Genomic DNA, 286672 nt, shown 5'->3' with positions numbered 1-286672 from the left:
ATGTGGGTCTAATTGTGCTCTGGAAAGTTCTGCTTTTCCCTGATGTACAGTGTTAATAGTGCAAACTCACGATGAGAATCTCATCTCAAAAATACCTCTGGAACCAAAACTCTGAGCACAAGTATGCTTCCTGCAGCCCTGTTTCCTACCAGGAAGATTTGGAAATCTTCGGAAAGTTCCTCGGTAACAAGGAGTGCTATATTAAAGCAGGGACATTCCCATGATGACAGATTAACATGGATAGCAGAATGGATGAAGCCAATCCCGAATCCTGAGAGCTGTCCTGAGAAATTTATGCGGCCATACATCTATCTAATCATGTAAATGCTATCTCTGCTGGATTGCGTTACTCTACACTTGATCTTAACCAAAAAGGCCAAGAAGCGATGGATTGTGTTACTCTAAAATGCCATTGCTTCCAAGATGTGCCATTATTTTATCTGGCTCTAAATATTGGCCACCACACAAGGCCTTTTTTTTTAAGTCTAAAAATGCATCCTTATAGTAGTTGAACATTTGAGAAACAAAAGTGTACCCTAGTATAGATGAAATAGGGTGAGTTTCTCTATTCATGTAAGAATATATCTATTTATGAAAATGCACAGGAACACTTCTGTATGAATACACACCAAAGAATAAAGAGATGATCTCCAGGGAGGTAAGGGATTGAAGAGTGATGGGTATGAAGGAAAAGCACTTTTTGAAGTTTCTGTCTTTGAATTGTTGGAAAGCTTTAAGGATTAGGCATTACTTAGGAAATTTTAAAAAAAAACATTGTTAATAAAAAAATTTAATTAGATAATACCTACAAGGCGACTAATTAAGTAGATGGCATAAAGTCAGAGGACAACTCACTTTTTTCTCTCTGGGTGACCCCCAATAAATTGGTCCATGGAAAGAGCCAAGCACTGGAAACATTTTCTGAACAAGAAGTATATAAAAAAAACTTTAAATGTCATGCCTACTTAGAAAAGATTTCTGATTGCAGCTAGGTTGTTGTTCAATTTTTTAATCTTCCATTTTTCTGCTCTTTGACAAAGAAAATTCCCATTAACTGGAGACTCTAACACATTCTACATATACCGACCAATGTAAAGAGCTTTGAGGTGCTAAACTTCCCTGAAGAACAGTCCTCAAGTTTCTTCCAGGGACTTTTACTGTACACAGAAAATAGAATCAGGAGACTTGTTAGCTGGAAGCACTAGAAACATGATTAATATCACGTTGGACTGAAATGAACCTTTACATGTGGCATATCTATTCTCCACACTGCCGAAGAAGAATGGGAATAGGCCTGTTCAGACCAGCAGAAAATCCCCAACTCATCTGCTAAGTGGAAACTGAGTTTGGAAATCCTACTTTCCAAATAGAATAGGAACATTTGAATGAGCTGTAATTTTGTTTTGCTCTTTTCCCATTCGAATCTCACACTGGCAATTTTTTTTGTTAATTTGTTTATTGAGTTACTGTGAAAACAGTTACAAAGCTTTTGTGTTTGAGTCTCGGTCATACAATGATCAAACATCCATCCCTCCACCAGTGCACATTTCCCACCACCAATAATCCCAGTATACCCCCCTCCCACCCCAACCCCTAACTGTGTGGCAAATAATTTCCACATTACTCTCTTTCTACTTAGATTACATTCAATATTTCGACACAAGTCCCAACATTATTATTTGGAATTTTCCTCCAACACTCAGACCTGCCAAAGAGGCAACATTAGACAATTTGTTTTCTATTGCTGGTTATGAATTGGCTGCACGATCTTGGAATTTTAAAATTTTAATAATTAGATTTGGAGAGACTTCTACCAAGAGCCACTCAGTTCCAAAATTTGTTTGTGTGTCTCTGGAATCACGGCCATTAAGGCCAATAAGTATCCAGGAGGGTCATTCATAAGCAGCATCTTGGGGTCTCGTGGGGTGGGGTTGGAGACGGACCATCTCTTCCCCTTTTCCATGAGGCTTGGCATGTGTCATCACTTCTGGCCCATACCTGGCATTCCTAGTTAGTTCTGGAAGATGGTGGCCTCCATGCTTCCCAGAAAACAGGTGGAGGGACCACAACTCTTCCCATCTGGGGTGGCCGGGTGAAGGCGGCCTAATGCAAAGTCTGGAGGCATGTCTGCTGAGAGCCACTCGGTTCCGATATTCATTTGTGTGTCTCTCACACTCTGGCAATTTGGTATGGTACCATCTATGTAAAAAGACTTTTTTTTGGTTTTCTTTGGGGGTCATACCCGCAGTGCTTAGGGCTTACTCTTGTCTTGTGCTGAGAGATCATTCCTGGTGGGGCTCAGGGGACTATATGTGTTGTCAGGGATTGAACTGGAACCAGCTGCTTTACCTGCTGTATTATCTCCCCAGCCCCATGAAAAAAGATATTTTATATATGGAAAAGGAACAGCATAAAGGAATGGAAGTCACAGGGCTCAAAGTTGTAAGATTCGTTGGGAATTCGTTAACCCCTTCCCCTGGATCCTATATCGCTGTCTCCACGGACATTTGCATTTGCTTTTCTGCCATGAAGGAAGTTAAAGGACTTTGTTTAACTGAACAATGGAAGTACAGCACAATAATGACCTCTATCCCAGCAAGCCTTGGATGTCAGGAAAGAAGAATAGCTCAAACAGTCTGTAATGTCAAGAAATCCTTCCCACAACTGGCAGGCTCTGTAGGTTGCTTTATCTCTTATGGAGGTTTGCAGCTATATATAATATATAATGAAAATAATAATTCTAAGGGCCAGAGAGAGAGAGAGACAGAGAGAGTGAGGGGGTGGGGGAAGAGAGTACAGGGGTTAATGGCTTGCCTTGCACTTAGGTGATCCTGGTTCAATTCCCCACCTATAGGGTCCCTGGAGCATCACCAGAAAATCCGCTCTAAGCACATAACCAGGAGTAAGCCTTGATCACCACTCATCATGGTCCCCAAACCAATAAATAAGTAAATCTACTTTTTTTTAAATGCTGTATTACTTAAAAAATCCAGAGAAAAAGTGATTGTAAGTCGATCTGTATCTGAAGGATATAGTTAAAGAGCTAGTTTTATTGTTGTTGTTCTACTCTGTCTTTAGCAGTTTGTTGGTATTTCCTATGTATACAGGGTGTCTTGTGAATGCAGGATGGCTACCAAAGTTCCAAGGACCAGCGTCTTGCAGGATGAGTATGAACCAAAGGGGTGGTCAGGGAGGCATGTGGGAGTGAGGGAGGACGAGGAAAGATGGAATAAGAGAGGAAGAGAGAAGAGAGCTGGTCACACATTCTTTTCTTTATATATATAAGAAATTTATAGATATAAATTTCTTTATACATATACTTCTTAAAATTAAATCACCATGAGATATATAGTTACAAAGTTGTCTATGATTGGGTTTCAGTCATACAATGTCCCAACACCTATCCCTTCACCAGTGTACATTTCCCACCGCCAATGTCCCCAATTTCCCTGCTTCCACCCCTACCCCCAGTCTGCATTTATAGCAGACACTTATCTTCCCTCCCTCCCTCCCTCCTCCCCTCCCTCCCTCCCTCCATTAATCACCCTTCCCCCCACTCCTTCTCTCCCTCTCTCTCCTTTTGGGCATTATGGCTTGCAGTATACGTACTGTGAGGTTATCATGTATATCCCTTTGCCTACTTCTAGCACTCAATTCTTGTCCAGAGTGATCAACTGTCTTTGTCATAGTGGTCCCTTCTCCGTTCTAACTGCCCTCGCCCACTTCCCCCCCCCCCCCCCACTTTTGACAAACTTCCAACTATGGAGTCCTCCTGGCTCTCGTTTCTGTTGTCCACGGGTAATAGTTTCATACTGTGTTATTATCTTATTATTAAGGGCTGGAGCGATAGTACAGCGGTAGGGCGTTCGCCTTACAAGCGGCCAACATGGCCGACCCGAGTTCGATTCCTCCACCCCTCTCGGAGAGCCTGGCAAGCTACCGAGAGTATCTCGCCCGCACGGCAGGGCCTGGCAAGCTCCCCGTGACGTATTCGATATGCCAAACACAGTAACAACAAAGTCTCCAATGGAGACGTTACTGGGCCCGCTCGAGCAAATCGACGATCAACAGGAGGGCCTTTACCTTACTTTTATTAAGGAGCAACCTCCCTCAAAGACTTTTACTTTCATACAAATGCCTGGAAATAGATTGTTGCCCCTACACCCCAACAAGGTGCAAGGGATGTTGAAGAGTGAATTTCTTGCTGGTTTAGCATCTAGAAACAAGGGTAAAGAAGGAATCTTCTGACCCTGAGTTGGTTCATTGTTTGGCATAACTACCACTAGGTGGACCATTCCTTCCTTCCTACTTTCTCAATTTTCTCTGATCTGGGACTTAGGGGAGGAGTCCTCTCCAGACCCAAAGAATTGAAGAGTCCTCTTCTGTTCCCAATGCCAGTTATGGGAATGGGATGCAATTCTAGCCAATGAGATGTGTGACAACATCACCTTCAGTAGTCAGAGCAGCTTCACCCCTTTCGTCTTCTCTAGAGTTTGAACATGTTGGGTGTGAAGTTCCCGGGCCTGGAGTGACTGTAGTCCTATTGAACTGTGAAAGCCAACACCATGAAAATGGAAGCCAGGACAGATCTAAAGAGTAGGTGTCATCTGAACTTGGGAAACTCCTTCCCCCATACTTTGGGTGGTATTGCCTCTGGTTGGCTCAATAGAGCAATCCTGGGGCCAAGACTCATTTATTTCATTTGAGGATAAAGCACCAGAGATGAAGCCTGAGGGAGAGAGAGTGTGAGGCAGGGAAGGAAGACGCATCACCCTGAAGCAGCATGATCAAGTAGACTACTTTTAAGTGTGACTGTCCTCTCTGTCACCATGACAACTGCATCTTGGGGGCAGAGCATGGAGAGGAGAGGAGATAGCTTATCCACCAGGCCTCATCTTGTCACTGTCTCAAGCTACTTCTGGGAAGGGGGACGAAAACTTCTTGGTGCAGGGACTGGATGCATGGAAATATCAGACTGCACCAAGTTCTGATGGAATCTCAAAGCGAGAGAAGAGGAATCTCAACAGCAGACACAGCATTTGATAGAGTTCACCCCTTGCATCAGTCTGATACCCTTCCACATCTACTTTTGCAAATAAGATGTTCTTACTGTCTCCTGGGAGAAAATAGACGAGTCTGATTAATCACAGAGATCACTTGCAGCAAGTGTCCAGATCAGCTCTGCAAAGATTCAGAGCAGTTATTTGAGTTCATCATCCCTAACCCTCGTCTTTATCCTCCAGTACCATGCTAGATTTTTCTCACACCCTGAGTCAGCGTGAGTTCTTCCAGGTTGGCAGTGGAATTGGGCTTTTAACCCAAATCCTTGTTGAGCTCCTGACACTGCCATTTCCTATTGTCATGAACTTGGATGCATCCAAAGAAGCCCCAGTGACTTCTCTCTGCCCTCATTCTGTCATTGCACCCCAAATTCATCAGAATCAGCTCATCCCACCAGGACTGTATTCCTTTCTTAGGCTGCTTGTCCACTGACATATGGAACACAACACATTAAGAGGACCTGAGACATGTCGTCAAATAGTAAATGCCCTATTGTTTAAGCCAATTTGAGTGGAATTATTTTTCTTGATAGCATCAAACATCTTTACCAATAAATCAGAGGACGGCTAAGCTGGGGCTTTGAAATAACAGTAAAACTTAAAATGGGCAAAGATGATGGGCAAGCTTGTTTCCGGCAGAAGGAAAATCACATTAAAAAGCTGTAGGAGGATAAAAATGTGAAGGGTTTACAGAGCTGAAAATGGTTCGGCGTGGCCAGCATCAAGATGATTTAAAGTGTTGCTTGCTCGAGCCTCCCAGATAATGGTGGCAACTCACAAAGAGATTAGTGCCTTTGCAAAGTCATTGTTAAGAGATACCTCGTGTCACTAAAAGAATAACTGAGATGGCTTGTCTTTTGAGAATTCGATAACATTGGCTCATCACCCTTGCTACATTGCAGGCTTGTGAATTAGTCTTCCCCGAGATTTTCCTAAATTCAGTGTCTGTGGTTCACATTTCCGGCTCCATTTCCCATTCCTATGAGGCACATGGACAGTTGCTTTCTGGGGCTTGTTCTCTGTTTCAGCCCCGATATTCCACACTGCTGCTTTCCCTTGTCGCTCAACCGAGGAAGCTGTGAAAGGGCAAGAGTCACTTGATCTTTTTCTTTGAGGTGCAGGGAAACACATTTTTAAAAGAGGTTCAAATGGCAGCATAGCCATTGGTTCAAGATGATTCTAAAGTTCAGAATCTCCTTACAAGCTCACTATTCATCTGCCCAGAATCTTCCAAAGCTGTCCTGCATGCAGACCAGCTCAGGTTTTCGTGTGTGTTTGACTCCTGCCATTGGGAGGACCTGCTTTCCACCACCAAGCCTTGCCAATCCAGTGAATTTGCTAGACAAATTTAACCCTCTCCCTGAATTGCCATTCTTCAATTGGAAGATGATTTTCTTCACCCTTTATTAGGGAGAGAAGCCAAAGTTGAGAGATGGGAGGAATTGATCAGGGTTAGTGACTTAGAGCTCAGAGAAAAAGGAATTCTCTAATCACCAGCACTGCATATGGTCCTCTAAGCACTCCCAGGAGTGACCCCTGAGCACAGAGCCAGGAGTACGCCCTCAGAATAATCAGGCTTTTGATAACACCAAGCAACAGCAGCAACAAAATGTTTTAATAAGGAAGAAGAGGAGAAAGATAAGGAGGAAGAGGAAGAGAAAAGAAAGAGAACATTCTCTCTGACATCAACATATTAAGACCTGAAGTAGTGGATATCCATCCTCTCTGCCTTCCTCTTTCTCTCCCTGGGGAATCTTTTAATCTTTATCAAGTAGTTTGAGCCAGTGGAACCCCGTGGACTAATCCAAAAGGCCACCGGGTTGGTGGTCACCAGATCCTCTAATGAGAAGGGGGGAGGAAAGAGCCTCGTGCTGTGAGTGGCTCTCTCTAGGGGTGGCTCCATGGTGAAATGCACAGAACATTCTTTTTAAACTGTCAGTCTTCTTACCATGGAGAGGTTAAGCGTTTGGGCCTTGGCACCAGGCTGTGGAGGTTGAATGCCGATTCAACAGTGCTTAGTGGTCATGGGATGTTGGGTCAATTATGGAAACTCTTTGCATCTAGATTTCCTTGTGTGTAAAGTAGAGATAAGGCACAGTTTGTTGAAATCATGTCTCTGCCACCTGCTTAGGGCAGTTCCTGGCACAGACGGAGCCTTATTTTCTCTTACTTCTTGGAGCAAATCCCTCCCCTCAGCTCACTGACAAGCTGCTGGCCTTGTGAGTCTCGTGGGGAGCCATGAATATGTGAGCACGAGTCCAGACCACTTCCTCAAGCCACACCACTTTTTGCCTCAGGAGAGGGCCCTGCCGGGTTATCTGAGTGCGCTTGGCTTGCCTGCCGCAGACTCTGTTGCATCTAAGGGGAACAAAACTGGGAACCAGAAACGTGGCTAGAAGAAGAGAAGAAACCACGTGAAATGCAGAAGTAGCCAAAGCTTTGAAGAGAGACTGTCTGCCAGCTGGAGGTTTGTTTCTTGGTGGTTGTCTGTGCTGTTCATGGGTGCTGCAGAGTAGTGAGACACAAGGGTGGCACTGCCAGGGCTGCTGATGTAAGTGGTCTGGGTTGAAGTGTGGACTTTTTTTTAAAAAAAATACTTTTTAAAAGTAGTTGAGCCTGAGAAATAGTACAGGGGTTAATATGCTTGCCTTGCATGCCTCTGACTTATGTGTATTTTTTTAAATGAATGACCGTGAGACACAGTTAGACTTATGCTTTCTTTTTTTTAATTTAAAAAAAATGTTTAATTTTCTTTAATTTATTGAATCACCATGAGATACAGTTACAAGCTTTCATGTTTAAGTTACACTCATACAATAATCAAACAGACATCCCTCCACCAGTGCACATTCCCCACCACAAATCTCCCCAGTATACCCCCTTTTCTTACCCTTCCCCTGCCTCCATGGCAGACAATTTCCCCCATACTCTCTCCCTATTTGGGGGCATTATGGTTTCCAGTAGAGATACTGAGAGGTTTTATCATGTTTGGTCCTTTATCTACTTTCAGCACACATCTCCCATCCAGACCGATACCTCAAACCATCATTTTCTTAGTGATTCCTTCTCTATTCCAGGTGCCTTCTCCCCCCACCCCCCACCCCCAGTCATAAGGCAGGCTTCCAACTATGGAGCAATCCTCTTGACCCTTGCGTCTACTGTCCTTGGGTATCAGTCTCATATTTTGTTATTTTACACTCCACAAATGAGTGCAGTCCTTCTATGTCTGTCCCTCTCTTTCTGATTCACTTCACTTAGCATGATACTGTCCATATCTAACCACTTATAAGCAAATATTATGACTTCATCTCTCCTAACAGCTGCATAGTATTCCACTGTGTAGATATAACAAAGTTTCTTTAACCAATCGTCTGTTCTCAGGTACTCAGGTTATTTCCAGATTTTGGCTATTGTGAACAGTGCTGCAGTAAACATATAGGTACAGTTGTCATTTCTACTGTGCTCTTTTGCATGCTCGGGATATATTTCCAGAAGTGGTATTGTGGGTCATATGGAAGTTCAATTTCTAGAATTGAAGGACTTTCCATATTGTTTTCCAGTAAGGCTGGACCTGTCGGCATTCCCTCCAACAGTGAAAGAGCGTCCCTTTCCCCCCACATCCACACCAACACTGGTTTCTTTTGTTCTTTTGAACGTGTGCTAGACTTACGAACTTTTGTGATTACATTTCAGTCATACAATGATCGAGTCCCCATCCCTCCACCAGTGCCCATTCTCCACCACCAATGTTCCCAGTATCCCTCCTGCCACCCCTACCCCATCCACCACACCCCACCACCTCTGTGGCAGGCAAATTCCTTTTTATTATCTCTCCTTTTGGGTGTTAGGATTTGCAATACAGGTAGTAAGTGGCCATCATATTTGCTCCACAGTCTTCTTTCAGCACACATCTACCATCCCGAGGGAGCCCTCCAACCATCATTTATTTAGTGTTCCCTTCTCTATCCCAGCTGCCTTCCTCCCACCCCCCCCCCTCCCGGTATATGAGGCTGGCTTCCAAGCCATGGAGCTATCCTTCTGGCCCTTATCTCTATTATATTAGGTGTATTTTTTACATTTTTTTTAGCATACCAATGATTTAAAATTTTTTTAATTGAATCACAGTGAAATACACAGTTACAAGGTTGTTCATGATTTGGTTTCAGTTATATAAAGTTCCAACACCAACACCTGTCCCTTCACCAGTGTATATTTCCCACCAATCACCAATGATTGACTTAGCTTTGAATCTCAGGCATCACATATGAGCACAAGAAATGAGAAAACTAGAAAACTCTTCTAACCCCCCACAGATTAAACCAGGATCATGGCTGGTGAGACTTGGGCATTGGAAGTTTTTTTTTTGTTTGTTTACTTTTGGGATCATTCAGTGGTGCCAAGGTTCACTCCTGGCTCTGTGCTCAAGGGATCACTCATAGTGGTGCTCAGGGAACCATAGGAGATGCTGGGGTTGAACTGGAATACCTCTGTGTACTAGCTCTCTGTGCTATCTCTCTGACCTCCAAGACATCAGCATTTTTAAGAGTTCACCGGTTGATGGGAAGTGTGGCCATGGTTGGGGATCATCACCTTCAAAGTTCATCGATTTGCGTCTAAAAAATCTCAAAAGTTGCTAGGGATTTACTCAATGATGTCTTGTCATTTGGGGAATTTGCAATGACAACACAAACACAGCTGTTTAATTTTATTCAGATGGGGATCCACCCCTGGGGGTGCTCAGGGGCTATTCCTGTGCTTGGTAGTGAGCCTTGGTGCTGTTGGGGGCAGGGGAACCAGAATGGGATGCCTGGGATTTGAGCTTAAGTCAGATGCATGCGAGGCAAGCACCTTAACCTGTATACTATCTCTCAGGCTTCCAAAATGAAATTAATTCCCCCTAAATATCCTTGTTATTAAAATGTCTACCAGCATTCAATTCCACCCTCCTTCCCCTACTGCCCCACTGCACACATACGCACAGTTTTTGGCTTTGCAAATTTGACAGGGTATATTGTGTTGTGTGTCTTTTGGCCCTGCTGTGCTAGGGCTGACATTGCTCCTACATCTCCCACTGCAGTTGTTGGGGAACCACTAGTGCTCTGGATTGAATCCATAGCTCCCTGTGTGCTCCAGCGCATGGTGCTCTGCTCCACGTCCCTGCCACGTTACTTGAAATGTGATGTGATTTTTGATTGTGTGAGAGTTTTGGTTGTGTGGGATTTCCTAAGCTCACTCACCAACCACTCTCTGGTCATAGTCAACCGATATACATTTTATTCCCAGAATTTATCATTCTTCTAGCAAAATTTCCTGTTTGGGAGCCACTTTACCTGGAACTTCCTGTTTGGGAGCCACTTTACCTTAGTCTATTTGGTCTTTGAGGTTTTGCTTTGATCTGGTGAGAAGCGGAGATGAAATGAGCAGATGCTGTCCCTTGGGGAATGATGATTGGGTCTTAGATGAGCACGTGGTCACTTTCTAGCCAATCAGAGTCACACCCAGGTTCCCAGGGCGGGGTTGGAAGGCTCACAGCAGGATGCCAAACTGCCCGCATCTTGGACGTGGAGTGGAGCGTGGTCCAGGGGTCTGAGAAATGCTCGTAGGCAACAGAGTAGAGACCGGGAAAACTTTGTTGGGGTCGGGCAGTAAAGCCCCTGGATCCTGCCCGGCCTGATTACTCTCCAAGGCGCCTCCTACTAGACTCACCGAATTATTTCTACAAAAATCAGTCGGACCCGGAGTGTTCACGGAAACATCATACTGTGTCTAAGTTGTGTCGAAATGGCATAGTTTTGGCTTCCCAACGTAATTTCTTGGCCACTTGGTTTGGTGTTTGCCACTGTACGGTGGGTGGGTAGGTTGTAGGGGGCCCAGGGGTCTCAGCCCGCAGGGGAAGCAGGAAAGCTGCAGGGACTCTCTCCTCTCCCTCCCAGACAGTTGGGAGGACCCGAGAATCCCGTTTTCTCGGTATGCTGTTCTACGCCTTACAGCTCCACGTGATGCCAGTGGTTTATTTGTCCCTGTTCCTGGGAAGGACCCCCAGCTTCTGGGGTGTGAATGCGGCTGTCTGGCCCACCCACTCCCCCGACCTGGCCCGGTAGATGTGTCTCGACCGGCTCAGGGGTATGTGGGACCCTTTTCTCTGGGAGTGGGGGCTCACTGGCTGAGTCCACCTTTCTTCAGGATCCAGCTCGTCTGCTCTTGGAGCTGATACCAATGTTACAGGGACTCTACCCACCCCTCCATCCTCTTCTCCTCGATGACCAGACGTCTGATGCTCTTTCACTGTTCTGTCCTCTGAAATTACTTCCCAGAGTTTTAAAATAAAAGTGAGAAACGGCTCTTCTCACCCCACATGGATTTCGTGCAATTTTTCTTTTCTTCCCCCAAAGTCCCCACAGCTTCCAATCAGAGACAGAGAGTGCCTGAGATCGAGGGACTTTACATAGGGAATACCCAGCTGATTTGTATGCAAGTCATTTTTTAAAAATCTGTGAATTTCACATTAAAATACAGAGTGTTGGCTCCTTCAGAAAGAAAACAGAAGATTGGATAGCACTGTTGCCATCCCTCGAAATGACAAGCTGGGTGGCCCCTGAATGGGTGTCTTCTTTAGAATGGTGGGCAGGCGTGCAAGTAGCAGTTCATCTCAGACCCCAGACCCCATCGTGCCTAATTGTCTCCTGAACTAGCCTGCTTCAGTCTCTGAAGGCAGTTGGCTGTGATTTTCCATTTGGATTTATCTGGCGTGCTCTAAGTGCTGAATTAAGAGTAACTATTATTAATCGTAATGTGGCAATAATATTCAAAGAGCACAACCCGGGGGCTGTTTTTTTTAAGATAAGACCTTTACTGCATAGCAATTGGTGAGGTTTAGTGATAACTCAACCAAATATTCAAACTGACACCCTCCTCCCAGTTCTAATCAGCACTCCTACCTTATAGCATTTCTTAGTAAATTGCACAAAATCTCTACCCATAATAGAAACAGAGCATGTTGCAGCTAGGTGATTATTATTATTTACCATCGTCACATAATTAGACATAATTTCAGTAATTACCCAAACAGAAACTACATGAATAAATATTCCTTGGGAAAATGCAAATTAATGAAGAGAATCCAAGTTTGTATAAAGGTTGGCAAAGGCCAGAGGACGTATTACTTGTCAAGACAGGGCAGGGGGATCCACCCGGAGAAGAATCATCAGGCAATATGGAACCACCAAGTGTTTGTGTCTACTGGAAGATGGATGCAGGGCATCTCTAGCAAGATGGTTCTATAAACAAAGGTAAAATAATAATTTAGATGAACTCGAACCTCCTCTTTGCTAAACTGGTGACTGTCCTGCTTCTGATGCTCTTTTTATTTCTGTTCCCTTCCTCTTCTTCCACCTCTCCCGCCCTCAACCCCTCCTCCATTCAAGGCTCTGCAGAGTGTCAAAAGATGTAGGAACTGTCTGAGATGCTGACAATACAATGGTGCACAAGTCAGACTTGGTATCTTATTTACAATGACCTGTCTCCTTGCCTGAATTTTTGGGGAATGAGATCCGGTTTGTTACTTCACCTGTTGTTGTTCTTGATCACTCGCTTTGTGCCAGGAAGGAATCTAATGAGGACTCTATAGGAAATAAACAAGAGGAATTCATATTCTAGAGGGAGAAGACTGATAACTGATTATAGCAAGAAAATAACAGGACTGACCATTGCTAAAATGAACTGGTATTAGAGATATCTGAAGACTTTTACAAACAATAGAGTTTAGCTGATAGATGCTAAACGAACCTTCTCTTCTAGTTCTTTGCTACATAAATAACCTATATAAGCACTCTTTTTTCTTTTTGGGTCACACCCACTCAGCGATGCTCAGAGGTTACTCCTGGCTAGGCACTCAGGAATCACTCCTGGCGGTACCCAAAGGACCCTATGGGATGCTGGGAATTGAACCTGGATTGCCCATGTGTAGGGCAAATGCCCTACCTGCTGTGCTATCACTCCAGTCCTGAGCACTCTCTTCTGGAGCCAAAGAAACTCGGGTTTGAACCCTAGTTCTACCACTGGAATGTGTCGTTAAACTGTTGCCAACTCTGTCTCTGAGCCTGAGTGTCTTTATCTGTACTTATCCAATGCTCAGCACAAATTAGGCACTCGGGAACTATTTATTTAATCTATTTATCTAAATCCTACTCATGCTTCTAACTTAATGCAACTTCATATCCTCTGGTGGAACATTCTGGTTCATCCCCCCTGCCTCCCCACTCCCATCACCATGACTATGAAATGCTCTCATTTCTCCTAGGAGTTTTGCATATTGCTGGTTTATTTTACCTGCTAATTGTCTCTCACCGAACTTAACTTAGCTCCTTCATTTTCTTTGCAATCCCCACTCTCAAGCACCGCACGCCCTACTGAGCCCTTGATAGGCACCCAATCTTTATTTATTTATTGATTGGAGACATACAAATGAGCTGCTTTAACTTGTCCCAATACCTAACAATCTGCTGTAGATGAGGGGGAAAGGGTAGATATGTGTGTCGTGGTGTTAGGGTTATTTTCAGAGCACCCTCTTTCCTTCGAGCTGACTTTTGCATGTGTCGGCATATTAGGACTAACATCTTCAGGTTGACAAAGACAGAAAGCAGTGGAAAACCCCCATCCTTCTTGTGTGAAGGAGAAATAAAGGATAATTGCCGGGCTTTCTTCAGCTCCATTTGTGTGTGAGGAGCCTTCCACTGGCAATAATTACAGAAAGGAAAGGAAATGGAATAAGTACCAAAGGAAGAATTAGTTGTACTCGATCTAATTAAAATCCCATCGAAAGGATTCTTCTCTTATTTGGAAAGGTGATCGGACATGACCTTGAAGTTTTTTGTATTAACCACTGTTAACTTCATTCTAGGGAAGCCAATGGCAGAAATATTATTAGGGGAAGGTTACCCTTCACGTGTCCTTCAAAGCTTACATGACCTTGATTTCTGAGCCACCTCCTCTTGCTGAAATGAAGCGGTATTGAAGCCTATCAGTTACAGAGGGGAAACTAATCAAGCCAGAGGAGAGAAGCTCACCCCACTGATTTCCTGTGGGGGGATCTGGGGCTTTGGGGAGGGGGGGAAAGAAAAGAATGGAGATGAGGAGCTGAGGCCTCCCATCAAAATGAACTGAGGTTTTCACTTCGTATACATGAAATAAAGTCTTTCCTCCCAGGGGCTATTTATACAATATCATGTGTTTTCATAGACGAGATATTTTGTTTTCAGTTTAGAAAATTTCTAAATTATCTGCCTAGAGAGAGGCCACTACAGACACCCTATCACAACACCCTCCCCTGACCCCAAGTAGCTGTCATTTGTGAATTTCCGATGGTACCCAGTCTTTTGTATCTGCTATCTAATTTAATTCTCACAGGTATTCATACTTGCTACCGTGCTCAAAATTTTATAGATAAGAAAACAAGACATAGATGTATTAAGGAATTTTCCGAAGCGGATGTGAATGTAAAGCTTAGGCGAGCGTTTGGCTTCGCCCCACCGTGGAGCCAACACATATCCTTCACCCCCGAGGCCAGGCCCCCTGCAAGAGTGTTTCCTGGTGAGACCTAAGAAGGCTGACATCCCTGTGGCAGTGTCTCCTGCTTGTATCATTCTGGGTGGGTCATGCTGACAATGACCTCATTCTGGAGTGTGTTGATACTTTTTTTTTTCTTGTTTGGACGGTGCTCAGGATTTGCTCTCCAGCCCCAGTGACATTCTTTAATATAAATTGGTGGTTTATGTTTAGGCATTCACATCTTTTATGTAAATTTGTAAACTTCGTGTCAATCATGTGAGAAGTGACTCAGATGAGGTCAGAAGAGACAACTTAACTCTAGTCTTTGTTGGTGGAAACCAGTCACTACAGGGACATGCCCTATCTCCGGGCAGCTACCATAGCTTGAGTTTAGTCTTGCTTTACAGTTGGGCAAATTTGGGCAAGCTGCTTTGGCCAAACTTCGTCTTCAGAAGGGGGAAGGTTTATTACACGCAGAGACATCAAAGACTGGTGCAGTTCCAACCACCTGGTCCTGCAGCAGAAGGACCAATTTCACCTGACATGAAGGCTCAGCCCCCAACTGCAGTGCCTACTTCCGGGAATGCAGTTCGGAAGGCTGCTGCACACAGACCCAAGAAGCACTTGGCCTATCAGTAGTTGGAGTATCCGAGGATTCCAAGGGCACCCACCACACTGACAGCCCCAGATGTGGGGCTCATCCCCCTGCAAGTTGGGTTGAGGGGGATGAGGCCTTCGATGAGCAGATTTGATTGTGGGAGTTTGTCAAGTAGTGATTGGTTAAGCGGCAGTCCTGGGAACGCTTTGATTTGCTCAGAGGATTTCCTCTCTCTGTGGGCAACTGGGATGATAAGTAAGTGAGGTAGAGTATAAGAGGTCATGGCTGTGTGCTCTGGAGATATACGGATCTCTCTTATAGGAGCTTTAGTTTACAGTCTCTCGGTCTTGGTCGTTGTTGAGATTACATGGCACTGGGGGGCAGTTTGTGGGTGTGACTGCCAAGATACTGGAAAACTGGGGACCTGGGGGGAGGAAGCCCAGTCCTGATCCAAGCAGGCTTGGAAATCTCAGTCACAGGTTCCCACATACCTAAGTTTTGAGTCTAGGGTCTTCTTGTTTTGCTCTACTGCTGAGCAGGCTGCTTCCTCCTGCAGTGTAGACACCCCATGATGACCTCATTCCTTCCTGACACTTCCACGAGCCCAGCAACTTTGTCCCTGCTCCAGCAGGCCAGTGAGTCCTTGAGAAAGGTGCTTGCAGATGCAACTTGTGACTTTACCTAATGTGTCTTAAAATTAGTGCCTAAAAAAAAGAAAAAAAAAACAGAAAAGCAAAAACAAACAGGCGTTATTTATACCCCATGCACAACAACAACAAAAAAGGAAGATAATTAGGCATACATGTGGCAATCAAGCATATTGGGTTCGTTGGAATCATTAAACTTAATTACTTTCACTTGTTATTCCTGGGGGCTATCATATCAGTATTAAATGCCAATGAAACCTGCAGTATGTTTAATTTAGCTGGAACAAGGACTTGGTGATTTGCTGCCTCACTGAGAGATTTCTGTCAAAAACGAGGAATATGCTGAGTTTCTCTCCTCCGCGCTGTGCATGGGGCCCACTGGAAAACCCCTTTGAGGAAGCTCTGCTCCATGTCTCTGCCTTGGAAGGGTCTCTCTGTTGAGACTCCAGCCCAGGGCCCAGGACATGGCTCAGTGGCTCAGCCTTGCAGCAAGAGTTGGAACCCCTGGTGCCGCCCATATGTGCCAAGCAGGGTCCCTATAGCTCTACTCTCTGGAACTCCTGAATCAACAGTGTGCAGTCTTCAATCTGCTAATTCCAGCTGTGTGAGCACCACAGCTACAATCCGCAACCCTCAGCAAGCCCCCAGTGTGAGCACTGCACTGAGGAGTGCAACATTGCAAACATGACAACCGAGATAAGTGTGAGCTCGGGCTCCTGGGAAGGGCCCATGCAAGCACCGCCACAATTGTGGGTCCCCCAGCGAGCACCCCAGGATGTGTGACCCCTGATATCACAACCACCACCACACACTCTCACACAAGGGCATGGAGCAGAAGCCAGGTTCCTGCCCATCTCCTGGCGGAATCAACCATGAGTGCTGGTCAGACAGACTAAGTCCTCATGAGGGTTTCTCTTATTTCATTCTCCAAATGATCCTTTGTGCAAAAGAAGTTTCCAAGACATCCTTTGTACCAGGTCATACAGTTTGTTTGATGTAGGCCCATCATCTGCATTCAGGTGAGTGTTATTCTGTCATTGTTGGTTAACCAAAAGCTTGAGGTTGGTTCTCCCTCTAACTTCTTGATAAGTCTTATAAACTATAACTCAAGTTTTATTTATTTTATTATTTTTTTGGGGGGGTAGGTTTGAGCCACACCTGGCTGTGCTCAGGGATCACCTTATGGGGTGCCAGAGATTGAACAGAGTGAGTGACATTCAAGGCAGAGTACCTTAGCCACTGTACCATCTCTCTGGTCCCTATTATTAGCATTTTTTTTTATCATTTAGGCTAGTATTCTTCAACCATTTTATACCTATGGGCCAACATCGGTCTTTTTTTTAAGCAGGTGGTAGGTTAAAGTTTGGACCTCTTTTTTAAAATTTTTTAAAATTTTTATTTTTTACTAAATTTTGTGATTACATTTCAGTCATGCAATGATTGAGTACCCATCCCTCCACCAGTGCCCATTCTCCACCACCAGTGTTCCCAGCCACCCCCACCCCATAACCCGCCTCTGTGGCAGGTGCATTCCCTTTTACTCTCTCTCTCATTTCGGGTGTTATGGTTTGCAATATAGTTACTAAGGGCCATGTGTTTGGTCCACAGTCTACTTTCAGCACGCATCTCCCATCCCAGGTGAGCCCTCCCAGTATCATTTACTTGGTGGTCCCTTCTCTATCCCAGCTGCCTTTTCCCCCAGCATGTGAGGCCAGCTTTCAAGCCGGGAGCGATCCTCCTGGCCCTGATCTCTATTATCCTTGGGTGTTAGTCTCCCATTACCAACATCTGTCTTATACACTGATCTGTGACTTCCAAAGTGGTAGACCAGCTGTTTTCAACTTTTCTACACCTACCAACTGGCACCATCCAGGGACCAGTGATCAAAGACCACTCATTTAGGCAACATGATTATTACAGTAGTGTTATCACCTTTAGAACTCAAGTTTTAATTAGAACCAGAATCCAATCATATTCACCAGTACCTGCAATGTGTTCGTGTTAGCTACTTTATCCCCTGCAGCCCTTTCAGTAATCCTCAACTGCAGCATAGCATGACCCCTGTCATGATGTGTCATCCTTCTCACCGGCTCTTGATGTGTTCCTGCCTCTCTGAGTCTGACCGATGTCAGCTGTGTCTACTGGAATGGGCTCAAATGCAGTTGGGCGCTGCCCACAGTGGCTTCACCAAACAGAGCTTTCTCCTTTCCTGTCAGATCCAGGGGTTCATCCGGGCTGCTTGGGCTGTTCACAGCTCCATTGGATACCTGATTCCTCCCATTTTTTCCCTTTCAGTTGCCGAGAGGCAGTGATTTTATTTTCATGGTTGCAAAATGATTGCTCACCTCTGGGCATTGCATCTGGGTTCAAGGGAGGAAATAGGAGAAGATGAAGGAGGCAAAAGCACCCTGCTTATTATCTGTGCTGAGCCCACCCCCTCGGAAGTCTGCTACCCAACATCTCCCTGAGTAGCAGTAGATCAACTTTTGTCATTCATGGGGCCACTCCTGGGAAAGCCAGAGCACATAAACACACACACATTTGTGGAGGGGGGTTGTTTTTTGGGCAACACCCCACTGTACTCAGGGGCTACTCCTGGCCCCTGAGCAGTGCTGGAATTAACCCATGCGATGCTGGGAACCAAAGCCAGACCTCCCCCCCCCATCCCCCGAAGTGTGCGCTCGGCCTGTTGAACTCTCTCTGCAGTCCTGGGACAATGTATTTCACTTGAGTGTGTGGGTGCCATGAACGAGCACAGGAGTCTGGGGTAAAGCAGAGGAGAACGTGTGGCACGGGATGAGGAAGCTCGTCACCTCATGAACATCCCCAGGGGAATCGCTCAGCCAGACTCACTTTCCGACTGAATTAAGTTGCTTGCTTCCCCCAGCGGCCTCTTCCCCACTTCCAAAGTCATATTTCACGTCTATATCCTGAATTCTTGATCCACCTTTTGAGGAAATGGGTTCACTTTCTCTTGCTTGCAAAGTACAGATTTCCCAGTTGCTTTTTTTCTTTTGACCTTAGAAATGAGGCGCAGCAGGAGGGAGAGGGGCCTTGGGCAAAGCAGAACTCACTTCTCCTCTCCCTCACTGCCCAGTCTCCCCCAAGACTGGGAAGGACCCGGAAGAGCCATTTGGGGTGGGGTGGGGGCTGGGGCAGAGGATCGGTAGAGATTTAATTACGTGATTAACGGGGATGGGAATCAACCTCTCACCATGCTCCTAATTAATTGATCATATGCACCACCTGCCAACCTTCTCGCTTCCAATGGCTCCCAGAACACTCTGTGGGTACAGGGGGAACGCGGGGAGTCTGCTCATATTCCGGGAATTGGGGAGTTCCCTGTTAAGTGGGTGTGCAGTCAATTAACATGTGAGTCCAGGGACCTTCTGAGCATGCCTCGTAATGATCAATTAGGGTGAGTAGATGAAGTCGGCTCGCAAGAGGGAGCTCTCTTAGCTTATTGATTATGTGTTGCAGGCGACGGGGGTGCTCAGTGCACAGGAGTCATTTTCAGCACAGAGAAAGTCCACGTTCCGAAGAGGAATGGCTTAGGGAAACAGGGGTGGCCACAGGGTTAGATAACAAGAACTGGCAGCTCTCAGGGACGGTTGAGCATTTTTCACAATAACAATTCTGCGTGTGAAATGCTAGTGGATGGTAGCGATTCTTGAGAGATTGCTCTGAATGAGACATCGCTCGATGTCTCACTTGTGCTATCCTGATGTTTACTGGGGTGTCAGGGAGAGTGAATAGCTCAAGTCTCTGATGAGGAGAAAGACCTAGAGAGGTGGAGGAACTTACTCAGAGCGCACAGCTGGGAAGTGGGAGATCAAGGATTTGAGCCCATGTCTGTTTGTCATTCAAGCTACTGTCCGTGTCTTTTTTTGAGAATTGGGTCACACTCACAAGGAGAAAGTTAGTGATCAACCCAACCCTCCCCCCCACAGGGAGAGACAGTGAACAGAGTAAGGAACTCCTTTCTTCCTTTTTCTCTTAGCCCTATTTCCCCCACCCTGCTCCATACCACTTCTTCCTTTTAGCACATCAGTGCTGTTTAAACCAGAGCTAAGTCTGTCAAAATGAGTAAATGAATGAATGGGACAGATACAGAGTTATCTCTCCTATGGGGACTTGAAGATACACAGGAAGGAGGCAACAAAGATCCAAAGGCAATATAACTGGAAACTGACCCACACACTTGAATTGGGGGCGTTGAATTGGTGTGGGTTGAGAGGGAGGGTGGTTGGAGTTCTTCAGGGAGGGAGACGGGTACACTGATGACGGGTGTGGTGTTCAGATAATATCCACGAGAAACCATTATTAGTAGTATTGTACACCGAAAACATAAAAGAAAAAAATAAAAAGAAAAAAGAAAAACATTATAGAAAAAACCACCAGAGTTTATTCCTGCTGGCCCAGTGGCCTCCATCTCCCCAAGATTTGGGGAGTTGGGATTTTGGGAGAGTGGGAGAATGTTAGCTTGGGGAAGGGAAGGTCGCTGTGGACCCAGAGCAGAGGGGCCCTGGGAGCTGCCACTGGGGCTCCAGGATGGACTACGGAAGATGGTGAGGGAGAAACAGGGGCTGAGGGCTGGGATCCAGAGCTGGGTGATGACAGCCCTTTCCCTCGCTCCCTCCCTCCCTCCCTCTCTCCCTTCCTTCCTCCATCTCTCCCTCCCTCCTTTCCTATCTTTCTCTCTCCCTATCTTCCTCCCTCTCTCCATTCCTCCTTTTCTTCCTCCTCCCTTCCTTTCTCCTTCCCTCTCTCCTCTCCTTTCCTTGCTCTTTCCTTCCCTTTCTTCCTCCTTCCCTTCTCCCTCTCTTCTCCTATCATTTTCCCTCTTCACTCCTCCCTCCCTTCTCTTCCTTCCTTGTCTGTAACTCACATGCCCAGAGCTATTACCCACACCTGTCAGTTCACAGCACCAGAGTCCTGCTCTGTCCGACCTCCCTCTCATTTGACCTACCACATCACCCCAGTCCCTAGACTCAACCCCCTCCCTCAGAGGCCCCAACTGAAATATTTCGGATAAAAGTATCTCATGCAGTTTTACTTTGCAACACAGGCAGGACTGCTTTCCATATGTACATGATTTTAATATATTTAAATGGAAACAATGATAAACCTCATTTCTCTTCCTTTCCCATAGTTAACACTCCATTTTGTAACCGTGTTCCAGTTTTCCCCCCTGTGTATCTTCTCAAAGGTTTGAATCCTCCTTTGTGTGTACTTTCATAGATGCACATTTTAAAAGCACTTCTTTCTATAATGAGAGGGAGTTTTGTTTACTTTAAGGCCACATACCCGACCTTCCTCCACACACCTTCCTTCTGAAACACAATGAAGCATAGCTTCAAAAATAACCAACGCTAGCAAGTATTCTTCTCAGCAAGCAGTACACAGAGGCAAGTCACAATGTTTGTGTGCAGTTTTGCTGCAGAGATGATGACTTGGGTGGAAAGAGAATATTCTGGATCCCAGGTTGACAGAAATCTCCTTTGCTCTGCTGTCTGGAAAATGAGTTGGCTTGTTGATGGGGATTTTAAAAGCCAGATGGCCTGCTGGATTTTGCTGGTCTGAGCTCCAGCTTTTGGGAGACCCGGGAGAGACTGGTGGATGCATGAATTCGATTTCCTTTGAGTGACATGCTAGAAACTGAGTTAAAATTCGTTTATGCTAGAAGATGCATTTCTGGAAATATGTCGTAGAGTTTTAAGGAGCCTGTGGTTGAGCAGTTTTTGAGCTGGACTGTCCAGGGCTAACCATGAACTGAGAAGGGAACAAGTTGGCCCGATCTGCTCCATGTTGACTTTGTTCTACAGCAAGTTCTTCCCAAAGAAATGATCAGGGCCACAGAAGCCCTTGAGCAGCCCTGTGAGCGACTTAGTCAGCCTAGTGCTAATGTATTCTCTTCCTCAATGCTTCCAGAAAACTAACCCCCCAACACACACATCCCAGATATTCTGTGGAGTTGGTATGGGCCCCATGACCTCGTTGAACCTATCATTATGTTTCTGCTGAGTTTGTGGCCTGTGGACAGGATTGGCTCCATCTGAGCTGTGGCAAAGGAAAAGTGTTCTGTTACAAGAAGCGAAGCAAACTAAGTGAGTGAGCAAGCAAAACCCAACAGGTTCACATTAGCATCTGAGTGGTGGCAAAAGGAATAACTATTCTGTTACAAGAAGCGAAGCAAACAATGAGTGAGTGAGTGAGTGAGTGAGTGAGTGAGTGAGTGAGTGAGCAAAACCCAACAGGTCCACACCAGCATGGACCAAAGGAGTGGTAGAAGCTTCTTCTTGTGCCTCTTGGGAGTGGGAAGGGTAGAGAAGTAGTAGGTTGAAGCAGCCATGGGGGAGAGGGTAGGACCTTGGACCTGAATTTCATCAGTCCATGTCCTGCTTGCCAAGCAGACTCCATGTCCATCTTCAAGGCCAGCTCAGAGGAGTCCCAGAGTTAAGTGCGGCCTTTAAATCCACACAGACCAGCTTTGAGTCCTTCAGGGACTGATTCGGGTAAGTTCTTCCTCTCTTCCGAGCTTCATTTTGCATCATCTTAAAGCAGAGATTCCCATGCACTCACGGGACCTTGGCATAAAGACGGCAACAGGCTGGCTGCCTGGGTGGCTCAGTGTGGGCTACAAATCTCTCCTGGCACCAACGACACAAAAAGAAAACACAACCCCTGGTCTTCTCCAGACACTAGATTCTCATAGCTGTTTGCCTTTCCGGTCCCTTAGACCATTTTGCACAGCCACGATATATTTCTGTCTCTACTTCCCTTTTTTGTTGCATTCAGGATGAACTCAACACTGGCATCATTTGTGCTTTGCCTGCTTAGAATGTAGTAGGGATCCAATAATAACCATCAAATTAATAAAACGTTTTTATTTGGGGGCTGGCTTGGGAGTCCTTTGCTGAGAAGCCAGGGATAACCCAGAAAATAGGAATCCTAAAGAAATTCCATTTGAACTCTCATTTTTTACCTTGACCAGCTCTTCGGAGCTTCCCTTTAATCCGACTCTAAATCCTACCCCGAATCCAGCTAAATGCTGAGTCCCTGGTGGACATTAGCAAGCCTGGGAGGTTGACATAGAGAAAGGTCAGCTAATAGTGCAATTGGGGAGAGTTTTGATATGAGCAAGCATGTAAGCGATATTTTATGAGAGCCCATAGAGAGAAAAATCCTCTTTTTAAAATTTAGCTTGGCAGGACTTTAATGAATGAGGCTATTGGGATGTGTGGGGTTTTATATATCATGCCCCATATTTATATTCCTGTCAACTTCCCTCTGCTTAAGCAATGTATTTATTAGAGTCCATTTCACCATTTTTCACAAGATAGATACTGTATCGTGTCAGCTGAAAATAAGTGAGGTGGGTGTGGGTCTGAAATAATGAAAAGGCTTGCAAAAAACAATTGGAGCAGAGGGAAAGGGTGTCATTTATGCTTTGAAATAGCCTTCTCCTTTGGGATAACTGGACCTGAGTCTATCGCTGGTCCTGAGATTTCATCTCTCTTGACCTTCCTCCTCTAGTTTGAAGCTCAGTAAGGAAGTTAGTGTACCTTTCTGATAAGCTGAGAAAAATTTAAGGAACTGCTTCTTCTGCTAAAATTCAAGCAACAAAAAGACACCATATTGATCTGGAAAAAAGATATTTGTACACCATGCATCAACAAAGGGCTAACATCCAAAAAACAGAAAGTACTCTCAATGATCAAAACAACCCCACCACCAAAAATGGGGAGAGGAGATGAGCAGACAGTCCCTCAAAGGCCTTCCTCAAAGACACTTCCTCAAAGACTTCCTCAAAGGTGGCTCACAGGCCCCTGGAAAAATGTGCATCATCACTGATTACCAGGGAGAGGCAAATCAAAATGACAAAAAGGTAGCACTTCACACCAGGGAGAATGGTCTACAGGAAAAATACCAGAGTCAGCAAGCACTGGTGAGAATGTGGTTTAAAAAAAAGGAACTTTTAATCATTGCTGGTGGGACTGTTGCATGGTTCAGCCTCTTTGGAAAAGGGTTTGGAGACTTCCAGAAATGTCAATGGAATTTCCATATGACTCAGCAATTCCACTCCTGGGCATCTACCCTAAGAACACAAAAACATTTATTGAAAAGGCATTGCTGCATTATTTATGTTGCAGGTGGCTTGGTAAAGTGGGAGGAAAAGGACAAAATAGAAATAAGTAGTATACACTTCAGGCAATATGTATAACCCAAATCCCTTTCGTTCCTGAAGCTGGATTGGTCCAGCTTGAATCAAGTGATCTTCCTCCTGACCTATCAATGATAAGGTTACAAGTTACAACCTGGTGCCTTTGGCTGCAGCCATGTCAAAAGCAGGGGGATTGGAGAGAGGGAAGAAAGGTTTCTAGGACAGCAGGAACCTGCTCTTCTAGACAGATTTTGAGTCCTGTCCTTCATCTTTGTCCTTTTCTCCAAGTCCTTGAACATGTTCCCTTATCATTGTTTTCCAGCTTTCTTAGATGTGACATAAAGATTTATAAGAATGATTATATATGTGGTCACTGATACTGTTTCTGGCACAGTAACTTTGTGTTACTGATAACTTAGATACCTATAACCCCTAGAATTTCCTAAACATTGATGAGAGCAACAAAGGTCTCTATGATACTAAAAAGGTATCTTTTGAATCTCACCCAAAGGGACTGGTTATCCAAATCCCCTGGAGGCCCAATCGATCACCAATGGCCAATGACTTCATCAATTATGACTGTGCAATGAGGCTGCCAAATAGTCTTCCAAGAATGGTTTCTGGAGAGCTTCTGGGTAGGGAATTGGGAGGTGACCCAGCGCCTCGACACCTACTTTGCCCTGAGCATCTGTCCCATTGGGCTCTTCCTTTCTGTGTTAATCCTTTTCTCATAAACTGATAGCCCAAGAAATAAAATGTGTTGTTTCATTTCTCAGAGTTCTAGGAGCTGCACTACCACATATGTCCAACTCTAGGACAGGCCTTAGGAACGAATTCTTAGCCCAGTCTGTTCCAGGCCAACTTGGAACAATTTGGACTTGTCACTGGTGTCTGAAGCACAGAGAGAAGTTTAACTGGAGCCTCCAGTCTCTACCTGGTGGGTCAGAAGCACTGGAGACCACCTGGGCTATAATTTCCGTGTGAAATTGTGGGGAGAGGTGAGTAGTCCAGTAAGAACGAGCCATTCCCTGGAAAATGTGATCATAGCTCTGGGTGGATCATGTCAGAATCCAAGACATTCTCCTGGTGTCTGGGAAATACTCAGCAACCTCCTTCTGCCCTATACCCATTTCCCTTCCCCCACTCCTGCACAGAAAAGAATTTGTGATCAGAACACCAGTATAGTAGCACTGCACTGCACTGTCGTCCCGATGTTCAAGGATTTGCTCGAGCGGGCACCAGTAACGTCTCCATTTGTCCCTGTCATGTGCTAATGTAGCCCAATGGCATCTGCTCACGCCAGGAGCACGAAGTGAGACTTGTTGTTGCTGTTTTTGGCATATCGAATACGACACGGGTAGTTTGCCGGGCTCTGCCATTTGGGTGGGATACTCTCAGTAGCTTGCCAGGCTCTCCAAGAGGGACAGAGGAATCGAACCCGGGTTGGCTGGCATAGTAGTGATCAATTTTAATCGCTATAGATTCCTGCCCCCTTCAAGATTTGCTCTCCTAAGTTCCAAGCACACCATTGGTTCCTTGCTCTGTCATCTCTGGCACCTAGATCTTTGTGCAAGCTTTTATCCATCCAGAAATGCCCTTGAATTATTGCTCCTGGTACTAGCAGAGAGATGGGGGACCCTAGTCATGTGTATTTGGGGTGGGGAATGGCATTGTCTGAATCCTAACCGGCCCAAAGGCAAAAAGGCCTTTGAGATAAGATATCCATCCAGGAGTCTCACTGGGAAAATCATTGGGATGCAGAATTCCAGATCTAAAGCATGGCTGGTCCCTCGGAAGAAAGGTTCCAGCCCGGGAACAGGGCCTTGATAAGAATGTTAAAAGGCCATCAACTGCTCCAAGCTCTCTCCCTAGGCAAACTTCTTAGGGAGTTTGTAAAAACTGTATAAACTAACTCAACAGAGGAAAAGGTGTGCATTTGCCTGCATCTGCTCAGGAGAAGTGCACTTTCTTACCCATAGATGCTTTTGTCTGCGATGTAGGTATTTCTACTTTCCCCTCGGGGAAGTGACCCCTCTCTGCCTGAGCTGTGTACTTGTCTCTTTCCACTCCAGAGAAGCCCCCATTTACTCCTAAACCAGCTTCTCTTGCTTTCTCTTCCCATACTATTTACCAAATAAACCTGTTTCATTTTACTATTGTCTCCTCCTGAAATTCACTTCGGTGAGGGAAGGCAACAGGCTGGAAGGCCTGGTAAGGTCTAAGACTGACTTTCCATCCTCACTCCAGATTGAGTTCCATGCCTCCTGAGAAATTGGGCAGCAGGAGCTATTTCCTACACTGTGCAGAACAGGTGGAAACCAGGTGTGTATTGATGACCTTTTTGTGGGGTTGGTGAGATGTCAAGCCCCTCCCCTATACAGGGGCTCAGAGCAGACTCACCTCAGTCCTTCACTTCCTTCCTCAGGTATTTCCTCGAGTGACCTAGGTGGGTAGAGAAGGAAGCAGTAGACTCCCTTTCTAGAGCCTGCCCGCCTCTCTCCTCCCAACTTCCCAGGGAACTTCCCAGGGTCACCCAGGGAACCCTACTCCTTCTGGAGGGGGCCGTGTCTTCCACCAGCAGCCAGCCTGCAAAGAGTTTATGGAGCGTGTAATTCAGAAATATGTCTTGATCTTTAACTCCCTCTGCCAAGCCAAGTTGTTAAGTCTTTCAGAAGCATACTTGTTCATATTCATATTCGGTCTCTGACCCTCTCTCTGCCTCTCTGTAGCTCTGTGTCTGTCTGTCTGTCTGTCTGCCTCTCTCTCTCTCTCTCTCTCTCTCTCACACACACACACACACACATTTCTAACATTTGCAGTACAACCCTGTTTGTCCTACTAGACTATAAGACTAAGTATCTTGAGTTCTGGGATGATTTCAGCCCTCCTTCTCCAACATCTAACCTGGAACTCAGTACAGAAAGTTCAATAACGGATGAACTGGAATTAGAATTCAGAGCTAGACCTCCAATGATGCAGGAATTATGGCCCTGCAATATTTAGTGGAAAATTTTCAACAAGCGTTTCTTTGGTTTCTAATTAGGGGAATTATGTTAATAAACCACCTTGCAAAATCTCTGATAATCAGGTTCCAAACATACCCCACTGGGTCTCATTTAGATATAAAGGATAACAGAAACACTCCGATAATGAAGACGATTTCTGGCCTCAATTAGTACGTGTAGCCCTTATTGTACCCCAAGGACCTCCGATCGGCTGGACACAAAGAGCAAACGCGGCAAGTCAAAGCTCTGGGGCTTTTCCAAGTCCAAGTCCATGCCGTGACCTTTTCCACTGCCCCATTACTAAGTTTTACCCGCTCTGAGACTTGCTGTGTATTCAGCGAGCATCTGCGTGATCCTGCCTGGCAAATCTGTCAGGTTTTGTTTCTTTGACTCTGGTTCTGCCTGTGGTCACTGAATAAGCCCTGCCTGGGGAGAGGGGAGGGATACCAGGAAAGCTTTGGCCTTCCAGGAATGCTGACACACACACACACAGCAGTTAGGAAGTCCAGTTTGAGGCTGAAGCGATAGCACAGCGGGTAGGGTGTTTGCCTTGCACAGGGTCGACCCGGGTTCAATTCCCACCATTCCATATGGTCCCCTGAGCACTGCCTGGAATAATTCCTGAGTGCATGAGCCAGGAGTAACCCCTGTACATCTCTAGGTGTGACCAAAAAATGCAAAAAAAAAGTTCAGTTCACTTCCTCCTCCATTCTTTCTAGCATGGAGGGGGCATCTGGATAGATCCACTTTTACTAGAATATTCTTAGAAGGCTTTGTCTTCCTGTCTATGGTAGCTTTATTCAAAGTGAGCTCTGCACTTTCTCAGGAGTTGATGAAGAGAATCTATAACTTCTCCACCTGTGGGCATGGTAAGATAATTTGAGAGCTGTCACTGCAGGAAAAAAGATGACAAGTCTAGTCATTGGAGACAAAGATGGAATGTCTGTCTCTGTTCTTCTGTTTCTGAGGCCCAGACCTTGTTTTTATGAAGTTTAATTAACCTCATTGGAGAGGATTGTGTGATGCAATAAATTGTCCAACCTTGTTCAAGGTCAAGCTGATTTTCTTTTAATGTTCTTGTTTTCTCTCTTTTGTAAGATCCTTGATCTTTATCATTATAATATTATTAGTTTGGGGGGGCTGGAGTGATAGTACAGCAGGTAGGGTGCATGCCTTATATGCGGCTGACCCAGGTTCGATTCCTATGACCCCATCTAGTCCCCTAAGCACCTCCGGGACTGATCCCTGAATGCAAAGCCATAAACATTGCTGCTGCAGTCCCCTAGAAACAAAACAAAAGTATTATTAATTTTGGTTGGGAGGCACATCCCACTAAGCTCAGAGTTTACTTCTGAATTTGTGCTCTGGGATCACTCCTGAGAGGGCTCTGGAGACCATATATGGTGCTAGGGATGGAATATAGGTCTGTCTTGGGAAAAGTAAATGTTCTATCTGTACTATCCCCTTGGCTCCTTTACGTGTGTGTGTGTGTGTGTGTGTGTGTGTGTGTGTGTGTGTGTGTAAAACAAGTTTATTGGGGAAATAATAAAGGGAGGGAAGGAGAGCACTAGATAAAGGTACTACGCAAGAGAAAACATAGGCTTCTCTAGAGTCGAAAAAATATTTTTAAAAACATTTTTATTTACTTGTTTATTTGGGAACCACACCTAGAGGTGCTCAGGGGACACTCCTGGTGGGGCACTGGGATTTGAACATTGGCTTGCTATGTGGAACACAAGCACCTTATCATTGCACACCTCTAATTTTATTCTTTAAAAAAAAAACCAGTTTGGTTGAGGAATCCTTCGCATACAGTACATTTTGCTAATTTATTTGTTAATTTTGTTTGGGGCCACACCTGCAGTACTCCTGGCTCTGTGCTCAGGGATCACTCCTGGTAGGTGGACCATCTGTTTACCCAGGGATCGAGCCTGGGCTGGCTTCTTGCAAGGCCAGCACCCTCCCTACTGTACGATCACTGGCCCCATCCTGTGTATCTGAAGTGGATCCATCATTTTGAACAATCACCGAGCTATGAGACTATCACTGTCCTGGAAGATGCTCTCTCCTTACCCATCATGCTCCTCTCCCCCCCAGCTCCTCCCTGACCCCACTTTAGACAACGACTAACCTACTTTCTCTGTACATTTGCCTATTCTGAACACCTCACATAAATTACAACAGGCGCCTTTAGTGGTTGTCTTCTTTCAGTTGGCAGAAAGTATTGTGTATGTGTGGCTTTGGGGGGTCTATCCAGCAGGAGTGGCGGTCAGCAGATCTATACCCAGGGGAGCTGGGACACTGGCTTGTGCTGGGAATTGGATCAAGGCCCTTTGCCTACTAGCTTGCACTCAGTCCTTTGAGCTGTCTCGCCAGCCCTGGCATTTTTTGAAGGTTTTTAAGGTTTATCCATAGTTGTGAAAGGACCAATCCTATTTTCTCTAAATCGTAGACTAGCGTTCAGAGGTCTAAATTCACCACACGTTATACACTTCATCAGTTGGGCATCATGGAGCCCCAATGTTTTTTTCTCTTGCATTTTACTGTTTCATGTCATATATACACGCCCACTTTGAGTTCTTTTTTGTGTCACTTAATCACTTAATCACTTAACTTCCCGTTAGTCATCGATTTGCTCGAGCGGGCGCCAGTACCGTCTCCATTTGTCCCTGTCGCGTGCTAGTGTAGCCCAATGGCATCTCTTCGCTCCGGGAACATGAAGGGCCTCAAATCGATCGTTCATGATCTTGACGAAGAAGTCTGACCATCTGGTAGGTGGGCGGCCACGCGGTCTCTTGACATCCCGTGGAATCCAGTCAGTAACAGGTCTAGTCCAGCGGTCGTCTTTAAATCTCATTACGTGACCAGCCCATCTGATTTTCGACACCTTGGCAAATGAGACAGCGTCCCTGATCCTTGATTGTCGACAGATGTCAAAACTCCGGATTCTTTCTCTCACTTGAGTGAAACGTGATATTCCAAGCATAGCTCTTTCTATTCTTCTTTGGGAGACCTGAATAGCGTTCTCATCTTGTTTGCATAGGGCCCAGGTCTCTGAGGCATATGTTAATGCAGGAAGAACAGTGGAATCAAAGAGATGTGCCCGGAGCCGGAGGTTCTTCGTCCTCTTAGCTATTTCTTCGACGTTCTTGAAGGCGTTCCAAGCCGCTCTCTTCCTCCTGCGCAGCTCGGGTGCCAGGTCATTTGTCATGTTGACCTCTCGACCTAAGTACACATAGCTGTTGCATTCGGAGATGGTCGTTCCATTGAGAGCGAATGGGGCGTCAGGAACAAGGCTGTTTCTCATAAACATTGTCTTCGTAAGATTCAGCTGTAGTCCTACCTTTCCACACTCACGGTCAAAGTCGGCCAGCATTTGTGCCGCTTGGCTGACGTTTGGTGTTATTAAAACAATGTCATCAGCAAAGCGGAGGTGGTGTAGTTGCCGACCATCTATCTTCACTCCCATTCCTTCCCATTCCAGTCGTCGCATGATGTTCTCGAGGGTGGCACTGAAGAGTTTCGGTGAAATGCTATCACCCTGCCGCACCCCTCTCTTGACATCAACGATCACTACTTCCACTACCCAGCCATCGCCACACTCCAGGACGCTTTCCGGACCCGCGTGGCAGCTTCAGCCGAGACCCACGCACGACTGAAGACCCACAGAACAAGATAAGCGGAACTCTCTGAGACCTTGGACTCCAGGCTCGGCGGACCCAGGGACAGAGCTTCTCTGCTTGCTCCCACCACCACAGGTGACAAAGGGATTCTAATCAGGAGCCCCACCCTACCCTGCCCTGTCTGCTTCCATCAACCACCCAGGGATCAAATTGTGCACAGGAGACCCACCCTACCCAGATAAATACCCCACTGGCAGACTTCCACTTTCGACACTACTTCCACTACCCAGCCGTCGCCACACTCCAGGACGCTTTCCGGACCTGCGCGGCCGCTAAGACACTAAATACCCATCTTCCGGAATTTTCGTACCATATTTGATAGGGTTCAAATATGGTAACACCTACAAGGGTGATTAGAGGTCGCCCCAAAAGCTTCTATCCCTCTCAGAAAGACTGGCAAGCTACCGAGAGTATTCCGCCCGCACGGAAGAGCCTGGCAAGCTATCCGTTGTGTATTCGATATGCCAAAACCAGTAACTACAACTGGTCTCATTCATTTTTTGTGTCAGTGTTATTTAAATATTGCTCTAGAATTATTTTTGGTTTTTTGGGGGGACCACACCTGGTGGTGCTCAGAGCTTACCTTCTGGCTTTGTGCTCAGGGGTCACTCCTGGAAGGCTCATGGGACCCTATGAGATGTGGGGAATTGAACGTGCAAGGCAAACGCCCTCCCCGCTGTGCCATTTCTCCAGCCCCTCTACATTTATTTTTAATTTGTCCTCCATCCTCCTCTCCTTCTCCCAGCCTCCTCCTCTCCTCTTTTCTTCCCCCACCGCACTTCCTCTTCTCTCTCCCAGTTCTCCTCCACCCTTCCCTCTCCCCTCCCCGTCCTCTTCTCCTTCAACCCCTTCCCTCCTCCTGTCCTTTCCCCTCCCCTCCCTCTCCCCTTCCTCTCCTTCCTTCTCCTGACTCCTTTCCCCTGCTCCCCACCCTCTCCCCCACCTCCTCCTCCTCCCTTTCCCGCTGCCCCCTCCCCCCTTGCTCCTCAGGGAGGCCATGGGTATGCCAAACACTGGGCATATTCTCTGGGCATCAGTCCAACCCAAGCCGCATACTGATGCTCGCCTGTGAACAGGAACTAGAGAAGATGCAGGCAGCACTTCAGTGGACTAACAGGTGTGATTTCTCCATGGAGGGTTGCAGCTGGTGCTTATACTTCTCACGGACCACCGGGGAGGAAAGAAGCATTGTCCTCCATGATTTCTGGCACAGGGGACTTTGTCCTGCTTGGTACTTTCCACGTGGCCTCTCCACCCAGGGTGCTGGGCAAAGAGAGGCTACTGGAAAGTTCTGAGGTGACGAGCTCAGTGGCAGGGTACCCCACCCCCACCACTCAGGGCCCATGGCCACATAGGGCCAGCCACCTCTCTCAGTGCTCGGGAAGACATTCTGAGGATTCCAGAGGAAGCCTTTGGTTTCCCGGGGACCTGCCAACTGCCACATCCTTCAAATGCCAGCCTAGAGGTTGGCACACTTTCAGGCAAGGTTTAGGGGCTGGGAACTCTGGTTTCTGTTCCAGAAACCAACAGAGAGGGGAGGAGCCAGAGATGGAGGAGCCACGTGTGGGTGTGGCTGCATGCCAGCAAACCACTCATCAAAGCAGGCTGCTAGCCGGTGATTCCTGGGGTCATTTCTCTCCTCCCTGTGCCAGTTTCCTCACCTGTCACCTGGGAATCATGCTGTGCCTGCCTGCTGGCCATGGACTGGCCCTGGTGAGATGGGTTGAAAGCCCGCAGCAGCACTCCTGCTCTCTGATCTGCCAGTCAGTGAGAGCTCAGAACCAGTGGCGGCCACTGCAACACCATCTTCTTCTGTACCCGGTGGGGGGGGTGGTGGTGGTGGTGGTTAACGGGAGGGGAGCGAGTCGTACAACAGGGACAGTGTGGGCAGGGCTGGCCAGGCGTGTGGCTCTGTGGGAGAGCATTTGCTTGCTTTTCATGCACGAGGCCCTGTGATTAATCCCTGGCATACCACACCACACCACACACACACACACACACACACACACACACACACACACTCACTTCCTGTGGGGTTCTGGGGAGCCTTTCTGTTCCAGTCTAGAAGGTAGGTTTCCAGGGAATGACTTCTGGAAAGGGAATGGTCATGGTGGCCTGGCTGGGCCTTTCTGGGCAATTTTGTTTTTCTTTTGGGTTTGTGGGCCAAAGCCAGTAGTGCTTAGGAATCATTCCTGGCTCTGTGCTCAGGAATTACTGCCTGGTAGTACTCAGAGAACCAGAGGTGATGCTGATATAGGCAGGTAGACAGGGAGGGCCCCCTCCCAAGGCAACGACAAAAGCCAGCCCTGCAGAAAATAGGAAAACAGGAACTAAGGCTTGATGACCCTCACCTGGCTCCAACAACAGACCCAAAGAAGCTCCTCTAGGAACAAAAGGCCAGGAAAGGAATTTCAAAGAAGACCATCACCACTCCCATCCTCCCTGGCAACCTTCTTAGCAACGGGACATTTACCTGGGAAGAAGCCCCACGTGGGGGCAGGTTGGAGGAACCCTATAAAGGCCACCTTGAACAAAGGAAGCGCACATATGCTGCCTGAGTCCATGTGCTCCTTGTGCCTATGTGGCCGAGCACATGTGGTTCCCGAGCACATGTGTCGCCCGCATCTCCCCTCTTGAGATGTGTACTTTCATGCTTTCGTGTCTAACTTTACTCTCTCACTCCCTCTCCCTCCCTCCATACCTAAAAATCCTCCAAATAAAATCTATTTACTTCACTGCTTGTCTACTCCTGAAATTCCTTTCTGCGAGGCGAGACAAGAACCCAGCAACCCTGGGTCCCGAGTGGCAGAGGCGGGTGGGGAGAAAGTGACCGTCTTTCTCCTCCCCGCTTCACATAAGTCACCCGTGGGGCCCACCGACATCAATGCTAGGGATTGAGCCTGGGTTGGCCACATATAAGGCAAGTATCTTCCCCTGTTCTCTCTCTGTCTCTGTCTCTCTATCTCTCTGTCTCCCCCCAATCCCCTCTGCAGGCCCCACAGTGCCCCCCTCCCCACAGAGTCTGGGTTGGGATCTCTGTCAGATCTCTCTCTGCCTCTCCCCACACCTAAGGGGGAATTCTTTCCTGTTTACTGGTTGCTCATGCAGTAGAGGTTGTTTTCTGTCTGCGGCTGCTTTGCATGGTTTTCAGGATTTAAAGAAGTATTAGGAAACACAGAGAGAAAGAGACAGAGAGACAGAAACAGAGACAGAGAGAGAACTGGATAAGGTACTTGCCTTACATGTGGTCAACCCAGGCTCAATTCCTGGCATCACCTCTGGTTCTCTGAGCACTACCAGGCAGTAATTTCTGAGCATAGAGCCAGGAATGACTCCTAAGCACTACTGGCTGTGGCCCCAAAACCCAAAAAGAAAAACAAAATTGCCCAGAAAAGTGGAGGGGGGGTGCTCGGGAGTGGGTGAAGTCTGTGATGAGGCTCAGAGATGTCTGTTGTGCAGTTACCTGATTACAAAGTTCCGGGGTTTGGGAGGTTACACTAGAAAAACAACACGATCAAGAGTCAATGCAGGTCAGTGAAAACTGGCAAATGCCCTGCCCGAGGCAGGACCTCCAGTCACTGTCTCTGTCCCTATCCTAATCAAAGGGCTGTGCTCTTCAGGAAGGGGCGTGAGCAAGAGGACAGCGGGGAGAGGACTTGCCTTGTGCATGGCTCACCCAGGTTTGATCCCAGGCACCCCATCAAGTCCCCTGAGCACTTCCAGGAGTAATTCCTGAGTGCAGAGCCAGGAGTAACCCTTGAGCATTGCCAGGTGTGGCCCCCAAACACACACACACACACACACACACACACACACACACACACACTCATGCAAAGCAAAGCAAATGGCCCCTTCTTCCGTGTGTGGGGGGGGTTCTATGCACCCAGAATTGAGAGGAAATGACACCAGCCGTGGGTGCTGACCCCCAAACATGACACCCAAGACCAGGAAATCCCTGTCGTTCTCTGCACCTGTCTCCTCCTAGGTGCCGCCAGCGTGGCAGCCCCGTGTCCTCAGCAGAGACCCATGCCCTTCTCTGGGAGGTGATGTGGTGGCAAAGTGGATGCCGAGTACAGCACGCTGGGTTCCCTGAGGTCAGACGCAAACCAAGTCAGAGTCCCAGGCTTCCGGGCCAGATGTTGCTGCCACATTAATGCATAACATTTCAGAGGAGGGATTTTCTGTTCCTGCTCCCTACTGGGCACGACTCCTCTGACAGGCCCCCCAGAGGACCGTATGTTCCAGACGAGGGGGAGGGTGGCCCTGCCAATGTTCCAGATGCAGCACTTCCGGGGCTGCCATCCGGGAATCTCTAGACTGTTTCCAGACACTTTCCTGAGGCTCTTCTGGCCTCAGCACCTGCATGGGGCAGTGGGTAGGAGGGAGGCAGTGGGGTAAGCCCCAAAGCAGCTGGTGATGGCAGCGTCTCTAACTCAAGACCCAGCTCTGCTCAGCCCCTGTGGACAGCTCAGCCTCCAGCACGGACGGGGTTGCCAGGATGTTTCACATGCCTGCTGTCCTCTCACTGGCCACCAGCCAACATGTGTCTTTCCACAGTGGTTTCGGAGACAGGGGATGTTGCAGGCTGGGTGGGGGGAATTTCATCTGCTTTGAAGCAGCTGCGTTGGCATAGTCTGAGGACTCTGAAGTGCCACCACTATCTCTCTTAGGTGGGCTGGCACTGAGGCCGAGAGGCACATCATGGGATTTGCCAGCAGCCGTCCTGAACAGGCAGACTGTTCAGACGGATGCATCATCCAACCATCGAACACCCAAAAGTCTCCAGAAAGTTCCTGCTCATGTCGCTTCCCCTGAGATGGGTGTTCGTTACTGAATCAGCACGATCACCACATATTTTCTAGTTTCTAGAAAATATCAACACCAGGAATCCAGGGAGACAGTTTGAGTGGCAGAGCACAAATCTTGCACGCCCCAGAGCCTGAGTTCTATCCCCAGCACCATGGGGTCCTCCAGCCTGAGCACTGGACCAGGAGGCCTGCCGTAGGGGACGGATGTCTCCAGGGAAGGCCCCGGGGGCCCCTCCCTTTCCTTGATTTTTCTGCTACTTCTAAGATGTGGACAAGCACCAGCCGCCTCAGAAGGGAAAGAGGAGAGAGACGGGGTGAAAGTCAAGCTGGCTTGGGTTCTAGCCCTGACGTCTCTCCTCAGAGGTGTGACCTTGCCTTGAGGTGTTGGCTCTCTGGAGTCTCCATTTCCTAGTCTTTAAAATGCAGATAACCATGGCTTTTGGTTTCCCCTCACAGGACTGTTGAGAATTTGTGACCAGGAGTTCCTTGGTGTGTCGCCTCCGCAGAAAGTAAGTGCGGGGTGGGTGTGCCTGAAAGAGAAGGAGCGGCCGGGTCTTCTCTCCACACACATCTCGGGGGGAGCTGAGGGGAGGCCGTGGATTCTCAGCACTGGCCCTTTCCTCGGACCGCCCTGCTTGCCAAGGTTCCACGGCTGGGCTAGGAAGACTGCTGTGGGGCCCACGGTGCAGCAGGTATGTGAAAACATCTTGGCCCTGGAGCCACGCCGGCATTCACAGGTTGGCCTGCGGTCCCATGTCCTCAACTCAAACATGCATGGTCTCAAGGGTGTCCGTCTGTGACAGGAAGCTTTTGCTTCTCCTCTGCTTCTCAGACAGACTCAAAGGAGCCTCGCGCTTTGCGGAGAGATGGGGTTGGTCCACTCTGGTTTGAATCCCAGTTCCACCACCCATCACTTGGGTGAATTTCCGCATGTCTTTGCATTTCTCAGAGCCTCCCTACTGGGGGAGAGAGATGAGAGGAGTGTCAGAGTGTCAGAGGAGGAAGGCTACTAGCCTGAGGTCACACAGCTAATTCACCTTAGGACAGTGTGCCTCTCAGGCCCAGGGTCTAGGCCCCGCAGTTGGCTCTTTTTATTTTTTTTTAATATTTTTAAAAAAAATTATAAAGTAGTTCACAATATTTCATTACATTTAATATTCAAACACCAATCCCACCACCATTACATCATCCCACCATCATATTTCAGGTGTTTCCATCCCGAACCCCAGTCCCTGTCCCAGAGCAGAACCGAAATAATATATCTTGCATTGTTTGTTATGAAAAACCGCTGAAAATGCTACAAAAAAGTATCCTTAGAGGAAAAAGGGTGAGGATTGTTGTATTCTACCCAGGGTCCATTAAGCCCTTCTATAAGAGATCACTAGCATGTTGTTAGAAGTTGAACCTTGCGTGCTTTCATATATATGTATGTATTTGAAAAAAAAAATCCCTCTAAGATTGGTTGCCTCCTACTTTAAACCCCATCATGTGGTGCCTTACTCTTAGAGTATAGGGTGTGTGTATGAAGGTCCAGTAATAGGTTCACCCGTGGGTGAAGCTCGGCCCCAGCATGTGGAGAGCGGCCATAAGTGTGGCATCAGTTGAGTTCTGGAGGTTTTCAGCTGCCAGGTCTGGGTCCCTAGGGGCGGGGAGGGGTCTCACCCCCCACCCCCACAACTGGGGCAACCTGAGTAAAACAGCCTGGTGCGGGGTGGGGGGGGGATGCAGTTGGCTCTTTGTTCTACTCAAGTTTTTGTTTGTTTTGCTTGTTTGCTTGCTGGGGATCCAGCCTGGCAGGGTCTAGAGGGTCTTATTAGGTACTGCAGATCAAACCCAGGTCGGCCCTGTGCAGCTGTACTATCTCTCCAGTCAAACTCATGTATTCACAGGCACAGCTGACACCCGGGCAAGCAGGGTGAAACCAAAAGGCAGCAGACTGGTGCTGAAGAGAGAGCTCGCTGTAATTCCTAAGAGGAAGAGGTACGTGATATTAAGGGCCACACGGGAAGCACCAGGGTTGGGCAGGAGGAGACGGGCAGGAGGGTGGCTGGGCATGAACCTTCTCATAGGAAGAAGCTGGTAAGGCAGATGAGTATGCTCAGGGCTGGCTAGTTTGAATGCTTTCCCCCGGACTCTGGGGGTAATTGGGTCTCAGGTGATAAGGGCAGGGGCATATCCCTAGCACTAGGTGTCCTCCGGTGAAGGAGGTGATTGTGAGTAGTTTTTAATTAGTTGCCTAGCAGAGGAAAAGGGTCCTAGAGAGGAGTTTATTGTTTCTAGGTAGTACCTCCCCCTGGTGGGGACAGATTTATCCTTGTCAACATGACCTCAAGATGTTAAAACATCAGGGCTGGAGAGATAGTACAACAGGTAGGGCACTTGTCTTGCATGCAGCCAACATGGTTTCGATCCTTGGCACTCTGTATGATCTCCTGAGCTCTGCCAGGAGTGATCTCTGTGAAGAGCCAGGAGTAAATCCTCACCACTGCCAGTATACTCTCCCCTGGAAAAAAAAAACAAAGATGTTAAAGCACGTATAAGATAGAGCATTAAAATACATGATGAAAACAAGCAACCTTGGTGGATTTCCAAGTGAAGCAGCCATGCTTATACTCCAGGGGTTTCTAGATGAGTTTGCATGATTTATGCCTGTTTAGAATAGGACTGAAACTGTGAAGTACAATGAAATGGCTTTTGCCACCCAATAATCCTCCTCAGGAACAACAGCAGGTGCAAATGTACACACAGGAAACTCAATGGCTCTGGTGTAAATTAGTACGACTCAACAATAAATCAAATAAATGGGGAAAAGAGATGAACAGAAGCTTCCTTAACGAAGACATACAAATGACCAAAAGGCGTATAAAAAAATTCTATGTTACTAAACATCAGAGCGTTGCAAATAAAAATAACAATGAGCTATCACATCACTGGCACTCCTCAAAAAGAACAACAACAGATGTTGGCATCAGTATGGGCGGGAAAAGGGTGTACCCTCATTCACTGCTGGTGGAAATGTCAACCGGTTCAGCCTTTTGGGAAGACAATATGGAAATTCCTCAAAAAACTAGAAATTGAGCTTTCATATGACCCAGCAATTACACTCCTAGGAATATACTCCAAGCTCCCCCGCCCCCCAACCAATGCAGAAAAGACATCTCCACTCCTGTATTCATTGAAGCTCTAATTAACAATAGTCAAAATCTGGAAACAACCCAAGAGACCAAGAACAGATGACTGAGTAAAGAAGCTATGGTACATATACACAACGGAATACTCCTCGGCCATAAGAAAAGATGAAGTTGGGGTTGGAGCAATAGCACAGGGGGTAGGGCATTTGCCTTGCATGTGGCCCACCCGGGTTCGATTCCCAGCATCCTATATGGTCACTCGAGCACTGCCAGGAATAAATCCTGAGTGCAGAGCCAGAAGTAATCCCTGTGCATCACCGGGTGTGACCCAAAAAGCCAAAAAAAAAAAAGGGGGGGAAGAAAAGATGAAGTCATGCCATTTGCTGATCATGTGTGTGGATTTGGAGAGTATCATGCTGAGAGGAATGAGACAGAATAAGAGGGACAGAAACAGAGTGATCACACTCATATGTGGGACATATGTAGGGGAAATAACTCATGCCCAGTGGTAATTGAAATGATGAGCAGGAAAATGGGGCTGGAGTGATGGTATAGTATAGCAGGTAAGGCACTTGCCTCGCGTGCAGCTGACCTTGGTTTGATTCCCAGAATCCCATATGGTCCCCTGAGACCACCATGAGTGGCCAACTGTGCAGGGACAGTAGTTAGCCCTGAGCACAGCTGCGTAGGGCCCAAACACAAATGAAAAAAAAAGGAAAAAAGGAAACAAAGAGGAGAACTGATATTAACTGATCTTTAATAGAAAGCTTGCCACTGTGAGGGGGAGGTGGGACAGTCAGAGAAGGAACAGAGAGAGACCAGTGGTTGGTCTGGACCAGAACTAGGTATGAAAGGAGGTAAAGTGACATGCATGGTACTCTATCAACAACAGCATTGTCAACCATGGTGCCTTACAGGGGAACAAAGTGTCTGCCCTAGAGGCAGGCTCGGGGGCAGGAGAGAACCTGGGGGCCCCTGGTGGAAGGATTGGTGTTGGAACATTGCGTGACTGAAACTTAAATCATGACTAACTTTGTAATTCACGGTGACTCAATAGCAATAAATAAATTGAATAAAATTTCTGACCACAAGAAAAAGGTAGAATACAGAAGGGTGTGAAATAAGCTGAAAAGCTTGAGGTACACATGTTATTTGAAGGCCTGAGTTCAACTCCTGCTAGCCGTACCCTACCCCCCACCTCTGGGTTTAGCCTGATGGGTCCCCTTTCTCTTCCACTCTTTCCTTTGGGAAATGTAAGTGAAAATGACTGCCCTCTTTTGAAATAGCAATTCCACCTCCAGAAATTTATATCAGAGCAATACAGAGAGGATTACTGGAGCACAGTGGGTAGGACATTTGCCTTGCATGTGGCCGACCTGGGTTTGATTCCTTCGTCCCTCTCTGAGAGCCTGGCAAACTACCGAGAGTATCCTGCTCGCAGGGCAGAGCCTGGCAAGCTCCCCATGGCGTATTCGATATGCCAAACATAGTAACGACAAGTCTCACAGTGGAGACGTTACTGGTGCCCGCTTGAGTAAATTGATGAATGGGAGGACAGTGCTACAGTGCTACAGTACAGAGAGGAAAAGATCCTTGAACATCTTTCAAAATATTAACAATATTTTGCTAATGAAGATAAAGAAGCATATGGTGATAGGGGAGAGTTTTCTCTGACACTTTCATACAACAGAATATTATACAGCTGCCTAAAATTGTCCTGTATTTGATACACACACACACACACACACACACACACACACACACACACACAACTATACTACCATTAGGCATTAGAGAAGGAAAGAAGGGGCCAAAATGATCCGATAGTAGGTAGGTTGCTCACCTTGCACGTAGCTGACCCAGGTTCAATCTCTGGTATTCCATGTCATCTGCTGAGTCCCATCAGAAGTGATTAGGAGTGATTCCTGAGTGCAGAGCCAGGAGTGACCCCTAGGCACTGCCAGGTGTGGCCCCGAAACAAACAAAAACAAGAAAAGAAGGCTGTAAAACAAGGTATCATGCGGTCTCATTTTAGTAGGAAATAGTATACTCTCTGGGGGGGGATAAAAGATCATAGATGCCAAGTTGTTAATAGTCATTATTGGGAAGGAGGTGTTAGGTTAAAGTTTAAATAGTTTACAAGACAGTGCTGCCATGTCGGTGAAGCACTGAGACATGGCAGCACTGAGAAGGATGAGAAAGGAGAGGCCGACAAAATCTCAAGGCCGACCTAGGCTGCCACAACGAAGGAAGACAAAAATGATCGTCTGTACTTTCAATCCTGAAGAACCTGCCGTCAGTACTCATCAATACACTGGCTCGGCTCTTCACTCGCTACCTGTCTGAATGCAAGGTTCCATCCCAATGGAAAACCAGCAGGACCGTACTACTGTTCAAGAAGGGAGACATCCATGACATTGGCAACTATCGCCCGATCTGCCTATTGTCTGTCATCTACAAGTTGTTCACTCGAGTCATCCTGAATAGGATTGGCAGAACACTAGATGAAGGACAACCATGCGAGCAAGCAGGGTTCCGCAAAGGATTCAGCACCATCGACCATATCCACACGATAACCAAGCTCATTGAGGTTTCTCGGGAGTTCAAGATGCCGCTCTGCTTAACGTTCATTGATTTAAAGAAGGCCTTTGATTCTGTTGAGACGGAAGCGGTCATTGAAGCCCTAGCCAATCAGGGCATTCAAGCCCAATACATCAGGATCCTCTGTGAGCTCTATTGCGGATTCACTACCAGGATCTCACCATTCTACAAAGAAGTGATCGTTGATGTCAAGAGAGGGGTGCGGCAGGGTGATACCATTTCACCGAAACTCTTCAGTGCCACCCTCGAGAACATCATGCGACGACTGGAATGGGAAGGAATGGGAGTGAAGATAGATGGTCGGCAACTACACCACCTCCGCTTTGCTGATGACATTGTTTTAATAACACCAAACATCAGCCAAGCGGCACAAATGCTGGCCGACTTTGACCGTGAGTGTGGAAAGGTAGGACTACAGCTGAATCTTACGAAGACAATGTTTATGAGAAACAGCCTTGTTTCTGACGCCCCATTTGCTCTCAATGGAACGACCATCTCCGAATGCAACAGCTATGTGTACCTAGGTCGAGAGGTCAACATGACAAATGACCTGGCACCCGAGCTGCGCAGGAGGAAGAGAGCGGCTTGGAACGCCTTCAAGAACGTCGAAGAAATAGCTAAGAGGACGAAGAACCTCCGGCTCCGGGCACATCTCTTTGATTCCACTGTTCTTCCTGCATTAACATATGCCTCAGAGACCTGGGCCCTATGCAAACAAGATGAGAACGCTATTCAGGTCTCCCAAAGAAGAATAGAAAGAGCTATGCTTGGAATATCACGTTTCACTCAAATGAGAGAACGAATCCGGAGTTCTGACATCTGTCGACAATCAAGGATCAGGGACGCTGTCTCATTTGCCAAGGTGTCGAAAATCAGATGGGCTGGTCACGTAATGAGATTTAAAGACGACCGTTGGACTAGAGCTGTTACTGATTGGATTCCACGGGATGTCAAGAGACTGCGTGGCCGCCCACCTACCAGATGGTCAGACTTCTTCGTCAAGATCATGAACGATGGGTTTGAGGCCCTTCATGTTCCCGGAGCGAACAGATGCCATTGGGCTACACTAGCACGCGACAGGGACAAATGGAGACGTTACTGGCGCCCGCTCGAGCAAATCGACGACTAACGGAAAGTTAAGTGATTAAGTGAAGTTTACAAGACCCTGAAGGAAAGAGTGAGCAAAAGGGAATGCCCTGCCACAGAGGCAGGGTGGGATGGGGGCAGATGGGGGGTGGGGGTGAGAGGGCTACTGGGATCATTGGTGGTGGAGAATGGACACTGTTGGAGGGATGGATACTCGATCATTGTATAACTGAAACCCAAGCACGAAAGTTTGTAAGTCTACAACTGTACCTCATGGTGTTTCACTAATTTAAAAAATAAAGTTAAATAGTTTTTAAAGAAACTTTTATGTCTATATCCTGTGTGAATAGACTGTAAGGAGCGTGCATTTTTGTCACCAGAAGACTCTTAGAAATTGATTTAAAAGGTCCTTACTCAGTCATGCTTTGCATTAGCAGGGGGACATTCCAGAGATTGGTCACAGACCGCCTGGAGGAAGAAGGGGAGGGGAGAAATATTTCCGGTCACCTGCCCTCGAGGCTGGTGGCCCTCCACTGAAACTCTGGAGAGAAATCCGTTTGCTGAGCTTCCGTGGCTCTGACCTTCACCGTGAAACGGAATTTGAAGGCCTGTTGAAAGAGAATGTTTTCGTTCCAAGTTTGCTATAAATATTTAAAGTGGAAGCTACAGCTGAGGACCCAGGTAGTTGAGGAAACCAGCATAGAGAAGCCCAGACTCAAAGCGGGCGAACAGAAGCATGAGAAAGAGGAGAGAAATGCGGGGGCTAGAGAGGTTCGGCAGAGGGACCGGCTACCTCAGGCCCCCTTCCGCACACCCGTAGTGTTGATGCTAGTTCGGAAATGGACAAGGCCTGTCATATTTTGCCTCACCATTGGGAGCCAACATTTGAGCTCCCGAGCTCAGCATTTGATTTATTGTGTTTGAAATGCCAGCAGAAGGCTCTCCCCACTGACATGATTATGTGTCCGTGACCTGAGAGGGTGATTACTGTTCAGCTAGTGGCATTTTAAGTAAGTCAGCCTTGTGGTGGAGATTGTGCGTGTGTGTGTGTGGGGCGGGGAGGGTGTTGGGAGTGTTTTCTATCCTGCCGGCCGAAGAGCAATATTTATGGAGTCTCTGCTGCTCCTAGTCTAGGCAGGTACAAAATTGCTCAACAGCTCTTCACCCTTACTACTTTATGGAGCTATGCTTGAAATGAAAAGACCCAGGTTCATGGAACAGGGGGTACCATCTTCCTCTGGAGAGAGCTAAGATGCAGCAAAAATTAGGAGCCAAATCAGAAAGAATAGCGGGACTGAATCACATCCCATTTTTCCACTTACTCATCAAGAATTTATTGGCCAAAGTCTACAAGCCAGGCAGTAGCATTTCCACAACGACAGAGGTGTGATCCCCTGCCCTCCAAGCGTGAAGAGCTAGCGCCAAGGCCGACAGCCACCATATGCTCGGTGGGAAAAAGAGAAAGTTACCAAATGTCACCAACCAGCAAAGGCAGAGGAGGCTAACGGTGCTTTGGGACAAAGCAAAATAAGTGGTGTCAGACAAGACTTCCTTGGGGAAGAAATTTCGATCTGGATCTTGAGACATGAATCAAGTTAACTGGGATGAAAAGGAAGCCTGGAGATTGGGGGTCAGAACTTTGCAAGAATGAAATGCAGGTGCAACCACTGGCCCCACTGATGTCTGGAGCATATTGTGGACACACAGGAACCCCAATCCATGTGGAAGGGAAGTCTGGACTAAAGAGGAGGGTGTAAGGTGCACGGGAAGGAGTGCCGGAAGTTGGAGTTTGCAGTGTGGGTTGGGGGCTGGAGATTGGAGGCTGGGAAGGCAGATTAAGGGTCATGTTATGAAGAGATCGCCTAAGGAATCGGCCTTTCCTTGTTTGATCTAAACTCTACGTTCTTCAATAACCACTATGCTCCTCCCCTCTCTCTCGTGTTCAAATCTCTCAGATTATCCAGTCGAAGGCTTCTGCAAGGAGTTTTTCCAAATGAGTTGGGCTGGGAAACTCTGGCATTGGGGCCTGTCTCATTTAGTTTGCTAGAGGCCACGTGTAGTAACAAAACAGCCCCAGATCTGGGTGTTCAAATATCCTTTGCTTCAGCTTGCACACATTCCACATGGCCCATGATCATGGCCCTTAGCCAGAGATGCCAGTGGAGAGAAATCCCACTGGGATGTGGGAAGACCAGGAGGAAGCAAACAGCAGCTGTATCTTAAAGGCATCACTGCCCAGAAGTGACGCAGCCACTTCCGTTCGAACCATTGGCCACTGCAACTCACACTGTCTGCTGGGGATGGGAAGGGGCCATGAAAAGGGTCCTGCTTGGTGCTATGAAGGAGGAAATCGACTTATGTGTGGACCACCCCACAGGGAGAGGATAATTTCTGTCTCATTGACTGGGTTGTTCTAGCAAGTCCTAATATTTTCTTCAGTTCTTTATTGCTTTTTGGGGGGAAAAAAAAGTTCAGGTCTTTCAAAGTACTAGAATTCTATTCTTTCTCCCTCACTTCCCCTCTCCTTTTCTCACTAACGAGAAAAATGGGGGTGAAATGAGATGGATACAAAAAATGGTCAAGCTCTTTCTTAGAGCACCAGCTAGCATCCCTAGGAGTCTGGAAGGCAGGAATGAGACTTAACCTCAGGGCCCATAAAAAATTTATAGAATTGCAAAGCGCCAAAGCAAAAATATAAAAGAGTTCTCTGCACTCCGGGAAATTATTGAAGCTATAAAGATTCCTGCCCTTGCAGATGAGGCAGTTGGTGAGTGGAGCAGAGCAAATCAATAATGTCATACTTCTCACCCGGATCAAAATACTCAAGGAAATAGCTGCAAAGTAAGAGGGCTACAAAGTCTGACTCAGTCAATCCCTGTGATGGCGAATGCCACAGTGGAGCAGAGACTCACCGTCTGGCCCGGCCTTTTAGAAGCCAGGAAAGCATTTAATCAAAATGTGGAGCCATCATAAAGTCTACCGGATCATTACTCAGCATCCTGACTAGGAGTGGCCTAGAAGAAGGGGCTGATGGGGGAGGGGCATATTGAAGTGAATGTTGGTTTCAGAACTATGATGAGTTCTCAGGTGAGGCAGAAACAAGCAAGCCCTTTGGAAGATTCAGAAGCCAGGCGTGATGAATTGATGCCTATAAGAGATTCTGTGTGTCTTGCTCTTGCTGTGTCCTCTACCTTAGCACAGGGCAAGGCACACCCACCCACCCACCCACCCACCCATCCATCCATCCATCCATCCATCCATCCACCCATCCACCCATCTACCCACTCATTTATCCTCCTCCCTCCCTCCCTCCCTCCCTCCCTCCCTCCCTCCCTCCCTCCTTCCCTCCCTCCCTCCCTTCCTTCCTTTCTTCCTCTACTGAATATACACAATGTGACAAGTGATTGTTTATAAATAGGTTTTTAAACAAACATTGTTTTTTATAAATTTCCCCAAACCTTTCCTTTTATTATTGTTGTGGCAGTGACCAGGTAGGGGGATGCAGTTTACTTGCAGTGCTTACATACAATCTGCAGCAGAGCGCTGGAGAATACACCTTTTATTGTGGTCTGGGATCACACTTGACAAATGGGTGTGGGGGGATAGGGTAGGGGCCATGCCTGCAAGGCAGACCCTCTGCTACTGAACCACATGGCCAGTCCCATGCCCAGTGTTACAGGTACTCTTTTGTGAGCTGGGGACAGCAATGAATGAGGGAAATCGAGGCTCCTGCTCTCTTGGACCTTACATCACAAGAAGGAAGATGGCTGGGAAATGAGAAGATGGGTTTGATGCTCTCATGTGGTGCTAAATGTGATGAAGACCTTAGGGTTGGACCTGGACGAGGTCTGAGGATGATGTCGGAGGTGCAGGACGTCAGGGGGAGATGCTCAAACTGAGCCCAGAAAGACAGAAGGATCCAATGATGCAGGCAGTGGAGACCAGTGGTTCAGAGGTCTTGAGATGGAGACTAAGCTGGCGAGCAAGTGCAAAAAGACCAGGATCAGAAGACAAATGATTGGTGCTGATGGAGGACGGAGGGGTAGGTAAGGATTAGAGAGTGCCCGCAGCAATGCTGAGTCAGAGTAGATGCCCTCTAGTGTTGGGCGAGTGGCTGAGTGACTGGAATGACTGAGCACAGTGGTTTAACCCACCCCCCAGCAGTGCGGGGGGGGGGGGGGGCGCGAGGGGGGCCGGGGAGGGAGGGCCTCCTAGGCTCTTCCTGGTGGTGTAAATGTTTGGGACCTGTTTGGGGATTGAACCTGGGTCAGAACCTTGGACGGCTATGTGGAAACTAAGAACTTAAGACGCAACTGCTGTGCTTTTAACAGAAGACCACAGTCAAACCTGGTGGATTTCATGTAGTTAGAAATAAACGCGCCTGGGACAAATATAATATCCTCCACTTACTGAGCCCATTGTTCATGCAAATTTGACAAGCTCACTTTTCTTTTGATAACTGTTACCATTCTTTTTTTGGGGGGGGGCTGTAGTGGGGTCACACCCACTAATGCTCTAAGGTTCCCCCTGGCTCTGCACTCGGGGTTCACTCCTGGTGCTGCTATGGGGACCACATGGGGGTTGAACTCAGGTTGGTCATATGCAAGGCAAATGCACTGCCCTAAATGATACTGCACTATCCCTCTGGCCCCACCATTCTTTATTTTTTTTTCTTTTAAACAGAGGTGGAAACTCAGGCTCAGAGAGTTGGATCCACCTGACCTCAGGTCTCACAGAAGAGAATGGTCAGTGGTTGGTGATTTCCTGACAGACAGCAGTTAACTTGTTTATGACTCTTAGCATGACATCTGGCAAATAGAGACCATTGGGGAATGAACAAATAAATCTGTGCTAATTATTGTTTGTTTGTTTTTTTTTTTGAGGATTCCTAAGTATACTCAGGGGATCCAAGGGGCACTCCTGGCCCTCTTCAGCCCACCAGGTTGAGGGGTTAGTGCTAGGTGCGCCCTTACAGTGCCAGCCAGCACCAGGACCCACCACCCAGCAGTGCTGGGGGGGGGGGGGGGGGAGGCTAGGCTCTCCTTGGTGATGTGAATGTTCGGAACGTGTTTGGGGATTGAACCTGGGTCAGGAACATGAGGTTGCTAGAGTTGGTTCCTTTTACTTTTCTTTTTTAATTGAATCCCCAGGAGCTACAGTTACAGAGCTTTCATATTTAAATTTCAGTCATATAATGATCAAACACCCACCCCTCCACCAGTGCACATTTTCCACCACTGATGTCCCCAGGCTCCACCCCCCTCCCCGTCCCACCCCTCCCTCTGCTTCTATGGCAGACAATTTCCCCCCACTCTCTCTCTACTTTTGGGCATTATGGTTTGCAATACAGATACTGGGAGGCCATCATGTTTGGTCCTTTATCGACTTTCAGCAGACATTTCCCATTCTGAACGATCCCCCCAACCATCATTGCTTAGTGATCCCTTAGTAGAGTTGGCTTCTGATGTGACACACATTTTCCCTCGGTGCAGGCTTCTCATCATGAGTAAAGTCTGCATTCTGGAGTTTGATGAGAGTGTTGCATATCATTCACAGATGTCTCCCCATGTGTTTGACCAGTCCCCTATGATTGAATATTTAGTTGCTTCCATAATTTTTACTAGGCAAACATTTCTTCCAGAATTTTTTTTTTAAATTTTCTTTCTCTGAGATCTTTTCCCATCTGTCTGCTTTTGTTCTCGGACTCAGTTCCCTGGCTGGAAGGGAGACTCACTCAAGAGGCTTTGGCGGTATGGACGCAGCTGCCCTTTAGAACGATGGACTCTGTTTGCCTGTGTCCTTTAGCTGTCACCCTGGTCGATGATCTGCTGTGTGTTCAAAGACTGGCAACCCCCAAGGCATTGTTTTGTGGAGAGGGGGAGAGAGAGAGACAGACAGACAGACAGAGAGAGAGACAGAGAAAGAGAGAGAGAGTCCCACTTAATCTGGGAGGGGGCTCAGTGGCGAGTTGAGCAGTTGAGTGTGTGTGTTAGGGCGGGGGGGGGGGCGTGGTGGTAGCAGTCTTTAATCTGGGAGTCTTCAAATAAATGTCTGATGTAGAAGCCAAGCTTCAACTTTTGAGCGTCTAATGGCGGAAGTCAAAGACCCCCTGAAGGTGACCTTCGTGCAGTGAGTATTGTCCACTCTGGAGCCTCCCCGAGCGTGTCTACCAGGGCGACATTCATGCAGAAGGAAGCTCCTCTGAGCACCCGTCACATGAAAGCATGTGTCCTTTTCAACTTTCCAGTGAGTGTCATCAATGTGCCAGTCCTATCTGTCAGCAGTGTGCCCCACCTGAGCATTAAATCACCTGGCTATAATATCTGGGTATCACTGGGAGAGGCCCCTAGGCATCCTAAACATTGCTTGGACAACCCTTCTCACCCCCAGTGCTGACCACAAACCACCCTGCCTCGTTGGAGAAGAAGATGAGCTCATGTCCATCACCTCCTTGATGACAGGGCCCACGGGGTGAAGTATTCAGGTATTAGCTCTCTTTCCCTTATGCAGCTCTAGGCATCTCTCTGCTGGGGGATCCAGGCCAGACTAAGCTCCCATTTGAGAGAGTGGACAAGCTCCTGGACCTCCCACTGAAGGTCTGTTTTCAGAACCCTCGAACCCTACTCCAGATTGACCAGATGCTTACCAGGAAGCTGGCCCGTGGGAACCTCCCCTCTCGCCACACCCTGCCCCATCCTTTATCCCCAGACTGTGATCCTTGGTCCTTGCTACACACACATATGTTGGGGTGTTTCTTTTCTTTTCTTTCCTTTTGTGGCAAATTACGCTTTGCTGATTTTTTTTTTTATTGAATTGCAGTGAGATAAAAATCATGAAGTTGTTCATGATTAGGTTTCAGTCATATAATGTTCCAACACCCATCCCTCTACCAGGTACATTTCCCACCACCAATGTCCCCAATTTCCCTCCCACCACCCCCTTCCCACCTTCCCTGCCCACCTGCCTCTATGGCAAGTACTTTTCTTCTCTCTCTCTCTCTCTCTCTCTCTCTCTCTCCTTTTGTGCATTATAGTTTGCAGTACAGGTACTAAGATATCACTGTGTTTGTTTAGGGTACTTAGTATTTTAATCAGGAAGGCCCAGCTGGAATAGTTTTTTTTTTTTTTAACTCGGTGGCAGCTTTGGGGTGTGAACATGACTGCTGGGGCTTCCAGAGGTTCAGGCTTGTTTCTTTCCAAGGAAAGTAGAGATGAGGCATGAACATTCTCTCCATATTTTGTTTTCAACTTGTCCTTCCCATAGATTATTATCTTCGGGCCTGACTTTATTTGGGATGCACATGTATAGCACATATTCCTTCTGCTTCTTCTTCTTCTCTTATAGTAACAGAACCTCTGGTTCCTTCATTTCTTTTTTGTTTTGTTTTGTATTTTAGGCCACATTTACCATGCTAAGGGCTTACCCCTGGCTCTGAACTCAGGGTTTGATTATTCTGGTGTGCTTAAGAGATCATATGGAATGTTTGGGTTCAAATCCAGGTCAGCAACTTGCAAAGCAAGTGCCCTACCTGCTGTCCTATCTTTCTGGCCCTGAACCTCAGGTTTCTATGTGGCTCAATGTCTCCTGCATTGAAGGTTCCAACTCTCAGCATCCCTTGCATCTGGGCATCGTAACTATGTTCTGGTTAATAAAGTACTTGTGTCCATGTTGCTTAAAAGAAAGGCTTGAACACAATTCTTCATTTCTCTTCTGCATCTGCTGGATTATCACAATGTTCCACATGTAAGATTTCAATGTCCTAATGTACTTGTTTAAGCCTTGATTTGACTCAGTTAAACCAGACAAAAATCAATTCATAAAATTTGGGGGCCTCTATTTTAGCAACTTACATCCTGTATAATATAATGTATTAATTGGATAAGCTACCCGACACATAGTAGGTGCCCCTTAAATTATATTGATGTCACTTCTGCCTAAAGTTCTTCAGTGGCAGCTGACAGGGAGAATGACTTTGTCGGCACTTAATGAGGGTTACACCAAGGGCAACCTTTAAAGAAAGTGCTGTAATGGAGACAGAGCAGTATTGAATTAAGATAGATCTTGAAAGGAGGAAATGCAAAAGACAGGAATACATTGGCTAAACCTGTGCGGGTGTGTGGGACACATTTTCTGATTGAATGGGAATTGAGCTGTGAACTTCAGCTCTAGCGAATGAAACTGTTGATTCTCTTGCAGAGGGTGGGACCAGGAAGGAGAAAATGATGTATCCCACACAGATGGAGTCCTCATCACTTCAACTTCTGCCTAGTTCCCCACTCGTGAACTTCAGAGTTATTCTTAGGTTCATTCAGCTTCAATGTCTCCTGCATTGAAGATCCCCACTCCCAGCATCCTTTGAAACTGGGCTTTGTAACTATATTCTGGTTACTAAAGTGCTGGGGCCCATGTCCCTTAAAAGAAAGGCTTGAACGCAGTTCTTCATTTCTCTTCTGCACCTGCTGGATGATCACAATATACCACAGGTAGGATTTCAATATCCTGTCACTGTCACTGTCCTCCCGTTGTGCATCGATTTGCTCGAGCGGGTCCAGTAATGTCTCCATCGTGACAATTGTTACTGTGTTTGGCATATTGAATACATCACGGGGAGCTTGCCAGGCTTTGCCGTGCGGGCGAGATACTCTCGGTAGCTTGCCGGGCTCTCCGAGAAGGGCAGAGGAATCGAACTTGGGTCGGCCACGTTGGCCGTTTGGAAAGCAAACGCTCTACCTGCTGTGCTATCACTCCAGCCCTTCAATATCCTAAATTATCCATTTCAACCTGGGTCTGACTCAGTTAAACAGGCAGGCAAGTAGCTGGGCATTGCATGGCATGGTCCACTCATCCTTGAACTGTCTTCCGGTTGTGGGTATTGGTATGAATTCCAATCCCCCAAGTTAGGGGACAGAATCAGGCTTCCAAATACCCATGGTGGAATTGCTGTAGGCGCATGAGGGTTTCAGATTCTGGTGCCTTCCGACACAGCTAACTGACTACAGGTGTCTCCAGCAAGTACCGTCAGAGAACTCATTCCCCACACCACCCCCAGTGGTGCTGAACAGGAAGATGTACATCAGACTCAGACTCACCAACAAGCTCAGCTCCTCCTACACACGCGGCCAATTCATTCTGTCTGTGTTGTGGCTGCGTTTGATGTGTTGTCTGGGGGCAGATGATGAAGTTGGCCAGCCTCAACCACTCAACTCAATTTTTCACTCAGCATCTAAAGAAGTTTCTCCTGAGCAGAGGTTTGGATGAAACACAGAGGTGAAACTGTACGTGGCAGAATATGATGGGAAGAAGAGGCAGGCCAGGGGACGACGCAGTTCCAGAGAGCATGTTGGTGCTCAGGGTCCCCTGACCCCCATGGCCCCTCTTTGACACCTTCCAAATGTTCTGAGCCCCTCATTCCAATGGTGCAAAGTCTTGAAACTTGAACTCCAGCATCCAAGGTCTCAGACCTGCCAGGTGCCTCTGGACAAAATTGCAGGACTTAAACTTCACAAGAACAGTGATGGGTTGATCCCATGTGGAAGCTTCCTGGGCTGTTCTGGAGTTCACCAGTGTGAGATTCAACCTTTGGGTGAGAACTCATGGATGGACCCTCTCCTGACTCCCTCTGAGCCCAGGAGAAAGTGGAACACTGCCTTCAACTCTCCCATAGAGAACAGTGTCACACGAAAGCAGAGTTGCTCAAGGATGTAGTTTGGGCTTCCAAAGTCAACTCTGAGGCTCCCAATTGAAGAATGCCTCTGGATAGAAGGCTAGTGGGAGAATGTAACAAATATTTATTTACCCTCTGGGTGCAGAGGGTAAATAAATATTCTCTCCTACAGGCTTCAGCCTCATGGTTAGGTGAGTGGAAAGAGAAGGGGTGGGAGAGAGAGAGAGAGAGGATGGTAAGAATGAGATAGAGAAGTAAAGGAAGAGAGAGAAGGAGAAAGGGGGTGGGAATGATACTATGGTGGGTAGGGCGTTTGCCTTGCACCTGGCCGACCTGGGTTTGATCCCTGGCACCCCATGTGGTCCCTGGAGCCTACCAGGAATGATCCCTGAGTCTAGAGCCAGAAGTCAGCCTTGGACACTGCTAGGTGTGGCCCAAAAAGAAAAGAGAGAGAGAGGCAAAGAGCGAGGAGGGGGCCCCTCAGCTATGCTGCGGACTTGAACCAGGGTCAGCTTCGTGCAAGGCAGCGCCTTAACCTTATGCTCCTGTCCTTTCTCCTCCTTCCTGTGTTTGACACTCAGACCCGTTTGCATGGGCATGTGTGAGAACTGGGTTCATATCAGGGTCCACCTGCCACCGCCCCCTACATCTTTTCAGGGCAGGAACTTGCCCTGTTTTTCTTACTGCATCCCCCACTCTCCTACCCCCCATTCTGACCCCGAGAATGGTTGACTTTGCAACTGCCTCAAGGGTGAGGAAAAGCCACAGGACAAGTGTGTGTGTGTGTGTGTGTGTTGGGGAGGACACATCTCAGGCAGGAATAAAAGGGCTTTTCTTTTGATCTCGGGCGAGTATAAGCAGGTGGTATTCTGCCCTGTGATATATCTGTTGGCTTTAATCTAATAGTCATGTTTTCAATTACTCATTGATGAAATAATTTAACTTTTGTCTCCCCTACAACATCTTCTGGGAAATTGACTTTCCAGGAAGAAACACCATCTTCCTCCCTGTCCCCACACCTGCTCCCCTTTGGAGGCAGTCATCCCCAGGGGGCGGGGAGCTTGTCCATTTCTCAGCAGAGTTGGTAGCTGTAAGGCCAGCAGCCCCCCACCCAGCACCCCAGGATCCTGGGGCAAGGCCATGCCTAGGGGTGCTGTGTCTCCCTCAGTCCCCCGCTCCCACCCTGCTTCACCCCTGCCTCCCACCCCCTATGCAGATTTGCTTCAGAAAAAGGGTTTCTCTTTTTGATTTGTTTTGTTTGGGAGGAGGGTCACACCCAGAAGTGCTCAGGACTTACTCCTAGCTTTGCACTCAGAGATCACTCCTGGCAGTGCTTAGGGGACCATATGGGATATCACAGCTCAAACCCAGGTCGGCCACTGCAAAGCAAATGCCGTGCCTGCTATACTCTGGCCCTTCAAAAAAAAAAAGGGCATTACTCTTGGGGCTCAGTCCTGTCGCCTAGATGCCCCCTACTTGAACACCCACCAGAAATACCAGGGGGCTCTGTAGAATCTGGTCTCTACGCCCCATCTTCAAAGCTATATAGGGTGGCAATTCTAGCCCATCTCCAGCTCACCCCAATGTGGTGAGTTTAGAGGAACATTTAAGAGGTGTTGTCCCAGCGCTGGTTGTCTCCGAGGGACTCAGTCAGCTGTTCAGGCTCTGCTCCAGAGCCATTGAGGCAGTGTCACTAAAGGGTAAACTGAGTCAGCCCCAGGTGTTCCACATTCCTGGTTGAACACCTGCAGGCAGGAGGCAGCTGACTCAGACCTGGTCGTTGCCATGACAACAGCACCCACCAGAAGTGAAGACAAGGGGAAATGGATTTAGAAAAAGGAATATAGACACCATGACCCCGGGGACGTTAAGGGCTGGAAAAGCCCAGAGAAGTCGAGATTTTCCTGGGGTCACACAGCACACTAGGCAGAGGCTGGACTGAACTCAGGATCATAGCGCTCAGGATAGCGTCTTCCCTGCTTGCCTGCCTGCACCCTGGCCCATGAGCCCCAGCACTCTGCAGTACAAGCCTGGACAAGTGAGGAAACTGAGGCTCAGCAAGGCATTCCCTTGCCTTGGGGAGCAGAGAAGACCAGGGCAGCCCCCTATGTTTGTCACCATGGCAACTGTCTTTGAGGACAGTCCATCGGGCTCCCCCCAACTCCAGGAAGTCGTGGCTCTCTGGCACCCCCTGGAGAGAGGCGTCTGCCTCTGAGGGACCCATAACTCACCTGTGACCTGATGCCCTTGCTCCCCTCAGAGCTCACCCCTGCCCTGCTCCAGGTCCCCCGGTTCTTGGGAAGATCTCCCGAGCCCTTCGCACATCGCAAGTCGAAGACACATTTCACATTTCCGCTTCCACCCACACACTATCTCGACAGAACTCCACCCCGCCCCATTTTCAGAGGGAGCCTTAATCCCTGAGGGTGGGAGGGGGGTATAGCCTAAGGGAGAGATGTTCGCTTAGGGCTTAGGTGTTCGCTTTCAAAGAAGAAAGTGCCGACCTGGAGAAACTGAGTTTCCTGGAGAAAGTTTCCTGGAGAAACTGAGTTCCTTAGGCAAGCAGCAGAAGAGCAGCTCAGGAACTGCCTTCTCCACAGGCCCGGCCCCTCCTCTCTCCCCGGGACCCAGTCCCAACCAGAGCTCAGGGGTCCAGGGCTGCCGAGTCCCCCAAGCACTTGAAGCTTGGAGTTTCTTGAAATCTCCCAGATACAGGGGCCCCTGGATCCCCCTGGCTGCCCTTCCCCCTCTCCATCCCACCTAGAAAGTTCCAACACGTGAGACCAGTGGGGAAATCTGAGACAGGAAGGAGGTGGTCACTGCTTTGGTTCCGGATCTCACTCTTCTCCCTTTCTCCCTCCCACCCCTCCACCCCTCTCTCTGTCTCCTTCCTTTCTTCCTCCTTCTCTTTCCCCTTCCCTTCCCTTCTTCCTTCTTCCTCCTTTTCCCTCTTTTCCCTTCCCTCTCCGTATCCTCCCTTCATTTATCCTTCCTTCCCTTCCCTCTCCTTCCCTCTTCCCTTCTTCCTCCCAGCACCACTGCAGAAACCCTTGGCCTCCCTCTGTGCCTCCTCTTGAATTTTGACTCCTTGAATTTTGACCTCTCCTAGGGCCGCCTCCAGGAAAGGGGAGGAAAATGGACCTTTAGCATCTAATTGCTGCTCCCACTCCCACTTCTAGTCCCATCAAGGGATTCTAAAACTTCCAGTTAGAATCCAAAATAAAACCAGCTCTCCCCTTTCAAAATATGCGCCGGTTTTGGTACTGGGTGCCCAGGCTTGGGTCAGGGTTTTTAATGGTGTTCTTGTGTCTATATAAATGCAAGAATAGCTGTCCATCTCTCTCCACATCTCCCTCTCACAACAGCACGTGGATGCAAGAGAGAAATAACCCCTGGGCCTTGACACTTCTTACCCACATGATGCTTTTGTTTTTAGTATTTGATTCACGTCTCCTTGGTGCTTTGGGGAAAACTCTTCTCTCCCCAGATCCTTTCAATTACCGGAGCTAATACAGCACAGAACGTCTACCCAACCGTTCTAGAAAACCCACAGACAACCCCGTTTGGAGAGGACTCCCCCGAGACCATCCCTCTGGCCATTCTCAGCAGGAAGCTGTCAAGCGGCCCCTTTGCCCACATAATGTCCAATGATGCTCTGTGCAGTTGAAGCTCTCTGTTAAGCACAGGGTTGGGATGGAGCATAGGGCCAGGAGAATTTTAAAAAAAGGGAGGGGCGGCTAGATCAATAGTAGGGTAGGGCATTCGCCTTGCACACAGCCGATCCAGGTTCGATTCCCAGCATCCCATAGGGTCCCCCGAGCACTGCCAGGAGTAATTCCTGAGTGCAGAGCCAGGAGTATGAGCATCGCCGGGTGTGACCCAAAAAGCAAAACAAAAAAAGGGGGGGTGAGATTAAATAGAGCAAGCCCCTAAGAAAATTCCCATATGGAATGTCAGGAGAATGGGTCTGGGATACTCAGAAGAAAACCCTCCCAAGCATCCCACTTACCCCCAGCCCTTTACCTTCCCACCACGCATATGCCTTAAACCTGGCACGGGGTGCCCGCCCATCGCCCGGGTTAGGAACAGCAGAGAGAAGGGTTTGCCCTGCTCTTCCCTTCTGCCCGCACACAAAGCTTCTGCCGAATTCCACCATCTCCTCTCTGGTCTCCCTCTCAATCTTGGCAGCCCGAGGACGGCAGCTACGTCATCTCCCTCGGCCAAACCGCTGGGCTCTCTGCTCAGAGTAGCTCAGCCCTGAGCCGGCCTCTGGAGATGGGTGGGGGCGCCCCCACACCCACTGGCCCTGGAGATCTGGGCATCAGATCCACCCTGATCTTTGATGTGACCTTGGCAATCCCCCAAACCTCTTGGTTCCTTCAGCTGAGATATGGGGACCCTGGTCCCCCACCCAGGTGGTTGTGGGTGCCGGCCTGGGTTTTCAGCGTTGGATGGAATCTCAGCAAAATGCCTCGGGAAAGGGATTTGAACTCCGGCCCTTGCGGCTCTTTGCACGAGTAAGGGGCAGAAACTGACAGAAGCCAGTTTCCCCAGCCCCGGGGAGGCCCCCACCCCACCCAGCTCACTCCCTTCTCACTCACTCCCATTCCCCAGAATCTGGCCAGGATCGAATGGGCCTCATCCCATTCGATGAGGGAAGGCCGGGGTCCTCACTCTGAGCACCGCCCCTCCCCCACACTCCCTCACACCCGCTCTCATCCCCTGAGGCAGCTGGCTGTGACTGCGTGCTCTCCTCTCTCCATCCAAGCATTGATCTGTGTTGTCATGGCAACAGCTCTGCCACCCGGGAACCACTCAGCTCCCCACCTGCCGGAGGAGGCCCCCAGCTCCTCCCCTCCAGCCCCCCAGCTAGGCCCCTCCCCACGTGCTCCCAACAGCGGTCCTCTGCACAGTGCTCCGGTAGGCTCTCCCTTCTGGCTCTCGCCAGCCTCGGGCAGCTCCTGCTCTCTAGCCCCCTCCCCGACCCCCTGCCCCGTTCTGGGCGCACCCAGATGGGAGCTCAGGGGGAGGGGGGTGTCCAGTCCTCAGCTCTCCCCCCTCCGCCCCCTGCCCGTGGCTCCGGGAAGCACCAGCACCCTGCTCCAGCACACCACCGCCACCCTCTGCCCCTCCAGCTGTGCTCCACGGGCCGCTCTCAGCCAACCCAGACAAAACGCTGCCAGCAGGTTCGAGTCCAAGTCAATGCAAGGGTCTGAGACCCTGTGGTGCCCGAGATGCCCAGGCCAGCTGGGCAGTGCTGGGGGGCATTGGGGAAGGGGTCTGCAGGGCAGCACCTGGCGATGCTCAGGGGACATGGGCCCCCAGGGATCGAACCTAGCTCAGGTGCATGCTAGGCATGATCCCTAAGCCTATACCATCTCCCGACCCCGTGGTGCCCAGGGCCTCGGTCACCATCTGGCACCATCTGTCCACCCAAACCCCTCTCCAGGGCTGACACCCACCCCTCCCTGGACCCGTGAGCTTGTCTTGTTTGTTTTCTCTTTTGTGTTTGGATTTCACCTAATAAGTGAGATCACAGGATGCTGGTCTTGGTTTGACTTAGTTCATAAAGTTGGTATTTTTATTGCCCCTCACTGGAACCTGGGGGAGGGAGTGGATGCACTCTTGGGAGCAATCATGAGAGACTTCTTGAAGGTGGTGAGATTTGGCAGGATTTTGGAGAAAACAGCCAGGAGGAGAGGTCACTCAAGGCAAAGAAATCTGTTGGAGCAAAGAAAGGTTGGGGGGGGGGAGAGAGAGAGAGAGAGAGAGAGAGAGAGAGAGAGAAGGAGAGAGGGAGAGAGGGGGAGGGGGTGGGTGGGGGAGAGAGGGAGAGGGAAGAGGAGGAAGAGAGAGAGAGAAGGGGAGGGGAAAAGGGAGAGAGGGAAAGGGAGAGAAAGGGAGAGGGAGGGAGGGAGAGGGGGCGGAATGGAGAGGGGGAGAGAGAGGGAGGGACTGATGGAGAAGGGGTGGAGATGGGGAGGGGGGAGGGAGGATGAGAGAGAGAGAGAGAGAGAGAGAGGAGGGAGGGAGGGAAAGGGAGGACGTGAGTGAGGGAGGGAGAATAGAGGAAATCAGGAAGCCCAGTGGTGCAGCCTCTAAGGGGTGTCAGTTCTGCTTCTGGTCTGTGCACCTTCCTTTCTTCTGGCTTGCTTTGGAGAAAACCTTATTCTTGTTTTAGGGCCACACCCAGTGCTGCTTCCTTCTGGCTCTGTACTCAGGATAACTCCTGGTGGTGCTCGAAGGACCATATGGGGATCGAACCCATGCTGCCCACAGGTAAGTCAAGTGCCCGTCCCCGCTGTCCTATTGCTCTGGCCCCCACCTGCCCAGTTCCTTGATCTACTTTAATATGAATGCTGGGACCTCTCCTCAGAGAATCTTATTTAACAGCTTTCCAGTGGCCCAGCCTTTGCCATGTATCCTCTTCCTCTTCCTGTTATTTTGTTGTGATTTCTGGGGTCACATGATCCCAAACAGATCCTGCCGAGCCACTGGGATCTTGCTCAATCATGCGGGCAGTGCTGGGGATTAAACCCAAGACCTCGCCAGCCTTCTGCTTGCAAGGCAGGCCCTTTGCTGCTCAACCATCTCTCGGTATATTAAAGACCATTTATTTGGTGGGGCTGGAGTGATAGCACAGGCCAACCCGGGTTCGATTCCCAGCATCCCATAGGGTCCCCTGGCACCACCAGGAGTAATTCCTGAGTGCAGAGCCAGGAGAAACCTCTGTGCATCGCCAGGTATGACCCAAATAGAAAAAAAAAGACCATTTATTTGGGGAAGGACTCTGGTATTGCTAGGGGCTCTGGGGGACTGCCCCCTGGAGAGATTTCCAGGTGGGTATGGAGTCAGCAGAAGGCAGTGGGGGAGAGGTTTATTAGTGAGCAGAGAACTCCCATGTGGCCCAGCCATGCCACCTGAGGCATCTACCCCATCATGAGAGCAGGGACTGGGAAGGAGCCAAGTGTGCCTGGCGCTCTTGCTGCACTGTTAGCTGTCGCCAGAATCTGGAAACCTCCCCAAAGTCAGACAGCCTGAGTGGATACAGACACAGTGGGTGAAACTAGTGGGTGAGAGTATCCCGCCTGCACGGCAGAGCCTGGTAAGCTTCCTGTGGCGTGTTTGATATGCCAAAACCAGTAACAACAAGTCTCACAATGGAGACGTTACTGGTGCCCGCTTGAGCAAATCGATGAACAACAGGGGGACAGTGCTACAGTGATACTCAGGACAAAGAAGAGAAAGGCAAGGAGTAGTCCGCTGCCAGCATGACCTTAGACAAGTCACTTCCTGCCATCTTGGATGCCATTGTCCAACTCGGAAATGAAGTTGTGCTGAATGTACCCAAGAAATCCTGTGACTGCAAAGTGAACAGTTCTGAGCACCTGTGTTGAAGTTCTTCACCAGTAACTCTCTGAGGCGAGGAAAGGGGCTGGTGAATCACCTTGGCCTAAGCCCTCAGTGCCCACAGTTCAGTAAAGCATGAGAACATCCCGAGCCTGTACACTCATTCATCCAGGCAGCTCTCAGGCATATTTTGGGACTGGAGAGACAGTACAAGGGCTACAGACCCTGCTTTGAATCCCTGGCATCCCATATGGTCCTGAGTACAGAACCAGGAGTGACTCCTGAGCATCACCAGGTAAGTGACAAAAATACCCAGAATATTTATTCGATATGCCAAAAAGAGTAACAAGTCTCACTATGGAGACGTTACTTGTGCCCACTTGAGCAAATCGATGAACAACAGGAGGACAGTGCTATGCAGTGCTATTTATCTAATATATACACCCATCCATCCACCCACCATTCATCTACCCACCCACCCACCCACCCACCCACTTACCCATCTACCCGTCCACTCACTATCCATCTATGCATCATCCACTCACCTACCCATCTATCCATCCATCTGTCCATCCATATGCCCACAATCCATTCGTCCCTCCACCCATCCATCCATCCATCACCCATCCATTCACCCACCCACCACCCATCTACCCATCCTTCCATCTATCCACCCACCCACCTATCCACCCACCCACCTATCCACTCACCCACCTATCCATCCACCCATTTATCCATCCTTCCATCATCCATCCATCATCCATTCATCCCTCATCCATCCATCACCATCCATCCATCATCCATCCATCCATCCATCCATCCATCCACTCACCTGTCTACTCACCCATTCAGCAAACATTCACAAAGTGTCCTGTAGTATCAAGTTCTACACTAGACATGTTGGGTCTATAAAATGGCTCATTCCTTTCAGGAGTTTACAGGTGGCAGGGCTCCAGGGAGTCCTGGAAACAGTCCTCATCACAGCTCAGCACAGTTGGAATAGCAGTGCGTTTCAAGGTGTGCCAAAAAGCTTACCAGCAATGACCTGTCTGTCCAGTGTCTACGGGAGGTGAAGAGCCACTGTGTGAGCCACTGGCCTGGATACCAAGGGGAAGGCCTTTTCTGGACACTCAGGAGGCCAAGTACAAGAAAGGGAATTGTTAACGGCCTTGGAATTTCGCTTGGGGAGAGACAGACATCCCAGGAACGCTAGGCAGATCCAGAATGGATGGCGCTGCCCCACAAAACTATCCCACAGGGAAGCCTCTGTGTTCACAGCCCATTGCTACTTCACAGGCGGGACTCCACAGGCTGTCAGTGAGAGAAGAACAGACTGTCTCTGCCTCAGTCACAAAACAGACCCTCAAACCAGGACGAAAAGGCTCTAGGAGCAGAGAGCCTGGGATCAGGGTGGAGGGGATTGTAGGAGGGGGTGTTGGGTGCACTCAGAAAGGCAGTGTAGCCCACTGGTCATATTTTCAGACCGTTTTTTTCTTTAATTTGATTTTTGGGTTCCACACATGGAGGTGCCCAGGGATTAGTCCTGGCTCTATACTCAACAATCACTCCTAATGGGCTCAAAGATGCCAGAGATTGAACCTGGGTCAGTCACATGCAAGGCAAATGCCCTATCCAATGTACTATTGCTCCACTAGTACAGGGGGCCTTCCCTGTCTACCTGCCTACATCATTGCCACATGATAAAAATAAGACATGAGGGTGGAGCAATAGCACAGCGGGTAGGGCATTTGCCTTGCACGCGACCACGACCGACCCGGGTTTCATTCCTAGCATCCCATATAGTCCCCTGATCCCCTGATCACTGCCAGGGATAATTCCTGAGTAATCCCTGTGCATCACTGGGTGTGACCCAAAAAAGCAAAACAAACAAAAGTAAGATATGAGGTGTTACAGGGTGGGGGTAAGGGGGATCGGACCTGTCCTGTCTTAGTTCTTTTTGTTTTGGGTCACACCCAGCGATGTTCAGGGGTTACCCCTGGCTCTGCACTCAGGAATTACTCTTGGCAGTGGTCGGGGGACCCTGTGGAATGCTGGGGGATCGAACCTGGGTCAGCCACGTGCAAGGCAAGTGCCCTCCCCACTGTACTTTCGCACACCCACCCCTTTTTAGTTCTTTTGTGCAGCTCTACAGACAATCTTTTGCCGTTGGGCCAGGAGCAATCTGACCCCCATGGCACTGACACCTGGGGGGTCGGAGGAGGGGGGTGGGTCTCATGGCTGGGCTCTCCCCAGAATGTGCTGACCTCCAAGTGCTCAGTGTAAGGGCATCTGCAGAGAATCTGACCTTTGTTCCCTGGAACCAAAAGTCCCTGGCACACTCTCCACAGGGACCTCATTTGCTGTTTCTGACAGCCTGTCACTCATGCCCACAAGGTTTCCTGCCCAGCCAGGCCGCAGGAGCTGGGCAGTGCAAAGGTCCAGAGTGAGGCTTGTCCCCAATTTCGGTGGGTGCGGGTTGTGTCACCTCTCTGAGCCTGAGCCAGTTTCAAGTCAGGCGGGAGCTGAGCAGCAACTCTGGGACACTATCGTGGAGCTCCAGGTTACGGCTGCGCTGGAGAGACTGAAAGGAAAGAAACACGGGCAGAAATATCGAGAGCACAAGGATGCACAGTGTGACCTGCAGTCGAGGCTTTGAGGAGCAAAGCCCACCCCCCACCGACCCCGTTTTCTCTTCTGTTCTGGTGCACGCAGATCTGGGTGGTCCTGAGTCTGAAGTCGGGGCTTGCCACGGACACGCAGGGCAGCCCCTCTGTTAATGCCACCCACCCCACTGCAAGGGCTCCAGCATCTCGCTGGGCTTTTCCCAAATGGAGAGTGAGCATCCCTCTTGGGTTCAGTGACAGACCCTGGAGGAGTGAGATATTCAGGCCACGCAGGACTATTCAAAGTCCACCCACCAGGGGCTGAAGCAATAGCACAGCCAGTGGGCATTTGCCTTGTACGCCACCGACCCAGGTTCGACTCCCATCATCTGATATGGTCCTCCGAGCACTGCCAGGAGTGATTCCTGAGTGCAAAACCAGGAGGAACCCCTGGTATCACCGGGTGTGACCCCCCTGCAAAAAAACCAATCAAACTCCACCCACCAGACAGCTGTAGACATTGGGCCATAGCTCCATGCTCAGATATGGAGTTTGGTCCCCACACATCTTGGCTTTTCTCAAATACCAGGTGCAGACCACTATGGACCCAAAACTGAAATGTGGGGCTTGCTGTGAGTCAGGAAGACAGAGATCAGTGGCATAGTCACGAGCGAGAGTGATTTCTCTGGCCCCGTGTTGCCCCTGGTTCCGGGGCTGTCTGATTATATGTGTCTGACCCCAGCTGTGGTTGGCCTTTCCTGCCAAGGACCGAGTTAAGGAGAGGAGCACCTAGTGTGTCATCAGATTGCTGTGAGGTAGTCTGTACCTTTGGTTTACCTTTGTCAAAACACCAGACCCAATGCCCCCAACTCAGGATGAGCTCAGTAGAGACACGTCTGGCCAGCCCAGGCAATCTCCAGACAGATCTATAGAGAGCACCGGCTGATAAACATCTGAATCCAGGCTCAGAATCTCTCCAAGTCTCTCCTTCTTGCCCTGGGCACCAAAGCACAGCCCACACTGATGATGACCTTTAGCTGTTTTTGTAAGGCCGGGGAGGGGAGGGTGGAGGGATAGAGCGGGGATGGAGAAACTAATCCAGTAACGATCTTGAGTCTCTTCCTCAGACAAACCTGCGTGGCCAAATATTTCCAAATTCAATTACCAGCGAGGCCGCAGGGACATCCTGGTCTGCTGCGTCGGGCTTGGTCTCAGCTTGGACGCGCCCCATCTCAGGATGCCCTCTCCCCAGTGGACTCTGGCCCTCACGGGTGGGTGGGACCTGAGTTTGCCCCTGGCATCTCCCAGTACAGCTCTCCGAGTCCAAGCTGACTTGGGTTCTACAACACATGGCTGTTGTAGAGCAGCAAGAATAAAAGCAGATGCCGGCAAATAATGATACACTGCTAAAGAGAAGCAGGCCCTTCCCAGATACAGCCAGGAGGGAGAGCTCACCTCACCTATGGTGGGCTCCAGTTTTTTTTCTTTTTTGGGTAACACCCGGCGATGCACAGGGGTTACTCCTGGCTCATGCACTCAGGAATTACTCCTGGTGGTGCTCAGGGGACCCTATGGGATGCTGGGAATTGAACCCGGGTCAGCTGCGTGCAAGGCAATCACCCTACCTGCTGTGCTATTGCTCCAGCCCCCTGGTGTGCTCCAGTTTGATCCCCGTCACCACACAGGGTCCTCTGAGCACTGCCAGGAGTGATCCCTGAGCACAGAGCCTGGAGGAAGCTCTGAATAGAAACACTGGTATGCCCTTCCCTCCCACAAAAAAAAAAAAAAACCAACAAAATAAGGTGCAGAAGCAAACACTTAAGCATTTTCCACCTGCCAATCCCTTAATCTGACACCAACCTTATAGGCAAGGAGTTCCGCCCCCATCCCAACATGCTAGAAGAAATTGAGACTCAGAAAGCCAGTTTCCTGACTTGCCCAGACTTAGAGCTCACCCACCTGGGACTCTCCCTAGATACCCCCTTCTCTGGGTTGCCCTGGGCTGAGACCCCCATAACCAGAGGTAAGCAAACGCAGAGTGGACAGCTCCTTAGTGGCAGTGGCAGAGAGGAGATCTAGCCAATAGATGCCTGGCATCGTCTTGGGGAGCTTGGACAAGGCAAGCATGGATCCTGATTTTACAGAGGTGGGGGAAGGGACAGAACTCAGAGTTGAAGTCACATGTACCAGTCGTGATGCCAGGATGCCAATGAAGGCTGGTCTGGCCCCAGAGCCTTTCTCCCAAAGAGGTCAGAGCTGCCGGAGGGGAGGAGTTGAGAGAGACATGAAAAGAGTCAGGTGAGCCAAAGGGAATGTCCTGCCACGGAGGTGGGTGGGATGTAGGGGACATGGTGGGGGTGGTGGGAGGGCTACTGGGCATTGGTGGTGGAGAATGGGCACTGGTGGAGGATGGAGACTCAATCATAGCATGACTGAAACGCAAGCACGATGGTTTGTAAGTCTGTAACTGTACCTCATGGCGATTCACTAGTAGAAAATTAAAAAAAACAAAGGAGTCAGGTAAGTAAATAAGCAGTTACTCGGAAAGGGATCATGCAGATCTCTGATGGAGATGGGGCTGAGCTAAAGATGAGAGAGAGAGGGAAAGAGAGAGGAAAGAGAGAGAGGGCGAGAGAGAGGGAGACAGAGAGAGGGCAAGAGAGAGAAAGAGAGAGGTCAACCCAGAGAAAGGGGAACTTGAGGGGGCCTGATGGAAGGGAAACTAGTGACACTGGTGGCGGGAAATGTGCTCTGGTGAAGGGTTGGGTTTGGGAACATTATATAGCTGAAACCCAATCATGGACAGTCTTGAAACTGTGTATCACTGTGATTCAATTAAAAAAAAGTTTTTAAGGGTGGGCAGAGGGCAGATTTGAACTCCTGATGGGTTCTTCTTAAGCACAAGCTCTGTGGTGGTGCCACCAGCCTTATATTGGGCAACTAAGAAAGCTCCAATCCTCGGTCTCTTCTTTTTTGGTTTTGTTTTTATTTTCAACTTTGGATCACATCAGGCTATGCTCAGGGATCACTCCAGGCCGTTGCTCAAGGGGACCATAGGAGATGCCAAAGGATCGAACCCAGGTCAGGGAACGGGCAAGGCAAAGCATCCCACCCCATCTGTACTATCACCCCAGCCCTGTAGTGATGATTTTTTGCTAAGAAAAGTGAACTCCTCAGAGATCATCACAGAGTCAGAGAGACAGTGTGCACGCTGGCTGCCTCCAGGCGAGATTCCTCCTCTGACGAAACAGGATTAGGGATGGGTAAAACCGAGGCGGGAAGGGCCAGGCAGAAAGGGGCCAAGCTGGGTTCCAGACTGGGACAGGCCCAGCCCTTCCCACCTCCCCGGGACAGCGGAGGATGTCAGGGGCCCAAGTCCTCTCTGCCCACCCGCCCGCCCACCTGACAGTCGCTGTGTGACCTTGGGCAAGTCACGGCTCCTGGTCTAGGCGTCTGTTTGCTCGTCTGTAAAACGAAGCTTTGGGGCCTGGAATCCCTTCTGCAATCACCCGGCTAATTCCCAGCGAGCCGCCCACCTCCTGCGGACACGCTCCCACAGTGCCCTCTAGGGGTCATTAGGGAGAGAGCAGGAGCCCCGCGGGAGCAGGAAGAAGAGGGAACCGCACAGAAGGCCAGGTGCCTGAGCTGGACGCAGGAGGTGGGTCGGAGGCATGCAGGGGTGATGCAGAGATTGAGGACTCTGGGATTCCAAACCAGGATAAGAGCCATGCATCGGACTCCCTGGAGTCGCAGAATTTTGGCTGGAGAAATGCAAAGGCTTTGACACAACAAGGGCAGTCAGAAGCAGCCAGTGTCTGTGCAGGCTGTTTCCCAGTGCAGGGTCTGCTGGATAAAAGCAAATCTGGGCTGATTCTTTGAATGTGAGCTCTTGTCTAGTTTTCGGTTGGGAATAAAGTGACAGAGCATGAGGCGAGCATGTGCAAAGGTCTTGAGGAGGAGGCAACCCAGGGAGGTGGGGGGAGGGAAGGAATTGCAGTCAATCATTGCTCAATACTCAATACTGGAGGGTAAAGAATCTTAGCAGAGAAAACCCTAGATCTGATGGCGGTTGGTTTGGAGCGGGAACCTTGAATACCTGAAACTCTTATCAACAGCTTTGTAAGTCCTGTTGCAAATAAAACCACTAGGGCTGGAGAGATGGCACTGTGGGTAGGGCACTTGCCTTGCATGCAGCCAACCTGGGTTAGATCCCCAGCATCCCATAGGGTGCCCAGGCCCCATCGGGAGTGATCCTGAGCACAGAGCCAGAAGTAAGCTCTGAGCACCAAAACGAGAAAGGTTTCCTCTGAGGCTGAGGGTTTGAAAGCCCCTCTCTGGACCTAAGACCAAATTGCTCTCACTCCCTGCACCCAGAGCTGGACACAGGTCTGGCTAGCTCCTGCCACTCACTTCTCTCCACCTGCTCCGCCCAAGCATCGCACCATTCTTCCATCCCAGGCCTCCTTGGAGACAAACTTGCAGCCACTGTTCCATCAGCCTGATCCATCACAGACACAGACGATGACCACGCAAACCCAATACAAGGGATATGGAGGGCCCACGTGAACATGCGTGCCTGCATAAAGCAACCAACCACAGGACACAGCCAACCCACTGCATTTTCTCTTATTAGATGTTCCTGCATCCATCCCGAGGCGGTCCTGGGGAGGGGAAGGAATGGATGGTCTTGGACTCAGACAAGTATCTATGGGTATCACTGTGAATCTGCTTCCCATTTGTCCTTTCTCCTGGGGTTTTGTTTCCTGTTTGTGTCATGGAAATAACTAATTGCTTCTGTTTGAGGGCAACAGAGAGAAGGGGACCTAAGAGCAACACTTTTCTGGGATGGGAACGAGCAGCTGCAATGGTGCTCATCAGCCCCATTTCACCTCCCCCTTTGACTTTTACTGTAATTATTCGAGGGAAAAAGTCTCCTTTATTTCTGATCCTTAGGATGTCCCCTTGTTACCACTGACCTTGGAATCCATATCTATGTTGATTCTCTCTCTTCGTGCCATTATTAATTAATTTTTAACTTCTTAATAGGACATCTGAAGATAATTTGATTGTTTGACCTGATATCAGAGTAAACTTGAAGGGATAAAGGGCAATATTCCCACCTTCCCAACAGCCATAAACGTTCACGAGCCACCCAGTAGAGGACGCGTTGGGAAGAGTGGCTGGAGAAGGGGCAGCTGGGAAACTCCCCCGGTACCCATGCGAGAGGGGTGGGAGCTCAGAACACACCAGGGTTAGTGGGACGGAAGCAACGTGCATCGATTGAATTGTTTCACAAGGGGAAAAAATCTAGTCTAAGAAGGAATGGGGCATGACAATGCAACTTCTAGTTGTATTTCTATGAGTAAAGGGTTTGGAGGGACTCAAAAGACAGTACAATGGGTACTTTACGGTACCAGTAATGGCATGAAAAGAGGGAATCAACACAGATTCCTTGCATACAGCCAACCCATCTGTGGGAGAAAGCCTGCTATCTCCCTGGCATTGGTTTCACATAGTCATCTTCTGTGTCTGGGATTGATCGGGCTGATGGAACAGAGACTCTAGTGAGTTCTATCCCCAGCATTCCATATGGTCCCTTGAGCCCTGATAGGAGTGATTCCTGAGTGCAGAGCCAGGAGTAACCCCTGAGCATCACTGGGTGTGGTCCTCCCCCCCCCCAAAAAAAAAGAAGAGAGAAAGGAAGGAACAAAGGAAGGAAGGAATGAAGAAAGGAAGGAATGAACGAAGGAAGGAAGGAAGGAAGGAAGGAAGGAAGGAAGGAAGGAAGGAGAGAGGGGGAGGGAAGGAATGGAGGGAGGGAAGGAGGGAGGAAGTGAGGAATAGAGGAAGGGAGAGATGGAGAGGGAGATGGAGGGAAGGAGGGAGGAAGGGGCGGGGAGATGGAGGGAGAAAGGGAGGAAAATGGAAGGATGGATGGACAGGTGAATATATAGATGAATGGATGGATGGGTAATTGAATAGATGGGTGGATAGATAATATAAATAGGTGGATGTGTGGGGTGTATTTATGGAAATATGGACTGATGGATGGGTGATGGATGGATAGAATAGTGGATGGATGGATGCACGAATAGCTGGATGAACACCCCAGGTTGAGTCCAGTTAAGTAGATTTCTATAGACCTTGTGTGAGGTTGTATGTTCCAAAGCACTTCAAAACTTTACACACAACAAGCCTGTATGTTATTGTGTTGCTTCTTTGAAGCACAGAATGGGAGCACTGAGCCCCTCATGACATCAGTGAGTATCTCTGTGCCTTTATTCTCTACGTAGCAGTTATTCGTGCAGAACTGGACATAAAGAAGGGATCACCATCTGCATGTGTGAGAATCTTGCTCTAGCCTAGCCTCCCAGAATGGAGAAGACATGTCATAGAGAAGAAAGGTGAGATCCTCCCCAGAAGGCCCTGCTTTTCAGGAGCCCCCATCCTGGTAACCTCTGAACACATCTGTCCAAGGAACACCTATACCTCTTGGATACACGACCCTACTATTTGCCTTAGCTCTCGGGTGTGTGGCCCTACCATCCACCAACACCTCTTGGATACTCAGCTCTACCTTAGCTCTCAGATACTCAGTCCTACTACCCACCTATACCTCTTGAATACTCGGCCCGACTATCCACCTTGGCTCTTGGGTACTCAGCCCTACTGTCCACCTAGCTCTCAGATACGTGGCTCCACTATCCGCCTTAGCTCTTGGATATGCGGCCCTACTATTCAAGAGCTGAGTTGGTTAGTAGGGCCGAGTATCTTCCCATCCTAAGTCAGGAGCCTCCACATTTGCTCACCTCCAACAAACCCCTTCATTACCCCCATATCCACGAGCCTCTTCATGGCCCCCATGTCCACTCACCTCCATGAGCCCCTCCAGATCCCCCCATGTCCACTCACCCCCATGAGCCCCTTCATATTCCCTCTCCTTGGAGCTGTCATTTCCTGTTTGTCCTTTCCTGATTCCACACAGATGTTGCTTCTTTCCAAGTCAGAGCCAGAGAGACCACCCAGCACCTTGGTGCCCCATGTCTTTGCACCTGGTGGAATCAGACTTCCCCATCAGGCCAGGTGAGCGGCTGGTCCTGCCCAAAGCACTGGGCACATCTCCAAGAGGTGTGGGTCTGGGTGTGTATGTGTGAGTCTAGGGGGTCCAGGTCTGTGTGTGTGTGGGGGGGGGGAGTCTGGGGAGTATATGTGGGTCTGTGTGTGTGAGTCTGGAGGGAGTGTGTGGGGGTCTGGGTGTGGGGGGGTCTGCGTGTGGGGGGTCTAGGGAGTATATATGGGTCTGGGTATGTATGTGTGTGTCTGGGAGGAGTGTGTGTGGGTCTGGGGAGTGTTTGTGGATCTGAATGTGTGTATGGATCTGGGGGGTGTGGGTCTGGGGGTATGTGTGGGTCTGGGGAGTGTGTGTGAGTCTCAGGGGAGTATGTGTGGGTCTGGATGTGTATGTGTGAGTCTGAGGGGAGTGTGTGTGGATCTGGGTGTGGGGGGGTCTGGTAAGCGTGTGTCTGGGTGTGTATGTGAGTCTGGGGACAGTGTGTGTGGGCCTGGATGTGTGTGTGTGAGTCTCAGGGGAGTGCATGTGGATCTGGGTGTGTGTGTGGGTCTGGGTGTGTGAATTTCAGGGGAGTGTGTATGTATCTAGCAGGGAGTGTGTGTGGGTCTGGGGGAGTGTGTGGGTCTGGAAGTGTGTGGGCAGGGGGTGGTGGGTCTGGGGGTGGTGTGTGGTTCTGGAGGGGAGAAGTGTGCCTGTGAACTCCTCAGGAGGAGGCCCCCTTTCTTCCCAGCCCCACGTCCCCTCTTCCTGAGCTCACAAAATCACAGACTTGGGGTTCAAGCCGGAGCCCCTAAGAGAGCGGGAGCGAGTTTATTTTCAAAGCTCTGCTGAGGAATGAGGGGAGGCCGAGGGGCATCCCGAGGAGAGACAGACAGACAGACGGAGGCTGGAGGGCAAGAGGGAGGCTGCAAAAGCCCCACGGTCCCAGCTCTGGCCGGGCGTGGAGGCGGAGCCATGGGGGTACTGTAGGGGGTCGGGGTGGAGCATCAGGCTGGATTGTGGCTGGGCTCAGCACAGGGCAGCCAGGAGCGCTGGCAGGAGGAGGACGACCCAGGCCAGGAACCCTGGAAGGCAATGGAGGGGACGGTCACAGTTGCGAGCCTTTGGCCCTCAGCAGCCCCGTGGGTCTGGTCTCGTGGCAAGAGCATCCCAAAGGCCGGGCAGCACCCAGTGGGGGTTCCCCAGAGAGGGAGCCGGGGCACATGGTGGAGGCAAAGCAATCTAAGGACCCAGCACTTTCTGAGCTCCTCCAGGCACGGGGATGCAGTTCTCCCCAGGCCTTTGGGGACTGCATCTCTGGAAGGGGGTGGCGGGGGAGAGAGGGCGTGAGCTCTGAAGCTGCCAGCCTTAGCTGGTGCCACACCCCTCCCGCCAGACTCTCCCTACTCTCCTCCACCCTCTAGGGACGATAAATCCAGAAACACCTCGGGTTGGCGATGTGGCTGATTTTGAATTCAGATGTTTGCACATTCAGAAATTGTTCACTATCACGAAATTTTCCAGCTGTGGAACCCCCATGGGGTGGGGCGTGGTGGGGCGGGGTGGGGGTGGTGGCCCAGAGTTTCAGGAGCCAGAGTCTACAGCGCAGTGGCGTGGCGTGCTGGCTCTCGGGCCACAACTGCTAGTGTTCTTTGTCTGACTTATACCCTAGAGGCAGGTCAATGCACACGCATCCCAACCAATATTCCAATTTCAGTCCATTTCAAATTCTAGCTGCACATGCTCAACCAAGTTCCTTGGCCGCTCTGGTCTTTAGGATGGCCTTCATGCCACGTAGAAATAAAACCTCGTGGGAGTCTGTTGTTGGTTTGGTGGCCACACCCAAGAGTGCTCCCTCAAGGCTTCCTCCTGGCTTTGTGCTCAGGAGTCACTCCTGACAAGGTTGGGGCGGGGGGGGGGGGACCATATGTGGTTCCAAGAATCAACCTAAGTGAGTGAGTGCAAGGCAAGCACTGTGCCCACCGTGCTCTCTCTCTCTCTCTCTCTCTCTCTCTCTCTCTCTCTCTCTCACTCTCTCTCCTCCTCCCCCCCTCCTCTTCCTCCTCCTCTGGGGAATTCTGCAGTGCTCAAGAGAGCAAATTCACATCCAGTGTTTGGAGCAGAGCCTGGCTCGTGGGAAAGATCAGAGAGTGATTACTTTTGGCCAAAGAGCCTCTGGGAGGGCTGGGGTCATTGCCATATACTCCATGAGGGGAGTCTGGAGCTGACTGGGAGGCTGGAGGCTGTATCCTGAGGCACCTAAGAAAGGTGTGTACATCTCTTCCTGTCACACACAGAGGGTACCATACCCGCCCCCAAACACCCAAATAACTTGCTGGTTTCCTAGAAGGGAGGGAGGGAGGGAGGGAGGGCTGCCATCCTTTCTAAGGAGATGTCTCAGAACAGAGGGTCTGGCCCCCACTTAGAATTATGAAACAGAATCTCAGGTGTCCACTGGAAACCACCAGCCATGCTGGGGGACCAGCCAACAACGGGCCAGCCCAATGGGCCCTCTTGAAGCTCATCTCTTCCTCTTCTGGAAGCTCTCCTAAATTCTCACCCACACTAGGAGGAAAGCGATTGGTCAGCCCGCCCGGGAGGCCAGCCTGTTCCAGGCTAGGGGCTACCGTGAATCTCTGCTCAAAATGAGTGAGGCCTGAGTGCCAGCTATGCCCCTGGGGCTATCCGGGACTCTGCCTCTTGGTGAGTGCTGCTTTGATGAGCATCGTCTGGATCAGGCGCTGAGCTTGGAAGATGCCACCTTAGCGTATTGGGGTACACGCGGACTGTTATCTCATTGAGCATTTTGAAGACAGGTAGAACTTTTTTTTTAACGCCTAAATGCCCCAATGTATTTGACTCCTCTCCAATCTTTTAAGTGGGGGAGGCATAGAAAATGTTAATAGCGTCTATTTTCCTTTGGCTCAAAATATGTCCCTTGGGTTTGTCGGTTGGACTCAAACTCGCCCACAGAAACTTCATTCTGACGTTACCACCTGCTGAAATTCTTTCCTGGCCTCATTCAATACAGCTCATTACTCTTTTGTTTGTTTGTTTATCCAGGGTCACATTCACCTGTGCTCAGGGCTTACTCCTGACTCTGTGCTCAGGGACCAGTCCTGATGGGGCGGGGGACCATATGCAGTGCTGGGGTGAAACCAGATTGGCCACATGTAAGGCAGATACCTTCCCCACTGGATCATCTTTCCAGCCTCTAAACACTTTTTTAAAAAAATTTTTTGGGTTAACACCTGGCAATGCACAGGGGTTACTCCTGGCTCTGCACTCAGGAATTACTTTTGGCAGTGCTCGGGGGACTATATGGGATGATGGGATGCTGGGAATTGAACCTGGGTCAGCTGCATGCAAGGCAAATGCCCTACCTGCTGTGCTATTGCCCCAGCCCCTAATCACTCTTCTAAACGCTCAGCTAGCATGCTCAGCTAGCTTGTGACTTGTGCATATCCCTAGTCCATTTTTCTAGTCTTTTGACAACCTGTTGTTGCTTTCATACTTGCATCCATCCTTTTTCCTCATTTGGATCAAATAGCTCCTCATTTCTGACCACCCATCCACACAATTATCCATCCTTTCTCCCTACCGTGCCACTATAGGCATCAAACACTCCTCAGGCACGTGGCCACACAGAAGAAAGACTGTGTTCCTCTGTCTCCTCTGCAGCCAGCATCCCATCATTGGCCAATGAGATGGAAGAAGACACTTGGATTAGAAGCCATCTGCTTCTAATCATTTCCATGAATGCCACGTGGATTTTGTCCACGCTTCCTCCATCTTGCCCTCTGGATAGGAAGGTCTGAGTTCTAGCTGCTGTCTTGGGCAGCAGAGATGGTGGTTGGGCGAGCGTGAGGGCATCTTGTTCCCAAAGGGTTCATGGTCCTCCCCTTCCCTGGCTTGCATGCCACCAGACTCCTCTTCCGCTTCCTCACCAGACTTCTGTCTCATTGAAGGTTACCGCTGCTGCTTGCTAACAGTCCCACCACCCTCTTGAAACTCAAAATCGCTGTCACTTTGTATTTTCTGGAGCGTGAGCTCAGACGGAGAGGGGTCATCTTGCTCACATTTCTATTTTCAGAGCCAAGAAGAACACCTGGCACACAATTCGTGTTAGGAAATAGTTGTCCAGAAGTGGTTCATACACACACACACACACACACACACACACACACGGCAAGAATAAGAGTTCATGCTGGGTTGCTCCTTGGGGGCTGACCCCATTTTCCAGCCCTGGGTCTTGCAGCAAAGGGTCTAAATGAATGTGCACTGGATGGAAAAGAGGAAGGAGAAAGGTTGGAGGAGGATGGGGATGGGGAGGCAGGAGAAATGAGGTACCTGCAGTGCTGGGGGATCCACTTGTGACATCAAGGGGTGAACGACCTGGGGACAAGAGCAGAACATGAGCTTATTTTCTTTGTTCCTCCCTCCCTTTCTCCCTCTCTCCTTCCCTTATTCCCTCCCTACCTCCGTCCTTCTTCCCTCCCTTTTTTCTCTCCTTCCTTTGTTCTCTCCTTCCTTCTTCTTCCCTCCCTCCCTTCATCTTTCCTTCCTTCAGCCTCCCTCCCTCCCTTCTTTCCTTTCCTCCTCTCCTTCCTTCTCTCCTTCCTTCTTCCCTCCCTCCCTCCCTTCCTTCCTCCCCTCCTTCCCTCCTTCCTTCCTTCCTTCCTTCCTTCCTTCCTTCCTTCCTTCCTTCCTCTCTCTTTTCTTCTTCTCTCTTCCTTTGCAATGCAAGTGCTTACTTCTAGCTCTGTACCCAGGAACCATTCCTGACTGTGCTCAGCAGACCATATAGGGTGCTGGGAATTGAATCCAGGTCAACTTCATATAAGGTATTTAGGACCCCCACCCTTGTATCTCTCCAACCCGTGACTGTGGCATTATGGCTACACTGGGTCCTCCTGGCCTGAGTATCACAGCCACCGACAGTCCACACTCTGGAGGCACCTGCTTCTCCATCACTTCCTGTCTAATTACATGCCTGCGCATAAAACAGACGCTCCTCCTGGGTCTGGAAGGTGGGTCTTGGACAGAAGAGAGACTGAGACTCGGGCATGGTAAGGGACTGGCGAGCTAACCTTCCGAGTCAGGAACAGAGTGAAGATTCAACACCCAGTCTGTCTGATTCCTAGGCAGAAGCTCTGATCTGAACTCGCCGGCCCTAATCCCCCCTCATGGACTTCAAGTTGAGGGTTCAGTAAGGGACAGGGCAACCCAGGGCAGAGCCTTCTCACGAAGAACCTCAGCTCAAGGGCCCTGGATGAGCATGGCCTTACCGCTTGGGCCTTCTCAAAGTGTTGGTACATTCAAGAGTGTCTGGGAGGCGACGGGCAGTTAGGGTAGAGAAGGGACCGATATGAGAATGATGTACCACAGCCCTGGAGCACTGTCCTCCCGTAGTTCATCCATTTGCTCAAGCGGGCACCAGTAACGTCTCCATCGTGAGACTTGTTGTTACTGTTTTTGGCATACGTCACGGGGAGCTTGCCAGGCTTTGCTGTGTGAATGGGATACTCTCGGTACCTTGCTGGGCTCTCAGAGAGGGGTGAAGGAATCGAACCCAGGTCAGCCACGTGCAAGGCAAACACCCTACCCACTGTGCTGTCACTCCAGCTCTTGGAAATAATCATTTTGGTCAGGAACTGAGTGTTGAAAGTAGGTAAAGGGATATGCCTGATATACCTTTCAGTGTCTGTATTGCAAACCATAAGGCCCAAAATAGGGGCGGGGGGGGGGGGGGAGAGAGAGAGAGAGAGAGAGAGAGAGAGAGAGAGAGAGAGAGAGAGAGAGGAAAAGTTCCCGTCATACAGGCAGGGAGGATGGAAGGGAAACTGGGGACACTGGTAGTGGGAAATGTATACTGGTGAAGGGACAGAAGGGACAGGTGTTGGAATATTATATAACTGAAACCCAATGAGGAAGTACTTTGTAACTGTGTATCTCATTGTGACTCAATTAAAAAGCACCCCTAAATAAATAAATAAATAAAAACAAATCACCCCTCCCACATTTTGGTGCATAGGTTTAGAGGGTCTGGAGCGATAGCACAGCGGGTAGGGCTGTGCAAGCGGCCAACATGGCCGACCTGAGTTCGATTCTTCCACCCCCTTGGAGAGCCCGGCAAGCTACTGAGAGTATCTTGCTCCTGTGACATATTCGATATGCCAAACACAGTAACAAGTGTCACAATGGAGACGTTACTGGGCCTGCTCAAGCAAATTGATGAACAACAGGAGGACAGTGACAGTGACAGGTTTAGAGGGATAGTACAGCGGCAAGGTGCTTGCCTTGCATGGCACTAACACTGGTTAGATCCCGGAGCACCACTAAGCGTGACCCCTGAGCAAAGAGCCGGGTGGTAACCCCTGAACTCTGCCAGGCATGGCCCCAAAACCCACCCTCTTAAAAAGAAATGTAGGTGCTTTCCTCTTTCAGTCTGTGTGGCATAGCACGACACAAATGATGATCGAAATATTGTTTTGTGATTACTAATTACTAGTGATTAACAAGTAACGCTATTTCCGCATCTTCATTTCTCTCTGACAGGAGAAAATACTTTCGTTCTTCTGAGCTTCTGAACTCCTCATTTCACTCTGGTGGAAATACACACAATAACAGCATTGCCCTCTGGCAGGTGGGGTGGATGATAGTCTGAGGAGCTGATGAAAAGCGCCCCCTGGCTTCTGGTCCTGAGTACTAGACCTAGATCCCAGGAAGCAATCATCCCCTCCCCCCCGAAAACAGAGCTGTTTCAGGACTTGGTCTTCACCCCAAAGGAGCTGAGTCATGAGTCAGGGGGTTAAGGAAAGGGACCCATACTTTGCTTCGAAACAGACCGAGCTGGGTTCAATCTTAACTCTAGCCACTCATGAGCAGAATGACCTTGAGTCTCCTCTCAGTCTGAGCTTTGCTTTCTCACCTGTAAGATGGGCACAGTAAGGGGAGGATGAAAAGCCACAGTAACCTGGAGCACAGAGCCTGGTCTGGGACCCACAGGACAAGTGGGTCATGCTAGGATTGTTCCCCAAATTACCCCTGGGGAAGACACACCACTGTCCACTGTCAGAGTTTTCCCTGGCTCAACCACTAAAGGTCACTGGGCCTGTCGGGAGCACCCCAAGTCCTGAATTCTCTGGGAACTTGGCTTTTGCCAGGGGAACCTGACATTTCTAAGAATAACATAGATTAATTGGCCTTGATTTGTCAGTAGCTGATGGCTTGAGATGTAGGAAGCAGATATCTTTGGGTGTCAGTCCTGCCTTAGAGCATCAAGGCCGGTGCTCCAAAGCTTCTTCCTAGCATAACAATCCCCAGCCTCCTCCCTTACCTGGTCCTTAGTGGGCATTCTCCCTCAGCCACTATTTAACCATTGCCTTTCCTAATAAACTTGGTAACATGACCATGAGTCCATGCCCCGCGTGGATGGATCTCCCAGCTTCTTCCTGGCGTGAGCATCTTTGAGCCATCAGTCCTAGACCATGTGATCGTCTCTGTTTCCAGTTCTCAGAGCGGTACCGACAGCTCTAAGTGGCGCAAATTGTTGTTCCAAAACACACCACTGAAAAGCCAGGAAAGACCCTCCAGGGTAGCCCGGTGCCCCCAGTGGCCCCATTTCGATGACCAGGACTTGTTTGCTTACCTTTCCGAGCAATGGGTCCCAAGTCGAGCACCCGATCTGGGTTGATAGTCTCCACTTCGCTGCGGAGCTGGTTTTTGTAGCAAGTCTGTGGGGTGGAGAATTCCCGTTATATCACCACTTCTATCCAGTTGCTTCCACAGAGGCAGCTCTGACCTGAGGATGGGGTCCACCCAGCAAAGACCCTAACTATGAGACTGTTGTTACCTTCATCTAGAAAGATCTCTCTGGGCATGCATCTCACCACACCCTCTCATTTATCTAATTAGGGACAAAGAACATCACCTCCCTACTGCCATCAAACAGCATCTTTCTGATTGGGATGGTTGCTGTGAGGCATGGATGCAGCATGTGAGCATGTAATGAGGGCTCCATAAAGACCCCACTAAGTGTTGAGCAAGCAATGACCTATGGGATTAAGGGCAGCTAGGCCAGTTCCCAACTCGGATCATCCCAGCCATGTGGCCTCTGGTTCAGGGACTTCTCTAAGGTTCCCTCCCTTGTGGGTCCAGTGGGGTAAAAGGAGCTCCTAGGGGCGTGGGGGGGGTGTTGTTGTAAGTATTTGATTAGGAAAGTTAGCTCAAAGTTTTCTTTATGCTGGAGAAGTGCTAACTAAGTCATATGATGCTCTGTTTGTCTTATCTAGTACCAAGGAAAACTTGTGGGCAGGTTGCATCAGCTGCTCTGCTTCATAGGTCCCCAGGAATTTCTCACAACTGGGCCTTCAGAAGGATTAAACACCACCCATTCCTCCTTCTTCCTCTCCTCTCTTCCTCTCTTCCACCCATCCAACGATCTCCTGATTTTCTATTTCTTCATCCAATCACCTATTTTTGTCCAACCCTCCTCTATATCTCCCTCCCTCCCTTCCTCCCTCCTTTCCTTCCTTCCTTGCTCCCTCCTTCCCTCCCTTCATCCCTCCCTCCCTCCCTCCCCCTCCCTCCCCCTCCCTCCCTTCTTTCCTTCCTTCCTTGCTCTCTCCCTCCCTCCCTCCCTCCTTTCCTTCCTTCTTCCCTCTCTCCCTCCCTCCATCCCTCCCATTCTTCCTCCTTTTCTCCCTCCCTCCTTACCTCCCTCCCTTCCTTCCTCCACCCCTCCCTTCTTCCGTCCCTTCTTCCCTCCCTTCCTTCCTTCCTTCCTTCCTTCCTGCCCTCCCTCCCTCCTTTTCATTCTTCCCATTCACAATTCCCATAAACATGTAAAGGGAAAATATTAGGCACCAAGTCCTAAGCCCTGAATAATCCAGTTCAAAGAGATACTCACGGGCGTGCACTGTTCATTCAGGGGATCACAGAGATAGACCTCACAATGCAGGAACACCAGGTCACTATTCCCAGCAAACATGAACATCTGAACTGAGAAGCGGGTTTTTTCAGACACCCCATTCTCCACCACAGAGACTGTAGGATCAGATGGATTTGGGCAGCTGGGAGGATGACAAAGGTCAAAGGTGTAATTTTTACACAGGTCAGGGATGCTGAAGATCTTAGCTGCCTCTCTTATGTGTGATCAGTCTAAGCACGTCATGAAAGGGAATGAAACAAACAAACAAACAAACAACACCAAGATTTCCTCTAAGCTGTACCTTCCGCTTGGATCCACTTCTAGCTAAGGGACCCTGAGCAGGTGACTGAGCTTCACTGAGTCTCACTTTCCTTCCCCATAGAGGGGAGACAGAAGTCTGGACCTTCTAGGGTGGGTGTGAGCATTTAGTGAGATAATTTTTTTTGCATCATACCAGGTAATGCACTCCTGGCTCTGCCCTCAGGAATTACTCCTGGCGGTGCTCGGGGGACCATATGGGAGGCTGGGGATCGAACCTGGGTCGGCACATGCAAGGCAAATGCCCTACCCGCTGTGCTATACCTCCAGCCCCCTTAGTGAGATAACTTAGCTATACTGGGTGGCACATAACTAAACTCGGAGGTAAATATCAGCCAGCCTTGTTACTGTGGTTGAGTTGGCTCTTCCCGATACATGTTGGTTAATGATACCCAATACCGGCCCAGCTCTTTCCGTGCTGATCATCCTTAGTCACCTGAGATCTATTACTGCTTAACAGACTCCCTATCTTTGAACTCTGAGCCCATTGCCAGCGTCAAAAAGAATATTGAAGTGAAAACTAGTTGGCCTATATCAGTCATGCTATAGAACTCTTTTCTATGTATGCTAAAATTTCACAAGTGTTATTTCTTGGGTCACAGGGACTAGAGATGCTAACACCAGATTATAAAAAAGAAAGAAAGAAAGAAAGAAAGAAAGAAAGAAAGAAAGAAAGAAAGAAAGAAAACTCGCCATCCCAATTTCTGGGCAGGTCTAAGTGATCCTTTCCCTCCCAGAACTCCCTGAGTCCATAGGTGAACCCCAGAGTTGGTCCCATACCTATTTTTTTTCTTTTGAGTCACACCTGGCGATGCTCAGGGGTTACTCCTGGCTCTGCACTCAGAAATTACTCGTGGCGGTGCTCAGGGGACCATATGGGATGCTGGGAATCGAACCCAGGTGGGCCACATGAAAGGCAAACGCCCTCCCCACTGTGCTATTGCTCCAGCCACACTCCCCATACCTATTTTTGATGATGAAATATTTCACGGGGTCGTTCTTGTCTCGGGAGGGAGTGGCATAGCAGTTCCTCAGCAACAGCTTGAAGCGGGAGGTGTCCCCTCGCTCCAGGATGGCACCCACATAGAGCAGGGACTCCACTGGCAGGATGACCTTGTCCCCTTCATAGGGAAATCTGTAGTCAGAGTCCTGGAAGACGGCCATTCTGACAGTGAATTCTCCGTTCCCGCTCGCGTTGATGCTCACGGTGCTGGAAGAGGAGCATGGCGAGAGGGCTCGGGGTCAGGGCGGTCCGTGAGAGCAAAGTCACTCTAGCCAAGCTCGGAAGGGAGAGGGATAGCTGGGCCTCCCGCAGGAGACGGCCTGGGCCCCAAACTTGGCATCCACTCCAAGATCTCTAGTGAAATGCTCATCTTAACTAAGTCCTTTTCATGGTTATTTTATTTATTCTTCTGGGGCAGTGGGAGGGAGGGGGGAGTGGAGGCGGTCACTCCTAACTCTGGACTCAAGGCTCACTCCTGCCTGTGCTGAGGAAACTATATAGGGTGTCAGGGGTCAAACCGGGGTGGATAACATTCAAGGCAAGTGCCTTTAGTCTCTCTCTCTCTCTCTCTCTCTCTCTCTCTCTCTCTCTCTCTCTCTCTCTCTCTCTCCCCTCCCCTCCCTCTCCTTCCTCTCTCCCTTCCTCCTTCTCACTGTCCCTCCTTCCTTTCTCTTCCTCTCTCTCCCTCAATCCCTCTCCCTCTCTCTCTTCTTTCTCTGTCTCTCCTCTCTTCCTTCTCTCCCCTCTCTCTCCCTTTCTCTTCTCTCTCTGTCTCTCCTCTCTCTTCTCATCCCTCCCTCCTCTCCTCTCTCTCTCTCTCTGTCTTTCTCTCTCTCCCCATCATTGTGATTATTTTTTTTTTTTGCTTTTTGAGTCACACCTGGTGAAGCACAGGGGTTACTCCTGGCTCTGCACTCAGGAGTTACACCTGGCGGTGTTCAGGGGAATTGAACCCAGGTTGGCCGCATGCAAGGCAAATGCCCTACCTGCTGTGCTATCTCTCCAGCCCCTCATTGTGATTTTTTATGTGCCTCAACTCAACACAGCCTTGCAAAGTAGAAATAAAACTAGAAAATTCTAATGCTCCCTTTCTGTGAACCTGCGGGCTCTGAGGGCAGGAGAAGGATATCCCAGTGCTGACAGGCACAGAAAGGGCCCCGAGAAGCCTGGGGATGCACAGGAATTTATTTAACGAGGCCCCGTTCTGGCTCAGGGACACAGCAGCATGGAGGCACGTAAGAGCACTGGTCCAGGTGGAATCCCATCTGGGTTGCTCATGGGGGCTCTTTCTGGGGGGCAGTGGGGCAGTCAAAGTTAATCTCAGCTCCCACCCCGGATCAGCAGGAGAACCTTCCCGCTGCCACCCTCTGCCTCCCCCTCCCCACCTCCGTCCCCCTCGGGGGCCCCGTTCCCTGGTCCCAGGGCACCCCACGCATTCATCTCGCTTGTAAATAATTATTAATATCATTTGTGGCTTAATGCTTTCTTCCTCGAGATGAATGACATTATCTCGTGTTGTTCTTTGGCATGTTTAATTAACACGGCTCCACGCTGCGGCCTTGTTTCATAATGATAGTCTCTAATTGCCACAAAATAGTATCTGTCTGCTTCATGCTGAAGATTAATGTCCGAGCACAGGCAAGGCATGAATGAACAATGGAGGGAGTGGAAGCTCCCGAAGGTGGTGGGGAGCACGCAGTGGACTGAAGTGAGAGTGAGCCTGGGCAGGGTTATGGGTTAGAGGGAAGGGTCAGCACCTTACCTGACAATGGGCTGCAGGGCTGTTTCAAGGCTGGCCTTCATGTCCAGCGGGTAGGCGCATTGGAAGTTGACACTGAGAAGTTTGTCTCTGATGATTAAATCATTGACCAAAGAGAGGGTGTTTTTGTAGATGACATGTGTTCCATTTTTCTTTGGCATAAAAACAAATCCAGGGGGTCAGAGATAGTACAGCAGGTAAGATACTTGCTTTGCGTGGAGCCAAGCCAGGATCAATATCCAGCACCCCATAAGGTCCCCCTTCCTCCTCTCCCGGCCCCACCCCTGGAGTGATCCCTGAGCACAGAGCCAGAAATAAACCCTGAGCGAGTTGGGTGCAGTATCTCACACACACACAGACACACACACACACACACACACACACACATTCCTTTACACCAATAATCCAACATATAATTGTATATAATTGTACATAAGTACAAAATTATAAACATAAACAATGATTGTATTTTATAAATTATATAAATATAAAACAATAGTTATTCAAGGCATCATTCACAGCAAATAGCAATCGAAAACAAGCAAGCTAAAAGGCAGAAGAGTGACAACTGGTCAAATTCAGGATTCACATAACACAACGCTATCAAACCCTTACAGAAAACAAATGAGAGCAGGGGTCGGACGATGCTGTTGGACCTGGGACTCAGTTTGGGTCCCTGTCAGTCACTGCTACCGACCATGGCAGCTGTCCCGATTTTTGCTCTCAGTGACCCATGCTATGTGGGAAGGGGAGCGAGGACCTCAGATCAAAATCTACAACAAACTACCAACCTCTGGGCAGGTCAAGCATGATCTTGCTTGCTCTTGGTTGGCACCTTCTGTGTTTCCCCCAATTAAGTCATTCCTAAGCTCGACCCACTTTTCTTGAGTTCAAGCATCAGCGCTGGGCTGGGTTCCCCGCAGTAGCTCTCATGCATCATCTTTCATACCTTTCCAAGCCCAAAGAGGCTAAGCGACATGCTCCAGGTCACAAAGCTATTGAGTTTCCACCCCCCACCTCCACCCCCGCCTCAGCCTAACTCCCACCTTCACGTAGTGGGGGTATGAACACCGCTCACCTCCAGAATGTTCCCGCAGGCCGTAGCCTGGGTGGGGATGGTCATCGACACCCAGTTGTCCTCCTCCTTCTGCATGATACCACTGCAGTTACGGTCCCGCAGGTAGGCTTCGACTTTGTCCCTAAAGCCCAAGCCTCCCAGCTGACAGCTGTCCAGAGACACCTTCATCTCCCGATTCCCGCAGCTGAGCTGGTTTCGCAGAGTATGGGTTTCTGGAAAGACAAGAGGAGAGTTGACGGGGGTCTGGAGGCAGCAGGCAGCGCCTCTGGGTAAAGGCCCCACAAGGTTCTGCTCACTGGGAAATGACTTGGAAGACCTGGGACCAGGGTGGGGGATGTTGACCAAGAAGCACCTGGTCCAAGATTCCAGCTCACCCTCCGGGCAGGTCTGGGGAGGACCTTCAGATCTAGTTGCCTTGGGGGGTTGGGGGCTCAAGGAAGCAGGACTGTGCCACATTTCATAGCAGAATCCCAGGGAGAGGCAGACAGGGAGAAGGCATATTTTCTTCCTTTTGTCCATCCATCAGTGCTCCTGTGTTTATTCTTAGACTCACAGATTCACCCAGCATTTATTCAAGCAAACCTCCCTGTGCATCTACTATCTGCTGGATTTTCCTCTCAACCCTGGGAATACAAGCCAGATGGGTAAAACCTCCGTCCCTGAAGAGCTAGGATGCCAATGAGGGGTGGGGTGGAGGGGTGGTTACTAAATTAAGAGAAAGATAATTTTTATTGTATTTGTTAGTAAATTCACCGTCACTGTCACTGTCCTCCCGTTGTTCATTGATTTGCTCGAGCAGGCCCAGTAACGTCTCCATTTTGAGACTTGTTGTTACTGTGTTTGGCATATCGAATACGTCACGGGTAGCTTGCCAGGCTTTGCCGTGTGGGCGAGATACTCTTGGTAGCTTGCCAGGCTCTCCAAGAGGGGTGGAGGAATCGAACCAGCTCAGCCAGGCTGGCTGCGCGCAAGGCAAACGCCCTACCGCTGTGCTATCGCTCCTGTAGTCCCAGCTACTCGGGAGGTTGAGGCTGGAGGATCGCTTGAGTCCAGGAGTTCTGGGCTGTAGTGCGCTATGCCAACCAGGTGTCTGCACTAAGTTAGGCATCAATATGGTGACCCTCCAGGAGCGGAGGACCACCAGGTTGCCTAAGGAGGGGTGAACCGGCCCAGGTCGGAAACGAAGCAGGTTAGCAAATTAAGAAAAAGAAAATTCCGATTATATTTGTTTCTTTTTGTTTGGGGGCCACACCCTGTACTGCTTAAGGCTTCCTGCCTCGTTGCTCAGGGATCACTCCTGGCTGACTTGGGGGAGGGGAGTGGGGGGCATATGGGATGCCAGGGATTGAACCCGGGTCAGCCACATATAAGGCAAGTGCCCTACCCACTGCACTATTGCACTAGCCCTTCCTGTGGTATTTGTGAGTGTGTGGATTCTCCAAAGGTACACAAACACCTTCTTCAGATGCTTGGAACATTTAACATGAAGATAAAGAAAACACAGATCGAGCTGGAGTTTCATGTTAATACCTGCATTCGAACAGAGATTACATGGTCATAGCACTTGTAGTACTGTCCTCCTGTTGTTCATCAATTGCTCGAGTGGGCACCAGTAACGTCTCCATTGTGAGACTTGTTACTGTTTTTGGCATATCGAATATGCCACGGGGAGCTTGCCAGGCTTTGCCATGCGGGCGGGATACTCTCGGTAGCTTGCCGGGCTCTCCAAGAGGGACGGAGGAATTGAACCTGGGTCAGCCCCATGCAAGGCAGATGCCCTGCCTGCTGTGAAGTATGATGAGAATTCTAATGGCGGTTACTCCAGGGGCTCAAGGAACATGGGATGTCCTTCTAGGTCAGTTGCTTAAGTCAGGGTAGGATTCACAGAGGGCTGAAACTTGGATGGGGTGGGGGGTTTTACGGGAAATAAAGCAAGTGAGGGCATCCCCATCTAAGGAAATGGAAGAGGTGAGGTGGGGTGGGGGACCAGATGGCGTGTTTGTCAAGCCGAGATGTCGGAAACCCAGAAACTCAGAATACAGGGCAGGGAGGAGTAAGCAACAGGCATACGGCAGAGGGGTCCTACATGAAGCGCTGGTCACCCACGGGACACCCAGCAGCCAAGAGCAGGGCCCTGTCCAGCCCAGCCAACCAAGGGACCACACAGATGCCCTTGGGGTCATCCCGCTGTAAGGTGAATCCTCCCCCAAAGTCCCATCCTGTGATAGCCGAACCCCAGAAAATAAGACATACCCCTGGAGCAGAGAATGCATGGTGAGCCCACTCACCGTGATCCCCATCCCTCTTCTCCACAGCCCTCTCTGGGTTGACACCACACGCTCAGGCTGGGTTTTCTCTGCATAAGCTTGTCCCTCTATCTGAAACCCTCTGCAATACTGTGATCGGAGAAAGGCAAGCTTGGCTGCTGGGTGACCTGGGGGGTGAGTTTGAGTCCCAGGGACCCTATCCGTGGGCCCTCAGCCCCTTGCTTACCTCCTGACTTGAGAGACTCCTCACTCCCCAGCTTGCCCATTTATCCCGCCCCACTGTCAATCCCACGATACCCCCGCAGGGTGGGGGATTCAGCCTTTAACCGACTCCTCTTCTACAGGGGAGCACTGTGAGGCTCAGAGCGGTGGGATGCATGAGCCCCACATTTACCACACAGCCAATCCGGGAGGGCTCACGAGTCTGTGGTAGGCTAAACCCATGCCTCTCCCGTGGACCTCTCCTGTGGGTGCATGAATGCAGACCCCTCCTCTGTGTTGGTCCTTCCTGGCTCAAACCCACCCAGGCCAGAGCCTCTCGGTGAAGCCCAGCTGGACATGTGTCTCGCTTCTACCCTCCTGTCACGGAAATTTCCTGGGCTTGAAGAACACAGTTTCCTTGCCTTGTGTCCCCACACCCCCGGCCCACACTCTCCTCTACCGCCCCCCTCCCCCCACCTCTGCCAGATGCTCACCTGTGATGTTGAGGCCCGGCCGGCAGAAGCAGCCCCATCTGCCATTCTCGTAGCGACACTCCTCTTCTGGACGGCAAGCCTTGTCACACTTGTTTTGTGCAGTTAAATGGTCTGGGGAGGGGAGGCACGTAGGAAGGGATCAGGATACAAAGCCGGGTGGTCCTGAGGTCACCAGGATCAGCTGTGTCTGCCTGCTGGGGGCATACTCGCTCTGTCCCTGTCTGTGGGCTTCTTACTGGAAGGACCAACCCCCTAACCCAGATGCCCTGACTTCTAGTCCAGAGAACTGGGAACCACCCCAAAGTGACCATCTCACAGTTCCCTTCACAGAAGATGTCCCTTCTCTGTCCCAGCTCATTTCGTTGCTCACTGGAGGAGACCTGGTAGCATCGTGGCTCAGAACAGGTTCCAGGGAACCTGGATTCAACTCTCAGCCCCCACCGTGCCAGTTTGTGGTGCTGGGGGAGCAGCATAAGCTCTCTGTGCCACAGTCCCCCCCCCCCCGCCTGCTCTGGGGTGATGGTACTTTCATGATGCTGGAGGAGTTTAACCAGCTAAATCGCTTAGGAACAGGAGCAAAGACTTGAGGATCACTGTCATCAGTTGTTACTGATGCCATCATCTATCATCTTATGTCAGAAATCTGAAGGCCAGAGAGCTACATGAATTGCCTAAATCAGAGTGAGCCTGGATTAATAGAACACTGTACACATGGAGGTATAGATAAAGATAGATACTAGGGATCAGGTAGATAAATGATAGATGGATGGATGGGTGGGTGGATGGATAAAAGATGGATAAATGGATGCATGGACAGATGAAGAGTTGGTTGGATAGGTGGATGAACGAATGGATGGATAGATGGAGAAGTGGATGTATGGATGGGTAGATGGAAAGAAGGGATGAAGTGAGGAGGGAGGAAGGAAGGAAGGATAGTAGAAAGGAAGGAAAGAAGGAAGGAAAGATAAAAGGAAGGACAGATATAAGGAGGGAAGGATGGAAGGAAGGATAATAGGAAGGAAGGAAAGATAGACGGAAGGAAGGATGGAAGGAAGAAAGGAAAGATGGAAGGTAGAAAGGAAGGAAGCAAGCAAAGAAGGAAGGATAATAGAAAGGAAGGAAAGAGAAAGGATGGAAGGGAGGAAGGAAGGGAGGAAGGAAGGAAGGAAGGAAGGAAGGATGGAAGGAAGGGAGGATAGTAGAAAGGAAGGAAAGATATAAGGAAGAAGGAAGGAAGGAAGGAAGGAAGGAAGGAAGGAAGGAACGAAGGAAGGAAGGAAGGAAGGAGAGGAGAGGAGAGGAGGGGAGAAGAGGGGAGGGGAGGGGAGGGAAGGGGAGGGGAGGGGAGGGGAGGGGAGAGGAGAGATCTCAGGATCATCCCCCTTCAATCTGATACCCCAACTTCCCTTGAAATAGAGGCCTGTGCACCCTGACGACATTCCATGGGGCAGCAACGGGCAGGGCCAGGCGGGGGCTATTTGGGTGCCTCCCGACCACTCTGCCTGCCTTGAGCGTTTCCCCTGACACTGTTTCCTCTGCATGCCGGCCACCCACCTGTGCAGTACCGCAGGTCGCAGTCAGGTGTGCCCTGCAGCTTGTACACAAAGTAGCCGCCTGTGCAGGCCTTCACCAGCACCTCAGACTCCCACAGGCAGCAGTTGCCACTCCAGTGGGCACAGGTTTTGCGACTGACGATGCCCTCGTTCACGGTGGGGTGCAGCCCATTCAGCCACATGGGGGCAAGGGTGTCGCACTGGAACACTGGGACACAGGTCTCTGGCAGCCTCACGCCCCCGTCACCCATGAAGCGGTACCAGCCTATCAGATCCTTGTCACACTTTGGCTCATCACCGGCCTCGAAATCTGTGCTTCGGGTGGGGTCATTCAGGATGAGGTGATTATCGCAGGGGTCAATGCAGTTTCCACCCGAGGTGCCACAGTCCAGGCCCACCTTGGAGGATTGGTTTCTGTAACCTGGAAGCAGAAATGGACGTGTGGTGGGAATCCACAGGAATTTTGCTCCCTAGCTCACGCTGTGCAGGATGTGCCGATGAGCCTAAATATTTGCACATGATCCGGGGAGTGCCTGGCGGTCTTCAGCCCCGTGGAGCCAGAACAGCGGGACCTTGGCACAAGATTGTCTCCAAGCCTGTAGACATGAAGCTCCCCACCCTCACCCGCCCCCGCCCCCGCCCCCGCCCCCAAATCTCTTTCACTAGGCGACCCCTCCAGCCCTCCCTGGAGTTGTGCAATGTTCCCTTTGGTCCTCTTTGTACCATTTTCTGGACTCTTGAGAAATGTCATCCAGGCTCATCGGATAATAAGTATTCAACATTGCTAGAGGGAACAGAGTGAGAACAGAAGTGGTCATGAGCCCCTTGGGCGCCTAGAAATAACCCCGGATCTGATAATGTCTTTAGATGCTGCCTGTGTGTAAGTGTCAAGTAGAGGGTTTGGTTAGTTTTCTTTCTCTTTTTCTTTTTCGTTTTTTGGTTGGGGGGTGGGTGGCACATGGGCACTGCTCAGGGTTTCCTCCTGGCTCTGCACTCAGTGATCACCCCTGGCAGTGCTCAGAGAACCTCATAGAAGGCCAGGTTTCAGCCCCAGGCTGGCTGTGTGCAAGGCAAGTGCCCTCCCTGCCCTACTTCTGCTCCAATCCTGGATTTGTTTCCCGAAAGCAAGAAGAGACTGGCTGGGGCTCCACGTTCCCCGATCTGAGACATTGTCCCCTGCCAGGCCTGGAACCAGGGTGCTCTGTCTCTGCACCACTGACTGGCTGGCTGGGTGATTCAGGGTCATGGGGATGGTTCTGCACTTGGGGGTTGAGTGGTGTTGGCCAGAATCCCGGGACTTCTCTCTAATCCTGCCCTCCCCCTCCCCCCCCCCCAGATGTCTCCTGACAGGTCATCACCTGTCCCCAGCAGAGCAAGATGGAAGTGCTGACCTCACAGGACACTCGGATGACTGAACTCCAGGTTTTGGAGCGCTTCAGGTACTGAGATGTGTGACAAGCAATGGAATGAAGGGGGAGCAGGGGCTTGGGCGGGTCAGCTCTGCACCTGTGGGCCAGCTGACCTTGGCACGTGGTTTAGCTCCTCTGAGATGCATCTGCCAAACAACACCTGTGAGTCACAGGTTCCCGAGGCCCTGTCAAGGGGTTTGCTCACCTGTGTCAACTGGCCTGATCCATATGTACTATGGCCCCTTCAACGATTCTCTTTAGAAGTTTGTTTTCTCCAGTGGAATGTCTTCTGGGACCCCCCCCCCCAAAGCCTGATGTACTGGTTAATTTTTTTTAACACCAATGAAAATAGGTACACATACAGCTTTCCAAAAATATCCCAAGTGTTTGCCAAGCACCCCATATTCTTCTTAGGGTGAGGTACGTGCTGTTTTTTGGGGGTGGGGGTAGGTAAAGCCCAGATCCCAAGAGGATGAAGTGAGATAGTTGGTGGGTGCTCTAATTCCCTTCTCTAGCTCTGGTTGATGAGTGCAAGGGTGCGAGACTGAATGCTAAACCATGCATGCCCATGGGACCCCCCCCCCCCACTTACGATGCAACTTATGGGACTTGTAGAAAAAGAGGTGCTCAGGGCTTGTTAAGGAAAAAAGCTGGTGCTCTTGTTAATCTTGGATTATTTTCAGCTCAGGCTGTATCTTCTCAAAGAGGGCCATGGCCCTTCCTTTTCTTTCCATTCTGCAGCCTCCCCCTCCCCCCAGGTGATAGGAAAATTTCCCCTGATATTGAACCTGAGAACCTTCCTACTAGCTTCTAGGAGTCCACCCCAACACTTTTTGGAAGACCAGAGAAGGCTCACTAAATCTCATCCTTTCTGATTGCAGATATGCAAATGGACCCAGAGACAGTCAGGGGTTTAGGGTTCTTGCCAAAGCAACAGAACAGTTCTGGTGACCGAGTGATTTGTGCCTCCTGAATCAGGCTTCCCACTCCTCCCCTCCGCCCCCTCTCTGGGCTGGGATGTCAGGCACACATGAGCCTCCTGTTCTTCTAAAGGACTTTCTTATGTGGGTCTTGGAGAAGCAAAGGCTTGATCTCACTTTCTCTATTCTCCTTCCCTTGACTCTTAGTTTCTGGGTCTTCGGTTGAGATGCTGTGAGCCCCTTTCTCTGCACATCAGCCTCCTCCCCAGGTTGAGTCAGGCATGCGATACACAGGGTGAACAGAATGCTTACCTGGTTGCTGAATAGCTGCTTGGGTCAGAAGGCAGACCGAGGCCAGCCACAGGATGTAGGAGCTAGCCATTTTCCCTAAACTGATACACGCAGATCACTCACTGGTATGCGGACTCTCCATGCAGCTAGGAGAAGGGAAAGACCCAGACATTATCAGGGACAGAGGTGGCTCCTTTGGGTGCAAGCATAAGAAGCAAAAACACATGGATTTTGCACCCTGACTTGAACCACTGACTACCTCACTTCCGTAGTTCTTTTAAGACTCCAAAACACCCTCCAGGAAAGGGACTTTCACCACCTTCCTTTTCTAGAGAAGCAGCTGAGACTCAAAGTATACTGACTGCAAAAAAAATTTACTGATTCCCTCCAATGCAAACACCAGGCTGGAAGCGTAATAGGTTGCTTAGAAATCCACATCCATGTTCTCAGAAATGGACAAACAGACCCGTGAAGGGTTGTATTATTTTGGGGTGTGCATGCTCTATAGAAAGAAGGTGGGAAGGCTGGAATAGAGACATGCCAAAGGAATGAGTTTGACAGCAAACACACCAAAGGCAAGCATAATGCTGACTGGCACTACAGAATGCTCTAGAAGGTCTCTGGGCTTGACCACCAGGTCAAACTGGGTCTTCTGTTTTCTTTGCCCCAGCACAGTGCACACAGGAGCACTTAACAAGGATTTAGAGGTGAACAAATAAAGAGACAGTAGAGTTGGGTAGAAGCTAAAAGCTGTGAAACCTGCCAACACTTATATTAGAACATTTCCTCTGAGCCAGAGTGATAGTACAGTGGGTAGGGCATTTGCCTTGCATGCGACCAACCCCTGGTTTGATCCCTGGCATCCCATATGGTCCCTCAAGCATTGCAAGGTGTAATTTCTGAGCACAGAGCCAGGAGTAACTCCTGGGCATCACGAGGTGTGACCAAAAAAAGAAAAGAAAAGGAAAGAAAAGAACATTTCCTCTTTGGGGAAATGCTTTCCTCAGTTGGGCAAATTGTTGGATCACATCCTATAGCCTCTGGAAGATTCCAGTTGGAGGCAGTGATCTGTTTCTGGAAGGGATAACATGAATAAATTATGATAGAGGACCCAAGACTCTCCTTCATAGAAAGGACAGTAGAGACCCATCTTGCTAGTGGCAGGGTGAGGTATGGAGACCCGGGGGCAGAAAGGGCCAGGAGGCAGCCGGCAGGGGCATTGCACGCAAGATGGAGCTCAACCCAAAACGGTCATCTGGAACATTTGACAAGGCCAGAGTTTCATCTCCTCGGCTGTCTCCGAAAGTTTTCAGAAATAAACCTGAGCAAGTCCAGTGGGTTGAGGAAGAAGGAGAATGCCCCCTGCCCCAGAATCAGGAGAAAGTCTCTCAGGGGGGCTGAAGCAGGACTTACCAAAGGCAAGAGACCAGAGAACACACCTTCTCCTCTGGCCTGCTGTGGTAAAGCTAGCCTACTGGGAACTGGGTTTGTTTTGTTTTTTTTATGGTCATTTCCTACCCACGTGGCTTTTGATGATTGGTGCTGTGGTAGGACCGGAACTAATCTCCCAGGCATACACAGGACTCACTGGGTGTCGGGAAGATAAGATAAGATAAGCAACTGACCACAAAAGATGGTGAAAGAAGGGGCCTTTGCCTCCCTTCTCCAAGGTAAACTTTCCAAACCTCATGCAAATGTTTCTCTGAAGAAAAAAAAAAAGAGCAACATGGTTGAATGTTGACCCTCCTGGTCACTGCTGAGTGTTTTGTATCCATTGCTTCCCACATTTAATCCTTATAACAAACCAGTGACCCCGGTGCCATATTTATTACCAGAAACCAAATACCAATAAAAAGGAAGTCTAATGCCCAAAGGAAAGTGGAGAAAAATCAAACAAGCACTTGTTTACACAATGGATTTTCAATTGTACCCTGTGTTCCTGGCTAATCATCTTAGAAACTTCTGCTCTGTCTGAATGCCACTCAGCTTGGAACCAGTTAGAACAAGATAATAAAGAAGAAAGGGGGACAACGGTGGGTGCTTTTCATTTCTGGCCCATAGGATCTACTCAGCTCCAGATGCCAGATGTCAAGAAGTCAGAGAAGGTCAGTCTAGTGAGGGTGAATCGTGGGATGACAATGATTGGATCAAGATAGGGGTCAGATAAGATAAGGGTCAGAATAGAGGCAGGGGGAGGGTTGGGATTGGGGGCGGATAACTGGGGACATTGGTGGTAGAAAATGTGCACTGGTGGAAGGGTGAGTGTTAGAGCATTGTATGACTGAACTTCAAACACGAAAGTTTGTAACTATATCTCACAGTGACTCAATTTTAAAAAGTTAAGAAAGGGGGTCGGTCAGAACAGCCCTCTTGATCATCAGTTTCCCTCATCTATCTGTAAGTTGCACTAGTAGGCTACAGAGACTGAAAGGAAGTTGTGCACCTTTGGGTTTTTAAATTCCCAAATGTCTCTGACTTTCATGGCAGGTAGAAACCACAACATTTATCAAAGAATAAAATTAGTTTTTTGTTTTTAAGAAATAATCACTGCCCTTCGATGCCACTCTGGAGCTTGTATAAATCCAAGGCCACTGGAGATTGGGAGCACAGGGGTGATAGAACTGAAAAAAACTTTCAAAACTGACCTGAACCCCCCTCAAATTGTTCCATGTCACTTCTCTCTGCCTAATGCATTTGTATAAAAGCATCTGGATGTGGCCCTTACAACCAGTACAAATTTGCGATCCCCAAATCCATCTGGAAGCATAGAATGGATCACTTAGCTAATCATCTGGATCAGGTGTTCACCAAAGTCTCCCTAATGACCACTCTCAACCTTCCCCACCCTTTAAAACAGTCTCATCAGCCATTAGTGCCACTCATTTCCCCATTCCGTTCTCAGCAGGCATCTTGCATTCTCTTTCAAGAAAATTTAGGCCACCACAGCAGACATCCCTTGCCTGTAAACATCCAGTGATTTGTCTCCATCCTCTACTTCCTCTCCCAGTTTCTGGTGAGATGACTGTTCTCATTTTCTTTCTTTTTAAAAAAAATTTTTTATTGTATCACCATAAGATACAGTTACAAAGCTTTCATGTTTGAGATTCAGCCATACAATGATCAAACACCCGTCCCTCCACCAGTGTAAACTTTCCACTACCAATGTCCCCATTATCCAACCTCCCTCCCGCCCCCGCCCCAGTCCTCACCCTGCCTCTATGGTAGGCAAATGCTCAGATATTCTCTCCCTATTTGGGGGCATTATATTTTGTTCAAATTTTCCCATCACCATTCAAGTCTGTCTTCCAGGGGCAAAAGCTAGATCATATACTTTCTATTGCTCATTTTGCATATTATAAAAGGTTGAAATTATGAAATTCTAAGATTGTAAATGGTTAGGTTCCAGAGACAACTCTGGAGGGAGCTATTCCATTTTAGGATTCAATTGGGAGTTTCTGGGACCATATTGTTGGTGTGCCAACATGGTGCCCGGGGGTGGGTTGTGGGCGTGACTTCCAGCATCAGGAGTGGATGGAAACCGGGGTAAGACTGCCCGGTTCCACTGCTGCCATGCGGTTTGGAGATTTAATCCTGAAAGCTGTATACCAAAGTCTTGCTTGTATAAGCCCATGGTCACTGGGGTTCCATCTGGAGTAGGTGGGGAGACTGCACCTGCTCCGTGTGGGGTGCCCTGGTGAAATCGGCTCAGTCTGGGGCCTGGGGAAATCTCTGGTGCTGTGGTGCCCTCCAGGACTGCTGTGGTCGCTGCTGTGTGTGCCAAGATGGCACCTGGGGGCGGGTTGTGGGGTGAGACTTCGGGCATCAAGAGGGCCTGGGGAACTGGGCTGAGGCTGCCTAGTTCTGCTGCCACCATGCAATCTTCCTCATTTTCAAAGTTGGTTTCCCCTCCTGGTGACTTCCCCTTTCCAATCTGAACCACGCTACGGTCACCACCTTGGCAATCCATCGGGCATTTTTCCTGACTTCTTGTCATTGGGTCTGTGTGTTTCTTCCTCTGGGATCTTTGCATTTCCTTGACCTCTCTGTCTGCTTATTTTCTAGATTCTCCTGTTTGGATGCTGGTGTTCTAGTATCCTAATTGCTGTCCTATTTCTTCACTTGTCCTTGAGAAAGCTAGTAGTTTCCCCCTGCCCTTTTTCTTTGGTCCCTCCTATAGTCTCTTCTTTGAAGGTGTCAAGTCATCTCATGGTTTGGAGTCCTGCAGGCTGGTGAGTTCCAAATTTGTATCTTTATCCATGAGCACTCTCTTGAGCTCCTGATGCTTCTCCCCGCTTGTCAGCTGATCTCTTTGGTTGGAGCTAGATACTTGGGGTGCCTGGTACTCAGCCTGCCTGGCTCTGAGCTCAGGAACACCCTTCAGAGTCCCTCTCTTCACTGCATCCTCTAGCTTGAACAATGGTGCCATGGATGACCCAATCACCCACGTGGAAACCCAACTACTTCCTTCCCAGGCTCCCTCCTTTCCCCCTCCACTTTCATGTTTCAAATAACAACCAAGTCTTCCCACTCAGCCTTTTAAGTACTTATTCTGATCTTATTTATTTGTTGTTGGTTAGAAGCACCACGGAATTTTAGGGAGATGGTTTTATACCTCCATGTTCAATTGTTTCTTGAGTCTAGCTTCCTTTTTCATCCCCACCTCACCACATCTCTTCAGAAGTGACCTTAGTTGCTTCGACTGGGCCTCTTGCCGTTGTTCTTGTCCCCTGTGGCCCAAGGTCCCATTGTCATCCCTCCTCGGGTTGGACACCACCACAACTCCTACCTCAGCCAGAGCTGCTCCCCTGTGCATTCTAGGTCACAAGCAGTCCATGGTTCTCCGAATTCCCTCCCACCTTTAAGCTTTGCACCTGTCATTGACCCGGCTCCCGCTGCATTCAGCCTCTGGATGTTCATCCTCTGTTAGGGAGCCCTATGCTCGCCTCTCTGTGCTGATTCCAATCGGAATTCCCCACCCCCGCCCCATCCTCACTCATCTGTCATCTGTTTCTCTCTGAAAGTTGTAAGATCTTCGTGGCCAGGAATCCTGTCTTGGCGATTCTAGCCAGCATCGAGTAAACACTGGCTGGGTAAACAATGGGATAAAACTATCACGCAGATGCTTAAATTCTTGGCTTGTGTAGGATGGCTCAGGGTCATGGCTGCCTGAGTCCTAGTTAACGTTTGATAGAAGGACAAAGGATCCTGTCTCTTGGCTGCATGTGGGTTTTCCCCCCACTGCCTGCAAAGCAACTCCCTGGAGGTTCCCTAGTCCAAGTGCCCTTCTTTCTGGTCTCTCCATATGGGAGGCCTTGCTTGAGCACTCAGAGGGCCTGGCTGGAGAGAGGGTGTAGTGGGTAAGGCACTTGTCTTTCTTGCAGCTAACTGAAGGTAATTGGCCATATTGGATCCCCGGCACATGTGATCCTCCAGGACTGATCCCTGAGAACAGAAGTAATCCAGGAATAATCTCTGAGCACTAGAATGTGTGTCTCCCCAAATAAAAATTAATTAAATTCAATAAGACCACCACAGCTCTATTCTCCTTCTCCTGTTGTTTTCCTCCAACCTTATTTGTCACCATTACCGTGTAAATGTTCTCCCTTTGAAAACTAAGCTTTTGGATTTGCAAAAGCCATTTTGGTGGCTAATTATTTCCTTAGTGTCCATAGAAGTGTCTGTCCTTGAATCCACACTCAAAATATCTGTTGAGGATTGAGCTGAATAAGTAATGGATGCGGGCAAAAAAATGAAAACAAAGAGAAGGACAAGATAAGACAAAGAAAAGACTTAAATGTACTTTCCATCCTTCCCCAACTTGTTGCCTTTGGTCTTGGTTTTCTTTTTTCCTTCGTATAAATGCTGACTTGTCATATCTGAGTCATGGTAAAGACAAGTGTCTGTGTCTTTACCATCACATGTCATTACTGTCATATCTGTGTGTCCCATCAGGTGGGGCCAGGAGACAACTGAGCAGGGGGCTGGCCAGGGCTGGGCTCAGCAGCAGAATCGACGCGTGTCTGCGTGGGATAAGAGGTCCTGGGACTCGACACGCTGTTCTTGCCACCTGTTTGCTGATAAACACGTGTGGTTTTTCCTGGGATCGCCAGGCTCCAGGAACACGCAGGTCCTTGGTTTTTCCCGGAAAGCTAGGGATGGAGTCCAGAGATGCAGCTGGCATCAGGGAAGGCCTTTCCCAAGGGCTGTGATTGCCAGTGACTCGCCTGGAACAGAAATCCTGAGACCCTTGGGAGAGGAGGGTCACTGAGCTGGCAGCCACTTGGTTTCTGGTTGTGCCTTGGTATTGGTTTCTGGAGAATTCCCTTTTGCCAAGCCCTCCCTTCTGATGGGAAGACGCACCAACTTTGCTCTTCTCTGCTGCAGGCCTGTATATTCTGGTGAGTCCAGCTTGGTGGAGGGGGTTCTTGTAGGCATTTCCTAGGCATTCTGGAGACAAGCGTTTATGTTCCCTGCCACTGATGACTGGGAAACTCCTGCCAGCAGAAGTTGCCTCAGTCTCTCCACCAGTGTCCTCCCAACGCCTTGAACAGAGCCTTGAACAGATTGAGGACTCCACTAAGTGTTTCTGAAAGACCGGAAGGACCCAGGGATGGTGTGATTATACTATCTAGGAGGCAGAAACAGCAGCGCCTGCTATAGACCCCACGCCAGCGATGCCTGAAATTGGGCTGATGTGTTCACTGCTCTGGCCCCCCAGCACAGGACCTCACCAAGAGGTCAGAAAATATTCCTGTGTCTGGATGGAGCTCAGAGGTGTTGTGTATGCTATCAAAGGTCACACAGCAGAGTGCAAATGAAACTGAATTTCTGACCAGCTTCTGAACTTCGGGAAAGCAGGAATGGAACCAGGATTTTCACCAGTGGGGCTCCTCAGCACCATGGACAGTGCCCAAGTGTCCTGAGGCTCTATAATTACAGATTGAATGAATGAATGATTTCAAAGATGGAGTCTTTCACACTATGATTATTTTTGCCATACTTTTTATTTCTGTGTTTTATATTCCCTTTTATAGTAGCGTAGGTAACTTGGTTACAGTAGCACTAACTTTCATGGTCTGGATGTACAAAGTTACTGCACCTCCCCCCACAGCTAAGTCCCAGCACCCTTCACCCCTGTCCTTAGGTCACTTCTGGTCCCCTACCTTTCCTCCTGCCTCTGCTGCTTGGTATTCAGCACTGAAAGCAGAGACCAAGGGTTAACTATCGTCCAATATTGTCTACTCGCTGGGTTTGTTTCTCTAGAGCGCACAGAGGAGTAAGATTCCCCCAGTACTTGTTCTCTCCTTCTGACTCAGTTTACTTAACAGAACACCCTCCCCCTCTGTCCAGGTTGCATCACACTGCAGTATTGCATCTTTCCCTGTGGTGGCCCAGTACTTCGTCGTGTCTATAGACCACGGTTTCACTGTCCATTTGTGTGCGGCTGGGCAGCTGGGTGGTTTCCTAGCCTGGACCGCCATGCTCTCTTGGGAGACAGGAGTCTCCAGTGCACAGCATCCCATGGCCCATCTTGAGAGGAGGCAGCAGCAATAGACCCCAGTTGGTCTTTGAAAGCAAAGGACTAAAGTGGAGAAATCAAGCAGGTGGGTGGAAGCGTGCGTCTCTTGGCTGTGGCTCTGTCACTGGCCTGCCTCATCCTCCCAGCCAGTAGGAAGTGAGTTGGCAGCCGCCGAGCAGGTGGTTTTTCAGCTACTGATCACTGAGACATCAGGGTCAAGGTGGCTGATAGAAGCAGAGGCAGCCAGACCTTCAGAAGCTCTGGAAGAGATGAAATCACAAGGCCACCGTGGGCATGGACATTCCTCTGTGCAGCTTTCATCAGAGGATGCCACCTCCAGGCATGCTGTTAGGGACACATGCTCTCTCTGGACTGAAAAACTAGAGTTTTCGGGGGCTGGAGCAATAGCACAGAGGGTAGGGCATTTGTCTTGCACACGGCCAACCAGGGTTCAATTCCCAGCATCCCACATGGTCCCCCGAGCACTGCCAGGAGTGATTCCTGAGTGCAGAGCCAGGAGTAACCCCTGTCATCACTGGATGTGACCCAAAAAGAAAAAACAAACAAACAAAAAAACCTAGAGTTTTCTCTTTCTCTGCCCAGTTAGAAGAAGATGAGCATTTGGGAGCCAGAGCGAGAGAATACAGCGGGTAGGGTGCTCACCTTGCATATAGCCCACCTAGTACCACCTAGGAGCCCCACCATGAGTGATCCCTGAGCATAGAAGTCAGTCCTGAGCACTGCTGGGTATGCGTCCACCGAAACAAAAAAAAAAATGGAAAAGATGGGTGTTCAGGAAGGAGAAAAAGGAAAAAGTGTCCTACCCATGAACTAACTTATAAAAGGCAGGCAGCGGCCTGCCCTGAGATCTGAGTTTCGGGATCCCTTCAAAGGGGCATTCTTGAGAGTGCCCAGTCTACTCAACCATCCTTGGGGATATTCACAGGGGGTGAGCCTTGCAGAAACCCCCAGAGGTGCCAGTTCTGAGCTTGCAGTCACTGGACTGAAGTTGCTCGGCCTGAAGGCTAACGTCAGCAGAACAACCTGCTCACAACAAAGTGTCAGGGGCTGAGAAGGGCAGCACCAGAGGGTGAAAAGGCCCCCTTTCCACTAAGAATTTTAAGGCAACTCAATGTCTATAAAAAATTGAGGGCCTAGAAAATGCCACAAGGCCCCTGTGCTAGAGAAGAAGCAGAGACACGGCTTTCCTCGGCTCTCATCTGCGGTCACAGCCAGCGCCAAGAAGGACTGGCACAAAGTCAAACCAACCCCCCAGTTACCCAGGGCTCTCCAGAAGAGGTCTCTGGATCCCCCTGAGCACCTTTCGGAAGAACCTCCAAAAAGAGGAGTTCGGGATGAGCCCTGAGACACAGGAAGTGGCAGAGTGGGCAGGCTTGGGTACAAATATGGATGATCACTCTGGACAGGAACTGAGTGTTGAAAGTAGGTAATGGGATATAGCCAATAACCTTCCAGCATCTGTATTGCAAACCGTAGGATCCAAAAGGAGAGAGAGAGAAAGAGAGAGAAAGAGAAGAGTTTTCCATAGGAGGGGGGAGGCAGGAGGGAATCAGGGGACATTGGTGGTAGAAAATGTACACTGGTGAAGGGACAGGTGTTAGAACATTGTATGACTGAAACCCAATCATAATGTAACTGTGCATCTCATGGGGATTCAATTTTTAAAAATTGGGGCTGGAGCACAGCAGGTAGGGTATTTGCCTTGCACGTGGACGACCCAGGTTCGATTCCCAGCATCCCATATGGTCTCCCAAGCACCGCCGGGAGTAATTCCTGAGTGCACGAACCAGGTGTGACCCAAAAAGCCAAAAAAAAATCAGTTTTGAAAAAATCAGTTTTAAAACAAAACAAATATGTGTGAGCTTGTACGGGTACCAACACCTCTGGGCCAGGCGCCTTCCTGGGTCCAGAGTCTGTGTCCGAGCAGTGGCGTCTGGGTCAACATGGATGCCCGTGCATACGCACAGCCCCTGGCTATCCCAGAGATATGGTCAGTCCTTCCGAGTGAGCCCAGCAGGTGAGACTCCTTGGCACACCCGGGGCCCACAGAGAAAAGGCCTGGAGGGTGGGGGAGGAAAGGTACAGTGAGGCCTGAACTTACCCAGGTGGCAGGAGGCAGTGCTGGGCACGGGGGCCTGGGTGCCTGCAGAAGGAAGGAACCAGGGCTGTGAGAGGGGCCCCATGCATGTGGTGGCAGGAAACCTATGAGACGCACTTGCTGCTCTCCTAGAAACCTGCATCTGACTCTACGTGCCATCAATCAGGAGCTCCCCCACTGCTGTCCAGCAAAAACTCCAAAACCTTAGCAGGAGCTACGAGGCCCCCCCTAGTCTGGACCACCTGCATTGCTCAGGCTACACCTCCTTCCAGCCAGCCTGGCCTCCTCTCTCTGTCCTGACAACTGCCCCCGCCCACACACTGCAGACCCTTTGCCCAGGCTGCATGCAGTGCCTCAGGTGGCCACTCCCTCATCCCTTTCTCTCACCTCTCTCGGCTTATCCCACCTCCCAGCCCAATCGTCTGCATTGCACAGCCCTGTTTGTAGGAGTCTCAGAGTTTCGCGTTTCTTCTCGCTCTTGCCCCGGAGACAGGGGGACATATGCCAGCAAGATTCCTAGACAAATGTTCTCTCCACTCCTCTGACCCCCAAGCTCCATGCGAGCTGAGTTTGGGTTTGGTTTTGCTCATCAGGACACTCTCTAAAAACTAGACCAGGGGCCAGAAGAACTTTAACTGAAGAGTGAACAAACACAAAAAAATCATTCGTGATTGATTGAATGAATGAATGAATGAATAAGTGAGTGAGTGAATAAGAAGTGGAACAGGGGAGCCACCTGGTCCCCAAAGTCTCCACATGCTCCAATTCTTCTAATCCCAACAGGAACCCCAGGGTCAGGTTCCATACCCCCTTCTTGTCCCCATAGAACATTCTGGAAGGCTGTGGGAGGGAGAGACCCCTTACCTTTTCGTGTGATGGGCCCCAAGTTCAACATGCGAGTTTGGTCCATGTTGCCCCCTCTGAGGGATCTGGTTCCGGTGCAGGTCTGTAGGGAGAGGATGGCCAAGAAATTCCGCATGAAGGGAGCCACAGGGGGTCCTGCCAGGGGCAGGGACTGCCCCCTCACAGTGGCACCTTATGCCAGTTGAGGTGTGGGCATGGTGGAGGCAGGAGCAGGCAGGAGAGGTGTCCCCCTCGGTTCTGGTCCTAGCTCCTCGCTGTAGATGGACCACGTTAGGATTGTCCCTGGGCTGGGCCTTTGTCTGGGCTGCTCTCTACCCAGAGGAGAGGAGCATGTGGGAAATGTGACAGAACTACAGTGGGGCACCGTCCCTGTCACCCACATAAGGGTCATGCAGTGCTGTGAAGGGCTTGCCTCGCGAGCAATCCCAGCTATGTCTGCTCCTGGCACCTTCGTCGCTTGTATCTGGCAGTGCTGCTGACCCAGAACCCTGCCCCCGCCCCCAACCAGCCTCGCCATTGCTGCAAATGATCCAAGACCACCCTGCAGCAGAGAAACTAGAGGGTTAGAGGCCCCGACGAGCCCCACAACTCATCACAAAAGATGTGTGAGCACCATCAGCCCGAAGTTGCAACAACAAGGGCCAACAGAGGGAAGGAGGGGAGGGCAGAGAGGAAGGGCAGGAGGGCCCAACCATCTCTCCTTAGCACACAAGCTCATGGCGTGTTTGCCAGCCTGCCGCTGGGCCTGAGTCCTGCCTGGTGGTTTGGGGGCGAGGGGCTAAAGCAGAGTGAGTTGGGGTGCCAATTCCCACCCCATCTTACTGCCCACACACTCTCCCTGTGCTCGGGGCCAGCAGAGAGGGGCTTTGGGGCCTCTGGGTCAGGGCCGACAGAGAGGCGGAGGGGGCCATGGCGAGGGGCAGCAACTCACTGGCTTGCAGTGCTCCGTCACCCTGTCGCAGAGGTACACCTCGCAGTGCAGGTACACCAGGTCGAAGTTCCCGGCAAAGCGGAACATCTGGACGGAGAAGCGGCCCTGCGGGGACTCCCCGTTCTCCTCCACATGGATAGTCGGGTCCTCCGTGCGGGGACACCTGGGAACGCACGTTGGGGAAGCCTGGTTGGTGGCACTGAACCCCCGGGGGCTTCCTGGGGCCATGGGACCTCGAGCAACTGACTCCCGGAGCTTCAGTTTCCCCACTTGCAGGCGAGGAAGAGCCATGGCAGCCCATAGCATGACCCTGAGCGTTTGAGGACTGTGTTTCTCCAAGATGGTCTCCCAGTGGGTGAGAGCCCTCTCTGCTCCAAGGGACCCAGCCCCGGCAGCCGAAAACCTCCAGAACCCAACCACCACTATGCTCAAGGCCGCTCCCCACACACTCACACATAAGTGAACCTATTCCTGGATCATGCAGCTACAAATGCAAGACATCACAAGACACAACTGCTGCATACTTCAAGATTACGACACCACGTTTGATCGGGTTCAAATAGTAGGCAACTAATCATAGAGGGAAATATATATATATATGAATATATTATATATATAGCACAGTGGGTAGGGCATTTGCCTTGCACACAGCTGACCTGGGTTCGATTCTTCCATCCCTCTTGGAAAGCCCAGCAATCTACCAAGAGTATCCCACCTGCACAGCAGAGCCTGGCAAACTCCTCATGGCGCATTCAATATATTCTATATGCCAAAAATAGTAACAACAAGTCTCACAATGGAGATGTTACTGGTGCCCACTCAAGCAAATCAATGGACAACAGGAGGAAAGTGCATATATAAATATATATGTATATATACATATTTTTTTTACAAAAGTTCACTGGCTCAACCTTTAACAACAAATTAGTGCTACCTTATAGAAGGTCTTAATGGCCCCTGTCAAAATAGAACAATGCTCTTTCCTCTATGGATACTTTTTGTAGCATTTTCAGTGTTTTTTCATAACAAACAACACAAAATATATTATTTTGGTTCTGCTTTGGGACAGAGATTGAAGTTTGGCATGGAAACATCCCAAATATGGTGGTGGGAATGTGTAATGGTGGTGGGATTGGTGTTTGAATATTCAATGTAATCAAATATTGTGAACTACCTTATAAAATAGAAAAAAATTTTAAAAAAGACTACCCACCAGGCTGTGCCCCCCCAATCAGTGCTGCTTAATCTCATGAATGATGTCAAAACACCCCCCAGCACGAGGGTGCAACTACCCTAAGTTATACGACCTGATCTCGCAGGTGGAGGTAGAGGCTTGGCCATCATCTCTGCACCGAACTCAGATGACAGCCATGAGAATATCCAATGCCACCAGGCAGTTCCACCAGGACTGGACTAGGAGGTCACCATCTGGGGGTGACCAGCATGGGGGCCAGAGCAATAGATCACTGAAAGCAGGATGCTTGCTTTGCACACAGCCAACCTGGGTTTAGTCCTCGCTCTCCAGATAGTCCCCCAAGAATTAGCAGGAATGACCCCTAAGTGTAGAGCCAGGGCGACTGAGTATGCTTCCCCCCCAAAAAATTAAAAAATACAATAAATCAGGACTGGAGCAATAGCACAGCGGGTAGGGTGTTTGCCTTGCACGTGACCAACCCAGGTTCGATTCCCAGCATCCCATATGGTTCCCTGAGCACCGCCAGGAGTAATTCCTGAGTGCAGAGCCAGGAGTAACCCCTGAGCATCGCCGGGTGTGACCCAAAAAGCAAAATAAATAAATAAATAAAACGGCACCTGCTGGGCCCCTAGAGAAAGAGAGTTCCAGGGGGTTGAGCTCATGCAAAGCAGGATTGGCACGTGGGAGGCCCCAAGTTGGATCCCCAGCTCTGAGTATGGATCCCAATCACCATAGGGAGTGATTCCTGAGCACAGAGCCGAGAGGAGACCCCCTCAGTCCCACCCCAAGTACTGCAGGGTGTGAGCCAAGAACCAAAGCTATAAAAAGCTACAAAATAGATTCAATTGCAAGCTGTCCCCCTTTCCCTGCTGTCTAGTGGCCCATCCCACCCTCACCTGAGAATAGCATCTGTGCGAGGGCAGTGGGGTTTGCTCCTTCTACACACCATCCTGTTCACCAACTTGTTCTAATATTGAGGAGGAAAAAATAAAATTGACTCCCAGTAGGGCTCTGTGGGAGGAATTTGCTCTTTTGCCTCTCCGAGGCTGCTTTGCTCTAGGAACTCTGGTTTCTGGCCAAAGCCCGGAAGCTTGCATGCAAGACTTCCTGGTGCGATGTTCCCAGCAATGAAGGACCAGAGGATGACCAGGGTGGAAGCACCCCAAGCCTCAGGGCTGGATTCCAACCTGCCAGGCCCCTGAACGGGAACAAGCAGGCTGTAGAAAAGGATGAATGGAGGATCATGAATGACCGTTGCAGATTGAGTGTTGAGCGTGTTACCCTAATTAGAGGCTGACTGATGTTTTTGTTTAGGATTTTGGTGGCAGGGCACACCTGGTGGTGCTCAGGGTTTACTCCTGGCTCTGTGCTCGGGATCACTCCTGAGCACTTGAGGTGGCAGGGGCGGGGATCATTTGTGATACCAGATTCAAACCCAGGTCAGCTGTGTGTAATGCAAGCACCCTACCCACTGTACTACCTCTCCCACCCCCGGTGATGTTTTTGTCACCAGGACTATGCTGTAGGAACTTAACTTGTGTTAGTGTCAGTTTGCTTATGGAAAAGTGGGGTTTGTTAGGGGGGAGGTATAATGTGGCTCAAGGGTAGAACCTTGTAAGTGTAAGATCCTGGGTTTCACATCCCTGCCTCCCCCCCAACACAAAGTTTATTCCCCATTACTTCACTTAAAGTCAACATTTCCAACATGGCCGACCCAAGTTCGATTCCTCCGCCCCTCTCGGAGAGCCCGGCAAGCTACCGAGAGTATTCGATATGCCAGACACAGTAACAACAAAGTCTCCAATGGAGACGTTACTGGGCCCGCTCGAGCAAATCGACGATCAACGGGAGGGCTTTTACCTTTACCTTTCCAAGAATCTGTCAAGCTCCTTAGGTGAGAACTTCCCCGTACTTTCTCCCTCATACCAGTCCCCACCCTCCTTCCTGGGGCCACGGGCCAGGTTCCAGCCTGTCTGCTACTCTGGTCAGGCCTGTCAATCAAGTTTCTTACCATTTCCTTGGCCCTGGTGAGAGCTGTACCTCCATCTTCAATAATAAGGTTTAAAATGCACAGATAAAATGTCCAGGATTGGAAAGGAAACTGGACACGGTGAAGCAGAGTAGAATCAAGGGATAGATCATAAGCAAGATGCACGCAGGGCTGTGAGCTCACTCCCCAGAACCACCCGATCCCGCCTGAACATCTTCAAGGGGGTTCCTAGGGCACCTGAACACTGCTGGCCTGCACCAGGCCAAGCTCTCCTGGGAGTGATCGTGACCCCAAGCACGGCCAGTCACAGCTCCGACAAAAGCACTTCACAACCTAGAGTCCAAGGGGCTGGAGTGGTAGCGCAGCAGGTCAGGCATTTGCCTTGCACACGGCTGACCCAGGTTTGACTCCCAGCATCCCATATGGTCTCCCGAGCAATTTCTGAGTGCACGAGCCAGGAATAACCCCTGTGCATTGCCGGGTGTTATGCAAAAAAGAAAAAAAAGCAAACACAGAGGCCAAGAGACTGTACAGAGAGAGGTTAAGGTACTTGCTTTGCATGCTGCTGACCCGAGTTTGGTCCCTGGCACCACATCTGGCCTCCTGAGCATGGCCAGGAGTGATTCCCGAGCACAGAGCTAAGAGTAATCCCATGGCCTCAAAACGAACCAAAACTTGTTTAAATACGTGCTGAAGAGATACCTCAGTAGGCTGGAACACAAGCTTTGTACATAGGACTTCCAGGCTCCAGCCCTAGCACTGCACAGGATCCCTTAAATGTTGCCAGGAGTGATGCTTGAACACCACACTAGGAATGGTCCTTGAGCACTGGGCCAGGTATGGACCGAAAGCCAAAAAATTTTTTTTTAATTTTAATTAAAGTGTAATTATTAAAGTCCTTGTCACATGGTCTGTGTAGCTGCATCTCTCTAACACATGCCTAAAAGCACATGCTTGGTAATGCATTCAAATCTGATGGGGGAGAGGGCTGGAGTGATAGCACAGCGGGGAGGGCTTTTGCCTTGCACGCGGCTGACCCAGGTTCAATTCCCAGCACCCCATAGGGTCCCCCAAGCACCGCCAGAAATAATTCCTGAGTGCAGAGCCAGGAATAACCCCTGTGTAATGCCGGGTGTGACCCAAATATTTTTTTAAATTCTAATAGGAAGTTGAGGGCTGGGATAACTAAACAATAGGGATGGGTTTCCATTTCCTCCCCCCTTACTCAATTAAATTCATGCACTTCACAAACTCCACTCAGGAGGGCTCTTCAGGGGTTCTGAAGATGTGCTTTCCCTCCCCACAAGTCCTGAGACACCACCCAAATCCCACCACAGGTGAACCACAGGTGGGCCTCACCTGTCCCGGATGATGAAGTATTTCAAGGGGTCAGTAGCGTTGCCGCTGGGCGTGGCGTAGCAGTTGGTCATCAGCAATGCCAGCCGGGCCACGTCCCCTCCGTCCAGCATGGTGCCCACGTAGAGAAAGGCCTCGGTGGAGAGCGACACAGAGGGGCCTTGGAAGGGCTGTGTGTAGGTGGGGCTCTGGAACAGCGCCATCCTTACCGTGAACATGCCCGCCCCCCCCAGGCTGATGTTGAGGGAGCTGCAAGTGGAGGGGAGCCGGTGAGACCCCAGGGCTGAGAGCGCTCCCCACCCAGACAGGCCGCCCCCGACAGCCCCCTCTGCTCTGAATTCCAGTGCAACTCTTGGCCTCTTGGCCTAGCACCGAAGGCAGAGCCCACCACCCCGTGTGCCCACAGCCAGGCACACACAGGCCACCTTGTCCTGCTGGCAAGAGGCGTCAGCACACAGTGGAGGAGTGGGAGGCTCGAGTTTCTGCAGGTCTGACAAGCAACCGCCCCCCTCCAGAGATTCAGATGCAGGGGCTGGAGCAATAGCACAGCGGGGAGGGTGTTTGCCTTGCATGCAGCCGACCTGGGTTAGATTCCCAGCATCCCATGAGGTCCCCTGAGCACTACCAGGAGTGATTCCTGAGTGCAGAGCCAATAGTAAGCCCTGAGCATCACTGAGTGTGACCCCCCCCAAAAGGAACTAAAAACAAAAACAAGCAGAGATTCAGATGCTGGTGACACCCTGGTATTTTTCTCTAAAATGGTGACCCCGACTTGGGGACCCTGAGCTCCCAGAGGGGGAACCCATTCTCACCTAAATGCCACCTTTGTTCCCAAGCTCTCTCAAGGAGAGATGGGCTTCCCCGAGGCGAAAGTCAGAGATTTAGTCACGCAGAAAAGATGGGGCTTTTTATTTTATTATTTTTTCCCTCTCCTAGCATGCTTTTAACCACATTGAATACATCTACTTGAATGCCAAATCCTTGGCACCAACTGACCAAGGCAATTGGGTGCGACAGAAGGTCCAGGAAATAAGGCGAATGAGAAACACTCAGTAATAGGAAGCCTGTTTGCCCAGCAGAGTGCCAAGCTATGGGCTTGTGCTGAGTGACATCCAGGCTAGACCAGAGAGCAATGTCCACAGCCTGTGCTGCCCCCTGGAGCCCACCAGGCATGGGCACAGCCACTTTGTTCAGGGGTGCTCCTTGGCCAGAGAAGCAAAGCAGGCGATCGGCAACCTTCTCGTCCCAGCTCAGCTAGGCACCCTCAACCAATGCCCAGTGCCCAGCCCCAAGTCTAGCTGGCCGCAATGAATCACAAGCACCCTTCAAAGTGGAGGTGCTCCAGCTACCTGCAAAAAAATGGGCTCAGACCTCTACCTAATACCATGCACAAAAGTCAGATCAAAATGGACCAAAGACCTCAACATCAGACCAGAATCCATTAGGCATATTGAAGAAAAGTTCGGCAAAGCCCTCCACAACATTGAAGCTAAAGGTATCTTCAAAGATGACACGCCACTGGCCGAGCAAGTGGAAACAGAGATAAGTAAATGGGACTATCTTAAACTAAGAAGTTTCTGTACCTCAAGAGAAACAGTGACCAAAATACAAAGACAGCCTACAGAATGGGAAAGGACATTCACCCAATACCCACCTGATAAGGGGCTGATATCAAGGATATACAAGGATGTGCTGTTTGAACTCCACAAGAAGAAAACATCCAAAACCATCAGAAATTAGGGCGATGAAATGAACAAAAACTTTCTCAAAGAAGAAATCAGAATGGCCAAAAGGCACACAAAAAATGCTCTTCATCACTAATTATCAGGGAGATGCAGATCAAAGCAACAATGAGATATCATCTCACAACACAGAGACCGGCCCACATCCAAAAGAACAAAAGCAACCGGTGTTGGCATGGATCTTGGGAGAAGGGGACTCTTCCTTCACTGCTGGTGAGGATGCCGCCTGGTTTAGCTCTTTTGGAAGGCAATATGGATGTTTCTCAAAAAATTAGAAATTGAGCTTCCATTTGACCCAGCAATACCACTTCTGGGAATATCTCCCAGCGATGCAAAAAAGTACAGTAGAAATGATATCTACACGATTATGTTTATTGTAGCACTATTTACAATAGCCAGTATCTGGATAAACCCTGAGTGCCCGAAAACAGATGATTGGTTAAAGAAACTTTGGTACATCTACACAATGGAATACTATGCAGCTGTTAGGAAAAAAAAACATGAAGTCATGAAATTTGCATGTAAGTGGATTGACATAGAGTATCATGCTAAGTGAAATGAGTCAGAGAGAGAGGAACAGACATAGAATGACTATACTCATTTGTGGAATATAAAGTAACATAATGGGAGACTAACACCCAAGGGTAATAGAGATAAGGGCCAAAAGGATGGCTCCATGGCTTGGAAGCTGGCCTCACATGTTGGGGGGAAAGGCAGCTGAGATAGAGAAGGGACCACCAAGTAAAGGATGCTTGGAGGGCTCGCTCAGGTTGGGAGATGTGTGCTGAAAGTAGACTATGGACCGAACATGATGGCCACTTAGTACCCGTATTGCAAGCCATAATTCCCAAAAGGAGAGAGAGAGTAAAAGGGAATGTGCCTGCCACAGAGGCAGGGAGGGATGGGGAGGTGGCAGGAGGGACACTGGGAACACTGGTGGTGGAGAATGGGCACTGGTGGAGGGATGGGTACTCAATCATTGTATGACTGAGATGTAATCATGAAAGTTTGTAAGTCTGTAACTGTATCTCATGGTGATTCATTAAAAATTTTTTTAATTTTTTAAAAAATTTAAAAAAAAAACAAAATAAGGTCCTCGAGGCCGAGGCCTCTCGCACCCCTGTTCTGTTTCCTACCCGGTTCTGTAGCCGCGGGGAGGTGACTCAATCCCTTCTGGGTGCCAGTGTGCATGCCTGTACAACGCAACTCTTGATAACGGCCCTGCTTGGGGGTGAGAAGCCCAGGTTTCAGATGCTCCCTGGAGAGCAATCAGCACAAAGGCCTCACACAGATTCTGCTCCCTCTGGATGATTGGTCGCAACTGGTGTTTGTCCCAGCACTAACCCCCTTGGCTTCTCTCACATCTTATTTAGTGATTTTCAACTTGATTTAGCAAAAGGATCTGGGGGGGAGGGGGGCAGGAACCAACCATGTCAGGTGCAGGAGACAGTCCAGCAGTCAAGGTGCAGGCTAGAGGTCAGGTGTGGGCCCAACCCACACTGAATCACATCCCTGCCCCCTCAAACATCTCTGGGTACAGCCCCAGAGACCCTCAAGCACCCCTGGGGGGCAGATAATTCCCACGCCTGCAGGGTCTATGCCTCCTCAGTTTTTTGCCTCCTCAGTTATTGCACACTGTCCCGGTTCACCTCACCCAGAATCCTCATAAGGTCCCGGGTCTCCTGAGTCCCACTTGAGAAGCCCCCTCGAAACTGAAATAATAAGACCTCATGCAGTCTTTGGCAGAGACAGAAAATTCCCAGGCTCACAATCCCCAAGGAACCTCCTCCAGGACCCTCAGATTCCAAGCAGCAGAATACACAAATCCTGCGTCAGTCCAGCTACTTCAGTTGCCAGAGAATGTGGGATATGAAGGTCCCGCTATGGGATACGATGGGCTCAATTCCCTCCCAGTCTTGCCTGAGACAGCCTCCTTCCTTCCTACCTCCAGTTCAACCATCCTGGCTCCTTCCCCATAGATCAGGGTTCCGAACAGTTGCTTGGCAAGGCAGTGCTGCTAAGTAAGCCCATTTCACAGACTAGAAGACCGACATCTGAGTGAGCCCAGTCACTTCCCAAAGCCACCTTGTGAGTAAGCAACAGTCTCAGAGTTCAGATTTCCCACCTGGGCTCCTCCACTGGGCAGCTCTGCCCAAGTCCCTCCCCCAGGCCCCTTTGGGTGGCACTTAGCAGTGAAACTGCTATCCTGGAGGCTAAGAGGAAGCAGGCTGACACCGGCCAGGCTCCCATCTCCCCTGAGGTCACACCTGACCATGGGCTGCAGGGAATTCTCCAGGCTGACTTTCATGTCCAGCGGGTAGGAACAGGCAAAGTTGATTTTGATGTTGCGGTCCCGGATAATGATCTCATCCGCCAGGTAGAGGGTGTTGCTGTATGTGGCGTGGGTCTCGTTCCTCTGGGTTGGGGGTGAGGGTGGGGGTGGGGAGGAGAAGAAAGCGTGAGGTCCTGCCTGGCTTGCAAAGGAGTTTTGTGTGACCACCACTGAGCTAGAGGAAGGTCCCTAATGTCAGCTAAGCAGTGTCCCAAGGCACATGGCCAGATTCCCCAAAGAACAGCCTTGCATGCCCTGAGCTACATCAGTGCCCCCGTAGGTGCCTGCCCAGATCCCCTTCAGCGGGCACCTCACTGCCTCTGGAGAAGGAGCCTGAGGTGCCCAGAAACTCTGGGCATCTTGCCCGAGGGCCTGCAGCCATAGTCGGGGCTCAAGCCATCACCCTAGGATGGTTCTTAAACCCCACAAAGTCTGACAAGCAGACCTGAGCCATTCGTGGCGAGTCTCCAAAAGCCATGTTTGTCAAAGGCCGGTCTCCCTTCCTTTCTTTGGTGTCTGTTCTTTGTCTCAAGGGAGCTGGAGGGAGCTGGCCACGCCCTGATGTAGACAGGGAAGGGCCCCCATGGTGATGGGATTCCTTGGATGGAATAAAACCACCTGGCCTTAAGGCCATCGGCCCAGCTCAGGAGCACAGGAACTAAGGCCCAATAAGACTCTCACCTGGCACCAGCAACAGACCCCAGCAGGCTGGACCCCCCCCCCCCCCCAGAGAAGCTCCAGCAGGAACAAAGGCCAGGAAAGGAATTTCAAAGAAGGCCATCAACCACTCTCAACTCTAGCCCCTTGGCAACCTCCCTAGCAACGGACTCTTACCCAGCTAGAAGCCCCACATGGGGGCAGGTTGGAAAAACCCCATAAAAAACACCTTGAGCAAAGGGAGCAAATGCTGCCGGCGCCCATGTGCTGCTGCTTGTGCCCACATAGCTGAGCACATGTGTCACCCGCATCTCCCCGCTTGAGACATGTCCTTTCATGCTTTCCTGCCTAATGCTGGGGTGTGTGTAGGGCTCTCTCCGCCTTTGGAGAAGCCTGAGTTCTCTCTTGAGCACATTACTCTACTCTCTTGCTTTCTCACCCTCCTCCACCTCCCCAAAAACCTCCAAATAAAATCTGTTTTATTTCACTGCTAATCTACTCCTGAAATTCTTTTCTGCAAGGTGAGACAGACCCCAGTAACCCTGGGTCTCAGGGTAGCAGAGGCAGATCGGGAGAAAGTGACCATCTTCATGTAAGCCACCTTCATGTAAGCTTCGTGTAAGCCACCTAAGGGGTCCACTGACATCACCCGGGTCACCACAAATCTTTCCCTTGGAGTCCTTGGCAGGTGGCTCTCTGAGTAGCCACCACAGAGATCTGCCTCCCAAGCAGAAGAGATGCTGCATCCCAAAGGCCACCAGGTTCCACCTTTCCCTCCTGTAAAATGGGTCGCCACCATGATTTGCCACAGAGTGAGCACTCTCACTGCACCAGGCAGTGTTTTCACCTCTTCCCCACTCTTGGATGGCTCCATCTGGCATCCAAGGAAACTGAGGCACCACCAAGGCTGGCTCACCTGCACTCCTCTCCTGCCCCCTTCCCCAGCATGTGGCATAGCCGGGGTTCGAGTTAGACTGGGACATACCGTCATCACTGTCCCACACGGCCCATGCCTGGCTGGAGTGACCACAGACATCCAATCTCGGTCACCCCTCTCGGAGAAGCCAGAGCATCGGCTGTCTTGCAGGTACATGATGACCTTCTCAAAGCCCAGGCTCTTTAGCTGGCACTTGCCCAGGGACACCTTGATGTCATTGGCGCCACATTCCAGATGGTAGTCCACGTGGGAGAGATCTAAAATGGGCAGACACAGCAGCGTGGGGTGGGGGAAACTTGTGGCCAGAGTTGGGGGGTAGGGTGTACAGGAGGGTTCAGCACCAGGCCAGTGACCACGCGTAGCTGCTGAGTGTAGCTGCCAAGTGTAGCTGCCGGGTGGCGTCCCCTCTTGTAGGGACAGAGACACTGATAAACATCACCCTGGGGTGCTGCCCAGAAAGCAGGATGATCTGGAGACTCATTATTGTGTCGGTAGTAAGTACCGTGAAATCCTGGGTCAACAAACCACCAAGAGAATACCAGGGTTAATGAGTTCACTGGCGTTGCTTGCCGTCCTTTCTAAAGCAGCGGAACCAAGATCATTGCTAATGGTTTTTATTTTGTTTGCAGGGAGAGGGCACATCCTGCAGTGTTCAGGACTTACTCCTAGCTCTGTGCTCAGGGATCACTCCTGACAGTGCTTAGGGGTCTATACCGAGGTCGAGATTGAAGGGGTTCGAGCAAGGAAGCACTGTTCACAAGGGCTATTCCTGGCTCTGTGCTCAGGAGTGATCCCTGGCGGTACTCAGGGGACCATATGTGATGCCCGGCTTCCAACCTGGGTTAGGCCCGTGCACAGCAAGTCCCTCAACCCTGGCGTTTTATTTCGGTTCCCTGTCCCCGATTTCAATGGTTGATACTTGACAGACTTTTTTTTCCTCACTCCAATGGGCAGCTATTCCCTTGGGTTCCCAGTTCACACACCGGAAGTGTTTTCCACACACCCTGGCCTCCTTTCCTGCCCGGCCTCACCTGTGGTGTTGGAGTCCTTGCATTGGCAGTGCCATCTGCCGTTAATCGCTTTACACTCCTCGTCTACACTGCAGCGGTCACACGTGCCCTCCACGGAGCTGGGGTCTGCAGGGTGACGGACACGCAGAGTGTAGGGGCCAGCCAGGAAGCACCTCTCCCACGGGGTATTCGCCTTCGCCCCCACCCGTGGGCGCGCCCTGCCACTCACCCGTGCAGTACCCCAGGTAGCACTCCGGGGGCGCCGTCAGGTTGTAGACGAAGTAGCCGCCCTCGCAGGCCTTGACCTGCACCGGAGCATCCCACATGCAGCAGTGGCCACTCCAGTGCGCGCAAGCCGTGCGGTCCACGATGCCCTCGCCGCTCGACGGGTGCGTGCCGTTGAGCCACATGGGCGCCGCCGTGTTGCAGCTCAACGTGGGCACGCAGCCCTCGGGCAGGCGCACGCCGCCCTGGCCCGTGAAGCGGTACCAGCCACCCAGCGCACTGTCGCAGGTGTAGCCCGCACCATACTCGGTGCTGCGCCAGTACTGGTTCAGGATGCGGTGCGTGTGGCACGGGTCGGCGCACTCCAGCACCCCGCTGTTGTCAGGCACGCAGTCCAGCCCGGGGCCACAGGAGCCCGGGGAGCACTGGCACTGCTGCCGCCCGTCGCCTGCATAGCCCTGGGCGCACACGCACGTGTAGCTGCCCTCACTGTTGATGCAGGAGGCGTGCGTGTGGCAGTGCCCGGGCTCCGCGCACTCGTCCACGTCGACGCAGCCCAGCCCCGGTGTCTCACGGAAGCCCGCGGGACAGGCGCACTCGTAGGAGCCCGGTGCGTTCACGCAGCTGCTGCCCCGCGAGCAGTTGTGCGCCTCAGCCAGGGCGCACTCGTCCACATCCACGCAGGTCACCCCGTCGCCCGTGAAGCCTGGCTGGCAGGAACACGTGGTGACTGCGCCCTCCTCCAGGCACGTGGCATTGCTGTGACACTCAGAGCAGTTTCCTGTGGAGCACAGAGCCCAGGCTCAGAGCCATGGGTCACCAGAGAAGATTCGCCCTGACGCACCCTGCCATGTTCCTCATCAGATTTTTTCAGCCTCTCACCCCCTTTCCAGAAAAAATAAATAATTTCTCCATGACCCCCTGGAAATCTACCTTCTCTAAGAAGAAAGCTCCCTCCACGCCCCAGTGCTTGCTGGGGCTTCTACCCACCATTCCTCAACCCCACCCCACCGTCCTCTTTGGAAGGACATTTAGCATCTGTTCCTCAGGCTCTGCCAGCCATAACCACCTCCTAATGCTCCCCTGTCCACCCCAGCCTCCCGGTGGGTGCCCTAGTCTCCTACTGTGCCCCTTTTCATGCTTTTTGGTGGTCCTCAGAGATTATCCTGTGGGGGTGGGCAGAAGGGTTGGAAGTCCCTTGGTTGAGAGTTTGCTGCCCTGGGCTGTCCCTGGTCGGACACCCCTAAACCATTTCACGAAGCAACTCTGTACAGCTGAGCTCCGAGCACTGGATGGTGGCAGCGGGGTGGGGGGGTGGCATGGGAGCCACCTGGCTAGTTTAGATCTTCAGATCTCCTCGTGGTTGAGTGGGTGCCAGACCTGCCTGGAAAGTGGGGTGTGTGTAGGGGCCTCAGGGCTGCTCTGGACTTGGCCTCCTAGTGCTCGCTGAGGGGAAGAAATGGATTTAGAATGAAGACAGTGAGGCCTCCTTGGGTGAGGACGACATTGCACACATGTAGACACACTCACACAAGCACACACTCGCATGCACACATACTCACACACTCATACATGCACACATACTCACACACATGCACATGTTCCCACATGCACACACTCATACATGCACACATGTACATACACACATACACACACTCCCACATACATACCTACACTCGCACACTCACACATGCACACACACAATCTCACACACACTCACACATGCACACGTGCTGCACACACTCAAACTGACACACAGTTCACACACTCACACACCCAAACCAACACACATTACACACACTCACACACTTACTTGCTTCCCCGGTGTCAGCGTCTGCAGCTGTGAGTGCCCAGGCCAGCACCAGCACCAGCATCGGCCTGGAGCAGGGAGGGAGCAGCCAGCCCATCCTCTCTTCTCTGCACAGCTCCTGCTACAGGAGAAGAGTCGCTGGGTGGGCCCCAAGGGGTCCCTCTCTGGCCCTGATGCCGTAAATCCTGTGAACAGACGGTCAGGAAACATCCTCAGCCGGTGCTCTGCCGGGTGCGAGCTGTGCCTTAGGGAAATCACACACACCAGGAAACATCGTGTCCATGAACTATGAGACCTGGGTAGTGCCAGGGCCTCGCTCTGGTGAGTGGACCCCTCTGTGCTCTGTCCTCGCACCCACTTCCCACACTGGGCTCTCCTCACCTCCATCCCCAGCTCTTGGGAGGAACCGCCCCTCAGGTGTTGGAGCAGGAAGCAGGAGTAAAGTAAAGGCCCTCCCGTTGATCATCGATTTGCTCGAGCGGGCCCAGTAACGTCTCCATTGGAGACTTTGTTGTTACTGTGTTTGGCATATCGAATACGCCACGGGGAGCTTGCCAGGCTCTGCCGTGCGGGCGAGATACTCTTGGTAGCTTGCCGGGCTCTCCGAGAGGGGCGGAGGAATCGAACTCGGGTCGGCCATGTTGGCTGCGTGCAAGGCAAACGCCCTACCGCTGTGCTATCACTTCAGCCCCTCAGGTGTTGAAGCAGGAAGCAGGAGACAGGGTGGTATTTTGCACTCGGCAACTTCTTGGCAACAGCTTTGGGTTTTAACAGGCAGTTCCAGGGCACTTGCTGTGAAATGTTCAGCGACTTCCAGATCCATTTGTTCATGCAACAATCGTTGCTTGAGTTGCCCCCATGTGCCAAACCAGGAGCAAGGCACCACCAAAACTACACACAAGCCCACAGCTTTGGGCCTCTCATTCACAGTGAACAAGAGATGACAGCCCATGCAATGCAACTGTATGTTGCCGGAGTTCCCCCAATGGTGAAAACATCTGGCATGGCTACTGCCATCACTCCCAGTTTTCACAGCAGCAAGAGGGTAGCAAGAGGATTAAAGAGCTAACAGGCAAGTAGGATTCAAATCCCCATTTGACCGCATCTGGATGCATGGGACCAGGTACTTCAAATCACTGAGCTTCAGTTTCCATGCATGAACCAGGGATGTTTGCTTTTACAATCATCGCCCATGAGGAGTGAGACTGAAGTTCCTGTGTTCTAGAACAGTGTTCTCCAGCTCTCTGTGTTCTAGAAAAGCATTCTTCAACCCCAGGTGGCCTGCTCTAAGGAAGCTACCATATGCCATAACTCAGCGCTGTAACACATCACACACACACACACACACACACACACACACACACACACACACACACGAGCTCAAACTTGTCTACTGTGCCTCTTAATCATTGTCCAGTGGCTATAGCTTACTAGGGTAGCATTATTTATTTATTTATTTATTGCTTTTTGGGTCACACCCAGCGATGCACAGGGGTTACTCCTGGTTTACGCACTCAGGAATTACTCCTGGCCATTCTCGGGGGACCATATGGGATGCTGGGAATTGAACCCAGGTCAGGCCGCATACAAGACGAACGCCCTACCCGCTGTGCTATCACTCCAGCCCCAAGGTAGCATATTTTAAAATGCTAGATACCACACAGAGGTAATTTCACAAGCCACTAAAGGAGTTGTGAGTTGTAATTTAAAAAACCCATTAACAGGAATAAGGAATGACTGTATCTTGTCATCCCTGGGACTGACAAAAATAACAGAAGCAAGGGGGCCCCAACACATGGCAAAGACTCAGAGCCTGGGTGTAGGAGACTCAGAACCCAAACTTCAAAGAGAGGGAGAGGGCTTCGATGAATGATGGCAATGCCCATAGTCAACAGAGAAATGACTCAGCCTAGACCTGCCCTTGGTGGCCCTATCTCTGCATTTGCTCTCCCTTTTTCCCTCCTAGATGGGGAAACAGCCAAAGATGAGATCAAGGAGACCTGGCTAGGATGAGATATGGTGGCAGGGAACCTTACCTGCAGCCGGAAAGACAAGGTTGGCTTTTTCCTGCTGGGTGCCACCTATATATACACCTGCCCCGGGGTTGCCAGACTCCGTCCAATGATCTCCCGCTTCTCTTTCTTGGAATTGTTTTCCTGGGGGTGGAATATTTTCTCCTTCAGACAGTGTTTTCCTTTTCTAGGTTGTGAGGTGATTCTCTGTTCTAATAGGCAGAGACCCCAGAGGACTGACATTGGGGGTCACCCATGTGGCTGCAAGCCCAAATCCCCTCTGTGTACCTTGGGGCAACCAAATTCCTTGGTTAGCAATTAACTGGGAAGGCAATGTGGAGGCCGCTGGGCCTTTTTTTTTTTTTTTTGGTCACCAGGGAAAGCAGGGTGGACACAGGAGAGAGAGAGACCCAGCATTTGCAGCAAGGGATATTTAGTACAAGCCCCCCTTTACCCCCATGGCATAGATCTGTGGGTACTCTGGGTCCCCTTCCTGGAGAGGGTCCCCTGTAAATGCACAGTCCCTTATAGGTTCTGCCAGCTCCCCAAGAACTCAGACGTAAGCTGGAGCAGAACTTGGCTGGCTGAAGGTCAGGACGGGAGGAAATACCTCAGGGGCTCAGGTCTTGGGGAAGTGAAACATCCCAGAGGGGAACAGGGTGGCTGGATGACTCCCAGGATAGTCTGAGTCCTGAGGGACTCGCTCTCCTGTACATCAGGGCTCCTGCCTCTGAGTGAGCTCAGGGCCAGAGCGATTGTACAGTGGGGAAGGCATTAGCCTTGCTAGTGGCTGACCTGGGTTCGATCCCCAATACCCCATGTGGTCCCCCAAACCCCACCAGGAGTGATACCTGAGCACAGAGGCAGGAATATACCCTGAGCACTGTGGGTATGGCCCAAACACCAATGAATAAATGAAGAGAAGAAAGTGAGCTTGACCATATAGAAGACAACACTAGCCTCAATGCCTCAGTTCCCTCGAGCCAGTGACTGTCCATGCAGCTTTGCTGGCTTCTGCTCCCCGGGGGGTTCCAACCCCCATCCTGACCCAGCCACATGCAGCTGCTCACATCTCGGGGAGGAAACTCCAAAGAGCGTGATGCAGCTGAGCAGGACCTTCTGCCTCTCTCTCAAGCACGTTCAGGACAAGGGAGAAGGGGACGGAGGGGGCAGTCACCTGCTTGGAGTGATTACCCGTGGTTTGACCCATGACATGGGAGGGTCCAATTGCAGCTTCTACTCTGATCTCCCTGTACCCTTGGAATTCAGAAATGCCACGTCCTGATGTGTTGTTACAGTGATGGGAAAGTTAGAAACACGATCAGGGGGTTAAACTCAGGACCCAGGGAGGCAGCTCGAGGCCGGCGCTCTGGGAACCAGTCAGAGATGAGTAGGTCATAAATCAGAAAGCTGACCAGGACAGAACTGAAGGGCCCAAAGGCACCTGTTGGGGAAATGGGGCCACGGTTAGTAAACGATATCCCCTTTAAGTGCTGTGCCCCCCTCCTCAGTCTCCCTCAGTGCATGGTGACCAAGTGACCAATTGAGCAGCCCCCGTTCTTTTGCTCTTCTCTCCTTTTTTGTTCCACAGGTGTGCTGATTGAGAAGGGGTGACTCTGGCAATGATGTCTGAAAATGATCACTCTGGACAGGAATGAGTGCTGAATAAGTAAGAGGATATACGTGATAAAAAGAAAGAGAGAGGGGGTGAGAAAGGGAGAGGGGGAGGAGGAGGAAGAGGAAGAGGGGAGAGAGAGAGAGAGAGAGAAGAAAAGTGTCTGCCATAGAGGCAAATGTGGAGGGGGCCAAGAGAGAAACTGGGGACACTGGTGGTGGGACAGGCACGCTGGTGAAGGGACGGGTGTCAGAACATTATATGACTGAAACCAATCATGAACAACTTTGTAACTGTGTATCTCATGATGATTCAGTTTAAAAAATAAATTTAAATAACAAAAGAGGAAGGATGCTACGATTGCCAGAAGAGTTTCTATAAAACATGCTCATGGGAATCAAGGCCTACTGCTTGTTAGTAATCTTAGCTCAGGAAACCAGCAAAGATTTGGGCTATATGCTTTTATAGGTCATATCTAATGAAAACTTTCAAAAATTTTTATAAAGTGGTTCACAATAATTCATTATATTCTAACGCCAATCCCGCCACCATTACACCTTCCCGGCACCATTATTTTGAATTTTCCCACCAGCATCCAAGTCTGCTCGAAATAATCCACTAATAACAATACACTAAAAGTGATCATCCAAAAGGTTTCCTTAGTGAAAGTGTGTGAAGATTGTTGTATCTCACCTTGGAGCCATTATGCCCTTATATAAGATATTACTAACATGTTGTTACATTTTTTATCAAGATTGGTGGCCTTCTACTTACACCTATCACATGTGGTACATCATATGATACATGTTACGTCAGTGGTGTCAAGTATGAGATGTCACGTGGTCGTGAATGTGGCCACGCTGTCCAGGAATTCTAAAATTTTAAATAGGGTGATAGAGCTGGAGTTAAATTTTTAATTAGAGGGTGATTTGCGGGTCTGGAGGCATCTCTGAGGCTTGTGGCTCTCTTCTGAGATTTATTTTTGAGTCTCTAGATCATGGCAGTTAATGAGCTTATATATATGGCACGAGAGGCAGTTTATGAGTGTGACTGCCAGGCTCCCCGAAGAACAGGGAGATGGGGGCCAGGGGTGGGAATTGCCCATTCCCTAGTCTGTGAGAGTCCAGAGATTATTTTAAAATGCGTTCTACCCCTGCTGTGGCTCACAATTTCAGGCTCTTGCCTGGTTGCAGTCATCTTAAATAATTCAATCTCCTTGCTTTCTCACCTAAAGATGGTTTTAGTGTGATCAACTCAGCGAATTCCATTACACCAGAACCAGCCTGAATGCCTCCTCCCAAACAGCACCCACAAACATTTTCTTTTCCTGGTGGGTCCCACGCCAACCACACAGTCCTCACCAGCCCCAAGCACCATAAACATTCTTCGCATCAGCTCTCCTGTGGTCCTGTAAATCTGTGATTCTTTGGTGAGCCCTGGCCGAGTATTGGCTCTGCCGGAAACAGAGGCAACCCTGGCTACACCTCAGCCCTGGTGTTCTCAGGGAGTCCATGATGGGACTCCTGGAGTGTCTGGACACAGGGCCCGAACAGGCAGATGGGAGTCAACTGGACTTCACTCAACCCTCTGAAGCATTTTAAGTTTTAGTATTTGGTGCTTTTCTATGTCCAGGCTTTGCTAACCACCACTGCGCCTGTGGGGTCACTAATTCCTAGACATGCCCACCCCTGGCCTAGGGGCCGTGCTAGGATCCCTGCCAACCTCGTATTCAACCCCGCCCCTCATTTTCAGTCTCACCCTAAGGACCACCCATGAGGAGCAATGCCCAGTGCTCCCTCCCAGATCTCCCAACGTGCTTGCTTCCCAGCCTCTATCTCTTCTCTCCGGAACCCCAGGAAAAGCTCTGTTTCCACTGACATGGGGATTACCGGGGGGAGCAGTAGGGGGTGGGGGTGTGAGTTGCTGGGGATGGAATCCAGGGCCTCCCACACGCAAGGTCCAGCCCTCAAGCACAGCTCCGTCTTTCCCACATGTCCCTGCCTCCCAGTCTGTGGGGTGCTGCACCCCCCCTTCTTGGCATTGGAGTCTTCTCTCCCAATCTGTGGCCCTGGCCTTAGCTGAGGGCTGAGAAGGCCCCCCCTTTATATAATAAATAAGCACCCCCTCCCCTCAGCAAAGCTTGCCCACCTTGGGGGCATTTCTCTGTAGGGCCATTTCCCCAACTCTCTCCTTAAGCCCATCCCCGCCTCAGTTCCTGACTCCATGTCCTACTTGCCTGGAGCCCTCAGCAGTGACCCCATCACCCCCACCTCTGCTGGGAACCCTCTTCCCCACCTTCTCCCCATAAAACATCTCTCTGTGACTCTAAGGACCCGGCTTTCTGCCCAGCCCCTTCGCACCCTCTCCTTGAGCCCTGGAGTATCCTAACGCCCACCCCCTGCCCTCCCAGTCCTGGCCACACTTCCTCCCTACACCTGTCTACACCACACACGCCCGTCTCCACTTCACACTGATCTGCTATCAGGGCTTCCAGAGGAAACACTGGCTCTTCAGGGTCACCAGAATGGACCACGTGGGGTCACATCCAGCCAATAGCTTCCTCCTTAACTTCCCGAGCTGCTCAGCAACTGGGTTTGGGCTTAGCCTGATTCAATCTCAGCACTTCCTTCCTACTCAGAATGCTTCCTGACTCAACTTTTAAAACTGGGCAGAAGACATCTAAGTTAGTCGGTTGATTTCTCCTTCGTGAATAATATGATAGGACTTTTACAGTGCAGCTTCACACCGATGAGTATCATTGTCACCCCTTTATCCACCCCAGATCAGCACCCCTACCACAAGACTTCCTCTCTTTATTCCACCCCCCACCTTCCTGTTGTCTCTGTTGCCAGTTGGTTTGCTTTGGGAGACCCTCTTATAATTCAAAACAAACTGTCCTCCCATTGTTCATCGATTTGCTCGAGCGGGCCCAGTAACGTCTACATTTTGAGACTTGTTGTTACTGTGTCTGGCATATCGAATACATCACCGGTAGCTTGCCAGGCTCTGCTGCGCGGGCGAGATACTCTTGGTAGCTTGCTGGGCTCTCCGAGAGGGGTGGAGGAATCAAACCCGGCTCGGCCGGGCTGGCTGTGCGCAAGGCAAACGCCCTACCGCTGTTCTATCGCTCCAGCCCTTTTATAATTCATTCCTGACTTAATTCCCTCAGCAGCGCGCCCTGTACCAAGAATCCTGACAACTGTCACTCACCCATAGCCTCCCTTGGGTCTGATGCTCTGCCCAGGGTTTTCCAGCCCTTGACCCCTCTGATGAAACGCAATCACCGGGGCTCTCAGAGAAGCTGAATCACTTCCCCAAGACACAGCGGCCCCCTAGAGCACCTAAATCCACACTCCCAACCCTCCCTCAGAGACGGCCTTAGGAGGCACCATGGGGTAAAGAACATTCCACACTCAGCCACAAGAGAGCCTGAGTGGAATAAGTAGTGCGTGGTGTGTTGAGCAGAAAGTGATGGACTACAGAGTGGGGAGTTTTAAACATGGAACAGCCTCATGGTGCTGGGAGCTGCAAGGAATATGCTGGGAACAGGGCAAAAATGAATCCAGGGGGAGACGCTATGATGGAGGAGTCCCCCCTACCCTTCACCCATTTCCTGTCTTACGGGAAGTGTGTGTGTGTGTGTGTGTGTGTGTGTGTGTGTGTGTGTGTGTGTGTGTTGGCAGTAGTGGTAGATCTGGTCCTCGTGACTAGCCCAGCCATCACATGTTCTTCAGGCTGCCCGGGTGAGCCCTGCTTCGTGTCTCGAATACTAACAAGGGCTGTAGTCAGGGCCTTTGGCTCTGGTGTGTTCCAGAGCCCCAGGGCTGTTTGTTGATGTGTCTGGTTGCAGACCCTGCAAAGCACAGGACGAACTCTGGGGTCTGGAGAAGGCCTAGACTTGCCTGGAGCTCAGCAGGCAGGTGGCAGGAGTGGGGCAGGGTGGGGGCTGTCTCTCCACCCACCCGCCTCCCCTTTTCCCCAGAGGAGGTCTATTACAACCCACCATTACCCTCCCCACCCCCTGAAATGAATGTTCTGTGACAAATGGGACTTTGGCGGGGAGGGGGCACTGCAGAGTTTGGGGTTAAGGTAGTTAGTCTTGCATGCATCCAATCCAGATTTAATCCCTGCATCACTTCTGAATCAAGGGGTGTCCCCTCCCAATACCATTCACTACTTTCTTGGTTTATGGGAAGTGTGAATGCTGAGGATGGGGGTGGATCTGGTTCTAGTGATTTGTCCTGGCAAACCCAGGGAACCTCCCCTTTGACCGGCACCCAGTGTTCTTAAGGCTGGAACCTGGAGCACCTCCAGGCGTCACTCCTGAGCACAGAGGGAGAAATAGCCCCCTGAGCCCTCATACACACACATACACTCACTCACTCACACACACTCACACAAACACACACATCACACATACACATACTTACACACACTCATACACATTCATACACTCAACACATACACTCACAAACACATACTCACACACTCATACACACACCAACACATACTCACGCTCACTCACTCACACTCACACTCACACAAACACACACATCACATATACTCACACACTCACTCACACACTCACACTCATACACACTCACACACTCATCAACACATACTTACACTCATACATACACACTCACACAAACACCCACACCCACATAGACGCACTCACATATACTGACACACTCAAACACACTCACACACTCATCAACACACGCACACACTCATACTCACACACTCACACACTCACACATAGACACACTCACACTGACTTGCATAGTCATACACATAGACACACACTACACACACACACTCATGCACATAGATACACATTCACACACACATTCACACACTCACGCACACACAGGAACTTGGAGGTGGGGGTGATCCAACCCAGGCCCTGCAGATAAGGGTCTCTCAATGCAGGTTCCATGCAGCTGTGAGGGTGCGGGAGGGGGAACTGAGTGCTACCAAAAAGAAGCCCCGTTTCCCTTGCCAGTGAGAGATGAAGCCAGAGTCCTCTCTGTCCACATGCTCCATCTCTCTCCCATCAACCTGACACACATTTCACCCCCAAGGTTTAGTCTCAGCATTCCCCAGGCTTCCCAAGAGCATAAAACTCTACCCTGGAGCCTAAGCTGATAGCGAAACTAAGATAATGGCAGTTCTGTCTGAGAGATTTAGACCCGCTGGACATCCCTGCGATTTCCTGGCCATCTTCTGTCGACCCTTGTCAACTGATCAGGAATACAAGGAGCCTTTAAAAGGCACCCACAAAACTCCCTTTCAAATTAGTCCTACACTCGTTCCTCCCACTTAGGGAGCTTCTGTTCTTTCCCCTTCTACTTTCCAATAAACTTTGCTACTTTCCAACTCTGAGTCTGAGCCTCTTTCTCATCCATTATTTTCATTCTAGGAAATAGTAAAGAACTTGGGAATCGAGAACCAACACAGAGAACCTGCCGCCACTCCGGCCTCGTGTGCATCAGAAGAAGCAGATGAGAAGGTAGAAAGAAAAGCTGCGAGGGAGATCTAGGGGACCGGCCCTGATCACAACAAGGTAGGACCTTGAGGACACTTTTCGTGTAGATAAGGACCCAGGGCCGGCCAGGGGAGGGTGCGCAGCAGGACCCACCTCAGTTTCTCGTCTTCCTGATCTTCACTACCTTGATGATGCTGTCTGAGACCAGTTGTACAAGGTCTTTGCATATTTCTCATTTGTTCATGCCCCCTGGCCTCCCTCATGAATATGTATGAGGCCCCCCCCATTTTAAAAACAATGACTAGATTATGCACGAACTATTGTGTCTCTCTTGCCTGGGCTTAAAACCAGACCCGACTGGTGCTCTGCAAAGCTGTTGTCCAGCTCTTGCTGGCCGCCATTCTCCCCAACTGAAGTCATTTCATCGCCAATAAAGCTCTCAGCTCTATTGGTTTGCTCTTGTGTTTTATTCTAGAACAACAAAACTTAACTCCCGGTGAGGTGGAGAGAACTGCAGCAAACAAAATGTTGTGAGCACTCATTAAATTTTGCCTGCAGGGTTCTCCTTGCAAGGTCTGTATGAATTCCAGACAGCTCGACCATGGCAGCTCCTACCTGGAAAATGAGGTTATAAATAAAACAGAGACCTTGGGCTTCCAGGAACTTTTATTCTTCATTCTCTCTGCAAACACCCACAATGACGTATACAATGATTGAAGGAGATCTACACCGAAAACAAACGCCGGGACCTGGGGAATAGCTGTCTTCCCTCCTCGCTTCAGAAACCCTACAGTTCTTCCTTCACCCTCGGCTTCGTCTCTCTTTGGGGAGGTCTCTTTGGCTTAGCAGCTTTCTTGGTGATTTGATCCCCCCCAACTGGCTCTTCCAGCTTGGTTGCATTCTCCAACTCCGGTAACTTCTGTTTCAGTAACTCTTTCTTCTTAGGAGGTCTTTCCATGTGCTCAATGATCTCCGCTTCAATTTCTTCTTCATCTTGCTCCACAGACATGAGCTGGTCAAAAAAAAGGAAGAGGAGGGAGGGAGGGAGGAGTAGGAGGAAGAAGGAAGATAATGAAATGAAAGAGGCCTGCCTGAGGGGCTAACTGTGGTTAGAATCACCATCCCTTTATTTTCTGGAAATGCCCAGAGAAAATTGGAGATCCTCCTCAGGGATGCAAATGCCCATTTGTCTGGGGTGAGGAATGTGCCCTGCCCATGAGTGCACCATGGGGAACCATGCTTCATTCACACAGTCCACACAGGGTGGTGAGGGGTGGGTGGGGGCTACACCCATGCCCAGCTCTGAAACCAGGCATGTGCTTAGAGCCTTGTGACAATCTCTGTCCCTCCCTGGGAAGTGACTGCTGGAGACTGGGCCCCTGAAGCTCTGCTAGAAAGGGGTAACTGAAACTGGTGTGACTTTTGCAGCTGAAATGGGACCTGATTGCTAAAGGCACCTTCTAGCATTCGACCTGAGACCAGAACAGGAGAAGCTTTTAAGTAAGAGTTGAGGGGGCCAGAGAGATTAGCTCAGTGGATAGGGTGCCCTGCCTTGCAAGCAGCCAACCTGGGTTCAATCCCCAAACACCCCTTATGGCTTCCTGAGCCCCACCAGGAGTGATCCCTGATATGGCCAACTGGATGTGACACTGCCCCCCCCCAAAAAAAACCCAAAATAAGGATAATTGTCCACACACCAGGAGAAGAGTAATAAAGGGCAGAATCCCATTTAAGACATCAGATTCACAGCTCAGGAACAGTGGACCCAGGGAAACTGTCTGAAGAGGTAGGTGAGACCTTGGAGTTTTAACACTTCCCCACATTCTGGAAGTCTGCCATCCCTGCTTCCTATAAGTGCCCAAAAATTGTTATGAAAACTGGATGGCTATTCTTTCCTTCTCCACATCTCCACAGACACCTGGTTTCTCAGTACCTTGAACAGTTTTTTTTTCTTCTTTTTGGGTCACACCCGGCGATGCACAGGGGTTACTTCTGGTTCTGCACTCAGGAATTACTCCTGGCAGTGCTCGGGGGGACCATATGGGATGCTGGGGATCGAACCCAGGTTGGTCGCATGCAAGGCAAGTGCCCTACCTGCTGCGCTATTGCTCCAGCCCCAGTACCTTGAACTTTTGATGGTTGGTTCTGTGCGACAGAAAAAGCAACCTGGAGGTGGGGTGGGGGGAGGAGAGGACTGTTTCTGCCTTACCTTATCTTCATCCTCCCTCCTGATCTTGACTTGGCTCTTCAGGAAGTTAGTGAAGGCCTCCAGGGTGTGTTCTCCCTCATAGCGGACAGCCTAGAAAGAGGAAGGAATGATCCAAATGTTAGCTTCTTTCTGCAAAAACTCTCAAGAAATGTGCTGTAGGTAAATCAGGGGTCAGCTTCCTGCAGGCAAGGACCCGGTTCTTGAATCTATCTCAACCTTCATTGTAAACAGCCTAAAGAGGTCAATAATGAAGACTCCTTCTTCCCAGGACGCATTGGGGAGACCAGAGCCACAGAGCCGTCTTGGGCCCTGACATCACCACGGTGGGGGGTGGTCTGGTTTGCATACACTCTCCATGACTCTGTTAATGTTGTTGTTGAGCAGACATCATGGGTTCTCATATGAAAAACTCTTCAAACTGGTTGACAAGGAGCCCTGTTACTTGAAAGAGTAAATGAGGACTAGAGTGATAGTATAGTGGGTAGGGCAGTTGCCTTGCATGTGGCCAAGCCAGGTTCGATTTCTGGCATCCCATCTGGTCCCCTGAGCACTGCCAGGAGTAATTCCTGAGTCAGATCCAAGAGTGACTGCTGAGTATAACCAGGTGTCCCCCCTCCAAAAAAAAAAAACCAAGAAAAAAAAATGGAAACTTCACAAAACATTGGGACATGATCAGCGCTCTGTCATCACTAACTCCTCCTTCTAGAGGGTATAAAGCAGCATCCTTCCTGCACTCACTTTGCATAGACCCCTTGCCAGATAAATGAAAATTGGTGACACCCCACTGTCTCAGAAACCCTCGTGGCCTACCACCTCCTCCAACACCCTCTGCAGCTGGAGGGCCACGCCTTCATGGTGCTGTGTTTGTGATTCTTCCCACCATCCAATCAGCATCATGCTTTCTGCCTCTGGCTCACGCCCTTTCTGATCCGATTGGAATCCCTGCCCTTCTCCAAAGGCTCATGTCTGCACCAAGATGTCCAGTAACCTGTCTGTCCTCCACAAAGTCTCCTCCAACTTCCAGTGTCCCGAGATGGATCTAGATCATAATGTTTTTCCCCCACATTCCACCAGGCTCTTCTCTCAGGAGCAGAGAGCTGGGTGGGCTGCTCCTTCTTTGATTGAAAGCCATGCCTAAGGACATGGCGAGGGTGTTCCATGGACACTGGTGATATTTGATGACTGTGAGGCTCGAGGTATAAAAGACATTGTTCCCTCCTGCATTTTTTTCTTCTAGTAGCATTACATCTCCAATAACTTGGGGAGAGCCCCCACAACTTCATTCATTGGTTTATCAGAAGGAACCATGTAACTGGAATTTGGTCACCTAAATGCCTACATCCACTGGACCACACTGGTCAGGTGTGAGCAACTGACCTAAAGGGAACTCAAGAGGACCTAGTCTGGGGGCTTCTGTGAAAACCAAAGGAAAAGACTCTTTCATTGAACACAAGATGGTGGTAAGGGCTGCTGTTGGGGGAAGAGCTCATTTAGCAGTGGGAGAGGCTGGAGACAGGGAGAGACTGTGTTAGTGTTAATAACGCAACATTTCCAGTTCCGAGTCCCAAAAGGCGCCTCACTTCTTGAGAGTCCGTGGGAAAGAACCTGAAGAAGGGGTACCGGTCCAGGTATGTAGGCTGGAGGTCATTGGCCGTGATGTCAATTCTGGCAATGGTGACTGTGGGGTGGTTTTGATACCGTCCGCCCAGCTCCTCCAACACGGGGAACAGCACTCTGCACTTCTCAGACCAAGGAGCATCTGGAAGAGAAGGGCTGTGGCTTAGACTGACAATTAGTCAAGACTCAGAGCCAATACACACTCACTCCCCATACACACTCACTCTCCATACACACTATCATTCCCCAAACACACTCACTCCCCATCACACTGTCACTCCCCATCACTCCCCACACACACCACAAACTCCCCCCACACATCAGCACTGTTTTCTGGAAGTTCCCCTTCTCCCTCTGAACCGTATGTTATTGTATATGTTGACCCCAGAACCTGATCTTAATGAAATAAGCTAGACACAGCCTTTCCTTCAGACACTTATGAATGTTCAGTAAGTGTTTAGCTCATTTGGTACAACTTCCTTTTTCTGACCCTTCCACTCTAGTAAAAGAAAATCCCGACAACTCTAGAAATGAGGTGATATGTTTTCTAAGAGGTTCTGTTGCTGGCTTTAGGTCACCCTGGAAACTAGCGGGAGGAAGTGGGATTTGAAAACAGGCTGATCAGAGACCATGTGACCACACTGCCTCTCAGCCCTGTGGGGAAGGAGGTGTCCTGGAAGTGACCAGCTACCCCGTACCCCAAAAGGGAGACACTGGATTCCCTGTGGACAGTTCCCCTGAGCCGGGTCCAGGTTCCCAGTGCTCTGGAGGTCCAGTAAGGAGAGAATCAACTTACTTAGTGGACTGCTCATTGTCTCACCCAAGTTTCTGGGTGCCAAGGATGAGCTTCTCACCATGTTCAATCCACCCTCGGCACCCCTGGAGCTCCATAGGCCTCGGGTGGGAATACAAGGGGGCATTAATGGCCATAACCCCAGAGAGCCAATCTGACAGCCTGTTTCTAAGAAAATGAGGCTGTTTGAGCCTTTTACCAGAACCAAATAAGGCACTTTGCTAACTCCAGGGGTCAGATAAGCACAGAAAGTCTGCCCCAACCTCTCATGGAACAACCTGCCAGCACCCATCCTTACGGACGGGTCTGTCATAGGCCCTGGCCCCACGGTGAGAGCCCATTTCCATGGGATTTTAAAAGGCCACATGATGCGAGGCTGCCCTCATTTTCCAGCCTCCAGGAACAGCCATTTAACAGCCAGGAACTCCATTTAACAGCCATCAGAGTTGTCCTTGAACTTCCTGCCTTTCAACTCACCCTGTGACCTGGGCTCAAGGGCACCAGGTGTCTGGGGCTGGATTTCTCCCTGATCTGGATCATGAGGAAACCCACTGGCATTTGTTTGGTTATTTTTGTTGAGAAGCAACAGAGAGAAACTTACTGTATGTCCTCAACCAACAGTGAACACCCCGTTGTGGACTGAAGGATGTCTGAAGCAGACAATACCCCTGGCTTGGGCTCCCCATGCAAATCAGGAGGAATAGGGAGAAAAAGGGCGCCTAGTGTCAGGTGGGCTCTGGGGAAAAGAATGGCAATAAGGGGGGTGGAGCGATAGTACAGTGTGGATGGCGTTTGCCTTGCACGTGGCTGACCCAGGTTTGATTCCCAGCATCCCATACGGTCCCCTTGAGCACTACCAGGAGCAATTCCTGAGCGCAGAGCCAGGAGTAACCCCTGTGCATCACTAGGTGTGACCCCAAAATAAATAAATAAATAAATAAATAAATAAATACTGGCAATAGGGTACCCGAAAGAGAGCACAGCACATAAGGCAGTAACAGGAGCAAACTCTGAGCGCAGAGCCAGGAGGAAGCCAGGAGGCACTTCCAGTCATGGCCCCCAAAGACAGAAATTGAAAAAACATCAACAGGAACCACAGCTATGGCACTCATCACAGGCCGGCATCTTGCTAACCACCACGCTAAGTCTGGGCCATGTATGATTCGGCCCCTGAGTTGGCATCACCTACTTGGGCTGAATAAACACGTGCCCTCGGGGGTGCCACTCAGAGCCTGAAGCCACAGGCACCTGTTCTGTGGTTGCGGGTGTAGCTCCTGGAGTTAGGCTGCCTCGGTTCCTGTCCCTGGACCAGCATGGACTAGTGTTTCCTCACCTCCTCAAGACTGTTTTGTCTTCTGTAAAATGGGAGTGGTCATAGATCTCCTTTGGAAAGTGTGTTCAAATTAAATGAGACAAGGCAGAGAATGGCTCCATGGGAGGCACAGCCAGAACATAGAGGATGCAACGAAGCATAGAGGATGATAGATGCTCATCCGGTGAGTCTCAGAAGCCCTGTGCTCAGTGGGACAAGTCCAGACATAAAAGCACATGGCGTTGTTGAAGTGTCAACTTTCAGTGTCTGTACTGCAAACCACAGATTCCAAAAGGAGAGATAAGAGAGAAAGAGAGACAGAGACAGAGAGAGACAGAGAGAGACAGAGAGACAGAGAGAAAGAGAGGTGGGAGGAAGGGAAGGAGAGGCAGAAGGGGAAGGAGGGAGAGAAAAGAAAAGTGCCTCAGGTGGGGGGGGAGGATGTGGGTGGGAAACTGGGACACTGGTGGTGGGAAATGCACACTGGAGAAGGGATGGGTGTTGGAACATTATATGACTGAAACCCAACCATGAACACCTTTGCTTAGAGTAACCCACTTCACTCAAATGAGAGAAAGAATTCGGAGTTCCGACCTCCCTTGATGGTCAAGAATAAAGGATGCTGTCTCATTTGCCAAGGTGTCAAAAATCAGATTTGGAGACAACCACTGGACTAGAGCCATTACCGACTGGATTCCATGGGATGTCAAAAGACCGCGTGGCTGCCCACCTATGAGATGGTCAGACTTCTTCGTCAAGACCCTTAACGATCGGTTTGAGTCTCTTCGTGTTTCTAGAATGAGCAGATGCCTTTGGGCTATACTAGCACGCAACTGGGACAAATGGAGATGTTACTGGTACCCACTAGAGCAAATTGATGAGTAACGAGATGTCAAGTGATCAAGTCAAGTGAACATAAAAGTACATGGTGGTGAATTCATTGATATCAATTGCAAGTACAGACAGAAACGAAACTGTGGACATACCTGGCCAACACAGAGCTCATCTTTAGAACAGTCATCAATGAGTTAGGAGACATCAGCTTTCTTTTGTTTGTTTTTGTTTGGGGCCACACTCAGTGCTCAGAACTTACTCCTGGCTCTGCACTCTGGAATCACTCCTGGTGGACTCAGGGGGCCACATGGATTGCTAGGAATCAAATCTGGCATGACTGCATACAAGGCAAATGCCCTGCCTGCTGTACCATCCCTCTGGCCCCAACGTAAGCATTCTTATTGTCAGAAACAACCACAGACCCAGATCAGGATGTGGAGCATATCCCACATAAGCCAAAGATTATTTTGGGGGAGGAGGGTGCACTGCACTGGAAGCTGCAGTGAGTCCTGATCCAAACGTTCTAAATATCTAAGGATGCTTTGGGACACGGGGGTTGGATAATCTGTTTTAGAGATCTGGGTCTCCAGGAATTTGGGGGTGACACTTGTCAAGTCAGGCAGGGTGTCTTTGGAGATACTCACAGAACATCACAAACACATCCCGCGCCTTGTCAAAGACAACGGAGTTGAAGTTGTCCCCAACCAGCTGCTTCACCGGCCTCTGGTCCCAGAACTTTGGAACCTCTTCACTCGACTGGTGTTTCTGGAAGGAAATTGGAAAGTCAGGTCAAATCATTGCTGCAAAGAAGAAGAAGAGTTGGGCACAAGTGGCCTTGCCAGAAACACCAGGACATTTCTTAACCCCCACAAATGTCCTGGGAGGTGCTTTCTCTCCAGTACTGGCCTGGAAGGGATGCTGAAATGGGAACAATCTGGGATGTGATCGTTTTAAGTGGGTTTAACCTGTGGTGTGCTGATGTTCAGTGAAATCATCCTGCAATTGACCCAGCTGGTAGTAGGGATGTACTCGAGGAGGGGATGGACTGTGGCATCAAATTCACAAGGAGAGATTCACAAACAGATCTCAGAAGAAATCAATAAGCTGTAAGATGTATCCAGATCCAGTGCCAGGCTGACCCTCATACCCGGGGCACCCGGGAGGGGAGTGAATGAGTCTCACTACCTGCCCTAGCAGAGCCCTGGTAGCAGAAAACCTCCAGAATCCAATTGCCACCTTGCTCACTGCCGATCTCCATAGGCTCAGACGCGCCTCATCCATGAATGAATCTGTGGAAAACCTCAGGTATGCGGGTTTTGTGGTCGAAATCTCCTGGCTTTCATGGAGTTGGGGATGGGTGACCTCTCCCATCACTGTTCTTCCAGGGGCCGGTGGTCACACCCACAAACTGCCTCCAGCACCATATAAGCTCGTGAACAGCCATGATCCAGAGACTCACAAATAAATCTTGGAGGAGATCAACAAGCAGCAGAGATGCCTCCAGATCCCAAAGTCACCATCCAGTTAGAATTTTATTCCAGCTGTATGTATCGCCTTATTTAAAATTTTAAAATACCTGGAAGCGACATCTCACAAGAGGAGTAGCACACATTGGATGGAATGCAAAGTAGAAGGCAACCGATCTCAATTTTAAAAGATATTAGCAAAACAAAATTCACCAAGGAGGGAAAGATCGAGAAGTGGGGGGCAGAGGTGGGGAGGCAACAGAAAGAGAACATGGGTGCTCGGGAGGGAACGAAGAGGCTAGGAGCTGGAAATCTGGTTTTCAAGGGGATGCTCTCTTGGGAGTGGACAAAGAGCAGGTGACTGAAGTTGACACAGAACGTCAAGATGGGAGAAGGAAGTGGGAGGGCAGAGAAGCAAGGCTGCCCCAAGCACATGAACTTTGCTGAGTGAAGGGATGAAGGCATCCAAGGACAGCAATGAGGGAGGGCAGCCTAAGGTCCAGACCCAAGACCCAAAGGTTCTGCGGACTCGGAGAGGGAGGAGGAGGAAGGGAATTGCTTTGGATGTGGTATGGCATTGCATTGGGCCACCACCATTTGCATCAGTGAAAAACAGCTTTCGTTTGGGAAAGGCCCAGAAGCTGGGATGTGCGGGAAGGGATGACCCAACCGAAGGCAGCTGACAAGGTGATCGGACACTCTAGTTTTCCTGGAAAGTCTTTCTTCTATTCCTGTTAATTCTCGAATGCTGGGGGGGAGGGGGGGGGAGCACACCCAGCAGTGCTCAGGGTCTATTTCTTTTCTTTTTTTTAATATTTTTTTTATTTTATAAGGTACGGTCACGGTCACGGTCCTCCCATTGTTCATTGATTTCCTCGAGCAGGCCCAGTAACGTCTCCATCATGAGACTTGTTGTTACTGTGTTTGGCATATTGAACACGTCACGGGTAGCTTGCCAGGCTCTGCCGTGCGGGTAAGATACTCTCAGTAGCTTGCCGGGCTCTCTGAGAGGGGCGGAGGAGTCGATCTCGGGTCGGCCATGTTGGCTGCGTGCAGGGCAAACACCCTACCACTGTGCTATCGCTCCAGCCCATTTTATAAGGTAGTTCACAATATTTGACTACATTTAATATTTAAACAACAATCCCACCACCATGACACCTTCCCACCACCATATTTGGGATGTTTCCATCCCATTCCCCAATCCCTGTCCCAAAGCACAATCAAAATAATATATTTTGTATTGTCTGTCATGAAAAACTGCTGAAAATACTACAAAAAAAGTATCCATAGAGGAAACGGTGTGAAGATTGTTTTATTTTGGCAAGGGTCTTTAAGACATTTTTTAGGATATCACTAACGTTATTAAAGGTTGAGTGATGTGAGCTTTCGTATATTTATCTGAAAATATGTATATATGCATATATACATATATTTCCCTCAATAAATTGTTGCCTACTATTTGAGCCTCATCAAATGTGGTGTAGTACTTATGGAGAATGTTTAGGGAGTGTCTTATGATGTTTCTTATGGTGTCTAATGATGATGCGAATTCAGCCACATGGTCCAGGAATACCATCACTCATACGTGAGGCTTGGCCTGAGTGTGTGGGGAGTGGCCTTGAGTGGCGGTTGGTTTCTGGAGGTTTTCGGCTTTGGGGCTGGGTTCCTTGGGGCGGAGAGGGCTCTCACCTGCCCTCCTCTGAGGATCCTCAGAATATAATCCTGACTCTGTGTTCAGGAGTGACCATATGAGGTACTTGGAATTCAAACTGGGTTTGGCCACATGCAAGGTAAAGGCTTTGCCTCCGTTTAGACTATGTCTCTCCAACTGAACAGTACTCTAGAATAGTCTTAAAGAATGTGTTCCATTGCTCTCCGAAGTGTCCCCGTTTGGGAAACAAAAAATTTAGTCACCTGACTCAGTGGGGTAGTCGGGGCTCGAGTTAGTGCTGAACAAACCACGTTTGACCTTACATCAGGAGCGGCTCCTATTAGGAGTAGGGCCTTGTGCCACCTCTCTCTACCATCTGCAGACAGATGACCTTGGAACCCCATACAACCAACTCTAACTCCCCCAGGCTTTGAGGTTAGATCCAAGGATTACTCAATCAACTCCGCCCATCTCTCCTCCTCACAAAGAAAACCAAACAAACTTCTCCCGTTAGAGTCAGAAAGAGGGGTGAGTGCTTGCATTTGGAGCATGTTTTGGTCCCCAGAATTTCCCAGGGAAATTCCAGACAGGAACTGTCTTTAAGAATAAATAAGAGGGACCAGGAGCTATCACAGCAGTTATGACACCTGCTTGGCATGCATCCAACCTGAGTCTCATCCCTGCTATCACACGGTTTCCTAAGCAAAGTAGGGAGCAGCCCTGAAGCCCCCAGCACTGCCAGGCAGCCCAGATATCCCCAGCACCAAAGGGCCCAAGTAGCATTTCATCCTAAGGTGCCTGGCATTGAATCACTCCTCCTAAGGTAGCTGGCTAAGGATTAAGGGAACTCGCCCCAGCCTCCTGAGCATGCTTGGGAGCACCCCTTTCCCCAAGAGAGGACAAGTTGGAATTCATGGTGGAAAAAAGTCTTTCCAGGTCATATGTTGGATGGGTTTCAGGGGTATAGGGAGACAGAGGTTACGTCCCCACAGTGAGCCATGAGGGGGGTTCTTTGTTCTGTGTTCCCCACTCAGTCTCAAAGCCGACAAAAGTATGGAAGAAGAGATAGATGAGTTTGAGGGTCTGCTTTGTTCAAGATCAAACTTACCTTGACTTTGTTTTTCAGGAAGTTCTGGCCAAATTTCCTGAGCTCATCATAGGTTATCTCATCTGACGGCATTTTATACCTTGCATCCGCGCTTAAGTTTAGAATTTGGACACAGGGGATGTCAACCTCTGTGATCTGGAAATATTCGAGGATGCGGCTGTTTCTGGGTTCATCCGTGTCCATCAGGATGAAAAGGATCTGCCAAACCAAAGAGAAGAGGGGCTGGAGTGATAGCACAGTGGGTAGGGCGTTTGCCTTGCATGTGGCTGACTCGGGTTCGATTCCCAGCATCCCATGTGGTCCCCTGAGCACCGCCAGGAGTAATTTCTGAACACAGAGCCAGGAGTAGCCCCTGTGCATCTCTGGGTATGGCCTAAAATGGAAAAAAGAAAGAGAGAGAAGAGCGTTTCCCTGGATCCTTTATCGGGGAGTGAAACAGTTGGGGGACTTGGAACTCCTCGGGAAGACTTGATACTGCACTGCACAAGCTGCTTTCACCATCCTGAGGCAGGTCCCATCCCTACAAGTGTAGGAATTCAGGGGCTGGCTTCACTCTGTTCCCTTGGGCAAAACAGAAAAGTCCTTTCTCTGTGCTTTCCGTTCCTTACCTGTAAGTGGGTGCTGTAAGAGTACCCACCCTGAAAATTCAGTAGAATGATAGCTATAAAGGCTGAGTTCAGGGGCAAACAGGTAGACATCCTTAAAGGTAAGCTCTTAGGATTCTTCATTATTCTTCCTATCGAGGACATGTATATATATATATATATATGGACATGTATATATATACATATACATATATATGCCTCTCAGAGAGCCCAGCAAGCTACAAGAGTATCTCGCTGACACGGCAGAGCCTGGCAAGCTTCCTGTGGCATATTTGATATGCCAAAACTGTAACAATAATGAGTCTCATTCCTCTGAACCTGAAAGAGCCTCCAATTGTTTGGAAAGATGAGTAAGGAGAGGCTCCTAAAATCTCAGGGCTGGGACGAATGGGATGACAATGATACAATAATTGAGGACATTCACCCATGCAGCTGACCAGGGTTCAATCCCCAGCATCCCATGTAGTCTTTCAAGCCCATCAGGACTGATTCCTAAGTGTAGAGTCAGGAGTTACCCCTAAGTACCACCAGGTGTGGTAAAAAATAAACAAAAAGGACATTTATTCATTCAGTCAATGTTTATGGAGCTGACCTGATCATTCCCTCAGCACTGGGACTCTGACTGTACCCATGTGGCCAAATCCACACTTTCATGATGCCAAGGTGTGAGTAGAGTGGAGGAAACTGATGCACTCAGAGCACCCCACAAGGGCCAGACCTATTGCCAGACCAATCTGTGAGTCCCAGCTGATACTGGCACGTTCCAATTGGCATTCTGATGATGGGGGTGCAGTGCAGATGGGGTAAAGCTGGGGCTCAGTATCACTTGTATCACTTGTCCGTTGTCCATCAATTTGCCTGAGCGGGCACCAGTAATGTCTCCATTCATCCCAGCCCTGAGATTTCAGCAGCCTATCCTTACTCGTCCTTCCCAATGTTGCCCTATTGGAGGCTCTTTCAGGGTCAAGGGAATGATAATCGTTATTGTTACTATTTTGCATATCGAATAGGTCACAGGGAGCTTGCCAGGCTCTGCTGTGAGGGCGGGATATCCTTGGTAGCTTGCCAGGCTCTCCGAGGGGGACGGAGTTGGGAGACTCTGCATAGCTCTCTTTAGGAAGCTTTGTTTTATAGTCTCTGGATCTTGGCCGTTGATGGGATTACATCAGTAATCAGTACCGAGGCTCAGTAAAAGTAGAAAAATAGAAGAGAAGCATCTGCAGAGGTGGCCTTGAAACAGGGACCAAGGGATGAGTTGGGAGAATGTGGATTCAGGCAGTGGAAATGGTCAAAGCAAAGGCCCGGGCTTGTGAATGTTAAAATTCAGGTCTCTACTTGAATGAGATTGGGGGGCTGGAAAGATGGAGCCCTGGCACGCAGGAGTCAGCAGGGTACCAAATCCAGGGTGCCTGGCTCTCCCTCAAGAAGCGGCAGAGTCCCCCTTGCCCACCTTAGAGGAACAGTGTCGTAAACTAACATTGCATCGAAGAAGAACATGAAGATCACCGTGGTCTCAGTGAACAAGGGGGGAGCAAATGGAGATGACTGGGGTCTCTGCAGACCCCTGATAGTTACTCTGTGCTGGACATTCACCCAACAAAGTATTCAGGGCCCTGGTATCTGTCAGACACACTTGCAGGTGCTGGGTAGACCTGAAAATCAGACATATCTAGCCCATTATTTATTTTATTATTATTATTTTTAATTAATCACCGTGAGATACAAACTTACAAACTTTCATGTTTCAGTCATACAATGATCAAGTACCCATCCCTCCACCAGTGCCCATTCTCCACCACCAATGTTCCCAATATCCCTCCCACTACCCCCACTCTATTCTCCCTCCCCCTGCCTCTGTGGCAGTCACATTCCCTTTTACTCTCTCTCTCTCCTTTAGGTGTTGTGGTCTGCAATGCAGGTATTAAGTGGCCATCATGGTCAGTCTATAGTCTACTCTTAGCACACATACCCCATCCCGAACGGGTCCTCCAAGTGTCCTTTACTTGGTGGTCCCTTCTCTATCTGAGCTGCCTTTCCCCCCAGCATGCGAGGCCGTCTAAGCCCATTCTTGCATATTTTCGCAAACAGTGGCAAGAGGTGACCAAGATAAGATGGAGCTTTTGAACGGAGGGAATTCCACTCATCCATTTGTTTATCTTTGCCTCTGAAATACAGCTCATGATTGGTATTGGGACACTTGCTCATTGGCAAACGGGCCATTTATCACCTCATTTCAGCATCATTTCCACCTAGATGAAGGAGCTAAGTCTGGAACACAATCATTGAAAGGAAACTATGGGTCAGTAATGATGTGAGTGACAAGGGAAGCAGAAGGGTGCTAACTTGATCACACTCAGTGTAACTGCGTCAATAGTCCTCAAGTTCAATGTTGAATAAACCAGGAAACAAATTGACAAGAGGAATTTCTGCCATGAGAGCCACCTTCCTGGAGAAAAAAAATGAGTTGGACAGGAGGAAGCTCGAAAATGAAATATGTCCATGTCCTTGGAGGCGTCACTTGGTGTTTATTTTGGATTTCAAAGTTTTCGTTGGTTTTTTGTTTGTTTGGATTTCAAAATCATCTTCTTCAGAAGGAAAATGTGTCCCTTTCCTGCCCGTTTTATGAAGAGAAAGAGTAAGTCAGGAGCCCCATGCTCAGCTACATACACACAGTTATGGTGCTTAGGAAAAAGGAATTCGTTTTAATATGTGATCACGATGACAATACTGGCAACCAGTACCACTGATTGTTTAACTGCTCATTATACAATTCATGCAACACCTCTGAGCCTCACTGACATTCTCCCTTTTTGCGAACAGATAAGAGGTCAGACATCTCACCCAAGGCAAAGCCACCTGAAGGAGGAAGAGAATTTCAACTCAAGTCCTGGAGTACAAACAGCACACCCAGCAACGATCTGACCGTCTGTGAAGTTTCACACCTTAAGGCTCATCTTAGTCCCCAATTTCCAGGGTGGATGGGATCTTCTTCTTCCGCAACACCCCCCCCCCAGATCAAAGACACACACCCATGGTCACCCACTCTGGGTGAGCTGGGTTCTCTTTCTCAGAGAGGCAGTGAGGCTATCACGTTTCCATAGCTGACCTCACACACAGATGAGGGAAGAAGGATCAGAGATTTGACAAGAAACGTAAGTCAGGCAGAAGGAAGGGGTACTGATTTAAAACTAGTCAACACGGAACTGGAGCAACAGGGCATCTGCCTTGCACACGGCCAACCCGGGTTCAATTCCCAGTTTCCCATATGGTCCCCTGAGCACCACCAGGAGTGGTTCCTGAGTGCAGAGCCAGGAGTAACCTCTGAGCATTGCCGGGTGTGACCCAAAGAGTAAAACTAGTCAAAAGGACTGGAGATCCAGTACAAGGGTTAAGGTACTTCCCTTACATCTCATCAACCCATGTTCGAATACCTAGCATTCTATATGGTCCCCGATGGTAGTATCATCGGGGGACCACTCCTGGGCACAGAATCAGGAATAGCCCCTGAGCACCCACTGGGTGTGGCTCCCCCAAAACCCAATTAATGAAATTAATCGGTAGAATAATGATAGGCAAACAGGGACATTAGTATACAAACAGATCTGCGCATTTCCCCTGGCTTGAATCAGAGCCTATTTGGGCATCAAAGTTTACAGGTCCCGAGATCCCTTACGAGAATTGTACCTTGTTCTGGAATTCCTTCGCTACCAATTTATAATCCCGGATGATGGGGTCAGATGCCTCTGAAGTTTTGGAAACAAAAAGCATCATGTGGTTCACAACTTGCAGCTCATAGATGAGATCCTTAGTCTGAAATGACACAGAAACCGGGTCATCCCATGCACAACCATCCCTGTGACCCTTCCCTGACCTGCCCACTGGACCTTGTGCCCACTGACCTCCAAGTTGTACTCAATAACCAAATGGGTAAGTTGTCGCTTTATGACCTGCCTGAGGTCCTGCTTGTTGTGCATGTCGTCGATCAGCTCCTGGCGGACCATGACTTTCCCCTTGGACAGAAGAAGCAAAATACGGCAGGAATTGTTTCCATGATCTGCGCACTTAATATCGGCAAATGGCGCCATTTCCCCTCTGGGAGCCCGGGAGCCCTCAACCATGACAGATGACACATCATGGAGGTGTGTAGGCATTCTGGACAGCTGAGCACAACAGCTGGTGGGGGAAGGCCGGGGTGGCAGTGATGAAAAAGGCCCATGGCTGCTGTGTTTTGAAATCCATTCCACTATCTGTCCTGGATAGAGAAATCTGTCTCACACTTATTCTAACAAGCGATAGAAGTGCCGGGACACTCCAGCGAAGCCTACCTCTGGGAATTGTGGGACTTCTAGGAGAGACTAAACTGAACTTTCTATTGGGGGGTTGGTTTGATTTGTGGGGGGCACCCCCAGTGGTGCTCAGGGGTCACTCCTTGTAAGCTTGGGGGACAAGACAGGATGCCAGGGATTGAACCGATGAGCAAGTGAGCAAGTGCCGTACATTGCACCCTCTCTCTGGCCCCTATGCTGAATTTTCTAAGAACACCAGTGCAGCCCAAATGTGCTTTCACCCAACTATCGTTCCTTCCAAAGACCTCTATCCTGGTCCGATGGCTCCCCAAATCTCTCTGCATTCTTTTGAGGCATTTCCCCCCATAAATCCTTGCACATTGAGTCTTGTAAGGTGGTTGCCACAGAGAAAGGTCTGAGTAAACACAGAGGGTGAATTCTCTGGGGCCCAGATTGAAGTTGTGGGATGGGGAGTAGAGCGAAAGGAAGCAGCATCTCTCTCTTACAAAGATAATCAATGATCATCTTCATTTCTACAAATTCCCTCCTCTGGCACAAATCTCCTCCTTGGACCCCTGCACAAGGCTTCTACCTTCCAATCTCTTTTCTTGCTTTGCTCCCCTCCCACCCTACCAACACGTCAGCCAGATTGATGTGGTTAGAATGCAAATCCGGTCATGTTCTTTTCTTGCTTAAATGCTTCACTGTCCCTGTTGTCCTCTGGCATGGGTCCACACTCTTTCCTGATTCTGATTCTAGTCTAATAATACCACCCAGGCTTGCTGAGGGCCCAGGCAATGTTCACCATGGTTTTAAGCAGTCTCTACACATTAACCATTTCATTCTCAGAATATCTCCCTGAGCTATGCACTATTGCTCCCCTGCATGTTATGGTTGAGAAAACTGAGAATAAGAAAACTGAGAAGGACTAGTGACTTAGCTAAGGATGCTAAGCCAATGAAAGGTGGCAGGAAGGATCCAACCCAGGTGGTCTTACTCTTGGGTCCATGCCCCACAGTTATGGGTTAGAACATGGACCACAGTTAGAAAATGGACCAACTTGGGGCCGTAGTGATAGCACAGTGGGTAGGCGTTCAACTCACCCAGTCATACTTTCCAAGTTTGTTAGCTGACCTTAGATTTGGGGTTTGTGGGTAGTGGGGGAGTAATTATGTACCATGTGTACATTTAGTTTGTGTGGTTCAAATTTTTTTCAGAATTTCATTCCATAGTTTCTGGGATTTGTTTCATGCTTTCTAAAGAAACCCCGCTTTCTTTCTGCCAAGATTGGAAAGAAAAACTCTCCCTGGATGTCTTCTAATCTGACCATGATTTTATTCTTGTGTTTTTAAATCAGGGCTTTGTGTTTTTAAAATCATGGATCAATATAGAATTTAATTTGCTTCAAGGAGTGATGCAGGTATTCAGCTCTTGTTTAGCTTTCTAATAGGTACCCAAATCTTTCAACACAAGTCATTAAATAGTGTGTATATTCCCCCATGAGCCTGAACTATCAATCATCTTCATTATATAATGAGGTTACCATAAGTATGCACATCAGTTTTGGAACTTTTATATGTTTTTATACAAAAGAAAACCACACACACAAAGCCACAAATCACGTTATTTTTTTCTCCATCTTAAAATCCATTGGGGGACTTCCAGTGACATAAGTGAAATGCTAAGAATTCTCTGAAAATCAAATCAAATAGGGTATCATAGAATCTGCCTCCTGTGTGGTCTTGGGCAAGTAACCTGGCCTCTCTGAGTGATATCTATAAGGAACATGATTATTGGAAGGATTTGGTCTTGAATGGGAGTTCGACCAATCTACGAAACAGACCTCAGTCTAGACCAGAGGTTCCCAGATTTATTGAACCCACAAACACTTCTCAGGGAGAAAAAAGTCACTCAGGACCACACACCCCATCCAGCCCCAGCCCCATCCACCTTTTCTTGAAGCAAATTAACAGAAAACTACTGCAGATCCCTACTACCACCTGCTCACCTGGGCCATTCCCCTTAACACCCTCCATCCCTGGGGGCATTATGACTGACTCTGGGAAACACTGGTCTCAAGCAACACTATTCATCAGAACTTTCTAGAAATGCTCCATAAATCCGTGCTGCCCCATACAGTGAGCCAGCAAGCACATGGAACTAACTCATATGTAAACTGTAATTTGTTTGCCTAAGGAAATGATGTTTTGATTAATTTTATGATCCACAGAGGTAGGCGTCTACTGGGTGCTGCACCAGGAGCTCACACCTAGATTCTGGAAAGGGAGCGGAGGGTGGTGTAGGAACAGTCGTTGGACTAATGAGGACTCTGGGTCTCCTCAAAGATTTGAATCTCTACCCTAAAAATGACAGAAGACAGTCAAGGAATTTGAATAAAAAGATGGAAAGTGACCAGCAGAGGGGAATTTTGGAAAGCGTGCTCTTTAGAGGAAAGAGAAAACAATCAATCGACAGTTGCCATGGACTGGAGAAGATGATGGTTATTTGACCTAGAAGGATGAGGATGGGGAGATGAAGGGATTTGGATGTGGTTGGGGCCAGCAAATCCATAGGGCTGGGATTTGGTGTTGAGTGGGAGTCCGACCAATCTATGAAAAAGACCTCAGTCTAGACCAGAGGTTTTCAGATTTATTGAACCTATACTTGGTTATGAGCTTTAAGTCGGGGGAGCGTTCGACTGATTTCTGATTCTCCTGGCCTTGTTCAACTGGGTGGGGGACATGGAGGCACAGGAGAGAGCATAGTTGAGGGAGAGAGAGAGAGAGAGAGAGAGAGAGAGAGAGAGAGAGAGAGAGAGAGAGAGAGAAGTGAGAGAGAGAAGACAGGAAGCAGATTTGGAGGAGATAACAACTTTCAACACAGGCACCTGGAGACAGCTGATGATGGGCTAATAGGTCTGAGGGTGGAAGATATCTGGTGTATGGTGGAAAATTTTAAGTCTTGGGGATGTGGATGACAATTGGCAATACTGAGGGGGGAGGAGCATGAGCCTGAGCAGGGCGTTGACTTGGGTCTTAATTAGTGGCATTTACTGGTTAAGTCCAGGCAGGGAACTTCCAGTGAGAACAGCTGGAAAGACCAAAAAAACATCAAGAGTTCATCATTTCACAAAGGTTGGCTACTCACACGTGGCAGAACCAAAATTTGTAGCCCAAGTCCCCACATGCATGCATAGTCCACTGCCTTGAGTGAAAGTCTCCCCCACTGGCCATTAGGTCCAAATCTTACCTTCTTGAACACCAGGACACTGTCCAGGATGACATGGAATCCCCCGGCTGCATTGCTAATCGATATCACACCGAAGGTTAGCTCTGGGAAGTCTTTGGTAGTTTCATAGAACAATTCCGCCACTTCTTCCTCCAAATCCTGTTGGAGGGGCAATATTTGATTTCAGCTGACAGCGAGATGTCTGGGATGGTGGGCATGGAGGTCAAGTCATCTTCTTAAATTCCAAGGCCACCTAAGTCCCTTTTCACCGATGTTTCCTATACAGGTTTTCTCTCTGGCTCTGACTAAGAACAGAATATGCAAATCCACACCAAGCAATGGAGGAAGCTGGCAGGCTCTCTCTTCCAAGTATGAGAGGGTCTCAACAGAGGGATTGAGTTATTACAAGGATTGAGACATTTGAGAGCGGGTTGTCCCTTTACAGGGAGAGGGGATTAGGCCCACGCCCCATGATGCTCAGGGCTTTCTTCTGGCTCAGGAATCACTCCTAGTGGCGCTCAGAGAACCAAATGTGGTACCAGGGACTGATCTGGGACTGGCCATGGGCACAGCCCCCACCTTAGCTCTTGAGCACATAGCCCAGTAGAGGCAACTGATTTGAACACACAAATGCCCAATGCAAGACCAAGCATGGCCATCTCTTGGTGTCAAGAGTTGGCCAAATTACACTCTCAATTATTTGACTTAAAGGAAACTGAGATATTTTTTTCTCCACAACTCAAGTGGCTCGTTCTCGCCTAGTAATAATACCCAAGTCTGATTTCTCAGGGGAGGGGATAAAGCATCAAAGCTTCTTCCAACGCAGAAACAATGTGCGGACTCTGTGGTAAGGCCTCAGTGCCAAGGAACTCCCCAAGGCTAGTCACACTCTAGAAACCAACTCAACAGGCAGCTCAGCGCTTTCCTCTCTCTATACCTGTCCACCTTTGCCATTAGCTTCTCCTGCTTCACTCATACCCTGCCTTTCTTTGGAACGCGGGCGTCCACCCAGAAAAGCACGCCTGCTCCAATAGAACCAGCTTGGAATCCACCCCACCGCTCCACACTCCTCACCCCGCCCTCTCCAAGATGGGAATACTCACAGCTCAGTAAGCCCCCTGGCTGACCCCCACACCTGGAAGAAGCCCATGATGACCAAGGGCCTGGAGTTCACAAAGATGACCACCTCCTGGATGTCAGTGAACAGAAACACTTTCTGGCGAATTTGTCTTCTCAACCAGACGACCAAAGCAGCCGATTCAACCACTCCTGGAGAGAGAGAAAGAGACAGAGAGACAGAGACACAGAGACACAGAGACAGAGACACAGAGACACAGAGAAAGACAGAAACAGACACAGAGACAGAGACAGAGAGACACAGAGACACAGAGATAGAGAGACAGGGAGACAGGGAGAGACAGAGAGACAGAGAGAGACAGGGAGACGGAGAAAGAGAGTTCAATGGACCCCATGGATGTTTCCTTTTTTAGCTGGCGCAGGGCCAGTCCTCACCCACCCTTCTCCCCTCCCCCAACCCCCAGTGCTCAGACTTGAGCACTGACCAAAGGGAAGAAGTCTGGAGAGCACTTCGCACAGATCCTGGCCTCCACAGCGACTCCACTGAGCATTTCGTTAAGGTCCCAAATTGGCCAATGAGGCCACCAATGTTTGAGGTGCCAGTGGTCACCCCAACTAGCCAAGTTTGGACCAAGCCCAGGCAGAAGTATGCCCTGCCCTATAGTCTTACCCACTTCCCAAAGAGCCAGGCAGATGGGTTGGTTCATTCCAATAAGCAAATAAATCAAACACAGACTCAAAGACAAGCTAGCCCCGTGGCCTTGGGGAAATTCCATGATCTCAAATCCCCTTGCCTCCACGAAGACATAGCAGCTGGCACTTCCCACTCTCAGGAGCTAACCAACAGGAAACTCTTGGTTTCTGTGACTGGACATACAGACCATCTCTGGGAAGAAGTGCCAAGGCATCAGAATGGATACCAGGCTACGCGCGGGCAGGCTTGCTGGGATCGTCAACTTCATATGAGCCAGGAAATATAAATACAATGTTAAGTTCTGCTATTCAATTAAACACACACTCTCTCTCCCTCTCTCTCTCCCCCACTCTCTCCCACTCTCTCCCTCCCTCTCCCCCCCCCAATACTACTTCTAGTTCTGTGCTTGGGAGTCACTCCTAGCAGTGCCGCGGGAGACACGTGGTGCTGGGGATTGGACCTAGGTAGGCCTCTTGCTTGCGAGCCATGTGCCGAGCCTATTTGACTCTATTTTCGGTCCCAAGAATGGAACCATTCAATGAAGTTGGGGGGATCGGCGCAGTGCTTGCAGGGAACTGCTTTATTTCCTCATCCCATCACTCCTTCCTTCCGGTGGCAACTCTGCCCAGGGTGTCTGTTCCATCCTCACAGCACTGTCTGAACATGAGTAGAGACAGACACGCCGCCCCCATGCATGCCCTTACACTGCTCAGGATGGTCGGTTGCCAGATCATCACAGGCGCATAGGGCAGCACATGCAACTTAGCCAAGCTTTAAGGACTTTGCAGTAAAAAGAGAGACATGCATGATTTAAACGACAAAATAGAGGAAGGCTTCCTGGGGTCATGTGAGTGAAAACTGAAGGTCACTGGAGTTCACTTGGGTGGGGTGGAGTGGGGGCATGGGGGCTGGGGAAAGACTACAGAGAGCCAACGACCCGGCAGGGGGGCCCAGCCAAGGCACCCTGAGATGCTCAGCAAACGGGACTGTACGTTCAGAACCTTTCCATATATTTCCTCCGAATACAAAGACATGGTTTAAAGCCTTCACGAAGCAAACTGACCGAAACTCATAGACTGTCGTGCACCGCTTGAGATTTCACCAAAGGATCTTAACACGAGTGACTTGTGCCCAGGTCAGGAAATGGATCGTTCCTGGCCCCCAGAAGCTGCTGCTGTTGCCCGGGAGAGTGTCCAGGGGGGAAGGGGCTCATCTTGCACACGGCTCTCCCAGCTTCCATCCCTGGCACTGCGCATGCTCCCCTGAGCACTTAGGAGTGACCCCTGAGCACAGGGCCAGGAGCACAACTCCCGAAAAAAACCAACAACCAAGGGAAAAAGGGAGCCGTCACCCTGACTTCTGACAGCACTGGGTGATCTGGCAGCCTGGAGCATCACGGGGTGCTGGGGAATCCAGGGCTGAGCATCGCCAGGCAAGGCTCTGCGCACTGGCCCTCGGGGCCATTTGAAAATCCACAGGGAGCCTGGAAGTTCTGGTGACATCCAGTCTCAGGGACAGAGGAGACCCTATGCCACCCTCAGACACCCCCACACTGCACTGCACCCTCATCGACGCCACCCCCTGCCCATTTCTGGGCTGAAGCCCCCCATAGCCCCCTTGGAAAGGAGGTGGCTGGGACCCTTCTCCGAGCTCCATGTCCTGCAATTCACCCCAGTTCCTCCGCCCGGCTGCTCAGCTCCTCAAGGTCACGGGCTCAGCTGTCTGGGCACAGCCCTGCCCCGCTTGTTTTCCGTGTCCTGGCCTGTGGCCGTCGCTTTCCTGCTCGAGTTTCCTCTGCTGTGTGCAGTAGCTCACGCAGGTGCCCGAGACACCATCATGGGCAGAATCATTGCAGTGAACAGACTCAAGGGGCTGGAGCCACTTTCTCTGGGTACCTGTGCAAGCCACACTTGCCTCCCGAGCCCTGTGGCACGAAGGCCACCGAGTCCCAGAGGCACGGAGGCAACTGAGTCCCTGAGGAACCCCCGTACTTGAGTCCCAGAGTCCGTCAGTCCTGTGTTCCTGAGTACTTGAATCCGAGTCCCTGTGTCCCTGAGCACTCATCTCCGAGTCCCCCCGAGCGGCCACGTGTCTCTCAGGCTCTGAGCAAGGGCCAGAGCCATGGACGCCCTGTCGATGAGTGACCCGGGCCTGCCTCAGCCACATATTTCCCGGCACAAACTGTGGATGTGCCATTGCTCGCCCATGGCTTCCCCCACTGGCCCACGGCTTCTCCCTGCCCACTGGCCTTTGGTAATTGGAGGGGAGGTTGAGAGGAGCCTGCCCCACCCCCCCGCAAGGACGAGCCCCACGTCCTCCAGGGGGGAGGGCACGAGTGGTCCCCACCAGTGCACAGAGCAGCCCAGCCCCTCCCACCTTGACTCAGGGCCGGAGTCTCGGTGAACTTCCTCCCCTGCAGGCCTGGGAAATGGGGTGTCCCTCCTGTGTCCAGGCCCCACTGTGGTCCCCGGGGCGTCTCTTCCGGGATGGGGCTCCCCCCCCCCAAGCGTGCAGGAGCAGAGCTGGGAAAGCAGGAGAAGAATCTCCTCTGTCCTTTTCCTCACGGTCAGCCCCGTGGGGAGCTGAAACCAAATCTGGCCTGGAGCCCAATTTCATCAGCGCCGACCCTGGCCCTGCGGCTGCGCCCTGTGTGGGTCACTCGCTGGTGTCTGCGTCCCAAGTCCCTCGGCTGCCTGTCATCTCACCCTTCCCAGAAAGCCTGGGAGCATCGTGAGGGAGTTGTTCCGCCTCTATGTGCCTCAGTTTCCCCATCGTTAAAAGCTCCCCCTGCCAAGGGTGCTTGCTGGAGGCCACCAAGGAGCTCAGACCAAAAAATGGCCACATTGCCACCTTGTAGTTTGGAAGGGAGTCAGGTGCGCAGGGTCCAGCAGGAGGGTACCGCAGAGCCCGCACTCTGGACCCCCTGGGACACTCACACCTACAGGACAAAGGATTCCGCAGGGTCCCGCAGGGTCCACGGGAAGGAGCAATTTTTTTGTACCTCCTCTCACTGCTCCTGACCCCATTGTCCCCTTTTCTTTCATCCTGTTTTCTGCTTACACACACACACACACACACACACACACACACACACACACACTGGAAGCGGGAAGGGCACCTCACCCTAGCCCAGGCCTCGCCTGCCCTCTAGTGTCCATTCTGAGAACTGCAGGTTCCCATCCTGTAGCCCCCCATAGCCGTCCACCTCTGTCTGCCCCCTGCTCCGCCCCTCTGCCACCTGGGTCTTACAAACACCATTCAAAACAGAATTAACGAAGCTCTTCTAAGTTCCAGTCCCCGCAAGACCACCTCGGTTTCTGAAGATGCACGAAGAACCGAAACAGAACATTCCTCAGCTTCGGCTCATCCCTCTGTGGTGCTTGCACTGACCTTGTCCTATGCTTCAGGCCTCTGGCCCGGAGCCCTTCTACAGGACTTCCTGGCATGCCGTCTGTGAGGCCGCATCGCGAGGCTTTGCCGGCACCCTTACCTTGGCAGCTGATGGGCTCCGATCTGTTGCCCTCGAAAAACAGCTTCAGCTCTGGGGCCTCCTGGACCTTGAACAACTCCCGCAGATCCTTCTCCACCGTGATGTCCACTTTGCCGAAGCCCACCCCATTCTTGCCCTTGCCCAGCATCTCCACGGCTTTGCCCAGCTCCTCGGCCAAGCTCTGGGATTGCTTTGCGGACGGGTTGTCTGAAAGAGCCAGCAGGGAGAGACCAGAGCTGAGGGGCTGCGTCGCCGCCCGCTCCCGGCTCTGCCTTGGCCCCATGGCTCAGTCGAGGGAGACTGTCTGCAGAGACGTGCAGGGCCTAGCGACTGAGAGGGCCCCAGGCCACAGGCCTTTGGGCTCAGCGACCACAACAACCACATCGTTTGGTTGCCTGCTCCCACACAGGGTGCCTGCCAGCTCCACCTGCCCCTGGTGGAGTGGGTGCAGCCTTCACCATGAGGGTTACTGAGTGCCCGCTGATGGGGCTCATGACTTCCCAGGAGCCCTTCGGGGATCGAGTCGGTGATTCCCCCAGCTAATGTCTCGGCTAAGGGAACTGATGCAAGGTGGAAGGCAGGTCCCTGGGGCGTGACTCAGCACAGGATCCCTCTTGCACGTGGGAGCTGCTTCCTGGTGTGACCTGTGGTCGGTCCTTTGGCACTGCAAGAAGGTGGGGAGTGAGGGGTGCAGTGGGAGAGGAGAGGTAGAGGGAGGGAAGGAAGGAAGATGGAAAGAGGGAGGGAAGGAGGGAGGGAAGGGAGGAAGGAAGGAAGGAAGGAAGGAAGGAAGAAAAAGGGAAAGGAGGGAAAGAAGGGGAGAAAAAAACAAAAAGGGAGGGAGGGAAATTAGTCTACTCTTATTCAAGGTCAAAATGGCAAAAAGTTTTAGCCGAGATCCAGCCTTGTGCAGCCTGCTCTGACTCACGCTGGGTTTGGAGAGCTCCTGTCCCGATGCCCTGGACTGGGTAAGCACGGAATGTTACATTCCATATTGCTGCTACCGTGACCCCCACCATCCTGGAGTCAGAAATGAACACTGGCAAGGGAGGAGAGAGAGCAAGAGCGCACGTCCCCTGGTGGACAGTCCTGGCACTGACAGGCCCAGTGGCCACAGCTGCATTTCTTCTGTGAGGTGTGGGTCCAGGCACCCTTCTGACGAGGAGGGCTGGGCAGGGGAGGAGGAGAGGAGGCTCTGATGTCGCCCTGCCGCCTCTGACCCAAGGAAGCTCATCAGCCCGGTCCTTACTGGGGGACATTAACCCTGGTCCTTAGCAGGGGGCATCTGGATTTGTCTGGGACATTTCCTGGGGGTCACGGCTGGACTTAGAGACCAAGGTGCTGCCCAACAGTCTATATGGCTGGGGCAGCTCCCCGCAGGCACCCCTGAGATGGAACACGCGGGTCCTGGGGAGTCGAGAGCCCTCGGGTCCGAGGCCCATGTAAGCAGAGGCCACGGGGAGCGTGTCTAGGACTTTGCAGCTTAGAGAGTCTCCGGGGACTTTTTGCTACATTCGCACTTCAGGAAAAACTCGGGTGTGTGTGTAGGGGTGCATTATGGTGCATTCTTGGAGCCCCAAGAAGGAGCTTCTCTGGATGGGGGTTGGGAGCGCTAGACCCAAGGCATGGCAGGGGGTCTGCACCCAGTTTTAGGGGAGCATCAAGGGGACTTGGTCACAGGTCGGAGCTGAGACCGAGTAAGAGCCAAGCATGACCTTGAAGGTTCTGACTTTGCCCTTGAGCGACCATGAGTTAGGGGAGAAGGAGCTGAGGGTCCAGGAGTCACACAGGGACTGTCAAGGACAGTCTTTCAGGAATGAAGATCCTACAGAAACCCACAGAGAGACCAAAAACTAAGCAATCCAGAGTGTCCCTGGCACTATTACCCTGTGGACAATATTATCTTTTTTTTTTTTTAAAAAACAACAACCACAAAAACCCAATCCTATTGCAAGGAGTTTGTTTACCTCTGGAGCGAAGCCAAGCCCATGTGTTTCCCCAAATGATTAGCTTTTGCAAAGGTTACCTTCGAAGGCCTGCCAGTTTCTGAAAACTCATTTTGCTCTAAACTGTGTACTGGAATAAATCAAATATTTAAATCGAATGCAGTTAAGTGTCTCTTTTAGATAACAGGCCTTCCATGGGTGTCCACGACTTTCAAAGACCCGCTGGAGGAAACGCTTTCAAGTGTTCAAACACAGGGCTTTCTCCAGCGCAAGTAAAGTGGAATTGATTGGCTCTTACTACAGCCTGGGGCTTCTCTGCTGGGCTCTGGATGGAAGTGAAGTGCCCTAAGGGGTCAGGAATTTTCCCTTTGGGCAGGTTAAGAGGGCAGCCACGGGGCCACAAAATGGGGCAGTCCATGCTGACTGCTGGGCCTCTTGTGTTTTCAGAGGGTCTGAGAGCTGTGTGCGGCAGACCTGGGCTCCAGCCCCAGCACCACATGGGGTCCCAGAGGAGCAATCCCTGAGGACAGAGCCAGGAGTCAGCCCAGAGCAGCCCCTCCACAGAGCGTTACTCTGGGATTCACAGGGGAGCAGCAACAGAGAGAAGCCTGCTTGGAGGCTGGCACTGGGCGGAACACGCGCAGACGGCCCGAGGTGGGCAGGAAAGGGCCCTGCTTCTTCCCTGGGCATCAAAAGCCTCTGACAACTGTAGTCGGAGCAAATCTGTAAGCCATGATGTTTAAGTTCTTTTTTTTCTTGCTTTTTTGGGGGGTCACACCCAGTGATGCACAGGGGTTCCTCCTGTCTCAGGAATACTCCTGGCGGTGCTCGGGACCATATAGGATGCTGGAAATCGAACCTGGGTCGGTCGTGTGCAAGGCAAACGCCCTACCCACTGTGCTATCGCTCCAGTCCCAAGCCATCATGTTTAAAGAAAACATTTTTAAAGCCCCCCCCCCCCTTCCCCGTGAAGCTCTTGGTGTCCTAAAACTCCATTCGAGATCCCATGACAGAACCGTTGTCACCAGGCAGGAATCCCGGTGGAACTTCTCGATCAGTCCCCAAGGAACTGGGGAACACAGTGACCCCATCTGTACCTCCTTCTGGGCCCTGATGAAGAGAGGCCGCAGTTTCCTTCTCTTGCCAGTGAGAGACTGGTTCCATCAGCGGAAGTGGCAGGGGGATCCTCAGGGAGACAGACTTAGGACAAGAGATGAGCCAGAAAAAAATATATAGTAGAAATGACATCTGCACTTGTAAGTTCATTGCAGCACTGATTACAATGGCCAGAATCTGGAAAACACCCGAGTGCCTGAGAACAGATGACTGGTTAAAAAAACTTTAGTACATCTACACAATGGAATACTATGCAGCTGTTAGAAAAGATGAAGTCATGAAAATTGCATATAAGTGGATCAACATGGAGAGTATCATGCTAAGTGAAATTAGAGAGAGAGGGACAGACATAGAAGGATTGCACTGGTTACAGAATGGGAGACTAACACCCAAGGATAATAGAGATAAGGACCAGGAGGATTGTTCCACGGCTTTGGAGCTGACCTCACATGCTGGGGGGAAAGGCAGCTCAGATAGAGAAGGGAATCAAGTAAAGGATGCTTAGAGGGCCCGCTCAGGATGGGAGATTTGTGCTAAGAGTAGACTGTAGACCGAATGATGGTCATTCAATGCCTCCATTGCAAACCACAACACCTTAAAGGAGAGAGAGAGAGAGAGAGAGAGAGAGAGAGAGAGAACAAAAGGAATCGTGCCTGCCACAGAAGCAGGGGGTGGGTTGGGTGGGGGTGGCAGGAGGGATAGTGGGAACATTGGTGGTGGAGAATGGGCACTGGTGGAGGAATGGGGACTCGATCATTGTATGTATGTGAAATGTGAGCATGAAAGTTTGTAAGTCTGTAACTGTATCCCACAGTGATTCATTTAAAAAAAAAAAGAGCTGAGCCGGGGCTGGGCCCCACTCGGAGGCTGTGAGTGTAGGGGGTCAGGGGAGACTCCAGGACAAGTGGTTTGCTGGTCCTGCAGTTCCACTCCTAGGAAGTGGAGCCCGCAGGAAGTGGAGCCGGGGACAGCCAGACTCTGGGTTCGAAGCTGTCAGTTTGATTTGTTGTTGTTGTTGTCAAAGCTCTCGGGACGGGGGATGACATGGGGGGTCACCTTGCTGGGCGCTGGCTAAGGCTTTTGATGACCTGACATTCAGTGGCCAGGAAGGTCAGGGCCATGAAACACCCCTTCCCCCGCCCCCGGCCGCCCAGGCACAATGCAGGGGGCGAAGGAAGCCCACAGAAACGAGAGCGACCTCTGACCCTGTGATGCCCCACCATGCGTTTCCCAAGACCTCGCTCCCTCACCCCTCCCGAAGGATCCAGCGCAGCTCTTAGGATGCCCGCTGTACACGGAGAAAAGAGTGAAGCTGCCTGAGAGTGGACCGTCCTCCTGGCCTCAGTGGGGACCAGGCACTGCAGGCTAAATCGTTTGTTGTCCCTGAGGGGCAATGGAATCCCTTGCAACGCACTGCATGCCCCAGGACCTTAGTCTTTGTGTCTGCAAACTGGGCTGGTGTTAGAGACTATTTTAGTATGAAGAACCCGCTCTGGTGTTCAGCAATGCATGTGTGCATGCGCACACGCACGCACACACACACACACACACACACACACACACACACACACACACCTTCCCTGGACACCCCTGCCCTAGCCCCCAGGGAGCAAGGCAGCAGGTCTCGCTGCTCCCCCGCTGCCCCTGGCCCAGAACGGAGGGGCACTCACGGAATAGCACCATGAGGAAGCGGGTCTGGCCCAGCATCTGCTCCAAGCCGTCAGTTGTCAGCACCAGCAGGTTCTGGTCCGTCCGGATGTGCAAGGGCCGAGATCTGTTGGGGCTGGTCTGGTCCTCCGAGTGCTCCGGGGAGCCCTGGGCAGCGGCCAGCCACCAGGCCAGCAGCAGGAGCGTTGCCCAGGGCAGCGCCATGGGTGTCTGTGGGGGAAGGGGGTGAGGAGCACTGTTAGCAGCCACTGGACTGAGCACGACCCACCAGCACCAAGTATGACTTTTCTTTAAAAGTTGTCATGACTGGCCCACAGCGACAAGAACAATAGCAACCAGTGCTGGCGCGGATGTGGCAAGAAAGGGACCCTCCTTCACTGCTGGTGGGAATGCCGACTGGTCCAGCCCTTTTGGAAAACAGTATGGATGATTCTCAAAAAACTAGAAATTGAGCTCCCTTTTGACCCAGCAATACCACTCCTGGGAATATACCCCAGAGAGGCAAAAAAGTATAGTCGGAGTGACATCTGCACTTGTTTGTTCATTGCAGCACTCTTTACAGTAGCCAGAATCTGGAAAAAACCTGAGTGCCCGAGAACAGATGACTGGTTAGAGAAACTTTGGTACATTTACATAATGGAGTACTATGTAGCTGTTAGAAAAGATGAAGTCACGAAATTTACATACAAGTGGTACTATATGGAAAGTATCATACTAAGCGAAATGAGAAAGAGAGGGATAGACATAGAAAGATCGCATTCATCTGGGGAACATAAAGGAACAAAATAGGAGACTAGCACCCAAGAATGGCCGAGATTAGTACCAGGAATTTTACTTCATGGCTTGAGACCAACGACACATGCTAGGGGAAAAGGCAGCTCAGATAGAGAAGGGAGCACCAAATAAAGGGTGTTGGGAGGATCCTCCCAGGATGGGAGAAGCGTGCTGAAAGTAGACTATAGACCAAACATGATTGTCACCCATTGCCTCTTTTGCAAACCACAACACCCAAAAGGAGAGAGAGAACAAAAGGGAATGCCCTGCCACAGAGGCAGGGTGGGATGGGATGGGGGGGGATGGGGGTGGGAGGGGTACTGGGATCCGTGGTGGTGGAGAATGGGCACTGGTGGCGGGATGGGTATTTGATCATTGTATAATTGAAACCCAAGCACAAAAATTGGTAAGTCTACAACTGTGCCTCATGATGTCTCACTAATAAAAATTTTAAAAAAAGTTGTCGTGCCCTGGGGCTGGAGCTATAGCACAGCGGGGAGGGCGTTTGCCTCTCACACGCAGCTGACACAGCATCCCATATGGTCCCCTGAGCACCGCCAGGAGTAATTCCTGAGTGCAGAGCCAGGATTAACCCCTGAGCATCGCTGGGGGTGACCCAAAAAGCAAATAAATAAATAAATAAATAAAAAATAAAAGTTGCCATGCCCTGATCCTGCCACGTCCTTGACACATGTCAAGATTCCAAACCGTACAATGGAGAGACGGCTCAGTGGGAAACAGTAACTCTGTCCCCCGGCCTGCCAGGAGTTCTGTGAGCCGTTGAGAAGGGCAGCTTGCAAGGGATGAACATGCAGCTCAAAGCGCGTCTGGAACACCAAGAGAAGCGGGTGTTCTAGATTACGCCTAGTCTTGGGGTTCCGACTGTCCTACTCCCAAGTAAGAAGCACATCGAGGGACTGTTCTAGAGTGCTCATCATCTGCAGCACGACCGTCCGTCCTCCTCCTTTCTCTCCCTTTCACTGCCCCTCCCCCCTCCTTCCCTTCCCCTCCCTCCTTCCCCTTCCCCCTCCCCTCCCCCTCCCCTCCCTCCTTTTCTTCCCTCACCCACTTGCCTCGCCTTGTCCCCCTCCCCTCTAACCCTCCTCCTTTCCTCTTCTTTCCTCTCCTTGCTTTTTCCTTCTGTCCCTCCTTTCTTCCTCCCCCCTGCCCACCTCCCCATCTCCCCCCTTCCTTTTCTCCGCTCATTGCTTCCTCCTTCCTCTCCCACTCCCTTTTCTTCCCCTCCTCCCTCTTGCTCTCTCTCTCCCTCCCTCCACTCTCTCCCTTTCGTGGGGCGTCTGTGAGTCCCCCTCTTCCTAAGCATGCGTCTTCCCCATCACCCACTCTGGTCTTGTCACTGTGTCCCCATTTCCTGCACAGCCCGAGGAGCTCCTTGGCGTAAGCCCGCCTTGGCGGGACCAGGCCAGCTCTGTGCCCTCAACGCCCAGGAGTCTGGCTCTACACAGGCATCACTCCACAGCTCTTGAGTTTGCGTCCCCCCATCCTGAAGGCCTCCCTAAAATTAAAGTTCACTGTCTTCACCCTGCTCCCCCCACGCTATAAGATAGCATGGGGGTGGGGTGGGGGGCGCAGGCGGGGGTGTCATTTTGGCCAGATTTCAGCTTCTGGGTCAGCTCCAGAGATCCCGGCTGAAGCGTGACCCCCCCCCCCTTTTGGCAGAAGGCAGCTGCTGGCTAGAACCCCATTCTCACTCCAGCCTGTACCTGTGGGCAGCCTGCTTGCTCCCAGGCCCAGTGAGGCCACCAACTCTGGGATGCTGGAGGAAGTCGTGGCCGGAAGAGGAAGTCCTGGCTTCTCTGGGTCCCCAGAGCAGGTCCCGAGGACACTGGCCGCTCGGGAGACGTCCAGAGGCAGAAATGGGACCAGCTGGCCAACACGCTGCTCCTAGCCACCTCCCTGCCGAGCACTGAGTTCTGGGGTTCTGAGGGAGCCCCCAGTGACTATGAAGAAGAAAGAGGCATTGTTGAGTCAGGGCCCTGCTCGGCCCTGGCACCACGGGTGGGGTCCCCGCCTGGGTCAGAGACCAAACACACTCGGGAGCCAGGGGGCAGGGGCTGCGTAAGGTTCCTGAACTCGCCGTCTAGAGACTGGCATCTAAATCTAGCTGGGATTGGTGAGACGGTGCCCGGGCTTAGGCACTCGCCTGGCACATGGCCGACATGTAGTCACAAGTTGGAAATGAGCCCTGGGCACCGCTAGGAGCAGGCCCCAAACCCAAGGTGTCAAAACAAGCCAAGCTGAATGCCAGCTCTCCCAGCCCAGGAAGGGGCAGAGCTCCGGGGCAGACCTCAGCCGGCAGAACAGGTGCTTGGATGTTCAAGCCTGGTGATGTGGTTTGTTCAGACCAGTGGTGCCGGGCCCCTTGGGGCCACACACGATCGTGCTGGGGGTCTGGGCAGGTGGAATCTGGCTTCAGCCTTGGCACAGAGTAGGGCAGAGACCACCCCACACTGGTCTCCCTGCTCGGACGGTAAGGGGCTCTGTGTCGTGGCCGCATTCACAGCCACACTATACTTCGAACCAAATACTCTACCCATACTCCAGGATTACTGCACCACATTTGACAGCATTCAAAATAGGAGACAACCAATCTTAGAGGGAAATATACATTTTTATAGATATATATATGAAAAAACACACAAGATTCAACCTTTACTTATTTATTATTTATTTATTTTGCTTTTTGGGTCACACCTGGCGATGCTCAGGGGTTACTCCTGGCTTTGCACTCAGGAATCACTCTTGGCAGTGCTCAGGGGACCCTATGGGATCCTGGGAATCGAACCCAGGTCGCCCGCTTGCAAGGCAAACGCCCTACCCGCTGTGCTATGACTCCAGCCCCCAAGGTTCAACCTTTAACAACATGTTAGTGATCTCTTATAGAAGGGTGTAATGGCCCTGGGTGGAAAACAACAATCCTCACCCTCTTTCCTCTAAGGATACTTTATTCTAGCATTTTCAGCAGATTTTCATAACAGACAATACAGAATATATTATTTCACATCTGCTTTGGGGCAGGGATTGGAGTTCGGGATGGAAACATTCAAAATATGGTGGTGGGAAGGTGTGATGGTGGTAGATTGGTGTTTGAATATTAAATCACTTGATCACTTGACTTCCCATTACTAATCGAGTTGCTCGAGAGGGTGCCAGTAACGTCTCCATTCGTCCCTGTCGCATGCTAGTGTAGCGCAATGGCATCTGTTCATTCTAGAAACACGAAGAGCCTCAAACTGATCGTTCAGGGTCTTGACGAAGAAGTCTGACCATCTTGTAGTTGGGCAGCCAGGCGGTTTTTTGACGTCCTGTGGAATCCAGTCAGTAATGGCTCTAGTCCAGCGGTCGTCTCCAAATCTCATTACGTGTCCAGCCCATCTGATTTTTGATGACAAGCAAGACAGCGTCCCTGATTCTTGACTGTCGACAGAGGTAGAGGTCGGAACTCTGGATTCTCTCATTTGAGTGAAATGTGATACTCCAAGCATAGCTCTTCCTTTTCTTTTGTTTATAGCCTCTGTTTCATTTTTTCTTTTTTTAATTTTCATTAGTGAAACACCATGAGGTACAGTTGTAGACTTACAAATTTTTGTGCCTGGGTTTTACCCATCCCCCACCAGTGCCCATTTTCCACCACCACGAATCCCAGTATCCCTCCCCTCCCCCCCCATCCTCCCCATAGCTCTTTCAATTCCTCTTTGGGAGACCTGAATAGAATGTTAAACGTAATCAAATAATGTGAACTACTTTATAAAATAAAAAAATTAAAGGGGGGGGCTTGTGTACCCTGGCATAGCCGATGTAGGCTTTCTGGGGTTCAATCTCATCCCCCTAGAATGGGATCTCGCTCAGAGAGGTGCTGCAGAAGATAAGGGGGTGATGGGAGGCTGGGCAGGAGGAACGCGCAGTCCCCACCGCCAGAGGCACCCCTGACTGGCCTCGAGGAAGACTCACTCCTCCTCACACAGGCCCCAGGCCCCAGGTTGGGGCCCCTCAGCCGTCATCTGCAGGGTGGGGGCTGAGGCGTGGGCCGGGGTGGGGACAGGGACATCCCCTGGCCAGACTCAGGAAATACTCTGGACACTGCGCTCAGGGATCACTCCTGACGCCCCTGTGGTGCTGCCGGTGGAACTGAGATGAGGCGAGTGTAAGGTGAGGCCCTCGGGCCCCAGAGTATCTCTTGGGCCCCCAATGTGTGTCACTTCATTTGTCCATCAGACCTTGGAGAAGCTAAAAGAAACAGCACTGGCTGTTGGAAAGGGGGAGTCCTCGGGAGGAAAGTCACAGAGAGGGGGGTGGGGGGACGGAAATCCGGGGGAATCCAGGGGGACGGGAACCCGGGCGGACAGGACACCAGACAGACAGGATTCCGGGGGAACAGGACCCCAGGGGGACGGACAGGATCCCGGGGCGCAGGATGCCAGGGGAGGTTGAGAGGTCATGGCCTGCACTTGGCTGAGGCAGGCAGGATCTCGGGAGCCAGTGGCCAGCCGAGAACGGCCCAGTGCAGGGAGCAGACCAGTCCACAGGGTCACAGGAGAGAAGGTTGATGATATTCAGAACTTTTGCAACCCAGTCGTCCCAATGACACTTGTTTGAAACCGAGCACGGTGGGAATTTTCTTGCACAGATTCTGGCCCCGGCTACAGGTTTCCCCCAGAGAGTAGCAACTGCTGGGTTGTGAGGCTGAACGGCACAGGACAAAGCATAGGGAGTGTGTGTGTGTGTGTGTGTGTGTGTGTGTGTGTGTGTGTAAGAACAAAGAGCGAGGAGCTCTGTGCTCTGTGTGTGTCTTTGTGTCTGTGAGTGAGTGTGTGTGTTTGAATGGGCCTGTGTTCTCTGTGTCTGTGTGTTATATGTGTCTGTCTGCATGTCTGTCTCTCTGTATGTGTCTGTGTGTCTGTATATGTGTCCCTGTGTTCTCTGTGTCTGTGTTCTACATCTGTCTGTGTGTCTGTGTGTGTTCTCTGTAGGTTTGTGTCTATGTGTCTGTGTGTGTGTGTTTTATGTGTCTGTCTGTCAGTCTGTCTGTCTGTCTGTGTGGGGGGTGTAGGGTGTGGGGTGGAGGTCATGATTCTCTGGTTCCTATGAGGCTTTGCAGCCAGCCCTGGAACTTTTTAAAATTTTTTTTAATTTTGTTTTATTTTTATAAAGTAGTTCACAATATTTGATTACATTCAATATTCAAACAACAATCCCACCACCATGACACCTTCCCACCACCATATTTTGGATGTTTCCATCCCAAACCCCAAACTCTGCCCCAAAGCAGAGTTTTAATAATTGATTTTGTATTGCTTGTTTTGAAGAAATGGCTGAAAATGCTCCAAAAAACTTTCCTTAGAGGAAAGTGTGTCACAATTGTTGTAGTTCACCCAGAGGCCATTAAGCCCTTCTATAAGAGATCACTAATCTGTTGCTAAGGGTTGAGCCATGTGTGTTTCTATATACCATCTGTAAAAAAATCCATTTCCCTCTAAGATGGGTTTCCTTCTACTTGAAACCCCATCGAATGTGGTGTGCCACCCTTGGGGTGTGAATGGTGTGAGGTAGGAGATGTCACGTTCTTGGCCGTGTAGCCCAGGGATAGGTTTACTCGTGAATGAGGCTTAGCCCGAGCGTCAGCCCTGGAACTTGGACCTTGACTCCTACAAGCTAGTAAGCCAGAGGAAGCTGCATTGCTCTTGGATACCTTCCATGGGTCTCACTTACAGATCTTAACATGACCTCCTGGGGCGGTGCAGTCAGGACCCCCATCCAAAGGGAGAAGAGCCCCTTCACCTCCCAGAGGAGCCCCTGCCCTTGGTGGCCTGCTGGTCAGCCCCCCCCCCAGCCCTATATCCCTCTGTCCCTGTGGGAGTGGGCGGGAAGGGGTCAGGATCTCAGTCGCCCTGCTCCTGTGGAGTCTTTCTGCAAGAACAGGCTGCTTGTTCACTCTTCAGGAAGGAGAAGGAGGCGAGGGGAGCCCACCCACACCCAGCCAGCTGCTGGTGGGGTCGGGGCTAGCCTCCAGCAGCTAGCTGTGTGCGGAGGAAGGGAGGGGAGCTGTGGCACGCCTCTGGCAGGCTGGGAGTGTGGGAGACTCGGGTGAAACACGTGTCTGCCGTGGCCTCGGGCTCTGCCCCCGGGGCTGTGTGTGGGTGCAAAGTTCCCAGGGGTGGGAGGCGGTGTGGTAAACAATCTTTGCCTGACTCCAGACCGTTTCCGGGGACTGAACCTGCAGCTTCCGTCAGAGCAGCACCAGCAACCCCTCGGCCGTTCCCTGTTTCAGAACAAGGTAACGTGGCTAAAGGCCCTGGGCCCCAGGGTCAGTCTTCCCTGGGGTCAGCCTTCCCTCAAGCTGGCTGATTTGTGATCTGAGCAGGGAGCTGGGTCTCCAGGGGCCTTGGGACCCGGAGGGGAGGCCTGGGGACATCTGATTATTGGCTGCGGAATGGGGGTGGGAATTGGCAGGAGGGAAGCCTGCTTAGGGGTCCCTGCTCCCGCTGAGTCTTGAATCTCACTTCCAGGATTGATAAAATGCCGAAAGTAGCTCTTACCACCCAGGACTGTTCTTGGCACTGAAGAAAATTGCCTCTAGGAGGCGGACGTTTCCCTTGCATGTGGCCAACCTGGGTTCGATCCCCGGCATCCCATCTGGTTCCCCGAACACCGCCAGGAGTGATCCCTGAGTACAGAACCAGGACTTAACCCCTGAGCATCGCCGCGTGTGACCCCCCCCAAAAAAAATTCTCTCTAGAAAGTTCTTTCCAACTGCTGGCGCATTTGAAGGCTCCAAGCGCTCCAGTTCAAACGGCCGTTTTATTTCTTGCTTCCTTGGGATTGTTGCGCTTTGTCTGAATACCTTTAGGACGCTTAGCACCCAAGTAGCCCCATCAGTAGAGAGAAGAATAAACAAACCCTCATCATCCCATCGTCAGCTGTCAAAGATACAGAGGTGCACCCTGCTCCCTATGCAGCTGAATCTCCCAAACATTTTAAGGAGGGAAAGAAGTCAGACCCAAAAAAAAAAAAAAAAGAGCAAAGAGCAGGTTTTCAAACCAGCCTGTGCTTTCTGAAGAGACCCTTCGAAAGTGTTCTTGGAGGGGAAGATGAATGGTATATGAACACCAGGGAACTTGCCAGGGCAACAGGAATGTTCTGGAACCTTAGAGCTGCTAGCATGAGAATCTGAGAGGGGCAAAGGAGACAGGAGGATAATGCTGGGGCTCCTGACTTGCGGGCGGTGGGCAGAGTGTAGCAGTATCCAAGGATCCAACTAGGCTAGGGATAATAATAATGAATGGTGGGAAAATAATAATGAATGGCGGGGACCTGGAGCACTGGGTGGGGGTGAGGGGAGTAACTGCACATCCATAAATGCTGAAACATTTGGGGAGAGCCGTCCTCAGTGGTGCTCAGGGCTGACTCCCGGCTCTGTGCTCAGGAATCACTCCTGACAGGGGGACCCTCAGGGAGATGGGGATCGAAACTGGGTCAACCACGTGGAAGACAAGCGTCCTCCCCACTGGACTATTGCTCTCCCCGGCCCCTCTTTTTTTTTTTGATAATTAAAAACTTTTTTTGAAGTACCCCATACTGGGTCCTGGGGGGGTCTACCCTGCACTGCTCCAACTGTTCGTGCCCAGGGGGTGTCCCATGTCCGAAGATGGTGGCTGGGTGGGGAAATGCAGCTTGAGCCAGGGGTTTCTGACCTCATATGGACCAATGCTGAACTCAGAACCCACTGTGTCACGAATCTGACACCATGTGCCTGGGGTCCATTTCTTGGCAAAAAGGGGGAACACTTTGGCAAAGACCAGGCTGGGCATTCTCTCCCATGTCAGACCAATGGGCAGTGGTCACCCTGGGGTGGCCCCAGACGTTGCCTTACTCTCCCCGATGGCCCAGGATCGGGGTGACGTTCTCTCCTCTCTTTGGTGACAGGCAGCAGGCAGCCTCATGGGACTCTGGCTGAGAGGCCTGGCCAGCCAGGCCCTGAGGAGTGCCCGGGGACTGTGCAGGCCTCCGGGCCAGCCACCCCCTCTTGCCGTGCCGCAGGTGGTGGGCCCCTGGGAAGCCATCAGCCTGGGCATGCAGCCCGTGCCAGAGTACTTCAACTTTGCCGGTGACATCCTGGACACGTGGACTCAGCTGGAGAAGGTGACAGTCCCTGTGTCCTGGCCTCCATCTGGGGCATTGGGGGTGGGGGGGGGGGGGCTCTGAGCGCCACCGCTGACATTAAAAGCCACACAGTGGCTGATTGACACCGAGATTCTGCAGATTCTAAAATTCTAGGTTGTCTGGGTTCACGCCCCACGGGGAGACATTAGGGCCACATATGTGACCATGGAGCTGTCTCGGGACTCCTGCAGTTCCCGCTTGGGACTTCCATGCCTGAGTCCCTGTCATAGAGTTTTTTTTTTCTCCTGCAGGGTTCCCTTTCCAACACTTGTATTGAATGACAAAAAAGGTACTGGGCTGGAGTGATAGTACAGCGGGAAGGGCGTTTGATTCCCAGCATCCCTGAGTAATTCCTGAGTGCAGAGCCAGGAGTAACTAACCCCTGTGCATTGCTGGGTGTGATGCAAAAAAAAAAAAGAAAGAAAGAAAGAAAAAGAATGTGCTGCTTTGCTGTTACTATGTCTTTAACACATTGACACTGGCGCATACCACTAGTGGCTCCTACTTGGATGGATCTGAATTAACACAAATCCCAGCAGCACCATTGTCAACATTCAACCTCTCGCTCACCTGCACTTGCTCCCACACACACACACACACACACACACACACCTGCTGGTGCTCAGGAGTCACCCCCCGTGGTGCTTGGGGGACCATGCAACACCAGGGATTGAACCCGGGGCTCAGCCCTGTCTGCTATTTCCCTGGCCTGACTGTTTTTGCCAGGTCCCAGATCCAGGCAGAAGGGTCGAAGAGACCCTTTGGGTTTCTTTGGGTGTCTCTGTGGCTACTTCCTCCTCAGTCGTCCCCTTCCTTATGTCCCTGCCTCTGAGTTATGTTCATCTGTCATTTGTGTTCAGTGACCCTAACATTCTGTTTCTAGTGGGGTAACAGCACATTTCTTTCAAAAGACACTTCTTTGTTCCTTGGAAGAAGAGGTTGGATGGGAAAAATACTGTTAGAATAACAGTTTGTGCCAAATTGATCTTCATGTAACCTTTATTGTATCTGCAAAGATTTTTTGTTCTCTTTTTTCTCCCTTCTATTATCTTTGAGGCATTTTTTTCTTTTCTTTCCTTTTTCTTTTGGTGTTCAGGGATTACCCCTGGCTTTGCATTAGGGACATTAGGGATCACTCCTAGCAGGGCTCAGGGACCATATGGGATACCAGAGATCGATTCTGGGTAGACAAGGCAAGTGCCCTGTCCACTATACTATCTCTCTGGCCTCTTGTTGTTGTTGTTGTTGTTGTTTGGTTGGTTTGGGGCCACACCCAGTTGTGCTCAGGGCTGACTCTTGGGTCTTTGCTCGGGGATCACTCCTGACATGACTCAAGGGACCACATAGGGTGCTGGGGATCAAACCTGGGTTGGCTGCGTGCAAGCCAAGAACCCTGTACTGTCTCTTGAGCCCTACAAAGATTTTTTTTGACTTAAGTAGCACTTCACAACTGTAGCACTGTCCTCCCATAGTTCATTGATTTGCTCGAGCGGGCATCAGTAACGTCTCACAACAAACTGGGAGACTTGTTGTTACTGTTTTTGGCATATCGAATAAGTAAAGGTCTATTTATTTGACTGAAGATTGGGGTGCAAGAGTCCACAAGAAGTGCTCAGGAGGCCCAAAGGCCACTCCTGGAGATGGTCCGCCACATAGTTTCAATGCCCAGGCCTGGAATTTCACTGCAGTTGGCACAGAGGTGTGGGAGACCCCCAGGATCACACCCAGCAGTGTTTGGGGGTGCAGGTAGGGCTAGGGTTAAAGCTCAGAAGTGGGGTATAACTCTGCAAACATGGGGCCCAGTTTGGTCCCTGGTACTACTGGGTTCCTCCCCCATCACTGCCGGGTGACCTGCTCTGATACTGCCAGTCTGAGCTGTGCCATGAGCTTGGGTCCTAACACTGAATTGTCTGAGCAGTGGGCTGAGTCCCGCTGGGCGTGGCCCCTGACGGGCCCTCTGAGCGCTGCCTGGGAGACCTTCATCCCCTAAATCCATCAAGATGATCAACAACAAGAGCCAAAGCAAGATTCCCAGCCGACGGTTCTGACCTCTTTCCCGCTAACGTTGCCCTCCAGGCTGGACATCGGTCCCAGACGCCTGCGTTCTGGTGGGTGGACAGCCAGGGAGCAGAGGTCAAGTGGAGCTTCGAGGAGCTGGGGGCACAGTCCAGGAAGGCAGCCAATGTGCTGGGGGGCGTGTGTGGCCTGCAGCCCGGGGACCGGATGATGCTGGTGCTGCCGAGGGTTCCTGAGTGGTGGCTGCTCAGCGTGGCTTGCATGCGGACAGGTGAGTCAGCAGGACGGAGACTGCACCCCCCGCACCGTCCCTCCCTCCCCCACCCCGTGTGCTACTACTTAACCCCTGGAGCACCCTTCTCCATTTCTGGAACTTTCTAGCGTGGGAACATGGTCTGCCCTCTTCCTGTCGTGTTTATAGAATAACTCACCTGATAGTTTGATGCTTCCAGAAAGAATGTTTGAGGGCCAGAGCAACGGGACAACACGTAGGGTGCTTGCCTTGCACACCGCCGACCCAGGTTCGATCCTCAGCTCCCCACATGGTTCCCTGAGCCTGCCAGGAGCAGTTCCTGAGTGCAGAGCCTGGCGTAGGCAGTAGAACATTGCCGGGGTGTGGCCCCAAAACAGACAAAAGAAGTTTGACAGGGTCTGGAGTGATAGCAGAGTGGGTAGGGCATTTGCCTTGCAAGTGGCCAACCCAGGTTCGATTTCCAGCATCCCATATGGTCCCTCGATCACCGCCAGGAGTGATTCCTGAGTGCATGAACCAGGAGTCAGCCCTGTGCATCACCGGGTGTGACCCAAAAAGCAAAAAAAAAAAAAAGAAAAAAGTTTGAAAAATAGAGGGCCACAAATTCACACCAGGGAATGAATATTTCGAGGCAAACTTTGTGTATCTGTTTGGTTTTTGGTTTGGGGCCACACCCAGCAGTGTTCAGGGATTATTCCTGGATCTCTGCTCCAGAGGGGCTCCTGGCCATGCGGGAGGGGTGGGACTGTGTGGCACAGGAAGCTCATGTCTCCTGCACTGTTTCTGTAGCTCCTAGGAAAAAAGTTTTGCAAATGTTTTACCCAAAGAGGGAAGGGAGCTTTATATATATTTTATATATATGTATATATATACATATATATGCAGGAATTACTCCTGGTGGTGCTCAGGGTACCATATGAGATGCTGGGAATTGAACCCGAGTCGGCCGCATGCCAGGCAAATGCCCTACCCACTATGCTATCTCTCCACAGGGGGTAGGGCACTTGCCTTGCAAGCAGCCAACATGGCTGACCCGAGTTTGATTCCTCCGCCCCTCTCAGAGAGCCCGGCAAGCTACCGAGAGTATCTCGCCCGCACGGCAGAGCTTGGCAAGCTCCCCGTGGCGTATTCGATATGCCAAACACAGTAACAACCAAGTCTCACAATGGAGATGTTACTGGGTCCACTCGATAAAATCGATGAACAACGGGAGGACAAGACAGGACAGATATATATATATATATATATATATATATATATATATATATATATTAGCACAGGGTAGGGTGCTTGCCTTGCATGCGGTCGACTCCGGCTGAGGCCGGTTTGATTCCTCCACCCCTCTTGGAGAGCCCGGCAAGCTACCAAGAGTATAGCTCCCGCACGGCAAAGCCTGGCAAGCTAACCAGGATGTATTTGATATGCCGAAAACAGTAACAAGTCTCACAATGGACTTGATGCCCACTCGAACAAATCGATGAACAATGGGAGGACAGTGCAGTGCCACACACATATATTGAATTGAGTCACTGTGAGATACACAGTTAAAAGCTGGTCATAGTTGCATTGCAGTCATACGGTGTTCAAACACCCACCCCTGCACCAGTCCACATTCCCCACCAGTGTTCCCAGTTTCCTTCCCACCCCCTCCCCTAGTCTGCCTCTATGGCAGGCACTTTCCTTCTCTCTCTCTCTCTCTCTCTCTCTCTCTCTCTCTCTCTCTCTCTCTCTCTCTCTCTCTCTCTCTCCCTCCTTCCCTCCCTCCCTCTTTACCTCCCTCCCTTCCTCTCACCTTTGGGGCATTATAGTTTGCAATACAGGTACTGAGATGTTATCATGTTTGTATCATGTTTGTTCCTTTACCTGTTTTCAGCCCAAAATTCTTATCCCAAGTGATCATTTCCAACTCTCTTTGTCTTAATGGTTCCTTCTCTATCCCAATTCCTTTCTCCCCCAGTCCTTGAGGCAGGCTTCCAACCATGGACCAATCCTCCTGACCTTCGTTTCTACTGTTCTTGGGTACCGGTCTCATATAATTTTTTTTATATATATACCACAAATGAGTCCAACCTTTCTATGTGTATCCCTTTCCTTCTGATTCATTTCACTCAGCATGATATTCTCCATATCCATCCATTTATAAAGCAAATTTCATGACTTCATTTTTCCTAACAGCTGCGTAATATTCCATTTGCGTAGATGTATTTATTTACATATCAAATCACAAATCATCCTGTTATTCGTCAATTGCCTCAAGCAGGCCCCAGTAACGTCTCCTTCATCCTAGCCCTGAGATTATATTCAAGGCTCTTTAGGAGAATGAGACCCATCATTGTTACTGGTATTTGGCATATTGGGTACGCCACGGGGAGTTTGCCAGACTCTGCCATGTGGGCAGGCTACATTCGGTAGCCTGCCAGTTTGTCCAAAGTAGGAATGAGATAATGAGATGTCATAATAAGATGTCACGCGGCCGCATTTGTGGTCGCGCGGTTCCAGGAGCTGGTTTTTATCGTCTCTGAGTCTTGGCCATTGATGGGATTACACGGCGCCAGGGGGCCAGTTGGTGGGTGTGACCCCCGCCTACTGGAATTTGAAGGATCTGGGTGGAAGATGCTCGGCCCCGATCCAAGTAGGCTTGGAGATCTCGGCCCCAGAACCCGCGTGGCTTTGTCCCTCTGCCAGTACCTTCATGTGTGCAGAGAGTGGTCTCAGCATGGTGGTGGCTGGTCCTGGAGGTCTTCGGCTGCCGGAGCCCTGGTCGGGGCGGGGAGGAAAGCTCAACCCGCTCCCCTCCAAGGGGCCCGGCGAGGACAGCCAGGCGCGGGGGCAGGAGACTGCACTGTTCTCTTCCGGGAGCTGGTTTTAACCTATTCACATATATTTTTGCAAAATAGGAATGAGCACCATTAGAAGACTTCTGTTCCGGGTTAAAAAAAAATAGGCTTGGGGGTGATTTCTCTTATTCTGCCTTGACACATAAGGTTCATTTAAGTGAGGTCAAGGTGAGGAAGCTCCATACCCTTCCCCGCCAACTCTGAGACCAGCACCACATGATCAGTCTTCACTATTGGGGGTCCTCTCAGTCTGCCCCTCCTGCTCCTAATTCTCCAATTCTCTCCTTCCCCCATTCTTTCATGCCCAAATAAAATAACTAAGCAATCACCATTTTTTGACAACCCACTAGAATGACTCCATAAATCACCCAATAAAGCACTGTAGCACTGTCCTCCCATTGTTCATTGATTTGCTCGAGCAGGCACCAGTAACATCTCACAACAAATTGGGAGACTTGTTACTGTTTTTGGCATATCAAATATGTCACGGGTAGCTTGCCAGGCTTTGCTGTGTGGGCTAGATAATCTCGATAGCTTGCCAGGCTCTCCGAGAGGGGCAGAGGAATTGAACTCGAATCGGTTTCATGCAAGGCAAATGCCCTAACCACTGTGCTATCGCTCCAGTCTAATGTTATACACTATCACTATCACTATCACTATCACCCCGTTGTTCATCCATTCACTTGAGCGGGCCCAGTAACGTCTCCATTCGTCCCTGTCACATGCTAGTGTAGCCCAATGACATATTGGGGGCTCCTTCAGGATCAGGGGAATGAGGACCATTCATTGTTACTGTTTATGACATATTGAGTATGCCACAGTTAGCTTGTCAAGCTCTGCCGTGCGGGCAGAATACTCTCGGTAGCTTGCCGGGCTCTCTGAGAGGGAAGCTTTTGGGGCAGCCTCTAATCACCTTTACAGGTGTTCCTAGTCAGGCGGGTATGATACTCTCAGTAGCCTGCCAGGTTCTCTGAGAGTGAGAACTAGAGAATAAGAGGTCGTGCGGCCGCAAATGCGGCTGCATGCTTCTAGGAGCTTGGTTTTAGAGTCTCTGGATCCTGGCCGTTGATAGTAGCTAGACAGTTACATGGCAGTTGGTGGGTGCAACTGTCTAGCTACTGGAAGGTGGGGGAGCTGGGTGGAGGAGGCCCAGTCCCGAACCGAGCAGGCTTGGAGATCTCAGCCCCGGGTCCCGCACACCTGGGTTCCTCTGCTGGTTCCTCCTCCAAGCGTGTGGAGAGTGGTCTCAGCATGGCTTTGGCTGGGTCCCAGAGGTCGTCAGCTGTTGGGGTTCTGCTCAGGGCAAAAAGGGAAACTCAATCCGCCCTCCTCCATGGGGCTCTGGTGAGGACAGCCAAGCACGGGGTCAGGAGACTCTGCCTTGTTCTCTTCCAAGAGCTTGGTTTTTACAAATAAAGTAATATCCAAAATAGTAATAATTGAAAAACTTTTGCCTTATAGTCTTGCAGAATTTCCTTAAAACTGGTTTGGGTAATTTCATAGTCACCAATGTTCAAGTTGCTCAGTATCTCTAAAATTAAGTCTTTTTAATTTCCATAAAATTTTGTCATAGCCAGAATAATGTAACTCTTTAAAATGTTATACAATGGTGGTAGGGCGTTTGCCTTGCACACAGCCAGCCCAGCCGAGCCGGGTTTGATTCCTCCGCCCCTCTCGGAGAGCCTGGCAAGCTACTGAGAGTATTCAATATGCCAAACACAGTAACAAGAAGTCTCACAATGGAGACGTTACTGGGCCCACTTGAGCAAATTGATAAACAACGGGAGGATAGACAGACAGACAGTAAATTATTGTGCATCCATGTAATAAAATTGCATTCAACTAATTCTTAAAGATTGATTAGAAAAAAAAATATATACATATATATACACATAAAATCTAACAGTAATAATAGAGAAGTATTGTCACTGCCACTGTCCTACCATTGTTCATTGATTTGCTCGCGCGAGCCCAGTAACGTCTCCATTGTGACAACTGCTACCGTGTTTGGCATATCGAACACGTCACGGGTAGCTTGCCAGGCTTTGCTGTGCTGGCGAGATACTCTTGGTAGCTTGCCAGGGTCTCCGAGAGGGGCGGAAGAGTCAAACTTGGGTCAGCCATGTTGGCCACTTGCAAGGCAAAGGTCCCACCTGCTGTGCTATTGCTCCAACTCAGAGCAGCATTAATGCAAGTATAAAGGGAGTGTATATTTCCAACTCAAGACTTTTTAAGTCACCCAAGTTGAAGTTATATACTTACTGGCTCACATCTTCCACCTTTACAAAAGGTTTTTTCAGTCTACCTGTTCTTTCTTTCTGTGTGCCAATACTTATTCTTTTCCCCACATCATAGAGCAATTAAAAAAAACCCATATGACCATATTGAGGCCAGTACCCGAGTGGTCACTCAGCTGCGCCCCCACATCCTCACATTCTCCCCACCTGCACCTACACTTGTCCTCCCGTCCCTGCTCTCGTGGACAGCCCCCACTGTCCCCATGTACCAAGTGTTACTGCCGGAGTTCTAGTCCTGGGCACTGGAGTTGAGCAAGAACTGGCATCTTGGCCTATGTGGAAGTGTTCACTTCCTGTCCGCCCTCGTGGCTGGCGGGGAGGGCTGGCCTGCTGGATTCTCTTTCTCCTCCGAGGCCCCAGTAGCAGACTCCATGGAGAGCTTGAGACCCTCATTGGAGAGTCCAGTGCCCCTGACTTCCCCTCCTCACCCCAGGGATGGGGAGCACTTGGAGTCCCCGAGAGGGGCTTCAGTTGAGGTGCTGTTGGCTCCTGGAGACTCCCCACTGGTATTCCTTCCCCCGCTGCATCCTCGAGTGAACCATCGCCAACACTGTGTGTGCCACCTTCAGTCTGAACAGAGACCTGCACATAGGGGTGGCCCTAGGATGTGAGCATGACCTTCGGGACCACCATGGACACTCTGAATGTCTTGCTGCGTGGAGCGGCCATTGCAGCTCGGCATCACTGGAGCCTCGTGGCCCTGGGTCCATCCTTCCATTTACTTGAGCATAAATAAAAGGGAGCGAAGGTAAAGGCAGCTGCCTTCCTGAGGCACCAGGTCTGCCTCAGCTTCTCTCTTTGTTCCCTTTTTTGGAGAAAGGGGGTCTCTTCAGCAATGCTGGGACCACCAGGGCTATCCCCAGTGATATTCAGGAGCCCAGGGGGTCTTGGAGATCAAACTCAGGGCCCTGTGCCTGCCAGCCATGCGTTTCAGTCCTTTGAGCTGACGCTGGGTGCTTATTTATTTATTAATCTTTAAAATAGGGATCACAGCATTGTCCTTGCTGGGTGGTAAGAATTCAAAGCAGCCTGCATGCTGCCTTGTTTGTCCTGGAGGAGACAAACGCTCCCCACGGAGGTCCTGGCTGTCACCCTGGCCTCTCTTTTCGCCGGCAGATGTCTCACGACTCTCTCCAACTACCAACCACGCCTTGCTCCGGTTTCTTTTTCTTTTTTTTCTTTTTGCGATTTTTATACATTTGATTTTCAGAAAGTAGTTCACAATAGGTCATTATAGATAATATTCAAACACCCACCCAAGCAGGGAGCATCTTCCCACCACAATAAGAGGGAAGAATGTGAAGGTTGTTGTATTTCATTCTGGGCCATTTAAGCCTGTACATAAGAGAATACAAGCAAGTGTGTTAAAACCAAACACACGTGTGCTACTTTAGGGTCATCAGTCGGCTAGCGTATAAGAGGCTGTGCGCTCCAGGGAATACTGCATTGCTCTTTTCCGGGAGCTTTATTTTATAGTCTCTGGATTTTAGCCGTTGATGAGATTACAAGGCACCATAGGGTGGCGGGGTGGGGGAGGGGCAGTCTGTGGGTGTGACTGCCACGCTACTGGAAAACCGGGGTAGAGGAGACCCAGTCCCGATCTGGCCTTGCTCCGGTTTCGGGGGTAAGTGGAGGCTGGCCCCGTTCAGAAGGGCTTTTCCCTGTGGCTCCCTGCCCCACAACCCTGTCTGTATTTTCAGGGCTTGTCATCATACCAGGCATCTCCCAGCTGACCGAGAAGGATCTCAAGTACCGGCTGCAGGCATCCAAGGCCAAGGCCATAGTCACCAGCGACTCCCTGGCGTCCCGGGTGGACGCCATCAGCGCCGACTGCCCGTCACTGAGCACCAAGCTGCTGGTGTCGGCCAGCGACCGGCCAGGCTGGAGGAACTTCAGGGAGCTGCTGAGGTGAGGAGTGGGGATGTGGCAGCAAATGGGGCAAGACGATTCCCCTTTGAGTAAGCAGGGAGTCGGGGGCGCTGCGGGGGGGCAGGTCCAGAGTAAGGCTGACTGTGGCGGGCGAGTAGGTGGACGCGTCATTCTGTGAGCCCCCACTCGGCCAGCACAGGATGCCCGCCGTCAGCCTGGCTGGGCTTTGGGCTCGGAGCCAGGGGTCATTGCACTGCCATTTGCCCACATTGAGGAAGTGCCCAGCTGCTTTGAGAACCTTTGAGCAGATGGCCTGCCACTCACCGGAGGACAGTGGCACGTACTGAGTGCTGGGTGTTGGCTAGACTTGGATGCGGTGAGACTTGGCTTTCAGTCATGCCACAGAGATGTAAGGCAGGTGGATATATTTGGATGAGCATGAGATTTAATTATCTGCATTTCATCCTTGAAACTAAAACACTAACTCTCTCAATGACTCTGTAAGCCAGTTCCACCACGGAGAAAACAGATGGGGAGACATAACATATCTCGGCGGAGGTATCCCAGGGCAAGGCTGGAGCCAGACTAGAGCTCTAGTTGAGGAGACTTTGTTCTTACTGGCGCCAGAACCTAAAAAAAGGGGGGGGGGGGGCAGGGGTAGAAGTCAGTGGGAGAGCACGGGCTTTACATATGTGAGGCTCTGGGTTCAATCCCCAGCACCATCTGCACTCCCCAATTAATCAAAAGGGAACTTCTCAGAACCTCTGCCGTGAAATCACAAATCTCTATCCCAGGGATGAGCTGCATCAGATTCACCTGAGGGTGCTTTAAATCTTGATCCTAACGTCCCTGGTGGGGACCAGTCCAACCAGGTGTATCTGATAAAGACCACACCGGTGGTCTGTGTTTCAAGGCCTGCCCAGGTGATTTTGCTACGTGGCCAGGTTGCCGTGACCCTCACCAGCCAGAAGGTATAGAAGATGAAAATCACTGGACTAGACCCTGAGACTCTGCTCTGGGGCTTTGAGCACTGAGGATCTCAAAACCAGACCAAACCAACCACCCGTGGCCGTTCTCTGGAATTTGGGTTTCTTTTTCACCAGGCTGAAACCCAGGGAATAGTATTTCCCTGAAACATTAACCAAGCAACCCAGCCAGGGCAGAGACTTGGTGTACTGGAAAATGCTTCAGTTTACAGAATCTCTGGAATTGCCTCAATCTTAAGCCTCAGTGAGCAGCTTCAACGCCGAGAATTAAAGGGAGGGAAGGGCACGGCCTGAGACACAGAAGTTTGGACATAAGTGTGTGTGTGTCTGTGTGTGTGTGTGTGTGTGTGCGCAAGTATGTATGTGTGTGTGTGTGTGTGTGTGTGTGTGTGTGTGTGTGTGTGTTTGACCAGAAAGTTCTCATGCGCTGGCCAAAGGACATGGGACTCTTGGAAATGAGTCACTGAGCCATTCAATTTCCCTCTCTGGAGAAGGCTGCATTGAAGGGATGGTATGATGCGAGTGGGTGCTCCCCTGTGATGCTTCCCACATAGTATAGATCCAAACGGCAGCTGGCATTGCTATTCTGAGCCTCCTGGATGCTAAGAGTATTTCTCCTGCCGGTCATACCACCTAATTTTTTATATTTAATTTTTATTAGTGAAACACCATGAGGTACAGTTGTAGACTTACAAGTTTTTGTGCTTGGGTTTCAATTATACAATGATCGAGTACCCATCCCTCCACCAGTGCCCATTCTCCACCACCAATGATCCCAGTATCCCTTCCACCCCCCATCACCCCCCCATCCCACCCCGCCTCTGTGGCATGGCATTCCCTTTTGTTCTCTCTCTCCTTTTGGGTGCTGTGGTTTGCAAAAGAGGCATTGAGTGGCAATCATGTTTGGTCTATAGTCTACTTTCAGCATGCTTCTCCCATCCTGGGAAGATCCTCCCAGCACCCTTTATTTGGTGCTCCCTTCTCTATCTGAGCTCCCCTTTCCCCTAGCATGTATGGCTGGCCTTTGAGCCATGGAGTGAACCTCCTGGTACTTATCTCTGCTATTCTTTGGTGTTAGTCTCCTATTTTCTTCCTTTATGTTCCCCAGATGAAGGCAATCTTTCTATGTCTATCCCTCTCTTTCTCATTCATTTCACTTAGCATGATACTTTCCATGTAGTACCACTTGTATGTAAATTTCATGATTTCGTCTTTTCTAACAGCTACATAGTACTCCATTGTGTAGATGTACCAAAGTTCTTTAACCAGTCATCTGTTCTCGGGCACTCGGGTTTTTTCCAGATTTTGGCTATTGTGAACAGTGCAGCAATGAACATAGAAGTGCAGATGTCATTTCGACTATACTTTTTTGCCTCTCCAGGATATATTCCCATGAGATGCCACCTAATATTTCTGTCTTTCACAGGGAGGCCTCCACAGAGCATGACTGCGTGAGGACCAAAAGCCGTGATCCCCTGGCCATCTACTTCACAAGTGGCACGACAGGGTCCCCCAAGATGGTCGAGCACTCCCAGGCCAGCTATGGCCTGGGTTTTGTGGCCAGCGGAAGGTACCAGCGGACAGTTTGTTTGTTGAATGGATCTGGGGAACCAGAGGAGGCGAGTGAGCTGAAGGAGTGTGAGTGAGGAGGATGCCTGTATCTTTTTGTATTGAGATTGTTCATTCCTGGTGGAACTTTCCCAGAAGGCTGTCTCATCCTTGAAAGTCCCATCCTTGAAATGGGATCAGGGGCTGGAGAGAGAGCACATGGGTACAACACTCACCTTGCATGTGGCTTACCTGGGCTCGCTCCCCCATCCTCTATAATGGTCCCCAGCCCTGCCAGGAGGGATCCCTGAGCATAGAACCAGGAGTAAGCCCTGAGCCCCACTGGCTGTGCCATCCAGAAAATCCTCTATTCTTGCAGAGACAAAGGGTCAGTGTGTGGTTATTGCACAAATTCAACAAGCACAAGGAGTAACCAACATGGGCAAAGTTTCAGATGAGGGGCCATGGAGATGGCTCTCCGTGTTCCGTGAAGGTGGTTACTTTGCTAGAAGCTCTGGCTTTCTTTTCTTTTTGGCAGGCGGTGGGTGGCCTTGACGGAATCAGACATATTCTGGAACACCACCGACACGGGCTGGGTGAAAGCAGCCTGGACCCTCTTCTCTGCCTGGCCTCACGGGGCTTGCATTTTTGTTCATGAGCTACCCCGAGTGGACGCCAAGGTGATCCTGAAGGTCAGAGCCAAAAATTCTCTTTCCATGGGGGTATCAATAGGTCTATGGGATAGATCTTCTGAATCTGGAGCAGAAAAGGCATGGGCCGGTAGGTGTGAGGCTTCTCGGAACTGCTTTTAACCAAGAAGCTTCTGGAGTGGGACCCTCCTTAATTCAGTGGCCTGCAGGGATGCCACAAGCATCCCCGACTCTGCATATCACCCCCTACCCATGGACTAGTGCGTCCTTGGCATGTTCCTTGGCATGTCCTTGGCATGTTCCTTTCCTTATGCGTGGATGGTGCTCCATGAACATCCTCATCCGGGTCCTGAGAGCCCACTGTTCATCCTGCTTGGCATGAGTGTCCCCTAATCCTAGAGTGGACTCCTGTTCAGCTCTCTGGAGTTTCTGATAATTGATGACCCCAAGGAAGGCCCTTCTTGCTCCCCTCTCTCTCTTTAGCATGGAGGTCAGCTGGGTCCTGGGGCGGCTGGCTGCAGGGCCTGTGCCCTCTGCCAGCTCCAACTTCCACCCCACATCTTCAACCTGCTGCGTGCTCTTGGGTCTTGCTCTCCCACATGTCAGATAAAAGGGATCAGCTACTCCCATAGTTGGCATGAGAATTAAACAGGGACGGGCACGTAGAAGATCATGAACATGTACTGATGACACTCACCACTATCAAATCTACCATCATCATCACTTGCCCTTTCTCTTCAGACTCTCTCCAGATTCCCGATCACCACCCTCTGCTGTGTGCCCACCCTCTTCCGGCTGCTTGTGCAGGAGGATCTGAGCAGGTAGAGCTCACCTGTCTGAGCCCCGTGTGTTAACAGGTGCCTGCATGCTTACCAGGGATGGCTCCCTCCAAAGAGCATTGACTGGAGGAGCTGCTGGGCTCTGTAGTGAAGGGAGAGCCTACAGGAACTGTGGACTCTGATATGTATCTTCACCTTCTGGGATCTCCTAGTCATGGGGAGTCATTGTTCCCTCTCTCCTAACCCCCGCGGTAGCTGGCCATGAAGCTGGCCACTCTGGGAATGTGTTCTGACCAGATTGTCTTAGGGTGAATTTCCTAACATGTCAAATTTTTATCCCATTCATTGATCTGGTCTCTATCTCTCTATAACGATTTGGGCCAAAATCAGACTCAGAATAATTTTGAGTTCAAGTTTAAAATCAGACTCAGAATAATTTTGAGTTCAATTTTGAGTTCAATTTTGAGTTCAATTTTGAGTTCAATTTTGGACAAACTTGCAGGCTATCGAATGTAGCCTGCCCACAGGGCAGAGTCTGGCAAACTCCCCGTGGCGTACCAAATATGCCAAATACCAGTAACAATGATGGGTCTCATTCTCCTAAAGAGCCGTGAATATAATCTCAGGGCTAGGATGAAAGAGACGTTACTGGGGCCTGCTCGAGGCAATCGACGATTAACAGGATGATGAAATGAAATGAAAATTTTGAGTTCAATAATATCGAAGTCCAAAGATATTTGGTGACGCTCTTGTTCAAAGGTACTCGAGCCAAAGGAAAACTGGTTGAGCAGTTTTCCACCTTTCTAAGAATTTGTTAAGTAAAAGGGAAGCTTGGCAAAATATTTAATACTGATAGACTATTTTGGCCCACTTGTCAAAAAGGAAGGGTCACAGAAGGCTACTTCCCAATGTTTAGCCATTTCATCAACTGCTCTTCTTCACCCAGTTAGCTATAGCAACCAATTTCATCAGTATCAGTTTGCTTCCATTTCAATTATTTTGACCAGTTCCCCCAGAACTCCTCATTTCTGTGAGAATGGCTCCGTGAGGATTAGATTTGGTTCCAGAGTCAGCTAGGATTGCTTCTGTCCATCAGCACCAGGAACATGTCGATTGAGTCGGAGATGGTTAATCAACTATTTATCAAACCAGAGGTTTCTAGAGACTGATGCCTGGTGCCAGGGGCGGGTGCAGGGAAGAAATGGGAGTGGCCCTCTGGCATGGGCAGCCTGGTTTTTCTCGGAGTGAAGGTACCAGTTCCTGAGCCTAAGGCACTGTTTGACGGGGGGAGAAGCCCTCAACCCTGATGTTCGGCAGAAGTGGAAGAGCCAGACAGGGTTGGAGCTACATGAAGGCTACGGTCAATCAGAAACGGTGAGTGTGGTGATGCCCAGCCCTAGTCACCTCTGTTTGAGCCCTGCCCACGGGGAGGGGAGTAGATCCCAGAACTTTCCATCTCAGATTTGCTTTTGGCTTAACGGCTCTTTCAAGTCATTTTGTCATGACTCCATTAAACAATTCTCATGGCCACGGTTGGTTCGTCTCTGCCAGGAAGGCCCAGATCTGGCCACAGTCTGTGGTTCTGGACAGTTTTCTCCAGCCACTGAAGCAGAGGTGGGACAACCTGAGTCTTGGCTTAGGGACACAGGAAGTTCTCTACTGTGGGCATGCGTTTGAGTGTTTGATGAATGCTTGCTGGTGAAAGAAAAGAAGCAAAAAAAGGAAAGAAGGGACTAGCAGAATGGAGAAAGGCAGGGGAGAATGAAGAAATGAAAAGGGAGGGAGGGAGGGAGGGAGGGAGGGAGGGAGGGAGGGAGGGAGGAAGCAAAAGAAGGCAGATTGGGGCTGGAAGACATGCAGTTGACCCAGCACTGTATATGGTCCCAAACACCACCCAGAGCACAGAGCCAGGAGGAAGCCCTGGGTGGAGCCAAATGGGGTTAAAAAAAAGAAGAAAAAGAAAAGAAAACAAACAGAAGAAGGGAAGAAGAGAGCAAGAAAAAAGAAAAAGGAAGGAAGGAAGGGAGGGAGGGAGGGAGGGAGGGAGGAAGAAAGGAAGGAAGGAAGGAAGGAAGGAAGGAAGGAAGGAAGGAAGGAAGGAAGGAAGGAAGGACACAAGAAGGGAGAGAAAGCAAGAGAGGGCAGCAGAAGAGGAGAGTTTGAAGGCAGAGTGCAAGAGGGAAGAGAAGGAGGTGCCCAGACTCCTCCTCCCCAGCACCCCTTTCTTTCCAGGTTGTAATCTGCGCAAATGCCAGGGGCACCCCTATCAAGTCGGGCTCCATGGGGACAGCGGCCCCACCCTATGATGTGCAGGTAGGCAGCCTCTCCGAGCGTGGCAACAGTTGGTTCAAAGAGGAGAGCAAAAGGCAAGTTCCCCTGAGCAGCCCCCCACTCAGGGGCTGGCCGGACGCTGCAGACCTCCTAATCCGGCCTGGCATCTCTCCGCCAGGTGGTGGACGACGAGGGCCACATCCTACCTCCAGGAGAGGAGGGGAACGTGGCCGTCCGCGTCCGGCCCACCCGGCCCTTCTGTTTCTTCAACTGCTATGTGGTGAGTGTGGGAGGGGCCATGACACGTTATCAGGAAGAGTGCCGACCACCATTCAGTGGTCCCAAGGGTTTAACCAACTGACGTTCATTCTGTCCAGAGTTCAATCTGTCCAGTTTCCTGAGGTTGAGCTTCAGTTCCCCAGGGTTCACAAAGGTGAGACTTCCAGCCTCAACAGGCCAGCTTCTCATAAGTTCTTTATTTTTTCCTTTTTTTTTTCTTTTTGGGTCATACCCAGTGATGCACAGGGGTTACTCCTGGCTCTGCAGTCATGAATTACTCCTGGCAGTGCTCAGGGGACTCTATAGGATGCTGGGAATCGAACCCAGGTCAACCGCGTGCAAGGCAAATGCCGTACCTGCTGTGTTATCGCTCCGGCCCCCTCTCATTAGTTTTTTTTTTCCTTTTTGGGTCACACCTGGCAATGCTCAGGGGTTACTCCTGGCTCATGCACTCAGGAATTGCTCCTGGCAGTGCTCGGGGGACCATATGGGATGCTGGGAATTGAACCCGTGTCGGCCATGTTGGCTGCGTGCAAGGAAAACGCCCTACCCGCTGTGCTGTCACTCCAGCCCCTCATTAGTTCTTTAGAAAGGCTTTTCCTATGCTTGACCCTTTGTTCTTTCATAAACATTTTGTTTTATCTGATTCTCTTTCTGTTGACTTTTGTGGCTTTGTTGTATAATAGAATTGCAGTGGTAGGACAGTGGATAGCTCTTAACCTTACACATGGCCAATCCAGCTTTATTCCCTGACATTCTACATGGTACCCCCAGCCCGCTAGGAGTGGTCTCTGAGTACAGAGTCAGGATTGGGTGCTGAGCACAGCCATATGTGCTCCCCCCCCCAAGAAAACAAACAAACAAACAAAAATAATACCCATACCAGCAGAATTCCAGAATTGTCAGGGTATAGCTTAACACCCTAAACCAGTATAGGACTTACTGCTTACCCTACCAAAATCCCAGCACCTGCATGTAAATTCTAGAATCAACTTGTCCACAGGAAGTTGTTAGCTTTTAAATTTGAAGTTATAAAGTAAATTAGATTATTTGGGGCCTGCTAGGAGGGGTGGTTGGGAAAATGGGAACAAAGGGGGGGACAGTGACAGTTGGTGATGGGATTGGGAACAAATGCCTATAACAGATGCATCATAGATAACTTTGTAAACCACGGTGTTTAAATAAAGTGGGAAAAAGGAAAAAAATGAAATTACCCCTGGTGGTGCTTGGAGGACCATATGGGATGTTGGGGATGGAGCCTGGGTCAGCTGTGTCTATTGTCTATTGATTAATTGGGGAGATAAACATCTTTATGAAATTTTCATCCTTTTCATTTATTTCTATCTTCCCATCATGCTCTGTCGTTTTACAGTTTCTGTTTACACATCTCACAGCTCTTTCGTTAGCTTTATTTTCAGATATTAACAGCGTATCTTTTTCTCTCTCTTCTGAGAAAGCATTTTGTAAACTGAGTTGTAGCTTAACTCACAGTAAAATGTGCCTTTATGACTAATGTACCCACCTAGCCATCACCATGACAGTCAAGACAGACAACACAACTATCCCTCCCCAAAACATTTGCTTGTGCCTCTCTGCAATTAATTCCCAGGCCCCAGACTGGTCCTAAATCAGGTACATGTTTAAGGAATACTTTTTCCTTCCTCCCAATCAAAAGAAGGAAGCACTGTAGCACTGTCCTCCCGTTGTTCATCGATTTGCTCAAGCGGGCACCAGTAACGTCTCCATTGTGAGACTTGTTGTTACTGTCTTTGGCATATCAAATACACCACAGGGATCTTGTGAGGCTCTGCCGTGCAGGTGGGATACTCTCGGTAGCTTGCCGGGCTCTCCAAGAGGGATGGAGGAATCGAACCCGGGTCGGCCACGTGCAAGGCAAATGTCCGCTGTGCTATTACTCCAGCTCTCGAAGAAAATCAGGGGAAATTCACACCTAATGTCCATCAGGGAATTCAGTGGCAGCTGCTGGAATTCCTGATGTGGATCCCGACTTCTTGGGGCTGTTCAGCTCTTGCTGACCAAGGGGTGCGGGCACTGCCTTCCCGTGCAGGGCAACCCTGAGAAGACAGCAGAGTCAGAACGAGGAGACTTCTACATCACAGGGGACCGAGCCCACAAGGATGAGGATGGTTACTTTTGGTTCCTGGGCAGGAATGACGACGTGATCAACTCGTCCAGGTCACACTGTCTGCTCCTTCCTTCTTCCCCCTCTGATGACTCCTGGGACTGAGTGGTGGGGAGTGAGGAAGGGAGAGGGGATTCACTGGAAAGTTTGCTTTCCTTTTTCAGCTACCGGATTGGGCCTGTGGAAGTGGAAAGCGCCCTGGCAGAGCACCCAGCAGTCCTGGAGTCGGCTGTCGTCAGCAGCCCAGACCCCGTCCGGGGAGAGGTAACTAGTGCCACCAAGATCTTTTTTTTTTTTTAATTTTTGTACTTTTCTTGAATTTTTAAAATTTATTTTATTGAATCACCATGGGGGCTAGAGCGATAGCACAGTGATAGGGCGTTTGCCTTGCACACAGCCAACATGGCCGACCCGAGTTCGATTCCTCCGCCCCTCTCAGAGAGCCCGGCAAGCTACCAAGAGTATCTCACCCGCACGGCAGAGCCTGGCAAGCTACCCATGAAGTATTTGATATGCCAAACACAGTAACAACAAAGTCTCCAATGGAGACGTTACTGGGCCCGCTCGAGCAAATCAATGAACAACGGGAGGACAGTGACAGTGACAGTGAATCACCATGAGATAAAGTTACAAGCTTTCATGTTTGAGTTAAAGTAAAGTAAAGGCCCTCCCGTTGATCATCGATTTGCTCGAGCGGGCCCAGTAACGTCTCCATTGGAGACTTTGTTGTTACTGTGTTTGGCATATCGAATACATCACGGGGAGCTTGCCAGGCTCTGCCGTGCGGGCGAGATACTCTCGGTAGCTTGCCGGGCTCTCTGAGAGGGGCGGAGGAATCGAACTCGGGTCGGCCATGTTGGCTATGTGCAAGGCAAACGCCCTACCACTGTGCTATCGTTCCAGCCCATGTTTGAGTTACAGTCATACAATGATCAAACACCCATCTCTCCACCAGCTCACATTCCCCACCATCAATATCCCCAATATACTCCCTTTTCCACCTTCTTCCTGCCTCCATGGCAGACAATTTCCCCCATTCTCTCTCTCTACTTTGGGGCATTATGGTTTGCAACACAGATACCAAGAGGCCACACGTTTGGTCCTTTATCTACTTTCAGCACACATCTCCCATCCCCACCTATCCTTCCAACCATCATTTTCTTAGTGATCCCTTCTCTATTCCAGCTGCTTTCTCCCCCCAGCTCATGAGGCAGGCTTCCAACTATGGAGCAATAGTCCTGGCCCTTCTGTCTACTGTCCTTGGGTGTCAATCTCATGCATTAACATACACCTCAGAGACCTGGGCCCTATGAAAAAGGATGAGAACGTTATTCAGGTCTCCCAAAGAGGAATCCAAAGAGCTGTGCTTGGAGTATCATGCTTCACTCAAGTGAGAGAAAAAATCTGGAATTCTGACCTCCGTCAACAATCGAGAATCAAGGATGCTGTCTCGTTTGCCAAGGCATCAAAAATCAGATGTGCTGGACACGTAAAGAGATTTGGAGATGACCGCTGGACTAGAGCCATTACTGACTGGATTCCACAGGACGTCAAAAGATCACGTGGCCGCCCACCTACGAGATGGTCAGACTTCTTTGTCAAGACCCTGAACAATCGGTTTGAGACTCTTCGTGTTCCTAGAATGAGCAGATGCCATTGGGCTACACTAGCACGCGACAGGGATGAATGGAGATGTTACTGGTGCCCGCTTGAGCAAATCGATGAGTAACGGGATGTCAAGTGATCAAGTGATGCTCTACAAATGAATGCAGTCCTTCTATGTCTGTCTCTCCTTCTGACTCATTTCACTTGGCAGCCACCAAGATCCTTGACTCCTGCTTCTGTACCTCTCTGCTCTCGGCAGAGCAAGCTGGCTGGCCTGTGTAGCTTACCCGCTTACAGGTCCCACAGAGTCTGAAGTATTACCATTGGATACACATGCCATCCGATTAGACATCACCCTTTGGTGTTTTCAGCTCTACTCTCTAGAGAGACAGGCTGAGAAGACGTCAATCCGTTGGAAACCAGTGTTGGGTCCGAAAGAGACTGGTTCTGGGGCAGGAGTTCAGAGGCAGGGCCCTGTCATTCTTCTTGTCCAGTGGAACGTCATTTTCTGCTCATGGGTGAGGATAGAGCAAGTCCCTGAATCATGGCTGCTGGGGCCTCTAACCAGGGGAGAATCGAGCTGACAGAATAAGGATCCAAACTTAATAGACCATCTCAGAAAGCTCTGTTGGCAAGGGATGCCAGCTCTTCGATGAGAGAAAGGATCTTCCTGCTCCGGGCTGCTCCTGGAAATCTAACAACATCCTCAACTTGAACCCAGTTCCCTTTGAAGTTAGTACAACATCTGGGGCTAGAGCAATAGCATAGCTGGTAAGGCGTTTGCCTTGCACCCGGCCAAACTGGGTTCGATTCCCAGCATCCCATAGGGTCCCCTGAGCATTGCTAGGAGTAATGCCTGAGTGCAGAGCCAGAAGTAACCCTTGTGCATCGCCAGGTGTGACCCAAAAAGAAAAAAAAAGCTAGTACAACAACAGACTGCATCCCCATTAGCACTAGGACCAGATGCATTATTCTCAGTGACTTTGGACCCCAGAGAACTGAGAATGGGGTCCTCTGGGGTTCTTACCCAACAAGGTTATATTTCTAGATCTCAAGGCAGACTGGGTGACTCCAAGTAACTGGGGCTGTAGTGTAAGAAATCTTGTTCTTTTAAATGTTAATGTTTAATTAAATCACCATGAGATAACACGGTTAGAAAACTGTTTGGGAAATCACTTTTAACCAGAAACCCCTCCCCTCCACCCCTCCCTCTCCCTCATTCCATCCCATCTTCGTGCTGGAGAAATCACAGCAGGAAGCATGTTTAATGAAGCACCGAGGTGATCACAAGTGCCTGCATGCTCCAAGTTAACCCACGGACTCTGCTCAGAACAGGGTGAGCACTCACACACAGTTTGAGGTGTCAGCAGCAAAAGCAAACTCTTCCTGATGACCAATTGGTCTGAACAGGAGATGATAGAGACAGACCACCCCCCCCCACCTTCACAACACACACCTCACTTTTCCAACCTGCGAGAGCACACAAGGATAGTGATCCCCCTACACACACACATACACACACACACACACACACAGCTGCATGTTGCAAATTGAGCTGTGCGGGACAAAGAAGAAGCGTGAATGCTCCTTCCTATCAGAAACTTGTTCTCCTGTGCCCAAGTTTCCGGCTAGGAAAATGTAAACAGGGCAAGATGCCACAGGGGAAGCTGTGCCACAATACTTGTTGGTGGCCCCATAGGAAGACCCCCAAGTCTCGAAATGGCCCACGACCCTCATGATCCACCTTTCCCACCACTGCCTGTTCAGATCCCAGCCACCTATGTGCCTCATCAGTAAATCCTGGATGTCGGGGCCCATAGGAGGGGGGAAGGAAACAGTTTTCCCAAAGAACTTGCCTCTTTGGAGACTCATCTCCAAGGAGATGCTTTGCGGCAGCCAGACCTATTTTCCTGCAGTTCCTACTGGGCAGGAAGGCAGAGTTGCTTGCAGAGTTTTAAGCTTTTGTTTCTTCTCTGTGGCTTATTCGCAGGTAGTTAAGGCATTCGTTGTCCTCTCTCCAGCCTTCTCCTCTCATGACCCAGAGAAACTAACCCGGGATCTGCAGGAGCATGTGAAGAGGGTGACAGCACCTTACAAGTACCCCAGGAAGGTAAATGTCTGCAGGGTCAGGGGCATGGTGAGCAAACAAGGACACCCTTCCTGGGAGAAGTCTCTAGAGAGATGAGATGCCAGTCACACTGGCTACTGCTTTAGTCTGTTCTTCCTGCTCCTTCGCGGGGCCTTTCCTCCAAAGCACACTTGGTTTAGACTCTAGAAAGTGACTGTAAGCCAGGAACGGTGCCACTCAGAGGTACATCATCTGCCTTACAAGTGGGAGGTAGAGAGTCCGATCTTCAGCACGCATGCGCACACACACACACACACACACACACACACACACACACACACACACACCTAGGTGGGTGCTGGGAAGCCTTGGGCATATTCTGGGCTCCAGACTCTAGTCACCTCAGTTGTCGCTGTTCGAAGAAAGCCAGGAATCAGAGAAGTGATTTCCAGCAAACAGGAAAGCATCAGAGTCAAGTCTTTCTGGGAACTCCTAACATCCAAGTGATTTTTGTTTTGTGGTTCTTAGGTGGCCTTTGTTTCAGAGCTACCGAAGACGGTTTCTGGAAAGATCCAAAGAAGCAAACTGAGAAACCAGGAATGGGGCAGATGAGCAGTGACCCCTACAAGACCCCTCAGCGTGAGAAGCTTCCAAGAGCCCCCCATTAGCCAGACTTGCGGCATCATCCCCTCAACCCACTGCTACCAGAGGTTCTCCAGTTCTTCTAGAATCCCAGATGGTTCGGGAAGGGGGCAGAATGCTGCAGTCACAGAGGGCAGAGCCCCACCAAGGCTGGCAAAGGTTTGATGGTTGAGTTGGGGTTCCTGCCCCCACTTCACATTTCAGGAGGCCTCCCTGGCAGTGGCCTACTGGTCCTCCTGCTCCAGTGCTCTCTGCCAGGTCTCCTGTGACAGGGGACCTCAATCACTGCCGGGGGACAGGGGGGATGACCTCTTGGTCTTTATTTTATAAAGTCATTTGGCAATCCTATACAGGCTGGAACCATTCATTTAAAATGGTAATAAAAAGACTTTTTAAAACTCGAAGATGTAAGAGAATGAAAAAAAATTGGTCCTATCTTCTAACTCAGAAGGTGAGTCTTTGGGAATCACTTCACAAAAAAGATTCAAAACAGGGACCAGAGTGGGAGTGATTGTACAGTGGATAAGGCCTTGCACATGACTGACCCAGGTTTGATCCCTGGCATCCTATATGGTCCCCCAAGCACCACCAGGAGTGATTCTTGAGTGCAGAGCCAGGACTAACCCCTATGTGTTACTGGGTGTGATCCAAAAAGAAAAATTTAAAAAAAAATGTTCAAAACAGGTCATCATAATAGTATTTAAAACTGGGGAGGAGCTGGAGCAATAGCACAGCGGGTAGGGCATTTTCCTTGTACGTGGCCAACCTGAATTTGATTCCCAGCATTCCATATGGTTCCCTGAGCACTGTCGGAGGTAATTCCTGAGCGCAGAGCCAGAAGTAACCCCTGTGCATAGCCAGCGGTGACCCAAAAAGCAAAATAAATAAATAAAATAAAACTGTGGAAAACAGTTGGAGAGATAGTACAGTGGGGAAGGTACTTGCCTTGCATGTGGTTGACCGGAATTGGATCCCCAGTACCTTAAATGATCCCCTGAGCCCCACCAGAAGTGATTCCTGCACACAGTCCAGCGTGGCTGCCCCCAAAACCAACAGAAATAAAGAAAACTGAGGAAAACATGGCTGTGGGGGATGGAGCGGGTAGACTCAGTGTCCATGTGACAGGGGCCAACAACTGACCCAATTCTTGCAGAGTCATGTTACATATTACATCGCCATTAAAATTCTATCTTGGGGCAAACTTGAGCTACGTTAATTTTAAGCCAAAATTCCAAATAGTAGATGTCTAGTAGAGAACCATGACCTTAAGAACCAAACATGAAGGTAAAACTGTTTCTGGGGAAACAACTGTAGGGAGGAAATACATCAAAGTGTTCTTAGTAATTTTTCTGGCATTGAAACTACCAGATGGGAGTTTTGTCTTCCCTTGTGCAGTACTCGCCTCGGGGCCGGCCTTTCCTTAATGTACCAACAACGCATGTTCAACGGCAAGCCTGGGTCACACTGTGCCAGGGAAGACACCTGATTTCATACATACACATACGCAGTCAAACACGTACACACACACACACACACACACACACACATACACACACAGCCACACATATATAGGGGAGGAAAACATGATTTTCTAGTTCATAGAATTCCCACTATATTCAGTAAAGTACGTGGGGGTCAAACTTCTTTTAAAAAGAGAACAGGATGAGTAAATATTTGAGAACTTTAGCGAACGCAAGGATTATGCCTTGTGTGGGCCCTGTCGGGCCAGGAACAGAGAGGCCTGAAGTCTAAGATTTCCTCTCACCCATGGTTTACAGAATAACTCGCCTGGGCATGGAAGGTAACAAAGGTGACAAAGCACTGGTTCCAGATTACAGAAGAAAAATGCCAAGGGAGGAGAGGAGAGGAGCGGGGAGGAAAAAGAGGAGGCCTGAGAGTAACAGAGAAGCAGGGCTGGGGACTTTGGCCTCCTCTGTCGCCTCAAGCCAAGGCATCTGTGCAGCTAAGGCGTGAGGTCCAGTGAGCCCCAGACAGGGCTGGAAGCAGGGAACCCAACTACAACAGTGAAAATGCACCTGTCGAGGAGCGGGGTGGGGGAGGGAAGGAACCTGGGGGAACTGGCAGGAGGATGGGGTCACAGGGCGGTGGGGGTCAGAGGTGGGACCACTGCATAAAATCCCTATGGTACACCCCTTTGTAAGTCACGGTGTCTAAATCACTATCACTATCACCCTGTTGTTCATCGATTTGCTCGAGCGGGAGCCAGTAACGTCTCTATTCGTCCCTGTCACATACTAGTGTAGCCCAATGGCATATTGGGGGCTCTTTCAGGGTCAGGGGAATGAGGACCATCATTGTTACTGTTTTTGGTATATTGAGCATTCCACGGGTAGCTTGCCAGACTCTGCTGTGCAGGTGAGATACTCTCGGTAGCTTGCCAGACTCTCCGAGAGGGATGGAGGCTTTTGGGGCAGCCTCTAATCATATAGTAGTGTCCAAATAAAATGTAAAAACAGAGCGGTGGAGGCACAGCCCCACACAGCAGATGCACATGGAAACATCTACCCAGGTGCCCACATTCACGATTACACCTGCACTCACACCCAGCTACAGCGCCCATCCCGCCATGGGACACACAGCCACCACACACACACACACACACACACACACACACACACACTCGCACACAGCCATCCCACACACAGCCATCTATACAACTATTCTGTACACAGTCACACATACACACAGTCACACACACACTCTCCACAGCCACACAAACTCCCACACACTCAGCCACACATACACAGTCAAACACATATGCATATTCACACACAGACATACCCACACTCCCACCCACATTCTCACAGTCACTCACACACACTCAGCCACACACACTCCCACATACTTGTCACACATGCACAGCTCAAACAGATACACACATTCACACAGAGAGACACACCCACACTCAGCCACACACACTCCATATACTCAGTCACACATGCTCACACAGCCACACAGACACAGCTACACACACACAGCCATCCCACACACAACCACATACTCATCTATTCCACACATGGTCACACATACACAGCCACTCAGTCATACACACACAGCCATCCCACACACAATCACACTCACATACAGCCATCCCACACACTCCCACATGTATGTTTTTCTGTACTGGGATCTGACCCCACTTCATATGCTCACAAATCCACCAACACACATGCGTGCTCACAGTCATATGAGCACCCCCACGCACATTTATCCAGGGACGGTCCCAGACACAGCCACGTGCATCACGCTCCCCAGCCCATCTCACACTGCCATGGCTTCAACTCTTCCCTCCTCGCCCACTCACGGACAGTGCCAGAGTCCCTGGCCTGTTCGAGCCTATTCTGAACTCTTGAGCTAAAACCAGGGACAAAACAAAGATCTCTGCCCTCTTGTGGCTCAAATTCTGCAAGGAAAGAGACAGAGAAAAAGTAAATTCTAGAATATGTATGAAAGTGACAAGTAGAAGGAAATACAGACCCTGGGTTTGGGCGTGGGGGATGCAGAGAACTCCTTGGGAGGGAGCTCCCAATTTTAAGCACCTTCTTGGGAGCAGCAGCTCAACCTTCTGTTGAGCAGGTGATAATCTTTGACCATGAGCTGATGGTGGAGACAGGTACCTGGGAGAAGTTGTGTCAGCAGCAGCAAGTGCAAAGGCCCTGAGGCAGGGCCTGCTCCCAGAGTGCAGGCAGACAGGTGTCCTGAGCCACCCCCAGGCTGCTCATCCCCTCTAGCTTGCAGTCACCGCTAAACAGAAGAAACCGTGGACTGCTAGAACTGAAAAACCAGAAGACATTTGTTCAGAAAAAGGAGATTATCGATACAAAATGAAACAAAAAAGCGTAAATTCTGAGAGAGCATGAGGTCCCAGCACACGCTCCTCACCCAGAAGGCCAAGTCCTCGCCTTTCCTACCTGCTTCCTCTGGAGAGCCCGGCCTCCCCTCCCCACTTCCCTAAGTCCCATACAGGGCCTTGAAGCCACTTGGCTGCCTTCCGCAAGATTCTCATCCACCTCATGAGATTCTCATCTCGGGTCTGTCCGGGGACCGGCATCCGGCTCTCTGTGTCACAAAGAAGAAATACAGGAACACAGCGGGAGGCCATTGGGTGACATTGTGGTGTAAGAAAGGAATCCCTGAGAAGCTACCTTTGAAATGACTGAGTCCCGAGCAGTGACGAGGAGCCGCTTCTGGCAGTGTTTAGCCAACTGAGCCGGCTGGTTCCACGCTCGGGCTCAGCAGGGGAGCACTGCTTGGCATGGGGGCCTCTAGGGTTCCCTGGGACCACCTGTGGCAGTGCCCAGGGGCCATGTGGGCTTGGGATCAACTGGGTTCCTTGCTATGCAGGGCCTGCACCCCACCAGGAGCCATTCCCTTGGCCCCAGAAGGTTATAACTTTTTTTTTAGTTGATCACTGTGATATACAGCTACAAAGCTTTCACATTTGAGTTTCAGTCAGACAATGATCGAACACCGATCCCTCCACCAGTGCACATTCTCCACCACCAATGTCCCCAGAATCTCCACCCGGCCATCGCAACCCTCCTCCTGCCTCTATGGCAGATAATTTCCCGCATACTCTCTCTCTACTTTGGAGCATTATGGTTTGCAATACAGATACTGAGAGGTTATCACGTTTGGTCCTTTATCCACTTTCAGCACACATCTCCCATCCCGAATGATCCCTCCAACCATCATTGTCTTAGTGATCCTTCTCTATTCCAGCTGCCTTCTCCCCCAGCTCATGAGGCAGGCTGCCAACCATGGAGAAATCTTCCTGGCCCTGTCTCTACTGTCCTTGGATGTCAGTCTCCTAGTAGCACCATAGAGCTGTCCTCCCATTGTTCATCAATTTGCTCGAGTGGGCACCAGTAATGTCTCCATTGTGAGACTTGTTGTTACTGTTTTTGGCGTATTGAATACATCAGGGGTAGCTTTCCAGGCTTTGCTGTGCGGGTGGGATACTCTCAGTAGATTGCCGGGCTCTCCGAGAGGGGTGGAGGAATCAAACCCAGGTCGGCCACGTGCAAGGCAAATGCCCTACCCATTGTGCTATCGCTCCAATCTCCTAGTATGTTATTTTATATTCCACAAATGAGTGCAGTCCTTCTATGTCTGTCCCTTTCTTTCTGACTCATGTCATTTAGCATGATACTCTCCATGACTTCAAAGCAAATTTCATGACTTCATCTTTCCTAACAGCTGCATAGTATTCCATTGTGTAGATGGACCAAAGTTCCTTTCACCAGTCAGTGGTAACTTTTTAAGGAAGCTCATGGCTTGAATGTTAAAGGGACACAAAGCCTTTCAGGTAGAGGAAACAGCAGGAACAAAGGGCCCTGTGGTGGAGCCAGGCTGGGATCAGACCTGTGGGTAGAGCAACAAAGAAATCTGTGAGGCTGGAGCAGGGGAGGGTGACAGAGGGTTCTCAGAGGGGCCATCACTGAGGTAAAGGCCTGCAGGGGATCACGTCATGCCAGGCCTCGTAGGGAAGAGGAAGGACTTGGGCTTCTCAGAGCAGCCATGGTCTGAGGGGAGCTTTCATTCTTGCTCGCTTTGGCTGCTGTGTTGAGACTAGACCACGCTTGGGGGCCGGGGATGGTTGAGACCAAGAGTAGGGAAGCCCCGTGAGAGACCATGACAGTCGTCTCCTGGGGAGAGGATAGTGTCAGAGAATTCTGGATGAGGGTTGAGGTGGCACTGACCCTATGTGTCACTTTCAAGGTGTGAAACACAAAGACAACAGAGGCGCCAGAAGAATACAGTTGCGGTTCACGAATGTGGCCCAGATGGCGGGTGGGTGGGGTGACTGGCAGAGTGAAGGGTACCAGGCCTCCACTTGGGATAAAAACTTGCAGGATGTGTTCCAAATTCGGCCCAGGGTCTTCAACTGCCAGTCTGCAGGTGTCGAGTCACTGAAAACCACTGGTCTACACTGCTGGTCTATGGATGGATATGGATACAGGTGTGGATACGCAGGTGAAAAGGGGTTAGAGTGGGGGCTGGAGCAACAGCACAACGGGTAGGGCATTTGCCTTGCATGCAGCAAACTCGGGTTCGATTCCCAGCATCCCATAGCACATCCCTGAGCACCTCCAGGAGTAATTCCTGAGTTCAGAGCCAGGAGTAACCCCTGGGCATCGCTGGATGTGACCCAAAAGAGCAAAAAAATGGGGGAGGATTGGAGTGTTCTGAAATAGACACCCAAAGGACTAAATCCCAGGAGATTAGGATTCCAGAGAGAGACTTAGGCTGGAGACACATGGCTGGGGCAGAGGCTGGCTTGGGGGGCAGTCGCAGGCAACACTCGGGTACCCAGCCATGGCCCTAGAGGAGGTCAGTTGTGGCATGGATTTGGATGAAGGAGTTGGGGAGCAATCATCAAGAGAGCGAGAGGAAAAGAGGGGTGAGGAAAAGGACAAGGGTTCGAGGAGAGAGCAGATACCCCAAGACCATCCCAAGCACCCTGCTTGGAGTAAGAACTTGTGATCGACTTAATGTCTAAATGGACTTTTCACTCCTTGGACTCCAAGAACAGCTCCAACTGGACCCCCTGCGTCTTGGGCCGTGTGGTTCATAATAAGCACAGCAAGGGAAACAGGCTGTACCCCCAGGAAGAACACTTTGGAGTGGCTCACGGTTAATGATAAGCCAGGAACTTCTGGAAGGGAAGAGGGTTTACAAGAGGTCTCTTCTTCATTCTTGATTCATTTGGGATGGATTCAAGATTGAAGATGGTCTTCTTGGGAGGAGCTTAAGCCAAGAGATCCTCAGAGACCCTCGGAAAATACTTGGCAGGTGAGCAGGGCATGAGGATTGAATCCAGGAAACCATGCCTCGTGATGCCATGGGCCAATCTCTAAGAAGTCAGAACTGGAAAGAAGAGCACTGCACTGTAGCACTGTCCTCCTGGTGTTCATGCATTGCTCGAGCGGGCACCAGTAACGGCTCCATTGTGAGACTTGTTGTTACTGTTTTTGACATATCGAATATGCCACGGGGAGCTTGCCAGGCTCTGCTGTGTGGGCAGGATACTCTTCGGTAGCTTGCCGGGCTCTCCGAGAGGGACGGCGGAATCGAAACTGGGTTGGCCATGTGCAAGGCAAATGCCCTACCCACTGTGCTATCGCTCCAGCCTGAAAGAAGAAGGGGAGTAAAATCCCCAAGAAAAGTGATTTTTGCAATGCCTAGGACCAAGGGTGAGGGGAGGGGGGTGTCTGCTGGACTGTGGGGAGGGAAGCTGGCCGCTTGCTCAGCAACAGGGAATGGTTAAGAGTGGCTGGAAGCAGGGCAGTGAAGGGCAGACGCTGAGCAGGGACAGGCTAGGAAGGAAGCTTCCCTCTGAAGGTGAATTAGAATAAGAAAGAATCAGGGCTGGAAAGAAAGTGGACCCGCCAGGTGCAAGGGGGCTGACATTGCCGCCCAAGGGCCGGCAAGGAATTTTCTTACAAGTGTCAAACACCTAGAACATTCTGGTTACTGGGGTGGGGGGTATCCAGTCTGGGCTGGATGTCTGACTGGATTTCCTTGAATCAAACGTCAGTTGATTGAAGTTCTGCATTATCATGAAGGTGCTTCTGGAGACATCCTCTTATACAACCTGGTAACTATTTTCCCAGGAGCTAATGCAGAGCTGAAAACAGTAATGACCAGAGATGGGAATTCTGCAGGGCTTCATTCGTGTCTATGCACTAGGTGCTAAGGATTTTGGAGTTTCTCCCCAAGTCTGGTTGAAGAAAATAGAAGCTCGTTGGCTTAGCTTTGACTGTAGTTATAAGCATCTCGTCTAATCATGCAGTTCGTTTCTCCATGGGTCTGTGCTGGGTTCACTTCAACTTCGCATGTGTTTTTCATTAGTTTCTGGGCTGGAGACATAGTATAGTGGGTAGGGCGTGCTTGCCTTGCACACAACCCACCCAGGGATGATACCTGAGTGCAGAGTCAGGAGTAACCCCTGAGCACCACTGGGTGTGCCTGGGGACAAAAACAAACAAATACAAAAAGGTAAAATCTTATGACCAATCACCTAGCACACCTAGCCAAGCCTCCCTGATGAAAGCATTGCCCACAAGCAAGTCCAAGTCCAGGGGAGGTGACGAACCACTGTCACCAGCAGGAAAAAATGAACAGGGACATCTACAGAAGGGGTAAGGGAGGTCATGATTTAGCAACAACCATCCAATCCAATATGTCGCTATGTCTTGAGCCGAAGGAGTGTATTATAGGGAATCAGATGTTCCCAAATTACCGGAAGCGCTGGAGAGAGACCATCTAGAAGGGGTGCTCTGTTTTGGGAGAAGAAGGAAATGGAAATGAACGCAGAACACCAACGCATTTATCATCACAGCCCCAGATTTCCCGAGACCTTGCACCTCCCAACTCTCTTCTCACAGGTCTGCCTGGCCATGCGCTGGTCGGGGAAACTGCGGGAGGTGTGCACCCTGTGGAGGCCCCGGAGGCATGCTGTCCTCCTTTATGGCCGACGATGGGCCTCTCTGCAGTGGGGCCGCCAGGAAGTCCCTGACAAGTTCAACTTTGTTCGTGATGTGATGGATCACTGGGCAGGCATGGAGAAGGTAAGGGTTCGGGAGAGGCGGGGAGCTGGACAGGCTGAGGTCAGGGATCCACCCACTCACCCCATCATCATCTAAGTCTCCAGAGCACATAGGAGGTGCCCGGCTATGGGAACCAATGAACACAACGCAGGAAGCAGGAGCCTGAGAACCTGGGCTTGGCTGACATAGGACTGGCGGAAGGCCAGCTACCTCCAGGGCTCATTCTGCTCTTTGGTGACAGCCCAGGCTGAAACAAGGACAAATGGACTGGGGCCATCAAGGGCCTATGCTTGAGTGTAATCAAAGAGTCATCAGTGATAAGACAGGGTGAAGCAACAAGTATTGGCCCTGCCTGCAGCTAACCCCAGTTCAGTCCCCTGTACCACACAGGGTCATCTGAGCAACACAAGTAGTGATCTCTGAGCACAAAGCCGGGAGTAAACCCTGAGTAGCACCTGGTGTGGTAGCCCAACCTCTCACCACCATCCCCAGCCCTCCAACAAAGAGACAAATTCAGCACTGGCCACAGTCAGTCTTCTCAAAAAGTTGCATGTCCTTATGGCATTATTCTCACCAGTTTGGGGCATTGGGGACACCCCCATCAGTGTTCCTGGCTCTGTGCTCAGAGAATCACTCCTGGTGGTGCATCCCCCGCCCCGCCCCACCCCCCACTGCCTTAATCTCTGTAATAGGTCTCAAGCCAACTGCCTCTGTTTCTGAAAGCAAACCTACCTCTTGACTGAAACCTCTTATCCAGGGTGATACATAATGGGGTCACTATTATTTTTAAAACATAGAAATGAGTTGGGGCTGGAGCCATAGTACAGCGGGTAGGGTGACTGCCTTGCACGCAGCCAACCTGGGTTTGATTCCCAGCATCCCATATGGTCCCTGAGCACCGCCAGGAGTAATTCCTGAGTGCAAAGCTAGGAGTAACCCCTGAGCATCACCAGGTGTGACCCAAAAAGAAAAAAAAATAAGGATGGGTTAGCCTCTGTAAAATTGACAGAGAAGGGAAACCCAGTAAAGTGTGTTGTGGTTAAGGATTATGGCAAAGAATCCCAGGCTAAGGATGGCATTGAGGAATACTTCAAATGCAAGAAATAAATAATAATTTTGGCTCTTAAAAAAATATGTCGGGTTGGAACCATTTCTCAAATCTGACTTCTAAACAGGAAATGGTAACAGAACTTATGCAAATAATTTTTTTAAAACATACTCTTTTGAATTCTGAGTATTACTTTGTACAGCCCTAGATGAGTCCCGGGCTTCACAAGCTTCTGCACGTGGAGGTGGCTTTGCCCTGCCCTGCTCAGTACCCCTCTTTGGTTGCAGGCTGGCAAGCGAGCACCCAACCCTGCCCTGTGGTGGGTCAATGGTGAGGGGCAGGAAGTGAAGTGGAACTTCAGCCAGCTGAGTGAAATCAGCCAGCAGGTGGCCAATGTCCTCACGGGCACATGTGGCCTGCAGCGTGGGGACCGGGTGGCCTTGGTGCTCCCTCGAGTGCCCGAGTGGTGGCTGGTGACTCTGGGCTGCATGCGAACAGGTGGGTGATGGGATGGGAATGCCAGAGAAGAGCTACCTCCCAACTCCCAACTTCCAGCAATCGCAGAGTCAGTCCTGCATGCAAAGCGCTAGGCCGGAGATAGCTAACGCTGAGAAAGGCAGATGTGTCTCGGGCACTCAGCTCTCAGCCCATGGAAGGAGTGAGCAGGCCAGGAGAGAAAGGAGCGTTGGGAGAGCTGGGAGAAGGGAAGGAGGGCAGTGGACCCCAAGGTAGGGGGACGGGAGCCAGGGAGAGAGGCGCTGCCCCAGGAGAGGCTCGTGGAATCAGCTTCCCCAAAGGCCAGTGATTCTCCAGGAGGCCAAAAGGCAACCACAGGAATCTCCCAATGAGAGGGAGTGATAGCACAGCGGGGAGGGCATTTGCTTTGCACACGGCTGACCTGGGTTCAATTCCCAGCATCCCATAGAGTCCCCCGTGCACCACCAGGAGTAATTCCTGAGTGCATGAGCCAGGAGGAAGCAAAAAATCCTGAGAAAGTCTCAGGTTGCTCATTAGCTGCAGGAAGTCAGGGCGGCCCTGTCATCCCTGGATGGGGCACCTTGGTTTGCAAGCCCAAGCGCATTGCCTTTGTGTGTTCATTGCCATCGGAGAGCCGGGCTGCGGCCAAGACCCACAGGTCTTTTGTCTGAGTGCATTTGGGTGTTTGAATTAATGGGTTGTCGGTGTTGTGGCATCGGGCAGCCCTAGTCCCTGTAGCCCCCCACCCCCAGCAGCTCTGGCAATCCAGGGGTCTGCATTCCTGGAGCCCCTGCCCTCGATACTCCTCCTGGCAGACCTCAACCCGGAGCTCCCCGCCGGCTGTTTCCACCAGGGCTCCCCAAGGAGGAGGGCAAAGCCTCCCCTACTGGCTCCGAACTGTTTGGCTTCTCCAGGCCTCGTCTTCATGCCAGGGACTGTCCAGATGAGAGCCAAGGACATTCTGTACCGGCTGCAGGCGTCCAAGGCCCGGGCCATCGTGGCTGGGGATGAAGTGGTCCAGGCGGTGGACACGGTGGCTCCCGAGTGCCCCGCCCTCAAGATAAAGCTGCTGGTGTCGGAGCAGAAGCGGGACGGCTGGTTGGACTTTAAGACTCTGCTTCGGTGAGCACCGGCCCGTCCTTCCCTGCGCCCCAGCCCTCATCGACCCCTCCTAACAAGCAGGAGTTTTCCTGAGAAAGGCCAGGTGAAGACGGGGTGATGGAGGAGATACTCAGTCGGCTCAGTCAAGGAGTTTGTTAGAGACTCTCTGCCAGGGCTAAGTGGGTTCATCTGTCAGAATCGTCTAAAGGAGGTCTGGAGCGGTAGCACAGCTGGGAGGGCGTTTGCCTTGCATGCAGCTGACCCGGGTTTGGTTCCCAGCATACCATATGGTCCCCTGAGTACTGCCAGGAGTAATTCTTGAGTGCAGAGCCAGGAGTAACCCCTGAGCATCATCGGATGTGACCCAAAAGGCAAAGAGAGAGAGAGAGAGAGAGAGAGAGAGAGAGAGAGAGAGAGAGAGAGAGAGAGATCCTGGGGGTCACACCCTGGCACATTCTCAAAGCAATGTATTGTCAGCACCAGATGGGTTGAAATCCACTCAGAGATGATCATTGCCACCATGGCTGGCATCAGAGGTGATGTCATGAACCTAGGCGACGGCTGATGGGCTGAGTTCCTGAGGTCCCCCAACTTCCCACTGGTGGGTACTAGTTCCTCCGAGACAAAAGGCTACACTGCACTTCCAGTGATCACTAGCAGGGCTGGCAGGAAGAACTGTCCCCCTGAGATCTGAGGCCTCCACACTAGGGACGAAGACACCCCCATCCCACTCCCACCAACCCTCAGAGAGCGCAGGGAGCACATGAGCTTCTTCTAACAATGTGAAGTGGAAGGCAGCTCAAAGAAAGACCCTGAGAAAGCAGATTTCAGACATGCACAGAGTAGTAGAGAGGCCCAGAGACAGCAGGAGCACAGCAGAGGTTGGACTGGGAAAACTCAGAGTGAGAGAGCACTTCCTGTTCAGTGGGTATCAGACCAGGACGCCCAAGAACATCACGTCAGCATTCATTGCCTTCTCGCTCCTTCTCTTTGTGCTGTAATTAAATTTGTCATTCACTGGATGAGGCCATTATGACTGAGCTTTCTGTTTTATATATATATATATACATACATACATACATATATATTTTGAATCACTGTGAGATGTAGTTACAAAGCTTTTGTGTTTGAGTTTCAGTCGTACAATGATCAAACACACATCCCTCCACCAGTGCCCATTCTCCACCACCAATGTCCCCAGAATCCCACTCCCAACCATCCCAACCCTCCTCCTGCCTTTATGGCAGACAATTTCTCCCATACTTTCTCTCTACTTTTGATTTGCAATACAGATACTGAGAGGCTATCACATTTGGTCCCTTATCTACTTTCAGCAGACATCTCCCATCCTGAGCAATCCCTCCAACCATCATTGACTTAGTGATCCCTTCACTATTCCAGCCGCCTTCTCCCACAGCTCACCAGGAAGACTTCTAACCATGGAACAATATTCTTGGCCCTTGTCTCTATTACCCTTGGGTGTCGTCTCCTATTATGTTATTTTATATTACTCAAATGAGTGCAGTCCTTCTATGTCTGTCCCTTTCTTTCTGACTCATTTCACTCAAAATGATATTCTCCATGACCATCCACTTATGAGCAAATTTCATGACTTCATCTTTCCTAACAACTGTATAGTATTCCATCATGCAGATGTACCAAAGTTTCTTTAACCAGTCATCTGTTCTTGGGCACGTGGGTTGTTTCCAGATTCTGGCTATTGTGAACAGTACTGCAATGAACATTCAGATGCAGATGTCATTTCTACTGTGCTTTTTTGCATATTCCCAGAAGTCTTACAGAGCTTTCTGGAAGGGAGGGAGCTTCCAGGAGCCAAAGACCACCCCCAGTGATACTCAGTGAACTGGGCTAGGCAGTTTGATACTTGGTCCAAGAGGTGCTTGGAGAGTACCAGAACCATCGCACTTATGAGTAGGGGCTTCCAGACCTACGCCTGGTGCTGTCCAAGGGGCCACACGGTACCAGAGATTGAACTAGGGTCCTTGCACATACAAGCCATATGTTTCTGACCCCTGAGCTAAGCTTCCCAGCTTGAGACAGGTTTTGAGACTGATCCCATGTCAGAGATACAGAATCTAAGATGCAGAGGAGTGAGAGACATGGTCCAGAGTGACGTAGCTCAGCAGTGCAGGTGCCTCAAGCCCATGTCTGACTGACTCGGAAGTCTGGGATGGTCTTCACTCCTCAGCCTCCTTCCTGGTGTGAGAAGGCTGACTTGCCTGGGCCAGCAGGGGGGGTTGGGGGAGGCGGGAGGAGAAGAATCCACAGAAGATGGCACTCTGTGTCTCTGTCAGAGGGGCCTCCGCCACTCACCACTGTGTGGAGACGGGAAGTCAGGAACCAGCAGCCATCTATTTCACCAGTGGAACCAGCGGCCTTCCCAAGATGGCAGAACACTCCCACGCCAGCCTGGGCATGAAAGCCCAGATGGATGCTAGGTAAGAATTGCCTATTCTCTCTCCAGAGAGGGGAAGGGCCTGGCCCGGCGACCCAAGCTCCCTCCAGTTCGACTGGACAGGAATTCCAGCTGAGGTTGCTCTGGGGAGAAGGGAAGGGGTGGCCTCACATGCTGCACATCCAGTAAACTTCATGGCTCAGTCAGACATGGCATCTCAACACGCATGAACAGGAAAGGGTTGGTGCAAGGTTTACATGAATTTCTCCCAGACTGATCTAGGACATGTCCTATGGGTTTGTTTGGTTTTTTATTCAATGCTACTCACAACTCCAGTGGGCATTTTTGTCAGCAGCATATTATTTTACTCTTTGGGATTGGAGAGATAGTACAGTGGGTAGGGCACTTGCCTGGCATGCAGCTGACCTAGGATTTGATCCCCGGCCCCCATGTGGTTCCCTGAGCCCCAACAGGAGTGATCCCTGAGAGCAGAGCCAGGACTAAATCCTGTACATCGTTGGGTGTAGCCCCAAAACAAAACATAAAACAAATCTTGTACTCTTTGAAGTGGAAACTATAATGGTATTTATTTGATGAACTGAGAGCTCGGCATTTCTGAGCTCATGGATTAGAATTTCCTCCCACCTGGTATTAACCCCACTGGCTGAATCAGAAACTTAAGTGCCCAGAGTGTCACGTAGTGAGAACAAGAAATATCTGGGGGTGTTTCATCAAAAGACCCAGCTTGCCCTGTCAAGGTCATTAGTAGGCCCTCCCGTTGATCATCGATTTGCTCGAGCGGGCCCAGTAACGTCTCCATTGGAGACTTTGTTGTTACTGTGTTTGGCATATCGAATACATCACGGGGAGCTTGCCAGGCTCTGCCGTGCAGGCGAGATACTCTCGGTAGCTTGCCGGGCTCTCCTAGAGGGCCGGAGGAATCGAACTCGGGTCGGCCATGTTGGCTGTGTGCAAGGCAAACACCCTACCGCTGTGCTATCGCTCCAGTCCCAAGGTCATTATTATAACTAAAAAAAATTGGCCAGGGCAACCTGCCATGTGCCCTTGCTGCATGCCCAAAATTGCACCAAAGTCTTTTTCTGTTTTGTTCTGGGGCCACAACTCACAGTGTTCAGGGCTTACTCCTGGCTCTGCACTGAGGAATCACTCCTAGAAAGCTCAGGGAACCATTCAGGGTGGCAGGGATCAAACCCAGGCGGGTCACATGCAAGGCAAATGCCCTGCCCATGGTGCTATAGCAATTGCACCAAATTCTATAATGAGAAATAGACTCTGTCATCTGTTAAGTCCTGGGGGCTGTAGTCACACCTGAATAGTCTCTCCCTCTTGATACTGATCATGAGGGTAGGAGGATTCTTCATCCCTTTGACTGCTTAGACTTACACACCTGCATATAAAAGTACAATCAGGTACACACATACTGTTTACACAGCTACCTTGCCTCATGTGCAAACACACACACATGCATGTTGATGTACTTGTGTTTCCTCTGTGTTCTCAGTATATGGATAAACCTGAAGGCCTCTGATATCATATGGACTGTATCGGATACAGGCTGGATTCTGAACATCTTGGCCTCATTTTTGGAACCTTGGGCATCAGGAGCATGCACATTTGTCCATCTCATGCCAAAGTTTGACCCGCTGGTTATTATCAAGGTGAGAGGCTAGCAATTTGAATCAGGTGGTTAACCCAAGGTTTGTACCCTCCAAGTAATCACACTTTCAATTCATTTAATTTTCAATAAGCCTTACCACATGCACAAGGATGGACTGGGTTCAGTAGAAAGAAGGAAAGGGTTATGCCTTTGTAAAACTCATGATCCAGAGAAGCAGACACACCCTTCCTTAGATAGAAAGAAATAGGCAGATAACAGACATATTCATGACTCATGCACTCATTCATGTTTTACATATTCAGTTCAATCTTTCCCTGGTACCAAGTATCAGATAGTGATAAAGCAGATGAAAGGGAAAGGGTGGGAAGTCACGGGTGTATTGTATACATTTGCCCTAGCACAATCATCTTAAAAGCATAGCTTGAGGGGCTGGAGTGATAGCACAGCGAGTAGAGTATTTGCCTTGCAACGCAGCCAACCTGGGTTCGATTCCCAGCATCCCATATGGTCCCCTGATCAATGTCGGGAGTAATTCCTGAGTGCAGAGCCAGGAGTAACCCCTGTGCATCGCCAGGTGTGGCCCAAAAAGTTAAAAAAAAATTAGAGACTATTAGACAGTTCATTCAGATGTAACAAAGATCAAGAGTGCCAGAGAGATAATACAAGTGTTAAGGCACTTGTCTTCCCTATGACTGACCCCAGTTTGATCCCTGAAACCACATGATTATTTGAGCATAGCCATTGAGTAGCCTTCAAGCATCACTGAGTGTGGCCCCAAAACCAAAACAAAACCAAAAAACCACACACACACACACACACACACACACACACACACACACACACACACACTCCCAGAACACCAGAGACTGGGTGACTAAAACAGCCATGTATTTGGCATTATTCTGGAGAGTGTAGTCAATATCAAAGTGAGGGCATGGCTAGGTCCCTGTAAGAATTCTCTTTCTGGCTTATCAAGGGCTTCCCCCACATCAGATCCTCACCTGCAGGAGAGAGCGAGCTGCAGATTCATTCCTTTTCTTGGAAGGGCATCAATCCCATAATGGGGGCCACCCTTGGGACCTCACCCAACTTTAATTACCTCCCCAAGGCCCCACCCCCCATCGTCCAGATGCATCCCACTGGAGGACTTCAACATAGAGAATGGGAATGACCATTCTCTATGCCTTTTTGTCTATGACAGACACTTACAAAACTACTGACTCATGGAGAATAAGAATTATTTCAATCACTTCAGACTCCCTCATGCCAAAGGGCCACACACCAAAGTCAATCACTCTTCTGACCTCTATCTCCATGTATTAACTTTTGCCTCTTCTCAAACTTGATGTAAAGGGAATAAAACAATAGATATCTCTGTGTCTGACTTCTCCCAGGCAACGTTTTCCCTGTGAATATTGTTAACACCGCTGCATGGAATTAAAGGGAGTTCTTTGTGGTGGTTGTACAACAGTTAATTCTGTGCATATGCCACCATTAATCATCTAATCTTCCATCTTATTATTGATGGTCATTAAGGTTTGTTTTCTGTTTGAGGGTACTATTTATAAGGAATCTTAAAGAATGAGTGGACTGCCAAACTACAGTCCCAGGTGGATTAACAATGGAGAGTCATTCTGACAAATGCCTAGATTAGGCAACTTGGTACTACAACTGTCACAAAGTCAGATGTCTAGCCTACTATAGTATCCAGCTCTATGGTGAAGCGTGTAGGGAGCACCAATGTATGCATGGTCAGTTAACAGCCACACATCAGCAGTGCATGTTTACACCTCACCTTGGAAAGTAAAAGCAAAGCCTTCATTTGCTTGCCAAGACCCACCCTCTGTTGGCCCTCACTTGAGACAGCACGTTGGACCAGATATCCTGGAGCCCCCTTATCTCTGTAGCAGTGGACAGTCAATCTGACCTCTGGCAACAGAAACTCTGGGAGCAAAGCAAGACATGAATGACATCCTCAAATGTCAAAAGGCTGGAGAGAGCCTGGATTCTCTCAGGAGAATCTCGATGAGTATAGCTCAGTTTGTATTTTGAATAAATGCATGCCTTTGTTCTTGGAAGAGAAGAATTTCGAGAGGCTTTTTGGCTAAAGGGCACAAGTAGAAAATGACTACAACATGTGTAAAAGGTAGAAAATACAGAAAGGAGAGGGGAGGCAGAGAGTACAGAGAGAAGCAGTCACTAAGCAGCCACTGACAAGACAATAAGGAAAGGAGAGGGATTCATAGTTTCTACTAGCTCATCAAGAGTGCTGAGAAGGGAGAATCTCAAGATGCTCTAATGTTATTCTTTTCTAGACGCTTTTGTGCAAACCAAACTTTGCAATAATCTGCACCAAAACATGGTGTTGGTGTTACCTAACGATTGTAGCACTGTAGCACTGTCCTCCCATTGTTCATCGATTTGCTCAAGCAGGCACCAGTAATGTCTCAATTGTGAGACTTGTTACTGTTTTTCGCATATCAAATACACCACGAGGAGCTTGCCAGGCTCTGCTGTGCAGGCGGGCTACTCTTAGTAGCTCACGGGCTCTCCGAGAGGACGGACGAATTGAACCTGGGTCGGCTGTGTGCAAGGCAAACCCCTACCCGCTGTGCTATTACTCCAGCCCTAACGATTAAGGCTTCAAGTTACAGTTCCACAACTTTCTGGCGGTATGACCTGGAGACCTGGAGAAAGTTCCTTAACAAGGTGACATAGGGTGAAAGTATTCTCATAGGTAAAGTGGAGAATGGGAAAGCATCCATGAGGCCACACAGAGCCTGGCATGGAGTGACACTTTTTCCAATAGCATTTCTGATCCATCTTTGATGCCCAAAGTGTGGGCCAAAATTTTTTTCCAAAAAATAATAGGGCTGGAATAACTCATTTTAACTCATGATGAATAACTTACTATGAGTCTTGTGCCCGAAGTTCAAGACTCCAATGAGAGTCTTGTTTAATCAAATCTTGTTTAATCAAGACTAAACAGTCAATAGCGATAGTAGCTGACCTCCTTCCTTTAATGATTGTAATTTCAGGTCTTTCAATAGTTTTTTTTTTTTTCAGGGGGCTGGGGGAGGCAGGGTGCTGCATATTTTAGGCCACATACGAAGGTAAGGTAAGGTAAAGGTAAAGGCCCTCCCGTTGATCGTCGATTTGCTCGAGCGGGCCCAGTAACGTCTCCATCGGAGACTTTGTTGTTACTGTGTCTGGCATATCGAATACTCTCGGTAGCTTGCCGGGCTCTCCGAGAGGGGCGGAGGAATCGAACTCGGGTCGGCCATGTTGGCCGCTTGTAAGGCGAACGCCCTACCGCTGTGCTATCGCTCCAGCCCAGTCAGTGGCTATTTTGGCTCTATGCTCAAGTGGTGCTCAGGGGACCAAATGTGATGCCAGGAATTCAAACCAGAATCCTCCGCATGCCAGGCAAATGCTTACCCGGTACTGCCTCCCTGGCCCTCCTGGCATGTTTTTTGAGAATAAGTCACTGATTGGAACGATGAGTCAGGATTGAACAAATATTTAACAATTCATCCTAGATCTCTTTTTCCCTCAAACAGTGGGTGATCACTTGTCACTTTTGGTGTAAGGGGCAGGAGAACTATGGGGCCCATCTGGCCTGACCTAGACCAGTTGTGCAGCTGAGAATTCCTCCAGACCTCTGCAAACCCATAGCCCAAGCTGGTGAACTGCCTCCTCCAACACACCAGTGAGTTCCACTCTCTCCCCATCCAGGTGCTGTCCAGCTACCCAATCAACAACTTGGTAGGTGCCCCCATTGTTTACCGGACACTGCTACAGCAGGATCTTTCCAGGTGAGGAGCTGTGGGTACCCGTAGGAACTTCTGGATCTATTGATCTAGCCTCCTTCCCCACACTCTTGCCAGGTGCTCACCTGTCTGACCGTGAAGCACAAGTCACCCCATGAAGCCAACTCCAGAATCCAGTATAGCATGGGGCAGAGTTTGGTTCCTGGGAGACTCAGAGGGAATATCTCAATATCTTTATTTATTTCTTTATTTTTGCAGTCACAAGTTCCCACATCTACAGCACTGCTTCAGTGGAGGAGAGGCCCTTCTTCCAGAAACTCTGGAGAGCTGGAAGGCCCAAACGGGACTGGACATTCGAGAATTCTATGGCCAGACAGAAACGGTATCTTCCTTGGGGAACTATTGGCTGGAAGTTCTAATGGGATTTAAAGGACCCTATGTGGGCTGAAGAGATAGTACAGAGGGGTCAGGCACTTTTCTTGCACATGGCTGAGCCAGGTTCAACCCCCTAGCACCCCATATAGTCCCCCCATACCTGCCATAAGTGATTCCTGAGCCAGTAGTAAGCCCTGAGCTTGTGTGACCCCAAAACAAAACAAAACAAAACCCAACTCCTTGCTCATAAAAAAAACTCTTGGATCTAAAATGTATTGCATTAAATTGAGCGATAGCACAGCGGGTAGGGCGTTCGCCTTACACGCGGCCAACATGGCCGACCCGAGTTCGATTCCTCCGCCCCTCTCGGAGAGCCCGGCAAGCTACCGAGAGTATTCGATATGCCAGACACAGTAACAACAAAGTCTCCAATGGAGACGTTACTGGGCCCGCTCGAGCAAATCGACGATCAACGGGAGGGCCTTTACCTTTACCTTTATGAATTGGTCTTCATCGTAATAATAATCATATTTTCCCTGTTAACAAAGCTTTAAAATTTTTTGTGCTAATATATTTTGGACTTTACATGAAGCTGGAGCCATAGCACAGTGGTAGGGCGTTTGCCTTACGCACAGCCAGCCCGGTCGAGCCGGGTTTGATTCCTCCGTTCCTCTCAGAGAGCCCTACAAGCTACCAAGAGTATCTCACCCTCATGGCAAAGCCTGGCAAGCTCCCCGTGACGTATTCAATATGCCAAACACAGTAACAACAAGTCTCAAAATGGAGATGTTACTGGGCCCGCTCAAGTAAATTGATGAACAACGGGAGAACAGTGTTTGTTGTTTTGTTTACATAAAGTAGATAAAGCCTACAAATAAAAACCATTCGATATAAATGAGACATTAGTTAATTATTGAAAATGGATTAGCCAGTTAGGAGTAAACATACCTTGCTTAAGTTAGTAGAAGGCAACCATAAAGTGAGTGAGTGTCATACTAAATGCCACTTGCTGGGAATTTTGTCCTGTCCTTTAAAGAGGGACAAACTCAGAATTACAAAAGGACATCTTGACTGAGGAACACCATGATGGCAGAGGGGCTAAGTATTGGAAAGTCAGCAGAGAACAAAAGAAGCAAAGCTTTTGCTTCCCTAAGATAGTGGAGACAAATCACATTTATGACTTAACAGGACTTCCGATGAACCAACACATATATGACGTGGCAGGTGAGTGGCTTCTGTTTCCGGTGTGGTGTCCAGGAGAGTCCTCGGGTGCGAGTTGTCTTCAGCTCTGGGTGTGTGGAATGTGACGAGCACTGTCCTGTGGTCCTGGGTTGGAAGAGAGGGAACAGGGGGCCTGCCAAGGCCCCGCCTCACCGGCTGAGATGATCTTCCTGGAGCTCTGGGGCTCCAGGCCTGCAATGCGGGTCCCCACTGCTCTGTGACATGGCACTTAGGGAGGAAGGATTCCTTTCCACAGTGCCTCTGCTGAGGACTCTCAGTACTCCTCATTATGTGCTCTCCACTCATACGTGCTACACACTTCTACAGTTAACAGGGCCCCCTCCTGGCATCACTGCCACTGAAGGAGCTTTGCAGACATGGATGAGGACAGTAGGGTCAGGGCCAAGTCCTGCTGCCGTTTAGAGGTCATTTAGGGAATGCTCTGTCTCTGAAGGCTAATCAGGATCAAGCAGCGCTGGCTCTAAAGGGGCAAGTGACGTCATCTCATGCCCTTTTGTCTCTTCCTCTTAATTTAATCTAATTTAATCTCTTCCTCTGTTAAAGAATTTTGGTGAGCCAGAGCAATAGCACAGCGGGTAGGGTGTTTGCCTTGCACGTGGCTGACACAGGTTCAATCCCCGGCATCCCATAGGGTCCCCCAAGCACTGCTGGTAGTAATTCCTGAGTGCAAAGCCAGGACTAACCCCTGAGCATCACCAGGTGTGACTCCAAAAGCCCAGAAAATAATAATGATGCATTCCAAAGAGAGTACAAGGCATTGGCTATGCCTTTGCGTGGGAGAGGTCAATCAGATTGCTCACCTAATGCTTTGATGCAACGCCTGGGGGGGGGGGGGGGGGGAGAGAGTGCCGTGAAGTGGGGAGAACACTGTGGGGAGGGGAGGCAGCAAGTGGGAGCCACAGCAGAGTGCGCCTGCTCTCGGGGTCGCTGTTGCAGCTCTTCGACTCTGGGACCCTGGGACCTGGCTGAGATGTGCTGTCTGCCTCTCACCTGCAGGGCCTCACCTGTCGAGTGTCCAAGACAATGGAAATCAAACCCGGCTCCCTGGGAACAGCCATTCCCCACTACGATGTGCAGGTTGGTCGGGGCCTCGGAGGAGGAAGGGGTGTTGGTTCCAATTCTGATCCAGAGGAAAGGCCCCTTGGCAGCTAATGAGTCCACGAGTTTGTGGGTTTCCTTGCCCTGGAAACCAAGATCAGGTTCTTTCCTGTGATCCCACTTTGTGGCCAATATTAAATAATTTTGAGTGATCCTCTTTCCGAGTCAGTTCATAACAACAACACCATCTTCCTTCTCCTTCTCCTCCTCCTCCTCCTCCTCCTCCTCCTCATTCTCCTCATCTTCCTCCTCCTCCTCCTCCTCCTCCTCCTCATCATCATCATCATCATCATCATCATCACCATCATGCAATGCCAGGGATGAAACACAGGGCCTCGTACATATGAGGCATGTGCTCTACCACTGGAGCCGCATAAACAGTCCCATCATTAATTTTAAATTCTATTTTATTAGTGGGCTGCTCCTCTTGGTGCCTGGAATCCAAAGGCCACTCCCATCAACGCCCAGCCTAACCATGTCATGCTGACATTCTGGTACTCAGCGGTGCTGGTGTGTCCAGGAGGCCTGTGCCCAGATGTGCTGAGAAACATCTCGGATTCATGACATGGTTTAATTTTTAATTCTGCGTCGGTCATTATGGTACATCCAGAAACCTTTTAGAGTTGCCAATGATTTCACAACCTTCCTATTTAGCTGCAGAATCTTGACCCACACTTTAAGAAGCTCGTCCAGGTTCAGAGTATAGGAGGGAAGGCACTTGCCTTGCATGCAGCTGTGGCAGCTATAACCCTGGTTCGAATCCTGGAACCACCATATATGGTGTCCTGACACTCACTGCCAGACACTCCTGAGGGTAGGGCACTGGAAGGTGTGATCCGAGCACTGAAAACAGAATAAGCTGGGGGCTAGGGGCAGAAGACAGTGCAGGGTGAAGGAGGCTGACCCTAGCTGGATCCCTGAAACCATATCACCCTTCAGGCATTGCCACATGCAGCCCTGGAGGTCACCAAGTACTGCTGAGGTGACCCAAGGAATCTCTCACACTGAAGGGCCCAAGTAGTGCCATGCTACATCCTCAGTCCTCATGAACCACTGACCCTACTGACCAAATATCATGGGGAGGGTTCACTGGTCCTCCAAAGTACTCTCTGGGAGCATTTCCAACTACCCCCCCCAAAAATGATGCCTAGCCTATCTCAGGCATCTGGAGCAAAGACCTGAGTTTTAAATTCTTGCTTCCCTACCTTGGTGTCAGATTTCTAGATTGTGATCAACTCTAGAGGGTCTTCCATCTGACCAACTGAGCTCTTGTGGGCTGCCGGGTGACTCAAGCCAGATGTGCTGACCATTGAGATGTGCTGACCATTGATGTTCTTACTTTTTCCAGGTCGTGGATGCCAATGGCAATGTTCTGCCCCCTGATACAGAAGGAGAGTTGGGTATTAGGGTCAAACCCATCAAGCCTGTGGGCATCTTCTCGGGCTATGTGGTGAGGAATTCCTCCTCCTTCTTCCCCCCCCCCCTCCCTCCTCACTCTCCTCCTCCTCCTCTTCCTTCTCTCCTTCCTCCTCGTCCTCTTCCTCCTCATTCTCTCCCTCCTCCTCCCCTTCCTCCTCTTCCATCCCCCTCCTCCCCTCCACCTCTCCTCCTTCTCCTCACCCTCCTCCTCCTTCTCCATGAGGACAGAGGAGAATAAGAGGGAATAAACACACATGGGAGGCTCCAACATTAAGAACATGTCAAGAGATGCTGCAAAGACACAGGGACAAGGCACAGACCCAAGTCTACCAAGGGATTCTTCACCAAGAAGAAAGGCGGGCTTATTTGTCACTGAGATATCACTGGGAGGACTGTCTTTCTCCACATACCCCTTCCGGCTGGTCCCCTCCAGCCCCTGACTTCACCCCCAAGGGTTATGCCGCTGCTCTATGCCGCTTGTATCTTTAGACCCAGATTGGATATTCTTACAACGAGACTTCACTCTAGGGGCATAAGCATCCTCTTTTCTGTCCGTGGGCATCAGGAACAAATGGTCCTTGGTGCCAACCACCTCACTTTTCAGGGGAGAATAGGGAATTTCAAGATGATAAGACCTATACAAGCCAACTACTGCTGAAAAGCTAAGTGGGAAGAACTCCAGTCCACTCTGGGATGCCAAGCTGGTTAATAACAAACCCAGCAATCACTGCTACCAGTAATTGAGTGCTCACTCCAGAAGCAGTACTGTTGCAGAGCACCTAAGACACACAAAACTCTTCAGTCCTCCCTGTGAGCCTAGGTCATCTTTGGAGCACAATTGCTTGAGTTCAAAGCCCTGATCCACAATTTACCACGTGATCTTAAGCTACTGATTTCTCATGCCTCTGTTCTCTCCCCCTTAAGGAGGACCTACTTTATGGCATTATGGTGGATATTTGAAGGTACTGATCTCTGTAACATACTTAGATCAATGCTCCATGTGGGTGTATGAGATCAAAGAAGTATTGTAGACTCAAATTAGCCTTCCAAGTGTATAGAGAAGGAAAATGAAGTCTCAGAAGATGAGGCAGAGTTACACTGGACTCTTCGCCAAGCTCTTTCCTGGAGTTGTCCCAGTCTCCGTTTTCACACACCATCCTTGTTACGGAGCCACGGGATTCTCCTACTGGACAGACAAGGGAATAGTTAGAGGCGCTATGCTGATTGGTTGAAATGCATCAGAGTTCATGTTGGCAGGGTACCTGAAGAGTCCAGCTGCTGATGGAGAGATCTGGCTTTCTGTCTTAGCTTTGTCATCTGCTGTGGCTGCTTAGCTTGGGTAAGGCTCTGGATCTCTGGGACCTCCTGAACCCCTGATTTCCAAATGAAGAAGCTAGACTACAAAGTCTCTATGCTGCCTTCCCACCTAGGGAATGAATACACGTCCACAGCCCACAACATTTGAACAAGATACAAAATGTCAATGAAGGGGAAGACCTAGAGCCACCTCAGTGCTTACCTTAGGTGAACAGAGGCACCCCTGCCTTTCCAGAAACAAATACATTGATCATGATGGTAAGGCTTTGCTGACATATATTTCTAGAACTTCCAAATCTAACAAAGGACCCAAGGAAAAATGCTTAATGACATTGGGACCCAGGAAAGGTGTCATTGAGCAGAGAGGGACAGACCGACCATTGAAGGGAAAGTAGATACCAGTCAGGGGAAATTCTTAGAGCAGGAGTGAATGAATGCATCAGTATTACCCATCAGACTTGACCCAGGGGAGTAGGTGAGAGAGTGTGGGTGGAACCATTGACATTAAGAGAAAACACCCAGTTCCGCTTGGGGTTGGTGTTGACTAGCTCAGTTAAAACCACCGTGTAGAGTTATTAGAGGCACGAAAGCTACAACCTGCCCACCCGTACATGGCAGCCCTGGGGCAGCTGAGGCTCTGCATCCATAGAGACTTTGCCTTTATGCGTTTGCTAGGACAACCTTGAGAAGACAGCAGCCAACATTCGAGGGGATTTCTGGCTCCTGGGAGATCGGGGCACTAAGGACCGTGACGGGTATTTCCATTTCATGGGACGAGCCGATGATATTATTAACTCTAGTGGGTGAGTTTGGGTTCTGAGCTGAGGAGGGTGGTCTGGATGAAAAGTTTGGATGGTTCTAGCTCTAGAATGTTCAGTCTTCTCTGAAGGATGGGTTCTCTTCCAGGTACCGGATCGGACCATCAGAGGTGGAGAACGCACTGATGGAGCACCCCGCTGTGCTGGAGACAGCTGTTGTCAGCAGCCCAGACGCTGTCCGTGGAGAGGTAAAAGGGAGCGTCATAAGGGGAGTACATTTGGTAATTAATGGTGGTATAATATGGCGGCTAATAGTGTGGCCTTTGTATTTGGCCAGTGTGAGTCTAAATTTTGACAATTGATTGCCTTTCTGACGTTGGGCAAGATATTAAGCCTTTCTGAGTCTCAGTTTCCCGTCTGGAAGGTGAGGGGCTATTGCAATGTTTTTAGGTGTTAAGATGTGCGATATCAGCGGCAGTAGAACCGGGAAGTCTCAACCCAGCTTCCCGTCCGCTCCTGATGCCAGACGTCACACCCACAACCCTCCCCCCAGGCGCCATCTTGGCACACCAACAGCCTGGGCCCAGAAATTCCCAATTAAATCCCAAAATGGAATAGCTCCCCACAGAGATGTCTCTGGAACCCAACCATTTATAATCTTAGAATTTCAGAAGCCCATGGCTGCTTATGCGGCTGTGCAACCTTTCACAATATGCAAAATGAGCAATAGAAAATAAATGATCTAGCATCTGCCCGTGGAGGGCAGGTGTGAACGGTGGTGGGAAAATTTGAGCAAAATATAATGCCTCAAAATGGAGAGAGAATATCTAAGCAATTGTCTGCCATAGAGGCAGGGTGAGGACTGGTGTGGAGGGGAAGGGATAATGGGGACATTAGTGGTAGAAAGTTTGCACTTGTGGAGGGACGGGTGTTTGATCATTGTTTGGCTGAATCTCAAACATGAAAGTTTTGTAACTATCTCATGGTGGTTCAATAAAAAATAAAAGATGTGCAGTTTGCTTGGAAGAAGCAAGCACACTGCAAGCATCATAGAAGGTCCACTGTTCTGGTACCCACTTGCTGGTTAGCCCCTGGATCAAATCTGATCCTTAACTAGAAGAACAGTGAAGGGATTTAAGCCAGGAGATGGAGCCTCTCTGACCCTCTCCGAGATTTACCATGAGAATCGGGGAGGGAAGGAAGAACCCTACAGTGTCGGGATTATAGGCAGGGCCCAGAGGGCTTAGGGGTAGAGGCATGGTCCAATGTCCAGGCGCATCTCTGGGGCATGTGCCTTAAGCAATATCATACCTCTGGCTGGTGTAGGCACAATCACCCATGGTCATAGGAACACTAGACAGGTGTGGGGGCATGGCAGACCCTGAGTGAGAGAAGCCTGTGCTGTGCTTGATTTCATTTCATTTCCCATGAACAAAGTCAGGCTGGAGCAATAGCACAGCAGATAGGGCTGTGTCAAGTTGCCTTGCAGGAATCAAACTGGGTTTGATTCCTCTGCCCCTCTTGGCAAGCTACCAAGAGTATCCCACCCACACATCAGAGCCTGGCAAGCTTCCTATGGCGTATTTGATATGCCAAACACAGTAACAACGAGTCTCACACTGGAGACATTACTGGTGCCTGCTTGAGCAAATCGATGAACAACAGGAGGACAGTGCTACAGTGCTATGAATAAAGTCCGACCACTGGGTCCAAGTTCGGGATGTGCAAGCTCATGGTTTGGAGCCGTGGAGCAGACTGCTAAGCTGACCATTCTGGGTTTTCAGTTTCCTCTTGTCTAAGGCGTTCGTCCCCAACAGAGCCTCTTGCCCCTGGGGATAGCTATGAGTCAGGCTTCCATTCTCAGCCCTTCCTACCCATCCAGGAAGTCTTCAGACAGAGAGCTGGAACCTCTATTATGCTCCAGCAGGTTCTCCTTCACCAAAACTTAGAGCCTGGGGCCAGAGCAATAGTACAAGGGGTTTAATATCCGTATCCCATAGGGTCCACCGAGCACGGCCAGGAGTAATTCCTGAGTGCAGAGGCAGGAGGAACCCCTGAGCATCGTTGGGTGTGACTCAAAAAGGAAAAAAACACTTAGAGCACAGGGGGGTGTCATTAAAGGGAGGGAGGTGACAGCTACAGCAGAAATCTCAACACGAATATTCATCAGTCCCAGATGATGATGACAGTCTTGTTCTTTTAGCGGGGAGGGGTGGGGTCACACCTGGTGGTGTTCAAGGGCTACTCCTGGCTCTGTGCTCAGGAGTGAGCCCTGGCGGTGTTCTGGGGGGTCACACGTGTAGCTAAGGATTCAAACCCGAGTCTGTGCAATGCAAGTCAGGCATCGAGGCCTAAAGCATCACTGGAGACCATGCTGCTCAGATTCTCTCTCTTCTCCGCTCCCCCCCCCCCCCGGCCCCCCGTAGGTGGTGAAGGCATTTGTGGTCCTGGCCCCACAGTTCACGTCCCAAGACCGGAACCAGCTCACCAAGGAGCTTCAGGACCACGTGAAATTACTGACAGCCCCCTACAAGTACCCCCGGAAGGTGAGGCCGTTGGGCTCCTCCCGTCTTGGGGAGGAGAAATTGTTCTGCTCTGGGCTCTTTTCAGGCCCAAGTTCTCTCTCCCATATGCCACCTCCTCTTTCTTCATGGGTGTCGCTTTGGGAAATGCTCTCCCCTTTGAAGGGTACCAGCAGCTCCAAACAGTTCCAGCACTGAGCCCATCCCAGTAGACAACGAACTTTTCCCTCCAGGTCTATGAAAGGTTGGGGGTTGCCTTTCATTGGATCAAATCAGGTCACGTGCTCATCCTTGATCAGTCCAATCACCATCAAGAGGGGAGGAACTGGGGCTGGAGCCATAGCGTTTGCCTTGCACTTGGCCCACCCGGGTTCAATTCCCAGCATCCCATATGGTCCCCTAAGCACTGCCAGGAGTAATTTCTGGGTGCATGAGACAGGAGTAACCCCTGTTCATCGCCGGGTGTGACCCAAAAAGCAAATAATAATAATAATAATAATAATTATCACACCCACCAACTGGCCCCCTGGCACCGTGTAATCCCATCAGCGGCCAAGACTCAGAGACTATAAAAACCAGCTCCCGGAACCGCGAATGCGGCTGCGCGACATCTTATTATGACATCTTATTATCTCATTTCTACTTTGGACAAACTGGCAGGCTACCGAATGTAGCCTGCCCACACGGCAGAGTCTGGCAAACTCCCTGTGGCGTACCCAATATGCCAAATACCAGTAACAATGATGGGTCTCATTCTCCTAAAGAGCCTTGAATATAATCTCAGGGCTAGGATGAAGGAGACGTTACTGGGGCCTGCTCGAAGCAATCGACGATTAACAGGATGATTTGTGATTTGTGAATAATAATAATAAATCCCCTTTTATCTTAAAAAAAAAAGAGGGGAGGAACACTGGGGCCAGTTCTGGGTTGCATGGGGGAGGGACTGGAGGGAGGACCCTTCCCCAAGTTCTCAATCTAAAGGGCACCGGGCACATTCTCTTTTTAGTTGCTTGCCCTCCGGGTCAGGGAACCAGGTGGAACCAGGTTGGGCCTGGCTGGCCCTGAGGAGGAAGTTTTAGGAGTCTGCCCCAGGGGAAGCCAATGGCTGGGGGTAGAAGCCTGAGCTACTCAGGAGCCTGGAGCCCTCAGGATCTGGGGGACTTTCACTGCCCTGGCCAATCTGCCCTGTGGGAGCTCTAAGAAACAACTCTGGACTGAGATGAGTCCTCTAGAGGGTGACTAGCCTTAAGGGAGGGAGTGGCGAGGGAGGAAGGCAGAGAAGAGGCCTGGAGTGGGTGGACGGTGAGGTTACAGAGAACCCCCACCCCAACCCCCAGGCAGACTGGGAGCACCTTGAGAAATCCTACAGTGAGGATGCCCCTGCAGAGTCCCTAACTGAAAGTGGGGAGCTGGTACCCTGTCTGGAGAACTTGTGGGGCTCTGGTAGGTGGTACGTGCATGAAGCTTGAGAAAGGACGACGTGCTGTTAGTTCTGTGCAATTGTTACTCACATCACGGCAGGGGCTGGGAGCAGGGTCGGATTTTCATGATTAAAACTGGACTTAAATGGTTAGAATTGCTACCACTTGCCCTCTCAGCAGTCTCACTTTGCTTCTCTAAGCAGCATTGCAGACTGGTAGGAAATGGTTGGTGTTCAGACAGACATTTAGAAGAGTGGGAAAAACAGCAGACATTTAATACGCTGCTTTGAAAGGAGCGGGGTGAAGCCAATCACACCCTTTTATGGACTTAACTGAATATTGCAGGAGCCAGAATCTCCTGTAAACAGGATTACGGGGCTCGAGTGAGAGTACAGCGGGGTGCTACCTTGCATACCCAGGCACCCTATATGGTTTCCAAGCCCTACCAAGAGTAAGCCCTGAGTCCAGAGCCAGGAGTAAGCCCTTAGGACTTCTGGGTGTGGCCCCCAAACAAACAAACAAACAAACAAAACATACAGTTTTACTCCAATACTCCAGAGATACCTGTCCTCTGGAATATCAGGAACTATGCCTTTCCTTCTTACTTCCGGAGATGCTACCCTGCCTTCTTCTTCCTCCTTGATCACATGCTTCCTTCTGAGTGTCCCTCTCAGAATGAACAGAGACTCTCCCAAGCAACTTCCTTCAAGCTACACCCCAGGAGTCTAATGTGAACACATGGCGGGGGGCGGGGAGGTCACAATCACTCAACTCCTTCCTGCTCCTCTCTATAAGTGAATGGGTGTGGCCATGTTTCAATAAAACTTTATTCCCAAGAACAAGAATCAGACTGAACTTGGCACACAGACCATAGCTTGTCACCCCTTCTTCTAATGCCACTCACCCAACTCCACAAAATAAACATTCATTATAAGCTCCTGAGATGCTTATGATTATAGTAAATGCTAAGGAATTTCTGTTTTCCTCAGGGTCTGGAAGATCCAGAACGTTCTGTGCCTCATACATACCCTTTCCGTAACATCATCTTGCCTTACGGAAGACTCTCACTGTACGTAGGTGCTAAAGAAGACACATTTTCCATATCAGCATGCCTTTGCCATTATTATTAAACCCGAAATCATCTCTCTTCTAGACCAATCTCCTTCAAGCTGAACCACAGAGCACAGAAAGGGATGTTCTGATGGACGAGCTTCCTTTACCCATAATTTAGAATTCAGGAAGAGACTGGGAGCAGGGGGTCCTAGATTTCAACCCTTCCTTTTCCCAGGCGAGCAAAATGATATTGGAGAGATTTCACAGATTTTTACCAAGGACACACCAACAGGAAATGGCAGAGAAATAGCAATTCATTTTCAGTGTCAAGAACGTAGGTATATAATCATATGATATCCTCACCACAACCCAACAGGACAGCCATCTTCTAATGCACTCATCGAGGAAACTGAGTCTCAGAGAAGCTAAGCGACAGGTCCAGAGTCGGGAGTCTGCTGCCTTCACCTGGCCGCTTCTCCCAAGTCTACACGTACGCCCAAGACTAGCTGACCGTCCCCTTCCGTCCTTGTCTCCTCCTCTCTTGCTCTTGGCCCAGAGCACTTGCTGGCTTCTCATTTACTAGGGGCTGCCCTGGGAGTTTCCAGATCAAAGCTCACTGGCCGGGGACCTCAGAAACCTCCTCCCAGCCCACAGCACTCGGCTGGCCTCACCGTGGCCCACTCTGGACCAATTCTTCCCTACAGGTGGAGTTTGTCCCGGAGCTCCCCAAGACGGTCACAGGGAAAATCCAGAGGTCAGAGCTCCGGAAGAAGGAGTGGGAGAAGTCTGCCTAGGCCCAGCGCCATCTGCAAGGCCCTTTCCTTTTCCACTGGACGGCCTACAACCTCCTGGGGATGTGGGGTTCTCACGGGCAGGCCAGGGAACGGACTCCAACCTCCCCCCCCCTTAATCATTAGCACAAAATTTTTTTCTATGTGAGATGTTGATAGAAAACAGGGAGGATGAGGATAAGAGAGAGGGATGGAGAGAAAGGGAGATGAGATAGCCTGTGAGGAACTGAGATGGAGGAGGAGGAAAAGGAGGAGGAAGAGGAGGAGGAGGAGGAGGAGGAGGAGGAAGAGGAGAAGGAAGAGGAAGAAGAGGAGAAGGAGGAGGAGGAGGAGGAGGAGGAGGAGGAGGAGGAGGAGGAGGAGGAGGAGGAGGAAGGAAGGAAAGAAGGGACCAACAATAGGAGAGGGAGGAAATAATGGAAGGAAGGAAGCAAAAGAACAAAGGGAGGAAAAAGAGAAAAGATCAAGCTTGATGACAACAGTTTGAGGAAAGTAAACACAGTGGGGAGGGGCTGGAGCAATAGCACAGCGGGGAGGGCATTTGCCTTGCATACGACCGACCCGGGTTCGATTCCCAGCATTCCATAGCGTCCCCTGAGCACCACCAGGAGTGATTCTTGAGTGCAGAGCCAGGAGTAACCCCTGAGCATCGCTGGGTGTGACCCAAAAAGAAAAAAAGAAAGATAAAAAAGCAGTGGGGAGCAGGTGGATGAAGGTGACTCAGCATCCTGGGTGGGGGGTCGAGGGTACTTCAATGGCGGTGAGGGGAGGTGACGGTTGTAGCACCAAGACCAGGAGAGTAGGCACCAGTGTGAACACATGACCTTCACTCCACTCGATGGGAAAGAAGGAGAGAACGATGGGGAGTGGGAAGAAGCGGACAGCAGCTCCCGCCAGACAAGACCCCCATGCTGAGTCTTCTGTGTGCTGTGGGGTCATGGAAGCTGTCTGTCCCCCAGGCCCCCAGGCCTAGTCTGATGGGAGAGTTAACTGGGAAGGAGCACCTCGCACGTGGCCTCCAGCTCTCTGTCTTGCTTCCTGCCTGCCTGGCCCCAGCCTGAGCCCCCGAGAATGCACCTCCCAGGGGCGTCCCTCCCCACGGCTCACGGATGCGATGCGGTGGGCTCTCCCTGGGCGAGAATCAACGAATAAAATCAGTTTGGAATTGACCCGCCAGGGTTGTGTTTGGGGGAAACCGAGATGGAGAGGGGCGTCATTGAAGCCCAGACTCACTCCCTTGGGCTTGTGGGGCCCCAAATCAGAGGGGAGAGGAGGTGGCGGGCAGGCGGCTCCCCAGCAGGAAGGCATGAGCTGGGCTCGGCTCACGGAGCCTCTTTCTGTTCTTTGTTGTTCAGTATCTGTTTGTGCTCTGGGGTCCAGCCTGGAGATGCTCGGGGCTGACTCCTGGCTCTGTGCTCAGGGGTCACTCCTGGCGGTGCTCAAGGGACCTTATGTGATGCTGGGGATCAAACCCAGGTTGGTCACATGCAAGGTAAGTGCCCTACCGGCTCCAGCCCCTCTGCCTTCTCTGTTTTTGGTTTGGGGCCCCGCCCGGCAGTGCTCAGGGCTTGCTTCCCTGGCTCTATGCTCAGGGATCACACCTGCCGGGGCTTAACGAACCATATGGGATGCGGGAGAATGAACCCGAGGCAGCTGAGTGCCAGTCAAAGGCACCATCCACATGTTGGCTCGCCAGCCTCCTACCTCCCACCCCCCCCACCCACCTATTCTTAAGAATGCTTTGTAATAGGACTAGAGCACACACTTTGCACACAAGAACCCCGGGTTTGACCCCTGGCACTGCATCATTCCCTGAGCACTTCTGGCTGTGGAGAAAGAAAGGGAAGAAACAAAAGGAAGTTAAAAAAAAAAAAAAAGGAAGGACAATAGCATCATCTGACTTAACAGGAGGTCACCAGGACGGGTAGGCAGTGACAAACTCTGAGAGGGGAAGACAGTACGCATTTGAGTCTCCCACGACGAAACCTACCCTGTCCCTCTTTTAGCCTCAGTTTTCTCATCTGAGAAATAGGGGTGTGCAGCAACACGACCAGGGTGCAGCAGAGAGCTGCCCATGGCAGCAGCTCTCAGGGCCCTTTCTGAGAGATGGAGAACAAGGGCAGAGGTGGGGGCTGGGGAGAGTCAACACTGAGTCAGCAAGCAAAAGGACAGTGTGCACGCTGAGCATGTAGCCCAGGGCTTAAGTGCAGGAACCTGTGATGGAGCCATAAAAGTGAAGTGTGCCCCACCAGGGGTCGCATGTGAGGTGGAGAGAAGGGAGTCTTTCTCCGACTCACCTCTGCCACCCTGGGGTGGGGGGGGGGGGGGGCGGCTGAGAGGACTAGGGTTCAGCAGGCAAAGAGTCGGTCCCGGGCCCAACCCAGGGTTTGTCGGCTCTTGTCTTCCTCACAGAAAGGAATTTCAGGAGTGAATGGGCAGTGAAGCAAAAACAGATTTTATTTGGGGGGGTTCAGGAAGGGGAAGGAGGGTGGGAAAGTGAGAGACAGACAGACAGACAGACAGAGACAGAGAGAGAATGCAGGTTTCTCCAAAGACGGAGAGAGCCTCAGTCCACATCTCAAGAGGGGAGACACGGGCGACACATGAGCTCAGGTGCAACATGTGCTCGGCCTCGTGGGTGCCAGCTGCACATGGGCTCGGGCAGCATATGTGCGCCCTTCCTTCGTTTAAGCCGGCTTTTATAGGGTTTCTCCAGGCACAGTGGGAAGGGCGTTTTCCTTGCATGTACGCAGCCGACCCAGGTTCGATTCTCGGCATCCCTTAAGGTCCCCTGAGCACTGCCAGGAGTAATTCCTGAGTGCAGAGCCAGGAGTCAGCTCTGAGCATCGCCAGGTGTGACCCCAAACCAACCAACGAAACAAACAAACCACAACTCAGGACTGAAATCCAGGCACATGAGACCAGTCCCCAAGGGTCACCCCACAGAACTGATGAGGGTCGGGCACAGCGGGAGGGAACCCAGAGACAGTGGTGGAGGGGAGCCGGGGATGGGCTTGTAACATCGTGTGCCCCCAAGCACCTCTATGAAGAGCACTGTCAAGAGCAGTCTACTACACAGAAACTGGAGCCCGAAGGATGAAGAGGCAAATACAGGGTTTCCCCAACCTGCCCCCGCATGGGGCTTTCTAGCTAGGTAAGAGTTCGTTGCTAGGGAGGTTGCTAAGGGGGGCTGCTTTGGTCTGGAGTTTCTCTGGCAAAGGTGGGGGTTGTTTGAGTGTCATAATCTCCTTCAGGCCTTAATTGCCGTCTCCATCTCTGCTGAAGTTTGTGTCTCCATGGGGGCCAGCCACCTCAGGGCCTGTCACAGGCACCGGAAAGATCTTATCAGGCCTAGGCCTTAATTCTTGCAGCTCCAGGCCTATTGGATTTATGACTTCTCAGAAATTCCATTGCCAGGGCTGGAGCGACAGCACAGCAGATAGGGCATTTGCCTTGCACGTGGTCAACCAGGGTTCAATTCCCAGCATCCCATATGGTCCCCCAGCACTGCCAGGAGTGATTCTGAGTGCAAAGCCAGGAGTAACCCCTGTGCATTGCCGGGTGTGACCCAAAAAGAAAAAAAGAAAAGAAAAATAAATTCCATTGCCATGTGCCCTTGCCTACCTACCTGCCTGCCTCAAAAGTGCCAGAGGCTCCCCGGAAAGAGAAGGGATGCACAGAGAAGGAGCGCGTAGAGAAGGGACATGCACCTGGAACAGCAAGGCTCTTTCTGGACACGGTCCCCCACTTTGCAGCCATTCTTCTCGCCCGCTCCTGTGCCATCCCACACATTCTGGGTAGAACAGTGTCCTAGGATAAGAGAAGCTGCTTCCTGGGGCGGTGGGCTGGATGGAAGTCCATTCTGCAATGGGTTTGGGAGGGTCAGAGGGCCCCCCTCATCCCCCCACAAGCCAGATAACAGGCGTTCGCAGGTGAGTAAAAGAACAGACCCAAACTGGATGCAGACAGTGGACCCATAGTGAAACATAGTCACCACGTGGACAGTTCCTGGAGGAGGGACAAAGGCCTCGGGCAGACAGAAAGGCAGGCTTGGGTGTGAGAGGCCTCGCCTGGGTGAGGGTAGTCTGACTGGAGAGTCAAGGGGGCCCATCAGTTATAATGGGCGGGGGGAAGGTCCCAGTTACGGGAGAAAGTTCCTCTCAGTTACTTCCCCCCCATGCGGATTCTGTCTCTCTGGGCAGAGATCAGGGGCCATTGGGAATCACTTCCTGACAAGGAGAACAGAAGCAGTGTCAATTCTTTCATTCTTTTTTTTTCTTTTTGGGTCACACCTGGTGCTACTCTGGGGTTGCTCCTGGCTCTGTACTCAGGAATGACTGCTGGCAGTGCTCGGGGGACCCGATGGGATGCTGGGAATCTAACCCAGGTCAGCCTCGCGCAAGGCAAACGCCCTACCCGCTGTGCTATCGCTCCAGCTCCTGCATCAATTCTTTCTGAGGAACAGGCCAGGCCCATCCGGAGGGGGATGTGATTTCTAAGTCGGGGGTGTAGCTCAGTGGGAGACACTTGGGACATGTGGAGGTCCTAAGTACAAGCCCCAGAACTACCAAAGGAAAATACCAAAACCCATAAAATTCATGTTCTTTTTTTCTTTTTAAGAGAATGTCATTTCTAAAACCTGGAAAGCAGGAAGGCCTCAGCAGAGGAAGACGCTCCCCCTTGTTCTCTTGGGTGGGTTCGTGTCAGTGCCCACACCATAGATAGCAAAGGTTCTCAAAGGTGCTCCAATAAAAATCTGTCCCACCAGGGGTGGAGGGATAATACAGCGGAGAGGGCACTCGCCTTGCATGCAGCTGACCCAGCTTAATCCCCAGCATCCTGTAGGATCCCCAAGAGCTGCCATAAGTGATCCCTGAATGCACAACCAGGAGCAGCCTCTGAGCATCACTGGTGTGGCCCCAAACAAACAAAACAGATTAGCTAAAATGGAATTTTAAAAAAATCTGTCCCACCCGGGGCTGGAGAGGGATCTTCAAGGGCTGCTCACAGGTGCTGGGTTTGGTCCCTGGGCACCATATGGTCCCCCAGAGCCCAGAGACAGTGCTCAGAATCACTCCCTGCAAGGTCGACGCAGAGCACTGCTGGTGTGACCCCCCCAAAACCAAGCAAACCCGCCCCCATACTGTCACAGTTCTCTCCACAGAACTTCAGAACTCTCAAGAGGTAAAAAGAGCCCATCTAGGAGTGTGTGAGTGCGTGCGTGCGTGCGTGCGTGTGTATGTGTGAGCATGAATATGTAGGAATGTGTGTTTGAGTGTATGTGTGAGACTGCATGAATACACGTGTGTACTTGAGTGTGTGTGTGTGTGTGTGTGTGTGTTTGAGTGTGAGTGTATGTGCATGTAAACCTTGGGGAGATCTGGGTGCTGATAGAAGGTAGTTTAGTTGGGCCTGTCTAACCTTACTCAGACTGTGCCTCAGTTTATACCCAACTTCCTCTGTCCTCCACCCTCCCTTTCTCACTCCCTCCCTCCCCCTCTCTTTCCCTCTCTCTCTCTCTCCCTCCCTCTCTCCTGCCCTCTCCCTTTCCCTCTCTCTCTCTCTCTCTCTCTCTCTCTCTCTGTCCCTCCCTCCCTCCACCTCTTTCTCTCCCCCCCACCGCTCTCCCTCTTTTGTAGGGTTGCAACCAAAAGACCACCAGACACAAAAAGAAAATAAGATTTGGGGGCTGGAGCAATAGCACAGTGGGGAAGACGTTTGCCTTGCACGCAGCCGACCTGGGTTCAATTCCCAGCATCCCATAGGGTCCCCTGAGCACCACCAGGAGTAAATCCTTAGTGCAGAGCCAGGAGTAACCACCCCTGTGCATCGCCAGGTGTGACCCAAAAAGCAAAAAAAAAAAAAAAAAAATACGATTTGAAGAAGTCTTTATTCACACCAGCTGTCGGCCCTCCTGCTAAGGCAAGAGCAGCAGCGTCCCAGCAGAAGCACCGGCCTTTTGTAGGAAAACTACATTCTGGTGCCCATTTTCATAAGCACCTTCAAAATTAGTTTAACTCATTAGTTTATCCTAGTGCCTGGCAAGTTCACGTAAGCATCGCGAAGCAGGCACTGTCAGGAGCGAGGAAAAGCCGTCACCCAGAGCAGTCACCTACAGGTCATCAGTCCCCTCGCTTTGGGGACCTGAACCCATCACTCCTGTTTGCACTTATGAGGGCTGATGCCCTTGCAGAGGATGGCAGGAAATTCATTATACTTATGAAATAGCACCGCTAAGTCAACTGAAAAATAAATATAAAAAAGACTCAACTTCATGAGCCTCGTGTTCTCGTTGTAACAAGCATCAGGGCATCGTAGCCTAACAGTAGGTCAGCGTTTCTGAAAGAGAAATTTTCCTGCCCGCCTCTCTCTCTCTCTCTTTTCTCTCTCCCTCTTTCTTCTCTCTCTCCCTCTCTTCTTCTGCTCTCTCTCACTCACTCTCTCTCCCTCTCTTCCTCCCTGTTTCCTCTGAGTTTCCGTAACTGTCAAGAAAACAGAAACCTGAATTTTGGAGAGCCTTGATGCAGACGCTTGCCAGTGCTTTGCGCTTCATAGTGAGCTTATGGCTGATAGGTTGGAGATCTCCCCCAGTGCCGACGGAGAGAGAGGCAAAGAGGTGAAGAAGGAGTCGGAGAAGTCTGTTGGGGTGCTCTCCCTAGGTGGGATCCCAGGAACCTCTGGTGAGGCTGAGGCCAGGACACAACCCTGGGAAAGACTCAGTGGGATTTTAAGTGGCCTTCGGCAGGAAAAGAGGACTGACACCAGCAGGACCAGGGCACCGGGTCTGACCTTCTGCCCTCGGAGTGGGTGATGGGAAATGCGACCAGGAGAGGCCTGAAACCAGCAGTCCGGGAAGATTCCAGAGAGCAACTGCCGCTGGGATGACTCTGGGTGAAGTACCAGTTGGAGGTGGGGGTGGATGTGAGGGGGGCTAAGGAGGAGGGGCCCTGGGGTGCCCGTTGGGAGGGACCTGGGGAGAAGGCAGGGGACAGGGGAGGGCTGACGGCATCCAGGGCTCTGAGGCACCAGACGGAGCAGGCTGGGGAGAGTCCCCATCCCTCTAACTGCCCCCAGCGTCCAGCGGCCCTCCTCCTGTGTTCGCTGATCTTTTCACCCACTCACTGGACTTGTCGCCCCTCTGAAAGCTTGACGCTCCCCTCAAGGACTTCAGAGAAGCCAAGACTTTCCGTAACTACCCCCTTGTTCTCTCAGATGTCCAACACCCCCTTTCTTCCACACCCTCCCCTCCCTCCCTCCCCTTCCCCTTCCGCTGCCTAGATATTTATGGTGACCTCAGTGCTTCCCCAGGACAGGCCATGGAGGGGCAGAGGCTGTTCTTCTGGCTCTTCCTGCTCTGGGCTCCCCGCATCTTGACCTCCTACGTGAGTAACCACCACCCCCCCCCAGGGCTTTGTTTTCACCGGGCTCTTTCCCACCGTGGTGCCCACGACTCAGAGCAAATTGTCACCAACCTGAAAAGCCCGAGCCTGCACTCGCCACATCACTTTCTCTAGGTCCTAGGGAGCTGCGTGGAACCTGCTGCAGAATAGAAACCTGGCACGACCTGAGAAGTACTTTATAAGCATTGAGAGGGGAGTTTTAGGGGCTGGAGCCATAGCACAGTGGGTAGGGCATTGCCTTGCACGCGGCCGACCCAGGTTCGATTCCTAGCATCCCATATCATCCCCTGAGCACTGCCAGGAGTGATTCCTGAGTGCAGAGCCAGGAGTAACCCCTGAGTATCGCCAGTTGTGACCCAAAAAACAAAAAAAGAGAAAAAAAGAGGGGAGTTTTTTAAACATAACTCTGAGCCACAGATAAGTCCACCTGCCATGGGGAAGCACTGTAGCACTGTCCTCCCATTGTTCATCGATTTGCTCAAGCGGGCACCAGTAATGCCTCCATCGTGAGACTTGTTACTGTGTTTAGCATACCAATATGCCACGGGGAGCTTGCCAGGCTCTGCCGTGCGGGCAGGATACTCTCGGTAGCTTGCCAAGCTCTCTGAGAGGGATGAAGGACTCGAATTTGGGTTGGCTGCATGCAAGGCAAATGCCCTACCCGCTGTGTTATCACTCCAGCCCTGTTATGGGGAAATGGGGAGTGAATTGGAGACATTTGCTTGCAATGGAAAGAAACCCTGACGAGTGAGGTCTTTCACTGCTTGTGGAGACCTTGTGAAAATCCAAGCTTTCCTCCAGCCCTGCCAGTTCAGGGTTCATCCATCCCATGCTGAGTTTGTTTTTGGTTCAGTATAAGAGTCTTCTCTGTGAGGTTGCCCTGAAGACGGTGCCAGCATTGTTGGGGGCAGTCAGCTCAGAGGAGATTCTGGTGGGCTGACTCACTGAGTCAGCCCTTTCCTCCTGCTCTTGAGGAATTCCCAGAACAGAATATTAAGGCTGTGGCAGTGTGTACTGGAGGGCAATCACTGCTCCGTGACCAGGAGGGCAAAAGGGACTGTCGACTGTCTTTTTCTTTTTAATGAATCACCCTGAGATACAGTTACAGATTTACAAACTTGCATGATTACGCCTCAGTCATACAATGATTACCTACCCATCCCTCCACCAGTGCCCGTTCTCCATCACCAATGCTCCCAGTATCCCTCCCACCACCCGCACTCCATCCCTTTCCCCCCTTGCCTCTGTAGCAGATGCATTTCCTTCTACTCTCTCTCTCCTTTTGGGTGTTACGGTTTGCAATACAGGTAGTAAGTGGCCATCATGTCTGATCTATAGTCTACTTTCAGCATGCATCTCCCATCCCAAACGGTCCTCCAAACATCATTCACTTGGTGGTCCCTTCTCTATCCCAGCTGCTTTTTCCCCCAGCATGTGAGGCCGGCTTCTAAGCCTGGAGCGGTCCTCCTGGCCCTTATCTTTATTATCCTTGGGTGTTAGTCTCCCATTCTGTTACTTTATATTCCACAAATGAGCTCAGTGATTCCTTGTCTGAAGGGACTGTCTTTTCTTTTTTAAAATGCTCCTGGGATTTGCCCCAAGCAGAAAGGGGATGTAATGTCAAAGCAGCTAGAAAGCCAGGTTTCTGACACAGAGAACTTCTCATGCTCTTACTAAAAAGTTACTCTACACTGCAGTGGAGGAGAGGGGAAAGAATGAGGGCATAGGTGCAGAGAGGGAGAGAAAAAAAGGGAAGGAGGGAAAAAGAAGGGAGAAGGTAAGAAAGAGAGAGGAGGATGGAAGGAAGGAGGGAAGAGGGATCGAGAGAGATGAGACATGGAGAATGGGAGAGGGAGAGATTGAGACACAGAGAGAGAATGATCTAGAGAGATGAGTAGCTGGCTGACTGATTTTTAGAGATTCTTAAAGAAGATTCTAGAGAAGGATCTGAAAGGTCCAATGGTCAAAAACAGCCCAAACTCTGAAGTAGATTCAATTCCCATAAATACCTCCAATCAAAGAAAAATTAATTCTGTTTCCTTTTGTTTGGTTTTACTATTATTATTATTATTATTATTATTATTATTATTATTATTCTTTTGTTTTGCTGAGCTGGAGCGATAGCACAGCAGGTAGGGGGTTTGCCTTGCAAGCTGCTGGCTGGGCCGAGTTCAATTCCTCCACCCCTCTTGGAGAGCCCGGCAAGCTACCGAGAGTATTTCGCCCGCACAGCAAAGCCTGGCAAGCCACCCGTGACATATTTGATATGCCAAACACAGTAACAAGTCTCACAATGGAGACGTTACTGGACCCGCTAGAGCAAATTGATGAACAACTGGGAGGACATTACTATAGTGCTATTATTATTTTAATGAATCATTGTGAGATAGTTACAGACTTACAAGTTTTTGTGATTACATTTCAATCAAACATTGTTCAAGGGGTTTTTGTTTTGTTTTGGGGGGTGGTTTGGCCACACCCAGTGATCCTCAGGGCTCTCCACTCAGAAATTACTCCTGACAGTGCTCAGGGGACTATATGGAATGCCTGTGAACAAACCCAGGTCGCCTTTTTTTCTTCTTCTTTTTTTATTTTTTTGCTTTTTGGGTCACACCCGGCAATGCACAGGGGTTACTCCTGGTTTTGCTCTCAGGAATTACTCCTGGCAGTGCTCAGGGGACCATATGGGATGCTGGGATTCAAACCCAGGTCGGCTGTGTGCAAGACAAACGCTCTACTAGCTGTACTATTGTTCTAGTCCCGAACCCAAGTCATCTTGAGCAAGTGCCCTTCCCACCGTGCTGTTGCTCTGGTTCATTCTGTTTACTTTGGGTCTAGAAAGGAAATGTCTTGATGGAGCATTTTGCATTTTTCTTTTGCCTCTACACAGGCTGCATTTCCAGAGATCTGTTCAGCTCCCCCTACCTCTCCCTGCCACTCCCTCTCCCTCTCTCCCTCCTCATCTTTGAGCCCCTGGGAAAATGCCTTGCATTTCCCATGCCCACCCTAGCCTAAGACCATCAGCCATCACCATCTCAGCTCTTTATGATCCCATTACTTAGATCAGGGGCCAGAGGCAGTCACCAGATTCACTGTGTTCACACCCCTGAGCAGGTGTTTAAACCTGTTGAAACCTCTCGGCAGAGAGCCACGGCTCCCTTCCAGGCTGTGTGTTACTGTGAATCCACACTTGAGTGCCCACACTTGAGAGGATGAATATCAGAGGGCGAGAGTGGAGGAGGCTAATCTAGGGAGATTTAATTTTCAAAATGCATCGCTTGGCAGAGGGGCTTAGTATAAATGGCACTACGAGTATTTTTCTAAAATACTTCACGGCCGCGCGACACATTTTAGGACACTTTCTACCCATTTTCCATAATTGCCACACCATACTTGATGGAGTTCAGACAGTAGACAACAGATCGTAGAGAGAAATATATAAATATATGCCTCTTGGAGAGCCCGGCAAGCTACCGAGAGTATCCCGCCCGCATGAGCAGAGCCTGGCAAGCTCCCCATGGCCTATTTGATATGCCAAATACAGTAACGACAACAGATCTCATTCCCCTGACCCTGAAAGAGCCTCCAATCGTTGGCAAAAGATGAGTAAGAAGAGGCGGCTAAAATCTCAGGGCTGGGAGGAATAGAGACGTTACTGGTGCCTGCTCGAGTTAATCGACAAACAACGGGATGACAGTGATAGAGTGATCGAGTAGTTTTCTAAAATGCCTTTTACTGGATGATAAAATTTACTATTTTAGTGACCATGTATATGATTCCAGAAATTCTATATTATTTTATCTGTAATTTCCATGGTTATGGAACGACAGGTGAAATACCACAAAATACCTAGATAAATTCCTTTAAAGCTGTTTAAATGTATTTAGAATTATGATTTTAACTTTAATTCTCACTTTTGGGGGTGGATACCAGGGGACTGGGCCACACCTTCCAGTGATCAGGGCTTACTCCTGCCTCTGTGCTCAGGAGTTACTCCTGACAGTGCTCAAGGTACGGTGTGGGTGCAGAGAATTGAATTGCAGCTGACACATGCAAGGCAAGCACCTTCAACCTCTATCTCTACAGCTCCTCAATATTCTCCCTTTTTTTTCTGTTTTTCTTTTGCTTTTTGAGTCACACTCGGTGATGCTCAGGGGTTACACCTGGGTTTGCACTCAGGAATCACTCCTGGCGGTGCTCGGGGGACCGTATGGGATGCTGGGAATTGAACCTGGGTTGGCCGCGTGCAAGGCAAATGCGCTACCCGCTGTGCAATCACTCCAGCCCCCTCAATTCTCACTTTTCATTACAATACTCAAGGACCTTTTAAATAAATCTTTACGTATATCAGAAACCGGATATTTTGTGTTCTGGTTTAGAGTTAAACAATAAAAATTTGGTCTAAACTTTACTGGAATTTATATGAAACTTTCCTGAACTAATAACCCATTACTATTATATAACTACCCATTTCTCTGCTGTGCTTGTACTTATAAATAATATTCACAACTGTATGTTGATACATGTTCATGTTATTGAATCATTTTATACTTCTCAATGTTTTTCAAAGGATTTTTTCAATGACCCTGAGGAGAATACAGAAGGAGACCGAGGTTTCTTATTCAATGTAAGTTTTTCTTCACTTCTTTTTCAATTTTAGGTTGTTGTACCAATTCAAAAGTCCTATGAGTTATTTGAATATACTTGCAATGTGTTATTAGTTAAAAAAAATCAGAAAGCCTTTATTTTAGAATATTACTGTAAAGGTTTGGAGTGATATTACAGCAGGTAGGATGTTTGCTTTGCATGCTCTGACCCAGGTTGGATCCCCATCATCCATTATGGCCCTCTGAGCCCACCAGGAATGATCCAAAATGATCCAAGTGCAGAGAGAATGATCCCTGAGCAGCATACACAGCCAGATGTGGCTTAAAAACAAAGGTTTTTTTTCCAACCATCATATATATATATGTATATATATACATATATAATGTATATATATATACATATATACACCTTTTCCATGAATACAATTCGTTATTTGACATCTTTGCCCAATGAAACCATCATCTAGTTAAGATAGCAGACACGTGTAGTAATCACTCCTAAGATGTTTCATCCTTAGTACTGTCCTCCCATTGTTCAACTATTTGCTCGAGCAGGCACCAGTACTGTCTCCATTGTGAGACTTGTTGTTACTGTTTTTGGCATATCGAATACACCACGGGGAGCATGCCAGGTATCTGCGGGCGGGATACTCTTGGTAGCTTGCTGGGCTTTCCGAGAGGGATGGAAGAATCGAACCCGGGTCAGTCACATGCAAGGCAAGCGCCCTACCCACTGTGCTATCTGCTCCAGCCTAGTTTCATCCTAGTTTTTTCAAATTCACTTCCTACCCTCTCCAAGAACTATTCATGAGCATGGCTGCCCCCTCCGTGTGCGGTACAGGGTTTGTAAAGATGATTGTCTATGCTACATCCCAAACATCTCTCATTAACCAAATATTTTTTCAGCAGGACTATTTTCTGCCTAAAGAGATACACAAGGCACCTCCAGTCTTCATAAGCCTGTGCAACCTGGCGATTCTCGGAACCTCCTTTGGCATATTCACATCTGCCATTTTATACTGCAAAATTATGTTTACTGTGAGTAGATGAGAATTCTTTCGAATTATTATTTAATTATAAGCGAGTAGAAATGTTTAGTATCAGTTTTTATTTCAAGCAATATCATCAATTTTCTTCTAAACCCTCCTTTCTCTACAGGCCACAAGCTTCTTATAAATCCTGTTTCATCACTAGTCTAAATTCAGGGCAGCTTGAGAACATACTTCTGTGATTTCTATTACTTTGCATTCGTCAAGACCTAGTTCGTGGCCAGATATGATCTTATTCGATGAATAATCTACACCAACGAAGAGAACCTGCGTTCTTTTCCTGTTAGCAGACGCAGACTCATTGATGCTTCTGTCCCGTCCAACTTATAAGTTTTCTTATAAATATAAGAAATAGAAGATTTTCTTGTATCTTATATTTAAGGTATAAGATTTCTTATGTGACGAACCTGCTGGCCTTACAGGCTTTCGAAGAGTCCAGGGATAAGGGTTCTTTCTACTTTCTCACCGATTTTGCTTTAGCAGTCCTACCCAGCTTTCCCTCAGGTACGTTTCCACTTGTTTCAGATCCCTAACACAGTAACCATGGTCATATTCGCTTTGGCATTGATCCTTCTGCTTTAAACATACCTGCTCATTTTTTTCCCTGACAATTTTCCTTGCTCTGGAGCCTGGCTTTGGCCCCTTCCCTTCGTTCTTGTGACTCTGGGGGTCAGTGACGTCACGTTCATACCTGACTGAGGAGCTCCCCAGTGTCTGCAGAGCCACTTGTCAAGATGTCACACTTCTGGCTGCTGTGAGAGCCGAGATGACGGGGACATCAGATCACACACACCTGCTTCAGGGATGGCGCTCCAGCTGCACCCGTGATCAGACATCCTTCCAGACAACTTATTGCCAGGACTGTACCCCACGGGTGTGGGCTGCAACAGGAAGCAGACACTCAGCCTCAGGATCACAGTTGGGATGTCGGGGATCGAACCCAGGTTGGCCACGTGCAAGGCAAATGCCCCACCGCTGACACTGCTCTGAAACTCCAGCTCTCGGGGAGTTTTGTGGCCTCATCTTGGCATCCATTCATCATTTAAAGCTTTTGAATGTGGGATATGTGTTAAGGAAATGTGTGTACACTAGCCTGGATTTTACTGAGGAAGGATTTCTGGTGGATGACTCAAATCTGGGAAGCATTTACTAACTTTTCCTGAAACACTCAAAGAATGTCTGCTGTTATTTAATGGTGTTTGTTTGTTTGGTTGGTTTAGTCTAGCTGTCTCCCATCCTTTCTCACTGTAACAGGAGGGTCAGGGGAAAAAATCATAGCATATAATAGGTTGTAACCGTTCCTCACTTGACCAGCCAACTCTGTTTCAGATTTCAGAAACGTTTTCTTGAAGGGCCAGGGCTACTATGAACAACACATCTTTAACGGTTTTCTCACTTACCTTTGAGGTTTAATGGTATTTATTAAGTGTCATAACTTTAAAAATAGATTCAGTTTAATTTTAATCTAATTTATTCATTACGGGCTGGAGCGATAGCACAGCAGGCAGGGTGTTTGCCTTGCATGCGGCAGACCTGGGTCCAATTCCTCCATCCCTCTTGGAGAGCCCGGCAAGCTACCAAGAGTATCCCACCCACACGGCAGGACCTGGCAAGCTCCCCATGGTGTATTCCATATGACAATAACAGGAACAAGTCTCGCAATGGAGACATTACTGGTGCCCGCTCGAGCAAATCAAGGAACAACGGGAGGGTAGTGCTACAAGTATTCATTATGCTGAACAAAAAGACCGTTTGCCCACTTTTCACTGGCTTCGCTCTTATGTTCAACTGCTGTTCCCAAATAATAATATTGCAATGTTTCATTGCGTGAAAGAGACACAAAAGTTAGTATTACAGGACACTGTTATAATTATTTTACATTTTTATAACTTATAGTTTTAGTATCTTTCTGTAGTCATATATAAACTTCATCATAGACATGGACAGCTGAAAATCACATAACATATAATATAATATAATATAATATAATATAATAGGTTTTAGTAATCCCCATGGATTCAGAAAACCCTTGGGGATGAGAAAGTATCCCCCAGAGAACTGAGAAGTAATGTACTCTAAGTTCATTGGATTGCTCTTTTGACAACTCTCTTGAGAATTATAGCTATAAATAATGTGTTCTGACTTCAAATTTAATTTTTTTCTTATTTCCCTAGAAAAAGCCTCGAATACAGCCAGGTAAGATTTTTGTTCTTTTTTCTGATGCTTTCTCATTACCAATATATGTGGGCTTTATTTCAGCTAGAAAGAAATAGGTTAACCTTTGTAGTGTTCTTTCTTCTGAATTCTTGAAAATTATACTTTTAGGGGAAATTGTGTAAATGACAGTGAAGAGGGAACTACCATCGACTCAGATAAAAGAACCAAAGGAAGGCCAGGGCCAGGAGCATAGGGAGAAGAGAATGACCTAAGCAGTGTTTAAAATGCTTAGGAAGCCAGTGAAGATCTAAGTGTGAGCTTGGAGTAAGTGACTCTTACTAAAATGTAAAGACGATTCAAATGCTGTTAATAGATTTAAGTCTTTTGATTTTTTTGGGGGGGGGTCACACCTGGCAATGCACAGGAGTTACTCCTGGCTCCTCACTCAGGAATTATTCCTGGCAGTGCTCAGGAGACCATACGGGATGCTGGGAATCGAACCTGGGTTGGCCGCGTGCAAGGCAAATGCCCTACCTGCTGAGCTATCGCTCCAGCCCCAGTACATTTAAGTCTTACGTGGAAACCAGGTGTTGTCAATGAGACATGGAGAAATGAAGAGAGCCTATCGCCTATCAAGCAAGTGGAGAAAAAGTGGAAATAGCAAAATCTATTCTGTCTGGGCTTTCCAGACTGATGCTTGAGGAGAGCTGAGTGTTGAGAGCAGGGTGCCCGCCTGGCACCCAGCAGGTCCCCAAATTCTGCTCTGTCACATGACTACGGGAGTGCTGTTGGAGGGAACATGAGCTCAGGGCGCCAGAGCCTTCCTCTGGGGCCAAGAGACCTCAGTGTGCATGTTGTTGTCAAGCCAGAAAACAGCAGACCAGCCTGCAACAGTGAGCCGTGCTCTAACGCTTGACCCATTTGTACTGTTACTGGAGTTTCCTGTGTGCTGTTTCCTCCGTCAGTGGGTGGGAGGGAGACTTGGCTAGAACTGAAGATGATCACAGGGACTGAATGATCCCGGTTCTCTGCCTATGGAGTTGTGAGCCACACTGCATTCACTTGTGTTTCATTCCAATGCTCTATTCACCTCCTGATTCCCTCACTCTCCCCAGCCGCCACCAGATTATAATCAGTAACATTCTATTACGATGGGAGGCCTTCAGGAAGCCCATCATCAGGGTAGTTTGAACTTTCCTTGTGAGGAATTCTAGGAGCTTTTGGTAAAGGCTTTAGGGTTCTCTAAATATAGTATCATCACTGTATCACTGTCATCCCATTGATCGTTGATTTACTCAAGTGGGCGCCAGTAACGTCTCTATTCCTCCCAGCCCTGAGATTTTTAGCAGCTTCTTCTTACTCGTCTTTATCCAATGATTGGAGGCTCTTTCAAGGTCAGAGGAATGAGATCTGTTGTTGTTACTGTATTTGGCTATCGAATATGCCATGGGGAGCTTGCCAGGCTCTGCTCATGCAGGCAGGATACTCTTGGTAGCTTGCCGAACTCTCCAAGAGGCATATATATATATATATATGTATTTCTATAATTTATGGCCTACTGTCTGAACCCCATCAGATGTGGTGTAGCAGTTGTGGAAAATGGGTAGGAAGTGTCTTATAATGTATCGCACAATCTGAAAAGCAGCCTAGAGCATGGCAGTGGTTGGGTATTGAAGGTCAGCTGCCAGGGCTGGGTCCCCTGGAGTGAGGAGGGCTCTCACCCGCCCCACAGCCTGGTGCAGATGTAGTATCATATTGTCTGCAAATAGTGAGAGATTGATTTCTTCCTTTCCAATTTGGATGCCCTTAATATCTTTTTCTTGCCTGCTATTGTAAGTACTTCCAGTACTATGTTGAACAGAAGTGGGAGAGTGGGCATCCTTGTGTGAGGAATTCTAAATAGCAGCTGGAAGTGAGACAGATCTAGATTGGAGAAAGGATTTGGTTTTGCTGGCTTAGCTCTACAAGGATATCTGTGTTTTCCTTAATGTTTAGGGGAGGAAAGGTAGTTGATAGGATGCTTGATTGTATTTCCATTCCTTTGACTTTCCTTGATGAGATCAGCTTTTTAAGAAGGAACTTAGACATGGGAGGGATAGTAGGAAAAGTTAGATGGTGTTTCTTCATCTTTGCAAAGCCTTCAAATAGGAATCACATTAGGAAAAGATTTTCTCTCAGGTTTACAAGGCCACTGACCAAATCAACAAGCACATTCAGAAGGAAATGACTACCATACCAGAGAATGTGTCTCTGATGTACCTGCTGGAAAGTCCTATCCTTTTTTCCAAAGTCAGAAAACTTGTTTAAAAATCTCTTTTAGTTAATCCACAGCAAGAGCAGACAAAAATCAAAGCTTTTCGGAGAGACATAATGGAAATGGCATCTGTACTATCGACCAGGAATAAGAAGGTAAGAAGAGAAGAGACTTTTGTTCAGGGTATGTGTGCGTGCGTGCGTGCGTGTGTTCATGTGTGCGTGTGTGTGTGTCTGCTCTGAATTCCACTTCTGGTAGGTAGTTATTGAGATATCTTTGCTTTCACTGTGCTGTGCTCTGTCATTTGTGTTCTAAGCACACTCACACTGAGAGCCATGTCTTCAGGATGAGAGTGAGACATTAGGAGGCTTGCTTGTCTCAAGGTGTCAATTCTGATGTTCTATTTCTTGCATATTTATAGGCATCAATACATTAATGAAACCACCTAAACAACATAGATACAAAAATTAGATGGCTAGGAATACACTGTGGAATAAAGATAAAAAAATCTTTTCTTTGCCTGGGATCTATTGTATAAGCTGAAATAAGAATATGACTTCTTTTATCAATTCAATATGTTTTCTTGAAGACAAAAAGAGAGATTTTTAAGAAAAAAAAACCCTAATATCTTTTTGAATAGCATCCTTCACAGTAAATTTGCTAGACTGCTTTTTCAGAGCTTATAATCTTGATAAATCAGGATTTAATACTGCTATGTTGGGCCAGAGTGATAGTACAGAGAGGAGGGCGTTTGCCTTGCACGTGGCCAACCTGAGTTCAATCCCTAGCTTTCCATATGGTACCCTGAGCACTGCCAAGAGTAATTCCTGAGTGCAGAGCTAGGAGTAACCTCTGTGTATCGCCGTGTGTGACCCAAAAAGAAAAGAAAAAAAAAAGAATTCCTGAATCCTCCCTCTAGCCCCTGACATAGCTGCTCTTGGACACGTGGAGATGTAGTTGGGATAAACAATGGGAGTGATTCCCTTTATCTCACTCTTTCCCGTTTGGGTTGGGTGATTCGTTGATCAGACTTTGTGTCTATATATAGTCCTCATAATTATGAAATGTGAAAAGCCGTTCTTCAGGACCACAATGAGCTCTCTGGGCAATTCTGAGTCTCTTCAGGAAGGGCATCTCAGCACAAGGCTCCATCTCTGTTGGAACATGTGCCACAGAGAACGTCTCATGTGGTTCCTCGGTTAAAATATTCAAAATTTGATATCATTCAGTAGACACAGAGCCAGGAATATTGGCCCATAACTGGAAGCCTGTCTTATGAGCTGGGGGAGAAGGCAGCTGGAATAGAGGAGGGATCACTAAGCCAATGATGGTTGGAGGAATCGTTTGGGGTGGGAGACGTGTGCTGAAAGTAGATAAAGGACCAAACATGATAACTTCTCAATATCTGTTGGAGGGATGGGTGCTTGATCATTGTATGATTGTAACTCAAATATGAAAGCTTGAAACTGTATCTTGCGATGATTCAATTAAAAGAAATTGATGTCATTGATGTTACTTTATGGTAGAGAATCTACAAGGGAAATGAAGAAGTGCAGAACCCAGAGCTAGATAAAGGGGTGAAGGCATTTGGTGGGCACAAGACTGACCCTGGTTACACTCCCAGTACCACATGGTGCCCTAACAATTACTGAAGGTCCCGATACTGCCAGGTCATCAATGGATGCCATTGAGCACTGGTAGCATGGCCCAGGCACCTCAGGGCCCAAGCCGTGTAGCACTCTCCAGCCCTTGCATTAAGTCACTCTATCAGTTGGCAATAATGTCTGTCTGGAATGAGCTGAATGACTAGTAGCTGTGACTTCTGTGGGTCATCTAAGACAGAGGTACTTAGACTGTGGTTCACAGCTTCACGTGGGGGTCACAAGTGTGCGAGTTGCAAAAAATTTGTCAACACAAGAAGGTTTCTGAGCCTGCAATGGCCAAAGCTAAACTCAAAATCAACCCCCAAACAAATCGGAGATGTTTGTGGCAGAACTTGCCCAGATTGCATTTCTTGTGTGAAAGGGCCACAGTTCTTGTGTGTTAAACCCTGAGCTAGGACAAGAAACATGAGCCTCAGAGTGTGTGGACACGCTGTGAATCTCTAGTGCTTGGTGACAGTGTTTTTAAATGACACCCATTTGCACCAACTGCCAGGAAGACTCCATGACAGGGCTTTATCTAGCGGATGCTTTCTTAGATTGCCAGCAAACTCCTCTTGCTTCACTGGACCTCAGCTTCTCATGGTGTTGGTTCTTTCGGCTATAATACAAATCTCGTTCTAAATTCTGTCCTGCAGGGCAGCGCGGATCAAGGAACAGACCCTTTGTTGCAACGAAAATATAGCAGCATGTCACCTGTGGGTAAAACTGATTCCCCAGGTACAAGCTGGGGCACGTCTCCACCTCAAATACCCCCCAGTACAGCAGGACATCAGCCCGTGCCACCACCTCAGTCGTTTGGTAAGATTCTCCAAAGTGTCTGAGTTAACCTGTGAAGCAGGTTTTGTTTCTCCTTTTAGAAAAGTGTCTACTTTAGGGGGTCGGAGTGATAGCACAGCGGGTAGGGCATTTGTCTTGCATGCAGCCGACCAGGGTTCAATCCCCAGCATGCCACAGGGTACCCCAAGCACCGCCAGGAGTAAGTTCTGAGTACAGAGTCAGAAGTAACCCCTGAGCGTCGCTGGGTGTGAACACAAAAAAGAAAAAAAAATGTTTTAAGTGTCTATTTTAGAGGGGTGTCCTCAGTGGTGACGTTTGGGTGGGAGTCGTTTCCAGGGGTACCAGCTCTGCCAAGCAATGTAATATTTATTCAGACATGTTCATTCTCGGGGGACACGTGAAGGCTCCACACAGCTCATGGGGTGGCCATGCGGTGTTGGTAGGGAGGTCTTTCCTTTGCTCGCTACTTAGTCTCTGCCAGTCTAATTAATGTCCCTTGATGCTCTTGTCTTTGTTTCAGAACCAGGTCCAATTATCACAACAAAGAGGAGAGGCACCTCTTCTCCAGTCACCAAGAGGAAGGACAAGGTAAACATTACATTCATGTCACTATGTCACTTCTACTACTACGCACACACAGACACAGTAACACACACACACACACACACACACACACTCATACATATTAGTAATTTCTGAAAACTCGAATTTAATCCAGTAGTGAGTCTTGACTGCTCTGTGGTTTAAGTGCACTAAGAATCCAAGTTATGCTTCACAGTTCAAGGACTTTGAGGGGATGATCTGCCAGGTGACCAATGATTTCCACTCTTTACTGTTTTATGCCAATTGTACTCTCTCTGCCACAGAATGTCACGTCCAGTATAAAACCCAGCACATTTTGACTAGGTATTCACTGGGTGATTCTGTTCATTTGCCCTCTGAGATGGACAGAGATGGGGATCGAAGTTTCACTTTTGAGAAAAGAAACAAAAACTTGTGCAAGAACACAAATAGGGTTGAAGGCATGGGTTTGCATTTTAGAATGATGAGGACTGTCAGCGTAGAGTGACAAGGTGGTTTGCCTCACTCAAATGGAGAAGAAGTAACAAGGCAAAGTTTCTGATCCCTGGTGCCCAGCATATTTCTGAGTTTGGAAGACCAGCAGTGTCTGGGGACAAAGTGACAATTAGGTGTTATCTCCCCAGTGACAGAAGCACACAGTGAAATCTGTGTTGTCTTTAACCTGCAAAACTTTCTAGCTTCTTGGGACAGAAAGTTAGTACAGTGGGTAAGGCACTTGCTTTGCACGAGGCCAACCAGTTTGATCCCCAGGACCTTGGATCCCTGCCAGGAGTGATCCTTGAGCACAAAGCCAGGAGTAAGCCCTGAGCATCACACACACGCCACAAAAAAAAGACAACAAATAAAACAAAAACAAAACACTTCAGGCTTCTGGAAATATCAACTGAGATGAGACTGTGGAAGAAAGGTCTGCAGAGAAATGTCAGCAGAAACTTTCAAAACAGCATAAAAAGGACAGTTGCTTAATACAGCACAGAAGCTTCAAAGAAAGAGTGATCAATTCTATCTCAATAAAATGGCAAAAGAAAATTGGAATTTTTTCAAAGTAATTTCCAAAACAGAAAAACAAAGAGAAAAAAACAATTGATACTACAGAAGAGATCATTCAAGACCAGAAAAGCACAAAAAAATTCAAGGGTGTGGAAAGTATCATGCTAAGTGAAATGAGTCAGAAAGAGAGGTATAGACATAGAAAGATTGCATTCATCTGGGGGATATAAAGTAACAAAATATGAGATTAATACCCAAGAATAGCTGAGATCAGCACCAGGAGTATTACTCCATAGCTTAGAGGCCAGCCAGGCATTCTAGGGGAAAGGGCAGCTCAGATAGAGAAGGGAGCACCAAATAAAGGGTATTTGGAGGATCCTCCCAGGAGGGAAGATGCATGTTGAAAATAGACTATGGACTGAACATGTTTGCCACTCAATGCCTCTTTTGCAGACCACAACACCCAAAAGGAGAGAGAGAACACAAGGGATCGCCCTGCCACAGAGGCAGGGTGGGATGGAAGGGATGGGGGTGGGAGGGATATTATCCATGGTGGTGGAAAATGGGCACTGGTGGAGGGATGGGTATTTGATCATTGTATAATCGAAACCCAAGCACAAAAAATTGTAAATCTACAACTGTACTTCATGGTGTTTTACTAAAAAAAAAAACAAAAACTGTGCTTCCATTCAGCACCAAGAAGGTAAAGGTGCAGGGGAAGATCAGCCAAGTCTTTTCTAGATATTTCTAGATACTTCTACCATTAAAAATTTCTAACATTAAAAAAAAAACTCACGTGAATAAAGACTTGGGTTGTAACATAAAAATAAATAAATAAATAAATAAATAAATAATTCAAGGGTGATCACATAAGCCTGAATCAAAGTTGGATGAGAGAGATTCTCAGGGGGCTAAGGTGTCTGCCCTGTGTGTGGCATGTTTATCTGCAAGAGTGAGGATGCAGGCAGGGTGCAGGCCAGCAGGCAGAGAGAGACACGGAAACGGCAGCTGGATAAAAACCACCAACATTTTAGCAGTAGCTCCTCGGAATCTGCAGTGATACTCGTTTTTCACCCTTTCCCACACTGCTTTCTTTCCCAACCACAAAGAACCCATCTGTGTCGATTCTAGTACTTTGAATTTGAACCCAATCCCAGGGTCCCTAATAAAACTCAGGGCTGCCCTTGGAATGCGGGGACTAATAATGGAGGCCTAATAATTGTTGTGGGTAGCATTACCCCAGTCAAAAAAAAAAGAGGAAAAAAAGGTGAAAGATTTATACAATCTGAAGAGAAACCAAAGCAGAAACTTTGGCACATCTGCACAATGGAGTACTATGTAGCTATTAGAAAAAATGAAGTCATGAAATTTACATACAAGTGGTACTATGTGGAAAGCATCATGCTAAGCGAAATGAGTCAGAAAGAGAGGGACAGACAGAGATAGATTGCATTCATCTGGGGAACATAAAGTAACAAAATAGGAGACTAACACCCAAGAATAGCCAAGATTAGTACCAGGAGGTTTACCCCATGGCTTGGAGGCCAGCCGCACATGCTAGGGGAAAAGGGAGCTCAGATAGAGAAGGGAGCACCAAATAAAGGATGTTGGGAGGATCCTCCCAGGTTGGGAGGAGCATGCTGAAAGTAGACTATAGACCAAACATGATTGTCACCCATTGCCTCTTTTGCAAATCACAACACCCAATAAGAGAGAGAGAGAGAACAAAAGGGAATACCCTGCCACAGAGGCAGGGTGGGATGTGGGGGATGGGGGTGGGAGGGATACTGGGATCCGTGGTGGTGGAAAATGGGCACTGGTGGAGGGATGGGTACTTAATCATTGTATAATTGAAACCCAAGCACAAAAAAATTTGTAAGTCTACAACTGTACCTCTTGGTTTGTCACTAATAAAAATTTAAAAAAAAATAACAAGACTTCAGGGCTAGAGAGACAGTCCAATGGGAAGGGAGCTTGCCTTGCGCCCAGCTGAGCCAGACTCCATTCTCGCAGCATATAAAGTCCCCTGAGCCCTGCCAGGAGTGATTCTTGAGCACAGAGCTGGGAGTCAGCCCTGAGTGCCACTGGGTGAGTCTCCAAAACAGCAAAAAAGCAAAGAAAATGCTTTGCCTTTCTTCTGAGGGCTTTTTAGAATCCACATCTTCCTTTTTTTTTTAATTTCCCAGGACCTTCTTGATTTCAGTGATGCAGGGCTGGAGCGATAGCACAGCGGGGAGGGCATTGGCCTTGCATGCGGCTGACCTGGGTTTTGTTCCCAGCATCCCATAAGGTCCCCGAGCACCGCCAGGAGTAATTCCTGAGTGCAGAGCCAGGAGTCACCCCTGAGCATCGCTGGGTGTGATCCAAAAAGAAAATTAAAAAAAAAACTCAGCTACGCACAGAGGGTGAACAAAGTCCTGGCATGGATAAGACCCCGAGTTTGATTCCTGGATGCACAGGTCTGCTGAGAACCACCAGGAGTAGGCTTGGGGCTGCTGGCACACTCCTGGTTCTGAAATCCACTGGACCTGAGCACTGCCTGGCCTGGGCCCTCAAAAAAAAGTGGGAGGAGGGACAGAGAGAGAGTATAAGGGTTAAGGCGAATGAGGTCAACCCTCGTTTGATCCCAAGAACCATCAGGAATAAACCCTTAGTTTTTTTTAGGAAGGAGGTTTGAAGGAAGGGTACTCGGTGGTGCTCTGGTGTGATTCCTGGCTCTGTGTGTAGGACTGATCCGCGGTGGAGCCCTGGGGACCGTATGCAGCACCAGGGATCCAACCTGGATTAACTTTCTGCAAGGCAAGCACTTGGCTACCTGTTCTCTCTAACCCCTCCAGAATAGCTTGGAATTCAGTTTGGCCGGTGTACGGAGCATCAAACTTTGTGGTAGCACTTTCCTAGTCAGGAAACCCTGGTCAGTTCCCCTAAGGACTATGGGTATCCCAAATTCTCAAAAGTGGCCCATGGTAGGAGCTGAGAAGAGATTCATTGTCATGGAGGAAATATTTGCAGGCAGAGTTTATATTCACAAGTCACTGTGCTCGAAGCAGGAAAATGGGCTTTTTCTTCCATCTCTCTCTCTCTCTCTTTTTTTTTCTTTTTGGGTTGGGCTGGAGCCATAGCACAAGGGCGTTTGCCTTGCACGTGGCCAACCCAGTTTTGATTCCTTCGTCCCTCTCAGAGAGCCCAGCAAGCTACAGAATAGTTTCCCGCCCGCACGGCAGAGCCTGGCAAGCTCCCCATGGCATATTCGATACGCAAAAAACAGTAACAAGTCTCACAATGGAAACGTTACTGGTGCCCGCTCGAGCAAATCCATGAACAACGGGAGGACAGTGCTGCAGTGTTTTTTGGATCACACCTGTTGATGCACAGGGGTTACTCCTGGCTCTGCAATCAGGAACCACTCCTGGCGGTGCTCAGGGGACCATATAGGATGCTGGGAATCAAACCTGGGTCAGCCGCGGTGCAAGAAAAATGTCCTGTCCACTGTGCTATTGCTCCAGCCTCTCTCTCTGTCTCTCTCTCTCTATCTCTCTCTGTCTCTCTCTATCTCTCTCTGTCTCTCTCCGTTCCCCCCCACCCACCTCTTAACCACAGAGCAGTTCTGGTGCTATACAGAAACAGGTGAGATTCTCTCAACGTTGCAGGCATATCTGTCTGACACTTACTACCTAACTGCTTGCTTTAAACTCTGTTGCTTCTCCGATGTCAATCTGGGTCTCCTGATTTACACATAAAAGTCCACTGGGTATGGTGTTGCTGGCTTTATCAGTGACAATTTTGATAGGAAGCTGCAGGCACACCTGCGGGGGGCAGGTACCGGGAGGGGGGGGATCCCAAGGGCCACATGTTCCTCTCACACAACACACAGGAGGGACCTGAAGGGCACTGAGTCTCGTCCCATTGGCTCTCAGCCTCTCTTGGTGTTGGTGTCTCTCTCTGAGATACTCGATAATTCTAATGTCTGTCCGGCAGGACAGCATGTCTCCAGTAGAAGTCTGTCCAGTGCCAGAATCCAAAGGAACCTCAATGCCCAAGGGTCCCATTGTGTCAGATGTGAACCCTGGGACACCTTCATCTCAACAACCCAAGAGTATATTGAAACGTAAGTGACTCTGCACCCAAGCTATCGGGTAAGGTTATGTCTGAGAGTTCATTTGTAAGCATATCCGTTAAAATGCATTCCTTTTTTATTTATTTTCTTTTTTTAAAGGGTTTTGATTGAAATTTAGAGAAGGAAAGATGTAAGGGGAGATAAAATAGACGATGTGTTCCAGTGAGAACAGGGGCTCAATATTTTTTCTTACTGAGCTATTGGAAGACAGCTTGAGGGCACAGCAATGCAACAGCATGCACCATCAACCCCATTATTAGAAGCTGCTGTTTTCTCAGTCAGGAAGTACATACAATGTTCTGTGCCGTTTCCTGCTAACGATCCAGCTGGAAGTGCCAGAATAGAGAGAGGGACCTTTCTGAGAAACGTTTGAGAAGGGAAGTCACAGCCACGAGGCAGAGGTGCACCCATACAGCTCGAGACGCGCGACTGTATGATCTCTGGGCGGCGAGGGGAGCCGTGGCGGCTCTCCCCATCACTGCCTGGGTTCAGTGGATTTGGACCGCTCCCCCTCCCAGGGTGGCCCAGGCCCTGGGGCGGCTGAAGGAGGAAACAAGGGCCAGGCTGGCTGAAGATCAGTTGCCGTTTATTCCATTCTCCCCGTGCACCTGTTCCAGTCTCTGAGCCTCCCATTCTAGTCTCACGCTGCCCCTCGTTCCTGTCTCCTCCTGTCTCCCCTGCTCATCTCTCCATGCTCCATCTTGCAGCCTCGTCTCTCTCTAGTCTCTCCACGCACCTGCATTCTTCCCCTACTTTCTTTTCCCTCTGGCCCTTTGCTAGTCTCTCCACACTCCATCTTGCTGCCCTGGTTTCTCTCTTCTCTCTCCAGCTCTCTGTATTGCGGGTAGTCACCACATCCTGTCCAGCAGCAAAATCAACATAAGAAAGCCCTTCCTTTGCAAAATACCATGTAAGGTGTTTTTCTACTTTCCTTAGTCCAATAACTTAATTAACATCTTAATTCTACTTTTTTTTTCTTTTTTGGGTAACACCGGGGCGATGCTCAGGGGTTACTCCTGGCTCTGCACTCGGGAATTACTCCTGGCGGTGTTCGGGGGACCATATGGGAATCTGGGAATCGAACCCAGGTCAGCCATATGAAAGCCCTACCTGCTGTGCTATCGCTCCAGCCCCTTAATTCTACTTCTTAATATTAGTTACTCTTCTCTCTTTGAGGTCTTTCTTGATTGCATCTCTGCACTGCTTTGCGAGCTTGGACGTTAGCTTGCGGTTGCCTGAGGCATGCGCCAAACCACGCTGGCAAATTAGCTCAAGAGTTTTCGAAGACAAGCGTTTTTTTGTGGCTATCTCTCTCTTGGCGTTCCTCGCACATTCATGGAGGTGCTGAACCAGTCAATCGTATCCCTTGCCAATATTGTCAACAATGGCATCTTCCCATGTTGCCACAATAGTGACAAAGAGTTCCCAGCTGGTGGTCATTCTGGGAGTTCTCTTTTTGAACTTTGCAGCCCTTTCTCCCTGCTCTGTGAAGTAGAATTTTACACGAAGGAGATGGTGGTCCGATCCCGTTCGAAATTTTGGGACAACAGCGACATCGGTCAGGCAAAACCGTCGATTGAATATGATGTGGTCTATTTCGTTGTGGAATCGTCCACCGGGAGACTCCCATGTCCATCGTTTAGATTCTGCCTTCTGGAACTGTGAGTTACCATGAATGGTCTTGGTCGACATGATGAACTCAGACAGTCTCTCACCCTGTTCGTTCCATTCTAGGCCATGGGTCCCGATGTGAAGTTCTTCAGCTGATCTTCTCGGTCCTATCTTGGCATTAAAATCACCCACAATATCTTGTAGAAGGTGTGGTCTTCTTTATAGAACTTCTCCAGCTCCATGTAGAACTTCTCGATTTCTTTTTCATCATAATGAGATGTTGGTGCGTAGACAACGAAGATAGAAACTGCAGGAAGTGAGCCACATCTATTCAAATGTAAACGTCCGATTCGGGTTGTTAGGCATTCGAATGAATCAATGCTCTTGGCCAAGTTTGTGTTGACAAAGACACCGACGCCTCCGACACCTCTTTTATCGCATGTTCCGAGAAACAATTCTTCTCCAGTGTCGAAAATGGCATGGTGAGATCGTGCCTTCTTGTCTCGGTCAGACCAATGATGTCGTACTTGATCATTCGCGCTTGTACCATCAGGTCCTCGATGGATGCATCTGATGCTAGCGTACGTGCATTGAAAGTACAGACGATCATTTTTGTCTTCTGTTGTTGTGGCAGCCTAGTTCAACCTTGAGATTTTGTCGGCCTCTCCTTTCTCATCCTTCTCAGTGCTGCCATGTCAGTGAAGCCTTCAGGATCAGGTGAATGAGACCAGTTGTAGTTACTGGTTTTGGCATATCGAATACACAACGGATAGCTTGCCAGGCTCTTCCGTGCGGGCGGAATACTCTCGGTAGCTTGCCAGTCTTTCCGAGAGGTACATGCGGCAGAAGCTGGGAAAAGTATTTGTTACACCCGCCTGTCCTTCGCCAACTACAAGACCAAGATGACTGCCCTCTGACGTCCTGATGGATCCATCACATCCTCCAGAACGGCAATGGAGATTATCCATGACTTCTACTCAAATCTCTTCGATAGCCATGTCCACTTGCCGACATACCAAATTCCACAGGATGGATATGTCGTTCCCAACTTTCTCCCTTCCAAAATCCGACACGCCATTTCGTCGGTAAAGAAACAAACAGCACCCGGCCCAGACAAGGTCAGACCTGAATACCTGAAGAACCTGCCATCAGTACTCATCAATACACTGGCTCTTCACTCGCTACCTGTCTGAATGCAAGGTTCCGTCCCAATGGAAAACCAGCAGGACCGTACTACTGTTCAAGAAGGGAGACATTCATGACATTGGCAACTATCGCCCGATCTGCCTATTGTTTGTCATCTACAAGTTGTTCACTCGAGTCATCCTAAATAGGATTGGCAGAACACTAGATGAAGGACAACCATGCGAGCAAGCCTGGTTCCGCAAAGGATTCAGCACCATCGACCATATCCACACAATAACCAAACTCATTGAGGTTTCTCGGGAGTTCAAGATGCCGCTCTGTTTAACATTCATTGATTTAAAGAAGGCCTTTGATTCTGTTGAGATGGAAGCGGTCATTGAAGCCCTAGCCAATCAGGGCATTCAAGCCCAATACATCAAGATCCTCCGTGAGCTGTATTGCGGATTCACTACCAAGATCTCACCATTCTACAAAGAAGTGATCATTGATGTCAAGAGAGGGGTTCGGCAGGGTGATACCATTTCACCGAAACTCTTCACTGCCACCCTCGAGAACATCATGCGATGACTGGAATGGGAAGGAATGGGAGTGAAGATAGATGGTCGGCAACTACACCACCTCCACTTTGCTGATGACATTGTTTTAATAACACTAAACATCAGCCAAGCGGCACAAATGCTGGCCGACTTTGACCGTGAGTGTGGAAAGGTAGGACTACAGCTGAATCTTATGAAGACAATGTTTATGAGAAACAGCCTCGTTCCTGATGCCCCATTTGCTCTCAACGGAACGACCATCTCCGAATGCAACAGCTATGTGTACCTATGTTGAGAAGTCAACATGACAAATGACCTGGCACCCGAGCTGCGGCAGGAGGAAGAGAGCGGCTTGGAACGCCTTCAAGAATGTCGAAGAAATAGCTAAGAGGACGAAGAACCTCCGGCTCCGGGCACATTCTTTGATTCCACTGTTCTTCCTGCATTAACATATGCCTCAGAGACCTGGGCCCTACGCAAACAGGATGAGAACGCTATTCAGGTCTCCCAAAGAAGAATTGAAAGAGCTATGCTTGGAATATCACGTTTCACTCAAATGAGAGAAAAAATCCGGAGTTCCGACATCCGTTGACGATCAAGGATCAGGGACGCTGTCTCATTTGTCAAGGTGTCAAAAATCAGATGGGCTGGTCACATAATGAGATTTAAAGACGACCGCTGGACTAGAGCTGTTACTGACTGGATTCCACGGGATGTCAAAAGACCGCGTGGCCGCCCACCTACCAGATGGTCAGACTTCTTCATCAAGATCATGAACAATCGGTTTGAGGCTCTTCATGTTCCCAGAGCGAACAGATGCCATTGGGCTACACTAGCACGCGACAGGGACAAATGGAGACGTTACTGGCGCCCGCTCGAGCAACTCGACGACTAACGGGAAGTTAAGTGATTAAGTGAATATTAGTTATTTTTGTATGGACACAATAAGAGATATATTGAGCTTGTAGAGTGGCTCTCCTGGGGACAGCTCACCACAGACTCAGACTACAGTGCTCAGGCATATTAATCATTCCTAACCCTACCAGTTTTTGAATATAGTTATTGCTTTTTGGATCATGACAGCATTTGTCCATGATCATGTTCTTAACTTGTAATTAAGCATTCTGACACTTTGGCCAGGCCCATTTCAATGCCAAGGAAACTCACTGCTTGCCTGGTTCCTTCCAGTCCCTTGTCGGGACCTTGCTTTGGGGGGTGTTAGCAAGTAAGGTCAACTGAGGCTTAAGTTGGGAGAACAGATGCCCCAGAGGTAATTTATCTGGAGTCAATTAATTCCCATGTTACAAAAGCATAGCAATTAACGGTCTTCTTGTGCCCATACAAAAAGGACATTGCTCTGAATTAACTATGCAAAGGACTTAGGGAGAAGATAACAACAATATTTACAAGTCAACAGAACACAAAGAAAGAAGTTACAAATAAACACAGAGGAATGAGAGCACTGTGGTGGGAGTAACCCAAAAAAACTAAGCTCCCCTGCAGCAAGGCAGAAAGGACCAACCAATGTTATCATACCATGCAGGTGCCTCAGGTCCCACCTCAAATAGGTAAGGATTCCTAACAAAGAATGTGGACCCCTCATGGGAGCACTTCTTCTGGCCCAGATATCAAAGGAGACACGAGTCAACAGCCACCACTGGGGTTTGTGGAAGGTCAGGATGCAGCGAGACGACGCTGCACACCTCAGGTGTCATCACGGCCATAAAGAAGGCCAGTCACCAAGTCAAGGGATTTGGTCTGGGCAAGTGGTGGTTTGTGGTAGCACGTAACAAGATCAGACTGTGAAGTTCCCCCTCACACCAAGTATCACTGCTGCTAGAGAGTCTGTGACAATTTGAAGGAAAATCTTTGTTTTACTTAAGGTCCTGCGTATAGAGGAACAGGACCCAAAAAGCTTGAGAACTTGACTTTGCTTCCTTCTTGACTGTTGACTGTTCCTGTCTTGTTCCATCCTCAAGAAGAGACCAACACAAGGACACCAGCTGGATCCTTCTTGTCTCTGTGGCCTCCTGAACCAAGGGGAGTTGTCCACCTCTGTGTAATTGATATGAAGGGGGAAGAGAGAGTGATATTGAAGACGAAGGGAGGGAGTTATGGTTGTTCCTGCCTTTCCAATGTGTGCAGGCCATGAGTTCAGAGGCAAGAAGGCAGCTTTGTTAGAGTGAGGCAAGGGGGCCGGAGCTATAGTACAGTGGGTAGGGCATTTGCCTTGCACATGGCCAACCAACCAGGGTTCATTCCCCAGCATCCCATAGGGTCCCCCAAGCATTGCCAGGAGTAATTTCTGAGTGCAGAGCCAGGAGGAACCCCTGAGCATTGCTGGGTGTGACCCAAACAGCAAAAAAGAAAGAAAAAGTGTGAGGCAAGGACACTGAGGCAGGGGAAGTAAGCAGAGACGTTTGCCCAGGAGGAGCTAAGAAATCATGCTGACAGTGGGGTTTTATCTTTTCACACTCTATGTTCCAAATAAACAGAAAGTTCTGTGGGGGTCTGCAGCACTGTAGCACTGACCTCCCGTTGTTCATCGCTAGTAACGTCTCCATCGTGAGACTTGTTACTGTGTTTGGCACATCAAATATGCCACGGGGAGCTTGCCAGGCTCTTCTGTGTGGGCGGAATACTCTCGGTAGCTTGCTGGGCTCTCCGAGAGGAGCGGAGGAATCAAACTCGGGTTGGCCTCGTGCAAGGGAAACACCTACCTGCTGTACTATCGCTCCAGCCCTCTCTGTGGGGGAACTACAGAGAAAACTACTAAAGAGAACACACACTAGAAGAAAATAATTTGAATTAATTTAAGCGGCCATCTGCGGGGAAAACTCCCAACAGAGGCCTGGAAGCTTGCTCACACAAGCGGGTTCAGTTGTGTCCTATGTATCTGTCATAGCTCTGTACGATCTCTCTGTGGACACAAGGCTGAGTTCATCAGGAAAGGACTTGTGGAATGGATGGGATTTGGAGAGCATTCCCTTTCCGCTGCTGAAAAGAATGCCTCTCTACCCAGATCATCAAAACGTATTGCTGAAGTATGTAAAACCGATCTAAGGATGAAATGGTTCAGGCCGAGAGATTTGCTGTGCCTGTTTCAAATAATGTCAAAGTCAAAGACGCCACCTTTCTTTCAGGACTTGTCAGCTAAATAAGGAAAGGATAATCATGAGTATATTTAAGTTTGGACATGCACATTTGGGAAAGAGGACCGTGGTTGCATTAAATATAGGGTCTCTCCTCAGGGTCCACAGGCAATGTTATAAATGCATGTCCCAAAACACAAACAAAACTCTCTTTGTGGACTCACAAATGAATCTCAGAACTGAGTGGCTCTCCAGACCCTGTGCCAGGCTGATTTCACCTGAGTGCCTCAGACGGGAGCAGACATCGTCCCTTCATCCCAGTGGCTGCAAGCTTTCAGAACCCAAAGAAAAACCCAGGTACACGAGACCAGTGACTACAAACTCCAGGCCTCAAGGGATCAGGGACGGGCTGCTCCTTCCTCTCTCCCAGCCTCTCCTATCTCTCAGGTCCACAAACTGCCTCCAGGTGCCACTTAAGCATATCAGTGGCTATAATCCAGAGACTCATAGCAGGTCTCATTCCCCTGACTCTGAAAGAGCCTCCAATATGGCAGCGTTGGGAAAGACAAGTAGGGAGAGGCTGCTAAAATCTCAGGACTGGGATGAATGGAGACATTACTGGTGCCTGCTCGAGCAAATCGATGAACAACAGGATGACAGTGATATAGAGATACGGTGAATCCAGGACTCACACATGAATCTCAGAACAGAGCAGCTTGCTGCAGGGATTTCTCCAGATTCTAATTATTTAAAATTTTAGAATTCCAGAAGTGGCCGCATGACATCTCATGCTATTCATAACAAGCAATACAAAATAAATTGCCTAGCATCTACCTTTTGGGCAGGCTTGAGTGGTGGTGGGAAAATTTGAAGTAATGATGGTGGGAAGGTGTCATGGTTGTGGGATTGGTGTTGAAATAGTGAATGTGGTCACGGTCACGGTCCTCCCGTTGTTCATCCATTTGCTCGAGCAGGCCCAGTAACGTCTCCATCATGAGACTTGTTAATGTGTTTGGCATATCGAGTACATCATGGGGAGCTTGCCAGGCTCTGCTGTGAGGGCGAGATACTCTCGGTAGCTTGCCGGGATCTCCGAGAGGGGCGGAGAAATCGAACTCGGGTTGGCCATGTTGGCTGCGTGCAAGGCAAATGCCCTACCGCTGTGCTCTCGCTCCAGCACAAATAGTGAATGTAACCCATTATCGTGAACAACTTTATGAAAATAATTTTTTTTAAAAAAATCTCTTTGCCTTCCAGGACAATCAATTTAAGGTGGAAAATGGATCCGGAATTCTGATAAAGAAGCAGTGGCAATTATCTACGGAGGAAGTGTATAAGATTTGCACGAGAGGCTGAATGTTTTCCTTTCTCATTCCAGTTCCCTCTGAATGAATACTCCTCAGAGGGTCCCCCCAGATAAATCTTTCCCGATGGTATCTGTCTCTGTGTCTGACTCTTGTTGGTTCCACTGGTATCTCCTGAGTTTCCACAGCTGATATCCTGCATGTGTGGCCCACAGCAGGCTGAATGATGGTGACAGGTCCCAAGGCAGCATGCCTCCTGCAGTTATTTCTGACTGCAAGGGTCCCTAGTATCCGCCAGGCTGAGACAGTGCTTGTACTTATGAGACTCTTGATGACTTGGTGTGTGCAGGCAGGGATGCAGATTCTGTCTCCGCGAGGCAGTGGTTGTTAGTACACCAAAAATGGAGACACCAGCGAGATTCAAGTAGGGCTACCCTGCAGGGCCCCAGGCTCTTCGTGCCTCCACTAACTGTGCCACAGGAGCTCACTGTCATGTAAGTGGAGGTGCAAAGTCAAACAAAAGCTCAGTTCCTAGAGAGAAGAGTTCGAGTGGGGGGGGAGGCGTTGGTGCCGGAAGTGGGAAAGTGTTAGGTCCAGACCCTGGCCACAAAGGGTTGTAAAACCACAGCGCACAGACTTATAGACTGATAAGTGTCTCTCGTAGAAGCAGACGTGCGGGGGGCGGGGGCGGGTGGACATTGGTGGAGGGAAGTGGACACTCAAGAAGGAGCCTGTGTGGAAACACTCTGTGCCTGAAAGTCAAGGAGGAACAACTTTGTCCTTTCACAGAAACTGAATCAAGTAAATAAGTGAAGAGCGTGATAGCCAAGGGCTCAGAAGCAGTAGAATGTTCCTGATTCATCCCCCAAACTCTCATCATATGCCCAGTCTTCCATTACTGAGGATGGAAGAAGATAGAGGGTAGTTGTATGGTGACCACCGCCCCAACTCTGGCCAAAAGAGAGGTGAGAGTAAGTGCTTGCCTCTGCCTGGACCTGAGAGGATCCCTTTCCCATAGCATCCTGTCTGCAGGGCCGTCCCTTCCAGCTGAGGGAAGCAGCAAGGCCCCTAGCAGCTCTGGCACGGACCAGGTCACCCAGGGTCTACTTATTCAGAGTGTCCATCACCCAGTAGCAGAGGAGCAACAATGGGAGAAGTCTCTGAAAGCCTGAATCCCCATCGCCATGTCAGGACCTGGACCCCCCGCCTGGCGAGCAGCAGGGAAGGGGAGATTGGACCCATGGTCCTAGACCAGGACAGCAGGTTCAGAGTTGGTCACAGAGCTGAGTGTAACTGTTCTTGCAAAGTGTTGCCCACTTCCAGGGAATCCTTCCTCCCACCCTACCTCCCTTCCTTCCTTCCTTCTCTCCCTTCCTTCTCTCCCTTCCTTCCTTCCTTCCTTCCTTTATTTCCTCTTTCCTTCCCCACGACCCTTTCTTCCCCATGACTCTCACTCTTTCCACCTGCACCGTAGTTGGTGTCAGTGACTGACAGAAAGTCACAAAAGCAGGCACTGTGCTGCCCCCACACTGCATCATGGAACTGACCAGCATGGGACAGAAACCTTAAGTCCCATAGAGGGGTCACCTGGAAAATTCTGGGCTTTATTATTGTCCCCCTGATACCCACCATCCAACTCACCAAGGGTGCTGCTGCCCTTATTTATAGCAGGGAGGGGAATTTGTGATTCACTCAGAGCAATATAATGGGCTCAATGAAAGATGCAAAGTACTCAGTGAGAATAAACTCCAACAAAGATTCCTCTGCAAGCGGATCACCCTGAGGGAGTCAAAACCTGCTCAAGCAACACCCAAAGATACTTGTTGCACCAAAGCCAGCTGGGAAGGAAAATTGAGCAGTCTCCTCGAAAAACCAAAGGTCAGGACTAGAGACAGGAAACAGGGTTCAGGGACTGACCTTGCAAGAGGCTGGCCTTCGTTTGATCCCTGGCAACCACACCACCCACCAAATACCGACAGAAGTGACACCTGAGCCCAGAGCGCCACTGAGTGTGACCTCTCAAAAGAAAAGGACAAACACAGGGAAGATTTCTCAAAACAGTGAGAGCAGAGTTTCGTGAGCTGTGGCCTGTGATTCTGCTCTTGGCATCATCAGCAAAACAGAATCTTTGCTTTGAAAGATAAATTCACACCGGAGCTCACGGCAGCATTCGGTACAAGAGCCAGAATGTGGGGAAAGTAACAGGTGAATAGTCAAAGAAGGTAGAGAAGATGTATATACATGTGTATTTGTGGGCTGGAGCGATAGCACAGCGGTAGGGCATTTGCTTTATAAGCAGCCAACATGGCCGACCCGAGTTCGATTCCTCCGCCCCCCTCGGAGAGCCCGGCAAGCTACCGAGAGTATCTCGCCCACACGGCAGAGCCTAGCAAGCTACCCATGATGTATTCGATATGCCAAACACAGTAACAACAAGTCTCACGATGGAGTCGTTACTAGGCCCGCTCGAGCAAATCGATGAACAACGGGAGGACCGTGTCCATTTGTGGGCTGAAGTGATAGCACAGTGGGTAGGGCATTTGCCTTGCACATGGCCGACCCAGGTTCGATTCCTCTGTCCCTCTCAGAGAGCCCAGCAAGCTACCAAGAGTATCCCGCCCACATGGGAGAGCCAGGCAAGCTCCCCGTGGCATATTCGATATGCCAAACACAGTAGCAACAAAAATCTCACAATGGAGAGGTTACTGGTACCCGCGCGAGCAAATCGATGAACAACGAGAGGACAGTGCTACAGTGCCACAGTGCTATCCTACTCACATACATAGGTCTGTACACATACATCCTACGTGAGCATATTCGAAATAATCCTCTGAAGATATAAGCAAAGATGAAATCTTGTATTTCATTGCAAAGTGTTGGTAACAGGAGAGTATCGAGGTAAGCTGTATAAGTCAGAGGGAGGAGGACCAATTCCTGATGGTCTCTCTCACCCATGGAAAAGAGAGAAGCGAAACAAGGGAACAGACAGTATCCAATGATGACAAAACTCTTGGTTTTATTCCAGAACCAAGATTACCAAGCAATGTGGGGAGAAGTTGAGGGTAAGGGAGAGGTAGATTAGATCAATGTGACATAAGAACAGAGATCAACACTCCTGAAAAACCTTGTATCTGTGTATCTGATGGTGATTCAACAGTTATTTTTAAAAATCCCCCAAACACAGGAATAGTTCAAACGAGCGTTGGCTCGGAGACTCCTGGTATAATTGTAGCACTGTAGCACTGTCCTCCCGTTGTCATCGATTTGCTCGAGCAGGCACTAGTACTGTCTCCATTGTGAGACTAGTTGTTACTGTTTTTTGGCATATCAAATATGCCACAGGGAGCTTGCCAGGCTCTGCCATGCGGGTGGGATATTCTTCGGTAGCTTGCTGGGCTCTCCGAGAGGGGCAGAGAAATTGAACCCAGGTCAGCTGTGTGCAAAGCAAACAGCTACCCGCTGTGCTATTGCTCTAGCCCCTGGTATAATCACAGTTGAATCCTGGTATAATTACAGGATTCAAATGATTTCACTGCTCTAAACCTACTGAGATATTCTTTATGGCCAAAAGAATCATTTTTGCACATGGACACGTAGATGCTTCAGGTGTGTCCTCTGCAGTGATGCTGAGGCTGCAAGGCAGGAAGGGGCCGCAGGGAGAGGAAGATGGGCTTTGTCTCAGGGGCTCTCTGGGTGTTGTAGGCGTTGGCTGCTGAAACCTCCCACTCTGCTGGTGGGTTTCTTTTGTTGTTATTCTCAGCAATAGATTTAGATATTGTTCAGTCACTCCCCAATGGAAACATTGGGGGGAAGGAAAGAAAGAAGGGAGGGAAGAAGGAATGAAGGAAGGAAGGGAGGGAGGGAGGGAGGGAGGGAGGGAGGGTGGGAGGGAGGGAGAGAGGGAGGGAGGGAGGGAAGGATGGAGGATCCTAGGAAGGGAGAGAGAGAGGGAGGGAGAGAAGAAGGGAGATAGAAATTCCCAGAGTGGTAACAAAGGACCTGAGGCAGGCAGGGCTGACAGCAAACCTCTGACCAGAGAGTCAGTGGCACTGGCTGAGTTTGGTGAGGTGACAGTGGGGGCAGGACAGTCTGAGGAGGAAAGGGTATAAACTGCCCAGAGTGATGCATCTTGGGGGAAGGCAGTGATGGGTCAAAGGAGAGCTGGCTACATTCTGGTTGCTAGGCAACATCTCTGCTCTAACTTCCAGTGAGGGATCAGTTCCCCTATTCGCTTGTCGGCTGGTCACATGATCTCCTGGCCTACTGACCCGACTTTTAGCCTATCTGAAACCTCATCACCCCTCTTAAGGACTTCCTTAGTACTTGTCCTAACTGCTCCTTTTCCCCCAATTTGACCCCTTCCATCCTTTCCTCTTCCTTCCCCTTTCCCTTCTCTTCTGCCCTTTCCATCCCCTCTCTTCCTTCTCCCACATACAGTCTTTTTGTGGAACTTCAACACTCCTCAAAAGAGATCATGGGCATATGCAGAGGCTGATCTTATGCCTCCTCCTGCTCTGGGGTCCGCTGGGACCATCATCCAAGGTGAGTATCCCTGAGGGCACCGACTCCCCTTTCCACTAGGCTCCTTCCCAGCTGGGGGGAACTTTACCACAGGTCCTGGAGCAGAACTCAGTGCTCCCTGAGAGCAAGGTCCAGGGAGGACCATCACAATTCAAAGGGATGTGGCCACTGTGGTCCACAAGAATTATGTGCCTTACAAACTTCAATCCTCAGAGTTTCCATCCTAACCTACGAATACATCCTGGAACTGAAATCTGCCTATCCACTTTCGAAACGACATTCAGTGCTCTGATTTAGAGTTAATTAAAGAGGGGCCAGAAAGAGAGTACAGAGAGTAGAGTGTTGGCCTTGCACACAGCCAACCAGGGTTTGATCCCCAGCATCCCATAGAGTTCTGCAAGCCTTGTGGGAGTGATCCCTGAGCGCAGAGCCAGGAAGAATGGGCTGTGGCCCAAATAGAAAACCTAAAAAATTAGAATTCAATAAAGGGTAAAAACAGTCTAATGGTTTTTATTTATTAATTTTTTTATGCTTTTTGGAGGGAGTTCACACCCAGCAATTCTCAGAAATTACTCCTGGCTCATGCATTCAGGAATTACTCCTGGTAGTGCTTGGGGGACCGTGTGGGATGCTGGGAATTGAACCCGGGTTGGCCGCGTGCAAGGCAAACGCCCTACCCGCTGTGCTATTACTCCAGCCCCAGTTCAATGGTTTTTAAACCTTGGAATACACAGTCATAGGTTATTGCATCAAATAATATTCCCCTTTTGATAATACAGCTATTCATCTTGCTAGCGCTTATACCTAGACACATACATATCATAGCCCAAGGGTGTCTTGAAGACATATTTCCTTTGTGATCTTCCCCATCATATCATAACTTATATTCATTTCTGAATATTTCCCAAAGGATTGTCTTGGCATAAAGCAGGAAAGTAAAACCCAAGACCAAGGCTTATTCAAAGTAAGTTTGTATTCAAACCATACAAAGTAAGTTTGTATTCACTACTTGTCAATTTGAAGTAGGCTTGTAGATCAGTAAGTACTGTGAATTTTTAATGGGGCTGAAGCGATAGCACAGCGGGTAGGGCGTTTGCCTTGCACACGGCCAACCCGGGTTCGATTCCCAGCATCCCATATGGTCCCCTGAGCACCGCCAGGAGTAACTCCTGAGTGCAGAGCCAAGAATAACCCCTGTGCATCGCTGGGTGTGACCCAAAAACCAAAAAAAAAAAAAATACTTGCAATATATTTATCAGCAAAATGACATCTCCAACAATATTTTTCCTATCATTTATGTGCAAGATTGCTAGAGAAAAGCACTTTTTAACCAGGCTTTTAAATTTGTTATTTGGATGTTGCTATGTGATATATAAATGAAATAATCAGCAAGTCAACCCTCACACATGGCCATCCATCGACTCTCAGAAGCATCTTCTTTCTTTTCTGAAATACAGGTTTGTCCTACTTAGGGAAGGGGCTAGTTCCAAGCTGTGGTATGTCTAAAGATGATCTCAGGCTAGATTGCAGATGTCACTGAGGTTCCTCAGTCTCACAAATGTGTTTTCAGCTTGATTACCCCCTTCCTGTAGTCTCACACCCACAGTGTCTTGTGGTGCTGAGTTTCAGATCCCCAATTGCAGAGAGACCCAGTCCCCACACGATAACACAGAAGCTAAGAAACGCTATTGCTAGCTCGAGCTAGGGTCCAAGTCTCTCCACACAGTGGAGTCTTGACAAGGACCCCGACTCCAAATCACAAGCAGTTTATATAGGGTTCAGTTAAGAAGCGGTTTATATACTGGTCTCTTTTTAGCGTTGCTCAATTACAACAGTGGTCAGCAATTAGGCAGCAGGTACCAGTGATGGTTTGGGGTTCTTTCCAAGAAGGGTGCGGCGACCCCTCATGTCTGGCCAGGTCCAATTGCCCAGTTTCTTATCTAGGTGAATTACTCAATTGGAAGTTTACCAGAAACTGCAAGTCCTGCTCCTGGGAAACAGAAACTGAGGCCTAGCTGAGACTTAATGTTGGCTGCAGCTTGTCATGGCTTCTGAGGAGCCTGCTTTTGGGCCTCACAGTCTGTTTTCCAAAATCTGAGGAAACTTGGAAGAAGTGTCTGTCTCCATTGTCCTTTTCATATCTGTCATTTGTTTCTGCAAAATTTTCCTTCCTTTGAGTAGACGAATGTTCCTATTTTTATACAATTTTATTTTATTTTTTCACAATGAAACTCATGGATGGGCAGGGATGTTTAGGGTTGAACTTTGATTGCTACAATACTATCCAATCCTGTTGGGATCGGGAGTCCCCTGGCCCTGGGAGGCGCGGAGAGACCAGGCAGACACAATTCCTGCAGGAGTACAAACAGGGTTTATTTAGACCAGCATGCTGGGGCTCCACAGCATACCCCAGAGTGGGCAGTGGCTGAGAGCCCCAAGCTTCTTCAAAGGGGATCTTATATAGGCCTTCACTGGCCGTTTCAGCAAGGCCCGCACATTTCATAGCCAATAGATTTGTAACAACATATACTTTCTTAACCAATCCATTTAAAAGTACCTCACTCCTTAGCCTATAGATTCAAAGATCAGCATTTACGTACATCAATTGTCAGCACAAGCAAGGCTATAGCCGGAATCATTAAGCCTTAGGTAATCTCCCTTGACCATCCACATTTTGAGTTACCCAAATCTGCAGGGTGCTTTAGTGAGACAATACACTCCAGGAAAGGGCAATTTCCCCCAACCACAGCATCCTGAGTTATCCTTTACCCAAGTCTGCAGGGTGCTTTACTGAGACAATACATTTCAGGAACAGTAAATACACCTGAATCCTGTCACACTTGGTTTAGAAAGAAGTTATGCCCTGTTCACTTTCCAAGTCCCCTCTCCCCCAGGTGCAAAGCAGCCAAGCAGTTTTACAGAAAGCAATGTTGCAAGTTAGCTGAAGCACGCAAAAATTTGATGCCCTAATATGGATTCTTTCATTAGTACATCCTCTCTGAGCCCTAGGTCCTTGGGAACTGTGTTGATTAAAGTTTCATCGCTTTCCAGCTACCTTTTAGGTTCTGTCTTCAAGTTTAAATCCAAAGTAGCCCAAGAACATACTTGATGGAATGCGTATTGCCCGTCACGATAGATTAGTAGGGCTCGGAGAGAGGGTAGAGCGGGGGAGGCCCTTGCCTGACACGCAGCCATCCTGGTTCCTTTCTGGCACTGCAGGTGGTCCCTCAAACATGGCCACTAGGGACCCATCCCTGAGCACAGCCTGGAATGCTGAGCCAACTCCCAACAAAAGTGCAGGTCTACTTCAAGGCTTGAATGTGGTGTTACTTAGTTACTATTCTAGGTCAGTGTATCTGCTCAGGGGTGATCCCTGAGCACAGAGGCAGAATTAAGCCTCGAGCAAAGACTGCTGTGACCCCAGACTGAAGCAAAACAAAATTCTCCATGGGTATTTCCTTTCTTTGGGCACTTTCCGTGTTTAAGTCCACTGCCTTGTGAATTGCATGTTATTCACTTATTTACTTATGTTTGGTTTGGGGACAACATCAAAATAAAATCACTTGCCTTTGTGATATTCGTAAAAATGTTATTGAATGTCATTACTTCAATAAGATGTACTGCTTTGAAGTTTAATCCAACGACTTTACTCTGCCAAACAAAATAAGCAGATATTCTACTTGTTCATGGTTTCTCTAACTGCAGTTAGAGTTACCCATGCTCAACTGCTGTTCTCAGTGAGGAACTTTCCGTGAACCACAGTATGAAAGAAATGATACTCAGGTAATGTTAGAAGTATTGTTAGGGTTGTCTGACATCATTACAACGCACAGCTAAACCCTGAGTGAGAATCTGATTCGGGGCCCCGTTGATGGCTACACACAAGCCGAGATGAGGCTCTCATTCTTTCCTCTCATGAGAGTAAAATCCTTCACTTCAAAGTAGAATTGGGGGGTAGAGACCTATAGCACAGCAGGTAGGGCATTTGCCTCGCAAGTGCTGACCCAGGTTCGATTCCCAGCATCCCATAGGGTCCCCCAAGCACCGCCAGGAGTAATTCCAGAGTGCGTGAGCCAGGAGTAACCCCTGTGCAATGCCGAGTGTAACCCAAAAAACAAAAAAAAAAAGGACACAGATTTCTCCTTCCATATGTTTTGTCAAAGAGAAAGTAAGTGTTATTTCAGGCAGAAGTCCTGCTGAGCCAAACCCTCCCAAGTGGACGCGCTGCGCGTCCCCTGAGAGCAGAACCTGCACAAGGATGCGCCAGATGGGCAGGACCAGCGCCGACTCTCCTGGACTGGGTTTCCGGGACTTAGTGTTGGCGCTCTTGGCAGGGACATCGCCTCTTTCTAACTCCCGTCCTGTAGGACACTAACGATCAAGAAAGAGCTATTTGTGCCACGAGCAACCACCACCACATGCCCCATAAATCTCAGCTTCAATCTCCAAAAGATCATGTTCTGACCCAGTAGGAGAAACTCGTCTACTCACCGAGGAGATGCTCCCTCTCTCACCCTCCGTCCATTGATGCTTTTCAAAGAAAAACATGCCCAAGGGCCACCCGTCTTCACCTCCCCAGGCTCTCTCCTCCCGAGGGCGCCTCTGGGAAGCCCAACAGGAGCTGGACAAAGGGTCCGGGAGAATCTCTTGCTCCTGGTGACCACCAGTGCCCCATCACACCCACCACTCTTTCCCATAACAAACCTTTCCTCTAGGCGGGATGGGGTCTGTCACACTTGACAGCCGCACACAGCTCAGAGAAATGGGTGGGCCTCAGGGTGCTTGTCCTCCTCATGCCACCTGTGCAGAGGAAGGAGACTCCCCCTCCCGATGCCTCAGAGTGTTGGGATTGGAGTCCCCTGGCCCTGGCTGGGAGGCATGGAAAAACCAGACACAATTCCTGCAGGAGTACAAACAGGGTTTATTTAGACCAGCATGCTGGGGCTCCACAGCATACCCCAGAGTGGGCAGTGGTTGAGAGCCCCGAGCTTCTTCAAAGGGGATCTTGTATAGGCCTTCACTGGCCGTTACAGCAAGGCCCTCACATTTCATAGCCAATAGATTTGTAACAACATATCCTTTCTTAACCAATCCATTTAAAAGTACCTCACTCCTTAGCCTATAGATTCAAAGATCAGCATTTACGTACATCGATTGTCAGCACAAGCAAGGTTATAGCTGGAATCATTAAGCCTTAGGTGATCTCCCCTGACCACCGGCACCCTGAGTTATCCTTTACCCAAGTCTGCAGGGTGCCTTAGTGAGACAATACATTCCAGGAACAGTAAATACACCTGAATCCTGTCACACTTGGTTTAGAAAGAAGTTATGCCCTGTTCACATTCCAAGTCCGTTCCCCCGCCCCTCCCCACCCCACCCCCACCCCGCCCAGCTGCAAAGCAGCCAAGCAGTTTTACAAGAAAGCAATGTTGCAAGTTAGCTGAAGCATGCAAAAATTTGATGCCCTAATATGGATTCTTTCAAGAGGTGACACAGTCCATCTGAAGGATGGGGATAGGGGGACTAACCGCAACCCAGCGTGTATCAAGTCTGCAGGACCAGGGTGCTACGGGGAGAGTACACCAAGAGCCAGAACCCGGCCCAAGACCCGAGCGCAGGGGCCCAGCAATTGCCCGGTTTCCCTCTCGGAGGCCCCTGGAACAATGCCAACCCTCAGTAAGATGATGTAGGATAACCGAGGTTCAAAACCCCTTCTCCAAGAGGTGGATGAGGAAAGTATGCACGTGGACAGAGGGTGCCTTCAGTGGAAGGGTGACAGAGGCCAAGGAGAGATGTCACTGAGCAGTATGTCCATACTGTGGAAACATGAACTGCGCGGAAACCCCATGGCTGGGGTCGTGCGCAGAGAGGAGAGAGGAATGGCGAGAAGGCCACTGGGGGTCTCGCATGCACTTGCCCGCCTCACTGACCTTGAGGCAAGCTCGGGCCCCAAGAGCTTCCGGCTCCAAAGCCACAGAGACCACGCTTAGCCCAACACAACTGGTCACCAGGAACGTGCCACCAGGACTGGGCCTGTGTAAATACACAAAAAACGACGGGCAAAGGGACGGCAGCAGCCTATCTCTCCCGCCACCCGCGTTCGGTAGTCTCAGGCCGTTTCCCCACTCCAGGGAGGTCGATGGCGATGGTCAGGCGGAGGAAGGAAACAAGGGCCAGGCTGGTTGATCTTAGCAGCAGTTTATTACATGGAAGAGATGTATGTCATGGAGGCCCCAGGATCTCTAAGCACGTGCTCCTTTGTTCTTTCAGCTTCTGTCCTCAGCCCCATCTTCCCAGGTTCTCTGATGCTCGTGTCCCCCAGAGAGCCCTGAAATCTCCCTTATATAGATCATAGTACCTCTAAAGGGCGCAATATAGTGATGTCATCAAAAGGAGTTACAGAAAGAATATTGAGGCTGCAAACATACATTGTTTCTTTACATCCACATTGTTTCTTTACATCCATCCCCAGGCCAGTAATTTTGGCCTCCGGAAAGAAGATACAAAACCAAACTGAAACCTTTCACAAGCACTTTCACAAGCTACAAGCACTTGGATTTGCATCCGAAAGACCAGTCCACTAGAGTTTGGAATCTACATCCCAAAGATCAGGCCTGGCTCAAAGTGGCTCAAAGTGTCTCAGCTTTGCATACCAAAGACTAGCCTGGCTAGAGCTGGGAATCTACATCCCAAAGATCAGGCCTGGCTAGCACCTGAGATCTGCATATCTAAGACCTGCTAGGTTTCTGTGAGAAAAGGGAAACTGCCTCAATATACTGAAATCATTTACTGAAGGCAGTTTGAAGGGGAGAAAGGTTCAGTCTCATCCAAGCTAGTCAGGACACCCAGGAAAACTGCTTCTAGGACAGATTCTCATTTAGCAGATCAACCTACCCTAGAACAGATTTCCCTGGATATGTTTCTCCTCTCCTTGTCCAACCAACATATAAGCATACATAATATAAATCATTTTGTATGGACACAGTAAGAAATACTTTGAGCTTATAGAATTGCTCTCCTAGGGCCACCTCGATCTCAGACTGCAGTGCTCAGGCCAGATATCTTTCCTATTCCTTCCTAGCAGCAGGGTCCTAGTCTCGTCGTTACTTTTGGATCATGACAGCATTTGCCTATGATCAAACTCTTGACCTATAGTTAAGAATCGTGGCACCTTGGCCTGGCCCATCGCAATGCCAGGGTAGCACATAACATACCGGCTTGCCCTGGTTCCATCCAGTCCCACATTGGGACCCTGCCCTAGGGGTGCTAGGAAGTGAGGGCAACTGAGGCTTAAGTTGAGAAACAGATGCCCGGGAGTGAATAATATTCAAAGCCAATTAAGTCCTAAGTTACAAAGCATATTAATTAATTGTCCTCCTGTATCTATACAAAAAGGACATCGCATTAAACTATTCAAAAGACATAAGGAGAGGAGAAAAGCAATATTAACTTACAGTACAAGTTCAGTGTCTTAGAAGAATGAGACCTTACAAATTGGTTGGGGAAAAGAGCACAAAGAAGTAGTTACAGACAAACAAAGTAATGGGAATGACTCGGGAGCACTGTGATGGGTGCAACCTGATAAACCTAAGATCCTTGTACTCCAACATGAGCCAAAGGAATTCTAGGTTGCCCTGAGTCACGCTGTTCGAGAGAAGGGAAGGAAAGGTTGGTGAGGCAGCGTCCCTGTTGTATGGGTTCCCTAACAGGGACATCAGTCTGCCTTTGTCCCCACAGGCAAACATGCTTGTGGTGCTTGGGACTGAGGCAGGGAAGCTTCCTCCCTACCAGGGGTTCACATCTCTCCGTCTCTGTGGGACTGAACATCCCTGTTCATTTGGGGGAGTGTCCTGTAAACCTGGGGATTGCCTTCTGGTCCCTGATCCACATGGCAAGATGAGACCCGGGAATGATGGCGAAAGATCTTTGTGTCCGAGCATGCTGGGGCAGACCCAGCATGGCCCTCTGTCAGTCCTCAGGCACAAACCAACTCTGCCCTCGTGAACACAATGCAAGATGACAAAGAATATTCGGGGGACATTAATGTGGCACCAGACACAGACACAGAGGAATGGGTGCAGATCAAGGGGCCTGCCCTCATCCATCCCACTGTCTGTACGCTCTTCAGGGGGAAACAAACAATGTCAAACTTGAGCTTGTGTGCCTGACCACAAAATATGTGAATTCATGTCAGCAGGAATGGTGGACCACCGGAGGAGAGTGGCAAGAGCCACGGCCTAACCTGAGAACGCATCTCAGATGCCCAATGTACCCACCTTACAGAACCTATGGGCCTCCTCCACCATCTCCACTCTGGGTGCTGGGAGAGAATTCATCTCCTCCATATCGGCCCTTTGGTAAGAGCATGAGTAGAGTAGGGTGGCTAATGGCTGAACTCAGTCCATCTCTTCCCTCAGGCCCAGATGGAGTCACTGCCAACACAGACAAGGGTTAGGGCAGCTCTCAATGCAAGGGTAGAAGGGGCTTCGGGAAGTCTTCACTGGGCAGCTTCATGGGATGTCCATCTTCTGTGAGACACAAAACGTGTTTGAAACTGAACAAGTGGAGGAGGGAAAGAGAAGTTGTGAAGAACAGAAAGAGAGTTGGGGGCACAGGTACAACACACACAGAGTGAGACCTCGGGGGCAGGGGCCAGAGTCACATCAAGCTCAAAGTCAGGTGTCCAGAGGCATAGAGACCAGTGGACACAACAAAACTGGGCTCGACTTATGGGCAGAATCAACAGTGAAAACCAGTAATTAGTGGCTCAGGCCTCGGAGTTGAAACTGAGACCTGAGTCACTAATGGCAGGGATGGTAGCAGCACTTGGCCCCATAGAGAAATTCCTTACACTTCACTAGCACTGAGACAGGGAAGTCACTCTTTCCTGGGGTTTTCACAAGTCACTGTCCGTGGCACTGAACATCCCAGTATGTGTCAGGAAAGTGTCCTTACCTAGTTGTAGATTCTTTTTCAAACCCTATTCTCTACAACCATATGAAACCCACGTGGAGACCAACAGACCTCGCACTCACCCATCTTTGGGCAGAACCTCAGTCATCAGGGTGACCATGGACCTCACTCTGGGACCGAGGGATGGCATAGCACCATGAGGGAGGGGGGTGGATTGATGGCTCTTTCCATGACTGTGTGCCAAGTCTCTTGTTGGCCATTTTCTGTGTTAGAACCTGGATACCACCCTGACCCGAATCCAGCAGAGGGATGGACTGATTACAACGACAGGTTTCAGGTAAATGCGACACTCAATTGTCAGTCGTGACTCAGACCTGTCACCATCCCAGAAAAGCTGAGCATCACTGAGCAAGAGGTGCTGCTCTATTCTCTGGTGGGAAGCTCCGTCGCATACCCTCTGCTCACCATCGTGCTTCAAAGAAAATCCACCCAGGGCCTGAATCCTTCCCTTCCCCTACACTCAAGCTCTGTGTGTGTGATGTGTGTGCATGTGCGTGTACGTGTGTGTTTCTTGTTGCAGTGCAATGCCTCCACGTGTAGATAACACACAAGTCACCTCATGAGTAGGATGGAAGTCATATGCAAGTGTGAGTTCACAAAGTAAATTGCGAGGGCTGCTGCTGAGACGTGTGTGTGCGCACGTGTGTGTGTTCCATGGCCCAGAATCACCTTTCCACCTCCCCGCCTCACCGCCTCCCTACCGCCCCAGGGCTCCCCAACAGAGAGACAGAGAGACGGGGAAGAAGGGGACCACAGCCTGATGGTGAAAACGGCCCCTTTAATGCAGAACTGCTAGTACTTATAGAACATCTGAAAGGAGGGTTGAGGTAAGGACATAGGTGTGATTGGTCATTTATAGAGAAAAACATTTGGCAGAGGAAACTCTCTTGGGGAGATCAACTCAAGAAGACACTCTGTCTCCCAGGGACATCTACATTGCTTTTATCTTTCCCTCTAGTTGTATAAGTTATCAATACTTGCAGTTGTTTGGACAAACACAGTAAGAGACAGAGATCCCAACACTTAGTTTTCTGGGCTGAGAGCAAGCAAGGCTTTTACCATAAATCCCAGACTAAGTCCTCAGGCCAGTTCAGCTTGTCCTTCCCCACGGTGGTCCTGTCTCTTAGGTTGTAACAGCTGGCATCAAGACCATGCATTTATGCTTTCGAGAATGTCCCATTTCGATGCTGGGTAGCTTTGCCCCTTGTCCATCTCAGTCCCAGGGTGGGACCTCCCTTTTTGGGGTGTTAGGAACTACAGCAACTTAAACCTGAGTCAAGTAATTATGACCAAGTAATTATGCCCAGGAGCAGATATATTTCAGAGTCAATCAGCTCCCAAATGTTAGGAGCATAACATGGATGGTCTTCCTGTGTTTAACCAAGGAACATTGTGCTATAGTAAAATATAAAAAGGCTATAGAAAAGCAGGTACACATACACAAGACTTCAAATACAAAGCAGTACAAACACAAGTTCTGAATTACCAGAAAGTTTTGGCTTATAAGTAATCAAAACTGACTTTGGGGATTGTGACAATGAGCAGGAAAATACAAGGAAAAAGTTAAAGATAAACTTGAACTGAATTAGGGATGCTAGCAAGAACATGTTAAGCTTCTCTGGGAGGAAGAAAGGGGGCAATTCACTGATGAAGCCTAAAGCACTTTGGGTTAATATCCAACCCAAATGAAAGGTTGAAGATAGACTTTAACCAAATTAGGATGTTAGCAACGTGTTTGAAACTGAACAAGTGGATCTTCCTGGAGGAGGGAAAGAGAAGTTGTGGAGAACAGAAAGAGAGTTGGGGGCACAGACACAACCCACACAGAGTGAGACCTCGGGGGCAAGGGCCAGAGTCACATCAAGCTCAAAGTCAGGTGTCCAGAGGCACAGAGACCAGCTGGGTAGAACAAAACTGGGCTCAGCTTATGGACAGAATCAACGGTGATTCTGTTAGTTACTAGTGGCCCAGGCCTGGGAGTTGGTGGGAGAGGAGGGGGCTGCGATGAACTGTGAGTGTCTCAGGGTCCTTCCTAGAGTGTCCAGGTCACTCCAAGTCATGCCGTGAGAGAAGTGAATGAAGGTTGGGATGACTCCCAGCCCTGCCTGGGCACTGAAGACAGGGATGGCGGCCGTACTCGGACCCATGGACACATTCCATGTTGGACACCAGCTCTGAGACAGGGAAGGTCACTCTCTACGGGGGTTTGCACAAGGGGCACTGTCCATGGCACTGAACACCCCAGCTAGTTTGTGGGAGTGTCCTGGCCCAGCTGCAGATTTGTTTTTTCAAACCCTGTTCTCTATGAGCAGTGGAGACAAATAGACCTCATACTCACACATCCTTGGGCAGAACCTCAGTCATCAGGATGACCACGGACCTCAACTGTGGGATCAAGGGACAGCAGAGCACCATGGGAGGTGGGTGGTTTGATGTGTGATTCCATGAATGTGTGCCAAGTGTCTTCTGGGCCATTTTCTCTGATAGAACATGGACCGGAACCTGGCTTCGCTCCAGGGGCACCACCTATGAATACCAGGAACCCCCAAGATAAAGGGAATCTCAAGGGATTTTCATGGTTCTGCCTAGTCATCGTCCTGGAAAAGTTCTCACCCACAGGAGACACTCCTTTCCTTCAGGGTAGAGAGTGTCAGCCACACCCTCCACTGATCACTCTCTTCAGAGACAAGCCCACCCTAGAGCCTCAGTCCCCCCCCCCTTGCACTAGGCTCTTCCTGTGCTCCTGGGGTCTCCCCAAAGTCAGAGATGCTGTGCGTCTTCCCACCCCCACCCCCGGCTCCATCCTTTGCTTCTGGTGCTGGTGCAAAGCCCCTCTGGCCCAGCCCACATTCTGTCTGTGATATGCCTTCTCTATGCCCAAGGGCCTGGGTCTCTTCACACGTGGAAAAAACACCGTGGCCAGGAATAAAATGCACAAGGAGCACCGCATGACTTCTGGTGCATTTTCTAACTGGTGGCAGACAGTGACACCACCCACAGCCAACTGGCTGTGCCCAGGCCGTCTGTCGCTGAGTCTCTGGAGCTGTGGCACGCAGCTCTGTCACATGCAACAATCACTTGAACCAGCTGTACAGGATTCACATCTTGCCCGGGATGTGTGCCCCTGCGTGCGTGGCTCTGTGTTCAGTGCAGGCCGGTTGTCGTGGGTTTGCCCACACAGGACAGAGGCCTCAGTCAATAGGACGGAAGGATTCCATTTCATATAGGCCCATCTTGCAGGTCTAGGTGAGAAGTTTGGGTACAGGGGCAGGCAGGAGCTTCCCGGAATCAGGGGGGTGCCACGTGCGAGAAGAACCCCCGTTTCCTCTCACGTGGCCTGCTCTGCCTCCACCAGCCCCATTCCCCCAAGTGTGAACAGACACAAGGACAGGGTCAGTCTTCACAAAGAAGCCACCCCATGGACGCCGCTCCTGAATGGCAGTGGGGACCTGTGTCATTCCTTGAGCACAAACCTTTGGGCACAGAACACGATGAGGCATGGCAGAGCGGCTCAGAGGCACGGGGCAGCAGCTTGCAGGCAAACCGGTTACACAGGAAAGCGTGGCGAGAAGGGTGCCTGCCCCTTCCCTGCCACCGTCGCAAAGCCAAGCACCTGGCCCCTCCTCCGACACCTAGAAACTCCAGCAGCGTCTGTGCCGGTGGCTGCTGGGGCCTCACCGTCGGCGTGTGTTCTGGTCAGCAGAAAGAGGCAGCTACGGCGAGAGCTCCCCACGGGCCCGATGCAGACCCCAGGTCTGACCCCACGGACCAGACGGGCCGTGTGCAGAGGATCAATGAGCCACGGCCACCGACTCCATTCTCGGCCCCAGGACCTCAGCCACCTCCTACACCTCGGACCTCAGGTGAGACAATCTCCCACGGAACGTGGCCGGGACTGCAGATGGCCTCTCTGCTCTCCAGCACGCACGGGAAAGGGCAACTGGGGGCCGCGGGGGTGGAGTGTTATTAATGCAGGAGAGAGCCAGCCATGGAGAGGTTGGGGGGGTGTCCTTTCAGCTCTAGGGACCCTCCTGTGGGCCCTTTCTCTGTGGCCAGGGAGACCCAGGAATGAAACCGACATATTCGCACCCTTAGGTCCCCAGGCAGAACCTCAGCTGTCAGGGTGCCCCTCTCCCTCCCTGGCTGGCCTGCACTGTGCCCGTGAAGGGACGGTGAGGCAGGAGAGGAGGGGAGCTTGTGTTGGGTCATCTGCCAATGTGTGCCAAGTCCCTTCTCTGTCATTTTCTATCTTAGAGCACAGTCCTGAACCTGGCTTACCTCAAGGGGCAGCAGTGACCCCTTGAACTACCAGATAATGTCACGCTTAACTGCCCTTTGTGAGTTGGGGTGAGTTAGAGTCAGAAGGGTTGGTCTCTGCTCCAGCAGTAGACACTGGTTTACTCTCTGGCAGGAAGGACTCTGCATCCACAACTCTGGCGCCTCCTGTGAACTGCACTTACCAGAGACTGACAGAAAAAGTCTACATTTGACATCACACACATGGTACTGACCGAAGACTATATGCCTGGAAATAAAGAATGGAACAGCTCGGGCCCATGTACTTGCTATTCCTCTTGCAAAAGAGGTCAGACATATGTTCCCCAGCCCCATCTGGAGGAATCCCTGAACACAGAGTCAGTAGGAAACTCTGAGTACAGCCAGGTGTCGCCCCCAAACCAAACGACAAATAACAGCACGTACAAAACCACACACTGAAGTCAGCCAAATACCCTTCACCTTCCAGACAAATCAGTTAATTTTTTTTTATGTAGCAATACTGCTATTTATTCAGCCACTGATTAGCTAATTGAATTGGGCATGAACTCCACCTTACTTTTTTTTTCCATTTTTTATAATTTTATTTATTGAATCACTGTGAGAGCAGTTAACAAAGCTTTCGGGTTTAAGTCTTGGTCATACAATGAAATGCCCGTACCTTCACCAGTGCCCATTCTCCACCCCCCAGAACCCCAGTATATCCCCATCCCACACTCTCCCCCTACCTGTGGGGCAGATGATTTTCACATTACTCTCTCTCTACTTTGATTACATTCAATATTTTAACACCAGACCCACCATTATTATTTGGGATTTTACCCCAACACTCAGATCTACTGAAAAGACAACCTTAGACAATTTGTTTTCTATTACTGGTTATGAATAACATATGATGTGTGGCTGCAGTAGTGGCCGCGCAATTTTGAAATTCCAAAAATTTAACAATTAAATCTGGAGGAATTTCTGCCAAAACCTGCTGGGTTCTGAGATTTGTTTCTGAGTCTCTTGGATCATGGCCGTTAAGCAGCTTGATCAGGAGCCAGAAAGGCCATTCATGGGCAGCGACTCAGGGTCTTGTTGGGACGGGGTGGAAAGGGCCAGCTTCACCCCCATCCCATGAGGCCCCATGTGTCTCATCACTGTGGGCCCAAACCTGACTGTCCAATGGCCTCTGGCAGATGGTGGCCACCGAGCTGCCAAGGGGGAGCAGGTAGAGGGACAACAGCCTTTCCCCCCTGGGGTGGCCCAGCGACAGTAACCTACTGGGCGGTCCGGATGCATTTCTGCCAAAAGCCGGTGGGTTTCAAGATTTGTTTGAGTCTCTGACATCATGGCCATTAAGCAACTTGATCAGGAGCCAGAGAGGCCGTTTGTGGGCAGCGACTTGGGGTCTTGTTGGGAGGGGGAGGAAAGGGCCAGCTTCATTCCCATCCCATGAGGCCCCATGTTTCTTGTCACTGTGGGCCCAAACCTGACTGCTCAGTGGCCTCTGGAGGATGGCAGCCACTGGGCCCCCAGAGGGAACAAGCCAAGGCACAAAACCTATTCCCACCTGGGGTGACCCAGCGCTGGTAACCTACTGCAGGGACTGGATGCATTTCTGCCAAAAGCTGCTGGGTTCCGTGATTTGTTTCTGAGTCTCTGGGATCATGACCATTAAATGGCTTAATTAGGAGCCAGAGAGGCCGTTCGTTGGCGGCAACTCAGGGTCTCATTGGGGTAGGAGGAAAAGGTTCGACTCCACCCCCATCCCATGAGGCCCCATGTGTCTCGTCACTGCTGACTGTCCAATGGCCTCTGGTGGATGGCAGCCACTGAGCTGCCAAGGGAAAGCAGGAGGAGGGACAGCATTCTTTCCCCCCTGGGGTGGCCTGGCGACAGTAACCTACTGCAGAATCCAGACGCATTTCTGCCAAAAGCCTTTGGGTTCCGAGATTCATTTCTGAGTCTCTGGGATCATGGCTGTTAAGCAGTTCGATCAGGAACCAGAGAGGCCATGCCTCCAATTACATAGCTGAGCCGGAGGTGGTTTGTGGGTGTGTCTCCCACATACCTAACTTTTGGCCGTTTACTTTCTTGGTAAACTTTGCCCCAAGTTTTTGGGGTCTGGCCAAAGGCACAGCAGCAATTTTCGGGTATCTGGAAGTCTGAAGGCGCCATCAGGCTCCTGACGCACTCTCCTCACAGGTACCGATTGACCTGCTGGTGGCACCATCCCCCCCGGGCAAATCAGCTTAAAGCAGAAGCTACATGTGGAGCCTTGACAGACCCAAAGAGGGCATCAGTTGCATCTGCATTAAGTCTGAAACATTGTCCTTCCCCATCCAGCCCACTCGGAGCATTTCTTTGGCATCCTAAGAGCTGTCTCATGACAAAGTGTCCATGGCTCAGCCGAGGCTCTTGAGGTCTTGCACACACAACCCATCAGCAGCCCGATTAGGATGAAGGGGCTAAAAGCAAGATGACCCCTTGAGTCGTTTCTGACTGCGAAGCCCCCAGTCTCCTCTGGGCCTGTGGGGTGGGGACCCCCGGCACCTGGCAGGGGTCACTCAGTCTCCCAGATTTCCTGAACCCATGGTGCCTGTGGTCACAGGGTGGGTGGTGGTCAGTGGTACAGCGTCTTCCCCCCGGACACAGGTTCTTACACCAGCGATGGGAGAACCAGCGGGGGCTGTGGGCGCCTGTGAAGAGGCACCGCAGGAAAAGGGGTCTGTGCCCAATTCTACCTGCCACTGCCCCCAACAGCCGCACCCCCACACAATCCCCTCACAGGTCCCAGAGCCCTCACGGCCAGGCCCACATAGGCTATTGCTCCTCTAGCCATGCAGTTCTGAGGGCAGGGAATGGGGAGGGCAAGCGCACGGCCCCCACCACCACCTTAACCGAGAAGTTGGGGAGAGATTGGCCTCAGCCCAGAGGATTCATCCATCCCAGCACCCCCAGAGGAAGCAGGAACCTGCAAACCTTCCCACAGCTCTGGGTGCCAGGCGGGGTCCCCCAACCCCTTAGGCTGTGCTCACAGGGTCTGTGACGGGACAAGCAGCCGTACAGGGACGTTGGCGTGAGCAGACTCGGACCCTGAGACCCGTCCAGGTGAGCAGGGCTGGGGCTACAGCCTGGCAGTCCAGAGTTACAGGTTTTTGGACAGAGACCCCAGAACAGGCCATAGGAGTGCAGGTGCCCGAGGAGTGAGACAGCACACGGAGGGAGGGACACGGCTGGACAATGAGAGTGGGTGAGGGAGTGCCCGACACTGACGGGGTGACCGTCCCTAGAAAGTGTTGCCCTCTTCCAGGCAGACATGTTCTGCCGTGGTGGAGGGGATGCCAGCAATCTCCACTCTCAGTGTCTGCGGAGTCTCACAAACACACACACACACAGACACACACACACACTCACACACACACTCACACACACCTGGGTCCCTGGGAAGCTGCAACTCCCGGCTCTGGGCTTCGCCAGGGTCATGGCACTGATGTCACGGAATCAACCCCTCCCCCGACTTCAGGCAGACAAGGCCCTCCTGCTGGGGGAAGGCAGCCCAGAAGAGGGACAGACACAGCAGTCACTCAGTAGGGGGGTGTCAAGAAGCACGCAGGGAGTAACCAAGGGCCCAAGGCAGCAGCCTCTCAGAACTGCTCTACAGAACCAAGCCTGCCATGGGGATAGGTGTGGGGGCGAGGACTGCGCAGGCCCAGCAACGCCTGAAGAGGACCCAGGAGAGGGAGGGTGCGGGGAGCCTCGCAAGAGGGCATGGGGGACCCAAGGACCCAGAGGGGGCGCGGGAGCACCCAGTGATCCAGAGGGGGCACGGGAGACCCCGGGACCCAGACTGGGCGCCGGCGCACCCGGGGACCCAGAGAGGGTGTGGGGGCACCCAGGGACCCGGCGGGGGCGCGGGAGCACCCAGGGACCCAGAGGGGGTGCGGGGCCACCTGGGGGTGCAGAGGGGGCTCGGGGGCGCCAGGGGACTCAGACATGGTGGAGGGCACCAGCGGGAACCTAGAGAAGTTCAAGGTGCCAGGCAAACTTGAGACATGCCTGGACCCCAGAGGAGCACTGCAAACTAGAGCATCCAAGGAGCACGGACACAGGTCGCAGCCGGGACGGAGCCGGAGCTCGAGGACGACCCCTGCGGAGCTGGAGCTGGAACACAGCCCCGACGGCTCCTCTGGGGCCAGTCCTGTGGCCGCAAACTCGCCCCTTCCGGTTTTCCGAGCCCCAGCCTGCAGCCCCGGAGGGCCTAAGCCTGCCTCAGTCTCCTCCCCGGGAAGCTCTGCCTCCTTCCTTGTGCACCTGCCAAGCACTGGCCTGGGCTTCCGGACAGGGCTGGTGGCACAACTGCGCTCACACAGCCGGGCTGAGTGTTCAAGTCAGGAAAGGTGCAAACTGAGGGTAGCGGGGGTGGCACCCCCAAGTCCTGTCTCCGCTGTTGGTTTTTCGAATCTAAATAGATTCTCAATTTCACTACAAAGAATCATGCATTTCCCTGAAATACATGATTTCCCAATTAGTCCTGCGATAACTTACTAGTCGTGGAGCTGGAGCAATAGGACAGCGGGTAGGGCATTTGCCTTGCACATGGCTGACCCGGGTTCGATTTCCAGCATCCCATATGGTCCCCTGAGCACTGCCAGTAGTGATTCCTCAGTGCAGAGCCAGGAGTAACTCCTGTTCATCGCCAGGTGTGACGCAAAAAGCAAAAAAAACAAAAACAAAAAACTTACTAGTCATTGACTCATACTGGCTTCCTGGTTTTGCTGTTTTGCTATGTAAATCACAGCATTTATTAGGTCAGGAGGGATAGTACAGTGAGGTAGAAACTTGCCTTGCATGTGACCAACCGGGGTTGGATTACTATCATCATGTATGTTCCCCCAAGCCCTGCCCAGAGTGATCCCTGAGCTCAGAGCCTCGTGGGAGCCCTTTGCATAGCCAGGTGTGGCCAAAAGATAAAATTAAAAACAATAAAAATTATAGCATTTATTTCAGATACTGAATGACACACAAATTCATCACGAGTAGCCACATGCATTGTGCAGGTTCTGCAAAAAAAGCAGCCTGTTTGGATACAATAGAGTATTCTAGAACGACGTGGGTCCTGATCTTGAATGTGTGTGTATACTGATGGTGTTCACGTAGTGAAGTATCTTCGCTGATCATTCGTTCCCATGCACACTTTTTTGTTGCAATACAACAGAATCAAATCCTGACAACTCGAAGAGACTTCTGAAAAGCAAAAAATATGATGAGTTCGAGTGGTCACTGCATTGAAGAAAAGAGATGAGGTCACTGCCTTTGAAGGAAAGAGATGAGGCCTTGTAACAGGAGTGACCCCCACCTTGTAACAGGAGTGACCCCCAGCTTTTCTGGGGCAACTCTGGCTGCTGAGCTGTAGAAAGGTCACCACATGACTGGCCACCTCCATGGGTCACTGTCCAGAAGGACCAGAGGACCAGGTCAAGTTCTGGGCAGAAAGGACCAGGAGAGGGTGTCTGTGACATCGCAGGCCCTCCCCAGGTGTCTCTGGGACAGGGACAGGGGCCAGCTCTAGGCCAGCCTGATTCAGAGTCACAATCACAGGATGGAATCCCATAGCTAAAATTCTGTTTCAGGCCGATGTTTTTAAGAGTTGTGTGTGCAAAAATTAGAATTTAGCCCAGTGGGGCTTTGAGCTCATGAATATTAATATCCAGTAATAGCCAGGGACCATTCTTGGTGCATTTATATTAAGGAAACTGAAAATGAGACTTTTCACTACACTGACTTTTAAAGCAGAAGAGCTTTAAATTAATTCCAAGTTATAATAATTCCTTCCCTATGCGTGGGAACATTAACAACTAAAGCAGTAAAAGTATTTGCCAACTAGAGTGATTCCACCCTTTACTTTGGGCTTTGGATCCAGTATCACTGAGCCAGCAGGTACTGGCACATTCCTGGAAGGTTCTAGTATTCAGTGTGTGTTTTGTGTACTCATATCCCAGATCCTCAGGATTTGGACTGGATCCAATTAAAATTGGAATCTCTCCCCCACTTCCAAAGAAACCCTGAAAGTTTAGTGATACAACAAAATCTTTATCCTAAAATATAAAATGTTTAGATTTAATACACAATTTTATATACCTAATTATATAATTATGTATTATATTAACATATATTCTGTATCTCTCAAAACCAATCATCTGGCTTCCATCAAAAATATACAGTTTAGGGCTGGAGTGATAGCACAGCGGGTAGGGTGTGTGCCTTGCACGTGGCCGACCTGGGTTCGATCCCCGGCATCCCATATTGTCCCCCAAGCACTGCCAGGAGTAATTCCTGAGTGCAGAGCCAGGAGTTAACCCCTGAGCATCGCTGGGTGTGACCCAAAAAGCAAAAAAAAAATACAGTTTAATATAGCAGCATCTATCATTTAAGGACTTGGAACCTCTCAGCTGTGGGCACTGTCAAATAAATCTTGCTCAAACTTGTCACAAAAGGTGCCGAAAAGATAACACAGAGGGTACACTCACCTTACACACGGCCGACCTGGGTTTTGATCCCAGGCATCCCATATGGACCCTTGCACGCCACCAGTAATGATTCCTGAGAGCAGAGCCAGGAGTAAGCACCATCAAACGTGGCCCGAAAACAACCACAAATACAAATGATCAGAAAAGATTATAACTGTAACCACGGGAATCGCCTCAGAAAAAAAGGATCTGTAAAACTCACTAACAAAGGTCGTCAGAGGTCACGTGAACCCTCTGCTGCTCTCAGGAAGCCCTTACTAACCCCTGCAGAATTGCCAACTTGCGCCCAAGAGTCCCAGCTTCTCCCTCCTGCTGAGGCTCCTCGCAGGGCCTGAGACTGAAACGCAGTCAGCCTGTACCCAAAGCCCTTAGTGAAAAAGGAGCGTGCAGGTGCCGTCCTGCTGGCTACTGCTGCCCCCTCCCGGCCAAGCTGGGAATCATGGGAATTCTCAACACCATCCTGTCTCGGCTGTGAGCACCGTGGTGGGTCTGCCGCAGCCCAGGCTCTTTTCTTCACCTGCACATCTCCTGTCAGGAAAAAAAAGATTTTTTTTTAACTCTTGAGTGAAACATAGAAGCTTCTCGAGAATTTACACATTGTTTTAACCTTCAATTTCATAAATGACCCGAGTTCGATTCCTCCGCCCCTCTCGGAGAGCCCAGCAAGCTGCGAGAGTATTCGATATGCCAGACACAGTAACAACAAAGTCTCCAATGGAGACATTACTGGGCCCGCTCGAGCAAATCGATGATCAACGGGAGGGCCTTTACTTACTTACTTACTTACAGTATACGATGGTATACTTGCAAACTACAGATAATTAGCATCCAAAATGGGAAAAAACACAAAAATAATTCTTCGATTGCCTCGAGCAGGCCCCAGTAACGTCTCTTTCATCCTAGCCCTGAGATTTTATTCAAGGCTTTTTAGGAGAATGAGACCCATCATTGTTACTGGTATTTGGCATATTGGGTACGCCACGGGGAGTTTGCCAGACTCTGCCATGTGGGCAGGCTACATTCGGTAGCCTGCCAGTTTGTCCAAAGTAGGAATGGGATAATAAGATGTCATAATAAGATGTCCACATAATAAGATGTCTGCATAGTAAGATGTCCGCATTCGCGGCTGAGCGGTTCCGGGAGCTGGTTTTTATAGTCTCTGAGTCTTGCCGCTGATGGGATTACACGGCGCCAGGGGGCCAGTTGGTGGGTGTGACCCCCGCCTACTGGAATTTGGAGGATCTGGGTGGAGGATGCTCGGCCCCAATCTGAGTAGGCTTGGAGATCTCGGCCCCGGAACCCGCGTGGCTTTGTCCCTCTGCCAGTACCTTCATGTGTGCGGAGAGTGGTCTCAGCATGGTGGTGGCTGGTCCTGGGGGTCTTCGGCTGCCGGAGCCCTGGTCGGGGTGGGGAGGAAAGCTCGACCCGCTCCCCTCCAAGGGGCCCCGGCGAGGACAGCCAGGCGCGGGGGCAGGAGACTGCACTGTTCTCTTCCGGAAGCTGGTTTTTATAGTCTCTGAGTTTTTATAGTTTCTATAGTCTTTATAGTTTTTATAGTCTCTGGGGCTGGAGAGATAGCACAAAAATAATATTTGCATAAAATTTGAAGTCTATATGCGGTACAATGTCTTCATAATTCTCTTCTCTTTGCCATTCCAAAAAAAGCCTTCAGCTCATTTAGAATTTGTGATACTCCATTTTGTAGAAACAGTAATAATATTGTATTGGTAGAGAAAACTAGCTACACGCTGTCTATTGTTGGGTCGAGTTAGGGTTAAAGTTTTGTCCCTGATATTGATGGGCTCCCATCTGAAACTCTGTGACTGTGCGACTCCTTGATAGCCCCTAGACCTTTCCAGGACCACCTGAACTGACTCCTTTCCTCACTACAGGAAAGTGATCCCTGGCCCTGAGAGTGTAAAAGAAATTTTCTCCCTTTGATCACTTGACTGAACTCTATCTCCTGAGGGTGTGGGATAAAGCTTGTCGTACTCCAGACTGCAGTGAGTCTCCTATGCAGTGAGTCTCCTAGTTGGCACTCCGAGATGCAGCTTTAGGGGATAAACATGGTCACAGTCTTGGAGTCATTTGTGGAGGATTAGAGGCCCCGGCCCGTTGCTCCTTCGACCAACAGTGGCTTCGACCAACTGCGTTCAGGCAAACTCAGGTACAACAGTATGAAATTCGAGGACTCTCTAGAAAACTCTAGCATCACCCTCTAGGTTGTAAGAGCTCATTTTTTAAAGTTTTCGATTGGTGATTTGTGAGTTCAAAAGGCGTGGGTGTGTGACGCATGCATTCGGTGGTCAAGAGCCACCTCCGCACCCCAACTGGCCACCAGAGACGGACTGTAGGAGGAAACAGGGTCCCCAGACTGGTTTGTGATCAGTCACCCTTTATTCCCATCTCCATAGCGCCATTTATTCCATTCTACCCACGCGCCTATTCCAGTCTCACTGCGCGCCTCATTCCAGGCTCATACTTGTCCCCGTTCAAGTCTCCCGCTGCCCCTCATTCCAATTTCCTCGCACCCAGTCTCACAGTCTTCATAAACGAGACAATCCCCCCTGATATTGGGGGTAGCAAATACTCACAAATGTGGTTGCACCGTCAACAGATGTAAAACCTTTCCCTCAGGGGAAGTTTCTTCTAGGACAAAATCTCATTCTGCAAGGAGGTCTGCTCAAGGGAGGAATTCCATCTTGGGGACGTATTTCTTCTTTACTTAGTCTAAATCCATTTAAAGAGTCATCTTTAATTTACTTCCTAATAATATTTCTAGTCATTTTGTATGGACACAGTATGAGAGCTTAAAGAGTGGCTCTTCCACACGGGCTACCAGAACTTATGGGATACAGCGAAAGCCGTATTAAGGGGGAAATTTATAGCTCTGCAAGCATACCTCAAGATGGAAGAAAGGGTGCACATAAACAACTTGACTTCACAGCTCAAGATCCTAGAAAAGGATCAACAGAAGGAGCCCAAAGTAGTCAGAAGGAAAGAGATCATAAAACTTAGAGCAGAAATCAATGACATGGAAACCAAAGAAACAATCCAAAAGATCAATGAAACTAAGAGTTGGTTCTTCGAGAAAATAAATAAGATAGATAAACCACTAGCAACACTCACAAAGAAACAGAGAGAGAGAACCCTAATAAACCGAATAAGAAATGAGAATGGGAATATCACAACAGAAATCAAAGAAATTCAAAGGATCATCAGAGGCCACTTTGAAAGTCTGTATGCCACGAAACAAGAGAACCTAGAAGAAATGGATAAATTCCTGGATTCCTATCATCTCCCGAAGCTGAATCAAGAAGATATAGAGTACCTGAATAGACCTATTAACATCAAGGAAATTGAAACTGTAATCAAAAGTCTTCCCAAAAACGAAAGCCCAGGTCCAAATGGATTCACTAGCGAATGTTTCCAAACATTTAAAGAAGACCTACTACCAGTTCTTCTCAAGCTTTTCTAGGAAATTGAAAAACCGGAAATCCTCCCAAACAGTTTCTATGAAGCCCATATCTCCCTAATACCAAAAAGAAACAAAGACACCACAAAAAAAGAAAACTACAGGCCTATATCCCTGATGAACATGGATGTGAAGATTCTCAACAAAATACTAGCAAATAGAATTCAACAACTCATCAAAAAGATCATACACCATGACCAAGTGGGGTTCATCCCGGGGATGCAAGGTTTAACATTCGGAAATCAATCAACATAATCACATAATCCATAATATCAACAAAAGAAAAGATAAAAATCATATGATCATATCAATAGATGCAGAGAAAGCATTTGACAAGATCCAGCACCCGTTTATGATGAAAACCCTCACCAAATTGGGGATAGAGGGGACTTTCCTCAATATAGTTAAAGTCATCTACCACAAGCCTACAACAAGTATCATCCTCAATGGGGAAAAACTAACAGCCTTCCCCTTAAGATCAGGGACCAGACAAGGATCCCCACTCTCTCCACTACTGTTCAATATAGTACTGGAAGTACTTGCAATAGCGATTAGACAAGAAAAAGATATTAAGTGCATCCAAGTAGGAAAGGAAGAAATCAAGCTCTCACTATTCGCAGATGATATGATACTATACTTAGAGAACCCTAAAACCTCTACCAAGAAACTCCTAGAAACAATAGATCTGTATAGTAAAGTTGCAGGCTATAAAATCAATACCCAAAAGTCCATGACTTTCCTATATGCAAATAGTGAGAGAGAAGAAAGCGACATGAAGAAAACAATCCCGTTCACAACTGTGCCCCAGAAATTCAACTACCTAGGAATTAGCTTAACTAAAGAAGTAAAGGACCTGTACAAAGAAAACTACAAAACGCTGCTTCAGGAAATAAAAGAGGACACAAGGAAATGGAAAAACATCCCCATTCATGGATCGGGAGGATTAACATTGTCAAAATGGCAATACTTCCCAAAGCACTGTACAAATTCAACACGACCCCTATTAGGATACCCATGACATTCTTCAAAGAACTGGAGCAAACACTCATGAAATTTATATGGAACAATAAGCCCCCACGTATAGCTAAAGTAATTCTTGGAAAAAGAAAATGGGAGAAATCAGCCTCCCTAACTTCAAACTCTACTACAAAGCTGTCACTGTCACTGTCACTGTCACTGCCACTGTCCTCCCGTTGTTCATCGATTTGCTCGAGCAGGCCCAGTAACGTCTCCATTGGAGACTTTGTTGTTACTGTGTTTGGCATATCGAATACATCACGGGGAGCTTGCCAGGCTCTGCCGTGCAGGCGAGATACTCTCGGTAGCTTGCCGGGCTCTGAGAGGGGCAGAGGAATCGAACTCGGGTCGGCCATGTTGGCTGCGTGCAAGGCAAACGCCTAGGGGCTGGAGCGATAGCACAGTAGGTAGGGCATTTGCCTTGCAAGTGGCCGACCTGGGTTTGAATCCCAGCATCCCATATGGTCCCCTGAGCACTACCAGGAGTAATTCCTGAGTGCAGAGCCAGGAGCAATCCCTGAGCATTGCCAGGTGTGACCCAAAAAGAAAAAAAAAAGAATGGAGCTACTACAAAGCAGTAATAATTAAAACAGCATGGTACTGTAATAAAGGCAGAACAGCAGACCAATGGAACAGAGTTGAATATACTGACATCTCCCCCCAAACATATGATCACCTAATCTTTGATAAGGGAGCAAGAAAGCCTTTTTCTTACTTTGTGAAGTGGAGTTAGGAAAGCCTTTTTAACAAATGCAGCTGGCAAAACTGGACAGCTACATGCAAAAAAAATGGGCTCAGATCTCTGCCTAACACCATGTACAAAAGTGAGATCAAAATGGATTAAAGAACTCAACATCAGACCGGAATCCATAAGGTACATTGAAGACAAAGTCGGCAAAACCCTCCATGACATTGAAGCTAATGGTGTCTTCAAAGATGTCATGCCACTGGCTAAGCAAGTGAAAACAGAGATAGACAAATGGGACTATCTTAAACTAAGAAGCTTCTACACCTCAAAAGAAACAGTGACCAAAATACAAAGACAGTCCAAAGAATGGGAAAGGATATTCACCAAATACACATCCGACAAGGGGCTGATATCAAGGATATACAAAGTACTGGTTGAATTCCACAAGAAGAGTACATCCAACCCTATCAGAAAATGGAGCGACAAAATGAACAGAAACTTCATCAAAGATGAAATTTGAATGACTAAAAGACATATGAGAAAATATTCTACATCATTAATCATCAGGGAGATGCAGATCAAAACCACAATGAGATATCATTTCACACCACAGAGACTGGCCCACATCCAAAAGAGCAAAAGCAACCGGTGCTGGCGTGGATGTGGTGATAAAGGGACCCTCCTTCACTGCTGATGGGAATGCCAACTGGTTCAGCCCTTCTGGAAAACAGTATGGACGATTCTCAAAAAAACTAGAAATTGAGCTCCCATTTGACCCAGCAATTCCACTCCTGGGAATTTACCCCGGAGAGGCAAAAAAGTATAGTCGAAGCGACATCTGCAGTTGTCTGTTCATTGCAGCACTGTTTACAATAGCTAGAATCTGGAAAAAACCTGAGTGCCCAAGAACAGATGACTGGTTAAAGAAGCTTTGGTACATCTACACAATGGAATACTATGTAGCTGTCAGAAAGGATGAAGTCATAAAATTTACATACAAGTGGTACTACATGGAAAGTATCATGCTAAGTGAAACGAGTCAGAAAGAGAGGGATAGACATAGAAAGATTGCATTCATCTGGGGAACATAAAGTAACAAAATAGGAGACTAACGCCCAAGAATAGCCGAGATAAGTACCAGGAGGATTACTCCCTGGCTTTGAGGACAGCCGCACACGCTAGGAGAAAATGCAGCTCAGATAGAGAAGGGAGCACCAAATAAAGGGTGTTGGGAGGTTCCTCTCAGGATGGGAAATGCGGGATGAGAGTAGACTATAGTCCGAACAAGATTGCCACTCAATATCTTTTTTGCAAACCACAGCACTCAAAAGGAGAGAGATAACAAAAGGGAATGCCCTGCCACATAGGTAGGGTGGGATGGGGAGAAGGGGGGTGGGAGGGATACTGGGACTGGTGGTGGTGGATAATGGGCACTGGTGGAGGGATGGGTATTCGATCATCGTATAACTGAAACCCAAGCACAAAAATTTGTAAGTCGACAACTGTACCTCATGGTGTTTCACTAATAAAAATTTAAGGGGAAAAAAAACAGTGGCCCTTCCTGGGGACATCTCGTTATATATCCCAGACTACAGTCTTCAGGTCAGGTTAGTCTTTCCTAACCCCAACAGGGTCCTTATCCACTTACTTTTTTTTTGAGTCATGATAGTTTGTCCATGACTGTGCTCTTAACTTCTGTCACTGTCACTGTCACTGTCCTGTCCTCCCATTGTTCATTGATTTGCTCGAGCGGGCCCAGTAACGTCTCCATTGGAGACTTTGTTGTTACTGTGTTTGGCATATCAAATACATCACGGGTAGCTTGGCAGGCTCTGCCGTGCGGGCGAGATACTCTCGGTAGCTTGCCGGGCTCTCCGAGAGGGGTGGAGGAATCGAACTTGGGTCAGCCATGTTGGCTGCATGCAAGGCAAACGCCCTACCGCTGTGCTATTGCTCCAGCCCTTAACTTATTCTATAATTTATGTCATGCTTGGCCTGTCCCTTTTCAATGCCAAAGTTGCTTACAGCTTGTCCCTTTTCAATGCTTGGAGAACTTACAGCTTGCCTTGGGTCCATCCAGATCCCTTGTTAAAGCCCTTCTTTTGGGGTGTCAGGAACTATGGACAACTGAGGCTTACGTTGAGGAAATATGAAAGAGGCCCAGGAGTAAATATTATTCAGAGTCAATTAACTCCCAAGTTACAAAAGCATAGCATTAACTGTCCCTGTGTCTATACAAAAAGGACATTGCTCTAAACTAAACTACACAAAGGACATAAAGGAAAGAGAAAAGTAATATTTCACTTGCATGTACAAAATCCAGGGTCCTTAGAAGAATCTGATTTTACAAGCCACAGGGTCTGATTTGGGGATATAGTGATTAACAGATAGGGGAATCAGAGCGCAAAGGAGAAATTAGAGATAAACTCAGAAGAATGGAGTGCTCAAGATCACTGTGATGGGTGTAACTCAATAAACCTAAGCTCCCTGAGGTAAGGGAGAAAGGACAAACCAATGTTATCCAATAGCACTTGGTGACGCAAATTTGACACAGTAATATGCCAGCCTACAGGGAAATAACCTTGCATCTATGGCTGTTTTGTGCATGTATCTATGAAAATATTTTCAATGAACTATGCATTACAGATGGCAGATGAGCAAATAATTTCCACCTGTTAGTAATTAGAGGTTAGCCCAGTGAGGCTTTGAGCTCACGAGCATTACTAACGAGGTAATATCTCTGAGCACCTCCAGGAGTGATTCCTGAGCACAGAGACTGGGGTAAGCCCTGAACAACTGTCAAGTGTGCCCACCAGTCCCCCCTCAAAAAAATGAATGAACTAAGTCCCTCTATTCATTTATTAAAATGTCCACATTTGACCATATATATTCCGAAAAGATTTTGATTCTAGGAAGTAAATGGTGTGTGACAAAAGTCCTCACCCAAAGAGCTTCCTGCTCGTGAAGGAAAACAAAACAGGGGGCTGGAGCAATAGCACAGGGGGGAAGGCATTTGCCTTGCACGCAGCCGACCCGGGTTCGATTCCCAGCATCCCATAGGGTCCCTCCAGCATCTCCAAGAGTAATACCTGAGGGCAGAGCCAGGAGTAACCCCTGTACATCGCTGGGTGTGACCCAAAAAGAGAAAAAAGAGAGAAAGAATACAAAACAGACACACACACAAAAAGAAAGAGCCAGTGAAGAAGAGAGAAGATGTGTAACCACATCAGACAGCAGTTCTAATTGGAGATGCCAGGATCTTTGTAGAGGGAGAGCCAGCTAGCTTATGCTGAAGTGGGTAGCATTTTACAATGTTCCTGTCCAGCTGCTAGACCCTGTCCCCGGGTAGCTGGGTGCTGGCAACGTCCGGCTGAACTCTGCTGCACTGAGGCCAGGCAGGTCAGTACTGCAGTGCCAATTACTTCTTTCTATTTATTTATTTATTTATTTATTGCTGTTTGGGTCACACCCAGCCAATGCACAGGGGTTACTCCTGGCCCTGTATTCAGGAATCACTCCTGGCGGTGCTCAGGGGACCATATGGATGCTGGGAATCGAACCTGGGTCGGCCGCATGCAAGGCTAACGCCCTACCCACTGTGCTATTGCTCCACCCCTGCCAATTCCTTCTTAACGTGACCCCAGTGAGAGGAGGAATGAGGTCCGCAGAGGCAGCAGCAGCAGAGTAGGGACAACGGTAACCTGTGGCCGAGACTACCTCCACCTCCCACCCATCCACAAGAACTACATAGTCCGACAGACTTCATCCTTGAGGCGTTGCCACTGAGATTAGTCTGAACTCTTTCAGAGCTCAAGAAAGCTTTTATGTCCCCCCTTTTTGGGTCACACCCAGCGATGCTCAGGTGTTACCCCTGGGTTTGCACTCAGGAATTACTCCTGGAAGTGCTCAGGGAACCCTATGGGATGCTGAGAATCGAACCCGGGTCGGCCACATGCTAGGCAAATGCCCTACCTGCTGTGGTATTGCACCAGCCCCTCTAGAGAACTTTCCAGTGGCCCAGAACAGCCTTTGTAGATCCTAAGAAGGGAAGACTGAGGGGCTCTGGTTCAGCAGGGACACGTCGCTGGAGAGGTCCATGCCCGCTGCATGGCACACACACTTGCCCCTAGTGCAAGCCACTGGGGATCACCACTGGCCACAACAAAGTGGGCGGTCTCCTGTGCCCTTTACCAAGTGCAAATGAGCACCGCAACTAACAAGCACAGCAGCTAAAGGCCCCCGAAAGCAGTACATTCAAGAGTGCGAAGCAATTGGCACTGCCAGGAAGAGAGAACAACCTGGGAAGCGAGTGGGGGGAGCTCCAGACCACACCAACCACACTAAGGGGAAGGGGAGGCATGACGCTTTTATTCCAAAAAGGAACTCGAGGGGCCGGAGCGATAGTACAATGGACAGGCATTTGCCTTGCAAGCGAAAGACCCGGGATTCCCAGCATCCCATGTAGTTCCCCCAGCACCTCCAGGAGTGACTCCTGAATGCAGAGTCAGGAGTAATCCCTGAGCATCGCTGGGTGTGAACCAAAAAGCAAATTTCATGGTCACGGTCCTCCCATTGTTCATCGATTTTCTTGAGCGGGCCCAGTAACGTCTCCATCATGAGACTTGTTACTGTGTTTGGCATATTGAATACGTCACAGGTAGCTTGCCAGGCTTTGCCGTGCGGGCAAGATACTCTCGATAGCTTGCCAGGCTCTCCTAGAGGGGCGGAGGAATCGAACTCGGGTCGGCCATGTTGGCCACTTGCAAGGCAAACACCCTACCGCTGTGCTAATAAATAAATAAATAGAAATGATGAAGTTGTCCAGCTAAATGGTAGGCTACAAATCAAGAGGCAGGAATCCACAGCCTTTCTATATGCAGGCAATAAAGCAGAAGAGAGACTTATTTTGGTTCACTTAAATAATTCCTTTATTTCTGAATATTTTTATTGATCACTTGATCACTTGACTTCCCGTTAATTGTTGATTTGCTCGAGTGGGCGCCAATAATGTCTCCTTTTGCCCCTGTCACGTGCTAGTGTAGCCCAATGGCGTCTGTTCACTCTAGGAACACAAAGAGCCTCAAACCGATCGTTCATGATCTTGATGAAGAAGTCTGACCATCTGGTAGGTGGGCGGCCACTCGGTCTTTTGACTTCCTGTGGAATCCAGTTGGTAACGGCTCTAGTCTAGCGGTCATCTCTAATTCTCATTACGTGACCAGCCCATCTGATTTTTGACACCTTGGCAAACGAGACAGTGTCCCTGATTCTTGATCGTCCATGGAGGTCGGAACTTCGGATTCTTTCATTTATTTGAGTGAAACATGAAATTCCAAGCATAGCTCTTTCAATTCCTCTTTGGGAGACCCGAATAGCGTTCTCATCCTGTTTGCATAGGGCCTAGGTCTCTCAGGCGTATGTTAATGCAGGAAGAACAGTGGAATCAAAGAGATGTGCTCGGAGCCGGAGGTTCTTCGTCCTCTTAGCTATTTCTTTGACACTCTTGAAGGCATTCCAAGCCGCTCTCTTCCTCCTGCGCAGCTCGGGTGCCAGGTCATTTGTCATGTTGACTTCTCAACCTAGGTACACATAGCTGTTGCATTCGGAAATGGTCGTTTCGTTGAGAGTGAATGGGGCGTCAGGAACGAGGCTGTTTCTCATAAACATTGTCTTCGTAAGATTCAGCTGTAGTCCAACCTTTCCACACTCACGGTCGAAGTCGGCCAGCATTTGTGCCGCTTGGCTGATATTTGGTGTTATTAAAACAATATCATCAGCAAAGCGGAGGTGGTATAGTTGCCGACCATCTATCTTCACTCCCATTCCTTCCCATTCCAGTCGTCGCATGATGTTCTCGAGGGTGGCACTGAAGAGTTTCAGTGAAATGGTATCACCCTGCTCAACCCCTCTCTTGACATCAATGATTACTTCTTTGTAGAATGGTGAGATCCTGGTAGTGAATACAGCTCACTGGAGGATCTTGATGTATTGAGCTTGAATGCCCTGATTGGCTAGGGCTTCAATGACTGTTTCCGTCTCAACAGAATCAAAGGCCTTCTTTAAATCAATGATCATTAGACAGAACGGCATCTTGAACTCCCGAGAAACCTCAATGAGCTTGGTTGTTGTGTGGATATGGTCGATGGTGCTGAATCCTTTGCGGAACCCGGCTTGCTCAAATGGTTGTCCTTCATCTAGTGTTCTGCCAATCCTATTTAGGATGACTCAAGTGAACAACTTGTAGATGACAGACAATAGGCAGATCGGGCGATAGTTGCCAATGTCATGGATGTCTCCCTTCTTGTACAGTAGTACAGTCCAAATATTCGTAACGCCCACCTGTCCTTCGCCAACTACAAGACCAAGATGACTGCCTTCCAACGTCCTGATGGATCTATCACATCCTCTAGAACGGCAATGGAGAAGATTATTCATGACTTCTATTCAAATCTCTTCGATAGCCATGTCCACTTGCCGACATACCAAATTCCACAGGATGGATATGTCGTTCCCAATGTTCTGCCTTCCGAAATCCGACACACCATTTCGTCAGTAAAGAAACGAATATTTTTATTACTGTCCTAAATTTGTCCTCTCTGTCAGGCTGAGCTGAAGAACATATCCCCACTGGAAAAAAGTTTTCTAGATCAGAATACTGAGGATAAGGGTATCAACATTTTGTTTTTCATATTTGATATCATCATACCTCAGCCTGTTAGATACTGCAGTCATACTGAGCAACTGAGCGGGTAAAAGAAACTTCAGCCACATACGTTGAGCCAAGTAAGGGTTAAAAGTTCATTCCTGGGATCTGTGGGATCTGTGGGCACCTTCTGTGCTGACTCAACTCCCTGCTGGCCTCTGGACTTTGCCACAGGACACCTGCCCTGCCTCCCTGATAAGTCGTGGGAATGTGGGTTCTGACCCTGAACAGTCAAACCGTATCTTGCTCCCCTCGCTCCTCATCAGGATGTGGGGCAATGCTTTGCTTTACCAGATTGCAATTAATACGGTATGCTTTTCACAGTGGGATGTAGTTTCTGGGGATAAATGTGACCAAAGTCTTTGAGGCCTACGCCGAGGGTTAGAGGCTGAGACCCCTCTGCAGTGTTCTAGGGAGGGTTGAATAAAGCTTCGTGGCATCTCCTATTTGGCTTCAATGGTTCTCCTTGAGTTCGGAAGAACTTGGGTGCAAGGATATCAAATTGCTTTTCTGGTCAGCAGAACAGTTTTACCCAAAGTTTAGAGTAGAGTCACTCCTCCCCCCACCCCCACCCGTGTGCTGGGTTATGCTTTGGAAATATTTTCAGTGCTGATGTAATTATATGATTTTTGTATTGGAAGAGTGCCACATTTAAAAAACAAACAAAAAATACCCCACGTTTTATTTTATTCAGTTCGCAATGAAGTTAAAGGTACAGGGATTTCTTGTATACCCCTAACACCTACACATTTTTTGTCATCCAAGGATGGACGCCTGTCTGGAGAGGTGCGTTTGTTACCATAGTGAACCTGTATCAACACAGCATCACTACCCAAAGTCTTCCATTTGCAATCTGGGTTCACTCTTGGTGTGTACTCTATAGGTTTGATCACATGTGTAAGGGCTTACATCCACCTACCATGATTCTAGAGTGATTTTACTTCCCTAAACATTCTCTGTGCTTTGCCTGTTCATCTCCACCCGCCCCCCCAATCCTAGCAAACACCAATTTTTTTAACTGCTTTTTTAAACAGTTTTGCTTTTCCCAGGAGTCTACACAGCTAAACCAGAAAGCACATAGTTTTTAAAGATACACTAACTTGAAACAACTCTTAGTCATATGGGTTTGAGGTCCCTGTCTTTCTTCTCATGGCTGGATGGATTTTTTCTTTTTGCGTTGAGCTGGGAATCGAACCCAGGCCCCCATGCAGGCTAAGTACATGCTCTGCTTCTCTGCCACAAGCTCAGCCGCGCCTTCTTTATAGAACTGAATAATTGTCCACAGTGTCTGCAGATACAACCTGTGCATTCCCCTACAGTATGTCATCTGGGTGCTTTCAATTTGGCAATTATGAATACAGCTGGCATAAAATGTCTTTTTGTGAGCTGGGGTGGAGTTGGAATGACAGGAGGGATACTGGGGACATTGGTGATAGAAAGTGCACACTGGTAGGAGTGATGGGTGTTCGATCATTGTATGACTGAAACTCAATCATGAAAGCTTTGTATCTCACAGTGATTCAATAACAAAATTTTTTTAAATAAATATCTTTTTAGGCCAGAGAGACAGTAAATCAGGCGAGATGCTATTCCTTGCATACAGCTAACCAGGTTTCAATCACCGAAAGACATTTTTTAAAATTCCAATCACAATTGTGCCCCCCCCACACACACTCCCTACAACTGTTTCACTATCAAAAGTAATAGAAAAAGACTATGAAATGAAGACACATCCTGCTGATCTGATTATGGACTGGAAAGATTAATATTCTTTAAATGACCATCCTACTCCAAGCATTATAGAGATTTCGTGCAATGCCTACAAAAAGAAAAAAATCCCTTGATATTTTAGAGACATAGACCAAATGTTGCTAAAATTTACATGGAGTAATAAAATTCCCCCTATAGCTAAGGTAATCCCACGAAAAAAAGATGGGAGACTTTTCTTTTCCCGATTTAAATTATACTATAAAGCTGCAGTAATCAATATTTTGTGGTAGTAGAATAAAGACTGACTATCAGACTAATGGAATAGAATTTAGAGTCCAAAGACAGATCCTTCGGTAAATGGATAACTAATCAACAGAGGATCTAGGTTATGAAATGGAGCGAAGAAAGCGTCTTCGACAAATGGTATTGGGAAAACTGGCCAGACACAAAGAAATGAACTCAGACCCCTATCTCACACGTACAAAAAACAATTTAAGACGAATTAGAAACCTCACTATCAGATCTGAATCTATAATTTAATTATATTAAGGAAAACCTAGGCAGAACTCTTCATGACATTTAATCTAGAGGCATGTTTAATGACTCGATGCCACTGGCCAACCAAACAGAAACAAGAATAAACAAACTGGATTTCATCAAATAAGATTCTGTTCCACAAAAGAAACAATGACTAGAATTAAAAGACACCTTATAGACTGGTAATAAATATTTGCTCACCACTCATCTAAGGATCACTATCCCAAGATATATCAAGCAATTATGAAAATTAGCAACAACAAAACCCAATCAAAAAATGGGAAGAAGAGTTGAATACACACTTCCCTAAAGAGAATACAACGGTAGATTCCTATAGCATACGGGGAAATACTGTCTCTGCACACAACTATTTTATGGTCCCAACCAGGTCACTTCCCTCCTTAGCTGGGAATTTCACAGAGCAAGAACCTCCACTCCTCATCATCCATCAAGGCAGCACTTGGTATTCGCGTCTTGCCTCTTTCCATTGGGCTGGAGTGATAGCACAGCAGGTAGGGCATTTGCCTTGCATGCAGCCGACCTGAGTTCGATTCCTCCAGCCCTCTCGGAGACCCTGGCAAGCTACTGAGAGTATCCTGCCCGCACGGCAGAGCCTGCCAAGCTCCC

At 49.6% G+C, this 286672-nt stretch overlaps 5 protein-coding genes across 5 annotated transcripts; 2 read left to right on the top strand and 3 right to left on the bottom strand.

Annotated features, from left to right (window-relative positions):
* Positions 1 to 74281: 74281 nt before the first annotated feature.
* Positions 74282 to 90688, bottom strand: GP2 (glycoprotein 2). The gene is made up of 10 exons (XM_056138814.1): positions 90636 to 90688; positions 89244 to 89368; positions 86604 to 87023; positions 85050 to 85160; positions 82088 to 82299; positions 81013 to 81161; positions 79212 to 79457; positions 77909 to 78071; positions 76649 to 76733; positions 74282 to 74325 (listed from the first exon to the last, which is right to left on the bottom strand). The coding sequence occupies exons 2-10, from the start codon at positions 89311 to 89313 to the stop codon at positions 74282 to 74284; spliced, it is 1500 nt and encodes a 499-aa protein (XP_055994789.1). The 5' UTR covers positions 89314 to 89368; positions 90636 to 90688.
* Positions 90689 to 96939: 6251 nt separating this feature from the next.
* On the bottom strand, positions 96940 to 114006 carry UMOD (uromodulin). The gene is made up of 11 exons (XM_056138920.1): positions 113913 to 114006; positions 112104 to 112880; positions 111896 to 112000; positions 110913 to 111121; positions 109206 to 109354; positions 105200 to 105445; positions 100656 to 100818; positions 99725 to 99806; positions 99084 to 99110; positions 98011 to 98027; positions 96940 to 96999 (listed from the first exon to the last, which is right to left on the bottom strand). Exons 1-11 carry the CDS (start codon positions 114004 to 114006, stop codon positions 96940 to 96942), a joined length of 1929 nt encoding a protein of 642 aa, XP_055994895.1.
* A 9805-nt stretch (positions 114007 to 123811) lies between these two features.
* On the bottom strand, positions 123812 to 152331 carry PDILT (protein disulfide isomerase like, testis expressed). Its single transcript, XM_056138941.1, has 11 exons — positions 152130 to 152331; positions 147398 to 147604; positions 143272 to 143405; positions 142158 to 142295; positions 138522 to 138632; positions 138307 to 138432; positions 134018 to 134215; positions 130434 to 130554; positions 126814 to 126992; positions 125234 to 125323; positions 123812 to 124036 (listed from the first exon to the last, which is right to left on the bottom strand). Exons 1-11 carry the CDS (start codon positions 152329 to 152331, stop codon positions 123812 to 123814), a joined length of 1731 nt encoding a protein of 576 aa, XP_055994916.1.
* Positions 152332 to 159126: 6795 nt separating this feature from the next.
* ACSM5 (acyl-CoA synthetase medium chain family member 5) lies at positions 159127 to 183673 on the top strand. The gene is made up of 14 exons (XM_056138876.1): positions 159127 to 159196; positions 160846 to 161061; positions 163159 to 163369; positions 170186 to 170393; positions 172767 to 172910; positions 173427 to 173580; positions 174280 to 174359; positions 175568 to 175691; positions 176550 to 176630; positions 176767 to 176868; positions 178936 to 179063; positions 179175 to 179274; positions 182606 to 182725; positions 183212 to 183673. Exons 2-14 carry the CDS (start codon positions 160861 to 160863, stop codon positions 183293 to 183295), a joined length of 1737 nt encoding a protein of 578 aa, XP_055994851.1. The 5' UTR covers positions 159127 to 159196; positions 160846 to 160860; the 3' UTR covers positions 183296 to 183673.
* An 8075-nt stretch (positions 183674 to 191748) lies between these two features.
* LOC130045983 (acyl-coenzyme A synthetase ACSM2B, mitochondrial-like) lies at positions 191749 to 214382 on the top strand. Its single transcript, XM_056138893.1, has 13 exons — positions 191749 to 191919; positions 193234 to 193444; positions 194338 to 194545; positions 196840 to 196983; positions 198463 to 198619; positions 202315 to 202394; positions 202608 to 202731; positions 204963 to 205043; positions 206413 to 206514; positions 208476 to 208603; positions 208707 to 208806; positions 210985 to 211104; positions 214259 to 214382. The coding sequence occupies exons 1-13, from the start codon at positions 191749 to 191751 to the stop codon at positions 214346 to 214348; spliced, it is 1716 nt and encodes a 571-aa protein (XP_055994868.1). The 3' UTR covers positions 214349 to 214382.
* Positions 214383 to 286672: the final 72290 nt, after the last annotated feature.

This window comes from Sorex fumeus, unplaced genomic scaffold (genome assembly GCF_029834395.1).
Source record: "Sorex fumeus unplaced genomic scaffold, SorFum_2.1 ptg000130l, whole genome shotgun sequence".
Taxonomy (NCBI): domain Eukaryota; kingdom Metazoa; phylum Chordata; class Mammalia; order Eulipotyphla; family Soricidae; genus Sorex; species Sorex fumeus.
The sequence above is the reverse complement of the archived record's forward strand: the minus strand, read 5'-3'. Positions and strand labels throughout refer to the sequence as shown.

Coding starts and splice junctions, on each gene's coding strand:
- GP2 (XM_056138814.1), bottom strand. CDS start 89,313: ATGGCTAGCTCCTACATCCTGTGGCTGGCCTCGGTCTGCCTTCTGACC. Junction 82,300..85,049: donor GCCGGGCCTCAACATCACAG/GTGAGCATCTGG, acceptor TTGTCTTTCCAG/AAACCCATACTCTGCGAAAC. Junction 78,072..79,211: donor TATTTCATCATCAAAAATAG/GTATGGGGAGTG, acceptor TCATCCTCCCAG/CTGCCCAAATCCATCTGATC.
- LOC130045983 (XM_056138893.1), top strand. CDS start 191,749: ATGCGCTGGTCGGGGAAACTGCGGGAGGTGTGCACCCTGTGGAGGCCC. Junction 194,546..196,839: donor GACTTTAAGACTCTGCTTCG/GTGAGCACCGGC, acceptor TGTCTCTGTCAG/AGGGGCCTCCGCCACTCACC. Junction 208,807..210,984: donor CAGACGCTGTCCGTGGAGAG/GTAAAAGGGAGC, acceptor GGCCCCCCGTAG/GTGGTGAAGGCATTTGTGGT.
- UMOD (XM_056138920.1), bottom strand. CDS start 114,006: ATGGGCTGGCTGCTCCCTCCCTGCTCCAGGCCGATGCTGGTGCTGGTG. Junction 111,122..111,895: donor CAAGGACTCCAACACCACAG/GTGAGGCCGGGC, acceptor TGCCCATTTTAG/ATCTCTCCCACGTGGACTAC. Junction 100,819..105,199: donor TACTTCATCATCCGGGACAG/GTGAGGCCCACC, acceptor GTGCGTTCCCAG/GTGTCCCCGCACGGAGGACC.
- PDILT (XM_056138941.1), bottom strand. CDS start 152,331: ATGGCGCTGCCCTGGGCAACGCTCCTGCTGCTGGCCTGGTGGCTGGCC. Junction 138,433..138,521: donor TTATTGAGTACAACTTGGAG/GTCAGTGGGCAC, acceptor GTGTCATTTCAG/ACTAAGGATCTCATCTATGA. Junction 130,555..134,017: donor TCCTGAAAAACAAAGTCAAG/GTAAGTTTGATC, acceptor ATTTCCTTCCAG/AAACACCAGTCGAGTGAAGA.
- ACSM5 (XM_056138876.1), top strand. CDS start 160,861: ATGGGACTCTGGCTGAGAGGCCTGGCCAGCCAGGCCCTGAGGAGTGCC. Junction 170,394..172,766: donor AACTTCAGGGAGCTGCTGAG/GTGAGGAGTGGG, acceptor TGTCTTTCACAG/GGAGGCCTCCACAGAGCATG. Junction 175,692..176,549: donor GCTACGGTCAATCAGAAACG/GTGAGTGTGGTG, acceptor CTTTCTTTCCAG/GTTGTAATCTGCGCAAATGC.